The sequence below is a fragment of the Limanda limanda genome, chromosome 11 (assembly GCF_963576545.1).
Source record: "Limanda limanda chromosome 11, fLimLim1.1, whole genome shotgun sequence".
NCBI classification, from domain to species: domain Eukaryota; kingdom Metazoa; phylum Chordata; class Actinopteri; order Pleuronectiformes; family Pleuronectidae; genus Limanda; species Limanda limanda.
In genome coordinates this window covers 21,526,252-21,814,609 of record NC_083646.1, presented here as the reverse complement: position 1 = coordinate 21,814,609, position 288,358 = coordinate 21,526,252, and the positions used below count along the sequence as shown (strand labels likewise).

Below are 288,358 nucleotides of genomic sequence, written 5' to 3'. Positions count from 1 at the left end.
TAAACGTTTATGGCGTTTACAGCGATGATTAAGTGTTCTCAGGTCCTTGACAGTCACATGCTTGGGGACAATCCCAGCTGACATCGGGTGATAGGTGGGGCTGTACACCCTGAGCAGGTCGCCCGTCTATCACAAATTTAACATACAGAGACAACCATTCTCACCTGAAAGCAATGGAAACCCTCCTACCAGCCTTGGATTTCTCTGGCCTTAGGGAGTTAGTCAGAGTTGTATCTTTGAGAAAACCCACAAAGGAAGAACATTTCAACTCTACACAGAAAGACCCTGCTTTCCTTGGAGGTGATAGTGTTAGCCACTTTACCACCCTATTGTAGTTAACAATGTCAATCTCCAAGTTTTTTTAATGGTTTGGTCTGACCAGCTGAAAAAAAACACAACTGATCTGCATTCCCAAGCAATGAGACGTCCACCAAAGGTTGGTAAAAGGTTAAAGACACCACCACTTCTCATTCTAAATAGGCACTAAACAATGTTTGAATCTGGTTTCAGTTGTATCGAATCAAAAGTGGTTAATTTAGGACATTAACCTTGTGTGACTACTGAATGTTAGTACGAAGAGCAATGATAGACCACATTACCAGTAGCATCCTTTTATTAATTTATTAGCCTTTTAGTCAATGAAGTCATCATCAACACAGTTGCATGCCACGACCCATCACATTGCTCACAGTGAGTGAAAATGACTTGGAACACAACGTTCAGAATTTGGGCAACTCATTGCACGTTAACATGACTGGAGTTGTCACCCTTGTTGAGGCAAGACCTTTAACAGTTGCCAGTAAGTCAGTTGTCTTTTGATGAGTAACACTAGCTGTTAGCAACTTCATTTTGGCACACAACTCCTGAATGTCCAGTCATGTTTTCAGTCTTGTTAATCAAATAAGCCACTGCACAACATAATGAAAATAAGTGTTGTCACCTTAGTTTCCCCCTGATCTTGTGTCAAAATCTTTTACCCTTCATATTTTCTCTGGGGGAGGAGTAATAGCAGTCCCTTGCCATTTCCTCCACAGTTGTTTTATTCAGAAGATTTCAAACTTCGAGGCTCTGCTATTTGCTTTTGAACGACCAAGCATTTTGTATTTGTTTTACCACGTGCTCAGACGGAAAATAGCACTATTTTGTAAACAGAAAGTACTCTGTCTGCACAGGCATGTGTGTGAGATATTTCGCCTAAACACAGCACATCATTATGGTTTCTATTTGACAATCATTTCATTCTCAGCTCAATTACCACAAGGTCACCGTAGAATACTGTTCTTGGTAAATCTTGAACTTAAACCTAACGTGAGGATGGCGCCAGTTTCTTAACCACCTGGAGATGCACAATGTCTGTAATTATAAAGTTGTCTGGATATTTAGAGATACCCAAGTTAATGTTAGCCTGTTCATGATTATAACTGTAACTAGTGGTGAGCATCATGAATACATTTGTAAAGGTACTGAAAGTGTAGTGAAATTCCCAGGTGCTGTTTTTACCATCCTTCACAAGCACTGCAGCCCTCTCTGTGGTGCAGGGGGAAGGGGGGGCTTTGGAGACAATTTTGGCACTGAATCCCTTGCCTCCAGGCAAAGTGGCGGGGAGTCTTACTGGGTGGCTGCAGGTTTGAATCCTCTGAGCTCAAACTCGCTGCTGGTGCTGGCCTCTTGGCTGGTGGTGGTGCAACCTCACGCTGAGGGAAGATGCTGCTGAGAGCCTCAATCCTTTTTTCCTCAACTCAAACTTCGCTCGAATGGCATTGAGTGATGGTCCAAAGAAACCCTCTGCCCACACTGACTCATCCAAATAGAACTTTCTATCCTCGTCCGGAATGTAAGACAGAGTCAGCCACAGTAATCTCCCTGCCACCATCCAAATCCAAAGGGAAACAAAGTCGGAGTATATGAGCAGGCAGTTCTTTACCGTTGTCGGCTTCGGAAGAAAATAAAAGCCCACAAACCGCAATGTTTTTTGAGCCGGTGGAAGAGAAGGCACTCAGTTGGTCAGCAGCGCACTAAAACAGACGGTAGAATGATGTGTCGTCCTGGTTGACCGACAAATCAGTGACTACAACACGCACATCTATCAGGCTCAGTTAACGCTCTCCTAGCGTGTACAGTGCCCATGAAGGCAGGACGCGGTTCATGCTGCTCCTTCTCCTGCAGAAATAAGCCACAGCCCTGAGGACCAGGGGCGTCGTTAGGCCTGTACACGCAAGCCCCCCTAAAATAATTTGTTCTTTTAAAATGTTCTTCAGCCCCCCCAAATAATTTTTGGGATTTTTTTTAATTTTTTTTTTTTTAATTTTTCTTTTTTAAATTAAACTATTGTTTTACACATGGACAAGTTATTTATAACTCTAACATGCTACATATGTGAGTGCTTTTCTGCTTTGTATGTTTTCTCCCACTTCAGATTACAATCCAACAGCCTCTCATCATACTTAACAATAAAAGACCGGGCACTAGGACCTTGGGGAGTCTGCATCGCTGCTCACTCCAAGTAACGTCTCTCATCAAGACAGCAGGATTACAGCCAAGGAGTTTAGCTCATAGTAAACGATGCACAGAGTGAACTTGTAAGTACAGGTAGTTACAGAATGTGGCCATCTGTAGTTGTTAACGATTGATACCTGCTTAAATTTAGGTTTACTTGAGGCAAATGAAAGGGAATATTGTAATGAGCTATGTTAACACTAAGCTAGCTAGCTAGCTATTTTGTTAGAAAATGTCTCCAGTGAGCAAGAGTGTGAACGAGCAAATTTGAAATGTAAGAAATAACTCGACAGCTCTCTATTCTTTTCATTAATATCTATCTCTAGTATTTTAAAACAATAATATCAGTGCCTATAGAATGTTGTTGTTTATAATCAGTTAATGCTAGTGAAAACTAAATGTCATAGTGTCCCTCATAACGCTATTGTACCGGTATATCATCCAATTCATTGACCCTGAAATTCTGTCTCTTCTGTTATCTTATACTGAACGAATGCAAGCAAAGATACAGAGAAAAATCACACTCTTTCTGATTGAACCAATCTATGAACTGTCTTAAACAATGGATATCCGCAGCCCCAAATGAGCCCAAAAAAAATTGGCGCGCGCTGCGCGCGCAAACATTCTGCATCCTTAGGGGCTAAGCCCCCACTTTCTTTCAATCCTAGAAACGCCCCTGCTGAGGACAGAATACTTCTCACTTGTTTAGGCTTGGTGCTCATCCTAAAACAGAAGCTTGTAGCCGGAATATGAACTCAAAATTGGCGCTCTATGGATGGCCACACTCCAGTCAAGGCAGTGATGGCTAACAACAAGTGCAGTTAAGCTAACTTTGAGCTGGCAGTAGCCTGAAAAACAGAGCTTGCATTACTAAGAGTACTGAGTTTGCCCAAGGTGAGGTGTTCTTCAGAGGCAAGATGTTGTGTATTAATTCTGCTGCTGATATCACACATTTGTTTGCATCTACACACACCTGGGCCCTTAATATCAAAAACTGTCTTGACATCTTAGTTGGTGTCTTCTATGTGTGTCAAACCTCATTCAGAGATATTTGTATTCTTTTTGTTTTGTTTTCATCAACACATCGCTCGCTTGCGGTGAGTCCTGCAGAGAATCTCCTGCTGTGTTCTCACATCAGCTCCTCTGGACATTCTGCACACTAGGGGACTGGCCAGAGGAAGTCTGGAAGCTCTCACTCAGACATTTGTGTTCACACATACTTAGAGAATGTCCAGAGGATCTCCGGAGTTCAGTGCCTGCCTGAAAGCAGCTTATATTTCCCTCTATCTTTATTTTTACCCTACTGAGCTTTAACTTCTGAGCACCATCTTTGAGTTGAGCATTGTTCTTCACATGTACAAATGAACATTAACTAATATCAGTTATATAAAGTCACAAAGACACAGATTCTGTGAGCAGATCACCCAGGAGCTCATCATGACATCAGACACAGAGCTCCACCTGTTACACTCACACACATCTCAGGTGCAGCCACCATCATCACAAACACACTTCACTTCATTGGCACACACTCAGGTGTATTATAAATTCAGGCCACGTCACCAAAAGAGCCCAGCAGAGATTGTTTTCTCTCAGACAGCTTGAAAAAGCCAAAGTGACACAAGAACTCCTCACAGATTTATATAGTTGTTATTGAAAGCATCCTTGTGTCATCGTTAACTGTCTGCTGTGGCAGCTCTGAGACTCAAAGTTGCAGCATATTGTCAATAAATCATTGGCCATCATAACAATAAATTGTTGTCCATCCAACTTGTATAAAAAAATGGCAGCTTACCTCATGTCTAAGCCTGTCGGTCTACTCACTGCCTATTCTAATCTGGTGTCTGTCCATTCACACATGCACACACAGACACATATCCCTCTTCCCCCGTGTTATCCAATCGTCACAACTGTTACTTAATAGTTTGACTAATTCGGACAAATATTGTAAAGGCTGAATACATGAACTGAGGACCACAAAAGCACAACTCTTGAAACAATGTCAAGTTTCCAAATACAGTGGTCGTTTATTCCATTCAGGGTTCAGTACACAGAAGGCAAAAGACAAGGCAGAGGTATGTAAAAGCTGTAAGGCTAAGGCAATGTCGCTAAACACAAAAACATGGTCAAAAGACGTGGGTAAATCGCTGGAACTCTACGTACAAGACAAGCAGACGCAGACAATATATACTAAACAGAAATCAGGCTAACTACACACAGGGGAAACATATTAGGGAGGGGCAGCTAATACGTGAGTGAAGGAGTAAAGTTACCTAAAGAGAACAGAGACTAACGTGAGTATCAAGGTAAAACAGGAAGTGACATGAAACAGGAAATACTGAGTGTGTGTGTGTGTGTGTGTGTGTGTGTGTGTGTGTGTGTGTGTGTGTGTGTGTGTAACCATGACACACACACAACTCCTTGACAACTCCTTGAATTTGACAACTTTAAATTGTTAAATAACTTAAAGTTTTTATCTTATAAGAAGAGCTGTATGAATGTGTGTGTGACCTGTAGTGTAAAGCACTTTGAGTGGTTGAAGATGGAGAAAGACTCAATGGGTAATGACCTTTGACCTCTTCTCTGTGGATGCTGTTTTGGTCTAATGTTCCAATCGATGTTTCATCGATGTTGTGTTCCCCACAGATGTCACCTCAATATCACCACGTTTATGTGACTGAAATTCCATACTTATGTCACATAATATCAACCAGCTATTTGACAAACTGGATCCTGCTGATGTGGCTGAAAGCAGCGGAGGATGTCCAGTAAGTGACCTTTGTGATGATATTCCTGACGCTAAATTAATCTTCCATATACTGTTTATCATGTTCATATTTGCATTTACATGATAGTTGCTATTTATAGACATCGATCTGTGTAAGATAAAAAAATATAAAATATATTCCAATTCCCCCAAATTTCTGTTTTAATAAACTCTGCAGTGACTTGTGTTTTGGAAAGTAAACATGTTTACTTGACTTGGATACTGTTATAATTATCATTGTGCTGCTTCAGTATATTGGATCATTTGAATCTTTTTTCACATGCAGCCGGACAAGTTTGAGAGTTAGCGTTGGGCAGGTGTTTTGTTTTTGTCCTAGTCAGCTCTTTGCAGGACAAAAAACTTGTGGCTCTGAAGTCGCTTTAATTCATGACTATTTGTCAGCTCAGAGATTTTGAAATATAGAGTGTGCTACAAAGTAAAGATATGCATCAGGAAATATTTTAAACTGAGCTTTTTATACTATGTATACATTATATATTGTCTCTTATAGCTTTAACTCACTATCCGCAGTCTAGAGGCCTTAAGACACCTTGTGTTGATGTACTACAGGGCCTCACATGGACTGTCAGAGAAAACAGCTTGATTTACATCACAAGCCCGGATTAAGATGTATCCCTTAGTCTGATATGTTTATATTAGTGCCATATATAAAAAATTGTGTTTCATACATTCAGTGACAAACAACTGGTCATTAGGATGTTGAACATGAGGCCAAATAGGTTTACTAAGGCTGGGTTACCCAACCTAATGAATATTCAATAAATATTTATATTTACATGCAGCTATAAATACTGGATCAATGTAAAAAAACACCCACAAATATTTTTGGGGATTTCTAAGTGTCTGATATGCTCTCATATTTATGTAGTTGTCCAAGACATTTCTCTATGCATCTTATTGACTGAAAAAGACATTATATCTTCCTATAAAGCTATGTTCACCCTAATTTAGCTTGATCAGTGATAACAGAAAATATCATTGTGGGCATGCAGTGTCATTCTAGTAATTCGGACCAAGTCAATTAAATATTAAACATCCTATTTGCTTTGGTAAAACCGCTTTGTACTGCATACAATTATAAAGGCATCGTATTCCGGATTTGGCTCCTATTTCTACAACTTACATTGGCCATTTTCAGTCACACAATAGGTGGTTTCAGCATCTAGTTCTATTTACAATTGATTTAGCAGTTTGTTGTAGATGAACCTCCTTTGCTGCAGGATTTTAAAAAGTCTTAAATTTAGCCTGAGGCCTGAAATACACAAACACATTAATTTACACCGCTCCATAGATGGATTACAGCAGGAAGTCATTTACAATGTAAGCCATCATGTACAGGGATATTAAACACTTTGGCTTCATTATCGGGGCGTAGGAGTGCTGCAGATATAATGGGGGTCAATTTTGCGTGGGGAAAATGTACTGTATGTGGAGAATGTATGTTCTTTTCGAGGTGGCAGTGTGGGAGCAGGCTGACGCTGCAGTAAAGGGATGAGGTAAAGAGCGAGCCCCGGGGTGCCTGCAGGCAGCTCCTCAATAGAAGTGTCAGAGTGGCTTAAAAGAAGGTTTCACTGACACTCTGACTCAGTCAGTGTCAACGCCCCATCAAGGAAGCACAGAAAGCACAGATATACTTATGTCTGCCATGTGTGACAATAACAATGAAATTCTCTCTCATGCACACACACTCACTTACACATCACTCCAGTTATTTTTTTCTTTGTATTGACCACATTTATCCATGATCCCAAATATCTACCCTTTAGAGAGCATCATCCCACTAGTGAGGTATTATGTCTTCCTCTCACTCTGGTATTTAGGTTGTAAAATTTAAATTGGACATATTGAGGCTCATTTACAGCTCTTTATTTTTATTCTGGGACTCCACCAGAGTATCTTTACTTGATTACCAGCTCCAAAATAGTACTTATGTTTCTCAAACTACTCGTTATGCAGATCCTCCATTGAGCTTTTGACTGAAACAGGAGGAATTAGCTCAGGCCTCCCAAAGAGTGATTGGCAGTATACAACCCAGCGTGACGGCCCCTGTTGGGTTGTGAACTGCCGTTTTGGAGTCTCGAGTTTGACAAATTGTCCTGCACCACTTTGGTTCTTTGAAAACAGAAGTAACCATATTTTGGAGCGAAGTGGAGCCTGACTGAGATCTTGAAGACACTGCATGCCTACATACATCTACCACCTGCACACATTGGATCATGTTAGCTGTCAATCACACAGTGTACACGCTCCAATGCACACTCTGCTTTTTGGTCTATTGACTCTTGGGACAATATTTTAAAAATAAATTCCTTATGAAGGTAGAGTTATTATCTTATAAACTTTAATTGAAACAACCAGTGGAGAAGTCCTTTAATGGTCATTTAAGAAAATTCAGGTTTCAAGCACTTCCACATTGGCTCACTTTCCGCACTTCTATACAGAATCTACAGTCCATAGATACAGTCTATGGGATACAGCCAACGCTGCTTTATCCTTTTATGGAGCACTCACATGTACAGGCTTCAATGGACATGCTGCTCATTCTCCTTGGTTATGTGCGGTAGAAGTTGACAAAAATTCAAATTGTAGGCACTGGCCAGTCAAATCATGTCCAAACAAATACACAAATTCAAGACAATCAAAGGCAGAGGCCCTTTAGCGTAGCAGGTTAGTATAAAAACTGTCATTGGTTGAGCGACCCTTACTATACATGTGAATGCCAAGTTACCGCTGATAGTGGAGCTAGGGGTAGCTCCTTATGTTTTCCTACATGTTATTTTGCCTGGAGATAACATGAATGGTTCCTTGCAAAGTTCATAAAATGTATGACCTAAGTTCTGTCATTGAATTTTGGGCGTTTTATTAACACGTACAGCATCTGTTGTCTCCTCGTCAAATATGACCTGACCCACACTGGGAAGGGAAAAACATGCAGATCATGTTTTTATCACACCAGTCTTTTCCTACATGTGGGCAAGATAACAGACAACCCAAGCTTATAAGTACAGCTTCCTTGGGGCCTATCACATTTTAACTTAGACGGCACACTGAAGAGGCACTGCTGTACTGAATCACAGCTCTGTTTAATTTAGAAACCTGATGAGGAGGAGAGGGATCAGGAGAAACCTGCTCAAGAAGAGGACAACACTGAACAGGATCAGGTGTATGCTTCCAGTGATGACGAGGAAGAGGAACCTTCTGAGAAAGCTGCACGTTGTTGACCATGAATCCAAAAAAGAAGTTTAACATAAACTCTAATGAGCTGCAATAAAATGTCCATATATATATTAGGTTTTAATTTATACTTCATACTTTATAAACAGCCAAACCAGAATCAACCCAGATGGGGTCACACAAAAGTCAGGATGATGTCATTTTCAGCATATGTACAATCCTGCCGAGGACACTGCACCATCCTTCCTCTTGCTTTTTCTAGTCAAGAGAGGGGTAAAAGAGAAAGTGAGGAAAAGAATGAAGGAGAGAATGCGAAATGAGATGTTAAAACTTGTGAAGGAAGCGGGTGAAGGTGAAGAGCGATAAGAGACGAATATGTGTTGACAAGAAAAAGAGTGATGAGGGGAAAAATAGAGCCGAGGCGTCAGGAGCAGATGTAAGATAATAAAATATGCATTTACTCTTTTTTACTTATTAAGTTTATGATCAGAAAGCCTTGTCCTTTTTAGTTTTATATTTTCTTCCTTCATTGGAGAGATAAATGTGTGGAGCTGAGAGGGTGAGGGGAAGAAAAGATGAGGAAAGTAAAACAGTGGGAGAGCAGGAGTAGATCAAATAAAGTACTTAACCAAAAAGTACTTAAACTAAACTACATACTACAGTATATGCCCATATTATATAGATAGATAGCTAGATAGATAGATGTACTTTATTGATCCCAAATTGGGAAATGATTGTGTTACAGCAGCACCTCAAGGGCATTGCACATATAGAATAGAATAAAAGACTAAATACAAGGGACACCATAATTGACAAGAGTGCAAGTTTGCAGTAGCTGTTTGAAAAGATAAAGTTGGGAACATGACTGAAATAAATAAATATTTTGATTACTCCTGACAGTTATTGCAGGAGTTATCAGAGAGTTTAGATATGGACAGAAACTATATAGCATCTTTTGATAGAGCTGAGAAGTTGTACAATCCTATTGCTGTTGGCCGTTTCAAAAGAGTCGGGTTTGCAATGATGGAGCTGGCCTTCTTAATCAGTTTGTGAAGTCTGTTGGTGTCCCGGCTCCAATGCTGCTCCCCCAGCAGACCAATATTTAACTGGCTACAATAAACTGATATAAAATTTACAACATCTTGCTGCAAACGTTGAAAGATCTCAGCTTCCTCAGGAAATAGTCTGCTCTTCCCTTTCTTGTACACAGCATCAGTGTTGGTTTTTAATCCGTTGTCAATGTGGACGCCCAGGTACTTGTAATCCTCCACTGTGCCAACGTCCTCCTGCAGAATACACAGTGGCTGTGAAACCCTCCACTTCCTCCTGAAGTCGACCACCATCTCTCTAGACTTGGCCACATTCAGAACCAGATGATTTTTACCAGCCCACTCCACAAGACTGTCCACCAGCACTACTCACCTTACCCCCCATCCCTTATACACCCAACTTCTGCAAGTGGCATGACTCTGAGTTGTACCAAAAGTCAGAGGTGTACAGTGTGATTATGAGTAGAGTGGGGGAGGGCAGAAGCATACAGGGCAGTAAGGCTGAGTGGACGTCTGGAAGTGTAGTGGGAGGTACAGATGAGGGATGTTCAACCTGAACCTGTTGAAGAACAAATTTAGCTCATTTGCCCTCTCCAAGCTGCCTTCTGTCTGTCTGTTTCACCTTGAACCCGGTTATTTCTCTCATTCCAGTCCACACATCCCTCACATTGTTCTGTTGGAGTCTGGCCTCCAGCTTCCTCCTGTGGCAGTCTTTGCACTGTCTCAGCGATGGTGGTCGTGAACTCCCTCTGCAAATAATATGGCCGCATTCCCAATGCTAGCAGTTCAATGACCGGCCTACAAAGATGCTCCTTTGCATTAATATGTCCGGAATTTCACGATCTTTCACTCACATGTAATGCAATCCCTCCTCCCTTCTTCTTTCTGCTCTTTATATTGTCCCTGTGTGCCCCAAACAATAGTGAAGCCCGGTAACACCGCACTGGGGTCCGAATGCAGCCATGTCTCCGTGAAACACAACAAGCTACACTCACAGTATCCCATCTCGGTCTTAATCAGCGCACTGTGCTCAGCCATCTTATTTTCCAACGACCTCACGTTCACCATGATGACCGCTGGAACTGAAGGTTAATAGTTCCTCTTCTTCAGTCTGCACATAGTTCCAGCTCTGCATCCCCAGCGTCTCCTCTGCAGCTCCTTTGGGATTTCAGATCTCTCGCCAGGCAGCAGCACTGGTTTACTCAGCGCAATCAGCTGGTTGCATGAGTAAACAATGCTCTCACTCCTCTCTGCATAGTTCTACATAACAAAGAGTCTGGAAAGTACAAGAAAAATTAGGAAAACAGTCGCAAAACAACCCGTTGCCATTGGCAATAAGTCCCCAGGACAATGACTGAGAGAGCGGTAAACTAAAGAACTAAGCGACCAAAAGAAGCAAATTCAAGAAAATAATAAGAAAAAAAGGATCAGTATCAACATTAATGTTAAACATGAAAGAGGCGGTGGAGAGGCGGTGGACTAGTGGCAGAAACTTGGACTATGGGCAGAAAAGGTCTCTGGTTCGTCTCTGGTTCGACTCCACGGAGAAACAACAAAAAGATGAACCTGAAAATCCGAGAGGATTCTCCCTACCCTGTCTAGTGCCCCTACTCCCCCAACATCTGCTCCCCGGGCGCCGTACATGTCTGCTCACTGCTCTGTGTGTCTGCCACCAGATGGGTTAAAAGCAGAGGTTAAATTTCCCTCCTTGCATGAGTGTGCTTGTGCATGTCTGTGCATGTGTTTGGGACAAATAAATGTATCTTAATCTTAATACATTATAATGTGATCACTTTTTGTTAAAATGTGTCTGTAAAATATTATAATATAATAATAATAAAATAATTATAACTTTGTTTGATCATATCAATTGACCCTTTACACTAAACATTAAGTTAGCATTTTAGACAAAAACAATGTGTGAGTGTGGGGACATCTTACATTATAACACAAGGTTACCTTTTAATAATCACCTTTCATAGGAGACCATGGTTGGGACTATAAACAAAATGGTTAAAACCTTTTAATTTACCTGTTGCCTGTGTAGAGGCATAAATAATAAAAATTATGGATACAAACCGCATTTCACGTTGTACCTTCTGTCCTATTCTCTAAATTTCTTTACGTTTTTAATACCAGACAAAATCAGTCCCAAAATGTATGGATCTCAAAATTCTGGCTAGAGCATCAAATATTGTTGAGTAACAAGCGAAAATTGTTGTATGATGTATTTACAGCATCAGCAGTAAATGAAAAGTCATTATTCTGTGACGAGTGACTGTTGGCTGCAATGGCAACTCAATTTACTAATGTACCATTTTCAGCTCCACTGACTTTAGGATCACTGACTTGCACGGCAGCAAATACACAACAACATAGAGTCATTTCTTGGCTTGTTCAGGTGCAGGTGAAATAACATCAGATAGCCATCAAAGTCTCCAGGCAGTGAGCTGGACACTGCAGAACTAGCTCCAGTTTTTCTCCTTCCACACTATGTAGTTCCCTGTCGTCTTCCCTGTGCCACATTTATTACACAGCTGTAAAAAATGTGATAATGGTGTGAAAAAGGTTGGATATTTTATTCATAGAATAAAACAAAGTAAATGGATGCACAAAAAGACAGAGGTCACCTTTGTCTGGTGACATATAGTTACTAGGGGGATTATCAGTATTCACATGAAAACACATGTGCTGCTACTGTTGCTGAGCAGTGATATATTTATATCACAAAGATCTTTATGCCTTGTTTTCTTCATGTAATGGCTCTGGAATGGTTGGTCCACAAACTGAAAGGTCTGTGGTTTGATCCCAGGCTGCTCTTGTTTGCATTTAAACGTTTTCATGGGCAAGATATTACCCCTTGATGGTTGTAGCATTAGAATACGTGTGTGTGTGTGTGTGTGTGTGTGTGTGTGTGTGTGTGTGTGTGTGTGTGTGTGTGTGTGTGTGTGTGTGTGTGTGTGTGTGTGTGTGTGTGTGTGTGTGTGTGTGTGTGTGTGTGTGTGTGTGTGTGTGTGTGTGTGTGTGTGTGTGTGTGTGTGTGTGTGTGTGTGTGTGTGTGTGTGTGTGGCATGCAGTGTTGCCACAGTTACTTTGAAAAAGTAACTTAGTTACTTTACAGACTACTTGATTTTAAAAGTAGTTTAGTTACTTTACAGACTACTTGATTTTAAAAGTAACTAAGTTAGATTACTAGTTACTTTCTTAGTTACATTCCGCAGCTGCCGACAACACCCCCGCCGGCTCAACATAAAAATGACAACCGGTTTTGCCAACAGTCACTTTATTAGTGGATTTTTAACAGTAATGTACACAACAACAATGTACAATGTAACTTAAAAACTAATTCTTGAAAAAATACATGTTTTTATAAAAACAAAAGTCTTCCTTGAATTAACTTAACTTAAATACTTCTTTTTTTTATAAAACAATAAAAAATAAAATAAAGACAGTCTTTCTTGACTTTACTTGACATAAATACTTGTTTTTCTAAAATAAAATTAAGACAGTCTTTCTTGACCTGACATATTTAACTGTTAACACTGTAATGGCAAAACTTACTATTTATACATTGGTTATAAATGTAACTATTAAATTCTTTTCAACATGTTTTATGAACATTGTACCTGTTGTTCACAGCATTAGAGAAGCAAGGAGTGGTTTTACAAAACAAAACGAGTATAAAACCACATGTAGGCTGATATCATGTCTACATGTGTAACTTTGGACTAATCTTATGTTGTTATCGCATGTTATGAGTGAAACAGTGGAGTGGGGCGAGTGGTCCGCAACAGGTCTCAGTCAGCTGCTAGGCGCCGGCCGAGGTGCACCGCCGGGGGGGGGGGGCGAACGGAGCGGGCGACGTAGCTGAGGTGATTCGCGAGAAGGGCCCGGCACGCCGCCGACCGGTCCCCTCCGACGGCCCGCCTTCCGCACCGGCGACGGACACAACCCCTCGGTCCAAGAGAAAGGAAGCCCCCGCACCAGAGACGCCGTGAGGCGCGGCGGACGAGGACCCCCCCCCCCCCCCAAAATACGTCGCGGCGGGCTGCACACCGAGCCTCCGGCTGCGCGGAGCGGAGGGCGGCTGCTCCCCCATCCGCGGCACGAAATCAAATATATATTTTACTATTAATGACAAAATAGTAACGCACAGTGACTTGGACAAGTAACTTTAATCTGATTACTGGTTTGGAAATAGTAACGTGTTAGATTACTCGTTACTGAAAAAAGTAGTCAGATTAGAGTAACGCATTACTAAGTAGCGCGTTACCGGCATCACTGGTGGCATGTAGTAAAAAACACTGGCTGAATGAGAAAAGCCCAATACAATTGCAATCCATTTACAAATTAAAAAGTAATCAATATTTAATAATAGTGAGTGAAAACTTGTCTCTATGCCAAAAAAAATGTGTTTTTGAAATTAGTGAAGGTTTTCGGTACCTGGACTAAAGCTTAGGTCAGGCTGTTGAAATCAAGCGCAACAAGGCCAAAGTAATTTCATGGTCCTTACTTAGGCCTCAGGAAGGATGTTCACACAAGAGGACTGTGCGACCTTGCCGGCATGGGGACACTACACACAAAATATGAACACTCATGCAGAGGGTAAGAGGGGTATCTCAGTCTATGGCATCACTGAGAACAAAAGAGGAAAACACACAAGGACATGTAATGGCTTGGCAACAACTCCTTGAATTTGACAACTTTCAAGAGACAATTTTTCCAAAGCTCTGGCCGTTATTTCTCACTCTAATAACATCTTACTCACTAAATCACCCGCTGAGAACATTGGGCAAGGGCAAGAAAACACGGAAATTATGAAGCTGTGAAAAAAAGCCGAGCCCCCCCCCCCCCCCGACTAATGTAGCTCCCTGACACACTGTTACTTTGTTCTTTCACTCTTAAGCAACCCGTCGTGACTTACACAGAAAATCTACAAAGCATTACAGCGACATGACATCTTGGAAATATGTTGTCAACACTGGCTGGAGTGGATGGTGTTCCCCCCTCCAGCTCCCGCAGGCCATCGATACTCATATTAAATTTACCTTAAAGGAGAAAGAGAAAAATATCATTCATTTTGAAAGAGTCACGGCCCACAAGGAAACTTAATCATGCTGTCAGTCTGTCACTGACATTTGCATTCCTAGGGTTGGAGTCACTGTTGCAGCCAAAAAGACAATATAACAAGACACAAAAAGCATTTATACAAGTTAAATTGAAGAATACAATAAGCAAAAGCAGAACATTTGGAGTGGCTGTGGTTCAGGAGTTACAGAGCAGGTCATAAACTCTCTAGAATGTCACTTGTTCGATCCCCAGGTCCTCCAATCTACACTCAGAAGTGTCTTGGGCAAAATACTGAACCCCTAATTTCCCCAGACTGCTGTGCCTGCAGTGCATAAATTGTGAAACGTACTGTAAAGTACTGCATATAGAAAGGCATTATGAATGTGTGTTTAAATGGGTGAAGGTGTGAAGTGCTTTGAATGGTAGAAAAGACTGGAAAAGCTCCATACAGTCCATTTACCTTTTACATCTATTTAAAATAAGAGAAAGAAAATTACAGGGACTACAGAGCAGTGCAAGATATCTGAGTGAACCATCTCAAGTAGCGATCATGGTTTCAGTGCGATGCCATTTTTGCAGTGGCTCTACATAGCAGCTGATCATCTCACGGCTCATTGTGTTGTTTTTGTGATTCACAACTTTACAACTTCTGATTCAGACTTGATGCTTAACGTGGTTTCCACCAGAAGCAGACAAAGCTTTTGTAAACCCACTCCGCACTGCAGTTGGAGACAAGTGTTTGGAAATCATGAAGAATTTAGCAGCTAAAGATTCAAATACTTTTTTCAGGAGTTGGTGGAGACCAGGGTCACGTGAGGATAAACATTGGACTGGCCAGCTCTAAATTAATGATCCATGTTTGCTGGATATTTAAAGGTATAGGGTTGGTAAGTTATTCCTGAAACACCTCTTATCTTATTTGTTGAAATTATCTTAACTTCAAGAAGAGAAGCGGGTGTCTGTGGCCCTCGCACGACTGTAATCACGACCATTTCATTCAGACGGAATAAAATGATTGGCTGACGTACACGGCTGTCTCTATCCGACCCACCTGCCCGTGCTCTCACTGTGCAGGATCAGAGTCATCAGCTGCTGAAGCAAAGGAGTCAGGAGTAAGTGAGCAAGTCACAAGAGGGCTGATGGGGATGGGGATGTATCAGTTGCATTTTTCAAAGTGTAACCTGCTGTTGCTAACCTTTCCAGGAATACCAACCCTAGCTTTAATTAGGCAACTATTTACTTCAACTGTATAAAGTGATAATAAGTCAATGTTGTAATTGCTGGTTATTATACAGAACCCACATGTCCAGAAACTGAACCCATATACCTCAAAACTAGATAAGCACATTACAAATACAGACCATTTATCATTTGTGACGCCCCCCGGAGGGCAGTATAAGAACATGACATCACCACTAACCGTGAGAAAACGTTCACACGGCTTATTTTCATCCAGCTACAACTACACTCAGACACCACAGAGCTGCAGGTGTTATTCACATGTGAGCGTGAAAGCAGAAGTGAAAAACTTTTGTTATACATGAATTTTACAATCTTTTCATACTAAACTTGATATTTGTCTGTCCTCTTATCATGTACAGTGTCTTGATGATTTCACAATAACACAGAATTGATCAGATTTTTGAATCTACAGTATCTTCACACACCAACTTTGATGCATCCACTTTGCTTCTGTCGAAATTACACGTGTGGATATTTCAAGCTGAGGCTTAACATGTCTAAATGTGAAACCAAACCCACTGCAGAGCCCAGCTGTGCAGCAAACACACTGCTTCCTCTTTCATCACAAATAGAGAGTGAAAAGAGCTTTACCTCTGGTCAAAATGACAAGTAGGCTTCTTTCATCCTACTCAGACAAGACAGATATAAGTCACCCACTGGGCCGAGCCGCTCTTTCATCTGCAGCCGAAAGCACGAGGCTGTTACACTCAAATTTGTTCCTGACATTACCAACTAGCAGGTAAGTTGTGAAAGGCTGCTCTGTGTTCACTGTACTAAGACCGTCACGACATAAAGAGACTTTTTTTACAGCGAGATATCACAATGTGTTTTTTTCTTAGATAACCTTGACGTGGCCACGGTAACGAGATGCAGCACTTGTTTTATTTCACGTTGCTGCTGTCACTCATTCTGACCTCGTCTCTCAAAACCCTGGACTCAGACCAAGAGCTGCAGGACAGCGGTTTTGGCCAACCACCGCCTCGCAACGGCCTCAAGCTGCTGGTGTGGTACGTTCAGAGATGCCTGGACAACAACATGGTGGCTCTGTGTGATCCCACAAAGGGAGTGTATGGGTTCCATAAGTTTGTGAACCGAGGACCCAGCCACCTGCTTCCAGTGATTAAGCATAAACAGCAGTATGGGTACCACACAGTCGGGAACCTCAATTCTCATCATGCTGATGACCTGCCGTATGAAGTCAGGAAGTACTACAACCGCAGTGACCCTAAAAGCAACATGGACAGAGTTCTGGTCCGATACAACACCAACAACAAGCACATCGACCAGATCTACGCCTCTGCACATTACGACGCAACAGAGACGTACATAATTGGGCCCAAGCTGATCTCTTCTCTTCGACACCCATCGACCAGCACTAAAGTAGAAATCTGGTAATCCAATATGAGACCACTTTAATAGCTCTGGGATTCTTCACACATTTCAAACAATCTTGAATGATATATGTTGTATTTGGCTGCTGATGCTTCTTTGTAGACTTGAAAAAATACTTTGATGAGCTTATTCTCCGGCTTTTTTTATATTGGTGTTCAAACTGTGGTTTAACTAAGTTCTGTTAATTGCTGAGAAAGTACTTTTTTCCCTGTTGATTCTGTCAAGTGCAGGGTGCTTTGACAATATTGTAATTCTATGGTCATGATAATAAAGTCTCTTTGAATCTGAATATTTGAAGCACAGTTTTGTGGAATTTTTTGTTAAGCCTGCATAACACTTAGCATGCTTTCAACAAAGTGTGTATGAGAAGTATGGAAAATGTTAGAATGTTACACTTTGGATTTTCTCTTTGTGTGTGTGTCTCAGGAAAATTCCATCCCAATATGTTGGTTTTTTTTACTGTTTAATGTCAAATTCTCTTACTGCAGAGTATTTTCATACATAATCTTTTAGTGATAACATCGTATTTATCCACTAGGATAACAAAATCCAATGAGTTGCAATCATGCAATCATCTAACCAGTCAGACAATGATGACAATGAACCACCAACTTTATGGAGGTAACACTGAAAGTGAGTGCACATGAAATGTTGGTGAATATCTGTCATTGTAGGCTACAGGGAAATGTGTGTGTACATGTATGAAGAGTTTGGATGATAATTCATCGTTGACATGTTTAGGGGACTGATATTTTTTAGTGTAATTTGGTGCAGCTCCAATTAAAAATACTGAATTTAAATTTTGTTTCATCAGGGGACTGTTTGGCCTCTCTCAGTGCCAAAGTGTAGCTTTTCTTAAACATACTTTATACAGTCGTTAATGGGTTGATAAAATATATATTATTACCGACAGACAGACAGATAGATAGATAGTGTGGTGGAAATTATCTTGGGAGTGAAATAAAGAGTTTTTCAGACCTTAGTTGCATTTGAGTTTTTAATATTAAGCTCTGCAGAGGTTACACATTCAGCACGGTTGCTCAAAGTGGAACCCCCAAAGTCAAAAAAGCAGGTTCTTTTACGTAGTGGTGTTTCAGGGAACATAGGATGATCAACAGACAGGAAATCGTCAGCTGTCTGCCGTGGCTGTTAGAAGGGATGTTACAGAAAAAGGACATACATACTGTTTGTGGTCACCTGTAATTTGGTAGACAGATAGAGGAATCAATTTCAGAAGTCATGGTCAACACATGGAGCATTGCCAAATAAGGACATGAACTTTGAGGTTACATCCTGTCAAGGCAGACAGCATCAGTCATGACAGTAAGACACTGATCAGTGGAACTTTCCATTACAATAGATAGATGGATGGATGGATAGATAAATAGATAGATAGGGGAATGTGTTGTTTAGTTGAGGTCGAGGTTGACTGTCGAGGTCAAAAAGTACCAAGTAAACATTTAAAAACTCTGGATATGAAGGTTCCGCTGAGCTTTAGAAATGTGTACCAACCCCAATATCAGCTTGAATAGCAGGCAGTCAATCAAAGTGTTGACTCTAATGAGTTGTGAAACAAGGCAGCACACACCTTCATGGCCAAAAGGCACAAACCCTCACAAAACTCACTCCCAATATTATGATGACAAAGCACCCTCACGCCTGCAGTCTTCAAAATCCACAGAAGGGCCTCATTCATCTTCGGCTCCCCTCTGTTGCCAATGAGAGGACACCGCTCGAATCGCTGTTCGCTCACAGGTTGAATTCACATTTGATTTGATACTCCCACTGAAAATATCACAGGCCTCTTGGAAGGACCCATGCACTAGGAGGACCAATCTGAGTAGGTAAGAGAGATTTATAGGATCCTCTCTCTATGCAGAAGTATGTGGAACATGTTGTGCAATAGGAGTAGACTTGACGTTGGCTAATTATTAATAATCATGAAATATGATTATAAAAATAATAAAAGATTATTTATTAAAAATAATTTAAAAAAATGATAAGGCCATAACTTATCGTAGACGGGCACCACCCTGGTTACAGGGACCAACGATATGAAGCTATAAATATCAGTCTCATAATGATAAATGTCAAATTAATAATGTCAATATTTTAATATTAACGATTACTTAATAAACAGTGAAGGCTTCTAAGTCCGAGCACAGGCAATCATAATCCAGCTGTATTCACACACATATGCACAAATAATCACAGACTACAGATACTTTAATTACAAAAGCATTTATTAAAAAGGGGAAATAAAGTTATAATGTTATTCAATGATTCATCATTTTAACAAGCTCCAATATTTCAAAGATAAACACAGCAGCAGCACTTATCACAATTCAGAAAATACATGTAAAACCGGCGGTCTACCTATGTATGTCTGTCTCTATATGTGTGTGTGTGTCTGTGTCAAAGTTTCTCTCTGTGTGTATGTGTCTATGTGTGTGTGTGTGAAATAAAGTTAGTGTTATTTAATGATTCATCATCTTAACAAACTCCCATATTTCAAAGATCACAACAGCAGCAGCATTTTTCACAATTTAGAAAACACATGTATTCATCTATGTGTATCTGTGTGTGTGTGCATCTGTCTGTGTCTATCAAAGTGTGTGTGTGTGTGTGTGTGTGTGTGTGTGTGTGTGTGTGTGTGTGTGTGTGTGTGTGTGTGTGTGTGTGTGTGTGTGTGTGTGTGTGTGTGTGTGTGTGTGTGTGTGTGTGTGTGTGTGTGTGTGTGTGTGTGTGTGTGTGTGTGTGAGAAAGACAGAGAGAGAGAAAGAAGGGGGCGTGGCGATGACGCAGTAACGTCGTGACGTCACATCTAAGATGGAGGCAGACAATGACTCAAGGAGTCATTAGCTTAAAACTCTCAAAATGGCCGCTTTGGAAGTTAGATCCAGAATGGGAGGAGAGAGAGAGAGAAGGCGTGGCAATAATAGACTCAAGATGGTGGTTTAACTTAACGTTATCCAAAAAGGAGAATATGTTAATGACCATGTGGCCTGAACTCACAATGGTGGTCGCCAGATGAATTACACAAAGGAAATTTCAGACAAAGAGAATTCTTATCTCTGCTTGGCTTTGGGGGCCGAATGGTTTACAGATGTGTTCAGCCTCTCTAAGTATAGATTTAACTATGTGACATGAACTGTATTATAAATACAGATCGGAACGTGTGTAACAGGTTCAGGAGAAGAGAGAGAGAGAGTGAAGAGAGGGAGAAAACATGCGAGGAGAGTTCAAAGAAGCTCTTAAAACACGCCGGAGATAGGTCAACAGTGATTTAACCACTCAGCCCTCAAGCGAACGTTGTGGGCTGAGGTTCTGATCGGTAAAATCACTACAGACTCACACAGACGTTAACAGTGCGGGCGGAGGCGCTTCTCGCGGCCCTATTCACTGTGACACAAAACATTTCCGTCAAACAGGAAACCGGAAGTAGCGGCTCGGAGTAGCCGGCTCGTCACGGCTAAAACAATGAAGAAATACGGAGGTTACGCAAGCAAATACACTCAAGTATTGAACAAAACGCTACGTATTAAAACTAACATCTGCCCAGACAACATAAGCCTCTCTTACTGTAACCATGGTTTCATGGGGTGCATGCGCGTTGGCGCGAATATCCCGGAAGTTCAGCGAATAGCTTGAAGTCTCTCAGGCGGGCTCCCGTGAGCACCGCAGCTGGGCCGGAGCGGATCCGTCGTGCTCCGTGGCGGGATGAGGCTTCGTCTTCTTCGGTAGCAGCGGAGATCGTGCTGCCTCACAGGTAGATCGTGTGGAGAAAGAATAAAAGTAAAGTCCGTGTCTCACTCGTCTCGCGAGTGAGATTCCTGTTTGGTCTTTTCAAGTTAAAACAGCGAAGTGTCCCTTCAAAATAAAACTGTCGACTGAGATAACAGAATAAAGGAAATGGAATGAAATGAATAAAACAAACGTCTTATCGCCTCCATTAGATTGCTGGGTTAATTAGGAAGACCCCGGGGGGGGTCTAGTACAACGTCAACATCGGAGTAGAAGAGAAAGATTTCTGTGAGATCCCTTGCTTTATACCACCTGAGGACTTCCTGCTTCCTCAGGAAGTGGTCATAGGGTTCAGTTGGCTCTCAGCCAATGAGAATGTCAGGATTCCGACCTTAGTGGGCGGGGAGTCGACCTCAGTGGGCGTTTCAGGATCCCAGTGGGGGTCCCTGAAGGAGAGCTGCTTGCAACATCTTTCCCCCTAGGACCTGCTGGGGGGGGTTGGGGTGTCGACCCCCAGGACACTCTAGAGCTGGTCTCAGCCTTGCGTGTAGGCCTCGTTTACGACTCTTTGTTCTAAGTCCGATCACTGGGCCTTCCCCAACAAACATCACTGCCTGATTTTCTTACAGGACCCGGATGTGCCTCAGAATCCTTCAGAGACTTCTGACTGTTAATGTGTTAAAACTTTAAACTACGCGGCACATTAGCAGTTAAAGTTATGAAGCTTGAGATGCCATCTCTGGTGAAATTCATTTGAATGATATAGATTCATTTGAAATGACGTGTGCAAAACATTGGTTGCAGCAGACACATCTTGAACAATTTGTGTAATTATGTTGTCTTCGGGAAACACAGCTTGCAAAATGAGGATAATAGGCCACTGTCCAACAGAGATAGCAGAGCAATCGCACACATTAAGAAACTGGGCTTCTGAAGTAAGAGTTGCCCTTCAACGTGATTTTTTGTAAATTACTATTCATAAAGGGCACAATGTTTCTGTCAATGTTAAATCAAAAAATAAAGTGTGTTTTTCCCTTGGCCCTTATTTTAAACGTTCAAGGATGGCAGTATTATGCACTTAGGGACTAATTATCTTATCGTTGTAAAAGACAGGAACTACAGGCAACCAAAAGGTAGACTGCTTACAGAAATGCACTGAACTCCGGTGCGAGTGGGTGGTTGATGGTGATTCTAACATGTGACAGATGCAAAAAGGAAAAAAATTCAAACAAAAGAAATGTGTCAAACACATAGAAGATACCGACAAGGAAGTAAAGAGAGTTTGAGGTGATAAGAGCAGACGACAGTGAGAATGTGTTGTAAACAAAATCATGTGATCTCCGTTACTTCCTGCCTCTGCCTGCTGCTCCGTCTCTCGCCTGAATAATGCAGAGAATTTGTTGTACACGTGAATGCGTCTGTGCAGAGAACCTCCCGCTCTTCTGCATGTGTGAAAGGTAAACTGGGGATAAAGTCCGGTAACAATTCTCCGGATCTGCAGGTCACATCAAAAACGGCTTGTGTCGGCTTTTCTAATATGACCAGTACCTTGTATAGTTGCTGCTGTAGCTTTGAGACTTATGGCATCTATTTAATAATTCCACAAATCCCTTTCTGTCTGTCTGTCTGTCTGTCTGTCTTTGGCTCAGACATCTTGAAAACCGTTTGTATGATCTGCTTCATGCGGTCTCACACATGCATATGTATTGTTAAGGGCACAGGAAAATGCTGCGTCGAATATAGTTTAGTCAATGTTAGTCAGACATTCAATAATTATATAATTTTAAGAAACCAGTGCTCTTGGACACTGCTGGGGCCCGGCAATCGAAGTAACATTGATGATCAAGACAAGGACAACTGATTGTCCAGTCCTGTCCCAGTGCTGAGACAAGCTTCACTGACCTTTGAATAAATGGGTGAACCGCTATTTGTGCAGCAGTGGTGGCCATGTTTAAGTTTTGCATTTAGTACAGTACTGTATATTTGTTCCCATTAAGATTTTGCCATAGCGGAAATAATCCTTATTTCAACTGGTTTTCCAAATGAATTGACGTTATGTTCATGTTGTGGTAAGGTCTGGGGTGGATGTACATCAATTACAGTTAAGCTTATAATCCTCAAAAAAAAAAAAGTGATAGTCAATGGAATGTCCCGAAAAATGACACATGCAAATGATTGTGAGTGCGGGTGTTTCAGTTTATGACATGTGCAACATTTACAGCCGTTAGCCTGACATACTCATGACATGCAAATCTCTCGCACCATAAAACCGTCCATATGCAGATAATAGCACAGATTTGCACACTGTGCCCTCCTCCCCCATCCTCCCCATCCACACGCTCTGTTCATCTTAAACGTCCTTCAGTGGAAATCAAACTGAAGGCGGCTCTTAGCAGAAAGTGACTCTGAAGTTTCTCTCTGCCTGTCCATGCCTAACGGAAGACAGGTTTTCTCTGAGTAGATGGTTCAGTGTGTGTGTGTGTGTGTGTATTGGGGGTGGGGTGGGGGGTAGGGGGGGTCCTAACTCTTTGACAGAATTGTAAAGCGGCGGAATGAACAGATGTCTCCCAATGATTAATGTTCCCCCTGCCTTCCCTCAGAGGAGCTGCGTGCCCATGCATCTCTAACCCTACACCCACCTCCTCCCCAGCACTCTATAAAACTAATTTCTTTAACTCGAAACCTTTCTCTGTCTCCTCTGGTTTCATCTCGCCTCTTTCTCCCTCTCATCCCTTCTCCCTCTCAAAACCTCGATTTCTTTTTTTTTTATTATTTTTTTTTTTATAAAATTAAAAAGAAGTGGTCAATCTTCTGTTTCTTTTTTTTGGTTCCAATCAGTAGCATGAGACTGAGAAGCATCACATAAAGTCCTATTCTTGTGGAAGGTTTTTAATGGGAACCCCTTTGTGATATGACTGTGATGGTGATGCTGTGTGTCATAGACAGAAACAAATAGAAATTGTTATTTTAAAACTTGAAAACATTTGTCCAGTAGTGTAAGCCTGACCCCTATTGGCTGGAGTAAGAATGCATTTATTTATTGTTATTGTTACTATTAATATTATTATTAATTGTCTGTTTAATGTACAAAGGATGAATCAATGATGCCTTTTTTCCTTCCTCCTGTCAGTATTACATTTTTATCACAGCATGCATTAAATGGACAACATGAAAACATGCTGAGCAGCTTCCTCCCACATGCTCACACATACATGCTCAATTAGAGTTCCTCCCCTCTTGTTTTCTCTAAACATACAGCTATATAATTACCTCGGGACAATTTGACTCATGAATTTACTAGACGGAATGAAAATGCACAAATAATCTCTGTACAAAACCTGCATCTTTTATTTTCTCAAAACATCCTCCTCAGGTTGCCTCCTCCTGTTTTCTTAATGTTTTTATTTTTGAAAAGACCACCAAAGAGCCACAGAGCCACAGCGCCCCCTGCTGTAGCTGCGGGGCAAAGACGTAACCCACACACAGTCTCCGGGGAAATTGGCCATTAAAATCCAACACTGCATGGTAATGAATACCAGGCCTATGGTAAAGGGCTCGCATTAAATATTTACACTTTCACTTAATATTTCATGAGGTAATTTTATATTTAAATTGGATTTAATTTTTAATATAAATACAGAGCTAAGTGGGGGTATAGATTTCTCAAACATCAGTCTATACACCTTCCATATTGACTTAGGGAATTAATATGACATGGACAGCATACATATGTACATCCTCAGAGCAAGTACATGGAAAGACAGACTGAAAATCGTCTGTGTCGGCAGCTATGGGTTTGTCACATGAGTTAAGAATTGTGTTCCTCTGGGTTGTAATGGCCTGGAGGGGATAGTGGGATCAGATCAGTCATTTCATTGAGGCATCAGGTGATGCATAGTAAGATATTCACATATACAGGGTTAACTAGAGACTCTAAATTGACTGTAGGTGTGAATGTGAGAGTGAATGATGGTTTGTCTCTGTATATCAGCCCTGTGATACACTGGAGACCTGTCCAGGGTGTACACCGCCTCTCGCCTAATGTCACCTGGGATTGGCTCCAGCTCTCTGTGCAACCCTCAAGAGGATATACAGTATAGATGATGGATGGATGGAGTTCAATCATCATTAATTTGAGCTGCGCTTACTGTGGCATTACCCAGGATGCCCTTTAGCCTAGGTTCCTGCCCGGCACTTTGAAAACTTCCTGTTTTCACCCTTTGGAACTCAGGTTCTCGCTTTGACCACCAGCTGATGCTTTGATTGTTTTCTTGCTTTGCTCTCCATCTTATCTGGCCTACTTGAAGACACACCTTGTTTACCTGAATCTTCGTCAAACCCTTCCTTCTGGCAAAACAAACATTTTGCACTACTCATTTGCTTTGTCTGATACAATATGGACATTTTGGTTGGGTAGGTCTACGCCTTAACCACACCTGTAAATCCTACGTATAGCCTGTCTCCAACCCACTGTTTCCCCACCCTTCCTCCGTTCACCCCTCTACCTCATCCCGTCAGTTGTCCCGTGTCATGCTTCAAGTACGACTGCAAGAGCATCAAGAGTTGCCTCAACATAACCATGAAAATATACTGTAGTTGCCAGGAGCAGATACCGAAGAGGAGAAAATTGAAAAACACTGTCAGCTAAAACTGCAGATATGCTCAATACAAATCTTTCCTTTATCTTGGTCTCCAATGCATCAGCATATGGAGGATAAACTCTCTTGTCTCAGCACATCTCCAAGAAAGTAGGACTGAAGATCAACCAGTAGAACAAGAATGTATCAATTATCATTTTGATGATGCTAAACCTTTTATACCCATCACTGATCCAAGTAGAATCAGCTAACCTAACATAAATGGAAGAGTTCACCTACCTTGACAGTACTGTCAGATATGATAGAGGAGCAGTGATATGACCAGCTGACTCAGCAAGAACAGAAAAACCCAACCATAGCTGAGCAATGTCTGCACCTGATACATCAGCATCAACACCATGCTAAGACCGGACCAGAGCTGTGAATGTTGGGCAGTCAAAGGACAAAAAGTTACTATTACTATTACTTATATTAAGTAATAATCAAATGGCATTACATTTGATGAAAGGAACTATTCATCCAAATAAGTATGATAAAACAGGAATGCATCCCCCAGTAATTCAGAGGTAAAGTCGTACAGCATATTGTTGTACTGCACTGTACTATTTATTCAAAGCTGCACAATCAAAATGTTTTATGTGACCAATGAATCAAATTAGTGTAATGTGAGAGGTGCAATGACAAACTCACAAAGAGTTATGACAAACTCTGCACTTCCCCTCAGCTTTATGATGCCTCAGTTCTTGTTTTCTGGCTCTGAATCAAGCCCGTCTCAAGTCACAGCAGGCTTTTTATTATTGTTCGCCAAAGAAGCTCTGATGATCCCACTGTACACTACCTGCCCAGCACCAGACAGCAGAAACACAGAGCTGGTGAACATTATGCAGCATTTACCCTCCAAAGAGCCAGATATCTGAGGAGATGAAAACAAAAAAGGAGAGTGAATTTTGGACACGGTTTTATCAGATGGAAAACAAATTACAAAATTAAAGGCTTTTCTATTAAATGTATGGTCACATGACCAATGCTTTTCTAAAAACATTAGGTGAATTGTGCCACTTCTCCACCACTTGAAATCACACTACTCTCCCCTTGGGAAATAAAGCTAACCCCTCTCCCGGATGGCATTGGCAAGCATCAATATAAATTACACAGAGATAGTGAGAGAGAATTGTTATCTCCTTTTGATAAAATTCCAAATAATAATTTCTTGGATAGTACACCCAGACGAGATGGGGATCTTGACATACAGCACAGATTGGTTGGGATTAAATAGAATTTTAAAAATCTGACCTATTTGGCATAGCGTTATCTGTGTGGGCACAGCACAAAAAGTGTGAGTGACAGATTTCTCAACACGACAACAAGAGCTGAGACAGCACACAAGGATATCTGAGGGTATGCCATCTTCGCCAGTGGCCATCGGGTGAGCTGTCATTTCAAACATTCAGCCCAGAGGAGGAGCAGACAGCACAGAGGAGATCTGTCTCCAGAGAGGAAAGTGAGGATATAGCCTTCACACTAGTACCTTTTTTTTTTTTTGCTCTCAGCAGACATTGTGAGCTTTGCTGAAGAAGAAAGTGATTGAGAGGGTTCAACAGACTTTTCCCATCAAAGCAAATAGTGCTGAGAGAACTGATCAATCCCTGGAATGAACTTCAACTTGATGAGGTCTCGACAGATTGTTAGTTCTGCAGTGTGACACACTTTTACACCCATTTATCTCTCGATTGTTTCATTCGTCCTAATTCCATCCTTCACCCCAAACATCAGTACGTTTTTATCAATAATCACTTTTGGTGACAGGAATGAAACTGCTCAGGATCACTTCTCTTCATACACCACACTTACAGAATATATATATATATATATATATAACTGTCACTTCTCATAGTTGCACTAGCTGTATCTGTAACATACCCTCACATTGTTTAGCAGGTGAGGCCATAAAGACTGAAACACAGATCTTCAAATCTATTGAACTCGTATTTCTGCATGATGACGGAACAGAGTGGAAAATATTCTGGATTGACTGATGACCTGTTTATAAAGGGTCTAATTGTCTGACATGTTTGCTGCCAAATGTAATTATCTCAGCGATAATATTGGTGAGTACAGTGTTCGTGACCAATAATCCAATGGCCAGAGCAAAGGAGTAATACTATAAAAAATTAAATCAAGCTGAAGTCCTCCTATAAATGGTGGTGTTTTAAAAAGGAAGGAAGAGGTGGGTCCCATCAGACATCTTGACAATCATTGCTTGAAATCTTGTTGAAATCATGTGTGCAAACTCAATACACATATACATGTACACATACTGTGTACAAATACTCAGTGTACTATTGAGTGTGGTTGGGGGATGGGGCCCCTGGAAGATTCTGTTTAATTCCCCAAAATGACTCGCGGCAAACCACGATGCATCTCATCTTTGCTGGTTATGTATTCCACCCGTGTAGTGTTGTGTAAAATTGCATAATGTGATATTGCCTTTAATAGAGACTAGTCCCTGTTAGATTTTCCCTCAGAGGTCAACATGTCTTTAGTCTTAATGAATTCAACCTCTTCACAATCTTCACAGCTCTATTTGCTCCACTTCCCCTTTTTATGTGGTTTTTAACTTTCCACCGAGTTATTTCAGGTTCAAACGACTCACGTTTCTTTATGTGTCAGTTTCACACTGCATCTCAAGCACAGACCACATGACTTGCCCAAAATGTTTACTTAAAACATTGTCAGATATTGTACAGTATGTGTACTGTACATTTCCATCTGATGTGTCAGGATGTAGCCTTCGTCATCTTTGAGTTTAAAGTTCAAACACCCATCATCCACATAGATAAAAACAGGAAGTTAAGCGTTAAATGTGCACTTAAACCGCTCCATTGAAGGTCGCTCCAATTATCTGAAATGGAAGTACATCCTCATAAACCACTTTTCTATAGGAAGCTTCTACACATGAATATTAATCAGAACATGGAGCTAGTGGGTTGAGGGATGAAGGTAGCTGTCCAGTTTTCACAGACAAGGCACTGATCCCAATGTCAGAAATGGCAGGAGAGGACAAAGCTTTCATTAAGACAGGGGATATGGTGCATTTACATCAGACGTGCACATGCAGTAAGAAGCTCGCTGAGCAGCATTCCCATCTCAGTCAGTCAGCCGAGCACGAAGCAAGATGGGCAGATACAACACTCATGGTCCTCTCCAACCCTGGAATGCAATCTTAAGACACTTTAGAGCCAGAGTGGCCAATCAGGATCACTTTAGTCCTTTTAGCTGCTGAGATCATCGGAAACAACGTAATTTGTTGGTTAACCTGCTCTAAAAGTGCCACATTATTCTGCAGCGGAAAGCAATAGATAAGATGGATGCTACCAATCAAGGGGGCGGGGGGGCATCTTGTGATGTAGTCATCATAAGCATCAGTGGCAGCGTTGGAAAGGATATCAATAGTATTAAAAAGGTGAGGAGGGGCAGAAAAGGCAAGAGAGTGTTGGAAGCTGACCAAACCACCAAAGTTGTATTTTTTAAAGAAGTCAAACAAGCAAACAGCAACTGGCAACTCAAGGTAAAGAGAGACACTGATCAGTCTGGTAACTATTGTAACAACATTTTTACAACAAGTTTGGAACCAACCACTAGTGATGACATTCAGCGATAAAAAAAATAATACCTCTGCTGCAAGCGACGGGTCTTTCATAAAGAGAGATAAAACAACATGAAATCTTGTTCGGGAAAGATTAGCAGGAAAAAAGTGAGTTTAACAGAAATACAACCAATGCTTACTGGTTGATTGTAAAAAGGCAGCTGTGTAATTACTTCTTGGAAAAACGGTTAATCTCTGAAGCACAATGAATCCTGGGATAGGTTTGGCCGAGAGGGATCCACCTTTTGGGAGCCTTGAGAATGGAAGGATGCATTAGAAGGAGCCTTCATGGGACAGTCATACCACTTTCAAACAATCAAGTCTTCAAATGCAGCGACCCCTGCATTCAGACACAGCTTTGGTGAGACACTGGGTGGGTTGGACCAATATGGAACCAGAGGTAGAACCGGTGAGCTGGATCTGCTCCTCCCACAAAGTCATTGCCATTTGTGTCAGGTATTCTTGGGCATGAAACCCCTGGGCCGAAAATTGGCCCAGACCCTGATGTTAAGGCCAATTTATGCCTCTCCGTTTCTTCTATTACGGACAGATAAGACCGCCCTATCCGTCGTGAAACGCCCTCTCCGAATGCTTCGTACAGCTTTTCGTACACGTCTGATTTTTCTAACTATCCGTCTTCATGTTTGAGACCCGACGGACCGCTCTTGGCTGTGATTGGTCCGCGAACGACATAATTTCCGTATGACGTCATTTCCGTATTTCCGGACCTCAAACTTCCTGTTTACTTCCTGTTTACTTCCATGTAGCATCAAACCCAAACACAACTATGATTCTACGATTAATGTGACGTGTGTGTTAAGCCAGCGGAGTTGTCCGGCTGACGGTGGCTCGTTCGAGCACTGAGGGCATGTGTGCACGGTCACAGACGGTTATAACGAGCTTTCAAAACGGCGCTAGCAGGCTAGGCTAGCGGGCTAGGCTAGCCACCATGCTAACTGCGGTGGTAACAGTGCAAGAACCCGCCGTCACGACTTTAATTCCACTTCTATTATGACACTGTTTCTATAATACCGTCAGGTTAGAAGCAAACACTGGATAGTAGTAGTTAGTGTCGGGAGTCCCTGCTGACTGTGTGTGGAAGCTGGGGGGAGCTAGGTCCGTTTAGCTTCTAGCTACATGTAGCCTCAAGCAGATTCAAGCTGTGGAATCAGCAACACAGTTCGGAAACAAGACCGGGGAACCGCTGCGCTAAGAAACGATTACATCAGCATTTTGACCCGCTGGGTGTCACTTTATTTAGTTCTGTTAGTTGCCATGGTTCAATGTGTGGGACGCAAGCTAACATGTCAACAGAGACACGTGGACTTCTTCTTCCCAAATGGGGTAGGCTTCTCTGAGCTCGTCTTCCGTTGCGCCACCTATGGGTTTGGCGGTGAATTTTTTCCGGACGTAGACTGACGGAGAAGTAAAAATCAAAAAGAGTCTTTGCCCCCTGCTGAGAACTCTCCGAGAAACGGACACGTAGTAGTATATAAGAGCCTTTAGACATTTATTCACATGACGGGGAACAGCATCTATCATTGTTAGCTTCCTCCTGCTATTGCTGTAATTTCTGGTTATTATTCAACTCCTTTGTCTTATTTGGGAATAAAACAGCAGACAAACAAAGCAAGTAAAGCAAATGTAATATTTATTGTTTGTGTCTGGGAAATGAAAGCTGAGGATTTTTCTTATTTAGATTATTTATTCATTTTTTTCTCAGAACACATCGATGGCCTTCTTTGCTCTATTGAAATGATTAGTATGTAAACTTTGAATCACAAAACACAGATCTGTTTACACGTAAAACAATTTGTATTTCATGTGAACCTTTGAACTACAGACAACACGACAACAAGCATCACCAGCCTATTAAAGCAGATGAAAATCATAACGTGTGGCATTCATATTACTGTTTTTAATGAGACTCTACCTTGTTGTGCTTTGAAGCTCAAAACAAACTTTGAGCTAACATCAACATGCTAAAATGTCCACATTGGTAGTGCTAGCATGCTGGTGTTAAGTGGGAATAATGCTTGTTATGTTCACCATCACAGTTAGGTCTGTCAGCATGCTAACATTTGCTGCTTAGCACTAATCTCAGTGTCATTTTGACCTCATGGATGAAAAGTCAGAGGATCTTTAAAAGAAAAATGCTTTAAGACTGAAATAAACGTAAAATATTGGATTATAAAATACTTAAAGGGGTACACAACATGTGTTTTCTCATCTGTGCTCAGGTATGAATGTCGGTGATTTGATTTTATATGTTTATATTATATATTGTTTTTATTATTTTACCTGATTTATTTTGAATATTCCGAATATAATTATTTCCCAGGGAATAATTATTGGATCACAATAATACAAAATCAGGCACATTTACAACAATACACTATTAGTTCTGATGTCAACGATTTTTGCTTAAAAAAGGATTTCAAATGATATACATGACCTGATAAGAAGAAACATTAAACATATGATTGCTCCTTAAATTGCTTATGAGCTTTGCTTCGAAAGATTAGGCAAGCATTGTGTGGGTGAGGCAGCAGAGAATAATGTTTGTTGTGTGATGTGTTTTAGGCTCCTAAAAATCAATGAGGAAGGAATAAAAAACAGCCCATATGATGCCCCTTTCCAGTCTGTACAATGGGAGTGTGTGCGTGTGCGTGTGTGTGTGCGTGTGTGTGTGTGTGTGTGTGTGTGTGTGTGGAGGTTATGAGGGACAGAGCAGTATAGAGAGGCAGGTGAAAACAGAGTTTATATGGATCCGTCCTGACCTCTGAAAGAGAGAGAAAAGCAAGCAGGGAAGAGTTTATTAGATTACTACTGATCTCTGGTGACGAACTGCCCTTCCAGGCATACACACAGAAGGGAGACAGACTGATTTCCAGCTCAGTAGTGCCACCAAGTGGACAAGTTATTTCAGACTCAACTGTTATGGGTTTAACTGCAGTCAGTACCTCTGATCTACTGCAAATAACAAAAGAACTTTGAGGATTTTTTTCTGGCAAAATCAATGATCTAATCAATAACTGATTTATTTCAACACGTTTGCAGAAAGAAATACAGCTTTATTGGATCTTTATGGTGCTACAAGGAATTTAAAAGAGAAAATAATAACATATATTGGTTGTTATCGAGTGATTTAGTCCCTGTAAATCAATTAGAAGGTGACAGTGCTGTCTCATTTTGTGAGTTTTAGACTTGAGGCGACCCCTTGTTTACAGAGGTGTGAGCCTCTTGAACAGTTTTTTTACGATTCAGGCTGTTGCAAAAAGGCACAAACACATATACACATGAGCATGATGAACAAACCTTGTGACCACACACAGTCTATATGATGAATCCGGGTAGATTAATAATTTATTGTTCAAAAAAGTGGTATACAATGGCCATTACAAGTTCATATAATGCTTAAATTAATAATCGCTGTTTGAATTAAGATTACCTGTCTTGTTTTTTACTAATCGTGGCTCATGGGCTGCGCTTATGTATTATTGTATGTCTGTGTGTATTCGTTTTGCAAGGATTTGGTGTCCAATTATGGATTCCAAATGACCGACCGCTTAACTAATCACAGATTATTGGAATTCTATTTTCAGCCGTATGTTGTATCAACTATAAAAGTGTATATAAACCAACACTCAAATGAATATGAAGGGAAGTACGCAAAAAATAGTTCCTCTTTTCAATCACCAAATGAGAATATAAAAAAATGGCATACTGTTGTGTGTCAGATAAATGTAGATGGTAAAAAGAATTTTGAAATACAATACTGTAGTTCAATAATTTTGTGTATTTAAAATCTGTGAACTGGTTCCACTGTGCCTCATTTTGTGAAACCAGTTTGAAGATGTATGTGTTTGACTGGTGAGATAAGATAAGAAAATACTTTATTATGAGTAATAGCAGAATAACTGATGTCTAATAGAAGTAACAATAATGAAATAAAATTTAAAAAAATGAAAATAAAATAAGTGACGTGAGGCAGTAAACTAATACAAAGTAAAGTGGCAGCAATGATAATAGCAGTGATTCATATGTAATATTGCACATGATATTGATCATAATATGGTGACAAAAAATTTCACATATTGTTTTTCAGGGTTAAATTATAAAATGCAGACCTCCATAAGAACAGATAAATCAAGTTCAGGAGTAAAACGTCACAACGTTTTAGACTTTTTCCACTTTAACTGAAAGAAGACCCGCCCCCACCTTGTCTGTGATTGGGTTGTCCTAAAATTATTCACTTTACGAACTAATAATCACTCTTCAAGCCTAAATTTGACCAATCAGAGACAGGGCAGAGGCGGGACTATGTGGGGAATAGCTGCGTGAGTTTTCATTTTTTATGACGCACTCGGTTCTAACCAATCAGCTCGATGTTTACACCCGGGTGCTGTTGCGGGAACACAATCCTAATCCAAACACGGAAGTGTTGGTTTCATCGGGTCGCGGAGAGCAGCAGCTTCCCAGTGGTTCGCGTGAGTTTTGTGGAAATTAGTAAACATATATTCCGCATGTAGGTAGATTAAGAAGTTGCCTTGCTGCTGGAGTCAGCTAACGAGCTAGCTAATGAAGATGAACTCTAGTTGTTAGCTTTGTAAAGCTCCGGCAGTACATAGGGATTAGGGAGACATGCAGCATTTTGTTCCAGTGTTTCCACGAACACGAGAAGTTACCTTTGATCAACAGTGTGTCAGTACAAAGGCTCTTTTCTCTTCTAACTTCCATAATTTAAATGTATGTGACATTATGAGGAACCGCTTTATTTTGACAGTTGTGACCGGAAGTGACACTGTTTCATCCTTTATTTTGACGCTTTACTGACACGGTTCCTTCTTGTCTTGAAAACATCAAAAACAACAGTTACAAGAATGACATACATCTCAGGATCTGAAAGGGAAAAAAATGCTGTCCAGCAATAAAAGTCTAAATTAGCCAGACCAACAATGCAAAACACAAAAACAAAACATATTGAAAGACTAATTATCACCTGGTCTAACTAACACACACATTATCAGGTATAATCCAACCTCCACATTGAGCATCTGAGTGATGAATATGACTCATTCCTCATCAAACAGGTCTTCCTTCTCCTCTGGTATCACCTGATCCAGGTCCTGTCCAGATCATTCTTAGGCCATCAATTGCTTTTGTGTATGATTCTTTGGTTCTGTCATAAGAGAAAGTTGTCGAATTGTTTTGTATTTGAGTTAATGCAAAGTCTTGCCTGTAGAAAGCTCCCAAATGAAAAAAATTACTAAAATAATCAGTTTTCTGTCTCTCTGAAAGTAGGTTAAACATGATAACATAAGGTACCTAAATAAAATATCACAACCTATCACATTTACTAATTTTAAAGCTTAAAGTATGTCATCTGTCATATGTTGACATTAGTGAGTCAGATATGCTGCACATATGAGGTGTACAAATGTCTTTCTCCACATTTTTTTCCAGTTGTCTGGGCTCCCATTGGCTGATGAATGGGACAGAATCACCATGTCGCTGAGCAAGGAGGATTTGGATGAACAGTTTGAGCTGTTCTTAAAGGAGGTAAATCAGCATTCCTTACATGCCACTCTGGTACTGATCATTTCATCCTATAAGCATTGCATGAATCACACAGCATGAAGTAAATCAGGGTCACTCAGTTGATCCACAGAAACTTCAACTCTCGTAAAAGTTAAAACACTGGATATTGTAACTTCTTTCATTTAAAAGCAGCAAAAAAGATCTAATGGTTTAAAGCACATCTTATCCTGAAGGCATCTCTCTGTCAGTCTGTTTCAGATGACTCGGTGGATCTGGGTGGCTCTGAGAAGCAGCCTTGTGTTAAAAGAAGTCAGAAATCAGCCCCGAAACCAGCAGCGCTTAGGTGGCAAGATGATGAAGACAGCGGTGGTGGAGCAGAAAGAGGTAATAATGAGGAGAGGACTCTGTGATAAAACATCTATCACACTGGACATGTTAGCCTTTGGCACTTCTCATGATGAGGATGTGCAATAGCTGTGGCTACATCAATCGCCCACAAAGGTAGACTGAGGTGAAAAAAATAATAGGTCACTCACTGGGGTATCCTGAAAGAGACAGAGGGAGGGAGAGAAAACAGAGGGAGCAGCATAATAATTCCTTTTTTATATATATATGCACACAGGTTTTATTTTTTTGTGGATATTCTTATTTTAACCGTGTATCTTAAATAATTGTATCTGTCTGTTGTCCACAAGTTCACCTGGGGGTGTTTTAAAAGTGGGCGGGACTCTGTTGGAACAAGGTGATATCAAGTCCTTCTCTCCAACATTTAAATAACAATCAGATGAATGCAAACAAAGTCCTGATTGTAAGATTAAGTTGGGTTTTGTTTTTTAAATAATTGATTATGTTTATTAGACTTTGATGGTTGTGTATTCAGTCATGGATTAATTTGCCCAAACGTTCATTCACACATTTCCTTGGGTTTCTTGTTCAGGACTATCGGGGTCTGGAAAGTCTTTCAGGAAGTCTTTGAGGAAGTCTCATGCTATCCAAGAGGAGGACGAAGGAAGTGTGAAGGAAGAGGCTGTTGTTGTCAGCAGAGATGACACAGAGACAGAGGGTGAGTCCACAGTGCACAGAAACATGTTTCACGTCAACCAGTAATATCTGACCGCATCCCACAGCTAAGTTCTTAAAATGTTTTCTATTTGATTCCAAATTGGAAGTCTTTATGTGAGATCCTGCATCTCATATTTCTCCTTTAACGTTGTGAATATGTCAGGTTTTCAGTAGATTTCCACATGTGTGTGCAGGTGTAGAATCAATGAAGGTACCAGCTGTGGACATGAACACTATGGGCTTGGACACCCTGGAGGAAGAAGAAGAGAAAGCCCTTTTTTTTGCCCAACTAGAAGCAGGACCATCATCCACTATAGATTACTCCAAACTGAACAGAGAGCTTGACTCAATGAGTTCTTCCATCGGCTCTAAACTCGGGTAAGGAAGTGGCCTTGGTCAGATGTTACACCCACAACAAGACTGAAACATACATGTTGCCGGGTCTCATACTACACAATGACAGAAAGGCTTTTTTCAGACTTGCACTGAACTCAGACATTCTCAGGAGGAGATATTAGAATATATTAGAAGATATTAGAACTCAAATGTTTGAATTTCTCCAACCAGCCCCCTAGTAAAAACTTTGATACAGACTGATCAAGTTTTTTTTCTGTAATACTTCATTTGCCTGTTGTTTCTATATGTTTTTTCTGGAAGCTGACGTATGAGTATTCTCTGGAAGTTTTGAATATATATGTACGTTAAAAACAAACTGCCCTTGGTTATAATCAGCACTCTTTGCTGCTTCTGTCCTTGAAGCTCAGGGTTGTCACTGTGATGTAATGATGATGGCTGTTCTCCCTCCAGGAATGCTGAGGAGGCAGTGGAGCAGAATGAAGATGGTCAAAGGAAGGCCAGAGTCACAGAGACCCCCTCTCTAGGTAAGAGTCACGGACCCTTCTGCAAATGTCTTTGATTTATTTTTTATCAATCTTTGTCCCGGTGCATCTAAATTAGATCTTTTCTCATTCTGTTTCTGCAGGCTCTCCACACTACAGTGAGGATTTTGAGGATGAGGAGAATGGGAAAGATCCACTGCATAAGGTTAGTAATCAAATTCATAATGATAAAAATTAGAAAACAGTTTAAGTTAGAACCTTAGTCACCTTTATCTAAGCTTGGAAATTGCTTTTTGAGTTAAAAAAATCTGATGTATCAGCTGATAATGTTTTTAGCCTAAACAAACCATCTTGATATGACTTCTTTAATTTTTTAAATTTTCACCTAGACACATGCGGAGGAAATTTTACAGCTGAAAAATAAACCTGTTACTGCCCTCTGGTGGAAACAGTTTGTAATACTGTACACAATGTACTTTAATTACATACTAATAATGTACTTATTTTGTAATAATAACCCTGTTTTTAAATAGGCTCACATAGTTTGACATTTCTGTTCTGTTACTTCTTCTTACTTGTCGGTCGATACAATGTTGAGCCCCACACCATTTTTTTATTCACTACAGACTTTTGGCAGAGAATAGTATTCAATCATACACCAACAAAGACATGTGCAATAAGCTAATATTGAACAATATTGTATTTCTGCGAAACACAGTGATATATATAGCATATAATATATAACATGCTTTCCTACTGTCTCTCTAAAACCATGATTTTCATTTAACCTTGTGGCATAAGATGACACCCAAGATAATAACCTCAGCGCAAAAAATAAAACTTGTTTTGTCAAGATATGGAACTTGTGAAAAAATCTATATTGTGTGTGCAGTAGGGCTGCCACTAACGACTATTTTTCTATCGATTAATCTAAACGACTAATTTTCCTCCAAAAAAATCAAATTGACCATTTCATTTCAGTTAATTTTATCTTGACAACAACAAACTGTATGTCATCGTATAATGCAGCACAAAACAAAATGTAAACAAAGGCTCAAATATTAAAGTGCAAAACTGTAGGTTTAAACTAGCAACTCCAACGTGATAAAAATAAATAAAAAAGAGGGCATATAAGTTAAGTCAGCAGTGCAACTCAAAAAGATATCAAAGTTTCTATTTAACCCCTTATCAAAATAAAAAAGTTATGTCTGCATATTAAACAAAGTGCAACAAGTTTAAAGTATAAGAAACAATGGTGTCCAGCTCAAAATCAAACCCAAACGTTAGTTAGACATGCGTGTTGTAATGCAAGAATGTCAGCATGTCCACATGTTCTGGACTCAGTCTAGCGGCCCCCCCTCCCCCCACGCGGGCGCCGTAGCTGAGGTGACGCGAGAAGGACACGACTCGCGTCCAGGGCCGCCGTCCGCACCCGCGACGGACACCGCCCCGCGGTCCAAGAGAAAGGAAGCCCCCGCACCAGCGACGCCGTGAAGCGCCGTGGACGAGGACCCCCCCCCCCCCAAAAAAAAAAAAAACAACTTGAGGCGGGCCGCACACCGAGCCTCCGGCTGCGTGGAGGGGAGGGGGGCGCCGGGGCGACTGCTGCCCCAGCCGCGGCATGCATAGTCTATCGCGGCTGGTGCCCAGCGGTTTAAAAAAAAAATGCGTCGACGCATTTTATACGCGTCGACGCATTTTCAGCGTCGACGTAATCGATGACGTCGACGAATCGCGGCAGCCCTAGTGTGCAGGTTATTATCTTTTCTGTACAAGATACAACTTAAGTACAACCTCAACTACAATATGCATCTTCTCAGTTCTTCTATTGGCCAACCTGCAAGCAAAGGCCAAAGAGTTATCTGAAAATGTTTCTTCTATCTTGTTAACTGTATTGCGGAGGGAGATAACACAGAGAGAGAGAATCAGGCCAAACATTGATTTGTGTGACTTAGGAAAAGGAGATAAAGGAAAAAGTATTCTGCAAACATGGCACACAGTCTAAAGCCTGAACCTAAAATACTACTTAGCAGCTTTACCATGTTCAACTCAAAAGAAGCCCAATAGACACAGAGTAATGCATCAAATACACCAAACACTGGTGTAACAAAGTATTGAATGTTAGTGTACAGCCATAACAATAAAACATGTATGGGATATTTAATGAAAAGCAACTAGTCATACAGCACGGCCACGACACAACAGCGGCCAAGCTGCCTCCTGAGCTAAATAGATGTTAACAGTCCAGTTTATTCAAGATCAACACATGTGACTGGACCAGTCTGTGTCAGACAGGCTGATGTTGCTCAAATCATGCTCCGAGCTTTGTCTTTGTTTATTTTTAAACAATCTTACATACCATAATGCTACGTAGTTTATTAGTGTGTTATCTGTTTTCAGGAGTCTGAGATGCCTCCAATTATTGGCAAAGGTAAGAAAAAAAAAAATTAGAATTCATTGTTGGGTTTGGGAAAAGACGAATCTATCACTCAAAGAGAAAGTGGAATATGGTTTGATGACCATAGACAGAATATTACATTACACTGCACTACAGTAAACATTATGTGAATACTACTACCTCACTACCAACAATGTATATATATGTATGTAGACTCATTCAAATGTCTCAATTAGTATTAGTTCAAATGAAAGGTTGCCTGTAAATAAAGATTATTTTTTTTATTACTTCTTCACTGTAGAAATGAATCTGTACCAGTAGATAACTGTATAGTAAAGTATGTCATAAATGGGACCTCTCTAACTGGAAGTTTCTCTCAGGGTGTCTGTTTGATTCTTTGGACGACACTGGTGGAGAAGACAGAAAGACAGACACAGCAGGATCACTGGACAGAGGTAACACAAACACATAGGGTCAAGTTATAGCAAAGTGTTATTCAGTAGCATAATAGGTTGAATAAAATAAGCACCAGACAATGTTATGCAGTCTTTTCACTGTCACTATCCACCTGTTAAATTTTTACTATGTGGCAACCGTAGATACAACACACAAGAGAACCACTATGACTATAGGCTATATTTATTCCCACACAATAACCTGTTGTGTGGGGGTAATTGTTTTTCTCACAATAACGAATTGAATGCATTTATACGGCACTTTTTCTTGTCTTGATGACTACTCAAGCGCTTTAAAGTACAGCTTTGCCTTTCACCCATCCACACACATACATACAGTGCATCTATGTGCAGCACTTTCTTTATCACACAGCTGAATTTGTTTTCTGTGCAGGCCACTCATATGTGAAGAGTGGAGGCTCAGAGATGGAGGCTCTGCATGAGGCCTACAGACAGATCCAGGTCGTGGAGGGTGCAGACGACCATAATCGTGATTACCTGCATTCTCCTGTGGGAGGAGAAGGGAGGCTCCACAGATCTGTGTCTTCATCCTTCCCTCCTCAACATGGCAGACTGTCTCTTCAGCCGGCTTCCACCAATGAGTCAGGTCAGACACTGGCCTCCTGTAAACATTAATTGAGGCTACAGTCAGAGACTCTTTTTCTATTTTATAACAGCGTTACAAGTTACAAGTTACAGCGTTACATCATTGCTAGCTCAGATAGTTGTTTTCTAAATTGTCTGGTGAGTTAAAAGTGGTAAACTTTTAAATATTAGATTTTCTTTTGGTTTCTTCAGTAGACAGCACAGGTTCAGCAAGCTCAAAGTTTATGGGCAATGAGAGAGCCTCTGAAATGAGACTGTACTGAGGTGTTTTCAAATGACAAGATCATTTTTTAGGAACAAACTGATGTGAGGAGAATAATTACTTTGTGTTTTTATATTCAGATCTTCCCACTGCAGAAGAACTGATGAGGCCCATCCGAATAGACGAGGATCATACTAGAGGGTTCAGCCTTCAACCTGTCAGGTTAGCACTGCAAAATCCAAGATGGAGAGCAGAACTCTGAGAGCACAGGTTTAGTGACAGATTCAGCCTCATCAGAGTGTGAGGAGAAGGATTCACACTGAAGCACAAGACAGTTGTGCTTCAGTGGCAAGGTGTATTTGAGAGAAACGGTGAAACAGCTCCTTGTGCGTGCGTTTTGTGCACAGCGGAGAGGGTAAACGCATCACTTCCTGTGTCCATCACGCGGCCCCGACCATGCCCCCTAGTCATGTATTACGGTCCACACCATCAGGGGTAGAACACACAGTGACAAAGAAACACGTTATATGTCTTGTCAATGATGATTCAGAAACAAATAACCTTCCACATTTCATACAGGTACAAAAAAGAAATCATGAATTTTTGGTGGAAATATTTGGTGAAGAATCTCAACTAAATGCCACCACCTCGTAACGGTTTGACAGTTCTTACCATGACCAGACATCATTTCACTCATAAAATAATTGAGAGGCCATTTTCTTATGAGGGACTTCGTGAATTTCAATGCTTTTGAATATAACATTTTCATAAATAGAGGGATTTCATACACTAAGGACATTTATTAAATTATTAAATTAAATTACTAAATTGAGAGCATCTATCACAGAGATTAATTATCTTATGTTAGAATGTTGATTCTGATTGCACAGCTCCTCTCGGTGGGAACGACACTTTTGTCAAGACAAAATAAATTTTACTCTTAACTAAACTTGTCTTTCAACATTAACTGTTTAATAGAGTTTTCAATACATTAACAATGTGAAATACATACAATTCTCTACAGCTCTGAGAAGAAAGCTTTGTCCCTTGAGCAAACCATGGTCTCACACTGTCCTCTAGTGACCAAAGATTGCAGCAACAGCTCAATAGGCTTGATTTGACATCATGAAGCATCAACCTTTGCCGCACCGCGGTGGCTAAACGGTTTGAGGAACAGTCACAATTCCGACCATGAAGTATGCTGAAGGGTTTATGAATATTCTCAGCACATTTGAGATCTTTATTGTAAACCAGCCAGGAGCAGGATATCAAAGTATAAAACATACACTTCCTGTCACCAGCAGGTAGCGCTTTGATGATGAGTCAATATTGACATATGAATCTGTTCAGGCCAGGATTTTGATCATGTGTGAATAGTTTGAGGCTCATTGGACAATGCACAGAGGAGTTAGAATAAAACTATTTTTAGCGAATTATCAAACTTTGACGCCATGCTACGTTCAAACCTTTTGACTTAGTCTAAAGCTTTGACACTATTTTAATCTCCTTATTGTTAAGATGACACTCACTAAATTTAAAATTGATCTGACGAAAGCTGTAGGAGGAGTTTGTTGAAATGCATGTGTAAATCGCCAAAAATGTCAGACTTCTTGTTGCTTTAATCATATTACTCCTCTAGACTTTTTTTGTCTGGTCATCATACATATTTGTATGAATTGAGCCATTTTGAAAATTATTTCAAATTACTTCACTACTTTTTAAGCATGTTTAGGCCCTGAATAATGGGATTCAGCGTGCGAAAATAATAGTAAGACAAAGAATCTACGTAAAGGAAATGGGGCCCCTGCACTGTTGGTGCTTGGGCCCTAAAAAAAGCATTGAAAAACCCCAAAATCATGAATCTGAAATCAACAGTCTAATCTGAATATCTCAGGCACTTGAACACTGCTCAATCTTCAAGATTAACCAAGACTGTACTGTATACATCAAAGTCATACTTTGTTTGAAGTATATGTGTCATAGAATGTAAAGATCAAAGATGCTGTGCCTCAAACAGGGGGTATACTGTTTTGACTCACTGTTGATCCATTGGCTCAAAATAACAAATTCTCCCAACTCATAACCTGAATTTAGTTCAAACAACTTGTACTTAATACCAACAACAATGATCTTTCTCATCACAGTGCTTTGCAACCCGTCCAAGAGAAACCATCCTGCCCCTTGGAAAGGACTTTCACAGTTGTGTCTTATACAGAGTCACAACTGAAGGGTCCAAGAAAAGCTGCTCCGAAGATAAAGGAAGATAACGAACTGAACTCCCCAGACCATCCCAACCGTGACCTGAAGTTGAGCATCAGAGAGGAAGTACAGAGGCTGATGGGGGATCAGAGCAAGACGGCTTCTCCCAAATCCTCTCAGGCTGGCAAAGTTAAGAAACAACCGGTGAGGCAAACCTCAAACTTTTCTCCATTCAGCAGTGCATGGATTTGTGGTGGTTTTTATATACATTTAACAAATAAAATGTGTATTTTTAGAATATTTAAAAGTAACAGTATAATGCATTAACCATTCAAAGTTAACCTTAAGATTGACATTGCCTGAAAACCCAGTTTTTAGCAGTGCAGCTTACAAACTGGAGATATGACTCCGATACTTTTCTTTGTTTTATCAGAAAACAGCTCCAGAAGGTTCTTCTGGTGAGCAGTGTTGTCTTTTAGTACAGCATCTTATAACCCTGATGAGTTGTGGATATTTTCCCCCAGGTCTCCCGTAGCTCGACCCTTTCTCTTCCTTCTACGTCTTCACTGAAGAAACCAACCTTGGCTTCTGCGAGAGCCAGGAAGGTGGAAGAGAGAACAGCAATGACCTCCAGGTTGTCAGGGATCAGTAAAACTGCTGCTGCAGCCAAAAGCTATTTACCGCAGCGTCCATCAACAGCTACATTCACGAAGAGCCCAGAAAGACACGACGACACAGGTTTGTAGTTTGTGACACTCACACACAAAATATATATAGTTATCAAAGTGTTCCTGTTTAGTTTTTTTTTTTTTTACTCAATGCTAAATTTGTTTTCTATCATATTTTTGTTATCAGTTGCCTTCCTTTGTTGCTTTATAATGAAGGAGGATGATGTGGCGGTGTGGAATCAGTGTGTCATGTTTAAATCTGTGTGTTCGAATGTAAAGCTACTGACCAACTTCTATATTTGTTTGATTAGCAGAGTCAGCTCTCAAAGTGAGCAATGAGCTGGTGGCATCTGTTCAGTCCTTAGTGGGCGTCCTCCAACAGCAGATCAACACAAGTAGTCCCCAGGAGACCAGGCCGACACATCATCTTCCAAACAACAATGTAAGACAACACTGGACATCCAGACTCTGAAAACCCTGAATCAAGATCTTCAGCATGTATTTTACTTTATATGCTGTTCTGCTTGGTAAATATAGTGGTTAGCCCCAATATAATTAGCAGACAGAGGCATGATGTTACGTATTGATACCTCTATCGAGATCACATGAAGCAGCATTATTCACCTGCTTGTGTTTTCTCTGTACTCGACACCCAGTGACAGGGAACATCTGGAGTCGCACATCACTGTTTGTGAGACTAGTGACACATGACAATTAATATGGCCAATTATTGATTTTGGCAGTTATAATGACGTGATTATCAATTTGTAGACACATTTTTAGCACAAATTCAGATAAATCACCAATTTATTGTAGAGCCCAATTGTAAGCTGATGGGGAGCTTCTCTTCTGAGACAATTTGACATTAATGGCGTTATCTCAGATTTGGTTTGCCACAGATAATCATTCATCTGATATCGTTGTTGATGTCTGACTTGCAGAGTGATGAGAGCAGCTCTCTGGTGACGGAGCTGAGAGCCGAGCTGGCTCAGAGAGAGATAGAGCTGCAGAAGATGAAGGAAGGAGCAGAGGAGCTCAACTCACTCAGACAGCAGATCTTCCTCCTGCAAAGCAAGGTGTGAAAAATGCACTGAAATGTACAAATGTTCATTCCAAACCTTGTACCCATGTTACCCATGATACATGTCCCAGTCTGTGTTTACTGCACTGTGTGTGATGTAGAGCGGAGGCTGTTGACGCCTCATTTTCTGGTATAGCTTTAGTAAGTCCCCAACTGTCCAACCGTGAATGTCTCGATTTTTCAGAATAATGCAGGTTGAGGAAAAAAAAAAGAACACAAACAAGTTATAGATGAAACCCTGATAATATATTGGTAGAGACAGGTGCTTTATTTAATGAACTGACCAAGTGAGTCAGTTTCTCTGAGTTAAGAAATTGTTACTTTTTGTTCTGTAGCTGTTTTGTTACTGCAGAACAAAGAGTGAATCTAACTCCTCTCTCTGTGGATGTTATACTGACACTAAAGATCAAAAATGGAGGAGCTGAGCTGCAGGAAGGCTTCTTTATTTGTCATATTACATTATGATTTGAATATAGGTTTTATGTGTACTGTGTAATTGTAGTGTTTGTAGATTGAATATGGTGCCTCAGATTTGCAGATAGTCAGTATTGTACGAATACAAAATATAAAAGAAGTGGCTGGACTTTTGTTTCTTGTATTCCTCAGCTGCGAAGTGCAGAAGAAGCCAATCACAAGAAGAAACGGGCCGAGGCCACAGATCCTGCAACAGAGGAAACGCTCCAAAAGATGGATAAAGAAATTAAAGAGCAGGAGATTCTTATTAAAGGTTACCAGCAGGTTTGTCTCCTAGAGCTCCTCATCAGACTGGGCTTGCAGATTTCCTCATTAATATAGGAGCTTTGTGTTTCGCTTTGACATCAAATCCTCTGCTTTGTGATCTCCCATTCCATGAACATAATGTATATAGTGCTGCTGCTGATACATTCATTCATTAATGATTAATGTGGGAAAAGTGAAGTAGAAAGCAACACAACACACAGTTGTGAAGCATCACATACAAAAAGTAAAGAATTATGTAACTTAAATACAAATGCATTACATGTTGTGTAGTTGTTCTTTTTCTTTCTGTATGTCTTTATTTTTCCATTTGTTTTTGATATTTGTGCTATTAAAACCATTTTTTTGCAGGAGAATGAGAAGCTCTACTTGCAGATGAAGGCTCAACAGGCCCAGAGCAAAGCTAACGAGGAGGCCATGTTTAATGAAAACCACAGGCTGCAGAATGAACTGACTTCCGCAAGGTGAGAGCTGAAACTTGAAACCTGAAACATTCAACTCAAAGGAAATTCTTGTAAATTTAGCACAACTGTTCACTTGGACTCACAGAATAAATGAATTGATTTTGGTGGTCAAAGGGAAAAGTCACGGCGTTTTTGTGAGAGAATCCTTCAAAACGTGTGTAGTTCCATATTTTTATATTGTCTGTGGCATTTTCAATATGCAGCATGGAGAAGCTGAGTAAAACCTCGAGGCCTGTGGGAAATGTCTGTTTAATGGATCACGCTCAACGTATTACAGACTTGTTGGCTCAAATAAACAAATTCCAGGTAAGTACCACGATTACTGAACTACTGTTCAACAGAACATTTGTTTCATTTTCATCACTTAACATTAAAATGTGTGTTTGTCTGTGTCCAGAGGAATGAGGCGAAGCTCTCTGAGGACATTCACAGACTGAAGCAAGAAACAAATACTCTGGAGGAAGAACTGGAGCTACTGAAGAAAGAGAGAAACTTGGCTAAATTCCAGGTCATCTCCACCTCAGGTGAGTGGTGGAGATGTAGTGTCCATATTTTGTCTATTAACATGTTCATAACATCAATTGAACGGTCTACTCTACTAACGGTTTACTGCTGTAATGTTCAAAGTACACACCATTTGTTGTTTAAGCACTCGGTCCGCCTCTGTTTGGTTTGCTGGCCTCTTTTGTAATTGGCGAGCTGCTTAGGTGTTTGTGTTGGAAGTGTCCCACCCCTTACCTAAAGGCTTCCTGATCAGCTGTAGAACACTGCCATTATAACCATTAGGCGGCCACGTTAAATGTCACAAGGCGACGTAGACGCTTTACTGAAAAACAACAGGAAAATAAAGGAGGCGTTTCAGGCACTTATGGAGCAGAACATTCCGTGGAAGAGAGACTCACTTTGGCCTTTGTAATTTAGCAGAACGTTTACATGTACACTAAAGGAAAAAACAACATCTATGTACTTAAAATCCAAAGACCACTGAAAGGTTAGAGACAAAATTATTAGAGACAGCTCCCAGTTTTTACAAGACCTGTATTCTGTATCTGTACAAGTGATCTTTGGACAACATATCCATTTTATATATTTTGTATAGGTGATAAGACGTTTGAGATGCGTGTACTGGAGGAGAAGCACAAAGAGGAAGTGTCAGGCCTGAAGAAGAAGCTGCAGTGGTTTTCTGAGAACCAGGAGCTTCTGGACAGAGATGCTGACAGACTGAAGGCTGCTACAGCTCAGATCCAACAACTCACAGATCAGGTAACATGATGTTATGTGTTATATGTTATATGTTATGTGTACAGTGACAGGAGGAGGAGAGGGTGATCCACTGTACAGAAGGCCGTGGGTTGATCCCTGGCACCGACAGTCTGCATTCCCAATTGTCCTTGGACAAGATGCTCAACGACTGCGCTGACAGTGTGCTTCTTATAGAAGCCCTGTATGATTGTGTGTGAATGGGAGAACATGACTTGTAGCATTAAGTGTTTTGAGAGGTCAATAAGAGTAGAAAAACCCTATGTATATACAATAAATTTACCGTGTTAGTATACTACTGACATTAAATAGTATAGTCTATATAGTCTTATGTTCCTTTAACCCATACATACCTATGTATTTATGTATGACGGTTTGATCACAAAATTAACTTCCTCCTTTTATTATTAGGACTCACACTCTTCTTATTGCTGTTTTACATTGTTTAGATATGAATCATAAAGCATAGATCTGACAACCAAAACCGACACGAAAATATGAATCAATTATCTAAAAAGATTCAGACTAATGCATCAACTATAGCTTACAGTACACATTCACTTAAAAGGGCAAATTTTAGATCCCTTTCCTGTAAAATCTTAATTTTGAACGTTTTTATTTCTTCAAACTTAATGTCTAACTGAACCTTGGTTGCAAACTAAGGATCATGTCCTCACTGAACACATATGATTAGTGTGTCTGAGATGTGTTGAATGGGTATTAACAACTGTGTGATGCTGCAGCTGCAAAAGGAACAGAAACCTTGTATCAGTTCTGATGTGGAGCACAAAGTCAGAAACAGTTAATCATCTGGACATTGCTTATGGTGAAATAACAGGTTGTCTTCATTTCAGGTGGAGAAACTGAAAGAAGATGTGGGCAAAAGAAGTGGCGAGCAGCAGAGAAAGGCCAAAGAGAAAACTGTGGACACAAAGAAAATGCAGGACCTGCAGCGACAGGTTCCTCCCACAAGCAAACAAACGAATCAGACTTATTACGCTCTGTCTCTCTCCATTACTCAAGAGTCTGTCTCAATTCACCAGGTGAAGGATCTGGAACAGATACTCAGAAACAGGAACCCAAACTCCCTGCCTGCTCTTATATACGCTGCAGCCAGAGCTGGTGCTGAGGAGGATCTCGGCATCGTCGCTCTGCTGGAGGCCAGAATTCAGCGTCTAGATGCACAGCTGGAGAGTCATGATGAGGAGGCGAAAGGTGGCCTGAGGGCCATGGAACAACGGTTTCACAGTGTCAAGGTACAACTTATTCAATGCTACATTTTGTTCATATTGTGATAACTGATCTCTGATGTAATAACTAATCAGCATTTATTCAACAATTAAAATGAACTCTAAGAGCATGAGCAAAAAGATTCTCTGGTCTGATGAGATGAGAATCAAACTCAGACCTCTGAGCAATATGTTTGCACATCATGTGGCTTATACCATCACTACTTTGTCTGAGCTTCAGAGTATCCAATTGTGAACAGTATAAACTGTACAAATCCCGGTGTGCAAAGCTTGTATATACTTACCCAAGATGACTGAAAGATGCAACTGCTGCCAAAGAGATTTCTACAAAGCTCTGAATTAAGCTTCCAAATATTGTTATTAATCAGATGTTTTAGTTTTTGATTCTTAAAAAAATGCATTTGGGACTCTTGATTATCTGGTGTGGACTGAAGGGTGAAATTTGTAATTTTATCAATTTAAAACATGGACAAAATAAACACAACTATCGTCCATGGATGGATGCTTTGATCTTTCACATTGGCAGACAGTCTGTCACAGTAAAGAGAGGTTCAACTGATTGCCATTGTGTATTATAAACCTGCCCTTGTAATTCTAAATGGGATCATTGACGCATTAATTATTTTGGTGAGGCCGGATCACAGTGCAGCTCGCAGAAACGTTTGTAGTTTGAGTGATAAGATCTAAAAACAGACAAAATCTTTCTTTTAAAAATAGAGGAACAGAAAATCTAAAAATTTGTTTGTTTGCTCCTTTCAGCTCCGCTACGAGCTGCAGATCTCCGAGCTGGAGCAGCAGCTGGAAACGAAACAGCAGGTTGAAGAAGTGAACCAGCCGTGGATGTCACAGGTTCAAACTCTGGAGAAAGCGCTGCAGCAGGAGAAGGAAACTCACCAGGAGAAAGAGAAATCCCTCAACAACCAGATTGAGTCTCTCCAGCAGCAGCTCAAAATCAGGGTCAGCACAGAGGTTGACCTGCTCACTGAAATGCAATAGAAACCTTTATTGAGAAATGTGACATTCTAATATAGACCTGAACCTTTGGCTTTTTTTTCTGGACAAGTAATTACCCATAATCAAGTTATGAACTTAACCATGAATAAAATGTCTCCTTTAGTAACATATAGTCAAATATACAAAAAAGAGAAAAAGTTCTTACTTGCCTGTACAAACTGATGTATACCCCCCCGCCTCCCCCTCCCACCACCTTGCAGGCCCAGCCGAGTCCAGGCCGATACCAGCGCCAAGCCGAGGCAGCGGTTGGAGTTCGGATAGAACGGTTGAGCCAGGAGCTTGCCACCAAAACACAAACCATTCAGGATCTTACCCGCACTGTGGAGAGACTGCAGAAGGAGAGGAGGAGCATGCTGTCTGTCCCGAGCCCACGAGCAGGAACCCGCTCCACAGAGAACAGACGACAGCCGGGCCCGACCAAGGTCCTCGGCTCTGTTTCTGCAAAAGACAGATGTGGAAGAGAGGAAACATTTCCAGCTGCTCACAATGAGAAGACCTACCAGCCCACAGCCTTTGCAGGTGTGATTGTTGACTTTCCTTTGCCTGCTTACACGAATTCTAAAATAAGTTATGCATGAACTGATATTTAAATAACAAAATTAGCTGAATGAAGAAATTCTTTCTTTGATTTAAACTGGCACATTCCTCTGCTTAGGACAGACCCACACCTAATAAGTAATGCAGATGTACATACACTGTGATCTTGGGTGCATCATTATTTACACAGATGGAAGTTTAATTTGTACATACGATTTCCGTCACACGACATGTTTGAGATCAGTCTACATAAAGTAATTACTTTAACTTCAGAGAACAAACTGCAGTCTCCTCTGCATATTGAATCTATATATATATATATATATATATATATATATATATATATATATATATATATTATATATATATATATATATATGTGTGAACAACAGTGAGACGCAGCAGATCAGCCAAGCAACCTTAAGGTGCTGCACATGCAGGCACAGTGGCCCAGACATTAGGACCTCTGCCTCTGTTCAGAGCAGCCTTACATGTACAAGTTCACATTTTTCAAATCTGAAAATACCTATACTGAGATGCCTCTTACTGAAATGATCCCAATGGTACAGGTGGGGGTCAGAGTCCACAGATAATCCTTTTACTGCAAGTTTGAACGGGAAGAATAATTACAATGACCAAAGCCTTCAATGTTCTTCGAATGTTCACTTGAACCCCCTCCAGAGTATTGGGGATGTTTGAAATTGACTGTTGCGTCCTTTTGACAGGAAGCCATATCTCAGAGGTTCTGCAGGAGAACCAGGCTCTGACTCAGCGTGTGGAGCTGCTGGAGCTTCAGGCGGAGCAGGAGAAGGAGGAATTAAAGGCAGATGCTGTACAAGCCAAGGAGGAGCTGCGCAGGTATGTGTATTTGTGTGAACCCATCAACAGACGTCTCCTGCAGATTGAACTAAAGGATGTTATGTGACTTTCCAGGCTCCAGAACCACTGTGCTGAGCAGCTGTCCTCTCTGAAAGTAGAACACCTCCAGGTGTTAGACAAGCTGCGGGCCGCCCATGCCCTGGAATACTCATCCTCCAGGGTGGCTGAACAGGCCAATACGGTTGACACTCAGGAGGTACAGGGCCACTCACACACCAGTTTAATGACATCAGATGGTCCTGAATGATTCTGATGATTTAAACGTCTGCCTACAGATCAAACTGAAACATCTTCAAGAACAACTGAAGGAGCTGCAGGGAAATAAAGATGCACTGACAGTGTCCAGGACCAGAGAGAACACTCTGCAGAGACAGGTGAGTGGGAGCTCCAGGTTTTACTCATGATGTTGGGACCTACATCTGTTTACACAGTCACATTACAGGAACAAGTCATCCTTATGGGGACAAAAATCAAGTCCCCGAAGCAGTTTATGTTAGGTTAGGTTAGTCCTGGTGTAAGGGTAACTCAGCAATCATTACGCACAAAATTCAAAATAATGTGCTTGGTCATGTTTAATATTTATTCAAGTGCATTTTTAATAACAGCCAGAGAGCTATTTATTGTTTTGTTTTATTTATTTATTTAAATATGTTTAATTCTAATTCAAATGTCAGAAGTTCATTGCTCTTGCTGACCTTGCTGAAATGTAAGAAAATACAAAATGTCATTAAATTGGTGAAATAACACAAAACTGTTGTCACTATTTGATATGTACCAACTTCCGTCTTTGCTCTTCAGGTATTTTTTTTTTTGTATTTTTTGTTTAGTCATAGCTTGTTTCTTCTCCAGTGCCATATTACCATGCGTCAGTGTAACCTAAGTAGTTTTTTTTCTTCTAACCCTTTAATAGTTAGTCTTCTTGTCCACCTTGTGTCCAGCTGACCAAACTGCTGCAGGAGCTGAAGGAAGCTAAAGAAGCTCAGAGCTCCGAGGTGAAACTCCTCTGTGGCCTGGAGAGGAAGATCGTCAACATGGAGCTCAGACACCAACAGAGAGAGACAGAGCTGCAGCAGGTACACGTGATGGGAGACATTCCTCTTCACATTAATTTGCATCTGGAACACAGATCTTTCCACTTTAACTATTGTAGCTCAAAAAAAAGAAAAAAATCATGTTTTTGGTTGAATTGCATAGACTGAAACTGCACTGGTTGTTGAAGGCAACAACTTCAACGTGTTATGTCTAGTTATGTCATCAAAAGAGAAATCTAGTGATGCAGAGTTTGTTGATGCTGCTTTCTGGATTAAACAGCTCCAGACTGGAAGTTAAACTAGCGACCCAAACTCTCAACCTACTTCTAACTACATTCTCACCCCAGAGTACTTGGTGAAACACAGACATGAAATCTGAAATTAGTTCAGTATCCGATATTCCGATATATACTGAGTTACTTACTACACATATTCATATTATTTAATTTAATATTCCCCACTCCTTCACCCTGTAAACTGCTGCTTAATTGTACTATGTTATATGTTATATGGTATGTCATTTTTTTTATTTTGTAAAGCCCGTCTACTGCGTAGATGTTGCCTGCCAGGTCAAAAGAGTTTTACTGCTCTGATGACGCTGTCATTGGTGCATGTGACAATAAACTTTGATTTGATTTGATTTGTTAATGCTTTGCTCCCTCTCTAGCCAACTCATTTGAGGACTGATGGGTTTACTGAACGAATACTGGCTAACCTCTAAATGTCACTCCCTGTACCTGCAGGATATCGGAGGCTCCTGGCAGATGCTGGAGCCTCAGCAGCAGGCAGAGGTGGAGCGCTGGAAGAATCTGGCCCAGGACAAGAGCAGAGAGCTGAAGGCTTTCCGTCTGGAGCTGGACTCCATCCTGGACTTCCTGAAACATCTCCAGAGACAGGGAGTGGTGTTCCCTCCCTCCTGACCCCCCCATGACAACCCACAGACTTGCGTAAGCCAAAGATGGACAACAAAAGCAACAACCAGCATCTCATCAACAATGATATTGTTCAGTGTGAACAATGTTTTCTTCTCCAGATCAGTAACTGATTAAATATTAGCAATATTTCTTGATGACATGAAAATCTGAAATATAACCACAACGTTTTAAAGTTGTTGTGTTGTAATGAATATGAATACACCCTTGTTCTGTACCTCACACCTGTTCATAGTTTGTAGCTACTTTGTATTTTTGACGTATATTAATTTAATTTATTTAAGGTGTAGTGAAAAATAAATGCTCTTTTTAAACCTTTGTCTAACTAAGTTGTATTCAGTTTGTCCTGCCACCCACTCGACACGGGCAACACTGTCCCCACAGTGTAGGAGGGTATATATATTTTATAACTAGTCCAGTCTAGGCTACTTTAAAAAACTAAAACAAATATAAAATATTTGAATATAAAGGGCCCATTCTAGGGTAAAGAAAACAACAATTCGTAGGATTTAAATGAAACACTAGTGAAAACCTCAATTTTTTAAATTATTCAATTTATGCCAAAGGATCCGTTTCACTTACATTTTTAATACAGAATATATAGATTATAAAAACACATGACCTAACAGAGTCCGACTCTTTCAAACTTCCAGAAATGACATGACTGCCTTCAGTGAAAAATCTAACTTTTACACCGATGTATAAATGACACCTGCCTGTTTGGGCTATAACAGCGAAACCCTGCTGAGGAAAAGGGGAGTAAATGCTTACCAGTCAATTCCCACCCCTTTGTTACACAACCTTTTTGTAACATTGTCATATGAAGGAAAACACATTTTTTTCTCACTTTGCCAAAACAGGCACGTTTTTTTAGGACTGACACATTTCTGTCGGCAGGACACAAATGTTTGATTCTGCACTACATAGAAGAGTTGTGGTAGATCTTCTGAGGTGTAGGTGAGTCCATTGCTCAGGTTGTATTGTGTAATTGTATCTTGTGATAATCCATTAGGGCAATGATTAGAATCCCAATCATTTTTTGCAGAGTGATCATCCTATGCTGATGTTGACTGGACAATAAAACCACTTCTCCACACAGTAGTGGACACAGAGAGAAACCACGAGGGAGACCGGTGTGCAGACAGTGTTGTCACGGCAGAGAACAAAGTGCTCCCTGGTAACTCGTGCTTTCTGACATTTGGCAGTGCAACAAATTCCTAATGCAGACTGTGGGACATATTTTAACGTGAGCACAGCGCCAGGGCAAGAGTCCAAGGTTGGACAATGAGCACCTAGGATTCCAGCTACTGAAATACATTATCAGAGCACAGTATATTTATGAGCGCTGGTGAACAGGCCCAATATTTGTTTCATGCCCTCACGACACAGGGGAGTGACTGACAGCTGCATGGACATCCGTAAGAAACTCAAGCTTCATAAACCTATGATACAAAAGGATGATATGGACCTAATATCCAGAGCCCAGTGGCAGGAAATCATCATCATAGAGTTGACTGTAAGATAGGTGAGTCAGGATGTCTCCCTAGCTTTCCATCTGCAGAGTTGGGATGTTGAGGTGTTCATCGCCCCTCACTCTGCAGCGTCTTGAGGCTACTGAGTGCTTCAGAGGAGGGAAGAGACAACGTGTCTGATCACAGGTCAGCGTAGGGACGAGAGGTTTCTGATGTGACTTGTCACTGACATCGTGACCTGGTGCACTTCAAGGTACAGTAGTCTGACAAATAAATTCACGACCCTTTCATTTTTGCATTTTATTATTTTTTTTCATTTTAAATAGATAAAAGTGCACATCGACACACAATAACCCATTAGGACAAATTGAAAACATTTACAAATGTAATTTATTTTAAAAAAAATGTACCCTCACGTTTACAAAAGTATTCAGAACCTGTCTTCATTCACACTCCATATCATGGGATGTTTTTGGTGCACAGAAAGCTGCTGTGTGCTGCAGTGTCCTGCTCAGCTCCAGCAGCAGGTTGTGAGGTAATAGAATCCACACAATGTTCTTTCCCACTAATGCAGTTTTCATTTCTTTGCGTCCATCATTAGAAACGTCATCAACACACCCACTAGCTTGCGGGGAATCCTGTGGAGGATCTCCTGAAGTTTTATCACATTATCTGGACTTCTTACCAGGGGGCTGGCCGGAGAAACTCAGACATCTGCCCCCCCACCCCAGAAAATGTGCGGAAATTCCCTCAAGTTTAATGCAGCTTAGGTGATGGCCGGGAGAAGGTTGCTGGTTAGCATACTTAGCCTACTTCAGTAGAAACAAACAAATAAGTGTTGATATTTCTTTCCAATGCTGGAGAAGCTGAGATGTTGATGACGATCTCGCAAATATTTTTCTAGAATGGTAAGTAAACTGCTGTTAATGCTAACATTAGAAAAACGTACGGGTAGCACCTTTAGGATTTTTATTTTTATTTTTTTTACAAATCAACTATTTTTTCAAGTTGGATTAACCTGAACTTAAGATGGTTTAAAATATGACTCAATAAAAAACGTTTTTACAAATAGGAAACAAAACTTGGGGGATTGGTGAGAATGTCCCCACATTTTTATTGCACTGCAGTGGTGTAACTGTAGCTGCATGTACGTAAACCGTGTCTGCAGAAGATCCTCTGCAACTCAAACAAAAACATTGTCTTTGCATATACAGTACATCATCAATTTACATGATCCCATTCATTCCTCCTCTTTCAGCCAGTCTGTGTTCCTGCCTTTATTTCTACACTGATATTTACAAGTTTCAGCTCAGATGTAATGAAATCTACTAACTGCTCCACACAGGTTGTCTTGACAGGCTGTGCTGTTTGACTTCAGTCAGCATCATCGCATCCTTTGTGCATAGATTTATCACAAACACTGGTTTATAAGTTAAAAGTAAATCGCTCTCGTTCTCCCTCCCAGGCACACACAGTCTTTGCAGGGTGGAGCACATCAGCCGCAGAATGGGTGGAGCTCTGCTTCACTGAAGCCCTGCTGCTTCAACAACCTGGAAGAAGAAGAACGAAGAGGACAGGAGGTCAAACTCCTGAAACAGGTACAGTTCATCAAGAAGAGACATTAATGACTAATGACACAGGGACAGATAGAGAAAACAAAAAGAAAATCTCTCATCCCTCTCTGTATCTGGAGGGACATTCTTTTTTCAGCAGTAAATAATTTGTATGGTATGGTTCATTTTACTTTTAATCGATTAACCTTTAAGAACATTTTAGGATTGGGTGCCACTGATCTCCTGCAGAAGGATCTCCTGCAGAAGAAACATCTATAACAACAGTCATGAGGAGATGACACCCACACCCACAAAACTTGGAGGAGCAGATAATTTGCTGCTATGACAGTTGCTTTAGACCAAATTTGAGTGGGGGAAGGAAATACAGAGGTTTCCCCTGATCAGTTGTTTCAACATCAAGTTTTTTTTCTTTAGGTTCCAGCCTGATGTTCTGACCCTGTCTGCCTGATGGCGATGCAACTACAGATCTCTAACTTGACTCTCTGCCTATTCCTGGAGATGAAGTTTTGTCCGAGCACATGTTGAGTGCAGCAAAGTTTATTTAGTTATAGTAAAGGTTTTAATACACACCCCATGGTGAGTTCTGTGAAGGCAGAGGGGCCACACACACACACGTAGCTTTTAGACCCATCAGGTCTGTTGAGGAAATCCTGAAGCATTGTCTCATCAACTCGACCCGTCCTGCCAGACCAGCTCTCACAGGGATCAGAGAGGACGTACTCAACCTGAAACCTAACATACAACACACACACACACATGTATGAGCTATTCACATTGCAGCTCATCCAATTCAATCAGTGAGTCACATTCATTTTACTTTTCACAATTCAGAGCAGCTAACATATCCACTTTCTTACACTCTCCACCACCTAATTTATTTGAATGTTAATTAATAATATTTGCAGGTCAGGTTGGAACAGGGAAAAACATTGGAAGACTTTAAACACAATCAGACTGCTGCAGTACCTCTCATTGTTAGCAGCCAGGTCATCCAGGTCACGGCGCCAAAAGATGTCCTCCTCCCGCCGGTTAAAAAAGAGAAGCTTGGTTTTTCTGAGAACACACAACCGTGTCAGGAATTGATCAGGCAAAGCCTTGGATCAGTTGAGCAGAACACACCACGGCCATTCTCTCTAAACTGTGTTGTGGTTTGCGTTGAGTAGGATGACTGGGACAGTACTATTTGTCCTAGTCATGAGTGGTAGCTTTACCATTGTAAAACAAAGAAATTATATTTTAAATGGTAATAATAATATGAACAATACAGTTTGTATGAATGTGTGTTTTGCCTCCAGACTCCTGACAGTTCCCACCTGATGGTGTCGACGTCCTGCGCCAGCTGGATGAGGCGAGCCATCGGGGTGAATCCTGTGCCTGCTGCTAGTAGGTAGAGGTGTGTGACATCACGGAGGGGGCGGGCAGTGAAGGTACCCTCTGGACCACTAGTGGATATATGGTCTCCTGCAGAGTAACAACACACAGGTGAATAACAAACCCAGAAATAATCCAATAGATAATAAAGTAAAAACCTAGAGACATGTTATAGGTTTCGAAAAATAAGAGACTGTTTTGGTTAGTCCGAAATGTTGTGCCTACTTTGAGAATAAGGGAGTTCTTTTCATAAGCCTATGAAGAGACAATCAATGTGAGTTACAAAACTTACACTTTACATCATAACCACAAGTTAATTTCCTCTTGACATCTAAAGCAACCCCAGCAGGGAGCATCAGTTCCCTTTTTTGTGAATAATATCAGAAGACAGAGTCTGTTTGAAGTGAGTCCAAATCCCCTTTGGAAAGTTTAAGAGATACAGAAAGGTCACTGCACCAGGTTGATTCAAAATGGTTGTACTTTTAATCAGAATCATTTCCTTTAAAAGCTAACCCAGTTAGCCTTGCTAATCAAGTTTACCAGGTAGTAAGAGACAATATTTTGCTAGAGAGAGCAGCTGTAAATAACTTTAACAAAAGCAAATTAAAAAGGATGTGATGGGAAACTCTGAATCCACCTTTACACTAAAGAAATGTCCCTAGCCAAAAACAAAGAGCAACTCAAAAACTCAGTTCAATAAAAAAGTATGAATCCAAAACTATAACTAAAACATTCATAACTAGTAAAAGAGCAATAATGCCCACACCTTAAAATAATGGATCTGGAATCATAGTTTTGATATCATTATACATATAACATAGAATGTCATTATATTATATTTACTTCCAAATCATTTTAAAGCAGATGAGTAAATGTAATATTTTTGTAACATTATTATTGTCTGATGGCATATGTTATTATTTCAGTGAGTCCTAAACCACACCATGTAAAACTTTAAATATTTCTTTACAGGCTATATTTTGATATTTTAACAACAGGTGTTCCTAATAAAGTTCTTCTAAAAGTCATGTGACAGCCTGGTGACTCACCAGTGTGCATGTTGTTGAGGTGTTGAGTGAACACTCCATCAGGGTAAACTTTGATCATGAGGTAGAGATCTGAGTCCTGTGAGGAGCGCTGAGAGGCCGCTGCCAGGTTCTCATCTACTGGAGTGTACGGCCTCACCACCTCGCTGTCTGGATGTGGACAACAGGACAAAAACAAACTTTATATCAAATACAACTGTATAAAATATATTGGGCCCAGTCCAGTCTGAAAATAGACAGTGTGTGTGTGTGTGTGGTCTAAACTTTATGAAAAGACTCTGTAACCCCTTCCAGCTTTATGCAAATTGACAACTGATGAGCAGAGGATTTCTGAGATCTGCAAATGCAACTTGCAAATCAAACTCTGAGCGAAGAGTGTATCGATGAAAGTAATTCACAAACATGTAATCCCTGATCGGACTTAGTTTGGAAACTTTTGACTCCAAATCAACTCAAATGTTTGTTGAAGACATTAGCCGCAGAGTTCAGATACCAACATACACTTTGAATGTTTAATGATGTATTCAGGAAGGACAAGAACCACACGATGATTTGTGTGTTTATTGAAATCTGTTCATAGGTGTAGCATAGATGAAGATTGGACCATATTTTGAGACACGTTTAAACTCATACAATACTATATTATGTAATGATGATCTATAGTGCTCTCCATGAGAGTGAAGACTTGCTTTAGAAAGGTTTGGTGCCACCTAAAGGACATTGTTTATGTTGCCATGTTTAAAAACCTATTCAATACTTAATAAAATCCTGTAAAATATAGGAAAAATGTGCAAAAAACAACTGTAGGTTTTCATAAACCTCTAATATACATTATACAACACTGAAAAAAGATATTGTGTTTTTGATGTGAACTGATCACCTGATTGTGTGGATCAAAATCTAAAAAATTATGATCGACTACATATCAGAAAAACCTCTGTATGATGCAGTTAAGTCTTCTTTTCAGGGGGTTCAGTGAGCAGTAAGATAAACTTCGCAGATGTCCTGTCATTGTATCCTGTACAGTGTCTGTTGTCTGTTGTCTGTTGCTTGAGTTCTTACCTTGAATGAGGCCTTTGAGGTAGACATGTTTTCCAACAGGCACATGCATGACAGTCCCACGAGGGAGTTGCAGTCTGAACACATGGGTGTTGTGGTTCACCTCAGTCTTAGACACCAACACACAATCCCGGTAGTAGGGAGCTGAGAAAAGATCAGTGATGTCGTTTTTACTTTTTAGTTGGGTTCCTGATAGCGGAGCAAATGTCAGATGTCATCTGAATAAAGCTTAAAATAAAGATACAGAACATGAAGGAGGAATTGCCTCCCACTGTGTGGAGCCTGCACAATCTTTCTTATACTTCTGATTTCTCTGACTTGGAATCTCACCTCTGTCTTTTTTGTATAGAAATGAGTTGTGGAATTCAAGTGGTTGACCGAGACTTGTCCATTTGCCTTGAGACCGTTTCCGTAACGTGACCTGGATCTTTCCCACTGAGAAAGCACTGTGGACTGTTGAAACAAATGATATATGAAAAATTTACTTAAGCACAGATTTAAAAAACCTTTTTGTCAAACAGAATCAACCTGTTGTCTTACCAGAAACATTTTCCTCAACTTCATCAGTGAGACCTGAACGAGGAGGAAAACAAACAATAACTTTACAAACAAATTCTGAATATTATGTCTGTGTCCATGTTTAATCACTCGGTACCTTGTCTGACGGCATACTTTCAACAAAAACCCAACAGACAACAACACCTCAGTGACAAAACGAAAACAACAACTGAAAACTATGAGTTACATTACACTACTCAGGAGTTTTACATTTACTGGTCAGTCTGTTTTGTGTAGTATCTTAATGGAGCAGCAGTGGTTCATGTTTGTTAAATACTTGTGCCTCAATATAGCACATCATGTGTGTCACAACTATAGGTCATGATAAAGCTTTGACATGATGTATTCAATGTGATTTACTTCATTGTACACATGTACGGTACTTGTTCTGTTGTCCGCAGACAGGAATTATATAATAGGAATACACAAATGTAGTTGTTTGTTATTAACCCCACTCTACTGGATGACCACCTTCTAAAACAACAGCTAATACTGGCAGTAACAAACAAACTTTTTTCACAAACAGAAGTTACAAAGGGCTTCAGCGGAGAGAGAGAAGAGACACAGGGAGTAAACTACAAGTGTGTTTTAGTTATATTCTTACTGAGGACAACACAAGTAAATGTAGAAAGCCACATCTCTACTCACGGAAATGTATCATGTAGGACATTTTGCCAAGCAGTACTTCCAGTCGTAGAACACCCGCCTTGAGGTCAACAGTTGTGCAGCCTGAGCTGGGGATCTGACAGAACAGAAACAATAAGCAGAAATATGTCACCTTTAAAAGTCTACGTGTAAGGCACCTCTTCTTACCAAGAGATATTTGTATTCTTTTTTTTTTTTTTTTTCAGTTTTGCATCTATAACATGTTAAAATGTCATCAAAACGCTCAGTCGCTCTCAGTGAACTGTCTGGATAATCTTCTGATGTGTTCTCACATGGACTCGCTCATTATCCAGAGTTTACCATTATTTCGGGTGTAACTGACCCGGGCATTTCCATTCTCACATGCAGCTATTCCAGGATAATTTTAGGAGATTATTCAGAGTTGTGGTCTGAAAGCAGTTTATGGGATCAGTTACTAGCCTGATGCCTCATGGTTGTGTGTAGGAGGAGTTACCTTTCTTTTGGCATAAATGACTACATGAGCAGTCGCGTCAGTTTGGAACCAGTCGTACCTACATCAACAACAGACAGGAGACAATAATGAAGTTTAAGTATGAATGTGCTCATGCCTTTATGTATAAATGTGTGAATCATATTTCCTATGTTTTATACCGAGGTCGGGAGTCTTTGTCGGAGGGAGGGGCCAATGATGTAGGTGGGGCGAGTCCAGTCAGTGGTGGAGGAGGGATGATGGCTGAGAAGAAAAACAGAAATAACACTATAGCAAAGATTTAACTTTAGAATAGGGTTAGACTCACTGTCACACTACTACTAAATATTACACTCCTCTGCAGGACATGACTGAAAATGGATTCTGAGCTACAAGTATTAACCCTAAACAAATTTAAATGAAATGTCAAAAGGTGTGTGTGTGTGTGTGTGAGTGTGTGTACCTTTAATTGCAGTTTTAGTGGCCATCCTGCCCACCAGGCACTCTTTCAGCATGGACTCATAGTTCACCCAACGATGCACCTGTGTAACAAGCATGCACATTACTATAGCAACAAATGCAAAGGCTGCCCACACCTACATTTAACAAGTTACAGCACTCACAAGGCCACCAAAACAAAATTAGCCCTAGTCCTCCCAATGACCTTGGTCTTGTTTACGCTCTGTTTGAGGAACAAGTTATAGTTCCTGCTTGGGCAGGCATCCATTGGCCACAGTGAGCAATAAAGACCAAGCATGTGGCTAATATTTGTAAGTTAATGATACTATCTTTCACCAGTTGAAAATAATTTCCAAATAATAAACACCAATTAATTACAGTGCTGAATTAACTCTTGGACTATTTCAATCATCAAGGTTAAAGTCATTTTTAATTGTGACTGCAGTACCTGGAAAATTAGGACTGCACCTTGAACTTGGAATAGTTAAATTTGTTATTAACTTTCTTTACTACATTTGTCATCTATTACACTTCTGTCCCTTCCAGAGGAGGGATCAATCACTGACTCTCTCTGAGGTTTTGGTAGTTTCTCCTCACTCTTGTTAAGGGACCTTGTGAAGCCCTAAGAGGCAAATTGTGATTTGAGAATATTTGATTGATTGACCTTACATACCTGATCAAAGATGTCTGTGGCATCAATCCCAGCTGCTTTCATAAGCTCCTCTTCTCCACCAGGGTGGTAATCCATGTAGGGGCTGATATTGTACACCATACCTGAAAACATAGGAAACCCCACCTCAGGGTTTAATACCTCTGACAACCACTTCATTATGATTAACATCCATGTCTGTCTTAACTCCTGTAGAGAAGAATTTTCAGGAATTCAATAAAACCTTTTTAATTGTAAATTGTATGACTCAGGTTATGACCTTGAAACCCAAACATTTGAAATCAGTTCATCCTAGAGTCCAGTTGCACACTGGGGGAGAAGCAAGTCTGTGAGGGTGCAGTCAGTGGTTTGGTCTAGCTGTCATTCCTAATGGGCTGTTTAGTCTGGAACACACCACTCTAAAACACTACTTCAGGTCAAAGTGGAATCGAGGATCATTTGACTGCCATTAAGTGTCCTCCATAGTGGGAACCAGCCCTGTTCCAGGTCAACTGTTAGGATTTCAAATTTTAGCTAGTCTGTGTCTGACTGAACTCTAAACTAAAAAGATAGATGGATTGGGACAGGAGCAGTTTGGGTCAGATATTATGCCTTCATACAAATGATTTTAATAACCGTTGCTGCTTGGTGTTAATCATGAATCTTTTACTTGTTCTCATTTCTAACTTTTGATATTAAAGCAGAATTCCCTTAGCTGCATTCGACATCAGACAGAGTTCAAGGAGTTAAATTCTCTACTCCAACAACAACAGTTCGACCGACATGGCATCAGCTGTGTCAAGGCCTTTCAAGAAGGGAACATTTTGCCTCGCAACTATCAGAGGAGGAGTGAGATTGGGAGTGGCTCCTGTTCACTTCAGTACGCCTGCGCACTATCGAGGAAGAACGAAGGACTGTTATAAAATAAGACAGACGCCGGCTGATTGAGGCATTTTGATGTGACTCAGGACTGTCCGGTGCTGCTAGAGTGCCGGGCAGTGTGCTGTGTGCCCATTGCTTTGTTGTTCAACTTTTTCATTGCTTTCTAAATAAATACTTGATTGAACCAAACCGAGTTCGGCTCATCTTCTCATATTTAGGATAAACGACCACGCAACGACACAAACACGTGGGCTCACCTCGAATGCAGGTCCAGCAGTCATTTCTCGTGTTGTGTTTCTTCAGCTCTTCCTGGGTCACTTCGATCAGACGTCCTCTGAGCCCGGTCAGATCTTTACCACTCTTGGCGAACCGGACCCAGTCCATGAGACTGTGACCAGGCTTCAAGGCCACCTGATCGGGTAAGGGCAGAGTCACGTTAGTTTCATTCTCATCTGGAGATGTGTGAAGAGCCATTAAGACCAACTGTAAAGCATCATCTTCATCCTACAGAATAATGCTTGCATGCCACTTTCATTTGAAATTGACACCAGAATACTTCATGAAACCAACACAGTGAAATAACCCAAGATTTAGCCTCGAACTGTGCATTTCATATTGAAGTATATCTGTCTCGGTCAGGTTTTGTAAAGCAGGTCAACTCAGTGTATAAAGAACATGTCAAGGTGCTGTGGAGGTGGAGGTACCTTGCTCCTCCCGGACTGCCCGGCGGCTGAGACCCGCTGCTGGGAGCTGGTCGCAGGGAAGGACTGGGTCGGGATGTTCAACATGTTGGAAACGCTTCGGAGACAGTCCCAGTGCCGGAGAAACCCTATTTAACCAGTTTACCACAGGAACACATGAACGACAGCCTGTAGTCACACTGACTGCTGGGTGTTGCCGCGACAGACTTCCTCGGTGTTGTCAAACATAACTTTAAAAACTGTGTTAGGCAATGCTGCTTAGCTAGGAGGCTAATCTAAGCTAGGCTAACGAGCAACCTCGCGTATAACAGCTAATTATACATCGCCGTATTACATTTTGATGAACGTTCATATTTAAAGCGTTAGTTCCATCACATGCACGCAAACTCCGCTCGTTCCTTCGCGTCCAGAGATGAATTAAGAGCTAAATCCAGCGTTAGAGTTTTACGCCTCCGTGAGGACTACAACCACCGTCGCACATTCTGACCTCATCGTCAACACACGGTGTCATCACGCTGCGACGCTGCGACGCTGCACCGCTTCCTGTCCGTCATCCTCCACTGACACATTACAAACAATTAAATTTAAAACATTGGCTAAATGAATATGACCTTATCTTGCAACGTCTGTATACATTAGATATTTCAACAGTTTAATAGAAGCACATTTGTTATGTTAACGGTAATAATAGCTGCATTACATTCAACTATACCCTTCATATTAGTTCAAGTGCAAAATTCTGAATGCCACCTGATGCTTTATCCGTTTTGCATGACTGTAGCTGCACCCTACAGTAAGTGTGCTGTGCAAAGTGGAGAACAGTAGGTTAAAAACAGGGCTATTTTAAAATCATCTATACAAATGGAAGATTTGAGTGCTGACATGTTGGCTTGTGCAGTTTACAGCACTGATGCTGCACATCGTCATCGTCATCTTTACCGATGTCACCCAGATATTAGATTTTCTTCACTACATTAGAAACATCTGCTATAAAGAGGGAGGGAATGTTTTCTGATCCTCATTGGTTCTCGTGATCATGCCAAGGTAATAATGGCTGCTGCGATGAAGAGGACCTAATGAGTCCCTTAAAGTGAGCAAAGCCATCATTAATAGTGGTGCTTTCCCTTAAAGAATTTAATTTAAAAAAAACAGAAAGATGTGAGTGACCCACCTGAAATGAAGCTGCTGAGAGAGGCAGTGAAAGATGAACCGTTTCCACTTGACTCACTGTCACTGTCAGAATCGTCATCCTCCTCTGAATCCCTCTGGTTTTCATCTGACATTGTGCAAACAAGGCATCTCACTCAGCTTGGATGTTGTGTTTAGTTACAGTGTAAAACAGTGTTCGTCTCACTTCCATCATGGCAACTGAAGGGTTTGCTTCTGAGAGGCTAATCTGCTAAGAGGATTCAAGGACAAGTTCTCCGACTTCACAATAAAGGCACGTGTGCACTGAGTCATGATTTGGCAGCGTTGACGTTTTAATGCTGGTGAAGTGAAACATGTTACAGACAGAATCAAACAGTTCTAGTATTTGATCCTATTCACCGCAGATATTTATGGTTAGTATAAAGCACAGGTGTGAATATCAACATATAGATGGCTGAGTTTCAGAAACATTTTAGTGACATCAGAATCAGAAGAATCAGGCCTGGCCATGGTGCATACAATGAACATAAAAACATAAAAACACAATAAATACAACACACATAGACAGGAAACAAAATGTAAAATTCACATAAATATGCGTAGGGACGTGGTTTGTCAGCCGTTGTTCCAGTTTAACTGGGAATCATGGCAACTGCTGATTTGATGTCTTTATTCCAGATGCTGCTGGACGGTTGCAGACTCGGCCGCAGATTTGTCATTTTGGAAGGTCGGAGTTTGATTGACAGCTGATCTCTGTGCCGAGCAGAAACGTCACCACAACAAACTTTGATCAACAAACATGGAGACAAAAGAAGTTAAAGATTTAAACACAGAATCTAAAGCCCTGCTTTTAATGACTCAAGTCTATTTGATTTACAGAACTCAGCTGTGGATCCATAATAAAGCCTAACTCCAGCATAGTGAGGCTGAGTGAGTGTGGTCTGGACTCTGTGGAGGAGAGTCATGGTGTCAGAGTCGTGTAGAAGGACAGAACACCTGCACTGTGATCCAGGTACAATCCTACTCTGGAGGACCGAGGGCCTGACACTGGAGTCTTTTATTTTTATTTTTTTTCTGCAGTGCAGCTTTTTTCATCACAATTAGTAAGTCATGTAATGTCAAAAGTCACTACAGTTTGTTCTGTCTATAAACCACAGTAAGCACATGAATGGGTCTACATTAGTTACTATATTAATCAAGATTCAATGTGTTTTGCCTATGTATTTGTGTGTGAATCCATTTGTATGTGAAGTAAATGCGTCATCCATTTACAATGGTTTTCTGAAGTTTTTTCCAGTGAATTGAGCCTTGTCCCCCTACTCCTCTTCAATTCTAAGAATCTGGTTGTATTTGGCCAAACGCTCAGAGCGACAAGGTGCCCCAGTCTTGATCTGTCCAGTGCAAAGGCCGACCACCAAATCTGCGATGAAGGTGTCCTCAGTTTCGCCAGAGCGATGGCTGACCATCACACCCCAGCCGCTCTCCTGCGCCATCTTACAGGCTTTCATCGACTCGGTGACTGTGCCGATCTGATTGACTTTCAGCAGCAGACAGTTGCAGGATTCCATAGCCTTGCTGATGCGACTGGGGTTGGTAACAGTCAGATCGTCTCCAACGACCTGGATGTCCATGCTCCCAGTGAAGTTGGTCCAGGCAGCCCAGTCGTCCTGGTCAAAGGGATCCTCAATGGAAACCACTGGATAATCCTTCACAAAGCTCTTGTAGAGATCAGCCAGCTCGTCAGGAGTGATGTAACGGTTTGGGTCATCAGGAGACTTGAAGTCCAGGTCGTATTTTCCCTCACGGTAGAATTCAGATGCTGCCACATCCATACCAATCACAACCTCATCTGTGTATCCTGCTATGGCAATGGCCTCTTTCACCAACTCCAGCGCTTCCTTGATTTCCAAGATGTTTGGGGCAAAACCACCTTCATCTCCTACATTGGTGGCATCCTGTCCATATTTCTTCTTGATGACGTTTTTGAGATTGTGGTAGACCTCGACTCCAATGCGCATGGCTTCTTTGAAGGTGCTCGCAACAATGGGCAGGATCATGAATTCCTGCATTGCGAGCTTGTTTCCTGCATGAGAGCCGCCGTTGATCACATTAAAGGCCGGCACAGGTAGGATAACCTAAGGGTTTCCTGCGAGGTCAGCAATGTGACGATACAGGGGGACTCCTTTCTCTGCTGCACCAGCTTTGCAAACAGCCAGAGACACACCCAGGATCGCATTTGCTCCAAACTTGGATTTGTTATCTGTTCCGTCCATTTCAATCATCATCTGGTCAATTTTCTCCTGCTCAACCACAGATACATATTGACAGACAAGTGCAGGTGCAAGGGCTGAGTTTATGTTTTCTACAGCCTTTGAGACGCCTTTCCCAAGGTAGCGACACTTGTCATTGTCCCGGAGCTCCAAGGCTTCGTAGATTCCAGTTGATGCTCCACTTGGTACAGCCGCCCTAAACAAGCCTTTGTCAGTGTAAAGGTCGACCTCCACAGTTGGGTTTCCACGAGAATCAAAGATCTCTCGAGCGTGGATCTTGACAATAGACATCGTGCAGGACCTTGATGTTAACCGCAGACAAGTTGAAGGTTTAAATGTCAGTGGCAGAGTTTCTTCTTCTGCTCTGACACTGGAGTCTTGATGCTGTTGTAATGAAAGCTATAACTGTTTACTTCACAAACTAATGACCAAGATTTATCATTGAATCCAAATCCACAATTATCTGAGCCTCCTTCTCTGTTGATATTCTTGTATGCGACTGCTACACTAACTATTTTAGTTTTAAAACGAGGCTTACCTCCTTTTGGCAGTCGGTGGTGCTAAGGCTATCTCTATACTAGACTAGATCTTTTCAGGTCAAAAACACTCTTTTCTCTCTTCAGATCTTATAAATCTTTGACCTTTACATCAAAGGATTCTAACATCACTGACACTGTGACATTTAAGCAAACTGACAAAAAATAATTATTTGCTTAATGAATCCTTTGAAGTGTTCTTTTATATGTACAGCTCATTTGAGCTGTATATTGTAAAGCAGCCAAGAGCAGTTCATCGAAGTTTAAAACATGTCACTACCTGTAGCCAGCAGATGGCGCTGTAATGATGAGTCAATATTGATATGGATCTGATCAGGGCGGGACTGTGAATGTGTGTATGAGGTTTGAGGCTGAAAGAACGAAGCACAGAGGAGCTATAATGAATCCCTTTTTTTTGGCGAATCATCAAAATGTCACGCCACAACACGGTCATACCGTGTGATGAAATCATATACACCGAGGTAGTTTATATCTCCGTCTTGTTGAGAAAACATTCATAGAGTTTGAAGATGATCTAATGAAGTTCATCAGACTTATTGTTAGTCATGAAAAGACAAATTTCCCATATCGATTTTTGTACATGTCGGCCAATCTTAGTGCCGGGACTTCACTTTAGGGGGCGCTAGTCAGTTATTTTGTCACGCCCATTCCTTAAAACCATATAAATATCTTCAGGGGGGTGCTGTTGTGACACAAATGTATTTTGAGGGAGTGAAACACACTATTCTGTCCAAACAGATGATCTTTCTCTAGATTGTAAATCTAGGCAAGCACAGAAAAAACTGCACACAAAAAGTCCAGGGATGAACTTTGAAGAGGAAGACCGGCCGTTTTCCACCTTGAGGTTTGAACCTGGAGAAGACTTGGATGGGGTCGAACCGCCCTCGTCATGTTGCAAGCATAACTATAGTCAGGAAAGGCTAGAAGTCTTTACTGATTGAATGGCCAACAAGCGTTCTCATTAGTTTGCTGCAATACACTTTATTTAGAAGGGGAAAAAACCCTAAATTCCAACAGTTAAACGTGAGAGCCCTGAGCTCATTGCAATGTAATGCACTTCAATCAAAATACAGATATACTTCCCCAGCTCTCTACACATTTGTAAACACTGTTAGTTCTGGGAAACCATCGTATGATGCAGGACGTTTCATCAATGCATCCATTCAATCCTCCACCATGGCTTAATCATATTTTATTTACACCAGCATTTTTTGGTGATATTCACATGATTATATGCACTTGTGTTAGTAAAATATATCATGAGAAAATAGAGAATTGTGAAAATAGAAAATTGTGCTACTGTTGACCAGTTGGACTTTTTGCTTTATTTTCATGTGTGGTTTTAGAGGCTTTCAAAAGATTGGATGTAATAGTTTATGATTTCTGCCCTTTTCACTGTGTCTCTTTATATTCTGCTGTGCTGAAGTCGCTGGAACAATCAGCCAGAAGTCCAAACAGTTTATACATAGAACTACAACATGTACGACTACAGCATGTAGTTCTATTTTACTACCTGCAGATGGCAGCAAATGTCAAAAAACTGAGATTTTAAGGGTCCACAACTTTTTTTTTTGTGCTGGTTTAAGTGTTGTTCTCTTCCATAACATTGCAATATGAGTCAAGCGGACACTGAGTTAAATTCTGTTCTGCACACATGTCAAACTAAATATTGTGGCAGTGACTTAACAAGTGCTTCTAAAAGTGTAATGGTTGTTGTTTTGTGAGGTGCTGTATGCATCCACTGTGCCATCGCTTGTCTTTTATTCCACCCATTTCTCTCTCTCTGTCTTTTGTCACTCCACCCAGCTCTTCCTCTCTCCCCATGGATCCAACACAGGGCCACATAATTACAATCTCAAAACCATTTGCCAGATCATTACCGGCTAATCCCATGTTTGGTCTGATGAGTCACGCGCCTCATTTGCCACGGTGCAGGACGGCTAGAGGCCCTTTCACAAACACTGGCCATGGACAAGCGGGCCGCCCTGTGGGGCCACCACACTGCTGGCGTTGGGGGTTGAGGGTGGCTGGTGGGGTGTCCCTCTGGGAGAAGCAGGGATCACAAGACCAAGCAGAGAGGAAATTAGAAGACACAGTGTTAAGTGTGAATCAAGATGATATTTGTATCATTATTCAGAAAAGACTGTATCCACTGTGACCAATTGTCATAATCATTGAGACTAAAGCATACAAATCTATTGACTTGCACAGTTCATATTTACATTTAAAAGGATTATTTGCTTAGATAAATGAATGAATGTATTATTTCCTATAGTGACAATTGGCTTTTTGAACGTTGTGATAAGCTGAGTTCACAAAACTCCGTAGAAAAGCACTTAAATCACTAGAGAAGGCTGCTGTGCTGCGACAGAAGCAGTTTGAATAATTTTTCTGGAGGAGCAGTTTCTTTGTTGGGGTCAACCCTTCGTGGAGACTGATTATTCCCACGCAGACACAGAAGTGCTGTTTACAGAGCTTTAAGCCACATTTCAGCCAAGTTGTATGGGCAGCCTGGAACGGCAGGATGAAGCTCCAGGCTGGTGCAACACAGACACAGTTGGTGTTGGCAGAGATTTAACTTCATTATGTCTTTATCTTTGGTGAGTAATACCACCTGGTAGGTGAATTACTGCAGGCAGCAGAAAGTAAATCTACTGAATGTGTGTGTGTGTGTTTTATACACTGCACTAATTGGGTGTAACTTGTAAAAGTTATAATGTGAATTGCAATTAGCACCCCATCATGTGTGCATCCCCTGTAGCTATACATTAGCTGAGTGAGAAGTTTCTACTTGTTCTCTCTGTGGGAACTGTTGGGCTTCTCCCTGTAATATTCTGAGGTCCTGACCTCACTCTGCCTTCATCATTTGATGCGACGTAGATTAATCTGACCCCAAATGTGAACTGAGTGTTTCTGGCCGGATACAGCTTCTTTTCTCAGGTGTTGTTGTACGCCCCCTCATTTTGCCCCCATCTAACGTCCTACGGACTTGTAAGTACATAATTACCTTGCATGTGCACTGAAGCAGGTAGAGCAGCAATTTGTTTTAAGCTCTGCAGCCGGCACACAGGATTGTTTTATTCTTGTAGTAGCCCAAACTGGACAAACTAAGCACCCTTTGAGTTTTTATGAAAACTGAAGGTTACCACAGGTTCTCTTTCATGTTTGGAAGGGGAGGATGAGGTGAGGGGTATTCAGCTGCCACATGCAACTTCACACCTCTATTTCACTAAATTCTACACACTGCAACTTTAAGGCTTAACCTTAAATGTCTTCTGGAATATACATGACATTAGCCAATAGAAATATGGATCATGTGCGACTGTAATTAATGGTTTGATCGTCTTATTCAAAACTGAGTCGGTCCCTCCGACTAAATAAAGATGGAAGACAGCAATTTTTTCTCTTTTCTCTTTTGCCCCTTGAACCTGCATGTAGTGCACGTCAGAGCTGGATGATCAGTGAGTGGAACAAGAGTTTGGTGATGGTCGAATGTGAATGACTGAAAGGTTCTGTCAGGATCGTATATTCTAAACCGTTTAATAGTGTGTAGTATTATTGCATAAACCATTTATTTTAGTTTGTTTGTGATTATTTGGTCTTTGTGTGTTTAGGAAACAGATTAAAATCATGCATGAAACATCGGTACCAGCTTTTAATGGTGAGGAGACTTGTGGACATATGGTTTAATGGTCAGTAGTTTGTCATATTGGAAAAAAAAATGTGTGGCTACTTTTAGATTACATGTAGTTTTTAGACTTTTTGTTCATATAGAGCACATTGTTTATAGCAGTTTCAGTTGTAAATAAGAATAAGTTATAACAGCATGTGGCTTAATAGGGGAAAACTGCCATATCTCCTTGTTATCTCATCATCTGTTTGCCCCAAATACAGGGAAATAACTAACTTATCCCAAACCCATGACCACTGCAGATGTTTAAGTTTTACTGCCGGTGCTGTCGTTGGATCATTTGCATGTAGGTAAACAGTCATGCTATATAAAAACAAAGGATATAAATCAAGTGAATTAAGAACATTTTAATTTTCAATCAAAATGGTGTTCAACACGGTCTCCTGGTTAACAATGGTTTCCCTTGACTTCCTGCAGGACTCCCCATCTGTGCCAGAGCTTTACATTGTAGCTGTGATGACAGGCAGCGTGAAAAACACCTCTTCTTACCAAAAGCAACCCATTAGACCTTAATGTCCATCTGCTTCTTTGTCTACATGTTCGAGTCTCATTGCCAGTGTCTTTGTGTAAACATTCACACCCAGTGGACTGTTTGCTGTTGTTGTTGACAGTTATTTCCCAGCGGCATGGTGGTTGTGAACGCACATGCATGGGCCATATGGTTGTGCATGTGGCGTAAAGGTCTGTGTTTCCTTCAGTGCACTGCAAAATCTCGGTTCTCAAATACAAATATGTAATGACAAAATAAAAATAAAAAATAATTTGAAGAAATTAAAAAAGACAAAATTATCAGCCCTCACAACAAAAAGATTTTAATTGCCAATGTTAAAAAAAGAGCTAAAATAGCCTATGGCAGAAACAAGTGAAATAATCTGACATCGAAACTTCCTGGTATGAAGACACACATTGTTTTGATTTCATCTTAGATTTTTCTTTTTCGCGAGGCAATTCACCAGACAACTCATGAAGCCACAGCCCAGAGAGTTTCAATGGCAACACATGAGTTTGAGGTAGCGATTTGGATCAACAAATGACTTTGGCTACCATTGTATGTCCATGCTCTACACACAAAATATTTGCCAAAGACATCAGTTGGTTCATGTGAACAGGTTAAATTGTCTTTTCAAAGTCTTGACTACAAATCAAGATAAGATATGTTTGGGGTTTAAACTGAGTTTTTGGATGAATAAGGATTCAGACATTGACCCATTAAATAGATTAGAGTTGTTGTAAAATTTCTAACATAGGGTCATTCCTGCTCTGAAGTCCCTAAAAGATAATAAACAAGCATCAGTTTAATTGATTTAGAAAAAAATGAAGGAATTAGATTAATTTCAGCTGAAAAACTGAACTACAAAATACCGGTACATCATCTCCATATAAAGTTGATGTGACATCTCTGGAGAAAAACATCAAACTCTTTAACTTGCTTTTAGTTGAATGTGCCATATGTTATCACTTTTTCTCTGTTTAGTCCTGGGATGGTTGTGTATGGTGGGTTTATTGCACTTCTTCACTACAAACAGCTGCCGACTGCGGGAAAATAATGAAAGCAAAATTACAGGTCCAGAGAGTGAAAGAATTAGCTGTACTTTTTCTTTGGGTTCCTCCCTATGAGCGACCCGTTTGACATTACATAGTCATTTGATCCAGTGGACATTTAAAATGTGCATTAGTACCGCTTCAAATATCTGATCAGACAAGCTTTTCCAAGGCGATTGCACAGGACTAAACTAAACTCAGTAAAACGTCTAATAAATCCACTATTATCCAGTCTTTAGGAGCAGCAGTTAAATGCAGGTGTAACTGGGAGCAGGGAGATCTACGAGGTGCACGGCTCCCCGGCTTCTTACTGACCGTCCACCTGACCCCTCACCTCTGACCTTGGCTCAGGGTCTGACGTGTTACAATAACAATCGAGTCTGCCTCAAACTTTTGAAGTGAATCTCCTCAACCCGAATGGCTGTGTCTAACTCAGATCCATGTTCACAGCAGGTCAGCAGCCAATAAATCACTCAGACTGCTCATAGAAGTTTCTTATCTAATGTGTTGTAAAATTATAATACTATTTTGTGTGTGTGTATGTGTGTGTGTGTGTGTGTGTGTATATAACTAAAAAAGAAAAGCAGACTGAAAAAATAATTGTGAAAGTTAAATAGAAAAATTCAAAGTCAATACTAATTTGTGACGTCAAATGTTAAATGATCCTTATTTATGTAGCGCTGTTCTAGTTCTGAAGAACACTCAAAGTGCTTTTACAGTACAGGTTATTGCCATTCACGCATTCAAACACACACAGTACATCTATGGGCAGCACTACTTTCTCTATGTGGGGCATATTCGGGGTTTCAATATCCCCTTGGCATGCAGTTGGGAAAGACTCTAACCTTCCGGAGGACGACCGCTCTACCCGCTCAGCCACGGCCGCCCGACAAAGGGAAAATTGTCATGAAAATCGTAAATGCAAAAAAGTTATTACAACATTCACTCTTTTGAATCCTCTCATTGAAGTATATATTTTCATTTGTGTGTGGATTTCAAGTCATGAGGCACTCTGTGGTTTTATCATCAATGTCAACTTCAATTTGGACGAATAATGTGTTCTTGTTTTTTTCAGTGCTCCTTCGTATCTTGTCTTACAGATTTACTGTGAAGCTGTAAAATACAGATAGAATAAAGCTTATCTTGTAGTTCATGAATGACTGTTGTGTACCGCCAGCTTCATCAAGTCAAACAGCATCTGAGAGCCAAGGAAGTTTCTGCTCCTATGTTTCTGCCCGAATGTCCCGAGGTCCCGGACATGGCAGCATCTCTAACAGCCTTGGCCTTCCACCGTTCGCCAGCAGGAAGGGGAGGACGAGCAGGAATAGCCCTGCCAGCGTGAGAGCTTTACGAATGATCCCCGTAAAGAAACTCTCAGCAGGACAAAACTAACTGAGAGCCCATTAGGCCTGTGGGAGGGAACAACGTGGCTGTTTCAGCAGGCTTCTGTTTCAGAGAAATGTCCTCAGGGCGGGAGGTTTAGTCTTGGTTGTAAAAACACCCTGAGGTGGAAGTGTTTGACTGTAACTCTTCTACGTCGCACTTAGCCCATTAATAATAATTACAAGTCTAACAACAATAAAAATTTGTAGCACATTGCAATTGGGTGTTTACAACCAAATAAAACAACAAAGAGTGTCTCAAAAGAAAATGAGAACATAAAAAGAAACAACAGAATGGACATAACATACATTATATAATAGGAGATGTGTTTTTCAAGTGAAAAGAAATGGACTTTGCTGTGATACTGCAGCCCTGTGTTCTTAAATCAATGTTTCCTACTACTGCAGCACAAACACCCTTATGTACCAGAGACAGGATTGGATACTGTAAAAACACAGATTAGACTAGTCTGCTTTCTGGACCATTACTGTCACCCCAGACTTCAAAGTAATGTTCCACCTAGAATACAAAGAATAACTGCTGTGGTTGGACTGCATTCATGTCAGCTAATAGCCTCTAATGGAAACCACAAACACACAAAGTGTTTCAAAATGCAAACTCTCAACACACATGCTTGATCCATTCTCCTCCGTTTGTCTGTGTGCTCACCATGGTACAGAAGGTCATTAATGAAAACAATGATTTTTTCTCAGCTGCGATGCAAAACCCTGACAAGCTTTTGTGCAGATCACGTCTTTGTATGGAATTTTTTGCCCCATCATAGAAAAAATCCATTGTTAGTAATAAAACCAACTATAACCTCTCATCTCTGGAGGAAAGTAAACTATATGTTCAATCTTAAGTCTTTACAGAGAAGGAGTGACAGGCAGCTGACTCCAGCCCCACGCAACGCTCAAAGAAGCCAATTCTAACGTTGATGCTTGAACATTTAGACGTCCTATTTTTGGTCCTCTTGAGAGGCCTCAAGGAAGTGAATTCTGCGAAATCTAACCATTTCAATGTAAAGACACACATGCACCCAGTATGAAGAGCTGAGTGAACACAGACTGTCTTAAGGAATTTAAAAGTTTGCATGTTCTCCCCTTGATTTACAAGAGTTTCCCACAGATAACTTCCACAGTCCAAAGACATGCAGTTTGGAGTTAGCCTGACTGGAGACTCTAAATTGTGATTAGGTGTGTATTGAGTGTGAGCTATTGTTACTCTCTGTAAGTCGGCCCTGTGACACGCTGGTGACCTGTCCAGGGTGGACCCCGCTTCTTGCCCAAAGCTCCAGCTCCCCCAAAAGGATAATAGATGGATGTATGAGTGAGTGTTTGTGTGGAGAATATAACACTGTACCCTCTCTGCCCGTTGACCACCCAAAAACTTTACACATGAGCTGACTGACTTTACAACCCCAAAAGTGGTTTTCCAGGGCACACGTGGAGTGATATGTTAAGATATGATAGAAGTAATATTTATTATCTGGCTTTATATTCTTTTAAAATTTTCCTCTCAGAGTTTTTTTTGTACAGGTGCCCTGATATGTGTCTCTATAAATACTCTGATATCAGTGTTTGTCCTGACAGGGTCCTTCCATCTTGAACGGAAACAATAAGCAGGAGACAATGGAGCTGACACTAAAGGCTGTCCTCCATAATGAGTCTGACCTCTCATGTCCTCTTAAATGTTCTGCACTTGTGGTAATTAATGGAAGTATCGTTCCCATTCTAATTGCTTCGTGCCTTGTCGCTGACAGTCCTAATAAAGTCCAACAGGGTTTATTAATTACTGCTTACAGGGTGCTAATGATATCACAAGCAGCCGTGGGAGGTCAGGTCAGACGTTGTAATCCCCACTGAACAGGTAAAGGTCTTCCATAGACTTTGCTGGAGTTGATCTCAGTTAGTTTAGATATCCATTTATCCACATGTACACAAGTTATCTTTGCTTGGAGATGATTTAGCTTCTGTGGCTATTCTTTATAGAAGTGGGAGCTCAGATAAAATGACTCCAAAGGCATAACAGAGAATGCTCAGCGCAGGGTAACAGCTAAAGACTGTGAAAGGAATCATAAGAGCTGATTCACATTATTTGCCTTAGATCCCTGTCACCTGGAGCTGCTGCTCTCCACATAAAACATCACAACTGAAGTTTGCCAAAGACCATGTTGACTGTCCACAATGCTGCTGGGAAACTATTCTGTAGTCTGATGAAGCTACGGTGGAAACTTCAGGGAAGAATATGCAGCTCCAGCCTACATATGGAATCAAAAGGGAACTGCAACAGGGTTTCCTCTGGGCCTGGAGAGCTCGACATCACTGGGGACAAATTTCATTTCCAAGTTGATTGAGGGAGCTTATGGTATAATAACAAACTGGTTGTCTGCCAGTTAACTCTCAGTAGAAGCTTGCTGGTACAGTAGAACAATAACCTTAACCACCAGTCCATGTGATGGGAAATAAGCTCGAGAGAGTCGTTCACACCAGACACCCTGAGAACACGTCTGGGTTAAATCAGTTCCGTGCCATGGAACAGTCCAGAACGTGTGCAGGTCTGATCTGCAGCTACACTTAGGGCTTGTTTGGGTTTTTTGTTGCCAAAGGAGGTTATTAAACCCACTTCTACACCAGCACTGTGAAGGATACTGGAGTGTATTCAATAATGTCAAATGTTGTAAAGTGTTTGCATCTAACTAGGTCAGGGTTTAATTTTGCAACAACTCTGCTTCTTGGAACCAATTATATTTTCTTACTATATATTACTATAGATATTGTGTTGATTGCTTCTTGTCTTTGATTATTTGCATTACTATTTTGTGAGGCACTTTAGAGAGGTGCTATATAAATAAGGTTATTATTACATAAAGTTGCTATTATATAAAAAATATTATATAAACCAAGTTTAATGCCTCAGCAGAAGTTTTTAAGACACAATTTTATATATATATATATATAAAAAAAATATACACACACGCACACACACACATTTTACCAAGTTGGAACAGTTCTACAGTTGGGTGTGATCTGTAATTACAGCATTTTTACAGTTAGTTGCTTAATGCTGAGATTTTATCAATTGAAATGATGAGATGAGGAGAGAGAGAGAGAGAGAGAGAGAGAGAGAGAGAGAGAGAGAGAGAGAGAGAGAGAGAGAGAGAGAGAGAGAGAGAGAGAGAGAGAGAGAGAGAGAGAGAGAGAGAGAGAGAGAGAGAGAGAGAGAGAGAGAGAGAGAGAGAGAGAGAGAGAGAGAGAGAGAGAGCGAGAGAGAGAGAGAGAGAGAGAGAGAGAGAGAGAGAGAGAGGCCTGGCGCAAACAGGCCTGGTGGGCTCCGCTGCTGAGGGTCAGGGGGCAGGATGTGGTCTTATTCACCTTGACCCTTCGTTGCCTCTATTGATGCAACACAATACGCTTTTTCTCTGGTTTTTGTTTGAGACGCCTTATGCTGCACTCCTTCGGAGTAATAAATTCTGTTTGCCTCTGATAACAGCGAGGCCTGGGTTGACCAACAAGTGACGGTGAATTTTCCCACCTCTGGAAGGTAAATATGTACTCTCCCACACTTCACTATCTCAGGGAGGGATAAAGAGGGGTAAAGAGAGACTGACAATGACTTCAAGAGAGAGGCCAGATTTGGGGTGTAAACAGTGGTTGAATAAGCTGACAGTGTGAGCACAGCTGATAGTGTTTAAATCATGCTATCTCCCTCCATAGGCCCTGCATTGTTCTCCAAAGCCTCTGGCTATGGGTTACAGCATAATTAGAGCTTATTTTACTTGAAACACCCACGTGCTATACATTTCCATCTGCATGGCTCTCACCTCCTGCCTTATCCAGACGCTGGAAGAGATGTGGCCGCTTTGCATGTGATTTTGAGCCCTAAATTAAGTAGTACTTCATGTTCACATTCTGTAAAGGAATGGTCTATTTTGATGGTACATATATGACTAATTGCACCCGTACAGTTGTGTTTAACCTACAGCCATTTTTCTGACAGCTTTTAAAGTGGTAAGCTTCCCCCAAAACCATGCATTCAGTTCTGGTCGGTCTCGGATGAATAGCAGTGCGCAGTGAGCATGAAAAGTGATCTATGCTAAGTGCAGAGAGGAAACATCACCGTAAAGGCGGCTTTATGTGAATTTTTTCTCCATTCATTCTCTAAAATGCCACTATTCATTAGAATAAAATATCAAAGGAGGCTCTAATGCATCCATGAAGTCACATCAGAGATCACATTACTACATAGAACACTTTTTATTTACTGGCACAAAGGTTAACACTCTTACATAATGTGCCCAAGGTTCAACAAGTTCTTAGTGCAGCCATGAAATCTGATAATACAAATGTTTTCTTCTGCATCTTCCATGAGGAAGGTTTTGATACATTTACTCAAATAAAATGGACTAAGTTAAAGAAAATAGAGTGATCATAGTGAGGAAAAGAAAATCCATGTTTATAGTTATTAGGATATGAACTGCTGCCGGTGGAATCATGAACATTGTGAACCTGACTATCAAGCTTTTCCAGGGATAAAGAACAAGTTGAAGGGAGATTTTACACCTGAAAGTCCAGATCAAATGATGCATTGCAATTTAGTGAGTGGAAAACAGACTTTTGTATGACTTACATATGTCCTATGGTCAACACCTGATTGGCTTGGATACTTGACATTGATTGGTTAGTACATAGGCGTGCGTTGTCAATTTTAAATCGTACTTGCTAACTTTTCTCATAGAAACTCTTTGTTCTAATGAGGAAAATGTGTTTGTCAATGAATTGTTAATTTCATTGCCACTGTAATATCATTATGGTATTACTACCAGCAAAATGAACATTGTCACTGGGGAAGACTGCACAATCACAGGATCACTGTAATCTTCTCTTCTTCTATTGTTTAATACTGTCTCAACTTCCTCCCTTTGGTCCAAAGTCCAAAAGTCTGAACACAGAACAGAACCATGGTTCAGTTTAGATCCAGACCCAGACCACCTCTTGTAGTTGGACTAAAGTTTGGTTCATTAATCCAAACTACAGATTCGTATCTACTGTTTAAAGACTCCGAAACAAACAACAAATGCTGAAGAGAAGACAGTCATTATACCTGAATGAGGAAACTTATGAGGAGGATGTAAACCAAGGTTTGTCAGACAAATGAATACAGTGTTTTTTGCTGAGAACAGTCAAAATGCCTCTAAATGTGCGAAAGAATCACAGTAAAAATCAAAAACTGGTTTCTATTGGAGAATGTATGTATCCATCGTGCTTGAGTTTTCCTCTCCCAGGCTTCTTGGGACTCTCACCACAAACATGGCCTCAGAGGTCAGCAAATTGGATGATGTGGATTAAATCCGCTTTTTAGAGCCAAGCAAATTAGACCAGTGTGTCCTTTAGGAAGTGCATGCTGGGTAAGTCGAGACTATCTTTCCTTGATTAAAGTGTGTACGCAAAACATTAAAACATCATCACCTCAGTGTTCCAGGGCTAGACTCACAGAAAGGCACGTTGAAGGTTTTGGCAAATATTGGTTTCAAACAGGGGCGTTTCTAGGATTGAAAGAAAGGGGGGGCTTAGCCCATAAGGAAGGTAAATGTTTGCGCGCGCAGCGTGCGCCAATTTTTTTTGGGCTCCTTTGGGGCTGCGGATATCCATTGTTTCAGACAGTTCATAGATTGGTTCAATCAGAAAGAGTGTGATTTTTCTCTGTATCTTTGCTTGCATTCATTCAGTATAAGATAACAGAAGTTATCTGTCACCTCTGCTAAAGAATCTTCTTATATCCATCTGGTCAATGAATTGGATGATATACCGCTACAATAGCGTTATGAGGGACACTATGACATTTAGTTTTCACTAGCATTAACTGATTATAAACAACAACATTCTATAGGCACTGATATTATTGTTTTAAAATACTAGAGATAGATATTAATGCAAAGAATAGAGAGCTGTCGATAGTTATTTCTTACATTTCAAATTTGCTCGTTCAAACTCTTGCTCACTGGAGACATTTTCTAACAAAATAGCTAGCTAGCTAGCTTAGTGTTAACATAGCTCATTACAATATTCCCTTTCATTTGCCTCAGGTAAACCTAAATTTAAGCAGGTAACAATCATTAACAACTACAGATAGCCACATTCTGTAACCACCTGTACTTACAATTTCACTCTGTGCATAATTTACTATGAGCTAAACTCCTTGGCTGTAATCCTGCTGTCTTGATAAGAGACGTTACTTGGCAGAGTGAGAAAGCCAGCGCAGCAGCGATGCAGACTCCCCAAGGTCCTAGTGCCCTGTCTTGTATTGTTAAGTATGATGAGAGGCTATTGGATTGTAATTTGAAGGGGGAGAAAACATACAAAGCAGAAACGCACTCACATATGTAGCATGTTAGAACTTGTTAACTTGTCCATGTGTAAAACAATAGTTTAATTTTTTTTTTTAATTTAAAATTTTTTTTTTTTAAAAATCCCAAAAATTATTTGGGGGGGCTGAAGAACATTTTAGGGGGGCTTCAGCCCCCCTAAAACAGGCCTAACGACGCCCCTGGTTTCAAAGATCCCTTCCTCACTTCCTTAATAGTTTCATTAACTGATTTTCCATCACAATAGTCTGATAATAAGCAGGAATATATGTTTGCCTTGTCAACATTTGCATTAAGTATTTGTAAAAGAGATTTTACTTTCTGTATTATGTTATTTCTTTCTTTCTTCTAACTTATCTTAAACAGTTCATGCTTGAGCTGCTCCCCCCGCGACCCGACCCCGGATAAGCGGATGACGATGAGATGAGTTCATGTTTTTTTCCATCTGGCATATAATTATATATACAAGCAGTGAAGGGCCAGCATTTCACTGAATTGCTTACCAACATTAAAGTATTGCTTTCGTGTTGACAATGCATGACTCAATGTGTATAACGGGTATAAATCACTGTTGTTCTTTTTAAGATTGGTTCATTTTCACATCTAATGTGCAGGATGTGTTGTGAGTCCGTGTGAAGAGGCAGACGGGGATCGCAGACAGACCAGCACTGACTTTGTGCTCCTTATTGCCACCAAACTAAAGCCGATGCCGGTTTATAGGGCAGAGTGAAAGTTGCACCTGATGACAGCACTAGACCAGCAGTTATGGGCATGGGCAAGAGTTTCTGCACCACATTGCATGGCCATTCATCAACCCTAACCCTATCATTATGTATTCATGTAAATTATTGTATTCTTTTTTGTTTTCTCTCAAATGAGAGATTGTGTGTGAACTGAAAGGGGTTTCAATTGCCATTACAGACTTTTGTCACAAGGTGGTGGTGTGGAGAGAGATTCCTGGTTTTCCGACAAATTTATCCTGGATCTTGTTTGCGTATTTTTCATGGACAACTGGAGATATGGATGGTGGACGAAGCAGGGAATCTGTAAAATCTGCACTTTTAACTCCCGATTTTGCTTTAGATGCTACTGGACTTAATATCCTGGAGGTTTGATGCAAGCTATAAACCATTGTGTTCTCAGTTGCAGAGCAATGTAATATTAGAATGTCCAAAAGCCTCAACTGTGCTATTGAACATAGTTCAGGGTTCATTTATTTTAACTCTGATTTAAGTTAAACAACACTGCGTTCAAGTTGGGAAATCTGCATAAAGTAACATGCTGGATGTCGTATTTGTCAATAGCCAGAGCCCACTGCCATATTTTTGCGTTGCACACATGCACGCGCACACACACACATTCAAATACACATCAATGGCAAACCCATGCTTTGCTAATCAGCGGCCCTCTCTCTCTCTCTCTCTCTCTCTCTCTCTCGCTCTCTCTCTCTCTCTCTCTCTCTCTCTCTCTCTCTCTCTCTCTCTCTCTCGCCCTGTCTCGTGCCCCACTTGTCGTGTAGGATTGATATCTGATTATGTCGGGTCACTCATCCAGATGGACCCTCGTTCAGACACCCGCTCGCCCCACCCAACACCACACCAGACCTTTGACCCTCTGCAGGGTTGCCTTGGAAACATGCTCTGCAAAGATGAGGAGGGAGGAGATGCAGAGGTGGGAAGAGCCCGGGAGAAGAAGGAGGAGGCTGGGGGAGGTATGTGTGTTTGGTATTCTGGGCTAATCTCATGGCTGCTTAAGCTCCATGAATAGAGAGTGAACTGGCCATGAACATCTCCTCACCCCCCCACCCCCCTTCCTTCTATCATCCCTCACCGTCTCTCCTCTGTGTCTTTTCTTGGGTACTCCACCTCTCTTATTCGTTTTTTCACCCCTCTCTCTGTTCCTTCTTTTCTCTGCTCTGGTGCCAGACAGATGGTTCAGACAACAAACATTTGTCTGACGTTCAGCATTCCTGACTGCCCTAATAAATAAACCGGAGGAAGCAGGAGGTTTTGTAAACAAGACCCGTTATTTGGTGGGTACAGATGCACTTATTCATGACGTGTATACACAATGGTACGGTGTGCCTTGCCAGCTGGCACTCCCAACACAAAGTGTATATATGATTATTAGACATTGTGTGCATGTTGGCTCTACAGCAGAACCCATTTTGGAGCAATGAAATGAAAAATTCAGGTTTTTTACTAATTTAGTTGTTTTTCTAGTGTTGGCTACCATTTATATTGGTTATACAAGTGGCAAAAAAAACTTCACAAGGTTTTATGTTTCTCAGAATAATAAAAAAAAACATTTTAGTCAAACTTTTTTTATCAGTTAAAAACGTGTCTCAGTCCTACAAATCTCAGTTCATGACTTTTGTAGGACTTTTCTTTGCTAGCTGGCTGGTATCGCTGAAGAATGGCAATCAGAATTTACAACATTTTCATGCAGATGTTTGAGGAGAAGTTCAAGGTTATGGCAAACCAACACCATAACTACCAACTCTGATCAAATTGGGGTTACAATACAGCTGCAGGAGATCCTGCGCAGGATTCAACATGTGGAAGATGGTTGTAACCCCCTATAGACACATAAAGAAAAATTACAAAAAGGAAAACACATTTGTGGACAGATAGAAACTATTAATGAAGAGGTCAAGAGAGCTTTTGGTGATAAGTGACAATGCATCTGCTTAAACAAAAACATGTAAGCAGCAGAATTAATTCCACCCCTCAGATTTCCGTGTTTCTGTGAACACTTCTGAGTGCAGAGTCTCATGCTGCATTGTTCGTGTGTAAAAGGAAAACTCTGGACAAAGCATTGTGTGCATTCTCTTGAGTGCATGTCTTAAAACCGCTTGTGTGAGACAACAAACCACAAGTGGCAAGTTAGGCTCGCTGAATATGAAAAAAAGCAAAGTTGTGTTGCTTTTCTCTGCAGAGAAGGGGATATGGAGCCAAGCAGGAATTTGCAAATAAGACTTGTTTTATGAAGTCAGCTAAAAGTCACCAATTCACCACTGGACATTTAAGGACAATAGTCAAATTACATTATGAAATCTGGAGACAGCAGAGACAACAGTCAAGAAGCATGTAGAATGTAGAATGAAGAAGATACATAGAAATACAAAATGAAGAGTTGAGGAGCATCAGGGAGATTTTTGACAGCAGCGAAGTAAATTTAAAGTAGAAAGATGTGAAGGGCGATAGGCAGGCAGAAGATGAGGAGGAGGAGGAGGAGGAGAGAGGAGCCACTGCAATGGCCTCAGGTGAAGGTCAAAGGAAAGATCCCTGTGGCTCTGTACATTCATGTCCTGAACTTTGATGCTGACCCAAGGAGCAGCAAAGATGAGACAATGTAAAATCTTTTTCACACCTCACCATCGTGGCTGGGATCTATTCTAAATTTCCATAGCAAACACAGTTTCTTGATGAAACATGTCAGAGGTGACTCATGGGCGTAGAATTATATAGAGCTTCTCAGTACTGGTCATACTGCTGATGGTTATGTTTCTCACTGGGTCAAGTTGTTTCTTTCTGCTTTTTTATGACATTTATCTGACACTGATATGCTTTATTGAAGTGTGCCGCATATATACACTCGTCTCTGTATATAGTGGACAGGTTTTGTGAAAATACGGAGAAGAAGAGGGCCCAGCTGGACAGAGATTTTCACTCTATCTTCCAAAGACTGCATCTAGACATTGTTGGTAATATTCAAACACGTGGAAACCTTGTTCCTTACAACCACACATTTCCACACTGTGCGATTCACTTTCATTTAGTGAGGCTCAGCACAGGACTGATGTTTCCCATTTCAGGTTTTGAAGGAAATCGCCACTCTGACCTCTTCCATTTCCTGAAGTCCTAGTAAATTTATTAAAGCATGCATCAACTCAACAAGACTTGTCAGTCTAGTTTTTACTTTATATTTTTGCTTGATTAATGAAGTGGTTTGTTTTTGCATTTTATTACGTTAATCTAGCTAAAACTAAAGCATTATGCCGCATGGTGGAAGGCAAATAAACATAGAATCCTCAGTTTTCTGTTACACATATACTAGAACATGTGTACTTACAATAAATGCAATGAAAAACTTAATTTTTAAACTCCTGCATATGCAATACAAAACCATGTGGAGAGCACTGAGCACACATATATATGGTCCTCATATCAATGCTTTATGTTTGATTTTGCAGACAATCACGTCCACGCCGTTTGGCTTCGTTCACACACTCAACTCTTCTGCCAGAGGTCAGAGGGAGGCTTTCCTTTAACCTTGACCTCCGCATTCCAATGACACCATCTCTCTGTCTGCTCGGAGACCTGTCACACAAGAAGAAGTTGTTGATGCTCGGCTCTGCAATAATAGAGAAAAGTAGCCTTGCTCTATGAGTCGATGGTTAAACCTCTTAATGTGAAACCACCAAAATGAAAGACAAACCTGAACACTATTATGAAACATGGCGACTATTTACTGACTTTATGAACTGAAACCCCCTCTGTTCATTCTGTGATGTAGGGTTCACAAATCCTTAGCCCATACACATTACACTCCACCCACCACCAAACAATTACGCTATTACACCATTTCTAATTTAAATTGTCTTCTTATCTTTGCTGTCTAGTTACAATTATTTAATTTCGATTTAAATATTATTAACTACTTATTTCACATGTTTTATTTATGTCTGTTATTATTGAACTCTCCTCTAACTCCCAGTTACTATCAATATGCCCGGATGCACGTGTGCTCTGTGCATTATGTGTTTGTTTATCGGGGCTGAATGGTGCAGGTGTGAAAGCACCCGTAGTCGTGACAAGTCAAGGGATCAACAGAATGTATCAGGATTCATGAGAAGTGCGCCGTGTAGTTTAAAGTCTGACCAGAATAACACGTGTGGATCATGGTGGGTGATGAAGAGGTGCATCAAACCTGGAGGGAGCCAAGGACCTGAATAATAACAATAATCTGACATTGCACAACAACATGGTGGCGTGCACAGCCATGGTGCCCGTTCTTTATTTGTTGAGCTGTCGATAAATAAATCACCCCGACTCCCCCCCCCCCTCCCGACTGCTGACTTCTAGCGTCTGATGACCTGGCGCCACGTATGGTGGCGGCTGTGGCTCAGGAGGTACGGCGAGTCGTCCACTGAGCAGAGGGTCAGCTGTTCGATGCTTCCTTCCAGTCTGCAATGTCCAAGCATCCTCGTGCAAGACACTGAAACACTGAACCTTAGAATTGCGTGAGACGGCTGCACCAGCATGTGTGAGAATGGTCTGCGTGACCGAGAAACACGATGCAGACACGCTGTGTGGAGGTAAAGCACTTCGAGAGGGCAAAGCACCATATAAATAGTTTGTTTGACATATGGAAATGTATAGAATCATCTTAAAATCCTATAATTGATTCAAATTCAAATGAGGACTTTGCAAACTTTAACAGCTCAATGGTGTGGTGATTTCTCAGTTCCACTAACCATGGCAGCCGGGGATCTATTCCAAAACCTTCGGAGATTAATGACCTTCTCTCACACAGAAGAAATGAAGTATAGGCCAGTAACCACTTATCATATGTAATCAATTACACCCCCACCTCTCTACCCTCACCACTTACACACAAACACGCACCTCCGAAACTTAAATCATTTACTCACATGCAGTATGTTTAGTGTAAAGTCTCTGTAAACATCAAGAGGTTTGGATAAAAGCAGCCGTGAAGTTAGGATGCGAACACGATAGAAATCCGCCTTTTTTAACGTCTCTATGAACATTTCACATACACTGAGTTTCAACCTCACAAAAGTAGTTTTTGTCTTCCACTCACAGAACACACACAAACACATATATGAGGGCTGACAGTAACAGAGAAGTGGTGACAGCAGCCTCTTTGGTAAATATTGAATTTAGCCAAGCAGGCTCAGTCTAATCTCCCAGCATGCACCGGTCTGATCAGTTATCCAGATGGACAGCTTTGCTGAGAGTTATGTGGTAAACAGCTGTCATATGTTCTGCTATGTTTCAATCCAGACAAACACATGAAGAACTCAAGTTGTTCGTGTAACTCAAGTCAACAAGTGGAGACAGAAACGGTCGGTGTCTCTTCAATATGTCCAATGGAAAACATACAGTTCCGGTTAATTTCTACTACAATTACTTGATTGCACATTCTGTAGTGAATGCAACTGGAATTTGCTCCACACAGAGTCAATTTGTGAACGTAAATGTGAAATGAGTGAGAGGAACTTCTCTCATCTACCTTCATCCATGCAGACAGGCTTGGTTTGATGTTTTAATCTGATTCTGTGCCTGCTCTGTGTTTTGCTGACTTTAAAGTTACGCGTCGCTGAGATTTCAAATTCCACTTCAATATCTATTTTATTTGTTTTAATATTTTCTTTTATCGTATCTTTCAGATTTTTGTCTTGTATTTTTTGTTCTGTGTTGCTTTAGTCTCATATATCTTGGGAAGCACTTTTTCGCATTGTTAGATAAGTGCTATAACAATGTAAGTTGTATTATTATCTATTATTATCAATACACTGGAGATTGATGGTATCACAGTATTACAAAATGACAAAAAGAAAACTGCAATATTATGGAAATGAAACAATTGCACTTACACCTTTTCAATGCAAACATGCACCAGTGACTTTTTTCAAGTCAATTCCCTTTTTTTTCTATGGTAAATGCTGCTGTTATACTACGTCTACTGCAATTTTACTCATCCTGTCACAAACATTACTTTTCATGTCGTTTTTAACACTTCTCAATCCATTTTTGCACTTTGAGGATGTGTACTTCTAAAATCCAATCTAACCTGTGCCATTTGACTGTGCATGTTGTGTTCTTGTGTCACTAGAGTACTTAACAGGTTGCATACTTATATGCTGAGTCTATTTCAATGTTTATTTCAATCCAATCCCCATCCTGTACATATGGTAGAATTAACAGTAAATATATCTTTGACTCTGATACATTTTCTTGCATTGAAGTGTTATTTAAGCAGGCAATATGTCTATAATTACATTTGAAATCCACAACAAAATTAACTTAAATCCGTGAAAATTGTAATTGAAATGTAGCAAACATAGCATTTAACTGTAATTGTGCATTTGACTATGTTTACACATGCACATATGTGTTTAGTCTTTTTGGTCAAAATGTCCCTTTCTGTCTTACGCTTTTCCAAAAACTGTCAGTGGGACAAACCAGACAGTTTTTTATCCATTGTATCACTTTAAGTAACTTAAGGAGAGATGTTTACTGGGTTAGTAGAAAAAGGAGGGAAAAGAAATAACACTGTGCATTGAGTAAAAGAGTAATTATGGTTGAGGTTTTTCTCACATCGTCTTTCACCAGTCTTCACCAGTCTCCTTGCTCAAAGTGAAAAGCAGATTTGTGCAGCAGTAGAATCATTATGTTCCTTCCCCATGGACATTCCTGCCAAGGTTGAAATTACCATTGCTAATATGAACTTTGCATAAGTGCTTATAATGGTAGCGTTGATTCAGCCGGGTTATTGTTTTTCCACTAAAGCAAAGCAAAGCCGAGAAAATTCCTGGGTAAATATAAACTTTGCTTAAGTGCTTATGTGGCCGCTCTCTCTCTCGCCCATATGGTGGCCAAAGGCACAAAGCCTCGGGGGGAATACCAAACGCGTCGGTTAAGCCCCCGTCCCCGTCCACTGAACAAAGAGGCAGCTCTTCAAAGCGGCGCAGCGCCTTTAAACAGTTGACTGCAGCGGGCGCTTGTAAACGTGACAGTGTTTGAGAATACTTTGAGATTACTTTGCACCACTAAACACTTGAAGATCTCTCACACTCTCGCTCTCAGGAGAGAACTAACAAGATGAACTCATGCTTTGAACCTGATGTTCGTAGTAAATCATTTTCCTTTCTCTCTGTCCACTTATGCAGACCGTGCGTTTTTTGTTTGTCTTGTTTGTCTCTTATTTGTTCTTTTCTATTCCTCGTAGATTAAAACGTGCATTATTATATTTAATATTCCAAAAAACATCTGTATACAGCAAAAACTTCATAAACATGTTTAAACACTAACTGTCACTTGTTTAATTAACTTTAAATGACCTAGGTATAATTACATAAGTAGATATTGTAATGAGATTATTCTTTTGAGTTTTGCATTAAATTCTATGGAGGTCAATTAACTTGAATTGTATTCAAACAAACCAACTGCATTCAAATTTATAATGCTGATAAATGGTGACATAGTTCATTTTTATACTTGACCTGTTGATTCATTGTTATAGCACAATTCAATTTTATTTGTACAGAGCCAAATCATAATATAAATTATCTCTTTAAAGAGGCCCACCCACTCCTAAAATATATATGCCTAAAACTACATATACATATAAATTTGATGAAATTTCGAAGTGTTCACTTTCAGGTTAATTTACTGTGAATATATAAAATAACTGATTTGATTATATAAATTGTGTTTGATGTAGATATTTATATATACCTTTTATTTCATTTAATTAAATCACTCTCAAGATGTTAGATTTATTTACACAAACTCAACATGATAGAAAACACTTTTACATTTATCATTTTCTGAGTATATTGTATTTTTAACTCATCACATACATATTGCAAAGAGATAAATATACTCATTATGACAACATGTACGTTTTATGAGTGACATATCATCCATAATGCACTCAGTCCTCAGGCAGAAGCCTCCATTCGTTTTCAGCCCATCTCAACCAATGAGTTTGAAGTGAAATGTAGAACTGAGGGAATGTCCACACCACAGGAGACGTGTAAATATCTCCTGTGTGCGCTGGAGATTCATGCAGGCTCAGGCGTCGCTGAGTGTAAGAATAATTATTAAAGAATCCGGGCCCTGCTGCTGCACGTCTTTACGGCGGGAGTGTAAAGTGTCATCATTAGTAATGTGATTAACACCTTCCCCACAGGAGCGGTAGGGGGCAGCGCTTTGTGTGAGTGTGTGTGTGTTTTGTGCGCGAGACCGAAAAGAGACAATTATGTGGCTGGAGTTTGAAAGGGATTGTTAAATCTTTTGTCGTTCTCACTCAAGCCGGTAAAATCGGAGGATGATGGGTGTGCTGCATTTGTTGCGGGCGGTTGGCTACCTCTTCCACAGCATTATAATTACCTTGTTAATATATTAGTGACCAGCATTGATTACGAGGCTAATCCAATCACAGAGCCTGCAATTGATCCCTCTGCAAGCGGCCGGACAATAAGCACTTTGAGCAAAGAGATCCTCAATAGCACATGCACAATTGGCTCTCTCACAGCTTAATTGGCTAAAATAAGCCAAACGTTTCGGTTTCCCACTCGACGCGCCGATCAATGGAAGGAATGAGGCCTGAATTCAGATGACTTTCTTAACAAGCTTAACTGAGTTTTCTCCCCCCTTCTCTCCACTGCCTCCCTGCACCCTCCCCCTCGTGTGTTTTCTGATTCATTTTTCAAAGATTATTTCTGCTTCACTGTGAAGGGAGACCGAGGGAACGGATTTCAGAAAATGACAAGACGTAGGCAGAAACTCTGAAATACTCATGATGGTTTGTGGGTTTCTGTTTGTCATATGCAGGGACATGTTTGTCAGGTGATTAGCGAGACAATTCTGACTAGTGTTCGAGTTCAGAAATACTTAATTTAGTCTTTAGAAACTTTATTTAGACCCTGCCTCTCCCTAACCGAGCAGTGAGTTTACATGTCACTCTCTTTAAAGAAGTTAAAATTCACTGGAAAAGTTCCTCATCGTGAACATGAACAGAACCACCCCAGTAACATTGAAGGATTATTAAGGCGTGTGAATGAGACAACCAACTCGTGGCCACGTCTTAGTATTGCCAGGCCACAAATCCGCTCTTCACCGACAACACAGAGCAAACTGAAGTGCAAGAAGCCTCTTGGATGGAAGGTGAGACGTTTCACTTAATCCCATGATGCAGCCTCTATAAGGGGCTTTAGTTGGAGGATTACGGAGCCCCCCTGGTGACATTGGTGACACTGGTGCACATAACCAACTTTAGAAGAGATGAATTTGTCTCCGTCTGATTTCATTATTCTCTGGAGGTTGATCCTCTGAGATTAAATTAAAAATATTTATTTAGAATGGGGGATAGATAGAGAACACATGGATACGCCTGGCGTCCACACTACTCTGGACTTTTAGAGCCACTAATAACAGGGAAGTTTATAAACGCTGCTACTCTGTTTTTGTTTGAAACCTCCAGGGAATGCGTTTTACTCTGCAACTGTAACTGAGAAGTTTGAAAACAACGACGTAGACACTCATAACCACTTTCTAAGAACAACTAAGAACAACTGGCATCAGCCCCGGCTCTGTGTGTAGAACGTAACTTGGATTATCAATAACTAGCACTGCTGACCCTGTGGTCTTTGCCATCAGTTGTTTAAATAAATACCTGTTTACCACTAACAAACCCAGTTCATCTCAATCCTTCCCTTTCCAATCATGCACCAGATGCATCTTCCAACCAAAATATACATCATCACACTCCCTGCACACTGGACTAATGATGGCAAACGTAATATTTTTCCCACGTCACCAGGGGGCTCTGTCATGAGTATGACAGAATATGTTAAAAATCAGTCTCCTCCAATATTTTCTCTAGATTTTCGGCCTAAAAACAGTTGTATCATGTGGTCTGTTGACTGAAAAATGACCTAATAACCTAACCTTTGCATTCTTCTTTGCTGTTCATCTGCATATTGTCGAGTAGTTATTGCTGCCACGCAAGCGGCTGTTCATGAGAGTATCTGCTGCATCAGCTTACCACTGTTAAAGGGAAACTGATGTTAAATATTCAGTGTAGCAGCATGTGCAGGGAAAATGTATACAAGCAAGTCTTTAGTGGCTCCACAGAGAGCTGAGAGAAATCTGATAAACGCTATTTGAGGTCAGAGTTTAGAAACGAAAATCACACCACTTATGGTGTGGATTTAGGAAAGAGTGAAATCCCCAGAATTGTTCCTCGTCCCAGTTTGATGTTTGTGTTTCATTGTGAGCGTTGGAGGCATCAGTTTTTTCTTCATTGATTTTCATCAGTCTTACCTTCACTAAGCAGGTTTTGTTTTCCCCCCTGTTCTTTTGTCTGTTTGGGGGGGTTTAGGGTTAGGCACTGGTCACCAAGAAGTCTCTTGACCTCTTTGTGGGTGTTGTCTACTGGTACGGCACTGATTTTTCATTTCATTTCAACGCCCCCCCCACTTGCTGCCTGTGAATCCTGCGTAGGATCTCCTGCTGTGTTCTCTCATCGGCTCCTTCAGAAATCCTGCAGACATTTAGAGGGCTGGCTGGACAAACTCCAGATGCTCTCACTCCGATATTTGCTTTTATGCATACATCGTGGGCGGAGAATGTCCTTAGGTTCTCCAGAGTTCAGTGCATGCCTGAAAGCAGCTATAGTTTGGTGCTCATCCAGACAATTGGGCAGATCCAGGAATTTTAATTACTTTCTTTGTTATTGCAAGATAGTGTTTTTTTTTTAAATGTTTAACCAATTGCTCAGGGAATAACTCATGGATCTTGATAGAAATGATCAGGTATATTAACAGGACAGATATCTTAATTTATTATATAGGGAGATTGTTGGGCCTTGGCGGATGCATGTGCTCCATTGAGTACTATTCTTGTTCTGCTTTCTTATTACTAAGTAATGACCAGACTCCTAAAACCATCTCTAAATACTTCGCTGACTCATGTTACCCATCAATAAACCTCACTTCCGTTTAATTTCTCCTCCTTTCTTTTTCACTTCGAATCTGTCCCCCAGTTTGTGAGGCTCCCTCTCCCTGTCTGTGTGTCTGTCTGCAGCTCTGAGGCCCATCTGACGGCCAGCTGGTGGCTGACAGCAGCTGAGGACCATAAATCAGCCGAGGAGGCAGAATTCCTTGCACTGCGATGGCATTCACTTTGTCAGCCATGAAATAAAGATGTAGCGGAGCACGAGGTCAAAGCACGCGGAATCCACCCCCCTTAAAGCAACAACAACCTAACATCCACCCGTCTAAAATCTTTATCCTTCCTCAGTGACTTTCTCTCCACAGGTGGCTGCTCTCATCACCTCTCCGTTTTTGTGTGGTCCGCCTTGTCTGGCCATAATTTACGATTTGAGTTTGACTGTTATGGATTTCTGACGGTGAAGCAGTATCTCCGGAACTCCAGTGAATGTGGTTGGGTGAGACTTTTTTAAGAGCAAATCACCTCAAGATCAGAAGTTTTTCCATTTACAGCGCATATTGTGCTCTTGAGAAAAGTGGTTATACTTTTAATTGAGTGTTATGTCAAGTGTAACACATTTAAGTCATGATCAAAACAAACTGTCCGTGCTATCTCCAGAAAACATTGTAATTAATAACTTTCATAAAAAGTAAATATCAACACCATTTAAGTGACATTTGATTTTACGTCAAGAAAAAAAACAATATAAAAAAAAAAGTTTGCTTATTACAGTTTCTTCTTTTAAAAACAATATGTTTGTGCTAATTTATTTAAGGCTTTAGTGTTCAACATTTTTTATATCAACAGTGGATAAATAACATGTGAAAGGTGAATAGGATCACTCACAGTTATGACAGACTGTAATGACTGACACACTGTTACCACAGCTTTTACTATCTCTCAGCTCAGTGTTGTGCTCATCAACATCAGCTCAAGCAAGAGCAGCAGCTGTTTCACTGGAAATGTTCTGATAAATCCACTTAACGCAAACATACAACAGACAAAGCAGCAACTACGATGAGAAATAGTATGTAGCAGTTGAAGAAAAAAATATTCCCTAAATTACAGTTGTGTTCCGTCCTTCAGGCGAGGCAAAATAGTTTTGGCCCACATTACACATATCCCTGATTCGGGCCACAGAATGCATGGAAAGATTGTTTGCCAGATCTGGGCCACAAGCAAACCATAGCAACACCACATGTCAACCCAAGCTGCCAAAGTGGCCTGAATTTGTTTTGTGCTATTTGGGCCATATACATTTAAAACACTGTAAAGAATTCCATTGTTACTTTGGCTAAACGGAGGTCCAGCGAAGTAGAGCAGCACAATAAAGTCAACAAATCTGTATTGTTGCAATGATTCTACCTAGACTTTCCTAATATTAACCATAAATCAAACCCTCTCAGAAGCAGGACATTCTAATTAGAAGAGGAAAATGTTTGATTTGTTTCTTCAGTCTCAGTTTGAATTTAATAATTCGTTATATTCCTATAAAAGGACACACACATGTAAAAGCGTTCATTGTTGCAGCACACCTGCCTGGTCTCCATCATCATGGCCCCAGCAACAGAATGGAATTCCGTGTAGGATTTTTTGCTTAATCCGTGTCCCCCTTGTTCCTGCATTAGTCTGCGTGTCACGGTGACATGTAGCCCTACTTCTCTTAGGCCCGGGCCGGATAGTGTTCACACACATATGTCAACGCATATAACACATGGATATACACGCATACAGCCACCACCAGGTGACAATATTAGTCTGTGTGTGCGGATGCAGCTGGGGCCAAAGGTTCAGAATCTCCTGTTACTTTGATTTTGTGTTCAAGGCCCCTTCTGATATTATTGGATGAAAGTTTATTGATAATCGAATGCTCCAATATTGAACATTTTCATAATGTTGAAGTCAAAGTGAAACGTTTTACTTTAAATAAGTTGGAAAAGCTACTGAGAACAAAATGATTCTCATAAATACTAAAACTACCAATAATAACAATTTTAACATATCAATCCGACCATTGGCCAATAACAAAGCTTATTTTAAAAGTTCACATGTTATCCTTCATTTTGGTCACCTCACTTCAGCTAATTCTTCTGTTTTTTGTTTGGTTTTTATAACTAAATAGTTTTTTTTCCCCTCATAATGACTGTTGCTTATTTGGTCCTGAACATTTTTGGCTGGAGAAGGTTTGAGTTAATGGTTAACCATGAACCAGGGTTGGTAAAAAATCTGGTGGGAAAATTCTGCATTATGCATTGTCACTGAAGTTTTTAAAAGACACAATATATATATTTACTACACATTTTAAATGTTTAAGGAATATTCCTGATGTGCTTTCATTTATTTTAAATCACAACTTCTTCTCAGCATGTCTCATCGGCTCCCATCCCTTCTGTCCTCCTTCCCTCCCTCTTTTTCTGTTGGTCAGGGTCAGAGGTCGGGGGTCAGGTCAAATGTTGAAAGGATAGGTCCATATTTGTCCAGTTGTATTGGTTCGGCCTTGGTCCTTCTGACCTCTGATACGCTGTGCTCGGTTGGGCACAGGTGAAACTGTTGTTGTTTTTTAAATGTGAATATGTGAGTCATACCCATACACACGCAAACAGAGCCACTTCCCTGAGTTGTGCAAAGACATCAAAGTGAAAACGGCATCCGGCCATTGAGCGTTTTTAATGGACTGTGGATACTGGTCTCTGGTGAGGGGACTCGTCTGTTCTGTCTGAGGGGTTTACTTGGACTGTAAAACCTGAGGTGGGTATTTCCCGTTCAAAGAACCTTTGAAGAGGAACAAAGGACTGAGTCTGTCGTGGAGATTATCCTGTTAAACCATGGCCTCGCCCACCCATGATGGCCGCAGACTGTACAGAGCTGACCTATCAGTGGCCAAGCCTACTCCGTGCTGCCCGGCAGCCTGAGGAAACAACAATATTAAGGGTATTCACACAGCACGCCTGTCCTTGGGCTGGATCACCATCAATTTATCCATGATCTGGGTTTAATGTCACAATTTTTCCTTTGTGGCAACAGGGTGAGACAGCAATAGATGGAGATGGTGGAGGATGAACCAGAACAACAACACAAGTCAGAGTGTGCCGGCCCTCTGGATGCTTCTCTGTTCATTACAACACACAATATCAAAAGTGTAGAAAATACCAAACTACATCCCAACATCATATTAGCAGTGACAGTAGTGGGGATGAAAATTAAAACTGATGGTCTGGTCACTTGACCCTTGGGTTTAAGCCCTTTGGAGCACAAGCCTGCTCATTAAATTTCATGGTCTGATCTGACAGATACTGAGATATTTTATGAGCAGCATTTTGCCCGATGATGGTATTAAAACAAAGGTTGGAGACTCACCAAAAGGACGAGGAGTTGTTTTCTAGGGACCTGGAATGTTGAGTTTCCCAGCCTTTAGTTTATAGTTTGTGAGATATCTTGACATTTCATTCAAAGTAACTAATCCTCATAATAAAAACAATAAAACTCTTTGTCTGTGACACACAATATTTATATGACAATGCTTTGTTGACCCATCCATCCACACAAACCTCCACACAGGGTTTGTGTTGCCAATAGCAACATTTTGCTACTTCTGACTCATGGACGGACACTCGCAATAATGCAGAATAACAACAACAGCTCTCGCACCTTTTTCCCTTCACTGCTTTTGTACAAATGGCCGAACACAAATCCAGTGTCATGAAGAAGAAAATGTAGTTAATGGCCGTAAGCTATTTCACCGATAGAAAAAGAAGAATGATCAATTTACGATGTCTCAACCATAGCTCCATAGCTCCAATTACTTTTGCAAAATAAGCAAAATAAGCAAACCAAAATGCCCAAGTCTTCCAAGCCACCTGTGTGTACATATCCACCGGCTCTCTTGTTAGCATTGTTAGCTAACTGCTTCAACTCCTTCTTAGCACAAAAAACATACGGGTCTGGAGGAGCATAACTTTACAACTCAGATCATTTACTCTTACAGATGTGATATTTAACAACATTTCTTAGGTCGCACAATTTATGGCCATAAGAGGAAGTTCTCAGGTAGCAGAGGTCTCTAAACCATGAATACACAGATTGAATAGCACTCTGGTCAGTTTGTCAGGACACATTAGTGATTGATGTCACTGCATCATTGTTATTACAGCGAAAAGTGCCTGAACATGTCGGTGAGGATTAATATAATATTATAGTTCTTGTCATTAACAGAGATATGAAGGTGTGGAGAGGAGTAAAGTATGTGTGGAGAGGATGTACAGTATGCAAGCTGGCAAGATGAGAATGTGTGAATCTTCCTGCTCATCTCATGGAAATTTAAGATGTGTGGAAATGTCCTGAGCCCGGAATGCAGACGATAAAATGTCTGTGACAGTTTTATTGTGATCCGGGAGCATCCTTAGCCAAGATATCAGTCGGTCCGACTTGACAGGCTCTCACAGCTGCTGTTATTTAAATGACAATTCACGACCACCACACCGCCATGGAGATTCGATCTGACTGGCTGGGTTTACTGTGTGGGGGTTTAGATGAACATAAATAACTGGGTTTAATGAGGCCTATGATTTTAATATCTCAGGGCTTTAAACTACACATCTGTGCAGCCATGGTGTGATTGAAACAACACAGCTTGGTTTACTGGCGAGAGTCTGATCGAAGTCACAGTACTAAACCGACTGGACCACACCGCACTGGACGGGTTACTGACAACCTGAGCGGCTGGAAGTAGATCAGAAGCTCTCAAAGGTCGTTCTCTGTTTTCCTGCTTTGTTGTTTCACCAGCTGAATGTCGAGCACTTAGTAAAAACTTTGCTGATTGAAGAAGTGAAACGGATAAAAAAAAAGGTTCTCGTTTTTGTTTTTCTAGTTTTAAGAAGTGCTAGTATATGTGATACATAAACTGATAAATTGACTTAAGCAATGTTGTTTGAGTCAGTGTTGGTTATAGGCAAAAAATTGTGGAAATGAAAAAATTCTGGTCATGTTAGAAATTGGTTGAAACTGAAAGCTACAGGATGTTTGACTGGAGAGAGCTAGATACTGTATCTCAATCAATCAGTCAAATTTTACTTGTATAGCCCAAATTCACAAATTACAATTTGTGTTATAGGGCTGGATCCTTTGTCCTTAACCCTAAACAGGAATTGGGAAAAACTACAGAAAAAAAAACTATTAACAGGGAAAAAAACATAGAAAGAGAGAGCCACATGTGAGGGATCCTCTCCCAGGAAGGACAGAAGTACAATTAATGCTGCGTGTAAATGAACACATCAACATAATGTCTATATTGTATTGTATTTATTGTATTAACATCATTGATAAGAAGAAAAAGTTGTAACATGGAGAAGTGTGTCAATGTTTAAAGTATTTGTGCATGAAGGGAGCAGGAAAGACAAATTAATTGAGGAGTATTTGTCAGTAACGGTAGGATATATGCGTATTGTTTATCAATACGCAGTCTTGGGGTAAACATAGTCTGTGATCAGTGTGATCCACTATCATGACCTCGGATTCAGGGTCCACCATGATGATCAATGGTCCATGATCACATTCTGCATTTCACCTTCAGCAGCAGCGATTCTAGATCTGCAGTTGATAAAGCACAAGGACTATGTAAAGTCAGTAACATTAATTGATTAATGTGATTAAGAGGGAGAAGATGATAGAGAAGCTCCATGTGGCATGTGTTTCCCAACAATCCAGTCCTTTTATAGCAGCATAACTAAGAGCTTGTCCAAGACAGACCTGAACCAACATAAGCTTTATCAAAAAGGAAGGTTTTAAGCCTACTCGACGGAAAAAAAAACCTTGGGTCTCAAGATGAGTCCCAGAGAGGATATAAAGATTAATAGCAGAAATTAAAAAAAGTAAAACAATGCAATTCAAAAGAAACATGACATCAGGCTTTGGATACTCTTTGTCCCCATGTGACCCGTAAAGGCCCTTTCACACGGAGCGCGACAGCGGCACAGTTGCACTCTGTAACCCATTCTTTTCAACGGCCTGTGCCCCACTGCACTGACATGCATTTTTATTGCCTGATTTCCCTGATTACAGACATGTGCAATGTCAAAAAATCACCCCAGCCAAAGTGGCCGACCCACTCCGAATATTGTTTCAGAATTTGCTTATACACATTCTATTATGTGGGTCTAATTTCCCCCTAATTATATGACATGTGTTAACAATTATATCGAGACCTCGGGAGCAAAGTCTTAACACGTTTTTACAACACATTTCATGTCAAGACGGCATGTCAGGTGTGCTTTGCTCCACTGACCCCAACCCGTCAAGGCAGATGGCCGCCCACATCGAGTCTGGTTCTGCTGGAGGTTCCTTCCAGAGGGAGTTTCTTCTCTCCACAGTCGCCATAGTGCTCCTGGTTGAGGGAACCATTGGATTTCTCACTCGACCTCACCATGAGAAGTGCCTTGAGAGGATGTATGTTTTGATTTGGTGCTATATAAATTGAATTGAAATGAATTGTTTTAACAGCCAGGTTGTTGCGGAGAGGAAAATGTGTGAACAGAAACAGAAAAAAGTTTTGCTCTGAATGCCGGCATAGTACAAGTCACTGGATACCTGAAAGGACCAGATGGTGATTATGACAGATGTTGGACAGCACCACAGGAAACATTGTGACATGAGCACTTACTGTAATTTTTTTTTTTTTGGGGGGGGGGGTCTGGCCCAGCTACTTTGGTGGTCACGTGCTGATTAATACTCTCATGAACCCCAACAACAACAAAAAAACTAATACATTCAGTGCTACATACTGTCAATTTTTTTCTTTTATTCATTGCAGTAACGTTGTTACTGTATGTCTACTCACTTGTTTTTATATATTTCTGCCCCCTTGTGTTCAATAACCAGTTAATACAGCTTTAAAGTATAAAGTTAGTTACTGTATAGGAATTCTGAAGCGAGAATGAAAATGTAATGTTTAGCTACTCATTCATACATCCACACCTGTGTAAATGTGCCTAGAAATGTTACACATGTGGCCTTAGTATATAAAGAGGTCACTGCTAAATGTAGTTCTGCATGTAAACGTAACAGTTTTAGATTTTCAAATCCCTCAAGGCAGCCATCGGTTACTTTCAATTTAAAAATCACGTTGTAGACTTTAATTAGCCTATTTGCTCGAATGAGGTGACTCAATATTTTTGTCAAGGTAACCAAAGGGGGAGGGGGATAATTAAGGGCATTATTTAAAATATTTACAGTCAAATGTCAAACCACAGCACATTTCTCTCGGTGGAAGCCAACCAGAGTGAGGTAGGCTGAGAGAATATACACAGAGGCAGGAAACACAGCAGTTATACAACGACAGATTCCTGAGAGTCGACAGCGTAGGAGAAATGCAATCTCAACCGTCCGAGAATAGTCCCCCAAAGGCACTAAATTAGTGCCTCCTTTCTCCACCTGACCATCCACACACCACATGTGTCAATCTCCTCACCCTTTGGCATCCCCTGCCCTCTGGTAACCTAAGGCCAGAGAGAAATAACCAGGCTGTGATGTGAAATATCAGCTTACACTTCCTGCTCCAACAGGACAAACAGGAAAACTAGAGATGTATTTTCTGAGCAGAATGCCAATCCATCAGAAACTGAAGCCCAAAGTGGAGCCTGCGTTTCATTAGAGAAAACTAAAGTAGGCGGAGGTTGTGACACGGTGAAAGGGCTGAAGTGTGCGCCTGGCACAAGAGCGTGATCGATACAGTTGGACCAGCACGAAATAAGACTGATGACTCTGCGTCTGGGAACAAATAGCAAAGAGTGAAAGTAGAGTGACCTTAAAACTATTTCTGGACTGTAGATGCTCTTATAATGTCTCTAAATTGCAGGGGTGGTACTCGCTGGCTTCTTAGTGTGTTCTTTCACTATTTCATTGTAATGTTCTATACTTTGTGGAATTTGTGAAGGGAAGTTAAAGGCTTGTAGTTTTTAGAAATGATTCAACTAGAAGAATTTTAAACATGCCAATATCATGATTTTAAACAACATTTATTTGTGTGGCATAGTGAACATTTTACAATTTGAATGTAGAATACAAGAGTGCAAATATGATCATGGTGTTTGTAAGTTTAAGGTATAAAAGGACACAAATTATTAAAAGGAGATGTGTCTCTATTGTTGAGGTAATTTTGCCAAAACATTTCGAAAAAATTATAAAAGTAAGCTTGATTTGATAGGAATATAGACAGCAGGCATATAAATATAAGTTTTTGCCAGAAATGTTGCAGTCAATATATCATGTAAAGACTGTATATATACACTGTCTATATCATTTATACTTGCTGTACAATGTGTGATGATAACTGAATAAACTAAATCAATCATCCATCAAACAATCAATCAATATGTGTCAATAGATATTCATGCAGTTTACAATATAACGCATAATAAAGTCATCAGAATGGACACATTTGATCAGTGTGTAACTTTGTTTTCACACTTTACACAAACATTACATGAATTTTTAAATATGTTGGTACAGGTTGTTTTCTATATAATTGTATAATTGTCTGGTATAACTAAGTCTTCTAACTACATCAAATGGTAAAAGTTGTTTTGTTTGTTGCTATTTACCATTTTTCATATAATTACATTGATATGAAGGCAAATGGATTTGTTCTTCACCTGAAAGTCTACGTCAGAATCCTGAGTGAGAATCTTCTCACACACGACTGAGTGTTAACTTTAAGATGTATGCTCCTTATGTTGTACTTATATGCCATTACATGTCATTACTACTGTATTTATTTACTCATTCATATTTTATTAAACTGAATACCAGATTAAACTATCAAGCAGCATGTGATGTAATTTAGATAAACAACACCCCAACCAGCTGCAATACAAGCACACTAACATTCTGAGTCATAAAGTTGTCAAATAATAATATAAGATGTTTAAGTAAGAATATCCTACCAGTTAAAACGTTTCAGAGCATTGAGTGCTGGAGTGTGTGTGGAAATAGGCAGGAGGCAACTTTCTCCACCTCACCAACATTGACCTTCAGTCAGACATTAGCACCCAACGCTCTGAGTGGCCAATAAACAAGAAATGGACAGTGACAGTGGGTGTACTAATGTCAGGGAGCCGCACAGAGGCAGTTATGAGAGTGTGAGGACTGCTGTTGATTGTTAAAGGGCACATGGCGCCCTGGGTGCTCCATTCAGATATTCAGTGAGTGAGTGGAGGGTTAGTGGGGTGTGAATGATAGGGTGATGTCTCCATCCACGGCCAGGAATTTGTCAAGTTCGTCACCCAAAAAAGGAACGTTGAGTCTGGAGCAGGGCACACACACTCACTCAGCTGTCCAGTAATTTATGCCAGGTCAGCAGAGAGGCCGAAGACTAATGGAGTGTGAGAATGTGATTTTTCCTCCATTTCTTTATTTACCCGGAGAGTTATTTTCCCAATATTTATTTCGCACACCAATTGCATGCTTGCCGTGCTTGTGTGTGTGTGTGTGTGGGTCAGGCCAAATGACTCCTGGCTCTTAACCCCTCCACTGTCCCAGTAATGCAGACAGGCAGTCTAGAGGGAGCCCTCTGTCCCGTGTCAGGGGCCAGGTTCCCACTGTGACCTTTTTAACACCTCCAAGGCTCCTGCACGCATCAGGACAAAAGTCACCTTTTACAGCGTGCATGAGTATGAGCCCACTAGGCAAGTGACAGTTGTTATCGTAGGGATGCCCTTCTGTCAGTTTGCTCCCATGTTTGTCTACATGAAGATTGGAGGATGTGTATGGATATGCTATATGCAGTAATATTTGGTAATATATAATGGTCTGACAGACAGTGGCTTCAGGAAGTATTCAGACCCCTGCACCTTTCCCACACTTACATTTGTTGTAAAATTCATTTTCCCTCAATCTGCACTCAAGAACTTAACAAACGACACTCAAAAGTTTTTGTACACTTGATTCAGGGCAGTTCATCCCATTCCTCCTGCAAGATCCAGACCAAGATCTCTCCACAGATGATCGTGCAATAAGGTTTAGGTTTTGGCTTGGGGTTGGACTAAAGGACTTGTGCTGAAGCCAACCCAGTCTCAGGTCCTTTCTCCCTGCCCTTACAGCTGAGAAGCACCCTGCTTCACCGTAGGGATGAGTTAGGTGAGGAGCAAAGCCTGGAGCTCACCAGACATTGTATTGGAGTAGGTAGATGAAAAAACTGTGAGTAAAACAGAAAGGAGTTTTTGAGGAGAACTCAGAGGGCTGTAATGGGATGGTCAGGTCTTTTGGTTCATCTCCTTGTCCAAGTCCCTGACTCAGTTTGGCTGGATGGCATCAGGAACACACGACTATATAGGTCACTGCGCTGCTAGGTGCACTCAAAGATTAACAAATGGATTATACTGTTGCCCTGATTTATCAAATATACATGGATAAAAACAAAATTATTCAAATAATCCACAATTATACATATAAACATTTGTATGTTGTTTTAGAAATATAACTGTGCTTGAAAAAAAATTATGCGTGTCCGACAACGCAGCAGGACAGAATTCCTGTATGTGGTTTAGGAATGGAGAATAAGGTGGAAGGAAAAGTAACACCCCCCTGGGATATGACTGTAAACCACTGTGACTGGAAGAGAACAGTGAAACACAAGATTGTCTCACAATTACAAAACCTTCTGCCTCAACCTACCCCCCTCTTCCTCACCTTGCACAAGTCTTGCATAGAGCAAATCAAGAAACGATAGTTGTTTTTTTTCTTTTTAGATATAGAAACATGGAAGAAATGGCAGTTTGATTTGATGTAAATGTTGTGTATGTTTTAAGTTTTGTAGTAACTGTGAAGTGTAAATACACAGAGTTGTGGTGGTTAAAGTGAGAAAAATATTTCATCTAATTTGTAAGATGTTCTTCACAGTTAGTCCATATGAAGAGATGTCGTGCCGTGTGAATCAGTGGACTCGGTACTGAGCAATGTTTCAAACTGTACAAAAACGAAACTGTGATTCTCTTTTTCAACTGTAATCTTTTCCAAACCTTATCCATCTTTAAGCTGCCCAACCTCAACCATTTCCTTAACCTTAGTTTACTTGTGTTTACCAAAGCTATGAGAGCTTGGAAGTAAAACTCATCAGTAAAATGGGTGAGGATTTGCTTTAATCCAGTAGCTATACTTATGATTGTTTGGTCAATCTAAACCTTTTGAAACATCATCCAAAGGCAGCAGAATGTTTACATTTACCATCAGCCAGAGATTGAAGCTGCTGTGGTGTTGGCTGAGAGAAACATTACAGACTCTTGGATATGATCTTGTACAGAAGGAAAACATCTGTTTTATTGGATTTTGTGGCTTTCATCAGGTTTAACGTTGTACTCGAAAACTTTTACTTGGGGCCTTAAACTCAAAAACTCTAACTCTCTTAAAGAGTTAAACTCTTAAACTCTATAGGCCTTAAAAAGAAAAAAAGCTTTTTCCCAACTAGTTCTCATGTAACAGTGTGTGCGGGCTTGTTTTACTGTATTTGCGGGGTCCGAAAAATCAAGAGCCCACTGTACTTGAGGGGACAGCAAGCCTTGTTAGGATCAAGGGGCTGAAGCCCAAACGCTGATATGGCAGTTTGAGGATTAATAATTGTTTTTAGGCCTCAGATGAGGGTCAGGTTTGGAGTTAGGCATTCAATTAATTCCAAGGTAAAGAGTTAGGGAATGCACTGAGTCAATGACAGGTCCATATAACTGCAGTAAAACAAGGATGTGTGTGTGTCTGTGTGTGATTTGTGAGAGAGACAGGCTCCCCGTGGTCTGTGGTTTCTGAGTCCTGCGGGTCGTGGAGAGGCTGCGTCCACGGAGCTGCAGCAGGTCTTGTTAGCACAATGAGCGGCAGTCAGGGACAGTGTTTGTGCAGGTGGAAGCCCCTGCTGTCAGGGCACACATAAATCTGCCAGGGAGGGGAGTCCATGTGTAACCTGCTCCTCAGCCAGGACAGACATGTTTACTGCCACAGAACAGCACTGCTACTGACCACACTGTCAGAGGGCTAAGTCGAGTGTTTGTGTTCACCTCTGATCAACCTGTTGAATGAACTAGTTACCAGAGTAAATTCTAAAACTATCCAAACTGCATTCCAAGGGGTTACCTGTGTGCTGTGCTACATTATCTGGGGTAGGAACCAACAATATCTACATATTTAATCACTTTTAATATGTGAGAAAATCTACATTTTAATTTCAGTCTGTGATCTGTCCACTCCTGGCTGTAATCATGTTGGTACCCTTGAGCAAGGAAAATTGGTCAAGGGAAAAAAAGCTAAAAAGTTGCTACCAAAAGGGAGAATCCCCCATGAATGTTCAAGGGCCTGTTGCTTGATGTTCTGCATTAGTTTTCTGTGTGTTTTTCCCTCGTGATAATTTTTTTAATTCCCTGATCCAGTTATAATGGACATCCAGTTCAGGGATCTATGTCACATTATAGATAACTGATGTGTTTTTAACATCGTCCAGCCCATGTGCATCTGACAGAACACGTCCTGTTTAGACACCTGCTATGTGCTAGGCCTTCTTCTCTTCCTCCATTCAAAAGGCTGAGAGCTCTGACAGTACACAGGTTGTGAACACACCTACTCTGGCTTGTTGTGGTGGTTGAAGCGGTGGCTGCAGATATGGCTCCTGCTCAGACTACGACTGAATCTCAGATGCTGTGGAAGCAGTTACGGTGGATGTACTGCTCCTCTTCTGTGGGATTTGAACCCACGGTGTCTGTGTGGAAAAGTGCAGCAGAGATCAGAGGCAATGTCCACATCAATGTTTGACAGAATGATGTTTAGACCCCAATTACTGAGGCAAAAATTCAATCTGTGTAACACAGTTTCTGTTGAGAAGAATGTTTAACTGAACACTCAAGCATCTACTAATGATTGTGTAGCATGGTGGGAACAGTCTGTCGCTGTGGGCTGCTGCTCTCTGTGTGTCAGAGTTGTGCTTGAAAGGTTTAGTAAGTGTTTCCATTATTTAGCTAACACCAGCGGAACAACGTCACTGTGTGTGTGTGTTCTACTATTTCTGTCCTCAAAAGAGGTCTGACTTTGAGGGCAAATACTTTCTTTTAGAGAAACATTTTGATGATCTACACACCTGTCAGGGGCAGAGTTTGACTCGGCTTTAAATCTGTGGGAATGAAGTGTTTTTATTTCAGGTGGAAACAACACACATGTAGAATCTTCTACATGTGTGTTTATCTCTGATCCTACATGAGAGACCACTTTATCTGGAATATAACGTAAGTGTGTCGATGAGATGAACAGGTTTGGTTAAGTCTCCTGAAGGAAAGTTCATACTTTACAAACTTACTTTTACAGACATAAGGAGGTTTACAAACCCCTGATGTTGATTTCAAGCATCATTCTTTTATAAAAGTTGAGACTGAAGGGATTGAGCCTCATCCAAAAAATATAAATGTCCCAAAACACACACCATCATCCTATCCCAAAAACAGGACACCATATCAAATATAATGGCGGCCAATGAAATACATTTTGGATCATAAGATCTGGTCAAAATTGGATCTTGATCAATCCCTTTAACCTGAGTAAGAGTCAGATACTGATGATATTTACTCTTCACTGATATGATTAACTGATATTTAAAGCACTATTAAATTAGACTAAATCCCGGTGCCTGTATATAACCACTTTTTTGTAACCAACTTTGTTCCAGTAGAGACCATTAATAAATACAGTAGTACTAATGGACATGGTGTACATGATTAATCATACAGGTGTGTCTGTATGCATCAAATAAGTTGCTAGCAGACATGTACTTAACTCAGAAAGACCTCTGGACATTCTCCAGAGTTTCTCCGGCCAGTAGTAAAAACTCCAGAGAATATCCAAATTAGCTGAAGTGAGAAAACCGCAGGAGATCCTCCACAGGATTCATCACGAGCAACTGGGCATGTTGATGATATTTCATATTTTTATTTTTACATCATGCGAAAGACAGAAAACTGATACAAATCTCTCAGGATGAAAGAGTAACGCCTTACACATAGAGGACACCGACGTGAATGTCAAAATGGATTTTGGTGAGAAGGGGCGTAAACCAAACCCCCGGAGGCAGCCATGTCCTTTCTCTGCCTGCTGCTCCCCCCCGAAAACTGAAGATATGTGTTGTTCAACACATCTGGGTTTATGGTAATGACATTAGCTCAGCATGAACCACATTTAAAGACAAATTACATTTTCAACTCAATGATGGGACCGGAGAAACAGACAAGGGATCAAGAAAGTTGTTATATTTCTTCTTTAGGAGGACATTAGTGAATGTACTGAATTTCAATGCAACATATCTGCTAATTGTTAAGATATCTCATTCAAAGCAGCACATGGAGATCCAGTGGGATGTGTGAGTATATATTCGTAGTGGGAGTTGTATTTATGCTGTTGGAATTAAAAGAGTGGCTGCTTGGCTTGTCCCCATGAGAACCACCTGCTTCAGAGAATGTTAGAGTGTAATCCATACTGCCTCTCCACAAACTCACAAAGAAAGCTGGGGAGAGTAATCTCCACCGCCTAATCTCTGACCTTCATCACAGAGACTCTGTGGAGAAAAAGGCCTCACTCTTTTTGAACAAGCGCCGCCAAATGGTGTGTGCAATTAATCTCCAATTCAGCGGCACAAAACAGCCAATTTGTCTGTTGAAGAACGATGTGGGAGGGGGTAGAAAGGGCCGGTTGTAGTCAAACACTATAGCCAGGGCGTATGTGGGCTCCTTCAGCAACAATCTGCCACCTGGTGAATGGTGGTGTTTTGATGGTGTGCCATGAGGGGAGATGTGGGGGGAGTGTGGGGCCTTTCTGACTGAATCGCAGGAGCAGACAGAGCAGGGGACAAGCTAAAGTGTGGGATGGGTTCATGCAGAGGTCAGAGGTCAGAGAAAGACATGAGGCACGATTGTTCCTGGTTATCTCCTTAAACACACAACATGTTCTGCTACACTGCTGGTACAAACTGCCGTGGTGGTCCCAACAGCAGACAGATGGGGAGCACTGTTCTTCACTCTCTGAAATGTGTAACAACATGGCTTATGAGGAGTTAATGACCAGACTTGATACTTAACTGTAGAATTAAGTTTCACTCTTTATTTCATGCTGGAGTTTGCTCAAGAATTGACAATTGATGGTTTTGGTCTGGCTTCCTGTGTGGATACCTTGAGATGTACTGGTGGATTTTCAGAGCAGATAGGGCCTCATTGGGCTTAACAAGGTGTGACATCCTCTGTTACAAAATAGTGAGGAAAACTACGCCCCCCCCCCCCCCCCCAAAAAAAAAGAACAGCAAGAAGGTTTCCGGTTTGCAGGGGTTTTCTCCAGGTACTCTGATGGGCCAAAGACATGCAGAGTGAAGTTAGGTTAATATGAGACTCTAAATTGACTCTAGATGTAAATGTAAGAGTGAATAGTTGTTTATCTCTATATGATAGTCCTGTCCAGCTCCCTTGGATGGATGGAAACAAGTAAATGTAATTTTAAAGCTATTAGAGAGATGAGCCTTTATCCAAATGTCAATGTTACCATTTTCAATTTGTAGTAAAGTTGCATTTTTTTTGTGATTATGTTTGTACTATTATTTATCCTTAACATGTTTTTTAAAAGAATGATTACATTTTCTCACTCTTTGTGTTCTACCATACTACTTTTGGCTAAAGCGGATAGATCATCAAAATAACATCCAATGAGAGCCATCACAAAAAGCTTTTCTTCTTTAGTGAAGAAAAGTGACATCGGCATGCGTGGACGACAGTCAGCGAGCCACTCCGCAGATAGAAATAATCACAGCAGCCATCTCCAGGCAAGATGAGTTGTAGAAATGTCGTTTCCCAGTAATTGTGCAGCAATCTCAGATCAATATGAGACTGATTTGTTGCTGTGTCAAACAGGAAGGACACAGAGATATAAGCAGGAATGAACAGAAAAACAAATAAAGAGGCATCTCTTCTTTTAATTAGCTTTGAAGTGTTTTGAATTGATGGCTCTCTTTGAGTGTTTTATGGCTTTTGGTTGCAGACGCCTGAGGTGAAATTGAGACGGAAGGTTTTGACTCTCTTCTCTTTTAACAATTTGTTTCACTGCAACCACTGTCTGGTTTTCTCATCTCATGATTCATTATTTATACGATTTCACTCTACCTATCTTTTTAAACTCCTTTGGGGCTAAATTCACATGAGTTTTGACTTCTTACTAAACATTCTTTGTGTAAGTTGGTGTCGGGGGACTATATTTCAAAATACCCAAACCAGTACCATAAATGTACTGCATATTCACGCATGCACAGAGTAGAGGTAGGCATCATGTTGGTATTTGAATCAGGATGGGGCATAATTATTTTAGCACATGTACCGAATGTAACTTTCAACATTATGGGTGTCATGACTTAAATACTTTTTTTGCTGGGACTCTAACGGAGGAAACATTCAAACCCTTGGAGCTCCTAAGAAAAGAGAGACTTCCTCTTCAGCATGACAGCGAATCATTGGCTGGCCGACAGCCTCTGGAGGAGCCAGCATTGCAGCCCATAATGCTTTCCTTTGACTTATCAGGCTAGCTACAGCCTCGACAACGGCACATTGATTATGACAACAAGTCAGAACTCAGCCTTTACGTAAGCACTGAATTATGTATAATATTGAAAGTTTTGTCTTAAGTGTGGCTTAAACTGGGACAATCGAGTAAATGTTGAAAAGCCTGCGATCAGAAGACTGTTTCAGACGGCCGAGCAGTCAGAGGTGCAAGTCAAAAGAGGAGAGCAGCCAAACAAAGAGTGTTGCAGGAGTAGCTGATCCTGGTCCGAGCAGAGAGAAGGGAACAAAGGAAAACGGCGATATACAGGATTTAGAAAAGCCGAGCGTGCAAGTACCACTGCGAGTGATGTGGTTCGATCTGGCAGGTCTGGCGGGATTAGCTGTGCTCAAATATGGCAGAGTTGATTGCATAGGTCTCCGATGTGCAGATGTGTTGGCAGGAGACAGAGACCAGGGAAATACAGCCAGCCAGATAAATACTCAACAACACAGACTAAACAAGGACAAATACACACAGGAGGAAGAAGGGAAACTGTAGGAGAAGAAGAGGAATGGAAAGCAGAAGCCAAATCCTAACAAAAGAGTGAGCAGATGATTGACAACATGGACGGGAGGACATCATAGAACATAGCCCAGCCCAAACACTCTTGTTCTCTGCCCCCCCTCATCAAATTGAAATGGGAAAATCTGAAGAAATTCACAAGAAGCACCAGATATTCCCTAGAAGAGCGTTAACTGACACAATGGCAAATCTTCAAAGAAGACTTTTGTCTGTGAATCCCAGGCACGGCCGTTCCAAGACTCAATTCTTTAAACTCCAGCCATTTTGGATTGGCCAGCGAAGAGTCACAGACAAAAGCACAAGCTTGAAAACTACATGCTCACTTTGGCTTGAAGAGAAAGAGGCTACATGGGCTGAGGGTCACATAGGAACATCATCTGCAAGGGACTTGGTAAAGGCCAGCGTGTGCAGTGATGGGGACATGTACAGGACATGCAACAATCGTAAACACAAGAAAAGTCCCACAACAATCAAAGGTAAGAAATCATTTTGTGGAAGGAGTGCGTCACTAGATCTGTACCAGTGCAGAGAGTGGTCCACTGAAGAGAGGGAGGTGAGCGGTGTGCTTCTTGAGAGGAGGCATCACACGGCATCTCAAACCTCTCCACACGTTTACAGCATCAAGCACCTGGAAGACTGAGGAGATTTGGAGAGCCCATGACCCAGAATGATGAAGTGGTTCATATAGTCTAACCAAGCATTCCACAGATTCTAAATAAACGTGTGCAGCTTTATCTCCACCACTGGGTCATCTCTCCCAGTCTAATGACAAAGATTCAGCTGCGTGGTCCACTCATTTCTCACAACGTTACTGAAGAGGACTCGATGACTCTTGTGTCAAATCACAAAGCTGAGTTTTCATAAATCCGTTATGATTTTAAGTTTTTATAATCTTCGTCACGTTTTTTCGATACCTATTAATTGCAATGATGACTTGATGAGTATGTTCCTCTCTGAATGTTTTCAACACTCCACAGCCTTTTGCTCTCAATAGTGGTTTGTTGGGTTCAGGGCACCAGGCCATGGGGAGTGTATTATGTCAAGATTAAGACGCAAATGTCATTATGAAAAACTTTGATTATAAGGAAATTCATGGATTTGTGCTGAGCTCAGCTACTACAAAAATTGCTGTAAGTGGAATTTTTCAATCCCACTGTTAATATTACTGGGTTAAGTGGGAACGTCTCAGATTTGTTTAGTTACAGAATCCATGATATGTGAGGATGAACAATGTTCAGTGTTCCAACGCGTGGCCTGCACCAAGACATATTTGATCTTTCGTTGCCACATGATGATTTAATGTCACTGGTCAAAATCAACTGGTCAGAACAAAAAGACAATGATTAATAAAGATGTGGAGGAAAACTATATTGAAAGTGTATTGCTGGACACACACATTCGGGGCTATTTAAATGAGAGGAACTTCAGTTGCCTCTTACACCCGGGACAACTGTTGGTGCCACTGTGGTAAATGTGCACTAATGGAAACAATAACTGGCTCATATATATAGGTATCCACCAGCTGACTAATGATGTCCAATAATAATATAAGAGATCCATTATTACTCACACACTACTCAGTATTATACCCACTACGAAGATGCTCATGTTACAGCCCTGTATACTTCCTCGTCCTTACGAGCTCAGCTTTCAGTATCGTCCATTTAACTACGATTTAATTATAGTACGTGTTTGATGGGGGGGCATTCGTTCCGCCACTATCCTCAATTCAGCTGGGCTGCTTTGACAGAGAGAAATCTACTGCGTTGTCCCACCCCCCCTCCTGTGTCAACATACTGTATTTCCTCTGGGACTGAAACACAATGGGGACAGACTTTAGCGTGTCACGAACAAGTCTGTCCTCCAGACCTCGTAAAAAAGGATGCGTCTCTCAGTCCAGGACGAGCTTTTCATCCCCCCCCCCCCCCGGCCTTGTAGCCCCGGCTTTGATGGGGGACATCAGAGATAAAGCTGTCTTTGCTGGAGAAAGCCGAGACCCAGCAGCACCGGGCAGGGGAAGGGGACGTGTTCTGTTTCAGGATTCACAGGAATTAGCGGTGAAAGGTTGTGAAAATAACACCGGGTACCAAGCTGTGCGTGAAATCGTGAACAGAGGGATTAATGGGACTGTAAAAAAAGAGCATTAGAGCCCGGCCCCCCCCCCCCAAACCACTTCACAGAGGTGGCATGTCTGAGTGTGGACGCTGCTGGGGTGCTGTGGGGGGGTGTGTGTTTGTGAGATGGATAGAGACCATCTCCTCTTACTCCATGATGGCTCTAATGAGAAAAACAGAAGAGCACATCAAGTAGTGTTTGAAGAAGTAATCCTGGGACTTGTTAAAAGAAAAAACTGTGAAACAACAACTCAACAGTTCTTAAAGCTTTAAGTCTTCTCTTTGGATCTCGTCCAGGAAATATCCCCTGGTGAGAGATCCTTTAAAATGTACATGTTTTTGACCCCAAAAAAGAAGAGAATACGGGACTTTAAAAATACTGAGGTTGAGTATATTTTGCCAAAATTATACAGATCTTTGTTTGAGAGGTCAATTCAAGAGGCAAACAATACGCACACAGGGATTTAGTGAAGGTTTCTGTGAGATTTTGTTAATTTCTTGTGCCACAAATGTTGTTTCTTTCTTGTCACTAGCTGCAAAGTGTAGTGAAAAGGATGAGAGGAGCAATGCAACTCTTATATTTTAAGAGGATGCAATTTCTTGCTTCTCATTTATCCCAAGATGATAAATTATTAATCTAATAAACTGTAGATCACGTCTCTAATCTTTTTGGTTGCAAAGGTTGCATCAATCCTACCATAAAATCATAAATAATGTTTCAATCCGTATAAACTTTCAGTTGTGTCTATATTAGAGGCAGAAATATTTACATTATGTCATCTCTGACTTCATTATGCCTTCTTTATGATATTATTTATACCATATAATCACATGATGGTAAACCATTTCTGATCATTATTAGCTTTAGATCTGTTATTTGCTGATTTGTACTAAACATTTACTTTTTTACGACTCATATTTTTTGTTGACCTTGACCTTTTGAAAGCTCTGAGAGTGAAAACTCTTAAGATGCACTCACAGATAATATTTTCAACATGCATATATTTTTAAATGTTTTTCTGCACACACACAAACTCAAAAGTAGCAGAACGTCTTAGAGCCAAAGATAATGATCTGATGTTTGGATTAAGGTTTTGTTTCATTGTTTGTTGGAATGCTTCTGTTAGGGTGACAATGGATAAAATAAAAAATAAAGAGAAAATATTATTTCATAAAGTTTTAGTTATAAATAAGTATTTCTACATTTGCAGCTACACGATAAAGACAATCAACTCTTGTATTGTGTGCATGTAACTGGCAGGGAGACTCTTCCTGCAGATACAGTCTGTGTTCTGCATCCTCTGAGGTATCGAGGTTTGGTCAACATCGCACTGTTTGTGTTGTTTAACCTTTTTTTTCCTTTCACTTCAGGCTCCACTGTTCTGATTGCACTGACATTCTCTGACATTTGAACATATGGACACACATCTCAAATGGGACGGGATTACTGCTCGTGGAGCAAGAATCAAGATAATCCCAAACACTAACACTGAAGTCTGTTGTCTGCTTTTCAGGGATCAATAGCACAGACATGCTGCTCCGTGCCCAGCTGAGTTCCAGGTACACAGACACACACAGACTGCTCAGATGCCGACACTACAGCCATGAGATCCAGCTCTGAATCGTTACAGACAAAGCCTGTCCACGCATCATGTTGTCTGACTGTGGACAGTCTTCACTCAAACTCATAGTTATTAGTTAAGTTCATGATTCTGTATCTTTCCTCACGGTTAAATGAGTGTTTATCTAATAAAACGTTGTCCTGCACCGTTAAACTGATGGACCATGACTAATTTAGCCATGAATGTGGTTAGTAAATATTGAAATATCTTACATTAACAGAACTGTGTATATTAAAATGTAAAATGATCCTCTTAAATTGCTATTTAATAGTGTGCGCATTTAAGGTAAAGATGAACATTTATGTATTTTATGCTTTTTCCATATTTGAACTAGTGTTGTGTATATATTTGTATAGGTGTAAATATACTACATAAAAACGAAGATTTTTTTTATGCTATGTATTGAGAATGTATTATTAAGTTACACGCACTCTGCTGATTCATTTCCATTCTGGAATTATTTTAGCTCAATTTACCCTTAGTGGTTTTATCTTGGAGGTAAGATACATGAACAGAGAATGTGGAGCGACACCTTTTTAATGCAAACATTTCAATTTCTTCAACACACATGTAACAAATAACAATATAAACTCATGCATTTAATGACTTGTTTGAACAAATCTATCATTAATAAATTAATTAATTAATTTTTCTCTCGATAACATGTCAAATAATCTGTGTTCAGAGCATGTTATAATCTCTCTCTCTAAGTATATATGATCCTGCATGAGACTGTGAAAACTGGATTAATAGACGATGTTCACATAAACATTTATAACGTGCTTCTATTTCTAACAATAGTCTTTCACTCAAATGCCCCATTCACACATTCAGGTTTGGTTTCTGACAAATAAGGACAGACGGTGATCGAACGACCATCCTCCTGATCAGTGGACACTTCTGAACCACAGGCAGGTTGGGCAAAGTTCAATTGAGAAAATTCCTGTCAATAATATTTCAAATAAATATATATATATATATATATATATATATATATATATATATATACGTATATATCAAATCTATTATTTTTTTTGTATCTATTGTCTCATTTATTCAGTTTAAATGAGGAAGTCATCTTTGAAAAAAGCAATAAAAAGTTATAGTTAAAGTTAGAGTGAAGCATGTCAACGTAATGTCCTCTGGAGTCATGGAGGCACGACCGTGTGCGTGTGTGTGTGTGTGTCTGTGCGTGTGTGTGTGTGTGTGAGTGTGTTTCTGTCTGTGTGTGTGTGTGAACATCCCACCAGTATAATCTGAGCCCTCTCACCTGTCTGGGCCACAATGAGCAGCTCATGTTTCCTCGCTGGGTAAATCTCGGTCGTTAACGGTGCACGAGCAGCCGACCTGCCTCTGTGCTTCCTGTTGTCTGCTCAGCACCAGGCTCCACATCTGTTTACTGCTGCTGCTCTCAGCAACTGCACAATAAATCAGCAACAGCGATTCTGACTGTTCTTTTCCACGCATATGAATATACATGTAAAAGGTGATGGGAGGGTAATTATGATTAAACTAAGAATAAATATAATAATGAAACAATAATTATCTTTATAAATAGTTCATCACATTTATGCCCCACTCAGTTAATTTGTTTCCATAATTCGTGTTATAAGATTATCCAAATGATAGTATAGATATTATTTTTCATCTATGAAGTTGTAGAGTGCACAGCGAAGCATGTGAATAAATTAAGATAATAATGTAACTTAGGTTAAATTAAGTTGAATAAAGCAGGACCCATCAACTCTTATTATACCTGGTCAACCCATCCTGCTCCGTTTGGCCCAGATCTCTTGACCCACCCTCCCTTTACCTCCCTACCTTCATCCCTTCTTCATGCTCCCTTCCCTCATCCCTCATCCCTTCCAGCTCACTCTGGTCATATTTCTCATATCTCTTCCTAGGTTCTGTCTCGGGGTCCAACAGCAGCTCGGTGGGAAATGCACCTGAGACAGAACCCCCACACTGAGTCTCCATCCACCCAGTCCACAGCATATCCTCGAAGACCAGCCTGAATTAAACATTCTTCATCCATCTTCATCCTCGCCCTTCACATCCATTCATCCATCCGCAATATCCAATACAGCCTGAATTTCCATCAAACATTCTAAACAATACATTGTTATGTTGTTGCACATGCTGGTGAATAATGTGTCTGAACTGTAAACACAACACTCACATGGAATCCCCTCATGAAGCTGCTGTTTGAACAACTGTTCAAATTGAAAGCTTGTTTACAAGCTGCTCTTGGGACTGGGAGACTTTGTGATTGGTGGACTGAGCATTAACCTCATGACGACTCTGAAGAGAATTTTTATCATGACATCAACGCAGGTTTTGAAAATACAGAACTATAGGACAGAACGCACAAGAGAACAATTGTTAGGGATTATAACTTGGATTTTTTTCATCCCACTTCAAATTGAGATGCGTACGATTCTCATGTTTGAGGCTTTGGGTCTAAAGTTTCTCTACATTGGTTTGGGTCACGGTTAAATGAGAAAAATATTTGCTGGAAACGATCACTCAGAGTCTCTGCTGTGAGTTGGGGGGGTTGATCTGAGGTCAACACACAAGTATCCGTCCATCACCCTCTCCCGATCTCCACATTCTTACATTTCCACTGTGCCGACCTGCAAGTCTCTGTCAGATCCCGTCCTGCTGCGGAAAACCTATTTTCACAGTGTTCGTATGTTACGTTGTTTCACAGAGCGTCTCCATCCCTGTTACGTGAGCCGAGCCGAGAAGCATCTGTAAATGATTTGTCAGTGAGACGTCCTGGATGTGTGGAAATATATGGGGAGCCACGGAGAAACGCTCGCAAAACAAATGAGTGTAGTTAACCTCGTGGAGCCTCCATTAGACATGCACTGCTACCTAGCACTGCAGGGAGGAGAGGGGGGGAAATAAAGACTGAACTCGTGTCACTGTCAGGAAACGTTCGGACGAGCTGATCCACTTGGACTGTTGTTTCCCAGCATTGTAGCAGACTGAGAGTGATCACCAGCTGCCAGGCCCGAGGGTTTCACCTGTTCACAGAGTCACATCCTGTCGTGTTGCTGACGGACTCACACGTCATAAAGGTCCGTGGCCACGGGTCAGAGCCACAAATAGGTGCTCTGACATTTCAGCCTCCGTCACAGAACAAGGTGCTAAACCGAAATGTGTTTATGGAGCTGCAACATTATCATGTATATTATATTTTCAAACTAGTCTTCACTGTTAACCTCTGCTGTGTTTTTGAATGTTAAATAGCACAAAATAGACAGTAAAACAGACATCTTCACATTTAGTTTAAGAGTGCAGAAGGGAGTTAGATCAAAAGCACGACTCAGAGAAAAGACTCCCAGTATAATCAAAGTTTAATGATTGATTTTTTTAGAGTCAGTTTAACAGGTAGTCTCTGGCGTGAAGGTTGTGTTTGTTATCGCAGGATTGTGACGTACAACAATGCGGTAGTAGTATTAATACTTTTAGGTGGAAATATTGTTGAATGACCATCTTTAAATGTTCAAATCAACTTGTTTGTGTCAGTTTGTGCTGAGATGATCTGCTCTTATTTACATTTATACGACAGATCGGTCTGCTTCCGCTGTCCTCTCTTGTCTCACAGCACAATGCATGATTGCTCGGTTAGTGACCATGAGTTGTACACCACTTTTCACAATGCATTGTGGGAAACAACGAGTGAACGGTACAGGGGATGAAACATTTCGACAGCAGTACAAAATGGTGAACTCACCATAGTGAGTGATTTCGGTAAAGGCCCTAGTTACCAGGTCATACACGTAAAAGACTCTACTGAGATGTCAACAGAGTTTGTGGTGATAAGAACCTATTGGGGTGTAGATGTGTTACAAACGAAAACACATTATCCCTACAGCGGAATTAGTTTGATACAGTACGAGATTATTGTGTTGTTGTGAACGCGCCTGAGTGGAGAATCTCCTGCTGCTTTGTTCATGTGTAAAAGGCAAACTCCAGAGAAAGTCTGGACCCAGTTCTCCAGACATTCTCCAGCAGTCACATCTGAAAACTGCTCATATTAGTGAGGTTGTCAATCACACACCTTGTGCCACCTTGCAGAGAAGACTTCTTTAATAGTGTTCAAGAAAAGGGAGTAGAGAGGACACAAGGAAAAGAAAGTGACATGTTGTGACATTTGTGGATTAAAGCTTGATGCCCAGTGGAAACTAACCTTGATGATACAGTAGCTGACCTGCTGTGGCCCCTGGTCATGAGTGTGCAGATACGTGATCATATGTTACCGAACACAGTCATAAAAATAACTCAACCAACAAGCAGTTGCACTGGATTTGATTGAAGCTTTATTTCAAAATCACAAAGAAACATTGACTCAATAAATACAGTTCCTGCCCATGTGCTTAAAAGTGGTGCCATTTTCTTTTCTCAGCATATTTACAGAACACCATAAATAACTTTCAGAGATGGAGCACATTCCAGGAATTGACAAAACAGAAACAAACCCAAAATCCAAAACTTGTATAAATATAGGTTCATCTAAGGACCGAGGAGGAGATAAAGAAGAAAACTTAAATCCTGCTGTACAAACATGCCCACGTAACAATAATTAACAGTTGCCTCAGGGATGTGTGGATGCGGTTAAGCTGCCTTACCAAGCTGTCCAACGGGTCGAGTTGCATATGGTGACAAGTGTCAGTCTCCCTCCAGTCACTGAGAAGCGATGAGGACACACACCGGGATGGAAAACACCCCCCAGCTCTTCAGCGACACTTTAGTTTGTGGTACTGTAGAAACAGATCGTTTTATAGTGTTGTCATGACTGGACTCCACCATGATGACATGTGGTGAAGCAGCAGACAGCCTGCGTCAGCCGTTTGACTATGTAGTGACCACTGCTCTCACTGTACAATCGTATCTATGATGAGTGTATTCCTCTTTTTCTTTACTATATTGACTTTCCTGAAGTTTACAAAAGTTAGAGAAAAGAAACATCTGGAGAGAATGGCTTTGCATATTAATCTGTGAACTTTGAAATGACTTTTCACTCCAGCGCCAGCTCCCACTGTTTCATCTGCATCACTACAAAGTGCACCGCGACCAAGCGTCAGTCTTTTCTCCTTGTCCAGATGCATTGAAGAAGAAGGAGGCCTCTTCACGGTAACTCCCTCCCTCATAGTGCAAAAAAGCTACAGAGCTCAGTCCGAGTGAAAGTGATGGAACAGTGGGACACACAGGGACACGTTTTGAAGCAATATTTTCTACTCAGTCCTGTTTTCCATCATACTGATCAACTTTGCTTTATATTCCCCTCTTACCGAAATACACCCATTAATACTCATTGACCTATAATGAGACACAAACAGAGAAATCATAGTGTACTGGTGATGTGTTGTGACAGCAGCCTTGGAGAATGAACTGCTGTCACATCACGGATGTCACATCATTGAATAGATTATCATCCAGATGTTTACAGACTGTCCTCACACGAACGACAGTGTCAGTCATTTCAGTAAGTGTCTGAAAACAACATGTGTATCATATGGCAGCAGACACAGCAGAGGTTCTCATGGTTCTCGTGGATCTTGTGGTTCTCATGGTTCTCATGGTACCTGAGGCCAAGTTGCCATCTGTGTTGGGGCACAGGTTATACTCAGTCTAACTGTGAGACCGGGGTACTGCAGAATTACAGTGGATCTTAGGTCTCTGTGTACAGACCCATGTGGCTCAGGTGAGCTAGACCTGTTTTAGGTCAGTTTATGTCACACACACTTTGGGCTGTGCCTAATTTATTCAGATCAAAACTGGTTCTGGTTCAGGTTCAGGTGTGGTCTCACCCTTTTTGGGATATGAATCTATAACTTAGTCTATTCAGGACTGATTATAGAATTTTGTGTCTGACTCGGACTGAAGAAACAAATAAAGCAACATAAATTCAGTTCTGCACTGAATCCGTATTATCTCGCTGAATCGCAGGCACAGCTGTAATTACATGATTGCTGTTCCCTCTTGAGAATATTCACATATTTTCCCATGTAGAGAAAAATGCACTGATTTTCTTTTGCAGACTTTCTGCAAAATTTTCTGTGGAAATTTGGCTCCACGATGAAGCTACAACTGAGATCAGAGTTGATCAATTTGATGGAAAAACAAGCAAACAGGATCCAGAATGAAAAAAGCCCTGATGAAGCGAACCAGCTCAGGCCATGTGACTGCAGTCCCATTGTGGGTGTCAGCTGAGCGTTAGCTGCTGTTGGTGATAATGACAGAGGTGCCTTTGTGTCCGGGCGTCTGCTCTGCCGGTATGCGGAGGTGCGGGGTCATATCGTAATGGGTGGGGCCAGAGCTGGCGGAGGTGCAATAGCCCCGGAGGCTCTCCGGGTCATAGAGGTGCTCCAGAGCATATCCTGTCAGCGAGTAGGCTGTATGCTTGTCCAAATAGGGCCGCGGGTGGGCGTGGGAGGGGTAGAGGGCCGGGGCCAGGGTGGGAGAAGCTGAGCAGGGGCCCGGGCGACTCAGCGGGTGATGTAATGGCAAAGAAAGGGGGGGCAGGTCTGTCTGGAGGTAGTCTTTAGGCTTGTGGAGGCGCTCCGATCCTGGACTGCTGAGCCTGGACAGAGGGGCGGGGCTATTTGCCGGGCTGATCGCCTGACTCAGCCCTCGACACACCACTGACTGTAGAGGCAGGGGCCCCTGAGGGTACTCGGGTGTGAAGCACGGACCAGTGCCCTTGGGCAGTCCATTGGCTGGTCCCAGTGGGGGATCTGGAGGACCCTTGCTCAGCTGAAGCCGACTCTCTTCGTCCTTGATCATCTGCTGCGTGGCTCGGATCAGCGTCTCGATCTTGCTGGGCTCCTGTGGGCTGCAGTGGTAGTGGTCGGCTCGGTAGCGATCCCCTGAGTCACTGGCTGAGCCTGCGTCTGGAGAGCTGACCACACTGTCCTCCTCCCAGTGGCCCTGGCCTGCAGGAGGACACAGTGAAAGCTGTCAGTGCATGGCAACAAGAATTCTTATCCTCATTGGAAGCCATGGCTGCTCTTGGCTTCCACATGTTCCTCCTAATCCTGCAGCGTTCTTTGGTTTGAACACATTAAAACACGCTTTATGTTTGATACATCACACAACAGCACCATATCATGCAATAAGTGAGTGTTATCTGTATTGACTGTCATGGATTGAGACACCATGACCACTCAACATCCCCAAACTATAAAGGTCTATCGATATGACGAAGGTAAAAGAACATCAGCACAGAACACTGGCTGTCAGTAGGTTCCATCTAAAAATAAGAATATATTTAAACAGCTAATATAGTTGTTGTATGTTTTAGTTTAAAATGCACAACTTTTGCTGTGTTTAAAGATTTTTCAGATCCGTAAAACTGAGACTTTTAGCATAGCTGCTTTCTTCATTTTAGTTTGAAAACTCTGGGGCTTTTAGGAACAATGATGTCATCACCCACATTTGCTTCCTGATTGTTTTTTATCCGTTACAACTCATGCCCAGTCTATGTGATGGTCATGTGATATGGTGTTTTCAGGTGGGTTAGTATGGACAGATATCATTTCTGATACAGAGCTAAAAATGTTTATCTGGACAGATATTGCTTGAGATCAGAGTTTGAAATAGAAAACACATTAGTGTAAATGTAGACTGGGTCCTGACCATTGTAGCTGTGGATGGCTGTGATGTGTGGCATGCTGCTGTCATATCCATCGTGGTTCTCCAGGGAGCTCTTGCTCAGCGGTAGAATGGACCTGCTGGAGCCCCACAGCACGTTGCTGCTGGGCGGAGGAGCTCCAAGAAAGTAGCGCCCGGCCTCACATCGGGCCTGCTCACAACGCTGGCCTTGACCATGTGTGTTGAGGTGTGCGTGGCGCTGTTCTTCGGACGGGCTGTAGCAAAGCGTGCGAGGATCGGCGAACTGCCTGTACACACAGGAGGCGTCCAGACCTTCACTCTGCTCCAGCAGCTGAGGGGAGGCGGAGTCGGTGAGGGGGCTGCTGCCCCACGGACTGTCCTGGTCCGACTCTGAGCGCTCCGTCTGGAAACTGGGATACTGCAGTGAGATGGGAAGAAAACTCATCAGCAGCTGAAGAGCTCACTGTTTTGCTGCAAGTTTGACATGTGCATCATAGGTGTTAACTACAGAAGTAGCTGTGGAGAACGATGACACCACCAAGGGCTCCAATACAAGTTCATTACAAAATATCTCTTCTATTATTTGTCAGAATTTGTCATAACAATGCGCGTGCCTTAATCACACTTGGATACATGATTATGGTGCTTGGTGTTCACGATGGCTTCTACTCGAACTTGTCATCCTACAAATCACAGCCTGATCCTGGGAGACAGTGCCAGGCTGTGACAAATTTGCATATTGTAGGTCAAATCGTAGGTCACATGACACACTTGGATCCAGAAATACATTTTCCCCATATTGTTCGTGGCATATGAAAAACAGAAACAGCTTCACAACAACAAAGTGTTGAACTCTCTGAGCTGCAAAGTGCTCCTCTGAGCAAGTTTGTGATTTTTTACACTTGTTCACTGCAGACCACGAATCAAGACATCTTGTCCAGATGAGCTCACCATTTGAGAATGTCAGCTATGAAATATAATACTTCAATATGTATTTGAGAGGTCAAGAGGAAATGAAAGGGCACAAAGACACTAATCAGTAAATTATTTTTGTTCTGTGTGTGGGAGGTAACATCAATCAGCTGTGGGTTCAAAATCCAAGAGCATAAGGAAAGACTTTCAGGGAGAATCTTAAGTTGAAATCTTGGAACAAAATATCCAGTTCTTTAAAATTATATTCTGCTGTATTTGCTATGGGAACTTATTGTTTAAGAGTTTTCCATTGTTTTTTTTAAATTACCATTTTGTTGTTGTTGTATTTGAATATTCACTAGTTCAGCGCTTGTTATAATCCTGCCTGTTTGGAGTGGGCTGTTTTTTTTGGTCCTGTGTTTAAGCTCCAGAGCTACTTCAGAATTATTCCTTGTCAGAGTGAAGTTAAAAAGTGTATATGATTTATATAAAAGTTTGAATGATTTACTTAGCAGATATTATTTTTTCATACATTGCATTTCATCTCTTTCTGAGATCTGTTAAGCAAACAAGACAATCTTCAGACCCAAGTTCACACTTTTTCAAAAAATTACGCTCTGCAATTTGGCTCAATTTAAAGCATTTTAACAACAAAACAAACTATGCTTTTACTTTGAAGACAAATTGCTTAACAGTGTGATGCTATGAATATTGTCATGACGGAGATCAGCCCAGCGACACCCATAAATGTCTGTGAATGAATTCAGCTGAATTCGAAAAAAAAATGTAAGAAAGGAGACTGCAAGTAATTATTTTTTTTTTTTTTCCTTTTTTCCCTTTCGTTACCTACTTCATTTAACCTCTTTATTGAATCATTTATTATTTCTTCATGTTTTAAACATCCCAACAAACTGCCCTGAATACAATGTCCCTATCAATCCTTCGATTATGGTCTTTCATAATGCTATACTGTATAATGGAGAGAGGGAGAGAGGAGACTAAGAAGTGTCTATTGGTGTTCAATAATGAAATTGCTAAGATGTGGTAATACAGCATCCTTTTTTACACGACATGAGCAGTCAGACAGCCTGGTAATAGAATTATTACCAAAACTGTTGGTTGTAAATATCCATCACAGTTTGCCCACCATCTTCCTGGCTTTACAATTGGCTCACCACTCTGGCAGTAGTGGTGTGCAATGAGGGAATATTACCAACATTATGGGTGTGCTCACTTTCACCTCCATATAAAGTACATCTGTCAATGTTTTTGCTCCAATCATCATCCCCTCCCTCAGTTACTTGATCCTGAAGTGTTTTCAAGACATATGGGAGAAATTAACCCTCGAGGAAACATGCTGATCAGACGCCCAAACCAATTCAGCCGATTCCATGAGTTGTGATGAAGCTCAACTGAGACTGTGTTTTTTACATGTCATTGTCATATGTCCTCACCTGTGTGTATGGGGACAGTCTGGCTTTGGTCTTGTGCCGGGCCACTTTGCTCTTGGGCGTCCTGCAGCTGTCCGTGAGGCTGCTGGCCGCGCTGCTGCTGCTGCTGTAGGGGAAGGACGCCTTGGACGCAGCCTGGTCCATAGACAGCTGGAGGCCTTTATACTCAGTCTCCCTAAAAACACAAGCATATGATTGCATGTGGTGAATTCACGGCAATATCATTGACATTTTGCATTTGCATGAAACAGATTTAATACAGTCCACAATTACACAGGGACAGATCCCCCCCAGCCAGACGTGCTGTTTATTAAAGAACACAAACAGCTCACGTGTACCTACGTGTTGCGTTTTCCTCCAGGTACAAAAATCCTTTAACATCTGTTTAGGAATTAGAGCCTCATCATGGTGCTGAGAAGGCCACCGTGTGAAGAGATGTGTGTTTGTGGTCCTGTGTGTTTGTGTGTGAGTGTGAGCTGGTCGGTGGGGGTGTTCTAAGGGGGCTGGGACGGCTGATGGGATGCTTGTTTTACCAGAAGGATTTCAGCAAGGCCCTCGACAAACACTCTACAGAGAGAAAGCTGTCCAATCAAATACACTGAGAGATTAAAGGCTATGTCTGGCTAAATCAGACCCATAGGAGACGCTTGGACGTCTCACTACTGGGAAATTGGAATTGATTTCTCGCTTAAGTGTTCTACAGATCTCACAATGGATGATGAATCGAGTTTGAGACAACAGAAGAGCTGGACAGGGTTTACTTGAGACAAATAGTGATCCATTTTCCACACACATCTCCCTCCTGTCTCAGTCTGTCTCAACGCAAACAAGAACACAAAGTCACATAACGAGCAGACACATTTCATAGGATTTGTGTCAGTTACGTTTGGAGAAAGTGCTTAAACATCACATTCAAGTCCCGCTGTCTAACTGTGATACTGTCACACAAGATCAACTTTGGCCTTTGTTAAACATGTGTCATTGGAATAATACTGATAATTTTTCCCAGTTGGAACACTGGTTTTGAAAAAGAATTTTACACACATGTCTATATGCATGAAGGTAAAAACAAATGATGTCTCTAATAGACAGGTCAAAGGGTTCACTGAATGAGTATGAAAATCATATGACATGCTATATAATTTATAGTCATCGGATCTCAACTGAGCCTGCAGGAGATTCTAAAGCATCTGAGACTCTTTACCACCATGACAACGCTGTTTATCCATCTAGCAGACGTCCACACACTCAGAGAATCCTTGACAACGAGCACTGAGCCGCAGATCTTACAAAGTCAGAGAAATTTCTCTCAAAACCACTCCAACCTCGACGGAAAACACCAAGAAGTCGAGGAAAAATATGAAAGAGGATTCATAAGGAGCGAGCAACCACAGCGCTGAGAGAATACAACTGAACTTACCCTTAAAAACCAACTTTATTTATAACACATTAAGGTCAGAACAATGACATATTCAATTCTGTACACCTTCAGTTCAAGTGAGGTTTCTGTGCAAAAAATAACCACTCATTCTAACTAATGATGTTTTCTAACAATAATTATTTAAAAATAATTAAGGAAGGGTAAATTATATATACACACACACGTATACATACAGTATATATAGTTTATAATAGCAGCTTTTTATGAACATATTTAAGAGAATTTCGTTTCTCAGTGCATTCCTTCCTTTATGTATGAAGATATATATTGTGAACCTTGAGCAACAATCGTAATTGGAGAGATTGAAAACAGAAATGTATGGATTTGGACTTATTTCTATATTTATTTGGCTCTGCCCTGGAGAAACTACAAATACGTGTAGCTTTAAATGTCGCTACAACAGAGAATTGTGTGATACCATTACCTTCATTGTTTATCCACTGTAACATAGAAAGATGTCTAAGGGATCAGTGAAGCACCTCTCCTCAGCATTTAGAGAACAATGACTGAAGCAGCTGATTATCTTGCTCATGAATTGTCTGTCAACAAACTGTTTCACTTTCAGACTTTCAGACTATCATTTATACATAGAATTGACTGCTGGTAGATTATGGATACGCTCAGGTCAATACATTCATTGATCTCACACACCTGGTGACCACTTAAGACAGAGCAGTCTTTAGTGCTTTGACTTTAAAGTAAAGGAAAAATAAAAACAAATTTGGACAGAAGGAGGACGGAAGCTCTAGCTTGTGTGGCTCCATCTGATCCAGCAGGTGCACTTTAGTGAGGCAGGTTAATGCACAAAAAACACTGAACTACTCTGTCTCCATGTAGGCAAATAAACTGACTGAGGAATTAACTAATAATATCTGCATTATTTGATATGTAAGACTCCTGATATTTTATCTTTGTAAACTTAAAATTATTCAGTTATAGATTTGAACCAAAACTGTGAACTTCATGTCCGTGTTATCATACTAATTAAACTCAAAACTCTTCAGATTTCCTTTGTCTTAACCTCAGGGCAGCACAACTCTCAGGTTTAGATATAAAGTCAACATTGTTCAGCTCACTAAATAGGTCAAAATATTGATTTATTAATAAAAGTGTTTTACATTGTGTTCACTTGAACAGAGTTGGATGTCCTGTGTGTGTGCGTGTGTGTGTGTGTGTGTGTGTGTGTGTGTGTGTGTGTGTGTGTTTGTGTGTGTGTGTGTGTGTATGTGTGTGTGTGTGTGTGTGAGAGAGACAGCAGAGAATAGAACGCAGCAGCACTGATTAAACACACAGTGTAACTGTTGAGAGAGTCAAATAAAACGTGGTTACGTGCCTCAGCTGCAGACATGCCTTTACCCCACGAGATGCTAAATCACTGCCAGGCTGTGGTAGCAGTGGCAGGTCCACAGACCCGGGGCAGGAGGTGCAGAGGTTATCAGAGCTGAACACACAGTGGGGGTTCACATGCAGGTGAAGTGCCCTTATCACCTGTGTTATCCACACTATAGCTGCCGGGAAAACCTCCTCTGCTCCTGATAACAAGCCCACACAACACTTTACCTCCAACTGTATTTTGTCTCATGTATCACGCAAAAAAAAGAAAGAAACATACTCCCTCATTTCCACCATCACTGCGTGGCTCGGTCCATACTGCATCTCAAATTAGGAGATTGGAAGAAAATAAGGCTTCATTCCCCTGACAGAAAGCCGGAGCCCATAAACACTCATCAAGTTTACAGCCTATCAATTAAAAGGCCATAAACACAGAGCCGTTATGGATTTGATGTAGGAGGTGGAGGAAATGTGTGTCAAGCTGTTCTCTGCCTTTAAATGCAGCCAGCCGCGCTGCTCAGTGGAGGGTTTTATAGGCTTTATTCCTTCACACACTCACTTGTACATCTGGGAACTACACACATCAGCGGCAATAAAATAACGGCATAATAGCCAAGTAAATGTTGGCCCTCGCCTGCTAATATGAGTGTGGCTCCTGCATGTAGAGTCGCTGCCGTGATTACAGTTTGATTTTATTGTAAGAGGGTGTAAAATAGCTGTTTGTACTATGGAGCAGTCCGGTGCTGTTGGACAGTTGATGCAGGATGAAGGATGAAGCCGCTGAGTGTAGCCTCAGTTTCTGTTTATATACTCTGCAAGCAGAGCTGCCAGTCTTAGATAAACTCTACCAGATGACTGACGCCAGCACAGAGAGGCCGCCACAGGTAACAACCAACACATGAGCGCTCGGAGCAAACTTAGTAACAAAGCTGGCACACAACAGAGGGATAGAAGAGGAATGTCTCATCGCATCAAAGGTAGAAAGGAGACTTGTGGTTTCCCTAAAAGAATCATAATTATAATATAATTTCCTTTGTTTCTCACTCAGTCTACAACAATGAAGACTAAAAGGTGGGTTGACAACGTTTTTGCCGACCTGCCTTCAACAAATACATGTCATATTTCCAATTAACCTCCAGTTAATTGCTTCACGGGGACTGTTTGTGTAAATCTCTGGTATCAATACTCATTATCTTATCAGAGCAGAGAATGACACACAACCGAGATCTGAATTGCTCCTCTCTGCAAACACTTCAGTCATATCACACTCCAGTCCCAGTGTCCAGACACAAATACAAAACTGTTCCACAGACCTGCTATAAAGCTGTAATCTAAACTATTGACATATAAATACACGTTCAGTTTTGATACTCTGTATCAACAATGAATATACAAAAGGGATTCAGGCTGTCTGTAGTGAGCTTTCAAATTTGTGATCCTATCACTAGATTGACAAAATGGTATTCAGCTTAGTTTGGTTTCTTTGAACAATTAACTGTTGCTGATGTAAGAATTAATTTTAGACACATTTTTATAAACAAGTCAACGACTTTGTAAAGCGAGGGAAAATATATATTGATACGTAAACCGCATACTTTTTAGGACTCTGTATGCAAGATGAGCATTAATAACAAAATATGTGCACCTCTTGCAATCCTACATTCAAAACACACAGGTTATCCCACATAGCTAAGGACTGTCAGCACCACATGCTTCAACTAAGTAGAGAACAGAAATCCACTCAGGTTGAACGATGATATAACCAAAAATCCACTCATCACCTCCTCTTATTTGTGCTTCCTGACTCGGCCTGATATCTGCAGAGAGCTGTAACTAGCACAGTACAAGGTTCACACACTGAGCAATCAACTCCTTTGATTTGACTTCTTATAACCACAGACAATTATTCATCAGCCCAGAGGTCGGATCAGTGCACAGAGATCTTTTGACCCTTAAATTCACTGGAAGACAGTCAGAGTATCTAAGCAGCAGCTACTCAAAGACACGAGGAGTCATGACAGTGTCATAAACTGCAGAGTGTGGACACAGTACAGTGTAACTATTCATAGCCGTTTTTCAGAACTCAGGAGAATGTCCACACTAAGGAATCCGGAGCGTTCAGGTGAGGGCTGGTGCAGCAGGCAGAGGCAGGATGTCACCTATTTAAACCTCTACGGGTATGGAACCAATTTTTCAGCCTATGATATTTGCATCTTTTTTTCCCGTTTTTGCTTCTGTTGTGTGTTTGAAACATCATCAGCAGTTGCGGTTATCACTCGGACTTTCTCTGGAGTATTTGCTTTCTCCCATACAGCCCCTCCAGAGAATGTCTGGAGATTACCCGGAGTTCAGTAGTAAATCTATGAAGAGATAGAGATACTCACGTGAGAACATAGTTGACACTGACGATGCAGTGAGGTCGGGACGAGCGGCTATTGTGCACAATGGTTGCATAACTCTGAACCCAGACCCAGCCACCTTGCTTGGCCAAGAAGCGGTAATACTTAGTGGTAACCTGACCTTTCACCAGCACTACAGAGACCAACAGAGGGGAAAGAAATAACAACAAGTGATTACTTTGAGGACAAATTGAACTATATCAATGAAAGCAAACAAAAGCAAATTACAGAAAAGGTGATTAAAATTGGATAAATATAACATTGAAAGACTTTATATTATCTTACTGTAAATACTGCCTTAATGAAACTACATTATATGATACATGAGCTGTTTCATGTTTATAAACACTAAAATCAACCAACAAACCAACCAAGTAACCACTTTTATGGAATCCCATTATGTAACCATATCATAACACAACATAGCCTGTTGTACTGTCTATGTGTGTGTGTGTGTGTGTTTTTGGAGAGGGAGAGAGAATTTGTAGGAAGGTAAAACAAACCTTACTCACACAAGTGATGAGCACAGCGCAGGTGGAAGGAGTCACAGCTGTGGACGTGATGATAGAGCGTCTTCTCTATTAGATCCTGAGGCTCGTAGCCAGTCAGCTCTGCAACCCTGAGCAGCACACACACACATTCTCAGGGGTCACAAACACTTGCATACAACCCCACAGACAAGATTTATCCATAAGTGAACACAGAACGTTGTGGTACAGAACCTACCGTGAGTCGAGGAAGATGAGCTTCATGTCCAGGCTCGCTCTAAACATGAACATGTTGCTGTGCAGTTTGATCTCAGTGACAGCGCTTGGTGGCAGCGAGTGACCGACCGCCACCAGCCCAACGTTCTGATAGCAGCCGTCAAACGGAGACATGTCCAGGCTGTACTGACGGATCTTCAGGTAGCCACTACAGTGGATCACCTGGCCAGAGATACATCGGGTAGGAAAATACATCAAGTATAAATATCAGTTTATACACAGTCAAGTGGGTTTTGAACTGACAAACTTTCTGCTTTGTAAAAAAAATTCTCAACAATTTTGAGGTAAGCAGGGATATAAATGCAGAGAGCTCAGGAAAAAACACATGTCAAAAAGACAGTGAGCTAAAAATAAAACAGCTGCCTCTGCAGAGACCTGTTCTTTCTTACTACCTGGCTAAACCACCCTTATAATAGCTATCTGCCCCAGGTAGAACAGCAAAGGTCCAGTTGGACTTGTCCTCGAACGACTTGCACCACAAGCTTTAGACCATTAGCTCAGATCATTCAAATAGAGCAGAAACATATAATACATGTTTACACAGCTAATAACCTGTCTCTTGTTGGGATTCCCTGTGGTAAAATATGTTAGCGTCAATGTGTCAAAATGTTGTCATGTCCATTTAAAAAATGATTAATTAGGAACAAGACACATGTGTTGGTAATTTTTCTTTTTTGGAAAACGGAGCCCGGCCTCACACAATGTATCTGCTACAGCTGAAAAAACAATCAAATCAATTTACAAGCCCAAGTGAACCAGAGTTCCTGCAAAAGCTCAAATAAATGGAAAGTTTGAACGTCTGCAGTTCAGACAATTGAGCAAACTTCTTCTGCTGCTGAAATTGTTCACCAACTATTCTTTCCATGGTCAACAATCACCTTAATCTCCTCTCGTGTCCATAGTCCTTGACAACCTTATCGATCAGATACTCGGAGCCAAAGCAACAAACTGACCAGACTGACGTAAAGTTTGCCATGATACTCATAGTCTTCAGAGGATAAACCCTGATTAATCTGGTAACATGACCATTCACGCTTGTGGCTTAATGAGACCTGGAGTTCGACTTCTCTCGAAGAAAAAAAAAATCATCTTTACTTGAGAAAGATCCCTCACTATTTTGGCCAACATTTTTTTTAACTCCCCCATAGGCCACATTTCAATTGTGCTCAAAAGACAACATCTAATCTTGTAAGAGTATTGCCAGGAGATTAAAAAAAGTCTAAACAAAGACACTGAACATAAAATCGATGGATTTTGACAATTCTACGACCACCAACATTGTAATTAGCACTGGTACAACACAGAGACTAGTAAAATGTTCATGTGACAACGACTCCGGTCACTTTTATTGTTGTTATCCTAAAATATACCTAAATATCGTGGAGAGTGACCAGCAAACTATTTGGACTGTCAACCAAAACATTCCCATAAATAAAAAATGAATTTACAACAAATTTATTTCAGGGTTTCCCTTGTATATTAGTATTTTATAATATATTTTAAATTGATTTAATGATTTCAGTTAACATTGACCATGACATGCCATCTATGCTAATGAATTAAACGCACACACATTAAGAGAACATCCCTATTACCTTGTAGCCTCCACATGTGAGACCAGCATTTCTTTTAGCAAGGACACATTTCATTCTCAGAAAGAACGAGCGCTCCATCTCATATTCTGCAGAGAAATAATAAAACAAGCAAAGGGAAATGTTATTCATGCTGCATGATGAGTCCATATCGTACACAGCACAATGCTTTTGTGGTTGATTACCTTGGACAAAGTGTGAATGGTAAGGCTGGTGGGCTGTGAGGACGGCTGTCATTTCATCATGGTCTGCTGGATGGATGTATTCGTAAATGCTGTTTCCTGTTAACTCTACCTGTTGAAATGAACACTTGCGTCAGAGCTGGGACAGACGAGGCCCAACACACCAGAGGAAGTTCAGTTCAACCAACCTGCGACAGGCCCAAGTGGACTGATGCTGTTTCTGATATGTACATTATTTTCCCGTCTGGAGCGACCACGAAAATGAAGCCGTCTAATGTCTGAAACAAACAATAACACTATTGTTACAAAGTTATTTACTGACAAATATACAGCAAAAGTATGTGCTTGTCTTGGGTTCCTTTCCCCAGTACAAAGTGAATACCCTGTAGTGTATTATTATTATTACTATAAACTGTGCAGGGCTACTGTTACAGCACACGGACTGATAAACTGTAATATCATCACAAAATAATTTTTGATAAAAGGCAGGAAATGAAAAAACAACAAAAATAACCATGAATCTAGAATAAATCCTGCCTGTTTACTTCTTGTTGAAATTGTGTTGAATTTTCAATTTTTCAGTAATTTCAGTAGCTGTAGTCTGTGCTGCTGTTACACTGAGAGTTGTTGGTAATATTTTATCCACCCAACTTATATCAATCAAACAATTCAACAATAAATAAATCCACACACAAACACACATACTGTATATACACATTTATGTATAACATATATACAAACAATATAACCTTCATTTTGTTCAAATTCGGAGTGAAGCCTATATAACAAATGTGTGAAAAGAAGACCATTTCTATTATATTATATTTTATTATATTATATTATAACCTCAGAGGTTGTGTTTTCTGTTAATTAGCAGGATTATGTTTAAACTACTGGAAGGATCACCACAAAACTTGATTCAACTAACATTATGAGATATAGTGTTTTTCAACTTTCATGGATTTTATAAAAGAATAATTAATGGCTCTTGATAAAAGAAAAAATCTGACATGTTTAGACGACTGCTATTTATAAGTGTGTATGAGTTGATGCAGAACTTAAATAAAAAACTGGATCTAGTGAATTTAAATGTGGTGCCATTCTACTTTCATATTATGTATTGAACTATAACTGATAATAATAATCTTTACCTGTCAAGCACTCATTTATCAAACAGCTTATTTCCACAGCAGCTCTGGCTAGCATGTAGCCACTTGTCCCACTGAGCAGCAAACATCACAATAGACCTACATTGGCCATCTTGTTGCCTTGTTTGGATATTCTGTAGACCGAGTAGACAGCCTATGGCCCTGTGACTCTGACAGTCCTGTCGTCCTGATGGGGGAACATGACTGGCACTGGCCACCCTCTGCCTATTCCTGGCTTCTGCCTGTAGCCCTGTGGCTGTGTTTGGCCTGTAGCACTGCAGCCCTGCTCCATTGTGTTGTTGCTGATGTGAGAGCGGCTGCAGGACAGACTGAGGCTCTGTGCGTGACCATGAATGTGTTCAGCTCATTTCACTCTTCACAAGAATGAAGGCAACAGGAGGCAGATGGCAGCAGCCACTGAATCACACAAACACAGCCTCTATGGCTGAAGTAAAACATGTCTTGTTAGGGGGGAGATTTTTGTACCATTTTAATGAACAATTAAGAGCCCTTTATGTGACTTTGTAACTGTCATGTTTATTTTTTTTTTGCAGTGTGTTTTTTCAGTGTAAATCCTCAGATGTAGAGCAGTTAGTACCTGTAAGAGATGGGAGCCTAATTCCTGGGTGACTCCCTGCAGACTGCTGCGACTCACGTGGCCCCACGACTCCCCGAGGCCTGGCAACACCACGAACACACAGGAAACATTAAGACCACAAGAAACACTATATCTTATTTAACAGTGAAAAAGGAAGGGAAACAATATGTTGAATTGAAAACCAGGTAAAGCATGATCGAATTGTACAATATAGCCCATATAGCCAAATGTCTGCTGTTAATAACCATAGATTCATAATTGGAGTATACATTTTATCACTTCGGCTGAATGTTTAATTATAGTGAATTTAAGAACAAATAATAGTTACACTGCCCCATAAGCTTCTATGATTTACACAAATATTACTCCTTTTTCCTCATAAAACAATTAGTGAATTAATTTAAAGACTGTACACACACCATTCAACTGGGCCTCATGGTCAGGAAAAGGAGAAATATCCAGAGACTAATCAAAATGTATGCTTAAATAAACAACTGCTATTCATAGTGTGGGTACACCAGTGTCTGGGGGAATAAACAGGCCCCGCAGGTTTAAAATGAGGACAGCTCGGACCATCACAGGTTAAATGTGAACTCCGCCTGCAGCTCCGAAAATACCCCGCCACTAAAAATAGACTTGGAGCGGACTTCCGAACCGGATCGTTGCAAATGTTGTAGCGTGAAGATATTTTCACAAACCCCTTAACAACGGTAGCAAAACTAACATGTGGTGGGTGTGAAGCAGCAGAGGAGCAGCAGCACATTGACATGTAAATCCCGCTCTGCAGAGCAAACAGGCGGCGGGCCTCATGGCTGCATTAATAACACAGCATCCAAAACACACACCGTCCATATCACATGCACACGCCATTCTGAAAAAAATCATGTCTTTCGTTTTTACGTCATAGATAAATACAAGTGTCAAGATGAATGTGAATAAAGCATGCAGCCGAGTGACAGCTTCACCTAATCCCATCACCGAGCGATCGATGTGAAGCAGGAACCAGAAAACGGACAAATGTGCCGTTTATGTGATTAAAGATCGATTTCACTGCAGGACACCTCTCTCCCGACTTTACCCTTCAGTTAGCATTATTATTGTTATTATTGTCATTATTATTATTATAGATATCTGTTGGTGCTGCTGGATTCGCACAGGCGTCAGTATGTTACCACACCAACCAAATAATAATTATGATACTGACAAAACGAAGTTGATTTAAAAACCTTGAAGCTGATTTTCATAGAGATTTAAAGTCAAACTTATCTCACGCTGCAGGAAACGAACGAAAGTACTGAATGTGTCTCTAACGCTGATATGACGCAATACTTAAATAAAATACTGCTGATACAGTATAAGTACACGGAGTGGATCACAGCTCCTCAAGTGAGAGGCTTATTTATTGATTGATTTATTCATGGGCTCGTGACACGACCAGGCAGCTCCAGCTTTAAATCTTATTATTATCATTATTATTACTAATGATCAGGAGCGGTGGTTTCAACCTTTTCCCTTTAACTCTTAAAAAAACCTGCATGTGTTTTAGTGACCCGGCGCGTTAAAGTCATGGTGTCGCTGTGACCTGTTCAAACGAAAAGCACATTAGTCCTTAAGTAAAAGGAACAGGACTTTTTAAATTTAACTTTTTCTTTCTCTCGTCGATTATTATCTGACTCATTTTGACGCGCGTCCCTCAGGTAGGACATTTTAATAATATAATTGTTATTCATATTATCATTAAATATTCAAACAAATAGATCACTTGTTTAACGAAATGAACAGATAATTAAATAATACATTCAATGAAGCAACACACCTTGAGGGAACCCAAAAATAAATGTTTCGTTCATGGTGAATGATTTGTTTTTGTCAACAGTCTGTCACACTGAAAAATCCTTCAACTATATATAATACTAATACTACTACTACTAATAATAATAACTATTATTAGTAGTAGTAGTAGTAGTCGTATAATTATTATTGTTGGTGTTATTATTATCATAATTGTTGTTTTTATTATTATTATTTTGGGGTACAACATATTGCTGTGGCAAAATTGAAAATGTGTGTTTTAACAGTAGCTATAACATTGATGGGGGGGGAAGCTCCATGTGGGATTTCAACATTACAAAAATCCTGAAATACAAATCACACATGATTCTCAACATGAGACAAATCTAATCTTGATCTTCAGTGCAATGCTTTCCCTTAGTAATTATTCTAAATAAACTGTTTTAACATAATATAATAGACTGGTTACATTGGTTATCAAGCTAGCTATAAATATACATTAAATTTCACAAATACGCAGCCATGAATACAGAGTAAATATAACTATCTCTTTTACTGGCTCTGGTGTAGAGAACTTACTAAGATATTTGTAGTGTGAGATGTCATGTATTCCACCCAAGATGGACAACATGGCTGAGGTCAAAGGTCTTGCCTGCCTTCACCTCCACCCCACCTCTCACTCACACACACACACACACACACTAAAATCACAGAATACAAAAGAAAATATCCTTTGGTGCATCTCATTGCAAAAAAGAGCTTTTCTTCTCCCCACTTACACCAAACAACTAAATCTCTCTCCACTGAGTCCTCACACGTGGCTCGTGGAGGAGAGGATGTGTGTGTGCGTGCGTGTGTGTGTGTGTGTGTGTGTGTGTGTGTGTGTGTGTGTGTGTGTGTGTGTGTGTGTGTGTGTGTGTGTGTGTGTGTGTGTGTGTGTGTGTGCTTGGAGTTAAAAGGTGAGTGAAGAGGTGCTGCAGCCTTTAACGCAGCTGAGGAGATTTAATGGGGAAAACACAACACAGCCTGAAGAGGACATGTAAAACCCAGCAGTCTGCACCAGCACCATTATCCTTTAAATTATTCAGAGAGCTTTGCCTGCATGCTTATGTCCCCACCAATGTGAAACAGCACAGTGTGACATCCAGACATCTCGCAGTCCTGCAAGAAATGCAGTATGTAGATGACTGGTTTGTGAGAACTGAGCCAGAGAGTCCCCAGAAGCAGAGCTCAGCACATTTATTAGTGTTATCCATGCAAAATACACTTGCCTGCTATGAGCACTGACTGCAGCATATAATGGATTCAGGAGCAAGATGCAAAAGAGCATTATCACTAAATCTACAATTGTCCCCAGTGAGGAAAGTCTGAGCTGTGTGTGCCCCAGGATTTTCATCATATACACTTACATATGTCGGATTATTGCCACATAAAATCTGTGATCTAATAGAATGTGTCTTTCAATCACTCTGCATTTTAAGTTGTGTAAGGTTTAATCTCTGGATATTACGGGATCCATGTAGCCTCAATACCCAAAAGGTCAATTTCAAGCAGATTGACTTGAATACTTGTGTAACAATATTTATAGCTGATTTTTAAATATAGTTTTTAAAATAATCATATGGCTCACATCCTAACCTTTACTAGGTTAGATACTCAGTTGCTGGCATGGATCCTGCAGGATTACATTTAGATCATTTTCTGATGTAATGCATTCTGTTAATTTGATGTGATGAAGTGATTGTGTAGTATTAGATAAATAATTAAAGGTCACATCTGACAATAATGTTGTGAAGGATCTGGTGTTCTACGTGGCCTTCACAGTAGTGTCACACAGGATTCAGTGTTCATGTTCCCTTTGTTTTTCTCCCTGACGGCTCTTTGTCAGCCCCACTTTCCCTCCACACAGCAACCTGCTCCATGATCCTCACTGTGAGGGATCAGATGTGCACATCATACTAATACGTGCGGCTCTGCAGCAGAGACAGGATGGAAGCTCATCACGGATAATCTGCTGCCAGGGGCCGCCAGGGGCCCGGAGAGACAGCCCATCACTGGGCTGCACACAGGAGACTTCTGCTGCTGACTCCGTGCGAGCAGGGAGCGAGGATTCTCATTACTCTGACCATTTTTCATATCGTTTTAAATAAACGTATTTTTACTGTCACAGCCATATGACGGATTTTAATGAAACTCCAGTGACAAATATTTGAATGGTAGGTTATGCAATATGGTCAGATTAATACACCCCAGTATATAATCTATTATTCAAAAGTAAGCTACATTTACTTCATTTTAGAGATGGCTTTATATAGATTAACCATAATTATAACCAAATATATTTTTAAAATCTCACTTAACTGACAGGCCTGTCAATTTTAAACATAGCCTTTATTAGGTTTTCTTACCAAAACAAAGGCAACATATACCCTTAAATAAATTATTAAAAATATATAGGCGATAAAATATATGTTACATTAAGTCATATGTATATGAATATATACAATCATAATATAAGGTAATAAAAAGAAGCTTAAGAACCACAAGTACAGCGGAGAACCAGACAAAATGAAATATTACTCTCTTCTCTACGCTTCTTTAAATCCAGACACATTCTGCTAATTATAACAATAATCACATAATATTATATAGATAAGATGTTTTTAAAATATGTCTTCCCCACTGAGCTGTGTTACCTTCAGGAAAGACTATCCTCATCTTCAGGTAGCTGGTGGTCAGCCGGATGATGGACGCTTTATCCAGCTGGGAGGTGATGGCGGAGGGCAGCGGCAACAGTTTGGCCAGTTCATAAAATTCACTATTCTCCTTTTCCCGTCGGGTCCGGGCGGCATTTTTAGATTTCTCCTTCATGGCGTCTCCTGGGGTTCAACAGACTGGGCCTGACCTGTCCTCTGTCACTCCCAGTCCGGGTGTCTCATAGCGGGGTTCTCCTGCTCACAAGGACCGGAGCTGCTGCCTCCCGCTCGGCCTAAAGTCCTCCCATGTCTCCAGGTGTTCCCGAGCAGGACCCGTCTAATTCCTGGAGGTGTGCGAGGGACCGAGGCGTCGCTCCGCTCAGCCCATCGGAGGTGTCGGCAGCCCGGGCTCCAGCGCAGCCTCGGCGAGGGGAGCTGTGGAGGAACCGGGAGGAGGAGACGTCACACGGAGAAGCGAGCTCACCAGGAACCAACACAGACACTTGTTTGAATCTTTACACACACAAAGGCTGTATTTAAAGTTATATTTAATTAAGAGCCTGTACGTGGTTGTGCTCTTACCTGAGTTTAGATACAACCGGCAGTTTACTAAAATAGCGCCTGTTGGGCTCGAAAGTGTCCGAGAATAGTGTGCGAAGCCCCGGACACTCGCAGGTCCTCCATCCGAAGTGACTTTATGGATCCTGGGTCTCCTCAGCGGCGGAGGTTCGGAGTCCCGCCCACCGCGGGCACCTCCGCTCCTATTGGACGGCAGGATAGTCTGTTCGCATATCCATTGGCTACTCTCTCTAAAGACGCAGCGCATGCCGAACGGGGATTGGCTGGTGAAGATGTTCCCCTCTGGCCCAAAGAGGACCGAAGAATCCGCTCGGAACCTGTGCGCTCCGTGTTCCAGATAATACACAGACCTCCTTTAAAATATCTCTCCTTTTAAAGGAATATTATACAGAAACAATAAACACATTGAGTGAAGATTATCCGAAGGGGATTTATCTATCTGTGGGTAGCTCCCTTTCATTCGGCTCCAATATCAAACTATTCACTAACACTAATATGGCCTACTTTCAATTTGTAGGATTTGTAAAATTGTTAATGCTGCAACATTGATCCAAAATGTGACTTTTTGGGGAGAGTTTTTATATTTGGTCCACACACGTTCATTCCACCAGCACATCCTAACACACGATGTAAAGGTTTGATTTGTCGTGAATAACGTGGAGAAGTGAAGAACAGTTGTGTTTCTGAAAGGAGTTGGATATTAATTATATATCTGTGGAGACAGAGGCCTCTAATCTGACCCAAGGACTTGTGTTCCTATTGTTCAGCCTGAGCGGTTTTATTTATGTAGGTTTTAGCCTGTATAGGTTGACGTCATTTAAATAATAATAAACAAAGACGAGATTGGTTTTAAACCAGTTCAAATGATAAGTGAGAAGCTGCTCATCTCATTACGAGACTGAATGATGATGGAATTTACATGTTCAAGGGTTGATCTCGATTTTTGAAACGTATTTTAACAGTTTACATAATTAAGGAATCGACTCATGAATGGTCATCACATTTTTTATATCACTACATGATGTCATTCAGCAGGCTACAGGGGATTGTCCTCATTTTCCCATTGATTTTAAGAACTCGAATTTATGGAACAAATTATTATGAAAACATTAAGTCAGTATGATCTTATATCATATTATATTTCAAGTGTGTAGTGTTTTCCAAACTTTTTCCAAATAGAATGAGATGATGATGATGAAGGTAGAGTGGGCACCCAGCACCACGTCTCTCTCTCTCTCTCTCTCTCTCTCTCTCTCTCTCTCTCTCTCTCTCTCTCTCTCTCTCTCTCTCTCTCTCTCTCTCTCTCTCTCTCTCTCTCTCTCTCTCTCTCTCTCTCTCTCTCTCTCTCTCTCTCTCTCTCTCTCTCTCTCTCTCTCTCTCTCTCTCTCTCTCTCTCTCTCTCTCTCTCTCTCTCTCTCTCTGATGGATCCAGTCTGCGGGGAGGACAACTCTCCGATGCTGAAGGCGCTCGAGATCTTGCCGCTGGTTTAACCTTCGCTTCGACTCCACATTCACTGGTAATTGGACTACACGCGCCTGTGGACCATTTGGACCTGACAGTCTAAAACGCTCCACATGGTGAAGTCTCCCTCCGAGCAGCATGAACGCTCCGGCCATAGGTCCTGCTTTTCTACAATTGCATTGTTAAAAGATCTCTGTTATTTCCCTCAGAATTACAGACGCACACAGAGGTTTCTGCACATACTAAACATCTTTACTTGAATGCAAAACCAACAATGCTGGGTGGACTCTGACAAAATAAATACTTGTTATATATTATTATATTACCATTATTATTGGCAGACTATGTGTATGTGTAAAATGAGAAATACTTTGCAAATCTGAACCACTACAACACAACAACATCTGAGGAGGAGCCTCCTGCTTCATGACTTAATGTGGGAGCTCTGTGTTTAAGATGAAAGGTCCGGGTTGCCCTGTGACGTTCAGTGGAATCACCAGCTTGCAACATTCCAACATTAAAATTCTGTCGAAACAGACTCAATACATTTGTACTGACGTCTGAAAAAAATGTGTCTAACACACCTAAACAGAAAAAAAAATCTAATAGGAATTAAAAATCTTAACGACAAAGATAATTTTTACTGAGGTCATAAATATTGTTATTAAATATTATCATATTTTTTCACTGCACAACTCAACCCTCAAATTAGTTTTTTTTAATATGACTACCAAATATCAACATTTTAATTAATGTGCTCAAAAATAGGCCTAATTAATTATATGCATAAATATAATCAATAGATATAGTAAATATTTTCATAATATATTTGTTTTTCAAACTGTTGGATGTTATCTGCCAACACTATGGTTCACATTCCATATGCGTTACTCTTTTAATGCATTGTTTTGGATAAAAAACCTTTGATATATTTCATAAAGAAAAAACAGAAATATGTCAGAAAAAATTAAAACACAAGTGATCAGTCATTGTTTGATACCTGGACTGTATAAGGTTAGTTATATTTATCTAAATCGTTTTTCCTCAAAAGTTGAATGATGAATTTCCTCTGAGAATGGACTTCTGTTGTTTCTCCGAGCTGCATTTGAGTTAATGCCAAGGGACTAAATGGGATTGAAACTGTATCACAGGACGGCCGCAGCGGAGAATTAAAGTATCTAATATTTTATGTATGTATACGTTGTTGTTGTACACTGCTGAGGACGCTCGGGTCATTTAAAACATTTAAAACAAAAGTATTAAAAGCACAGGTCAAATTAATTATGGCTTGATTCCATTTAGCTGCTCCAGCACAGTGTGTGCATGCTGGCTCACCGTGTTGATGTGTTGGTGCATGTGAAAAGAACAGAGCCATCACATGACCGTGACAAGTCAAAATGTCCACTGGTAGAATGACACAGTAATGCCTCCTGCAGTGTTGAGACACAAGCCTCATTTAAACAGAGTGTCTGGGATATTATATCGTTAGACGACCCCTCATTATACCAGCTCTGCTTGTTTACACTGAGCCAAACAGAGCCGGCATAATGCTGTGGGATTATAGACAGAGACATAACCTGAGAGACACCATACAGAAGCTGTGTCTGAACGACCCATTCACTCCCCCTTATACTCACTATATAGAGACTTCTATGTAGAGGACTATATAAGACTAAACCCTTTGGGACATTCTTTATCTGTAGTTGGTAATGACGTCATTGTCGTGGAATTATGACGTAAAACAACTACAACTTTGGCAGGTGGAAAATCCCATAATCGATTTTAAACGTTTACGTTACACTTGACACTAAACACTTTTGGTTAAAAGCTCATTAATGACAGTGTTTAAATATAGAAAGAACTTGTTTGCCAGAGTTTTGTGCTGCTCTGCTCTTATTATGTACTTTACCACCTCAGCTCACATTTGTCTCGTATACCGTTCATTAAAAAATAATGTACACCATCCGAGATGTTAGGGACATATGCTTAAAGAAAACTAAAACAAACTCAATGGTCTGTGAAAATGCAGGCAAATGGAATCCTGTCAGTCTTTATCCTCACCTAGTTTTGATAAGAAGAAACAGAATCACCAGAAAGAGAAAACCAAATCCTGCTGACCTCTCTCCTCTCTGCCATTTCTCTTCCTGTCAACGCCGGGAGCACAATGCATGATGGTATATAGCTCAGTTGGCGACCATTGGATGTGCACTAGTCTTCATGATGGATTGTGAGAAGCAACGATTTTGCTACATAGGAAATTTCACTTAAGGATTAGACAGCACTACATAAATGCAAATTCACCATATAGTAGACCATGTTATGATAAGTGAGTGCTTTGGGACTGTCCTGCTATGACAGCTCTCCGTTTTCCAGAGATGTTGATGGTGACTCCCCCCTCCATCCAGTGTTCAAATTTGCCACATTCCTGCCTGGATCAGACTGTGTGAAAGGCTCTGAAGACATACGGGTGCAGGTCAGGGTGATACTGTAGATGAGGGAATTGCTTTCATATCAGCAACTGCATTTTGCATACTATATTTCAGCCACGTGTTTTAGTTGTCCAACAGTAATCGCAGCGTATCATCAGGATCTGTAACCTCGAGTGATTCTCTTAGATTCGGCAGCAGCTGAATTATTAGAACCAGCACTGACATTCCATGTGGTTCATTTATATTCACGATGAGACGGTACCACCACAGCTGTGCACAGCTGTGCACAGCTGACCTGGGCTGCTGCTGCTGCTGCTTCACTCCAGAGAAGTGGGATATGGGGATAAGAGCAACACATTGCGGAAAGACTCAACTTGTTTGGTCAACTCAGTACAATTTAAATTAAGCATAAGTAACAGAACTGAGTGACACAAAGTTACAAGGTGTGATGTGATTTGATGAGTCAAGCTAAATGGTGACCAGGTCTATCCTGTGGTGCTGCACACAGCCATTTTGTTTGGCTTTGTCATAACTAAAGTTCTGTGGTTACTAAACTTGGTTGTTAACTACTTATTTACTCAGGATTTGATGTCTAAATGGCTGCTGTGAAACTGGTTAATACTCAGATTATTCCGGTAGAGCGTCTAGCATAGAGACAGTAAATAAAGATGGACGTGTCTCCACTTCCTCTCACTGTACAACAAAAAGCCTAAATATCCCAGATGGAGCCAAGGTACCGAGGTCCCACCGATCTATGCCCTCGATCAATCACAAGTCAGCCTCAGCTGTCAATCATGTCTTTTCACCATGTTTTTACTTATCATATCCAAATTGATCAGAGACATGAACATGCATCAGTGACCCACAAACTATGTAAAATGACAGAAACCATCTAGTTTGATGTTTTTGTTTGGTCTATGTATCTATCTGCCAACACGGAGGAGATCTTTACTGCAGCCTGCCACCAGGGGGGATCAAAATGTTTTGGCAATACTTTTGGGAGCTGCCAATTTGTCCATCTTTATATAAAGTCTTTGATCTAATGTGAACTGAGTTTATGACGTCTGTGTAGAATAAGAACAAACGTGAATAAAATATGAATAAAACTAATTCAGTCTGGTCGTGCACATTTTTTACGCACATTCTTTTTTGTTTATTCTTAAGAAAATACAATTTTTTTTTCCACTATATGCCTAACATTTTAGCATCCCATGATCTCATTCCTTTGCACATCATTTGTGCAGATTTATAAAAGCCAAACAAACATCTGTGTTTCGTTATCACTACTTATCTGATGTGTGACAGCTTGAGAATGAATGAAAAGAAAACTGTTAGTTCTTCTTGCAGCAGTGTGAACAAATGATGTGCAACTGAATCAGGAGTCTGGAGACATTTGAACTTATATATGCTTCTGAGGCCTGTGCTTGAAAATCTCATGTTTCACAGTCAATGCAGATATATTAATTTTTTTTCGGCATCTCATCAGAATGTGGGATGAGTGTGAAGACTGACTCACTCAGTTTATATTACCCATTTTCACTTATTGTCCTGCAAGTATAGGATTCTCTGCTTTTATAAGCATTTAATTCTTTATCATTTACGACTGCAGCTGTCTGGGCCCCCACAGCACTTCAAGTGTTAAAGGCTTCTGATAACCGAAGCCACAAAACAAAGTGAACATTATCAACAGGATTTGTAATTTTTTTTTATTTTTTTAATTGTCCTACAACCAATGTGCATGTATACAGGTCCACTGCTGTGTACTCATTGATGCATAGACAACAGAACTGATGCAACAATTAAAAAATACAAACATTCCCCACAAAATGGAATGATTTTAAAGCCGTTACACATTTCTTTACTACCTCAATGTGAGAAGCATCTGATTTGAGTCGCTGCATGAAGCACTTTTCACCTACACACACCTGCACTGAAATCTCTGACAGGTTAAATCAATTGCCAGCTTTTTTCTGTTTGACACAGTGAAACCCAACATGCTGCCATTTAACTTGGAAACAGTGTTGCAATTAAGACTTTTGTTAAATTCACAAAGACTATTCCAAACCTCATTGTGTGTCTGGATGTTCTCTCTGTCTTTTCCGTTGTGAACACGATGTCTCAGAAACTAATAGAGGTATTTTCTTTAAACGTTCACTTGGACTGAAGAATGAATGGATTTGATTTTGGCCAAAACTCAAAGTCATGTCACATAATAGTTTTTTGGCCATAATCAGAATTCACAGGCTAATTATGACTAAAAACACCTAAACCCTTTGTGTTCCATTCTTTCAAAGTGTGTCTTGGTTGTCCATCCATCTGCATGTCCATTGGTCCATCTCATTCTTCTGAATGCGATCACTCAGCAACGCTTTTATTACATCAGGCACAAATGTCCATTCGAGCTGGAGGATTAATGGATTAGATCCTGGTGGTCAAAGGCCAGAGGTTGAGGTCACTGTGACCCCAGGAAACACGCTTTTGGTCATGACTCATGAATTCATACGATACTTGTTCTAACATCTCAACTTAATACCTTTCATAAAATTTCTTTCAAGTCTTAATTACATATATTAGTCTGTACAAACAGGCAAACTGAAAGTGAAGCGTACACTTTCTGAAGAGTAGAACCACAAGGCGGTGATTCTAGTTCCATGTATTATTTCAGAAGGACTACAGGCTCCATGCAGAACTTAACCTCAGGCTTAATCCTGAACCTATCGATGTGGCGGGTCAGGGTGCGGTGCAGTCACAGAGAAAACAATATGGAGAAAGGGGTTGTTTCAAGGTGGGTTTATTGATTACTCTCAGAACCGTGTCTTTGTTTGCTCCTCCCCTTTTTAAAGAAAAAAAAGAAAATAAAACATAATTTCTGATATTTTCAACATCGTATTTCTGGATCAATGGTCCATTTCTGATCCGTTAAACACACCAACACTGAGTCATACAGAAAACAGCTGATGTGTTGTTCTGTCGAGCTGAAACTGTAATACATGTTGCATTCTGCCAACATCACATCACTTATTATACAAGTTGTATATGATAGTGTCCAGGACTATTGCAGTTTAGGTTAAAACAAATTACCAGTGGAAGTATACAGTAGGTAGTGTTACAGTCAAATGCAACATGAAAACAGGTTTATGATATGAATTCCCTGGGTGGTGGAAACACTATAAGACTACAGTGAATATTTATCAATTATCTTGTGTATTTTCAGGCCAAACAATATTTGGTTTTGACAGGATGCTCAGGAAGCACTTTTTTATCCTGGGTCTATGAAAAAAAAACAACTGGCTTGTTTACTCTTGATTCGTCTCCGTCATGTATATTGGCTGGAAGTGATTTTGTTTTTAGGAGTAAATGAGGAGCTCAGTTTTCCCACTCAAACCACAGTGGCATACAGAGGGGAAGTGAATGTTGGACTGACTCCTATGTGGATGTGGTGGATGAACATGTGGTGTCTTCATCAAAGTAGAAAAGCCAACACAAACGACAAAGGGAAACACTCCATTGTCCAACAGTGTCTGAGAGCCCATCTCAAGAGACAGGATTTAAGAAAAGAGGCTTCCACACATTTAAGTGGTCAGCTTTACAGAAAGGTTAGGTAGAACAGTCAGTTTGTGTTGGTACAATCAAGTACAACAACATCAATGAACATGGTGCGACTGTTAAAGTGTTATTCCAATTTATAGAACTCGCGAGGACAAGTTGTGTAAACCAATCCCTTTCAAACATCTGGAGGGTTTTAGTCTCACAGAGGTCATAGATGAGCGTGAAGAGGAATCTCAGAAACTAAGGACTGCCGCTTTTCTTCAAAGTTTAGCAAAAGAAAACTTCATTAATTGTGGATGGGACAGACTGTGAAAACAGAGAGTCCATCTGAAGTGGAACACAGCGTCCATCAGTGATGATAATGAATCTGCTGAGATGCTGCCAGACGTTACAAACACTTTAAAGCTCCAGCTCATAGAGAGCAGTGCAGCAGAAGCAGTTTGCCACCTGATATGATTCAGTGTTTAATTAGGTTCCACCGATAAAATGAAAACATAAAATAAGTTTAAGAAACTAAAATGTCACGTTCTTTACTGGTGCTAAATAACCTAAAGAAAATAAATGAGGCACAAATTTACAGTTTTTGCTGAAGCCTTAACGGACCAGAATGCAATGTGGTCACAACCCAGAGATGTCAGAGATGACACAGATCAGTGACATGTGTGAGGTAAGAATCCCTCCTGTAACACAGTCACAGAGTTGTGTTTTGTTCCTCAGCTGCGGCGCAGGTCAGTCACCGAGTCGGACACCTCTGTGTTGACCTGGGCCGCGATGCTGGCAGGTGTTACATCCAGGTGGATGTCGTACTGCTGGTCCACACCCAGGTAGCTGTCACTCATCAGGTACAGCGTGTAGATGCACCTGAAACCACACAGGTCAACAGTTAGAGCGTATACATGGATACAAAGGCCTGAAAGCAAATGTTGTTGGACAAAGATTCATTTCACTGGAGGCCTTACATTACAAAACCATTTTTTTTCACATTCATCCTTCGTACACTAAGGTAGAAGCTAATGCTCACTCTGTGCTGTTCAATTAGTGTCACAGGATCAAAGTCAATGGCACCAAATGTGAATTAATCCTCCACTGAAAATAGTCCCCACTAAATGCAGTTCCCTCCTGTTTGACGGACATTTGGTTAAAATATTCTCCAGCTGTTTTATGAGATGCTTTAATAAATAACACTGAGTACTATTGAGCTGTTTTATGAAAGGACTCAGCCTTGCCATAAACAGGCCTCAGTGTTTAGAAAGTATAAAGAGACAGATGAACACATTGTTGGGTTTTATCTTTAAAGTGGGACTTCCCACAGCTCAGTTCATTTTATGAGGCGGGGAATTCAAAGCAGTAAAACAATCTTTTCAAATTCTGGAGAAATGATTGATGGTGCAAATGATTTATGATGTAATTCAGAGTCATTGCTTTTCAATAAGAATTAATCAAGCAGACATTCTCTTCTGCCAAACATCTCTCAGAAGTCCATGATATTTCATGAATTGAACGACTAGTAGAGACCATGTCACAACATGCAGCTTTGTCAGAAACTGTTGAACAATTGTGTTGGACTATAAACCTGTGACAACTGTGAACTGCGACTAATCCAAAGTGTCTGGGAGACGAACGATGCAGTTCAAATAGTTTGACCTGCAACTGGTCTGGAGACTAAAGGTGCACCGTGGACTGGTGCACTCCCTCTGAATGATTGTATCTGGAGAGTGTGGAGAATGCTTGTGTTTGTGTGTGGTTCGAATCTCCTGTTTGTTCAGCTTCTTACTTCCCAGTCTTCTCCGGTGTGTAGAAGGCCAGCGACACGGACATGCGGTTGCGCACGTATCCAACCCGTTTGACCGCCAGCAGCTCTTTGCGATCCACCTCCCCCAATATCAGGAACCAGCCTTCATCCTTCGCCTTGGGAAACCTGGGAGCCTGGGCCTTACTGTCCTGCTTCCTCTGAAAACAACAAAACACACACACACACACGCACACACTTTACAGTCTGACGGTGCTAAAGAGGCTTAAACATCTACTATGTCTGGTTCATTTGATAATGAGACCTCAGCTGAGGTGGCTCCTTGTGATTTAATCATGAACCAGGTCTGATATATAGAATCTTGATGGGGAAACTTAACAGACACTGTGGAATGTGATGTTAAGCCCAACAACATCATGCAGCTGATATAGAAATCAGATTTATTATGAAAAGTAAGTTTGTTGTCTAATGTGAAGCATAATTGTATAACAGGCCCAAACCCACAGATACTTACAGAGCATTTTTTTTCCAATTAAATGTCCATTAAATCTATAACTGCACTGACCAAATCAAAACACAAATTCCTGAATCGTTCTTTCTTCTTCTTGCGAGAGCATTGATTTAAAAAACTGTTACCAAGAGGAACTTGGTAAAAGTCATAAACCACTTTGACTGTATTTCTTATATTCGAAAAAAGGCTGTGCACCAAACTGCAGCCACGTTTACATTTGCAGGGGTCGTTCAGGATACTTTCACAAACCAGCCCCCCCAACGTTATGGAAGCACAACACTAAATCACTGCAGTGATAAGTAGCCACAACATCTGAAGATCAGTATATCTTTCTGAGACAGAGCTGCATCTGTGGCCAACATGCAAAGCAACCTGGACAAAGAAAACCAAGTTAAAAGGGATCAAAAGATAATCTGCAGCTTTATCAGGAAAGGAGCCGTTCTATTTTAATTATTTAAATAATTACTTAAATGTTTGTCTTTGTTTCCTGAGGTCTTTGGAAATCAAATGGTCAGCAACACAAGTTTACGTATCAACGGCTGTTCTCCAAAGACACTTTGAAATCTGATTTGAGAAGCCAGAGCTTCCAGCCTGAGATGCATTTGTAGAAATCAGATTGGAAATGTAATTTGGATCCTTTTGCCGTACAGACTTTCTAAAATCAATCGTATAATCTGCATAGGCTAAAATAAAATAGATTTGGGCTGACAGCCTGAACATGGCCAAAGTTCACCAACTGAAGATTTTTACTTTGCCGCTGTGAGCAAATCAACTGATCACACCGATTCCATATATGAATTAAAACTAATATTCATAATATTTACTCTTTTAGCTCTGTTTTGTTCTCCACCAATTCACGAAAATAACATCTGGCTGCCCATCCGCTAAGCCTCGGCTGTGTTCACCTGCTAGTTGCTTACTGTGTGTTCCACAGACAGAGCACAGTGGGTTGTCACTGAAAGTTGCTTCATCACTACCAGTCACCACATTCACATACTGGTGTCACACATGTCACCTGATCTATTTTTAATATACATATGGAATATTGCACCTTTACGTTAGATATGCAGATACATTATATTTGAATAAATACAGATTTCTATCATGTAAACAGAGCTAAAACTGGTACATTGCAGTCTCTGGGTGGAAGGTGAGGAGACACACTGACCCTCTGCTGGCCCAGGTTGATGCGTCTCAGTGACACGTGCAGGACGTACTCCTGGTCAGCATGGACACGCAGCCAGCGGCTCTCGTCTCTCAGGTTGGCTCCAGCTGCAGGTAGACGGATCTCCGTTTGCTCCTGCTTCTCCTCCCACCAGCCCTTCACACTCATGTCAACCTCCAGCACTGGGAGATGACTCAGGAAGGACCAAGCCTGACAAGGGAGGAAGAAGACGGTGATGAGGAGGAAGCCTTCATATCGATTTTGGCAGATTTGTCAATAGAGCGAAGAGCTAAGCATTATACTTTTTAATGAAAAGAAAGATGTCTGAATCTTAAATTTTGTAGCACTTGATTGGAGCTGATGGACAGTTTATTAAGATGAAGTCATTGAGTGTTAAACATACTGATATAGAAAATAGACTGGGGCTTGGGTCCAGGTTTGATCACAGTTTCTATGAACCTGTCGTCTAGTATGAGACTGTGACGTATCAGGTTTATGAGTATTACAGCTTTATGTTCTTTTTTCCAATGAGCAATTAGTACTGGTCCATTTCATGTTCACACTGCATCATTACAAATAAACTAGGAAGTGGAAGCACAAAGTTGTATTCATGGCTGATATATAACTTACTTATTGGACAATATACTCACAACTTTAAGAATACATAACAAAGTGGATATGGGTCAAAAAATTCTGTTGGCTGGTAGAATTTTGGAACTCAAGTGCAATAGTGCATAATTCAGGTTGTGAATTTCCAACCAACTGTAGAAATGAGATGTGCATGATTCTTCAAATCAGAGAAGTGATACTCAGGAAAGTCAACGCAAGTTTTAAGAGGGAGTTGGTGTTTGATGGACCGATCCATGTGGCAGAGGAAGTCCACTGTTTGATAAAACCTTAATTCATTCTAACAGACACTTCTCTGGTCTTAGGAGCCTCTTAAGTGTTTTTAATGGAGAATTTAAGAAACAGTTGGTTCAACCCAAAAGCTCCAGCACAAAGAGGAGATAAAACATACAAAGATAAGGCTCAAAGAGAGTAACGGGAGTAGAAGAGGGTGTGTGTGCGTCTACGTGCGTGCTTGTGTGTGTGTGTGTGTGTATGTGTGTGCGTGCGGCAGTGCACTGAAGGCTGGGAAGAGAAAAATCTCTTCGCTTCACCCAGCAAAAGCTATTTATATGAGGATTACTCTCCCTGAGCAAATCAGACAGGAACACTGCTGCACATCTAATTATTTAATTAGAGAGGCTGCCACACTGCGGGGGGTTGGGGGCAGTGGTGGAGTAAAGGTGGGGAAGGGGGAAGGCGGGGACACTGATTGGGTGAGGCCACAGGGTCTGCCGATGTGCCCGGACACTCTCATTACTGCTGCAATTAGCACTTAAATTGGAGCTGTAAACCCCATCAATGGAGCTGTAATTGGGGATCCTGGAGGTACCTGCGACCACACTGGGAAGACTGCTCATGGCACATCAATGATAATGGTGTGTGTGTATGTGTGTGTGTGTGTGAGAAATTGTGTATGATCTGCATTAACTAGATGTGGGAATAGGTCCATTCTCAAGATAAATTTTGTAAAATGTGCAATATTCGAGTGAATGCATCTCACTTCCCTGCTCTAAACATCAACTCCGTTTGCAAACACCAAATGTATTTCTGTTTTTAATCTCAAGACAATACAATGCACTTTCTGTGCCAAGTCTGTCAGAGATTAAGAGTCATCTTAAAACCTTTCCTTCTGATAGAGCTCATAGTTAGAGCTGGTTCAAGTCTGCCTTGGACCAGTTGGGCTAATATAGGTCAAGATTGTGAGGGGGCAAATTACATCTTCTCTTTCCTCCTCTTCCTCTTCATCATAATAATGTCTCATCATTCCTGTTTCCTTCATCTCTGTCAAACTGTTTGTTTTATTTAAATACTTTAAACATTGATACACCTCTCCATTCATAAAGTTGTAAATATTTTAATTGTCTTAACATGCTCTGCTATACGCAGCATCTATTACACCTCTGTCTATCCTGGGAGACTCAGGAAAGGGACTCTCTCTGAGGTTTCTAAGTTTTTTCTTTCTTGTATTTTTAAAAACTTTCAAGGTTGATTTATTTTGTGATGTCATGCACTTTTAGGGATTTTAAGGACCTGGTGGTGGTTGTCGCACATTAATATAACCCTTGTACCACTGACATATGAATTCTAAGTGACCAGATCTCAAAGTGTCTTGAGTGTGTTCAGACCTGTACCAAGAGCTTAACACGCAAATGTTAATGTGAGGTATGAATAGGGCCGAAAGGACATTGCAGATTTTGATTGACAGTCATATTGGCAATGTGCTCTTGGGGCGGTCATATTTGTAACCTTACCTGGGCAATCTGACTTGAATTGAACTCTTGTCCGACAATAGAGGCGAAAATACTTTCATTTCCATTGCAGGCGGCAATCAGCTCAGGAAGTCCTTCAATTGGTCCATTGTAGCCTCCTCTGTCCCTCCTCTCCTTCCTGTTTGCCCACTTCCTATAAAGTGATTGGGAGGAGACAGAAGGGAGAAACTCTTGGTCATAAGGCAGCATCAAAACAAATCCTGTCCCAAACTTCCTGATATCTGTCAGCACCAGACCGGCAGCCTCTTCCATTCTCATCCCTCTCTCATCCACACCATTTCTGTTGGGTTGGCACAACCTTATGTGCCGGCCTCGAAATGCATGTGGTGTGTGCATGGACAAACTACTCTAATCTGCTTTGAATGTTCCCGTTTGTGCGAGGGCATTTGCTCCTGTGTAAGAGTAACTGATGCTGTTTGCAGAGGTCTACACCTGAGGATGTGCATAGTAAGTCATTGTTAATCAGCTACTAATGGTGCATATAAAACTGATTCCTATATTCTGATTCCTATTACAGCAGCATAAAAGCTATGAAAGCTTTAACATCCAGAGTTCTTAAGAGACTGTTCAGATATCAATGAAACATGATGAGATGTAATGTTCACTGATAAAAAGTCCATCTAAAACATCAACATGGCAGATCAGCCATCTATTCGCGCTAGCTACAAATGACTGTATGGACATTATAGCTGTGCACCTGTAGTGGACGGATGCGTACCTGAACATATAGAGGTGTTGTTGTTCCACATGTGGCAGTGTCACTAATGAGGAGTCGTGCAGCCAGCGTCCCTGAATTATCATCTGTACCAGGTTGCAAATACCGATGGCTGCAACAAGCCAGCCTTCATTTGCAGCCACATCCAGCATTGCCTGTGGAGAAGAATCACAAAAGAAGTGTCAAATTAAATCGCGATTGATTTTAGAGTTCTAACTCAAATTTGTTTTGCTTTTAAACTACAATGGCAACTTTGTAAACCCATATATTTTCTTATTTCAGTTGTAGACTAAATTGTAGATAGATACAGTTTCCATTTTTGCACATCTACCCTCAATAATCCAAACTCTGTTATTCACAAAATACAGTGGTCGTTTTTGAGACTTCATTTTCCTTTAAATAACATTTGGACAATTACAACCAGGCTGCCATTTTCCTTTTGGTAGAAATGGCTTCCATCTTGCCACTTCACCATAAAATCATTGAAGAAGGTTCTTCGGTTCTTAGGATCTTATACTTGTGTGAGTCTTTCCCTCCAATCAATGGTAATTGCCAAAAGTAATATGTATGGGACTTCAATCAAATCCTAGACACAAAACCACATTTTTCTTTCGTCCTAGACAAACCCACATTTTTTCTTCATCCAACAGAGGACAACAATTGAAGGAATTTTGAGGTATGGATTAAAAAGGTGCTCAAAACAAACAACAGCACTTACAATTGTGAAATTTTGCATGAAAATCAATACATTTTGAAGGAATGACACAAAATACTTCTGTGAAAGAAAAGGTGTATCATCCAAACACAATGAAGCTATCACAGCTTACTGATGGCATAGCAGTGGTTGATCTAATAACCCTGCTGGAGAATAAAATGCTCCAAACACAGGAATCATTTTCAGACATAAGACAAGAGCTGAAGGTCTGCATGTATCTCTGGTCTGGTTTGAGACATTTACTGGCTTGCTAACCAATGTTTAACAATCCAGCCAGCTCGGAGAGCTGTTGCCCCATCTATTAGAAAAATATCTTTATTCAATTTCTAAACAGTTTCAATGTGACATGTCTTATCAATATAGCATTTTCTTGAAACTCGGCTCATCACGTTGTTCTACGAATCCATGTGAAAGAGGTGAGAACAGGCAGATTGTTTACTGATAGATATGTCAGTTAAAACGTTGTCCATGGACAACAACAGTCATGGGTTGTGTTCACTTTATGTACCGTGTAAGTACCAATAAAAGAATATGTTCATTCAAAAAAAACAACCATAAAGTAACTGAGGACCAGAACCCTTTCAGTAAATGGTAGCAGGAGGACACCAGAGAGGTAACCACATCCATGAGCCATACAATATCACTGCCAGATACACAGCATGGAAAATCACAAGCACATGTACACATATACACACACGCACACAAACAGCCATCCTGAGCTGTGGACAATGGTTTACAGACGCCCAGACATGGTCCTAACTTCAAACAGTACATACAAGAAACGAAATAAACCCCATCTAACACATCACACTGTCGATGCTAAAGAATCTGATGGAAAATGTTTCATCGATGAGGTCATGGGGTTGTTGTCAGAGTTCCTCACTCTATGATAATGATAATTTCTGTTTTCTCAAAACCTTGCCTCCTGCCACTTTCCATATGAACACGACTAGAGCCATTGTGGCTGCCAGACAAGGAGAAACCTGGAGGTTACATTTAACCTCTGAGCACCGTGTTATTTATAGGATGGACCGGTAAGTTCAACTACAAATCACCTACTAATGTTGAACATTCCCCCCGTTTACTCTCAGCTTCCTCCACAGCAGCACAGCCTCCGAAGATCTGCTTTCTCTTCATGTGCAGCACATCCTTCAAATCTTTAATATTTATTCCTCATGTTGCCATCATTTAACTACTTAGCTACTAGGTAGCGTGCACGCTTCTGAAATCACCTCACTGGGAGGCGTAATGAACTAAATCACACATCTGTGTGAACAATGGCTTTCAGTGCAGGCCCCATCAGGTTAGACTGTTACGATAGAATGAATGCTTTTATCAGCACCTGGGAAGAATTGAACTGACTTAGTGAAACCTTTATGTCCATATTCAGATCTGTTACAAGTTATATTATCATGAAAAATCATCTCTACCATGAGTAAGAATTGAGTCTAATATAATAGTGTAATCAAAACAATTTCACACTGAAACAACAAATATATTCTTAGCTTGCTAGACTCTAGTTTCTAGTTCACCAGATCACACCTGGCATTAACATGTGTCTTTAGTGAACACCTGTCATTGGATCTCACTTCTCTGCTCAATATGCAAATACACAAGTACATCATTTCTCTCCACAAAGAACATGGTGTGAGTTAATTAATGCTTGAAGCTGTGTTGAAGTAAAATAGTGTTGATATTGCACTAATTCAATGTATGTAAAAGTCTGATTGTTTACAACACATTCATTATGAATTGTAGCGAGTCAGAGAACATAAGCTGCAATTTCTACTTCATATATGGTGCAGAACACATTAACACATTTCATACTGATAATAGATGAATCCCTGCACCTCTGACCTCTGAATTTGGTCTGAGTGTTCAGATCGCACGTGTCCTCAATGCATCTTGGGTGTGTTCACACCTGTAGGTAGCTGTCTAAGGATTGATGTTGATACCGGGTCCAAACATGGTCTAAAAGTCTCAGGCCAACTGCCTGCATATCTTTTACAGCGAATTAACACATGCAGCCAACCTGTTTATTCAATTTTCCTGTGCATTGAGTCCTGGCAGTGTTTACACAGCAGATCCACTATCTGTCATGGTGCTGGAGAAATGCACATGGCACATGGAGAGAATGTGCTATACTTAGCCAATGTCACTTGCAGCACATCTAGTACCAAAAACATTTTAAAGTCCAATGCTTTTCTATAAATGTTCCAAAAGTGTGACTCACTATCGCTTGTTTTGTTAAAGTGATGGCTCAAAGAGGAATTAATCAGCTGTCAATCACATTAGTAATGTATGGCTGCTGTGTATCCGGTGCACTGTGAACCCTACCTGACAGACTCGGATGGCGTTGTCCAGCACCGTCTTGGTGTCGGTGTTGTAGTCGCTGCATGGTAGCTGGGCGTGGCTGAAGTGGGCCTGCAGCAGCAGGTGGGTCTTGGTGTGGGCGCTGTCGAAGGAGTGGGGGTTGACCTGCAGTGGGAGCTGCTGCGCCAACTGGCTGTTCAGCTGGTCCTCGTTGTGTCTGACGGGCAACTCGGCGTACTCCTCCGCTTCCTGAGAGACAGAGATCAAAAGTGAAACTACAGAACGCTACGGTCAGACCTTTTAAATCTGAGCGTCTCTATCAGCTGCAATAGCCTCTCCACTCTTTACTTTCAGCTTTCCCTTCCACACAAAGACTGTGTGGCATCTTTTCACCAGATCTAATGACCTGCTGGTAAAAATCTACAGAGAGTTGCGATGAGATTTTGATTTCTTCAAATGATATTAAGAACATTTCTGAATATGCAAGGACACATTGAAGACATGCAGCGGGTCATTAGGTAGGTAAACTGATGCTGATGGTCCATCAGTCTCCTCTTTGTGCTGCCGCTGTGCGTTCAGCCTGGTTGGTTATTGTTATACAGAGTGATGCACGGACACGCGTGGCTCCGCTCCTCTTGTTCACTCCAGTTCAACTTTGGCTAATGTACTCCCATCAACAGGCTGTGCTGGAGGCATTTGTCACAGCCTTCCCCTGCCCTGGATTGTTAAGACTCCATCCATCACTGACCAAAGCCAGCAATTCAAAAGCCTGGACCAGAAAACAGGACCTGAGCAGGGTGGGGGCTGGGCTGAGAGACAGGAATAGGAATCATCTCTGAATGATTTATCTTGCAGTGCTGTTGCATATGGATGTGCTGGAGAAAGACTATATATCTTTACGTAGACGCAATTCCAACAATTCCACACGGCCTCACACCCTCCGACTGCAACATTTACTAAGACAGAGAGGGGAGGAAGTGCTTGGAGAGCCTGGAGCCGTGAGGCAGAGAGGAATCAGAGAGAGTGGAGCTACGCAAACACAAATAAAAGGGAGGTACACACAGCTGAGACCTGCTGTGTGGGTCAGGTCCACAGTACAAGTGCTACAATAACACATTTACAAGTTTTATAAAACTACACATTTGTGCTGGGGGTTATCACTTGTCAGCAAAACTTGGGTCGAACATCTTTTTTGAAAAGCAACAGCCCTACCGCAGTTTGTCAGAAATTTCAAAGAGTGGTTGAGTGGTAATCCTCTTCACGTTTTAGTTTCAACGTTATCAGTTAATCGATAAAACCATTCATCAATTAAACATGCAAAACAATTCGTTTTCCCAAGTTTGTGGTTTTGCTGCATTTTTCTATGTTTAATTGTAGATTAATTAGCATCATATCTTAGACTGTTTGCCAAAAAAAACTAAAACATTGGAACTGGTGATCAATGTGTAGCCAATACAAAGTACAGTTTTAGATATTTCAGGATTTATTTTCATGTCTTATCATGACGGGCTTGAACTGGGGCCGTTATGATTACATGGTCTTACAACCCCTGGACCAGGATGCCCCATCTCACAATTATCTGACATTGCAAAGATTAGACTAAATTTAAATAGATTAAGTCTTAATTCAAAGAGCTTGAATTTAAAACTATGTTTCAAGAGTTGGAAATATTGGTAATATTTAAGGTTTAGGTACTTGTTTGGTAAGTTAGAATATATGAAAATATTTATAGGGTACTTTATCGATTACAGCTTGGATCTTAATTTTCCCACATTGTAACCTGGTGTAGTTCCAATCAGAAATCAGCCACTTTCAAGAGTTTAGAAGGACAAAAGGTCAGAAGATCAGCCTAGCTGTAAACAAGTCAACAGTTTATCTAGATTATTTTTAGCACTTAATTTGCAGGTAAAGCAGAAAGTGAGCAAGGCCCATAATCTCTGGAATGAAACCTCATTGCAAGGGAAAGTAAATCTGCTTCCAGCCTCCAGATCGCAGCGAACATCTATGATCATTTTCCTCTACCTATTAGGTCAGATGTTGTATTGTCCCTGATATCTGGAAAAACACAGTAAATCAGAGGCAGGGTCATGGGGGGGGGGCAACAAACTCATACGCCAGAGCCAGAAATACATAGACAGAGAAATGGCCACACAAATGATAATAAGCTTTTATCAAGACTCCAGATTTCTGTAGGCCGACAGCAAGAAAGATCAACTCTGATGTTGTCTTGTCAAATTAACATATTTCTTTGATTGACGTGACAAACATTATATTAAATTAAATGGCAATTCAGTGTGATTATCATGCTTCAAGTAAACAGTGCGTGTGCACAACCACGGAGAGTAAGGGGGGGGGGGGTCAAAGTTGAAGCAAGAAGGAAGGTAGTAATATTTACCATTTGTCTCCTCTAAATAGGTTTGGCTAAATTGTGGGTTCATTTCCAACATGACTGATCATGTCATGTTTCTTGATTCATTGATGCTCATTGATGTTGCTGCTTCACAGATCTCTGTAATAGACTTGGTGAGTTAATTTATTACAGTGCCCCTAATCTTTACTAGTGTCATCCTTTCGGTCTGGGTTCTTTCATTCATCTGGTATGTATACAGTATCTCTATAGTGGTTTCAGCATCAGAAGTCCTCTGCACAAATGGAAGAACCTGGCAAAGGGGATGACCATCACAGCCGCTCTTCATCAATCAGACCATTATGGTAGACTGGCTCAAAGCAACTTTGATTTTAATGGTATATGAAGGCATACTATGCTAAATAACATTTAAAAGAACTCATCACTATGGAAGCATGGTGTAAGCAGCATCATGCTATGTTTTATTTTTATCAGAGGCTGAGACAATGAGACTGGTGAGAATTAAAGGAGGAATATATGCCGACAGATACACAGAGGTCCTTGAAGAAAACCTGATCCTGAATGCATAAGACCGGAGACCAGCGATGCTTAACACCTCAACAGGAATGTGGTGGAGCAAACAGCCTTGAGAATACAGTAACTGCTGTCAGTTACAACTACAATGAGAAAAAATTAGGCTTTGATGCTTAATACATTTGAAACAATGTCAAAAAATGTCTCTACTTTTCCATCATGGATTATTAAGTAGATTGTGCAAACCTCTTCATACATTCTAAGGGCCCTGTAAAGGGTTCGACTTCCTTCAATGAAAAAACTGCATTTGATGCAGTTTCATTTGACTGTTTGAAAACTGCCAACTTAGGAAGCAGGAACGAACAGAGAGACAAAGAGAGGCTGAGTGGTAGCAGAGTAATCAGAAAGAGAAACTTGTGTGAGGAGGGGGTGGGAGGTGGTGATGTAGTGAGGCGTGGGTGTTGCTCATTAGTGGCCACGCTGCAACAATTAGGGGGAACTGGAGGAGCATGCCAATGCTTTGGAGCTAATAGAGGGGGAGTGGACAGGGCGGCGGGGTGACTGGCCTATTGTAACGCAGCTTGTTGGGGAGGGAGGCGGATGAGCATGGCAGGCCTTGGTCTGCTTCCAACTACATGTGTGCAAAGGAGAGTGATGTTAACTGTCTGAGAGCAGCCTCCCCTCCATATGTTAGCATCATTACTGAAGTCAGGCTGAGCACAACAAATGGATGTATGGCAAGAATACAATCTAAACACACACACAACTTATGTGTCCTGTTAATCTACCATTTAACAAAATTATGTAGTTTTGTTAACAATTTAATGCACAATAAAAAAATTTACATTTTTCGCCAGTTAGTAAATTATTCTCCCAATAGGGTGAGATGAGGCCCGCTGCAAACTGATAATTGCCACTACATGATAGCACCTTGCGCACAAGCACACCGGACGCACGCACACACACACACCAGCATTATTATAATCTGAGACTATGTGAACAAAATGTGCACCATCCCTCATATGATGACAGATGATCAAGGAAAACATGTGGCATTCATTTTATATTTTGGCAAAATAAAAGTAAATTTTCGACTAAAAAGTAGATTTCTCCCACTGCAGCAACAATCATTACAGATATAGAAGCCCATTAGAGGCAATGGTGAAAAGGAGGATTTCATCATCCTCCCCCTCAGTGAATGTGTGAAATTACAATGTCCTGTGTTGACCCAGCCAATCAGAAGCCAGCGTGTGAATGACCTCGCAGCTGGGATGCACGGGGTCAATAGGTGAAAGGAAGATGGTGCCCGATCACACTCAAGCTCCAGGATGAGCGGAGTTAATGAAGATCAGACAAAGGTGCTAGTTCGCTGGCAGGGAGTAAAGCATGTGTGTATACGAGAGCTGTGTTTCTGCATTAACATTCACTGTATCCTGTATTTTCAAATATCTAAACGAGATTGGAAAGGCATGTTTTCTGTCACTGATCATAGATCCTCAGAGCATTTTTATAGATGCTAATGTGCTGCTGTTACAGCATCTTTCGAGCCTTTTATACAAAGATCTCCAGCTGCTGAAGGCTGAAGAGATGCAATAAGCCACAGATGAGTTTTGGCCACAGAAAAAAAAAAAAAGTAAACTTTGCACAAGTGACTACGGGTTCAAAATAATTAACAATTATTTATGGTTTGTATTTAACAAACTCAATATTTAGAATATTGCACTAAAAATAAATAAGTGCAGTCTTATTTTTTCAGTTGCATTTGCAGCTAATGTTTTTTTTCCAGATATTAAATTGGAAAATTGTTGTGAGAAACAGATTCATCTAATTGCTTGACCTCCACTTAGAAAACATGAACTTCTGTGGCAAAAGTTTAATGAATTCTGATATTATGAGCAAAAGTGGAGACACATCCTAACTGGCGTTAAAAAAAATATTATTAAAATTATAATGGAGAGTTTACCCTTAAAGATTTAATGTATTTAGTCACTTAGATATAGTCATTATAGATAAAGGTGGAATGAGGTCTTCCATCTGATTTTTATCACTGAGCTGACATGAGAGGTTTGATTGCAGGCCACACGGTCTGAATGTAGATTTTTGCCTTGCATACATCAGTAGCTTTAAACAAATCTGCACATTAAAAATATTTTTCAAAGTAGCTTGTGTATTCACAAGTGGATTAAAAACCTAAATCCCCAACAGCATCAATACGGTTTGACGTATTTGACTTATTTGGCATCAATACACTTAATAAAGCTATTTTAATATTCTTCTCAGACCAGCAGATACAATCAAATATGGTAAGAGTTCATTGGTTCATTAAAATGAAAGGGTAATCAGAAAGAGAAAATCATAGTTATCTAAATTTACGGCATCACAAATTGAGACATACTGTTCCCTCTCAATGCACAGTCCTGCATTTAAACAAGTGTCTCTTACCTTAACTACAGACCACATGTTATAAATGCACACAACTCTTTTCTGGCAATCTGCATTAATCACATAGGTTTCAGTGGAAAAGGACAGCTAAATAAAAAAGGTGTAGTTGATAAGACGAATGTGGTACGCAGTAACAGTAGCTGTGTATTGAACCTCACCGTCAGAACGGAGAGCAGCTCGTGGATGGGCATCTCAGCCTTCAGCCGTTCTTTAAACGTGCGGATGGTCTGATGCCTCAGGTAGTAATAGGAGGCAATGCGACCATACGTCAGTGGCTCAATGGTCCGATCGTCCTGAGGCATAAACAGACACAAAGGTTAGACAAACAAAAACTTGGTAAACTTGTTCACCTCCAAACTTTATTAAAAATGACTTCACACCTCTTTTATCTCCATGCAGTAAGAGCACTCCAGGTCCCGCAGGCTCTTCTCCACCAGGCTGGACAGGAATTTGTTAACGGACTCGTGGTCTATGTCTTCAAGGTTGTAGTAACTAAAACAAAACAAGACATCGGGTGATTACAAAAAAGTCACTGTATGTGAAAAAACAGGAGAAATCCAGTGTATTTGATCCCTTAAAGTGAGTAACCTTTAGACTGGGGTTCTCAAGAGAGAAACATACCCTGCTAACCACGCTATAATGTTTTGGTTGATCAGTGTATGTGCTGTAGGTTGAATTTGACCTTAAATCACTACTCCTACGACTGTGTTTATTTAATACAGTAACCGGGTTAAGTGTTAAGAATGGGAACATCATGAACTCTTAAAGACCAGATAGAGTCCTTAATGCATGATCACAATGCTATCTGAAACAAAATATGTTGTTTTTACAAAATGAACACATTTCTGTTTTACCAAATATGTATAAATTCTTCTGTTGGAGCAGAACATGATGGTGTGGCAAAGAACCATTTTACATCAACTGAACCGTCCATAAATCGGCTCAGTAGAGGTTTGTAGACATATGACACAACGGAACAAATATATCTCCAGAGTAATCTCACAGTCTGGCTAGCAACCAATGGGGCTGTATTCCGGACTGAGCCATTAACCTGGTATATCAGATCACTAACTAACCCTTTCACTACGCTTCTATTGCCACTTTTGATAGGATAACAAATAGAAGACAGAAAACAGGATACATGTATGTGTGTACTTGTAAAAACAGAAAATATGACAATGGACAATGTTACTACCCCCACTCAGGAGGTTATATTTTCATTTGATTGTCTGCTAGTTAGCAGAATTACACAAAAACTACTGAAGTGATTATTATGACTTATACAATGAGATGAATGTGAAAGTCTAAGTTGCTCGTACTCAAAAGGATAAACCACGATGGGTTTGTCCTCAACTTCTGAGGGAACTCAGAAATGGCAGAATTACTTATATAAGATATGTACAGCCTGCCGCAGACAATCCCCAGACTAAATATTGTCAGTGGCACTGCTGTACATGTACGTACACATGCGTTAGAAACCTGTACACACTGTTGTGCTTCAGAAGGAAAACTCCCGCTAAAAGAAAAATGGCCAGCCCCTGCGAGCAAATGACTCCCAGGTTAGACTGTTATAACCTGAAATAAGACAACCAGTGGCCAAAATGGGTTCCATGCTCAGCTCTGCTAAATAAGAGTTACCATATGAGGCTCAGCAGACACGTAATCAAAGACAATATTTGTGCATGATGTGTGCAAGTCAAATACAAGAGCGACATAAACCAGACACAGATTCATTAGAGCTGGAGGAAACAGATGCTTGAAATCCTTAAGTTTTTTTTGCAAAGGTTAAATGAAATGTGTAGCATTTTTATGTTAGTAATGTAAAATATGCCTTTCCAAATTTGGAGAAGTGTTCATCACTGGTGGTGCAGCTTGAGTGCCAAGTGGTTGTTCTCTCATGTCAGTTTATGTCCTTTTTTGATGATTTCATTTGAATTATATTCCTCATGGGCTACCCAACAGAAATTGGCCACAGATTGTCTGAAGTAGACATTTTGAACAGCTTAAACATAAACTGCATTGATGTGAGACCTGAAGATCGAAAAACTAAGACAAAAAGCAAATAATGAATCATAAAATAAACAGATCTTGAATCTGTGTCTGTAAAAAGACATATATGTAATAATTGCAGAAATCTCTGTCTGTGTCTTGTATAAAGATTTGTTCATCTTATCGGTTACAAACTTAACATTTAACTTAAGGGTCCAAGGATGTCTAGTGTCGAATTTGGTGTGACTGTGGATACTGAACCCATTTCCTTGTTGATCTTGCACTGCAATATACCCTAATTTGTGAACAAGACTTAAATATATACTTAAACTCCTTTACTTGGAGCAACAACTTGGTGCCAGCTCTAGTTGACATATTCTAAGATTGTGGGTGCTTACTCATCATGACTGCTTCCCATTCAGCTGTAAACCATCCCAGTGTGCCATGGGGCTCACAGGCTGATGGAGCCAGCAGAACCACATCATGCACAAACAGCAGAGGTGTAGTCCTGAGGCCACTGTACTTGACACTCTGAAAACACCAGCTGCACTGCAGCCTTAAAAAAAAAAAGTTGAACAAACTGAATCTGTAACAGCGCATCACCCCAGAGGACTAAACACACCAACTCACGCTACAGTTATACAATAACCAAATGGCTTGTAGCAGCAGCAGCTCTGTATTCCTGCAACATGCCACAAGACCACCTTAGGGACATGATCATAATAATTCTTCCAGGTCCACTAAGCACATGCAAACTGGATTTGTAACCCTGCAGCATCCTTGTTAGAGTTCAGAGTAAAGATCTGGCCCACTGTTCCACTGCCTTGACATAATCCACATTGGTCCTTTGCTTAAGGTTTCCTACATTATTTTGCCAAGTTCAAATTACTGTAAATGTTATATTCTGATAACAGGTATGGAATAAAATATTTTAATTAGATTGGCACTCATTAGACCCTATGCATCCACCAATGATGAAGAATCCCTTAAATTCATTCATGATGGATCAAATTATGCACCCACATAGATATCAGTTCCTTATTCATTCCTGATTTAGATCCATTAATTATTCCCTGATAAAATGGGGAAAGTGCTGAAAAGCGTCACTATCTCACAACGTTAAAGAAAGTGATAAAACATTTATGCACGCCTGATTCGGATCCACACCAAGATTTAATGGGTTCTTCCTGACCCATTCCACATCCTGTGATAATCTGTTAAATTGCAAAATCATCTTTTCGCACAGGATTTCTGTGGTGAAAATACTTCTCTGACTAAATCATCAAAAAGAATAAACAAATTAAATGAGAGACAGTATCACATACAAATGCCACTCCACTTAGCAGTGTTTTGTTATATTTCTAAATGATACAATTTTTTTGGATCCAGTATATCAGCTGCTTAGCTATACACTATGAAAATGCTGAAAACAAAACAAAAACGATACCCGAGCGGAGCTAAGAGTTTTAGAAAAAAATTTAAAAGAATTATAGTAATGATGAATACTAATGAATAAGACAAAATGTGGAGGAAGAATACTAGATGGAAGTCGTTTTTTACAGTTATCTGCATAATGCATGCCAACCAGGGCCCACTGAAAAATAACCAACTTCTCATGTTACATTAACACAAATGTCTTCATGATCATCATCATACGACATTATTAACTGTGCCGTTAGCAGCAGGGAGGAGGAATCATGCGCCGAAAGCAGCAGTCGACACAGGTGACGGCCATATTTATTTTGTGTTTAATGTGAAGTATTTCTTGAATTCCCATTGCTCCACATGTTAACAGCACACAGCTCTAAGCACTGAATGTGTTTATTACTGAACACATTTCACAGGCCTTTACTGGTGGCAGGGCCTGTCTGATTAAGTTATGGCCATTAGCATCATCACCATTAGGCTCCTGATGGCACCGGGAGTCGGCCTGCAGATGTTTATGATACCCATGGGAGCCTGTGGGCGTGTTTGTGCGCACCTGCGTGTGTGTGCTGAGTTTGAATCAAAGGCCTGAACGCAGTGATACATTAGCTGTGCACATATAAAACACAGCTGCATGGAGATAACAGTGTCAGGGGATTAGTGCATAAGGCTGCATCATCAGAGGCATCTAACATCATTCCATGTATCATGAAACTGAATATACGCCTGTCATACTGGAACCCCAACTGGTAAAATTTAATAGAAAGCCTTTGAACTTAGAGCAAGTAATGAAAATAACACTCCTGTTTACATCCGTGGTTGTCAATTTCGTTACACACATTCATAATGTTTCTTTGTGTTTGGATCTGTCAACTTCAATAAAGAACCTACTGTCCCTGACACAGTCACTATGGCTAAATAGTATTAGATTTGTTTTGCTGATTTATACCATTTCTATCTGAGCTGTGATTAGTCATTAGATTTAGGTAGTTATCCAAGTTACAAATAATAAATAATAATTTTGCATACATTTTTGCTAATAAAAAAGAACAAAGAAAGAAGAAATGATTGATAAGAGATATGTGTTTAACAACAATCCCTTTCCTTTCCCGTTTGGGAACCAGTATTGACTATCGAAACCCAATCTATTAAAATCTTATTTAATAAATGTAATCATTGCCAACTTGGACTGTGACTGTATGAAGAGCTATGCACACGTTGCAACAGCCTGGCCAGGCTCAGACTAAATGTTTTCTTTTGCCTTGTGCGTTAAAGTGGTGAATTTAGTGCTAACAATGTTGTTAGCATAGTTAGCATTCATGAGATCACAGGGACAGCTTGGATTGTTTACTGTATTAAGAGAGCTAAATATAATTCTGACAATTTTGATTGGTGGAAAAAATATTGTTGAACAGTCTAATCTGATTCAATTGACAAAAGCTAAGGAGGGGTGGTGAATACCCCTCATTTACACCACATAATGATGAATGATTGGTTAGTCTAAAGAAGCTGAACATTGTGTCTCTAATCTTATCGGTTACAAAAGTTGATAAATCACGACACCAAATTACATAATTTTCTGACTCTATAGTAACACCATGATTACATCATTCCTGACATATGATCATCAATGATTTCTGATCTATGTAAGCTTTGAGTCGTGTCAATAGACCTTAAGGAGGCAGAGACACCTGGACTTTTTTTTTATCATCCTAACATAATTTTCTGATTTCATTTGGAATCATTTTCTGATCATTAAAAGCTATGTTGTCTCTCATATTTTTGGAAAAGGGAATCAATGGTATGCACCAGTTTAAAACCAGGATTTTTGACGAACACTAAATCCCTGCCATTGTTTTGCTGAATTGTTTAGAATTTGTATATTGGCCCAGCTTGAATCCACATGATCAATATGTGGGTTCACATAGCTGTATTGGTATAATCCTCCTGCCAGGCCTCAGGCAGGGCCCGACAGGTAAATGTGGGCTGACAGCCGTGCAAATACCAACAGGCTGGAATGTTCTGGACTGGTCTCCGTCTACACAGCAGATGTTTGACTCAAGAACACGGCACTCCTCCGCCCAGGTTGTGAGCGTAGGCTAAGAATGTGTGCATGTGTTTGCTTTAACTTTTGATCTGCATGAACGGCTGCTGTTAAGGTGTGAGGACTTTTCCTAACCTGGGATTCATCACCAGCCGTCTGAAGAAGTATGTCCAGGTGATATAGTCCATCGCATCCTGTTTGGATGAGATGGTTCCTGCAGCGATCTCAGCATTCAGATGGTCTGACAGCACGCTGAGGAGGCTGGGGATCAAATAGACAAGCACAGATAGAAAAAGTCTGATTTATAACAGAATAGATAGTGATTGTTCTACTAGCACTGAATAATTTGTCATGACATGAGTAAAGGAAGGAAGGAATTCTCATTTCTAGTACAGAAACACTGTTGAGTCTTGTGTGTGAAACTGAACGCACAGTTAGAATGTGTGTTAGATGGATGTAGAACAGGTGGAATTCATCATGAACCATAGACGGTTGTTTGTATTTGATGAATACTATCTTACTTATAAAGACAGTATATACATGTATATTACAAAAGCTGTAAAAGCAGAGGTTGACTGATAGAATAAATCAGGCTGTGAATATGACTTAATCCCAGGACTCCCTCATATAAACCATTTACCCTATTATATAATATGGAACCAGACTGTTGTTTGAATTATTACTGATGTCCAAACAATCCAAAGAAAATTCCCATGCCTGCAAACCACGGCACTTCAGAGGTAGCCATATCGCACAGGTGAGGTCAAAGTCGAGCCTGACACATAGAGTCTGTAAACCCCAGATCCTAGGTTTACGATGGGCTGCCCAATACTGCGTAAAAGGCATCTGGGATTTGACAACAAGAAAAAGACTGTTACCTGGACTCCACAGGGAACGGCTCGTAGAGGAACTTCTTGTAGAAATCCTTCTTGATGTCATGGACGAGAATTACCGCTTTTCCCTGATCGTCAAACTGAGGCCGACCTGCTCGACCCATCATCTGCAGAACATCTACAAACATGGAAATTAATCCATAATTAAGTTCATTACACAAGTATAATGTTAACTTCTATCACATTATAAAAGATAAAAACAAGCTGTACTGAATATGAAAATACTGTTTACCTGTGATGGGGTAGTCCACGTAGCGTTTGGTTTTGCCATCAAAGTATTCAGTTCCCTTGACGACCACCAGGTGAGCGGGGAAGTTCACCCCCCAAGCCAGAGTACTGGTAGCAATCAAAACCTGGAATAAGAGAGAGGAAAACATACTACACTGTAACAATATTTAAATGACTCATGAGTCAAATGTAAAGGTAAACATGGGATTATGGGTAAACTGATAATGTACATACAGTGTATAAATTATATCAATCTCAGTCTCATTGTTTACATGACAGAGGATCAGGCTGGATGATTATGTGATTTAAGAAATATAGAGGGTATTACTACTGTAATATTATTAAGCCCACCAAGCCAAAAATAAATTAGTATTAAGGAAGGAGAGGTAAGAGTGTTCCACCAACAACCAGTACAACACTACACAATCAATCAAACTGCACAACACAGGTTCAGCTCTGTTGTACATGGTGAAGACCTACCTGGATCTTACAGTTGACAAACAGCTCCTCCACAGTCTTTCGGTCTCTCTCATGCAGGCCTGCGTGGTGCATGCCGATCCCAAAGGCCAGCGTCAGCTTCAGGTTGGAATCTCTAACTGTGTTGATGATGTCCTCTATCTGCAGACAAACCAGAGCACAGACAATGTCAGATCAATGGCAGACACAAATCCAATTACAAACTGACTGGGAGGCCTCATAAACAATGACACGACCTGGAAGTAGTTGACCTGCTGAACCACGACAATATAACACAGAAAACATAAATACAGGACTGGTCCCTGGTTTCATTCGCAGAAAGATGAAAAAAATGGAGGCGAAGGCAATTGAAAAGGTGATGTTAGAGTAAAATCATCTTATCAGCTTCTCACTTGTCATGTGTATTGTTAAGGGTCCAGCTTCACTCTGACCAAAGGTAACAAAACCTCTACCAGCACCTTGAAGACCATATGTCTTATGTTTGCGTTATCCACGCAATAAACTGTGAAACCAAAGTTACTGTATGTGCTGGATTATTTCTTGGCTGGAAAAGTTCCTGAAGTCTGTTGCTGGTTGCTTGACAGCCTGAGAGTGATGAAAGTTATGACATTACTCCAGACATGAGTAGGGTATTGATCTCTAGATGTCAAACTTTAGCTTTAAAGCTTTGTTCTTACTATCAGAGATTGAATAACCTCATCATAAAATAAAAAAAGATGATTTCTGTTCTGCTAAAGGTTCCTAGTTGTTTTGACCTGACATATGCAGATATATGTTTTATATTAAGAGTCATAAACAATTGGAAATACCCCACTGTGGTAGTTTGCCTCTGTCAACATGCCCCTTTTTCTACATTCATGACGTTTCAGCGACCTTTGAATACTCACATCTAATAACTTCATCTGTGAGTCTAAGTGAACATAAGTACCAAATTTGAAAGGATTCTCTTGTCACTTTCTAAAAATAATGCTTTCACAAGGCAAAAATATGCTTTGTGAGGTCACAGTGGCCTTGATGTTTGACCTCTAAATTCTAATAAGGTCATCCCTAGTCCAAGTGAATGTTTGGGGCCGATGAAATGATGTGAAATAGATTTCCCTGATACATCACATTCACAAGAATATGATGTCACCTTAGCCTTTGACCATTAAAATCAAATCAGCTCTTCATTGAGTCCAACTGAACATTTGTACAAAATTGTAAGAAATTCTCTCAAGGAATACACGATATATCATGTTCACAATAATAGTATGGATGGAAGGACGGAAGGACTGACAAACCAAAAACATAATTATGAACAGCTCCATAGTGACGGTTGCTCAGTTGCAGACATGTAGCTCGTATGCATGGTTCTCCACTGGTTCCAGTAGGACTGGGACATCTTGTCTTGTTCTAAACAGATCTAATGTCTTCAAGCCGACGTAAACACGTAACTGGTTGTAAGGAAAAAAAACAGTGTAGCCTAAGATTAAACAGAATGAGTCAGTAGAGCTGCAGGACTAAAGAGACAGACACATAATTGGCTTCCTCCTTATTACTTGTACTACAAAACATACATGATCAAAATGTACTGTGTGCCTGTTCAGACGTAATGAATATCATACACACAGGACACAAAATAATCAATACAATCTGTACTCAATTACATTTTTTCAGTTATTCTATAAGCTTTCAATCACTCTTTACAAAAATACCATATGAGATGAAGTAAGTGGTTGGAATGGGAAAGTGAAAATCCAGCCGTGAGAGAAGGAGGCGGGGGTTTCAGGCAGCGGCAGAGGGAAGAAAGAGCTGTCAGGTCAGAGAGGGGATTCGTGCCAGTGGGTGACCCCCGATGAGAGTTAAGCAGCTATCACCAGAAGCCTGTCAGTCAAACAGCAGGGAGCTGAGCTGCTACACAGGCCAGCGCAGAGAAGCAGCGGGCAGCAGCATATATCAGCAGAACACACACAGAGGCAGAGGGCTGTGCACATACATAGAGAAACCAGGCCTATGTTATAAGATGGTACATATTTGCATTGAGTATCTGCAGGGAAAGCAAATTCAGTGTATATTTTAAAACTGGAAGATTTCGTAACTAATATAATGTCTCCAGGTATATGTGTGCTTAAAAGAGAAGGTAAAGAATGACATTATTGTCAGGAAGTGACAATACTGAGTAAGGAGTAATTTCCTCTATATAATATCAGCCCTCCAACTGTATGCAGCTATAAAACAGTATTGAATATCAGTATCATGCTATAACAAGCGTTGTTTAACCTCAAACACATCCTCTTATCAAATGTGTACAGGAATTCATTTTGTACATAAATTGTGTATAGACTTATTTCTAGTACCGTTTCAGTTTCCAGATGTGTATGTATTGTGGAAGTGTACATACATTTAGAGGCACGTCTATGCTCGTCACTGCTTGACTTATATGGAAACAGTTCATCCTCTGGAAAGCATGAATGTGCTAAGTACATTTGATTTCAACCTGGTCATTAGATTTTTGATATTTCTTAAGTACCAGTGGTAAAGCTGAAAGTCATGGTTGAGATAAATGAAATGTCATGAGAGTCATCCTCTGGAGACACACAATGTATTATAAGGAAATCTGGTAAAGGTTTTTCTTTTCAATAAACTGACAAACCACATTGCCAGTCTCATGTATGATCTCCATCTTTACGTTACTGTCTAATTCTGCCACTATCCCTTGGGGCACTTTTTCCTATTACGATGTTACGTTCTGTAAGACAATAACAATAACGTATAAAATGGCAAGAATAATGTTCTCATTTGGACCAAGGTTCTAAGTCCATCAGTATGAGTGCATCCTATTTTGCAGGTTCTTTCTAATGGTTTATGAAAATTAACATTATCTGTTTACTTGGCCACACATCAGAGCACATTCAAACTTACGCAGTTAAAACCTGCTCAACTCACAAGCTTTACACCACTAGGACCCTTATGAGTCTTAACAGCTGGTGGCAGATGTTGTGTATAAGGTAAATTAAACGATTGGCATCATGTCGCTCCTCCAGTCTAATGAGTTTGTGTTGTTGTTTAGAAGTTAAGTGTTTACACTGCTGCCAAACTAATGGCTGAATCCTGGCAAGAATAAATAACCAAAAGTAGAATACGTTAGATGCTATATGACTAAATCGTTGGAAAGGTGCTCAGTTACTTTTATGACAAATCCTGATTGACCTTTATGTCTTTTGATGTAAGAATTAAAAAAATGAAAAAGATGATATTTTATTTCATAAGTGAACCTGCAGGAGCCACTGGCTACCATCATGTCTGTTAATATGTATAATAGTGCACCAGTTCTCTTCACTTACAGCCGTGTGAAGTCCCTATAGCAGCAGAGAGGTGGTTGTGCTGGGTGATGCGAACCAACACAAGAGGCCTTTTAGCTGCATTCCTCAGGTATCTGTCTCACACACGTCTGGCCGAGAGATACACTTCTCTTTTAAGAAATCCAGCTGTCTACACAGGCCACGTTCCTGTAGCGCTGCAGTCTGCTGTTCAGCGGTCAACCGTGACTGTATGCAGCCAGAAAGAAAGGGGTGACCTACACTCTGTAGTACTGCGCTTGAATGCATCCTGTCATTCAAGTTGCTTTCAGACACAGTTCTGAGGCAGGGAAACCTGTAGCTGCTGCTGATCTCGTTAAGCTTCCTGTGTATAAGCACAACATGAGCCTACCTCTCTCTCGTCCTGGTGCAGCCACTGTTTGGGGTTGTCCTCCGTGGCCAGGTAGGCGATAAGGTCCAGGGCGGTTAGTCGAGTTTGTCGTCGCGATGAGACAAAAATCAGCACTGGTTTGGCGGGAGAGTGGCTGCGTATCGCTGTGAAGATATGCATAGAAGTTTTACTTACTCTAGGTATTTTGATTCCTTTTGACAAATTATTTCTTCCATTTTCTTTTTAAAGACATTCTTGGAGCATTTCTCTGTAAAATGTGGAAGACACACAGCAAAGGGCCGGGTCGGAACCAAACCTGCGGCCACTGCAGGAGAAATTACTCAACTGCTCCGGTACCTGTTCTATAATAATGTTTGGTTTAATTCTTGACAGAGCCATGATCATGATGTACTTGATTACACTTGATCACCGTTGACAGTAACTAGCAGCTTAATATGGCAGATCCTGGTGACAGTCTTTTTCTGTTAAAGAGAACTTGTATTTTTCATTATTCTTTAATTATGCAATCAGCCAATCACGTGGCAACAGTGCAATGCACAACAGTCTCTTGGGTTTACTCAGAAAGTCAATCAGACAAATCGGCCACAGAAAGTAACATTGAAACAACAGAAATATCATATGCAATATGATGTGTATATTTCATTAGGATGTTATTGTACAGAAATATCTTATATTGCCAAGATAACATTTTTGTATTTGAAGCTACATAGCTGAATACTGATTGATACTATTAAGTATTATTGTAATAAATAATGTAGTAAGTGAGTTTTACAATGGATAATTTTATCTGATATACACACAGTAGGGGGCATCTGGTACTATAGTTAACATTTGAATAAAAGAAAATATTATAATACTCAAACTGTTCAAAGAATTTTACATTGGGTTCATTTTGTAGCAAAACCAACAGGATTTTTATGAGGCGCAGTAAAATTGTAGCAGTGATCTCAGCTACAACCAGCAGCATGAAGAAACCTCAATAAATCAAGTGCACACATGTTTCAATGTGTAAACCATGTGGACATGTGCAGCTGTACCTTGGAAGGTGGGCTTGTTCATGCTGGCCATGCGGGGGCAGTAGTGCTGTCCTGGGAAACCGTGGATGTGAACTTCTAGCGGCACGGGGCGAACAGACGGACGGAAGTTAAACAAACCCACCTGTTACACACAGGAGAGGGGGAGGGGGGGCAGACAGAGGGAAGAGGAGATTTAATGCGAGCAGCTGCAACATGAAGCAACATCTGGCTGTAACGTGAACTGTCTGTCACAGAGCAGCAGGTCAACGCTGGACTCCGCTGTGCTCTCTTTAACCTCCGACGTGTCCGCTGAGTCTATTCTGTGATGAGGTGTTATGGTGCAGCGTGGCAACACAGTCACACTCGGTGTGTTACAGGATGAGTGTGTTGCGTTCAGGGCTGCAGCATGTCTTCAGTCATCTTAAAAGCCTGGGTAATTGATTGTGGATCCACCTGTGTAGCAGCTCAGTCAATTCACAAATGTCAATTCACTCATTACCCCTGAAACTTCTCCAGGGTTTAGATAATGGGTGAGTTTTTATTTTTCAGTGATAATCCCTTTAAGGGTGGGGGAAATTACATTAATTCTTGTAACTTTGTACTTTTTGTCATATTCAGCAAAAATCTACTGCCGGTCGACTAGTTGTATACGTTCTGTGTGTGTGTGTGTGTGTGTGTGTATGTGTGTGTGAGAGAGAGAGAGAGAGAGAGAGACCATTTGGAGTGTCCGCCAGATCATGCTGCAGGCCACGGCAACCACACAATGGGTGAATTTTGTGTGTATGTTTGCGGTGGCCAATTCCTACTTTTTGAGATCAGAGATAATGTGTGAATGTGGGGGGGGCTTCTGAAGGAGCACTGAAGAGACGGGTGTATTTGTTTTTAAATATCAACAATCGTCAGCAGACCCTTCTTACTATGGCAGATTTGCCAGGCAGCAAGCATTAAAGCTTCTCTGCTGAGTGAACTTATCTGCTCATCCATTTAATTTGTATTTGCTATTCACAGGAAATGGCAGCTGATCAGGAAAAAGAAAACTGCATCAGACTGAGACGAGCTCAGACAGTTGCATTACGCTTCGTGCTGCTTTGTGCTGTGTGTAAGAAAGGGCCCCCTAAGTCCTCTTAAATTGAATTAATCATGTGCTAGCAGCCCCTAGAGGTGGACATGTTTATTACATTTAACAACCTGACAATATTCAAAGGTCTGAACGACACACTGTACAGTTTGTCCAGTGGGGGGCACTACAGGATAGGCCAGTTAGTCATTTAAATATGATAATGTCTAAATTGAGGGTTGCACCACAGGAGTGTCAAGGAGTGTATAAAATGGAGAATGTTCATCCTCTGCAGTTAAGGACTGTGTGTAAAATCCTATTCAAGTCAATTCAATATGTTCAAGATGAGTGTTTGGGCTGAGGGGGAATCAGGATTCATCTCCTGAGGACTCTTGTCAGTGCTTTCAATTTAAATGCTAAAGGTGCAGCTCTTCATCAGAAGTGGGAAGATTAAAGGCGCCACCTGGAATTTTTAGACTTGGATCTTCTAATGTTTTTGTTCTGATGTTTAAAATATTTTTCAACACAGAACAAATGTGAATAAAATAACAAGAAACCTTAAATTCATTGTTAACATCTGTGTGAGTTTTTACATCATTACTAACATATGATGTAAAAATGTTTTTCCGAACACTGCTTTGATGCATTTTTTTCAGATTGGCATACTGTGAAGTGTGCGAACTATAAGTTTTGTACTTGAAATCCCTATTGGTAAAATCCCTTCAGGAAGTTTCTTTGTATCATTTTGTCGCCCCCACCCCCTCTACTTCAAGCCGACTCCAGCTCATCCATCTGCATCGCTGCAAGCATTCCCGATAATTAGAACTTCAACAAGATGTCCAGGCACAGACCATCACAGAGAAAAACAACGACATTAACTCCGTACCAAAACTATCTGTTTATCCTAATTGCTATTAAAATATATATTTAATCAGTTATGAGGAAACAAATAAACCACAAAAAAACAGAGTGAGACAAAGGCTTTGGTTCCTGGCTGGCTTCACTACAGCATTGTTTTTGTTTTTTTACACAAAACTGATTGGACTTGTCCTGAAACAAAGGAGCTTATGAAGATGACCCTACATCTGGCCAAATAACGCAGGGTCAGAGGGTAACACAAAGTGACCTGAAGCACTTGTAAGCAAAAAGATGTAATTCCAGGATTGATTCTGACCTGTCCAATTCCCAGCCAGTCGGCGAGGTCTCGAGCGTTGGCCAGAGCTGTGGACAGACCGACCACTCGCACTTTCTTAGACGTGTGAGAGGAGATGAAGTTGGTCCTGGACACAATGACCTCTAACACAGGACCTCTGTCCTCACCTGGAGACAGACACAAGAGCAGAGTGGGAATGTTTGTGTAACGTACTGCTACCGTCACACTGGTAAAGCTGTATATGAACATGGACGACACAACAGAATGCCAAAAATTTGGCCAAAACATTTGGATTGCCCCCTGGTGACTGGCATTGTAGGTCATTAATCCTATCCCCTCCAAGTTGGCAGATGAGACATCGGGTTTATGATACATAGTAACATACATCAGATATAATATGCAGGAAGAAATTTTTTTTATGAAAATGCATCTTGTTCATTTCTGTGCTTGTACACATGTGCATTAAAGTGCACAGCTGCCATCTGGTAACGAGAAGGATAAAAACTTTTAAAACATCCTGGAAATAAAAATGAAGATTTTTGGTTCAAACTATGTATTTGGCCATGAGCTACAAACGATCAGCATTACAGAAAAGAAAAAAAAATCATAGGACATAGTATTTGTTTGAGATTAAAGAAATGATCTTGTTCTAAAGGCCTAATGCCAATTTGCTGTGGGATCTTACCAAGCAAGTGGATTTCGTCGATGATGAGAATGGCCACTTTCTGAACGTAGCTTCGGTTCTGCCAGCTTCTGCTCACTCCATCCCACTTCTCCGGTGTGGTGACGATGAGGTCGGCCTGCGCAATAGTTCTCATGTCTGGAGTCACGTCACCCGTCAGTTCCACCACTCTACACACACACAGATTAGTACATTTTTGTTATTATTCCTAGTGTTTAGCCAAAATCCACCCAGATTTAAAAAACTAATCTTTTTCCAATATTTTCTAAATTACCTTCACTCATAGTATGATGTAGGATACTTATACACACTACAGTTTTTCATTACTTCTTAAACCCTGTTCGTGGCAGCTGAATATGCAAACAAACAGCTGATGACCCATTCTCGCTCTGTCTTTACTCACTTCTTTCCAAGTTGTTGCTCAATTCTGATCTTCCAATCCTCGATCCTTTCTCTCACCAGGGCTTTCATAGGGGCAATGTACACCACCTAAACAAATGGAAGCAAATACAGACACACCATTTCACAGGTAAATTCTAACGCAACAACAGCTTCTGGTATTCTGAAGGGTTGGACTGATTCCAGTGCTGTTTCTGGTACTTCTCATTTTCAAATATCAACATTACTTGAAACTTAATCTGACAACAGTGATTCATTTAACAAAAATCCCATTGAATTCCACAGTAAAAGAGACAGAGCCAGCCCGTCTAACCTTAGCGGTCGGATATTCGTTGAACACCCGAAACATGGCCATCTCTGCAGCAATGGTTTTTCCAGAGCCTGTTGGCGCCCCCAGCAGGACATTGGTGTCGGTGTGGTACAGCGTGTGGAAGATCTGGGTCTGGATGGGGTTGAAGTGAGTGAACTTGTACAGACTCTCGAACTGAGGGTTAGCCAGAGCCGTCACCGGCAACGGCTGCAGGTCCAGAAGCTCTGACAGGGGGAGAGGAGGAAAAGGGGAGAAGGTAAATTTCAAGTTTGTGGTGGCAAAAGTAGGCTTTATCCCAAAAGAAAACATTAAGTACACTAACTTACTACAGGTGACATATCTTGTACTCAGTAAAAGCAATGGACAAAATCTGACATTCATTGAGATACAAATGTTGAGGATTCAAACTCAAAGCTTATGTAGAAACTGTACAGAGCATTTTTGATGCAGGGAATTTTTGTAAATTTAGATCAATAGCTAGAGTAGGTAGTAGTCACTAGCTGACTAGTAGTAACTAGTAGCTATATAACACTATATTTAAGTCCAGTAACTATGGTGTTATAACAGAAAAACAGACATTAGTCATTGTTGCCACAACATGAATGTGTCTTTGAGATGTGGAGTGTGTCTACCTGTGTGTGGGGGGTGTCTCTCGGGTAAGATGAGGTTCTGGAAGTTGATGATGCAAACGGCCTCGGCCCCAAGCCAGCGGTCAGACACTGCCTTGATGTAGTACTGAGAGGGCAACGGCTCAAAGATGGGGATGGTGAACACGATGTGCTGCGGCTCCGCTGTTACCACCTGGATAAGGCAAAACATACACACACACCGACTTAAAAGAAGCAACAGCACACGTAGCACAGTGTTGTTTGAGGTATGTTGTCTTAATTTCAACAGAGGTAAGTAGTCCACATTTATATAATGCTTTTCAAATCTTATGGATAAATCAAACTTCTTTACAGCTCTTCACAGCACTTTTCTGTTGTACATCATTCTCCATTTGGAGTTGATTGTTTGGCACAAGGAGACTTGAAGTTGAACCCCCCATTCTGAGGTTAGTGGGCGACCTTCTCTACCTCCTGAGCCACGGGTGATAGAAACTAACCTGTTTCTTCTGCAGGAGGAAGTACTCCGAGTGGTAGATGTGATCATTGATGGGATCCTCCACCCACAACCACCATGGCTCCCCCACTGACCCATGGACCTGAACCATAGAGGGACAGGACAAATCAATCCATCTTAATTCTTCACATTACAGTGGTGTTAATAAACCAACAAATAAACAAAATACCTACAACATATAACATATGTTAAGTGAGAGACCAGTCATGACTTTCATTGTGTGTGCACAGCATATCACTGTTAATGTTTTTTTTATTGTCCTTTGCTCATATCTGATGGTCAATGAGTTCAATCAAATTTTATTTTAAAATAATTAAGTATAATTGACAGAAAAAAGGGAAGAGAAAGAGGAAGAAAAATGCTGTGTCACTGTGTTTTCCATGTCACTGTGTTTTCTGTGCGTGTGTGTGTGTGTGTGTGTGTGTGAGTGTGTGCATGCATTTGGCCCATTTACATAGAACATTCTACATGTCTCTTCCAACTTATACCCATCCCGGAGACATAAAAAAGATAAAATTCATAAATATCAATCGATAATACAATGACAATACAAAATATCAGCCTATGAGCACTGCAAGTTTGATACCGTCAGGGCTGTGGTAACATGAATCATGTGAGTGAGTGCTGCGTGTTTCCTGGGTGCCATCAGGAAGGCGGCTCATGTGTCAGTACATGTGTCCTGGCTCTGCAGCCAGATCACGGCTAAGCCAGCCAGTGTTCCGTTACCACTCTCTCATGATTGAAGCATGCATCGCTAATTGGACATAAACATTCATCTTCATAAACAGCCAGTAACAATGAGCTTCCTGTTCCGCTCAGATTCCAGTAGGAACCCTGGACTAAGCTTCCCATGATCCCCTCTGGTCTGTCTACTGAGGTGGAACATGCTGGTGAGGTCTGGAGGCATTCTGGCTCTCGAGGACAGATGGAGATTCTGTGGCTATAAGAAGAACAAGGTAGGAGGAGCAGCTTGTCTTTCCTTTAAGGTGAAAATAGAACCAATGATATAGTAGTTGCGATATTTAAAACTTTAAGTTGTGTATGTAGGATGTTCTACTGCTAACTCCACTGCTATATGTATTTTCACTGTGATTTAAAAGATTCTGATGCAATAAATTCTTCCAGAAGTGTTTTGTGGACTCAAACATTTCACCCACCCCTTCATCGGCATAGTGGTGTGGATAATACGTGAATTGAATAATTTCTGTGAACTATCCCTTTAAAGTTGCAGCGTGTATAATTAAGTGTCATAAAGTGGTGAAGTTGCATGTGGGAGCTGAACCTGTGCTAACCTTCAGTTTTCATAAAAACTCTATGGGTGTCTAGTTTATCAAGTCTGGACTAATACAAGAAACATGACGGCCTCAATAGCAAGGACCTCCCCCCCTGATGTAAATATAAATATTTCAATATAAAGGGCCCATTCTAGGGTAAATAAAACAACAATTTGTATAATTTAGATGAAACACAATCATGAAAACATCCCTGGGATTATTTTATATGAAATATCTGTCAATAGATCCCTTTCACCTAAATCTTACACACTGGACCTTTAAGCACTTTTTTTCTGTCAACAATTTGGACACAATGAACTGTAAATTAACATCTGCTGTTTCAAGCTATTTTTAAATAGTAAGTGGAACACACAGATGCAGTATGATTGTGTGAGACTGTACACATCGTTTACCTGATCATTCCAGTGGAAGTCCGGTGTGACGATGAGACGGATACGCAGGACGGTGCGCGTGATTGGCTGGATATTGGCCTCCATGGTGATCGAGGGGATCTGATGGACACACTGTTTGACCGATAAGCCGATGTTGACGTGGTGCAGCATGTGACCTGCAGAAAACAAGCCTGGCATTAACATGTGCTCTGTGTCATAAATATGAGTTAACCTGCTGACATGCATACCTGTACAATTAGTGTCGGCTAAATACATAATGCACAAATTCCATCAGTAAAACAAAAGCGTCACCACAATGCTATGATGAGTTTCGATTTTGAATTAAAAAAAATGCTTTGATGCACTCATATTTTCCAATCGCTTCAAAATTTCTATTCCTTCAATTACTGTTAAGCTACTGACAATGAAGATCAAGCCTCTCTGCAGCTGTTTCATATTAAAAGTCTCCAAGAGCAGAGAAGGATAATCAAACCTGAGCCACTGGAAGGCTTTTAATGTGAAACATCTGCTGGAGAAGTGTTGGGTTAATTGACAATAGCTTAGCACATAATGAAAAAAACTTTTCCTAAGTAGAACCAAATGTAGTGAATCTGTAAGAGAGAACCTCAGAGCTTCAGCATGGTGAGACCACAGAGTACAACAATTCTTAAAAGTGAAGACAAAACCTCTCCAATATAGGTCATGAACCCCGGCCCCCCTCCATGTTAGCAGATGGGACATGGACCACACTAGAGGAAATCAAAGAGCAGCCCAATCATTTTTTTTTAGGTACAACATATCACATTGATCTTTTTTTCTGAATTGGGATTTGTTAAGTGTATGTATCGTGAGACCTCGCCAGCTAGGCTTCCACACCATGATCACTACTGTGCAGGCTCTAAAGGACCTCACCAGACCCAACCATTCTAAACGGTCAGTGCCTATAGCTTCACTTTGTGCAGTGGGAGGAAGTGGAAATGCGACGTGTGTGTTTACCAATCTCATCCTTTCTCATCTCCTTCAGTTTGTCCACAGAGAGCTTCTTCTCCTCCAAGCGGTTCAGCACAATGTGACTGAGGTTGGGGAACTGGCGAAGGGGGTGGGCAAAGCTCCACAGCCGCTTGTCAATCACTTTGCACAGGGTGAGAAGTCGGTAGGTCATGGCCGGCCACCGCTTCCTCAGAGCAATCTCAAACAACGCCCTGACGATTCGAGCAGCATTCTGAGAGAAGCAGGAGAAAAAGAAAAAAAACTGCATCAGAATCTATGTCAGAACTAAACAAAATATAATTTGATTTATAGACATGATATCTCTGCTTTCCCAAGACATCAGTAGTTTGGACTTAACTTAACCTGTGGAAAAAAGATGGAATGAAACAAGTGAAAACTTGAAGCAGCTGAATGGTACAACATGCTCCACAGTGCGGATTGATCACATGTGATCATGAGAAGCTCTGGCTGGGCTCAGAGCAGACGTCCAGGTTGGCCACAGCTGTCCACTGATGGATGACTCATGTCAGCTCTGAAGGAGAGGTCAGGTGGCAGTGGTGGTACTCACTGATAGACTGCTCAAATGTGGCCGGGCAGTGATGAATGTGGTCAGGTGTTAATGTGATCTGATCATCTGGGGGCTGAATGCATTCTTATGGGAGATTATTCAGATCTAGCTGTGATGAAAGCTGGCTGAGACTGAGAGAAGTGGCTGGACTCAGGAGGGGGAGACTGAACTCTGGGCAGAGGAGACTCACCATAAAAAGGATTCGGTTAATTCTTGGTCACACTCTACTCTTCCTTACTACCTCCGCCTACGAGGGGATGCATTTGTCTCAGTTTGTCCGTCTGTTAGTGGGACTGCGCAAAAACTATTGGAGATATTAGCACAGAACCTGGTGGAAGGATGTGGTATGTGTCCTACCAGATCAGATAAAAAAAAAAAAAAAAAACTTTCTTTAACATGGCGTAATAAGTAGTTATTCAAATTATTTTTGTTGATTTCTGATAGAATAATTAATGGATTTGGATGAAAAAGATCCGACGTTTGGGGGACTGATATTTGGAGATGTGTGATTTGCTGCAGATCCAAATATATTTCTGGATATAGTGAATTTAAATGAGGTTTCATGATGGGTATATTGGGCCTTGGTGGAGGTATGAGCTCTACTGAGTGCATCATAGAAAATCTGCCTTCCACTTCATTAAGTACAAGTTCGCTAAAATTGCAGTACACTAACAAGCATGTCAAACACTTTAACTAAGTTCCAGCTGTTTCAGCACCACTACCAGTATCTTCTCTGATTTCAGCAGCAAAACTGTTCACATGTCATCTGTGTGTTAAACACCACTACTTCCACAGAAGGAACCTTACTTCACATTCTTCATTACCCAACACAAAGGCATACCTGAAAGCAGGGTAATGTCTTGGCCTTGTGTGTGTGTTTGTGTCTGTGTATAAAATAACTCAACAACAAAAGGATTCGTCAAGCTTTTTGTCCTACAACCTGTCACCTGGATTTACAACTGAGAGCTTGTCAACAAGAGTAGACACCAGCTGCTGGTAACTTTAAAGCTTAATTTACAATTGATATAGTAGAGCTCATTGTAATTTTGTGGTTTAGCTGACTGATATATCGATGAAGTGTGTGTGTTTTGTTCCTTCTTGCTCACCTGTGCCACATACGACAGGTCAGAGATGAGCGAGAAGCTGTCCACCTCCCCGCGGCCGATGTACGTCTGCAGCAGAATGTTGACTTTGCCGTAGCCGTTCTCCACGCCGCCTGCAGCCTGCAGCTCACAGTTGTTATACAGCAACTGCTCCAGCTCCTCTGTCTCCTCATCACGAACCTGCCAATACAATACATTTATGGTTATATATTGTCATAGAGTTGTCATCAGCTGTTTACTTGGTGAATACAGGTTAATAATTATTAACTGCTTCATTTTCAAACATTTGTGCTGAGATCTCAGGGCTTGACTGAAGCTCTGACTTTCTAAGTTGTACCTGTGATGAGTTTGTGATGACCCCTCACCTTTAGCTGTTCAAACTCCTCGGCCTTGGACACGATACTGAAGACTTCAGCTTCTGTTCGCTGAGAGTTGAAGAGCTCGTTGAACGTCTTCAGGGATGGAGAGCAAACAAGAAGAAGAAGATATATAGAATTAAACAACATTATTGTGTTGAACTAAACAAGGTTCCTTTCATCTACAAGGTTTTACTTGTACAGGAAACAAAATACCTGCTTGCTAACACACTGGGTAAATACTAGGGTACAGGTACAGGAAAGGTACAGGAAACTAAAAATAGAGAACTACACAGGCGATAAAATGTAAACTTTAACTCTGTAAATTATTTTTGAATCTCATTTAATTCCTCTTCTTCTCGTTTTTACTTTTACAGCTTGAAGTGTATGTTTAATGCTGTACAACTCACGTGTATCTTTAATTTACTATGTAGCTTGTTTTCACTTTTAAGGGGTTATGTGTTTAGAGTTTGCTACTATGGTATATCTGATGTATAAGTGACTCGGCCTCTATGGCGTATGTGATGCAGAAGTGACTCTACCTCTATGGTGTTGTATCTGATGTAGAAGTGACTGGCGGTCCTTCCCAGGTCGGTGGAGCCGAAGTAGCCGGTTCGCTCCTCAAAGCGGATCATCCTGGCCTTGTCCAACTTTCTGCCAGACTCCACCACCAGCTCCTTCCTGTACAGCTCCAAGGACGGATCCAGCTGAAACAATATCAGTGTTTGATTTCAATCTGACAACACATATAAAGATCTTCCATACATTCCTTGATAGTTAGTATTTCTGATTGTTGTCCTCTCAATAACTCCTCCTAATAATTTCTTCTTTGGAAGAAAGAATAGCACCAACTCACAACATACATTATCTCAAGGCACTTAACAAAGTATGTCAGAGACTTTACAAATTATAGAGAATAATAATAATAATGATAGTCATGAAGAGGACCTTGTTCTTTCACTGATAAACAGCAGATTAATAGAAGTGTCATTTTGAACCACCAACCTGATAAGCCTTGTAGTTGATGCCGTAGGCCAGTGGGTTGGCCCTCATGCGAACATAGAAGTAGGTATAACTCAGCCACTTCACTGCCTCCTCCACGTTGGTGACTGTCCCCAACGCAATCTAAAGCATCAGAGAAAAGAAACAGAAACGCTTGCAAGTCATGTCACTGGTCTCTGCTGCCATCTAATGGACATTTGAGGAAACCGCAGAATGGATACGCACAGCCCGCTCTATATACTGTGTCCTCTTTCCAACAACACTTGTTAGCAGCACAGTTTGGATCAAAATGCAGATAAACCACCTATCAACTGACAAACCACATTAACATGTCTGTTAACATTAAAATAGAATTAAGAGGATTTAAGAGTTGCACTGGTAGCGTGACAAAACAGCTGATCATTACGAAGCCTCCACTAAAGTTCATATGACATCCTTAATATTTAAAAAAAATATATCATGTGAAAGACAATTAAAATGTAATAATAATAATATTTTATTCATATAAGACTTTATTTGCCACATTATTATAAATTATTGGCCACACTGAATTGCTTTGAAGTGAAAAGAAAAGAGCAAAAATTGTTCATTTCAATTTCCTATCATTTCAGATGAAACTTTAGATATTTTCTTCCATCTTTTTCCTCCACTTTCTTGCTAATATATTTTTTATTCATTTGAATTTCTTGTCTAATTCTTCTTATTTTCTGGGCGACATGAGCACAGTCATGTTTTAATTGCTTTAATGTTTCTGCAATTTGTTGATTTGTATATTGTGCTCTTTAAAAAAAAAATACTTGATGTTGTATACAGTCTCAGCAGATTTCGGTCCATAAGTACTGAATGAATCCATTATAAATGATCATGAGGTGACGTAATTACTATTTTAACAAATTTTTCTTTAGAGGTTCAGTGTGTAAGACTTAGGTGAAAAGGATCTATTGGCAGAAACGGAATATAAAACAATCCTAGTAATTTTGACTAGTGTGTTTCATCTAAATCGACCAATTGTCTTTTTCTTTACCCTAGAATGGGCCTTTTATATTTAAATTCTTTATTTTAACATAAGAGTGAGTCCTATCTATGGAGCTGCTATGCTTTTTACAGTTTGACAACTGAAGGCTAGCTCAGGTTTTCTTACATGTTTGGAAGGGTGGTGGTAGATGAGGGGTATTGAGCTGCAACATGTAACTTCACCACTAGATGTTACTAAATTCTACACAATGAACCTTTGAAGAGGACCACTTTTTTTTCACCTTATTGGAAAAATACTCAACATTCCCATAAATTTAACAGTTAAAACAGATCACTGCATCACGTGATGAGGAATTGAAAAAAATCACCAAAAACACCACGGAAGAAATGAGATGTTAAATACACGTTTTACAAGATTTCAAAGATTTCTCACTCAAAAATAAACCAAGATAATAACATAATAATGTATTAACAACAGGTAATGTAATCTCGTTGACCTTATATAATGAATAAAGTTTCTTCTCACATTATACAGGATGATGAAACTGCTGAAAGTTGCTCTAGTTAAATCAGTAAAGATTCGACTGAATCTTTATCACAGTAAAAAAAGCTTCCACAAAAAATACATTTAAAACCTTCTCCTTCACTTCGGCATACATTTTTCAGAAGAGAACGAAGAAAAACTTAATATTTTAGACTTGAAAGAATAGAGAAAAAATGTATCCTTGTCCTGTCAAGCAGGGTGTGTAGAGACTGACCTCAGCGTTGAGGTTGTCGGCCAGGCTGTCCAGAAACTGACTCTCGATGGGGTTCTGCTGAGTCAGCAGGGTCAGGTAATGACTCAGCTTATCATGGGAAGTGATGATGGTGCCCTCGCCGTACTTGTCAAACTGAGGACGACCGGCTCGGCCGAAAATCTGCATGACATCCAGGATACCCAGATCCACTAGGGCTCCACGCTTGGCGTCGTAGATCTGAGTGCCCTGTTAGAGAAACCAGAGACAGACGCCGATTCAGACGACTTGAAACACAGGAAGATTCATTTGTGTGAAAAAGTAGCACATTTAAAATGAGTCACCAAATACCTTGTTGATACAAATGGTACAGCAAGAGCTCAATAGTGGAGACGGTAAATTATTGATAATATTTCATTATAGACAAATAAAAAAACCAATAATCAAAGATTCATATGTAATCAAAACAAAATAAATGATAATTCATTTTGTGCACTGGCCTTAAAACAGCATGCTAAATGTAATGGATGAAGATTGTGCATTTAATGGTAATTGGGCAACATATTGTTTCTTCTCTGGGTTTGATTAGATTTCATGGTTACCAAGTTTATTCAGTTTCAATCATAACTTTCTTACAATTTCTTTTAGTCAGCATTTTTGTGCGGACCAAACTCTTTTGTATAGTTATTATTCGTTTATTAACATCAGTGACCCAGGTCTGTTGCACCAAGGACTCACACACAATGTAATTTATTTTCACTTAATCCCACAGACACTGTCCTGACACCTGAGTTGAAATTTTTTCCTTTGTGAGAAATGCTGTAAAAAAAATATTACAGTGATCAGCTTGGAAATGAAAAGCCTCGTTAAACTAGAAAAAAAATCGAAAAGTCCCTTTTTAACAATGAAACTCCTATATATTCGTCAGCTTTAGCTCCTCAGTAGGAACCAGATTAAGGATCCACTTTCTGGCTCTTGCCTACAAAAGCTACCTTTGCTCCAGTGTGCGTGTGTGTATTATTAAAGAAACTCCCAACTGATGTCACAGAGTCATTGACCCATTTAAGATCCCTGAAGGTGTGAGATTGAGATTCTGGTGCAGTTGCTTAAAGAATGTATGGGCAAGTAGAAAAATGCAAGAAGAGAAGCCAAACAAGTAAAAACTAATTGCCAGGACCTTGATGATGACTGCATGGGCCGGCAGGTTCACTCCCCAGGCCAGTGTGGCAGTGCTGACCAGCACCTTGAGGTAGCCTTTGGAGAACATGCTCTCCATCATACTGCGGTCAGAACGCAGCATGCCGGCATGGTGGATCCCAAAGCCTTCTGGGAACATCTCCTTCATCTCCTTGTTTCTGGAGCGCTGGATCTGAAAGAAATGGATAGAGAGGTAAGTTTTGGGGAAAAAAAGGGAAAAATGTTGAAGGGAATTAGGGTAAATAAAGCAGCTCTGGGTTGTTTGGTTGAAAGTGAACATCAATCCCATGTTTTTTTGAACTGGAGAGAGACGAGACACCTGAGGAGTTTAGCCATGATTCCTGTTATATGTTTCCAGAATAATATCATCAATGAAAATACCAACCTCTCTAAAAGCTGTCTAGAACAAGAACATGACGACGTGTGAGAAGAGTCACATCAGACCTAACACACGATCCTAACTCAAATCATAAGGAAGTCCTCCAAAGGTATGACCAGGCTATTTGGTGGATTGTAATGCACTGCACGCTGCAGAAGTAAACAACATCAGCAGCCTGGAGACCACACACAGTCAGTGAGATTGAGATGTGTGCTGGTGACTGACAGCAGGGCTGTGACCTGGCCAGGCTTCAGGGAAGTCATCATCACAGGGTTTATCTCTCTCTCTGGGCATCTAAATGGAGGTCAGTACCCAGCAGGCCTCTGCACTGCAAAAACAGAAAGCTCATTACGGCCAGCAGCTGACACACACACTGACACACACACAGACACACACACACTCACAAATGGTTGCTAACCTTGTGGATGGAGGAGAAGGACTGAGACCTTAAGAACTCAACTGTGCAGCAGGTCTTTGGCTGTCTGACTGAAAATCTGATAAAATGTCACAATGCTAATTGCTAAAAGGGGGGGGGTCCACAATGTGAAAATAATAAATGTTGTGATGGGAATTTTGTATTTAGACATGTTCAAATGTAACAGATTACATTTATATAGAAAGAAGTTTACTGAAAGATGTATTTCTGTGTTTAAGACTCATAGTCAGAGTTTAGGTCAAGTTAACACTATGCATAATACTCTTGAAGGGCCTTATAGACGTGGCCTTCTCAGTCTAGTGTGAACAAAAGGTTTCTCAACAGGGGCCAATTAAGTCTTCTGCAGCAGGGAGCTTCAAAGGCTAATAGGTGTGACCTGCAGAGACAGGAGATCTCTGAGAAACTCACAGGGTCTGGAACAAGATGCGTTTAGCATCTTGTTCAAACTTCAAAGAGACCGCCAGAGACCAATGTCTGGTCTTCCTGTAAACGACATGGAGAGAAGCTGATTGGACAAATGTATTTTACTGTGGAGAGGAGGGATCTGATTGTATAAATGGAGTGTACTTTTGAGAGCTCATTGCCATTGCCCTCATATCTGTCACCGTGATGTTTGAGCTCTGTGCCATTGAGGTCAAGTCTGTTGTCGTGACTTGACCTTTGTAAACCGTCCGCAGACGGTTTGAATTAAACATCCAGAATTGATAATTGCTTGTTGTGTCATGATATGTAATAATTTTTCCATTACAATGTCCAGAAAGAAATTCAGATAAGTATTAGTCTCTTTCACAGATAATTTGTATTGAACAAGTCGCTATTGTTACTTCAGTGTCAGATTATGTTGGCTACATTTGATTCTCTGCCATTTATCAAGGGTCGGGTGGTGGTGGCAGCAGGTCAAGCAAAGGAGACGTCCCTCTCGTCGACCAACATCTTCCAGTTCCTCCTGGGAGATCTCCAGGCGTCCGCAGACCAGATAAGATGTAAGATCTGTCCAGTGTTCCGTGTGCACCTGTTTAACTCCTACTTCCAATGAAAGGCACCCAGGAGGCATCCTAATCAGATTCCTGAACATCTCAACTGACTCAAAGCAGCAATGAGGTCTACTAAAAGCTGAGCTCGGCCACCAAAGGCAGATAATTCATTTGGGACGCTCGTATACACACTCTGGTTCTTTCAGTCACTACCCAAAGCTTATGAGCGCAAGTGAAGGTTGGAACTAAGTTGATTGGTAAATCTGGAGCTCTGCCTTCAAATGATCTTCGTTTATTTCAGAAGTGAGAGCTGACATTTTTCTATATTTAGGGAAATATGACCTTAGGTACATATTAACTCTTGGGCAGAAGACACAATGTGGGACCTAATTTGTCATTGAAGTCTTGAATATTTAACTCACAATGATTTTTGGTCAATTTTTAACACAGATCTAGTATAATCTCTCGACTTAACAGGTGATTTGGAAGAGCGTTGTCCTGTTACTCTTCCACTTTCACTCCCTGCACTTGAAGCAAGGATTTATTCAGATGACAATCCCATGCAGGTGATGCAAGCGAAGAGAAAGCAATCCTGCTCTGCTGTCTAAAGCCATATCTGTTTGAAAATCAGTGCACACTGTGGCCTGGTGCGAGTCCTGGGGGCCGCTGTGCCCTGTGCTGTTGAGATCCATGTGAGCAGGGAAAGGTGGGTAATTGAAATGCTATGGCTGAGGCTTTGCTTTGAGATGTCAGAGTGTGTTACAGCCATGCTTCCAGCCTCTAATCTAAGGTGAGTTTGCGCTGATGTCTGCTGTGCCATGGCTGTATCTGAGATGGCAGTGACCTAAGCTCCTGATCAGGTCCCATTAGGCCCTGCCGCTCGCTGCTGCCGCTGCCGCTCGCTGCTGCCGCTGCTGCCGCTGCTGCCGCTGCTGCTGAGCTCCCTCTGTCCACAGACAGCCACCTGCCAGCTCCACTTACTGTCTATTAAGGCTGTGACTACAGAGAGGACACCAGCCAACACCAGAACTGTAATAAACTATTCAGAAGCTTGTCACGCCGTCTGTAAGGAGACCTAAATACAACCAGGTGTATGTGACTGGTTTTACATTTTTGACAATTTAAAAGAGAGGCCTCATATATCCCTGATGCTTTGAGAAACAATAAACAGGAGCGAAGCAAAAGCATTTTTAGAAATACGGAAGCGTCTGTATTTTTAGACAACACACCACTTTCAAAGCCGAGACTTCAAAGTGCAAAATCACACCGAAAATGTGGCGAATGAGGGCGTGTGTCTCTGTAGTGGAGAGTGGTGGATAGATGGCCTCTGTCTCACATTATCACCATCAACACTGACACTCATGAGCAACAAAACTCCTCATTTACTTTGACATCACGGAGACACGGTGGCTAATTGTGGTTCATTTAGTGGCCCTTGATAGTCATATTGTTCAAAGAGGCTGGCTTTTAATGGCAGATAGGCAGGAGGGAGTGGGAGGACGAGTTTCCACTCACACCCACTCTACTCCTCTTTTCTATCACAATCTGCCTCGTTCTCTTCGTATCCCGTTTCTGTTGTAGATCCATCTAAAGCGGGACATTTACTAAATTCGCCGCTCTCCTGATCAAACTGTCTCCTGTTCTCATGAGAACTAAATGCGGGAGATTTTTTCGGAGCTCTTTTAAACTTCTTTGACGACACCATTGCTGTAAACAGATGAAAATATAACAGACCCACTAAATTAGTATTGAATTGGCTGCTTCAATCATTCTGCAGTAGACTGGACCTGCTGTGAGCTATAAAAAGTCTAAAAAGATACAAGTCCACAGAGGGAAATAGTGATTGGTTGCGTGATGCTAAAACAAACTCATGTTGATTTGCTCTATTACTCTTTACGTCTGCCAATTTTATCTGCTGAAATGGACAGTTGGCTCAGATAATAATAAATCAGGTTTAGTTGTTATTTGTGTAAATGTCCATTATGCTGCATCTAAACAGTTACGCCTTGAGATAGGTATTAAATAAGTCCACACATGCTTCTTCTCCGTTCTGCTGGTCTTCCCTCTTAACTATGGAAAACCTAAGTTGGCTGAATGCAGCTTTTGGTAAATGTATACAGATATAATTTGAATGGTTATGTCCAAAAGAGTGTGTTGCGTGTCGTGTTCGGTTACGGTGTTCATCAGTTGCCTTTGAAGTTGGTGTCAAAGAGAAATGAGGGCAAACCATCCTCTTATAGCTCTTCCGTCTGCTTTTCAGCGTTTTTAAATCAACCAAAGAACTTTTCCGTCCGCAAATGTGTTGATAGGCGACGGCTGTAAGGGTGGGACAAGCTGGTGATGCAATGAGAAGGCCAGACCATCTTATTTCGGTTCGGTCGAAGTGGTCTACGCGGCCGATGAGGGATTCAGCCGACCTCGGCTCCGTAGACAGGGTCCTCTGAAGGATGAGGCCCATGGATTGAGAAACAGAGAGATGTGAAGTGGCCATGGCGAAAAAACTGAACGCAATAAAACCACATCCCATGAGAATCTAAATACTCTGCCTCATTGAAAGTTCGAGTTATAATATAGGAAGTAATCATGGAAGTCATTCTTTGCGTGTATTAGTTGATATGTTGTTTGTGTTTTAGCAGGGACAATAGAAAGCAAGTATATGATACCAGCCCTTAGTCCTTGAGCTTAGTGGGTGGCAGAGAAGAATGTGTCTGTTTTAATGCTGATGAAGCAGCGATTAAAGACAAAGATGGACTTGCTACGTGCTACCACGATAAGAAGCGAGGCCCCTCCCCGAGGCTATGACACTGCAGATGAGCTGTAATCCTAGAATAGTCGGAGTGGGTGGAGAAGCTCTCCGTTTTCTACTCACTGTCCCATTATTACACAAAGCTGCGTTCCTATTTCCAGCCACCGATTCTTGTGATGTGAGAGTCTGTCACTCCACTGTGTCACTCCAGTCTCCACCAGCCTTTGAGCTACGACTCACTGTTGTTGATCAGTGCTCTGGGAAGCCGGTGTGGCGCGCTGACATGTTGTCAAAGATCTGCCACAATGAAAGGACTGGCAGTGGACTAGACTCGTAAAAAATAGCCGCAAATAAAAGCAAAGTGACGTTAATGAGCCTACGCTCGTGCTGCTGTAAAGTCCCTGGAGGTTTCACGCTCACAGGCATCAGTTTGTCTGAATCTGTGTTTCTTTTCAAACAGCGTGACGTGAAAGCTGCACATCTGAAGAGCACTGGGAGTTGTAGGGAAGAGATGTCCTCACAAGCAAAGTGAAGGTGTAGAAACACTCTTCCTCAGAATTATGCCTCCATGTATTCACAGTCAAATATATAATTTATAACCAACACTGAAATTCTACGTTAGCATAAGTAGTTTCTTTCCAGGCCTAAATAATCCATGATGGATCTATAAAACCATCTGTGTAATGAACTCATGGGACCACAAGGTGTCTCTTAACCTCCACAGAAAAGCTGCGTGTGCTCCGCTACCAGCCACACGGTTTCAACATTTGAGAGGTGGATATTAAAAAATACTGGAGACAGGGGGTTGGGGGTGTGGAGAGGAGCAGAGGTGAAGAGAAGGAAGGAGGAGGAAGGTGCAGGCTGGATGGTTCAGAGCTGGAGCAAATGAAAGTCAAATGGGCTTTTGAATCCAATACCCTGGGGAGAGCTTTAGGCAGAGGCTTTCTGCGCACAGGTCAAAGCAATATACATTTTGCTTTTTATTCTCACTTATTTTACTACTTGCATATATTTACAGAGAGATTTTGAACATTTATAGCCTCAAATCCACATTCATTGTGATTCTTATCTTCAGCTCAGACTGCTTCAGTGTCTTTCTATTGCTTACAAGAGCTGGATTTCTAAACTAACCGGTCAACTAAACTGTTCCATCGTTCACATTCAAACGTAGACAAGACCAGAAAGAAATCCATGAGATTGAAATGGTGCACTCGGTTGCAGCAGCTTCTCTCGATCAGTGTTTCTGATTGACTCATTGTTTTCATGCATATTATGGAAGTGACAATAAATCTAATTTCAATTGATTCATATACAGGTTCTCATTGATTGAGGTTTAATTGGACTCAATCCCACATATATCGTCCTGCTGTCCCAAATACTCAACTGAGCTTCAACTGCGTATTATCCCACTTCAGAAAGTAGTCCCCGGCAACTGGATCACTATGTCCTGTTTGAATAGGCTTTCCTGTAACTACAATGACCAGCTGTATTAAGACATTTTGAGCCTTTTAATAAATTAAATCGTGTTATTTAATGCTGAATCTTTAGCATGAACCACGGACAGGGTGTCAGTCACTTAGAAATAACTCAGTGACAGAAAAACAGGTTTGGGATTTATTGACAATAATGGAATTATAGAATAATTTCAGCTTCATCATTTTGTCAATTCTCCTGGAATCATGTCATGAAGGGCAACAAAATAAGGTCTACATTTTACTACTGATAAAAACTTGTATTTTTTTTTCTACACTGTTTTTCATTTCATAAAGCAAAAATTACCCAACATGCAATAGTTTTACATCCAAAGAAACATGCAATGGGAAAACCTCATCTTCAGATTTAGGAAATTAATAGTTTTTACCCCCATTCTTTTGACCAAATGATAAATCAAGAAAACATTTCTGTGAGAAATGAGAATTATAGTGAAGTGTTGCTGCCTTTTTTTAAGATTCATGTTTTTGGTGATTTTAATGTTTGCCTTCTCATGTATCCCAGTCATCAAGCATGAGGCAAACCATTAACATTTAAATGTGTAGTTCAAAATGCGCCACAAACACTACTGGCTTATAGCAGCAAAGCTGTATTGTGCTAATAGTTAACTTTCAGTAATCACAATACAATTACTGTAAATGTCTTTTTATGTTCATTACATTAAAATTTGCACCTCATTTTCACAGTGCGTCTATAAAACAGTCTGGGGGGCATTATGTTGCAAAATAAATTTGCTAATGATAATTAGTTACATGCACTGCCTGTGAACATTATCATCAAATCAGCAGGGAGCCCTTATTGTAAATATGAACAGAAAAACAGTCATGTCATATAATACTGCAATGATCGACAATAAAAAAAACCTTTAGTACAGTAGTAATCACTTGCTTGCTTAGCCACAACCACTTAGGTTTGTTTTATTGTCTCAACTACATCAAGTGGGGGATCATTCTCCAAACTGAAGCTGATGAGAACCCTGTGTATAAATATGTGCGGAGAAGGAAAGCTCTAAACTCTTCTGCCGTTGCTATGAGAGTGGGATCCTATATGACAAGGTTACATCTACAATCTTGTGGCAAAGACATTTACAATCTCGTGTCTGAAAAGAGGAATCTGATTTTATTTCACTCATCTTTCTTCTCCCTTCTCCAAGACTCATAACAAGGTTTTCCTTTTTTCTGATTGATCACACCATAAAAGTCAGTCTTTGTTTTTCTGCACTGCTGTTCTCCACTGAATGTATCAGATGCCCTGTTCATTTGCATTGCTCCTGCCTGAGTCAACCACTAGATTTGTGTTTGAGACTGCCCTGCTTGCTGTCTCTGAGAAACTTCCCACTGCTAGAGCAGCCTCTCGCTCCTCTGTCCTTATCCATCTAGACCTTTCTGCTGCATTTGACACTGTGAACCACCAGATCCTTATTTCCTCCCTTCAGGATCTGGGTGTCTCAGGCTCTGCTCTCTCCCTGCTCTCATCCTACCTCAACGACCGCACATACCGGGTAACTTGGAGACGATCTGTGTCAGAACCGTGTCCTCTCACTACTGAGGTCCCTCAAGGTTCTGTCCTGGGTTCTCTCCTCTGTCTTTCTGTACACCAACTCTCTCGGCTCTGTCATTCACTCACATGGCTTTACCTACCAAGCTACGCAGATCACACCCAACTAATCCTCTCTTTCCCCAATCTGAAACAAAAGTAGCAACGGACCTCTCTCAGTGAATGTCCGCACACCACCTGCAAATCAACCTGGACAAGCCAAACTACTTTTCCTTCCAGGGTAAGGCTCTCCTACCCATGACCACACTATTACATTTGACAACTCCGTGGTAGCCCCCACCCAGACTGCTAGTAACCTGGGTGTGACACTCGATAGTCAACTCTCCCTTACTGCAATAACCCGCTCGTGTAGATACATATATGCTGCACAACATCAGGAGAATAAATCCCCTTCTCACTCAGAAGGCGGCGCAGGTTCTTGTCCAGGCTCCGTTCATCGCACACCTAGACTACTGCAACTCCCTCCTGGCTGGTCTACCTGCTAGTGCTATCCAACCTCTGCAGCTCATCCAGAATGCAGCAGCTCGACTGGTCTTCAACCAACCAGAGTTCACTCACACTACTTCGCTCCCTTCACTGGTTACCTGTGGCTGCCCACATCCGTTTCAAAACACTAGTACTTGCGTGCCGTGCTTTAAACGGATCAGGCCCAGTCGACATCCAGAAGATGGTCAAACCTTACACACCAGGCCGTCCACCAGGCTGCTTTAACTTAAATTACTAGCCTCAGATGGTGTCAGGTGTAGATAAATACTGCAAAAATCATTTGAAATTGACTGTGCCCTTGAACCTATATCACGTGACCAGTCACGGACAGTGGGCAAGTGTAAACAGGAAGCAGATTGACACTCTGCAGTTAGTTGCTTAGTAACAGAAAATACTACAAAAGAGGAAAGCAATGGTAAAAAGTAAGAGCGGTTTTGAGACACGAATGTGAGAGAATGTGCACATAATTGGGTCCGGACATTCCCTGGAGTTTGTCTTTCACGTACGAACAACGCAGTAGGAGATTCTCTGCTCAGACGCCAAGACAGATTTTTCTCTGTTCTTTTCATCTTCCTTTTTACCTGTGGAAAACTTTAGTGGGCTGAATCCAGCTTTTAGTAAATGTTTAAACAAATACAATTTGAATGGTTCGATCCTAATGAGGAGCCACAAATATGCTGTAACCACCAATAGAAGTCACTGCTGTGTGCTGTTCGGCTACAGTGACGTTCAGTTGCCACTGAAGTCAATGTCCAAGAGAAATAAGAGGAAATTGTTGCACTCATGGCTCTACCATCTCCAAGGCAACACAGTGGGAAATTAAACGTTGCTCATCTTCATATAATATTGATACTGTAACAATACAAAGCTGGTTGGAAATAGCAAAGTTCTTTTTTAAATAAGGCGATAAGCTGAGCCTGGCTATGGTTTTGTGCTGACCAGAAGAGTTTGCAGACCTTATGGACATTCACCACCAGCAAGTTGCCATATTCCCTCTTTTTTCAGATATTAATAGTATATGACAGAGGTTTTTCAACAAGAATAGGGCCCCTGCTGGGTTTCAACTGTTCTCCTCTCACAGGTTCAAAATGTCTGCTTAATACCGTGCCGTTTGAATGCAAAGTGAAAGCCTATATGATCAAAAGGTAGGAGAGCAGGACTGTTGTGTAAAAGCTCTATTTTAGCGTGTTTTTTGAATGCTTTCATTATTTTATCAACAGCAATTCATTATCATTGACTTCACCAAAACAGTATTTAACAAGAATTGATTTGAGTGGGTTTATTAAGATTTCTGAGCTTGATTGACAGCCTCCTTTACCCCTGAGATAAAACTAATTAAATAACATTAGAAGGGACTACATTTAGCGGAATCACTTCTGACTTTTAATGCTAGATAAATAAATGCAAAATTACCGGACTGACCTTAGGGGTGCCTTATTTAACTGCATATGCATATTGGAGATTAAAAAAAACACCTATAAATATTAATGTGGGGGGCAATTTCCAGAGTGCGAATAAGCTGTGCATTATCTCTGTGTGGGCTTAGAGTGGATTCAACCTGATGCCCCTTCCTTTGCCTGAGCAGGCCACACTGAGAAACACTCAAAGATGGACTAATGGAGCGGATAATACTCATTATGTCGGGACACAGGCAGAAGATCCAGGAGTGAATTAATGCAGTATTAGTGCACACACAAGCGGATTCATTAATGTAGACATACTGTGTAGGTCCAGTTACACAACTGCTTTTAAGTTACTCTTTTGAATGTGGACTCGTTTGTCCATACAATTTTTTCCCCCTAGAAACTTAATCTCTTGTCTCCATTTCCAATTTTAGAAAGCATGAAAAGTGATCTGATTTGTATACATATCCCATTTAAATAGAGGGAAGATTAGAGGCGCATCAATCTTGGCTCGGCCCCAGGGAACAAAGAAAAAGGTTACTAAATTTATCACTCTGCCTTCTGTTGCAGGAGATTCAAATATGGGAGTCGGAGTCTGACTGACTGTCCTCTGGGGGAGAAAAGAGCTCCCCCTCTGTGTACTCTCACAGCACAGAGACAATCAATTACACACACGCACTCACGTCCTGCTCTCATCACTGCACACACATACAGTATAGTAACAATGTGTTGTACAGAGTTACAGTAATGATGAGCAGTGAATCAGGAAATCCAGCGATTTCTATAGTCCGATCTGTTCTATTTCTATTTTGCTTCTATTTAAAACACAAGTAAACTAAATTCATAACTGCCACAAACAACAATAAATATTTGGGTCGTATTTTAGGTATTCCATATCTAATAATGTATATTTTTGTACATGACATAGAAAGTAGCACAGCTAAATCCATTCACACAACCCAATAATGGGTGAGGCGGGAAGCTTGATGACATACTGACTACTTCTGGGGTTTGTTAGTTTGCCAATATTGTCTCTAGCCCAGACTGTATTTACAGATGGTCGACACAAAATATCCTGCATACAGGTGCCTCCATCTTGTACTAATGATGTCATTTGGAACCAGAGGCTGTACAGTAGTGATCGTAATGTGCAGCCATGGTATCGTAAGTATCAGCTGTCAATCATGATATTTCACATGATTTATATATCATCCAATAAATTTAAACCAAACTTATCAGTAACATAAACACTTGTACCTACAGCAGATACCTACCTACCTAAGGTGACAGACACCAAGATGGAGGAGGAAGGTTTATAACTTATACTACAGGCTACACTCCCTTCTGGGAGGCGCTACAGGGTCATCCGTTCCCGAACCAGCAGGTTCAGGAACAGCTACATCCCTGCGGCTGTCACCCTGCTGAACATTTGTACTAGACTGTTACTTTTTTTACTACTGTATTATCCCGCCTATAGTGAATTCATATTTATATATATTTATTTATCTTGCCCATAGTATATTCATCGTTCTTATGTCATACAATAACTCTTAATACTGTAATATTCCATATATATTTCTTATTGTACAGATCTTAATTATTTACACATTCACTTTAAATATGCACATACTCTGCACTTTTACTGCCTTTTTTGCACTTCTGGTTAGATGCTAAACTGCATCTCGTTGTATAAGTACTTGTACTGTGCAATGACAATAAAGTTGAATCTAATCTACAGCCATCTACCAGGCGGGCAATCTAGATGATCTGGCTTCACTTTAGGTGACGTCCGTCTTTATTTGCAGTCTATGATCTCCAACCACACAATTTGTTGAATCTTACTTAATATATTTGATTAAGTGTCTATAAACATTTCCCTTTGTATATGCGTTTACAACAGTTCAATAAAAGTGGACAGTGGTCATAGTTTAATAGCCATGACTGCTTTAGCAACACACATTGGTGTGTCAAAGTTCACTGGAGTTATGGATCTGTTGATTGACAGGAACAGAGGTACAAGCTAGACCCTCTTCTTGTCCTCTCTTCTCTTATCAGTTTGGAAATAAGTATCAAACACCGAAAACGTCTAATGAGTTTCCAGGAATTAAGTTTGGAAAATACTCAAATGACTACATGGGAAACCAAAATACCATTTACACTAATATATATATATATAGCATACATATAGTGTTAATCATATACATACAGTAAATTAATTTGGCTTGTGGTTAGCATAAAGACAATCTTTCACAATACTTGATAGATTAAGGTATTTATCATTATCACTATCTGATTTTCTGCTCGACAATTTTAAGAATAAGGCCAAATACTGAGGACTTCTCTCGATAGAAAAGGATTAAAGACCGTTTTTCTACCTGTTTCTCACACTGGCCGTAGTCTGGACCCTGGTTTGGTTGAAAGCAGGTGATCTCTCCAAGGTTCTTTGCCATCTCGATCATTCCCATGGCCGTCCTCACTGTAGCATTACGGGCGTGGACAAACACCATCACCTGATACAAAGAGAAAACAAAGATGATGTAATGCAAATCATCTCATCTATAGAATTTGCACTTAAAAGTCAACTGGTTAGACAATTACTGCACAGAACGTTAACAGTTGTAGACTCTCCAAACCCTCTGCAAGTGAAACTATATACATAGATGGTGACTTATTTAAAGTAAACGGCAACAGAAAATTTTGAAGCAATGTGAGGTTCTCCACCAAGCCTTTACAACAGAATAATTGCTTTTTGTCAGATGTTCTCTGGGTTTGTGGAATGGACATACAATGGACAAAGAGGAACTCTTATCTTCCAAAAGATTGTCCCTCATATGCTGTTTTGATGATGGTGTTAGATTGCTGTCAAACATGTTGGTCCAATATCTCCCAGAAGAGTTTAGTTGGGGGGAGTTTTGGTGACTGCTGAAGGCCAATGCATTAGAATCGTAACACCTCTTCATGTCCTTTGTGGACTCATCTGTATTCATAAGATTTCTTCAATTGTCCCCTTTGTCAAGGAAGTAATGTTTTCACCCCAGTCGGTTTGGTTACTAGTACTGAATGTATGTCCAAGAAATGTGGTTAAAAGTTGGAAAAGGGCCAGGAAAAACACATTATGTTTTGGCACGGATATGGACAAATAGTGGATTCCCCTTTTTTTTTTTTAACTTTCTTCAACTTTTGCAAACTGTATTTCACCTGTTATGTCTCAACATCTTTATCGATCCCTGAGTTTAATGCTAGATTTTAAGAATACTTTAATATTTAATAAAACAACAGTCAGGGGCAGAAATTAACTTCCTACGGTTCAAACTGGCCGAGACATCTTCAGACTATTTCTTCAATTGGAAGTAATGATAAAATGTGAAGTCCTTGTTCTGTGCAAAAATAAATCCGTAAGCTGATAATCGCTTTCAGCAGTCGGAGTAAGACATGTGAACCTACTCTACATATTCTGAGCCTTTTCATTCTATATTTAGGAGCATGCAGATATTGAAAATATATTCTCTGGTAGCCACAACAGCACAGTATGAACCCACTGTGTACACTGTTAAATACTGTTTTTAATTGTGTAACCTTTTAGGACTGAAATATATTATTAGAACAAACAATATTGCAAGACTGCACACACAGAGCAGGCAGCTGTGTGTATGCTGTAAACACAGTGGGTCCGAGGAGACCACTGCAGCAAACGTTATTTATTGAAGGTGTTTTATCAGCACTACTGAGCTGTGTGGAATCATTGTTGGCAGTAACCGCCGGCTTCTCAGCTTATTAAACTTCTTTCTGGCAGCATGGTTCCCGCCAAGAGGGCAGTGGGAAAGGAAATTCCATCCATCAGATCCTCCCAGATGAAATTAATATATGTCACCGCCACTTCTTGACAATTTAATATTTTGAGAAAAGAAGAAGCGTTCCCAGCTGAGCTGTTTCCTCAGCGGTCTTAACCTATGAGAGCAGACCGGACTGCACCATTGTGGGTAGAATTTAAAAAAAAAGTTGTCAGTGGTGCGGTAGAATCAAGTCGGTTTACAAGTTCTCAAGGGCCTGAGAAAGACTCATATTAAGTGGGTCTCTAAAGGAGAAAGGGTGTGTGTGTGTGTGTGTGTCTGTGTACGCGCATGTGTGCTTGCCCGTGTTTGTAAACTTGCAATAAAATGATGCAGACAGGATAACAACCGTGATCAATAGGGAGTTCAACCCCTGTAGCAGATGGGAGCTAAATGATGAAGTCTGCATTCACAACTCTCGTGCTCCCAAAAGGCCGTTCTGTGGCTGCAGAGTGGGAGCAGAATGAGTGGAGGGTGGTGGTGGGTGGACGGCGTAAGGAAGTGGAAGGCAGCACTGGGGGAGATAAGGCCTTCAGAGACTTTAGATAGCAGGTGTTCATTCCAAAGAGTTCACAGAAGTAGTTATTGCAGGAGTTTTTCTCTTTGTGAAAAAGAGGAATGTGTTCAAGGGAAAGATTCGTATTAGACCCACATCGCCATGCGCCTCTTTAAGTCGTTCTCGTCCAAACATTTGCTTAGCACAGTTTGAGTAAAAAACAGAGTCTTGTGAGATGAGGATTATTTGTTGTAGAAAATGATTTGTTCATAGAAATGTCATGTTTACATACTTTACTATTACATACACACACAAACTCTGCTACGTGGAGTTTAATAATACAGCAGAGTTCTTACCTGATGACCGGCTTTAACCTGCTCCACAACTTTGTTGTAACAAACCTCCTCCATGTCATGAAGCTGCTGGATCTGAACAGGACACAAAAACAAAATGAGTATTAATTATCTGATGCAACTAATCAAGCTTACAAATATTCCCTGATCAAAGTTTCACTTTAAACTAATTTCCTGCTCTCTGACTAAACCTCCGCTACAGTATGAGTATCTCAACACCGACACTGAGTGGTGATTTAACTTGTTATAAATGTTGTGTTGTAATGGAGTCCTATACAAAACACTGCTTTGACAAACAGCCCATTTGTCTGAGTTGCACATACTGTGTATTGTATGTATCACCTGCTGTAGCTGTTGTATTTAAAAGTTATTGAGGTCGACAGGTTTACACTGACGGCATCATCGCTCGTTTACCTTGTTGGTGCTTTTGACGCCTACAAAGGTCTGTCCAAGGGGCACGGGTCTGAAGCGACTGTCGAAGAAGAAGAGGCCGATATAAGGGTTGACATGAAGGAATGAGGCAACATCCAGGTAGTTGGGCAGGGTGGCTGAGAGTCCCAGGATCCTGATCATACTCTGGGTGGACTCCACCTAAACATCAGACAACAACACAGAGTTAAGATGATACCAAACTCTTTCCTATCCAATTGCATTGCAGATCGGGACAGGAAAAGGCAGATGTGTCCACAAGTGAAAGAAAGTGTGGAAAGTCTCAAAGGATTAAAGTGACAATTTGCGAAAATTCACAATGTTCATTATAAGTTACCATTAAGACACAACATGGGAAATGTAATTATCTTGAATAACTCTTTTGACGATCAAATCAGCTGCTCACAATTTAAATTGAAAATTGTGCTCAATATACCTTCCCACAGAACTAATTTCATTCACTTATTAGTTCCGGAAGTTTGACTTTTATTCAGTTGCAGTAGAGCTACAGACAACAAGGCAAAAATCACTTCAGCAGGAGTTTGAGATTAAAAGACCTGCAGCAGAGGGAAGGATTGTGTCCTTTGAACAACCGTAAACATCTTGAAAGAAGGTTGAAAGAAGGACGTTTAGAAGATAATATTGTTGAGGTTGTATCCGCAGGTAAGTACAGAATACTTACCAATTTTTTATTTTATATTAAGTCCACTCCCAATGCTTATAGCGCCATAGTCCGTATCAGTAAACTCACACAATGACAATAAGATAATGAAAATTAAGACTATTTCCAGAAACTAATGTGAACACACAGGGGAGGGTGGAGCAATTAATAGAATAAACAATCTTTCTCGTGCGCTGCTTTGCCTTTATTGTGTCTTTGAAACTTCGAGGAAATTCTTGAAGGTTTGGAGGAGAGGGTGTTGTGGTGGTGGTGGTGGGGGACTGTGACAGGGAAGATTGGTAAGGCCTTTAATGTGATGCAGTACCTGTCAAACCATACCATCAAGATAAGACCTAACCAATCCCGGCCCAGCCCGCACTACACATTCACACCAGTGCTTTCCACCTCCGTGCAGAAGATGTGCATAATGTTCACCCACAGAGAGTCTGTACGACTGCAGGTTTATTCCATTTCACCTTTTGCTTCACGCAACTATGTGCTTAACTGCTTCTCTTTACAGGCATGATTATTACATGTTTCAGTTAAGTTTGTGGCATCGAAAAATGTCAATGCAATTGTGATTAACGGCTGTATTTAGAGTTCAAGTGGGCAATGAGCTGAATATAAAAAAATCAGGTAATCATTTTAAAATGGGATCATGTGGTTATTAGTAAGACCTCTGTGGTTTTGTTTCGAGACCCGTGCAGTTCACAAAGCTCCAGAGAAAAGCTTTAAACAAGGAGTATCTAAGATCTGTAGTGGATTTGCATGCAGACCTGGAACGCCTGGACCTTCAAGTCCCTAAAAGCAGGATGGATAACATCACACTGCCGATTCCTGTCTCGACAAAAATCTTGTAAGCAAGAGAACAAAGACATAAACTGTGGTCCTCTAAAACATCTGTTTGTAATAAAAATAACATCAGCATACAAGTGTTTCATCTTAAAATATAATAATAACCAGGATGGCTGCAGCCTCTACCACTTACATGTTGTAAATATCTGCATGTTACATAACAGTAACGCAGTAATGGAAACTAAATGTCACAATTGCAGGTTACATTTGCATATAGAAGTAAGCAGTCAGCAGCATCAGTGTGGGATTAAAGTGCATATATGAAACAAGGGGGATATTATTGAGGTAAACCATGCACGGAAGTATGAATGAAATGTATGTAGTTTATTTTAAGAGCCAAACGTCAATTACATGAAAATTAAGTTCCATCTGTACTGCAGATTTAGGCTGTTAACAATAAGACAGTTCCCTGAAATCTGACGTTGCTGTTGCTATGGGAAGCAGTGCGATCTATCAGAGCTCTTCCACAGTTTTATTCACAAAAGTGGCAATAGAAGTCTTTTTGCCGCTACCTATCACTATGACGTAAATGTCTATTGCACAATATAAAGGCTATGATGATGATTATGACACCATCAGCTTTTAGATTGGTTTCCCGGTAAGCCTCACGCTGAAGCATTTACAATAAAAAGGAAGATGGCTACCGCTGATGTAGAGGTCTGTTGAATCTGCTGTCGCGACAGCAATAAACAAAGTTAAAGGTATATTTCCTCTAAAACCCTCTACACTCTAGTTTGTTAATTTATTATTTTGCTCTGTTCTGTGATACGTCACATTTCTTTGCTGTTGATAACGCCCCCTCTGAAAGAAAAAATGAACAGAGAGGTTCCACACATTCACATGGAGAAATGTATCTGATGCCAGGCTGACATTGTTGTGCTTTGATTAATGATTTCAATTTAAGCTACTTACTTTATGCAACTATAGGAGATTTAAGCAGGGAATTTTGTGCCGCAAAAGTGACCTCTTATTTTAAGATCGATATGTACTATAGAATATATAACTGTGTTTTACAATTAAATAAAATACCATAACCTCAACCTCCCACCTGATGCTTCAAAACGCTAAAAAGCTGCTTTCATGTAACTACATTAGTAATTATATTGCAACAGTGAAGAACAGCTCATCTTTACTGTCCTTTTTTTGCAGGGGTTCAGGGGATAATATTTTATTTTCCCTTTGCATACAACTGTTTAATTATAAACAGAAAGTGCACCTTTCAACACTGATTTATTTTGTTCTCGTCAGTGTCTCTGTCTGGTGTTGGACAGGTTGCGTGTAGTGCTGTTATAGGAAAAAAGCCTCATTGCTAAAACAGCTTCCTGTTTAAGTTCATCGAAGAGGAGGACGATGACGAAGGGTTCATTTAATTCATTGTTTATATGCGATGGCATGTCTGTGGGCTACATTGTGTGTTAACCTTTTTTTTAAGAGAAAACGCAAACATGAGTGTGTGAGTTAACAGCTTGATACCTGACCAGGTAACAATTATTAGGACTATTCAGCTATTCAACCCACAACAACTGCATACCACTGGCCCTTTGTGGGCATTATGCATTTATAATTATCCTAATTATAAAAGGTGTGCCTTAGATAGAGCATACATGCTCCTTAAATGGCCGATCATGCAAAGAAGCCCTACAACAGAGCGACATGTATTTGAGGTAAGACAGACTTAAACTTAAAGGCAGTGTATAATTGGTAGAGAAAACACCCAGGTAGGAAAATGAAGGCCAAAACAAAGCTCATCCAAGCAAAACATCAAAGAGATAACTGTCTCACTTCTGAACCATTTGCATAAAAAACAGAGACAAATATCATTTAGTTTACAGGGATTTCCATATTAACGAGTCTGAAGACATGAACTTAAGCGCCTGGCACATCAGAAGCGGCCGCTGTAAAATTCCTTCAGCACAATCAATTATAGCAGTCCTTCAGGTGTGGCAGTAACTAGACAGAGACACAAGGGAGGTGGGGGAGGGTCTGCCAGGCAGCGGCTCCTGTTAGACGCCGGACTAAGCATATTCCTGCACAAAGATAAACAGACACTGCCTCTGTGCCAGTCGTATGCAGATATCATTAGTGGAAGGAAGAAGAGTGAATTCCAGAAGATCCACTGTAGCCGCTAACAACAGAACCAGCACAGCACAGCCCAAACCTGCTTTTATAGACAAAGCTACGAGGTAAAATGCTTTGTACAATAGATAGTGGTTTTCTATATTTATGGTTTCTCTATATTTATCTTCCTCTTTGATCCCATGTGCGAGCTATAACTGTGTGTGTGTGTGTGTGTGTGTGTGTGTGTGTGTGTGTGTGTGTGTGTGTGTCTTATACACCTTATTCCTCTGTGCTATAGAGCTCAACTGTCCAAAAGCCACTGCACTGCACTGGGTTAAATGTTCCTTTATTATGAGTGATAGTTAAATGTTTTTAAGAAATAACTGAATCGCAATTGTAGAGGACGAGTTATTGCCAGTAATGGTAGAATATGTATATCTAAGCAATGTTGTTGTAATCGTAGTCCTGATCAGCTGCCTCCAGGATCACGATTCAATACAGAGATGTATACAATATATTGTAGAAGGTATATTTGTGAGCAAAATGTAGACATTTATGTCTTTGGTAGGAAGTAACGGGCTTGGAGCTAAAAGCCACAGAATGGTACAGCGTGGGCATATCGGCAAGAAACCAAGCATCGTTTTGGTTTTAGGATTTGTCTAGAATAAAAAGCCTATTGAACACCATGGGGATTATCATCCCATTGCAGGCGTTGTGAGCAGTTTCACCCACAGCGATTTTTTTCTCCTTTAAACATCTCAGAGTGTTGCAGTAGAACTCAATTACTGAATTTCGAAGAAGTGAAACTATCTTGAATTTGACAAAGAAAAATATAAAAAATAATCTTATTATTCACACAGCAATGTTCTTTTTTTTAAATCAATCAACAATTCCCTAATAATTTCCTGGAAGCTCCCTGGAAATTACAGATTGATTTGGTAAAACAGGGCCATTAATAGAGACTGAGAATATAACCACCTATCTTACATTCTATATTTGTCCATTTCCTCTATTTATTCTTTCCATTTTACACTTTTTGCTTTGTTCTTTTTTCATCCTAATCTTATTTTAAACTCCTTTTCCTGTCGTCTTCCTTTCCGCCTTCCCTCAGATTTATGTCATTCTCTCCTTTGCTCCATTGAAACACTCGTTCTATCACACTTCATTCTTTTTTACCTTCTCTTTATCACGTTTAAGCGCTTCAAACATTTTCCCCAAAGAGTTTGGTTTCTATTCTACATCAGGTTTTGTTTTTAGCCAGGCCCTTACACAAAGTGTGATTAAGCTGAACCCTTTGAGAAGTAGAAGGACATAAATACTGTATTATAATAAAGCAGCATAATACATACACTTAGTTTATTTAGTTTATCATTATCCATTGAGCTAAACCCTGCAACATGTTTTGCCTCTCTTCACACCTCTGCAGTGAATTTTCTGTTATCACCCATCGGTTGTGGAAGGAAAAGCACAGATCCACCTGCAGTCACTGCCAAGCTGAGAGGACTGTTTACTCCTTTTTTAGCAGCTACCAATACAAACAGACAACTTGGACATACCTTAAATTGCATGAGGTGAAAACAATTGCTGCAGACCAGCGGAGCTGATGGTCTGAATACTTTAGTGGTGCATGTCTGATGTAATCGGACAGAATGTTTGTGGTTCACAGGAGGTGAATCAGATGTGCTCTGTGCGGAGGAGGCACCACCTGATTGTTCTCCACTTTCCTCTTGTCCTGCACATATGGAGATCAAACTTGTTTTTGTTTCCGCTCTTAGAGGAAATGAACCATTCCCAAGGGGCTGTGACTTTCCATTTCTGCTGTCATATTTTATTGCTTGTCGCAGAACAGAACATCCTGTGCAATTTGAAGTCAAAGTCAGGCCACCCAACCAATCTGGGCGTGACATGTGATGACAGTAAGAAAATATGTGATATTACGCACCCAAGGAGAGAATGTGGTTGTTTTTCAGTCTGCAGAGAGATGTACCAGGATTGTAATTGCTTCTGTTTTTTCTAAATTTGAAAAAAAAATGTATTCATGGGTATAAAAGTTTGTGTATTTATCTTTGGCCTTTCACTATGTCTTTGTGCACTTTTAGACTCCCACCAAACAGACTGCAACGACAGTCAACTGGCTTCAAATGCCTGCACTGCAGGGCAACCTCCATAGGTGTTAAGGTGCACAAACCACCCAGTCAGCCCTTCTTCAGTAATATCAGCTAAACCTGCAGATAAATGGGCTGTGAACCGAGTAAACAGCGGTCGCATGTACGGACCCGTTTTCAATTACCTTGCGGTTAACCCCGTCCAGAAGTCTCCGTCGCTGCACAGGCAGCAGCTCATCCCTACATCTCCGCCTCTCTCCTGCACTCTGCTCTCCTCTCTCTGGTCTGAGTCCTTTGATATTCCACTTTTTTCATGTCTTTTTAATTTCGCTCATAATGACAAGCACTTGAGCCGGTCCATCACCCGCCACAAAACGTATATTTCTACACAATATTGCATTCACATATTCATCTATTATACACCAATCTATTACTTTCTTCTCTACCTTTATTCATATTTCCTTTAATCATTTCTCTCTGTTGTTTTAAATTGTTTCATGAAAGTTAATCCATTTTTTTCCATTTTAGCCTTTACCATCAAACACTTTGTTATAGTCTGAGCATATATATTTTTATTTATTACCTTTATGAAATTTGATGACAGTGCTGAGATGTCACTATTAAAGGTGGTTTATGGGTAACGGTGTATTAATTATAAAAATAACTCCAATAGAGGCTTGTGTAAAATGGAATTCTATGTCATCCTCACTGCTATCTTCACTGCTGTGTTATCGGATGTGAGCATATTGTACATACTGCATCTGACTGAAGAATGTGAAGGCCCATTTATGTACACTTTGAGTCCTTCAAACCGTACATAGTCTTCCCATATTCTTGGTTGTTGTGAGCACTAAATCTGCAGGCTTTCATATACTGAGTCATTGCATACTGTGTCATAGTATAATGCATTATATTTATAGGGACATTTTCAGGATCAAAACTTAATTCACAGAGCACAATGCTTGACTGAGTCAGTGGCGGTGATGCGATCTATAAGAAACCCCCTGGTAGCAGCCCTTTGCCTTTTTTAAATCTTATCTATTTGATAATTTCCATATGGACAGACACCTGACAGCAGCTCATCAGGAAGGGATATGGGACACCACAGCTCCTTTCACTCTATTAACCCATCTGAGTGTCCAGATCGCTTCCTGTGCACTTACCTGGTTTTTGTCATCAGGGGAAATCAGATTCACATACAGTGCACTTGCAGCAGTTTGGTGCGAATGGGGCAGGACCCATGCTGTCTATGATACGTTATTTGGACACATTTAGGGAGAGTGTGCTGTTGTTACTACACCAATAAGGCCAAATATGAAATATGAAAAACTTGGCAATATTAATATACTTGCAGGAAGAGTCTGCTCTTTCTAAAGTGTTTCAGCACAGGGCCTGTGACTGTTCTGTGGCAGCTCTTACACCCATTCTTTAAGATGTTAGTTGGCCAATAAGAACTAGGAACATCAATTGTGCCAGGACGAATGGGATTAATTGCTGAGCCCAGCAGGTGCAAAGTTTCGAGAGACTTATCCATGAAGACTGGAAAATGTAATTGCTTCCTAAGGGTCTTCTACAAAGTAAAACAATTAAGAGTCTGAATACTTTTGCTCACTTTGTTAGTATAGGTGACTGATAGCAGACCGATCAGCAAAATGGTATCAACATCACAATAAATTGTGTGAACGCAAAGGGTATTGGGTATTTTCTGAAGTCACTGTATATGACCATGATGAGTAAAACTATGAATGTTGACTTATGAATATACAGTGTCACATAAAAAAACATCAATATGTCGCAGTGTACTATAAATACAAATCTTATTCTAGCCAGACAATGCCCCCTTTGTAAATCTTGTGTTCAAAGTGAAAAATAAATCAGTGTTTAATGGATGATAATTCTGATTTCGTGACTTATTTTTATTAAATTGTTGTATTTTTTCAGGGACAAAAAATAAACAAGAAAATTGAAAAGGAATTATACCCTGGTCTTTATATATATCCACTATATCACTTCATGTTGAGTTTAAGTGAAAACAAAGAGTTGTAAGATGAATCTTTTCAGTGAAATCTATTTTTCATTTTGGAATGTAAAAGGAAACCGGAGCAGCCCAGAGAAAACCCACAAGACCTGAGAACATGCAGCGTCACAGAGAGCATTTTAATGTTGAGGCAGATCTGTGTTTAATACACCGACGGATGGTAAATAGACACAGTGTGATAGGAAGGCAATCAGGACTAACCTGTCTGATGGTCCTCGCCACCAGGCTCTCCAGTACCGCACCTCGATCCTCGTGGAGGAGATGAACTTCATCCAAGATCAGCAGACGCACAATCTGAGAGAGAGCGGCATCTCCCACGCTCTTCCTGGTCACAACATCCCACTTCTCTGGAGTCGTCACCAACATCTGGAATCGTACACAAGAACAGTAAGAACGTGATCCTGATCCTGTTTTTTAAACCAGCAATAAATACAACCCTCTATAAAAAGACAGTGATGAAATAAAGGAACAGCTAAATAGAGAGTATAGGGGCCTTAAGACCAAGACACACCAGGAAATAAAGAGAAATGTGTGATCTAATCATGTTAATTAAGCAACAAAACAACAGCGACAGCGTTTCTTGTTCTATTTATTTATCCCTAGCAGCCGGTTACGTCTGAATTTTCAGCTCCTCTGTGCATATTATGACCTCATTTATCACCATTTTCCAGCAGCACCTTTGTAACTAAAAAGGCAGTGAGCCCATTTGTTACTGTAAGTCAGTGGTGATGTGTGAAGTTTCTGTAATTTAATGTAAAAGCACCTCGCCACTTTGCCAAGTGTTGACTATGCTAACAACTAAATAAATCCTGACAGTGGTGTGTTGGCTCTGTGCTCTAGATCCAGTATCTGCAATGAACCGTGCAATAAGTAGGTTAACTATGATGAAAGCAGAGCTCAACCAATATGTATGTGACTACTCTCAGCATTATAACCTTATGAGTAATTCTATAAAAAAAATTGCAGATGATAACATTTGATCACATCAGCTCAGAAAACAAAATAATTGATGTTTCATCCTTTATAGCTGAGCAGACCTCAATATAATGAATAGCGAGTGCATTTCCCTGAGTTGCCTGACACAGCAGTGTGTCTGCAGGTGCTCACAGCATCTCAGTTCTGCTTGTTAAGTATCTGCACACAACAGCAGCACTCCCACATGTGCTGCTGCGTCCGCTGCGTCTGCTACGTCCAAAACATAAGCTCAAAGTCATCTGGTCTATGCTCTAAATGTGCCTCCATTAACCACACGTGTTCCAACATTGTATATTTGGATCAAAATTATGATAAAGAAACACTATCAGAGGATAAAGTCAACTAGAAACTGAGAACAAAAATGGATTAATGGAGCACTCTGCTGAATTATATTTAATAGATCTGTTGACTAGTCATGTGGATCAGTTGTTTAGTGTCTCTGTGGATCCGGAGGAGCTTTTCCAAATTAGAAAATACTAGGTTGTCTCAGCTTGGTCTCAGTTATATATGTAAAGGCAGAGATTAAATAAAGGAACAAGAGGTTAATTACACAAAGATAATGTAATAATAATAATATTAACAGTTGACACATTTGTTGAGTAGTATTTTAATCTTCTAGTTCAGCATTATATTAATGTCAGCTTAATTTAGGAATTTTGAGGAATGTGGAATTTGTTCCTCATTACTTTCCCTGACATTTCTTTAAGAAACAATTATAATTGCAAATGATGCTTTTATGTACTCGTGAATGTGAGCACTGTTTTAAGACAGGCCTCAAAAAAGTGCTTCTATCCTTTAAACCAAATCAAGCACTAAAAATAATAGGACATCTTCATCTCGGCTTCTCAGGTTTGACCCATTTCTATTATATCGTCTTTTTATCAAGTCCAACAATAAAAGATCAAGATTAAAGCTTCAACATTAAGATTGGTGATAAATTACTCAATTGAGCTCGGTCACACTGCTCTTTATCTCTACTGCCAGAACTCTGAGTATCAAGTAATAGAAATTCCTTTGATTTCACCAAGAATATTGAGATTATTTTAAAGATTGTTGCTGGGGAAAATTATTGAATCACTCACACTGTAAAACAGAATCCCCCTGGAACACTGTGTCATATTCATGGACTATCAATACGCGATTATCCGTAGCTCTGCTCATTAAAATGGAAACAGAAGCAACTAAATCAACACCGTATTAACATACAGTGGGAAGTTACATAACAAGTGTAGTATATGGTGTTTACCTCAAGTAAGTGTCAGTATACGTTTTAACACTCAGACCAACACGTTTATTCTGTCTTTTCAAGAAAAATACTACAATGCACAGTTAATGGTGTGTGAACTGTTTGGCAACCTACTCGGGGGCTGTGCAAATTCCTATTAAACTCTTTTTGTAAAAGCAGTTCATTACATCCTCTCTAGTTTGCATTTAAATCAATCTATCCGGCCATTAGGGACTGGCGCGCTCACAGAAAAGGAAGCGCCTGCTCCTAATTGGAGCTACTGGTTAATCTAAATGGAGGCGCTGGCAAATGGAGCACAGGCCAAAGTGCTTTCTTAATTGCCTCACAAATGCACACAAGGAGGTGCAGAGAAAACAAGCCATTGTTTGGCTGAGTGGTGTTTTTCAGCCAATTCATCAATCAATCGCTGCAGGACTGAAATCAATCCTCTATATCCACTGATTCTGCTAATGTTTCTCAAAGGTGACGAGTAAATCACAGAATAGGTTCATAAACCTGAACAGAGGCCTTGCCTGCAGGGCGTTTTTATGAACTCAAGAAGGTAGCTAGTTTTTAATGGTCCCATATTCTGTTCTGTTTTCTTTGAAGCTTTAATATTGTGGGTTTACCTGCCAAAAATCCATTTCAATAAGATTTTACTTCTAATCCTTCACTCTTCTCTAAAGCTCTGACAGGAACAGGCCTATTTGTGTCAGTCTCATTAACATTTGTGAGACTCTTTTCTTATTAACTAACTCTCCTATACTGTAGCTTTTAAAAAAAATCTACAAAAATGGGACTGAATTGATGCAAACAGTGAAAACCCCAACTAGGGAAAACGTTATTGAACCTTACATCTCAGGAATGCAGAGACGAGAAACCACCTCCCCTAACAGGCTCATTTTGTACTTTTTGTGCATGTTCTAGTAAATGTAAAAAAAAGGGTCATGTTAAAGTTTATATACACAGTAGACGCTGCCACTAGATGTCTCTCTCACACAAGCATTCCAGATAAAAAGAAAATCATAATTTGCAACCCCCGATAATTAGCTAGACTGATGCGGCCAGCCATTTTCTAATTTGTCCTGCCAAAAGTTCCTCAGTGCTTTTTACAGCGTGCTCTCTCACATTATAATCCATAAAGTTGTTACCTTCCACACACACAGTCAGGCCTCGTAGTTCCAGCTGCAGTTGTCTTTTCGATTACCTTACTGCATTACATGAAAAAATGTAGGCATTGTATGTTTGAGGCCACAGCAATAGGCAGCTTAAATCAGTGGGGTTCATCAGGCCAAGCAGGAAACTACAGAAGTGGAGGTGTGATCCAGTATAACCAGGCCAGCAACACAGTGAAACGGAGATCACAGCAGAGGAAGAAGCTGCTTTGAAAAGCTGGAAAAATGTCTTTTAGCGATTGACCTTGTGTCAGTCCACAGGATATCATCAAATACAGAAAACCATCTGTCTTAACTGTCAGACAACCTGAATGTTGTTTGACTGTCAGTTTGATGAGCCTACATTCACCTCAACTGTTCCAACATCACATAACCAGCTGCGCCAGTGGATGATCTGATATTAACAGGAAGCAGCACATGAAGATGTGGAAAAAGATGTACAGCAACCAGATAGTCAGAACTGGTTCCCCTCACAAATGTATGCTCGCCCCACTGCTCTCCTTACTTGATATTGATGTCCCTCAGGAGACTTGACTGTTACACTCCTGACAGTGACAGGTCTGCGTTCAGACAGGAGTTTGAACAGTTGGCTCTACGGTGCGGTCACAACACCCTGGAGCTGATCATAGCAAAGGAGTTCAGGAGGAATCCCCCACGACACATGTTTATGTTTATGTTGAGCACAAATGAAGTACTTCAAGAATACAAATGAGTCATTTCAGAGCACCTTTTCTACATCTACCTCTCACACCTGCTATCAAATTGAAAACATCTTCCCAAACACCAACGTAACACTGAACATTTTCATAAATGGAAATTTCCTGTTTAACATTTTTTATGTTAATTCAAAGTGTAGTGGGAGTGATTACCTTTCCCCTCAGTTGTAGGTGTGGGCAACCATGCATAAAATAGGTCATGGCAGATCGCACTAGCTTTCAGCACTTAGTTACTAATTAACCATATTGCTATGTGTCTGCCTGACTGAAAAACGTTTTTTTACAAGTATCCTGGGTCTTTCCATTAAGTGCCAGGATGCCAGTAATCGTAATAATATTTAGAGTTGTCGTAACCCAAAATTGGCTGACAACCATCAGCAACTATTTCAATTGTGCATGTGGACGCACTCGTCTTGTGCTGCCTTCAGAAGAAAACAGCCGGACTGTGAGGCAGCTCCTTTCTTGGGTGTCACAAACTGATATTTCATCTCTGGACAGATAAGGAAGAGGGCCTGGGAAGTCCCAGGATGCCACCCACCCACACACTGGCATCCACATGGCAGTATCCCTCCAAACCCTTTCTGTTTCTATGGTAACTATCGCAGCCATGGAGAGAAGAGGTTGTGGAAAGATGGGGTGGGTGGGAGGAAGATGTAGTGGGGATGTAAGAGAAAGGCATTTACTGGATTGTGATATGGGAACATCTAACGGCTTGTCAAGGCAAACCGTAATAAAAACCTTTGTGCTGCGTGCGTGTGTGTTTGTGTATGTGTCTGTTTGTGTCTCATTGGTTGATTTCATGTGAATTGGCTGAATTGACATGCATCGTTATGGCAACAAAAAAGTAGAAACCTGTGCAATCCAACTTTTATTACAGTCGTGCTAAATAATATGAACACACAATTAACATTATATTATCTGTACTGTGTCTGTTTACTAAAAATTGTATTTAAATTTCCTCATTTGGAGTAAGAGTCTGTGCAGTAGCAATCAGGGGATGGAGATGATACACACGCTTGAAACCTATTAAACTTAAAACCAAACTTATGAGAAACCTGAATACTTGAACATACATCACTGTGATAAGAACGCCTTAATATGACAGAATCCATCCTTGAAGAAAAATGTGTCCATGACCATTTTCGGGCCTTTATCTGAGCCAGCCACCAGGGAGTGATCACACGGCTTTGGTTTCACTTTTGAGGTGCTTAATGTCATCCATCTTTATATACGGACTATGGTAGGCTGTGTCCAAAATTACTCACTAATCACTACTGTGGTGGTGTCCGAATGTTTAGTGAAGTTTTTATACCCTATTTAGTGCCCTCCTTGTTTCCCACAATGCATCATGAAAAGTAGCGTACAACCTACTAATCAAGCAATATATACCATCATGCATTGCGCTTGCAGCGGAGACGAGAGGAGCGAGAGCAGCACGAAAACCCAAACCTGTAGTATAAATGTAAATGTGAGCAGAGCAGAGCATCATAGCACAAACTGTGCTAAACAAGTTTATTTCTACATTGAAAGATTGTTATTCAAGGTTTTTTTCCCCATTAATACGATGTGTGAATTAAACATTTAAAATGGACTATGGGATTTTCTACTGGCTGACGTTATTGTTGCTGTACGTTATACCTAAGACAATGATGTCATTCCCAGCTCAGAGAAAATATGGATAGTAGAGTCCGGAAGCGTTTCTTTCTTTTCCCGATGATCTCAAGTAAGGAGTAGTGAGTGAGTGGTTGATTTCGGACACAGCCGTGGTGCTTTACTCTGTTTCTTCTTCTTATTAGTCTTTATTGTTGGTTTATAAAGAGCTGCCACCAAGTGGACAGGAGTCACAGAGACCAATACAGACCAGTGTGAAAGAGTGGTTTGAAAATGTATAACCTGCCCTAAACCTACAAAACCTGCAGGTAAAAGTATAGTTAGGTTGTTCATGTTGAAGTATTGCTCAAGGTTGGATCCTTCAGGAGTTGTGTCTGAACCCCAACTAAAGGGAACGATGAAAGAAAAAAGTGAACACAGGAGACACCCAAGGTTACAGTGGGTGACATCACTCCGTCCTGTTCAGTGTGGAAAGGCTTTTCACCTGACCGCTCCCAGTCAAACGGAGTGATGAGAGAGAAAAGTGAACAAGGTTAAGTGAAAGAGAGATAGAGGATTGCTGCAGAGCTGCAGTCGATCTGACTAATCATTCTCTTTGTGAAATGATTTCAAATGACCTGATAGAAATGCAACTTTAATACACCTCCACATTAGCTGGAATTGGCCTCATTTCATAGGAACCCACCACGCACACGCACACAACCCCAACCCTTCCTTTTCTGTAGTCATAAGCCCCATGAGGCTTATAAACTTTAAGCTGTACGATCTCTGAAATCCAACTCTTTTGGATTGAACAGATATTCACGTTTCCCCGACCTTCTCAGTTTCATTGTTCAGTCTTTCCTGCTGGATCCACCATCCTCTACTTCACTCGCAGCTGGAGGAGCCCTGTTCTCTCACTAAGTGTGAGCTCAACCTGCAGCTTTTCTTTGGCCTTAGTGTAAATAAATCCATTGTTTTTCTAAAACAAGAAAAAAACCTCCAACGCTGAGATGATGATGACAAATCAATTACATGTGCTGGTCGCGCTCTGATACTTGAAAAAACCCACTGAGAACTTTTGACAGGCAAATTAAACTCAACAGTTTAACACAAATGGCTTATTTTGTCAATGACAAAATATTTTGTCAATGACAAAATAATGTTTTTATTCTTCCCTATTTGATTGCTTCAGAAAAGTGCATTTTCTTAAAAAGCTGATTTGCAACGCACATCACAGGTTTTAGGGCAGTGGTTACAGAATCACGTGGGTTTATGTCACTTTGGCAATAAGCAACATAATAGCTCATTAATGTTTTTGTAGACTGATCAATGTCCATCACTCTCCAGGTTTATTATACTTGCTCCAATTCAACCCTCAACCTCTCAACCACATTCAACTTGTCTCCTTCTCATTCTTGATATAGATGACTCGTGACTAAATGTGTATATGTCTACATTAGACTAGATATCTATAATTTATATTATGGGATTTGAAATATATATTTAGTGGTTTGGTTTAGGAAATGAGTGGAATACATGTATTTTAAGGTTTTTCCAGACAACTGAATTATTGATTCTGTAACTCCATAAAAAAAATCAATGAACCTACCATAATATTATATCCAAAATATTACCGGGACCCATATACATTTGGCCTAAGGGTACATGACATTTGTTTTGTTAGCGAAAATATGGCAACTATGTATAGAGCCAGAAAAAAGAAAAGGTCTCATGGGAAAAATGATGAGTCCCTGCACTGCACTGCACTGCACTATCTTGTTCAGTAATCTAACAGTGCAGCACTAGTGAAATATACAGATTAACTATCAACTGAAGATAAAAAAGCAGCAAAAAAAGACCTTCTCCAAGACTCTTACCAAATATCTGACAACTGACCCTGTGTGACAGTGAGCAGTTATCATTAGAAAAGACAGCCCCTGGTTTATAGTTAGCATCCGGACCGTACTGCAGTATTAACAGAGTCACTCTATAGGTCCTGCCCCAGAATAAAGTAGAGCAGCACAACTCAGCCTGATATGGAACTGCTGTGGTCAGCTAGAAAAACAAAACCTGCAAATGGTAAGATGACTTCATGAACGCAGCGAAGTGAAGACAAAGAAAACAAACTGATGCAGCATGAAGTGACTGAGCTTGGTGGACCTGTGTGTCCCCATTTTAATTTACTTTTTTTTCTGGTTAAATTATTTAAAAAAAAGAAAACAGTTGAATTTTTTTTTTTTAAATCAAAAACAAAGCTAAATAATTAACTTTAAACATATCCACTAGCATGAGCAGTTGATGTTGACTATACTGTGCACAATTGTAGTGTAGATGATGAAGAAGAAGATGCAGAAACTGAGTGCAGGACAGCTGACAAACACCATTTTTAATGCGGGTATCAGATGACAAGTTGAAATATGTATTCAACACCTATTTATATATAATTAAAATCTTTATTATTTAGTATTTGTCATTATTTATATATAAATTGTATAAGTGATAAGTGATATAAGTGTGTGATTAGTGACCTTTGCATGGGCCTAGGCCTGTCACGATAACACATTTTTCTGTGCGATTAATTGCCCCAGAAATTATTGCGATAAGCGATAATATTGCCGTTTTGACACCATTTTCAACTTATATAATGATAATGGCATAATAATGCAAGTACACCCTTTCGAAGATCAATAAACTTTTATTTTTAAAGAACACTGGAACTGGACATCTGGAAGACATTTAAAATATCCAGAATTAATTAACAAAACATCCAAAAACAATAAATACAATTATTTTAACCAAAAATGCTCTTGAATAAAAACCAAACACAACCAAAAACAAGGAATGTGTTTTAGGTGAAGATGCAGGTTTGTTGTATTGCCGCGTTTTGTCAATATTGTTCTCAAACAAATGCGACATGTCGGCTCGCATAGGTTATTTGGTTCGCCCCGGCCGTTGGGTTTGAAGCCGAAGTGCTCCCACACGGCAGCTGTCGCGTTCGGCTTAGACACCAACTCCATCTTTTTATTCTTCCAAATGTTTTTTCTCTTGCTCTTCTCCTCTCGGGACTTCATGCTGCACTCTGCACTGTGCAACGCCAGGGCTCCGCCTCCCACATAGAGACCAATGCTACAAGTGACTGACACGTGACGAGGGGGTTAACTTATTGTGCCCTCAGCTCGGCCTTTAAGGCTGCGCTGCAGGAAATAATAACCATCACCAACTGAATGCCTAACCCTGTGCACTGCCTTGAAGAAATCAGTTGGGGCAAAAAAACACCAATCCGCCGAGAGGGCAGATACACCGGATTAAAAACTTTTGATATCCAGTTACTTTGAAGCGTGCGGATGGAATTTATTGCAGCCGGCAAAAAATTATCGCTCATTTTAATTTATCGCGCAATTAATTGATTTATTGCATATCGCGACAGGCCTACATGGGCCCCACTGGGCTTTGGTCATCTGGGTTCATCAAGTGAACAGAAAAGTAGAAGTGCAGACATTTAACTAACCTGCTCCGATGACGCCCAGTAAATAAACTCCACAAACTATTTTCAAACTGCTCTTTGAGTCAAAAACAACAAGGACCTAAGGCAACAATGAAGTCACATAAAAGCAGCAGACAAACAACTGGAAAATGTAAAGAGTGACATAAAACAGAAAGAGTGGTGAATATAGACTTATAGGGACATAAATAAAACAATAAGCTTTCACTGATGAAAGCCAGACAAAGAACAATAGACACTTCAGACCCTTTCATTATTTCTTATACATTTGACAGCAACTGTAAATCCATGGTGCTTAACAATTCAATGATACACTGTATCGACTAAAGTTCCTCTTATAACTCATAATCAGCAGAATTGTGACTAATGCACTTTGCAGAACGTATGATGAAATAGCTTCTAATAAACTTAATTAACAATACATTCCACTTGGGGGTGCTAGAGAATGTACAAGTGTAGAAGAGGAGCAGCTTTGGCTACCTTTGTTTGAACTTTTTACTTGGTGTGAGTGTGTGTGTGTGTGTGTGTTTGTGTGTGTGTACCTGTGTTCGAAGGATCTCTCCTTTGGTTAGCTGCATGTCTCCAGTGAGTTCTTTAACAGAGATGCCCAGTGGCTCCAATCGCTTACTGAAGTATTTTGTCATCTCCGCTGCCAAGGCCTTCATTGGAGCCACGTATACAATCTACAGAGGGAGAGAGAGAGGGACATAGGAATGAATGGGGTAAACAGAGAGCGGTAGAGTGAGGAAGGTAGATGTTGCGGATGGGGCGGGGGGGTGTTGGTACTGGAAGGACATTGTAGTGATAAATGAGCAAACAGAGGGAGATCATTTGTTCCCTGGCAACAGGCACAAATCACAATTTACTGAGAAATATGAAGCCAGACACTTGCATGGGTAAAGTTTAATGGTGATGTATGAAAAGTCCCTATGTCACTGGCTGGCACTGTGCAAGTGTGTGTGTGTGTGTGTGTGTGTGTGTGTGTGTGTGTGTGTGTGTGTGTGTGTGTGTGTGTGTGTGTGTGTGTGTGTGTGTGTGTGTGTGTGTGTGTGTGTGTGTGTGTGTGTGTGTGTGTGTGTGTGTGTGTGTGTGTGTGTGTGTGTGTGTGTGTGTGTGTGTGTGTGTGTGTGTGTGTGTGTGTGTGTGTTCATGAGAGAAAACAGTCTTTTATAGATCTGAATTATTTATGCGAGTGAATAAGGATTTGACACTTTGGGTTTATTATCAAATATTTTTAAACTGAACTGTCAATAGCAGAGCTTTTGTGCATTTATCGGAGCTTTCATTTTCTATCGTTGTTGTATTTAAATGAATCTTCTCCTCTTGCTTTTCAAAATCAAGTATTCATGAAAAACTGCTGAAACAACACTTGCACTGTCTTGTGCAATCTACGTAAGGCTTTCTCATTCATGTTTGTTTGGCCTTTTACAATGAGTGTTGCTGTGGTTGTTTTCATACACAAAACAGCTGCACAGTACCACTTAGTCTAAACTCACATTAGCAAAGCATTTTAAATATTTTGACAGCTGAGCGGCTCTGAATTAAAACCCCTAAAACCTAATTTCTCCATTAGGTTCTAAATATGTTGGATGTGTTCCTAAAAAACACAACACAATCTGCTGAAGAATAGTAAATATTATTTTCAGTTTCATTATTTTGTAATGCTCAGCAATGGAAAAGGTAATTTAGCAATAGTTCGCATCGCATTTGACCAAACCACACCCAGAGTCCAAAGGAATGACTAATAAGACTCAAGAATGGTATTGTCTTAAACGCTAAGTATTGATCATTTCATCAGGAATATTAACCATTACAGATATATTCAGATATGAAAAAATACTGCATAGCTTCCACACAATTGTCATTTGTAAAATTACATATTGCAGCAAATTATATCGTTCAGGTTTACACAGCATCTCTTTCTCGAGAACATAATACTGACGTTAACGCAACTTAGCAGATCGCAGATCGTACAACAGCTTTCCATGAGCGATAACATGTTAACTACTATGTACCATTCTGCTTATAGACATTCTAATAATCCTTGATTATTGATATGCTGCTGTTCCTGTGGGAGATAATTACAGTAATGTCTATTAGATGTTAATGGGGAAAACAATTAGATAGTAAAAAACAAAGATGAACATTTTTCTAAAAACCACATTGGAGTTGAATATTGACTGGTCGTCAGACAGTCTGGCAAATAACATGGGCTATGAACTGCTTCAGACTTAACCGGGTCTCAGAAATGTGAATATCACACTTTCATTTCATTAGGACCGAGCTGAATTCAGTCAAGGGCAGTGTTATGGATCCGTCTGGACAACTTCAGGCGCGCCCTACAGCATCAGCTGCTACCTGGGGTGTCGAACTGTTTTAAATAGTTATTTCAACGAGTCTCCAGTAAGACGCTGGTGGATTTTAAAGCTGGACTCAGATTTCATTTTGTCTATTAATGGTTTCAAAGGTATTAAAAGAGAGATTAGAAGGGCAGCGAAAAATTAAACACACCAACCCTTGATTTCACCCGACGACCAGCGCTACTTTAAATATTCTGCAACACGAGGGCCAGACAAGTAAGCCGAGAGGTTTACCGATCGGGGTCTGGGGCGATATTCGGTTGCACTCTGAACGCAGGGGCAAAGAGGAGAATCAGGAACTTAAACCTGACTCAATCACCCTAAAACGTGACAAGAATGAAGCAAAGCATTTCATCATGACTTTCAACAAAAATATCATGAAGACCCATTTGACAGAATTGTAGGGGCGCAGTCGCATCTTTTAGAATATATATCTTAGTAGAATTATAGGCAGAATATAACTGGTTGCTTGGCAACAGTCCAGTGCAGAACTATTTGTATTGGTGATGCCAAATACATGATTGAACAGACAAACAAATCTCTGTCGCTTAATGATGTTAACTAATAAATGGCGCTTGTTGTATAAAAGATGCTCGAGGTCATGCTTTTGTACTTGAATACGAGCACGACCGAATCAAAGCAGAGCTGGTGTTTAGAACAGAATGACCTTGATTGTGATGTTGCTTAAATAAATTAATTCAATTCACTCAGTGCTGACTCATGCTGTCGTGTCATTGAATGAAAGTAGGGATGAGTACTGAAGTCCAGTTACAATTGGTACAAACTCCCCACTCTCCTTAAACTGTCCGGTCTGCTGGCTGTATCTGATCCTCATTCACTGACCACACATTTAGATTTTCCTATTTGTTAAAGTAACTATTTCCATATTTGAATATTCCACGGTTGATGTTGCTTCATACAGTTTAAATTCAATAGGCTACAGCAGAGAGGTAGAACTGTACTGAACAGCTATAACTAGATCTTATACCATTGTGGCTGGCCACATCCCTGATTCTGTCAATCAGCTAAGGAAGTCCCTTACTGTAGGCAACAAATGGCTGTATCTAGTTTAGGTAGAACGTTGTAGCTAGCAGATCCGGAGGGGTGTTTTAATAATGTCCGGTGTGGAACTGTCAAAACAGAGCTAAATCAATTAAAAGGTGCATTGTTTATCATTTCATTCAGTGTTTTAGTTTCCTTTTTAATGTTTAGCACTTTTAGCAGATGCTTGAATACATAAAAATGTATAAAGCATAATGCATCATAAATCTACAAAACAGAAGCAAATTATTTAGCTGCATCTGACTTAAAACTGTTAGATAGCTCCCGTTTAAACGGTGCCTGTAGTCTGAGCATCCAAGGATCAGATGTGAACCTCTGCATGGGGCGTGTGAATCTCAGCAAGGAGCACGCTTAATCTCCATGAGGCATGTTGAGAGACTCTGTGGTGGAGAACACTGGAATATTTAGCAGTTATCACAGACATTCTCTGACTTTATACAGAAAATCTTTTAAATTCTGACTCTAATTTTATTTTAACAGTCAGACAGACGTGTTTCAGTGAGTCCAGGTAAAATCTTCCTACGAGAAACCAATGTTATGTGAACCGCATCACATCCACAATGCCTGTAATAACCGAGCCAATGCTCTGTGTGTTTTCATGTGTGTTTCACTGTTAGACCTTGAAATCGTCCTTCTTGATGACGCCGCCTGGCTGCAGGTGCTGGCGGATCTCGTGAAGAACAGTAAGCATGGCGATGTTGGTCTTGCCGGCGCCAGTTGGAGCGCAGATCAGAAGGTTTTCGTTGGTGTTATAGGCCGTCTCAAAGACAACGGACTGGATCCTGTTCAGACTCTTCATCCCCTTGAACACCAGCTGCCCGATCTGAGGGAGAAAAGGAGGGAAGGACAGAATGAATAAGGGTTAACTCCTCAGTATCAAATTCATTGTAAAAAAATCTGCATGATTTCAATAAATGCATATCATGTGAAGTATCCTGTAAATATGTAAGGGTATGGGGGGGGGGGGGGGGGGGTAATATATCTTGCCTATATTTTATGGATGACTTAGAATGACTACTTGAATAAAAATGAAACAGAGAAAAGCTGAACAAATTATATTTTAACAGTCATAAATGTATTCCTGTGTAATATATTTCATGGCTACAAGTAATGAATGAATACTTTCATGATCCAAGGACTGGAAAATGAAAGTAAAATGATCATCAGTTCCAGGAGAGTACAATGTCATCCAACTTGTATGTTCCCTCCCAGATAAATATGTATTAGACAAAAAGTAAGGCAAATTTGGTTATAATCCGTTGCTTTCTTTTCCTTATTGACTCTAATTTCTAATTGTCCATCAGAATTTTGCTTATAACTTCACTGTTAATTGAGTAGAATTTCTGCATTAATAAATAACAATTTGGACACATCACTTGAACACTGCAACAGCATAACTCTAACCTGTATAATAAACACATTGCATCCATGTTTACTGTCCAGAAGCATTAATAATTCATCCACACTGAATAATTCTATAGGCGAAAGAGGAGAGATATTCTTATTGCATATGTTTAGGTGATTGATTAAAACAACACTGGTCAAAAAAGAACGTGATGCTGCCTGTAACACCATCCTGCATGGCTAGTTTGGTGGTGGGTCAGTGATGGTCATCAGGAGCCTCTCCAGATGTTGTCAGGAAAGCTTACAGGCACGCAGTGGCCATACACACAACTGAACACATATAAGTTGCCGTGATGAAATTAATGCAAGTTTGATCAGCCCGCGAGTAAAATTTTTGACCTTGTTTTTCATTGTGGTTTTGAAACCAGCTATCAATTGGTAGATGATTTTGGTTTCCACTGACCATTGTTACGTCATTTTGTTCTCAACAAATTATCAGTGTGTAATTCAGTAAAGATTTAAGTTTTCCCTTTGTTTTTTTGAGCAGTGTATATGGGATATATTCACGATTTCCAATTAACTATGAAAAGTATATGATTATATAATTATATTCATCAATGTATTACATTGTCTTATAACGGCATCAAAATAATTTATACATGATTATCACCTCGTTTTTGGTTCATTTAATTAAAAGCTTCATTGCTGATGTTGTGCAATTGTTAACAATGAGGTAATTTTCAAGTAGATTTGGACCAATGTCAACCATTTAGTGCAGTGGTCCTCCAACTGGCAACTGTTTTTTCTCACAATGTGGAGTCTACTGACATGACATACAGACTGGTGATCTGTAACAGGACATGACACTGAGCCTCCGTGTGTGAGGTGACTGCACCGGGAGTCGAGCTCCGAAAAGCATGATGGAAGAGAAAATGTGTGTTGTGGGATCAGCTGTCACTCAAGCTGTCCTCCGTCTGCCTTCACTATGGCAACAGAGTGTGGATGATGGCCCTCAATCTCGTGCTGCCTCTGATAAGTAGAGAAATGGCCAACCACCCCCTTCAAAACACACACAGACACAGACACAGACACACACACACACACACACACACACACACACACACACACACACACACACACACACACACACACACACACGCACGCACACACACACACAGCTGAACAGGGGGATCATTCGGCCAACATGTACAAATCTGATTGTAATCTGAACATCTGTTCAGTTCAATATTCAGAGGACACAGTTACTGCAGCTCAGAGTGATCAGTGCTGAGGACGACTGAGAATAGAATTTCACTTTTGGAAACCATACAGTAGTTCTTTGTGTTTTGGGGCGTTTCTGGTGTAGCTGCAGACAGTAAAAGGAAATGAGGCAGATAGTGCAACAGTAAAGGTGTATTTCCATTTCATGTCTGGAAACTTTATTGATTTATGTTCCTTCAAAATGTGAATACTGTCATGCAGTTGTGTGTGTTCATTTGATATTGTATAATCCTCAGTAACTGGAATAAATTAAGCTCTAAAAAACGAGTGATACCTCCATTGAGAATAAATTAAGTTCCAGGTGTGTTCTCTACCTCCTCTATCTCCATCGTCTCTGCTTCCTCTGCGTTCTACCTTCCTCCTACTGAGGTCGATTCAGGATGCCTTAAGCTTAGACAGCAGTATTATTTATTCAAGGGTTCATTTTAAGTATGTCATCACTTTCCTCTTTCCCTCGTTTCACTCCAACACTCAGAGAAAGAAATAATTAAACAGTGCATGTCAGGCGAGGATATGTGAGGTGCTGTTTGGAAGCTTGCCCCACAGCCCAGTAGGGAGGAATAGGTTATTAATGCATCAAAGAGCAACTTTATTAGTGTCCACTTAAGCTGGAAGGAGTGAAGGGAGACTGTGGTTTCAGCTTGGTGCTGCAAGGAGCTGAGGAGCGTCACATCAGCAGCTGATGTATTTTCAGAAAGTATTTAGACACCTTTGATTTTGGGGTTTTAGATTTGATTCTTACTTAATACAATAGATAATTTTTGTCTGTAGTCTCAATAATCCATAATGAAAAAATTAAAACATTGCTAGAAAAAGAAAGTTATTTAGCCTCTGCAGTGGCTTGTTGTCCTCAGGTTCATCCTATTTACTCACATTTCACTTCAGATGTGCCTCAAACTTGACTGGAGTTCACCAGTGGCCACTTTAACCGTCTAGACAGTTTAGAAAGATAGACATGTCTATGCTTTAACAAAAACCAAGCAACACTATATAGATCTTGGCAAGGATATGAAATCATTTATGAAGCCTTGATTGTTCCCAGGAGCACAATGGCATTAATAATTCTGGGATGGAGGAATTTTGGACGACCATCCCAACAGCACTGTCAATTGGGACTTCATGATAAAGTGGCTAGATTGGAGCTCATTTGGGTAAACAGTCCATAGCTGCTTTCAGATATGCACTGGACTCTGCAGGACCACCGTATTTTCTCCGGATGGGGGTGCGTTTGGGAATACAAATGTCCAAGTGAGATGCACCGCAGTTTCTGCTGACTTTATCCGCCTGACTTCCTAGCATAATGTCGGTGGAAATCCAGCAGAAGTAGATGTGTGAACTCAGCAGGGGATCCCCCGACAGATTCACCGCGAGCGTGTGAGGGGGTTGATGACACCTCTAACACGCCACACACGCAAAAATCAAAAAAACTAAAATACAACAAGTATCTCTGTGAGAAAAAAGCAGCCAAGAAAATAATGCAGTGGCTCTGACTGATCTTCGGTGTCAAAGCCAATACTCAAAACCCTGTAGACCACGGACAGGCAACCTTCAAAACAAGAGCCTTTTCCATTTTGACAACGTTTTTTAAAGGCCATATTTAAATATTCCACACTGGTCCCACTAACTTCTGTGATGTGTTTGCTGAAATGTTTCTTTCTGTTGGGGTATCTGATGACAGATGGTAGGAATGATGACCCCTCTTGCAGCTGGTTTGAATACAAGGCTGTCCATGCTCAGGTGACCAAAACTGGTAGACTTAGTGCGGTTTCTACAATTACATAATAACAGTCGGAGTAAGTTGTGAAATAGGAATTTAGGTTTTTTCACATAACCGCTAACCTTTCTAATATTTTCACTTTGTCATTATTGGAAGAATTCAATTTTTACATTTAAATCAAAATAGGTGAAGGAATACTTTGAGGCAAATCACATAGATAGTTTAACTAATTGCCTGTGTGTGTGTGTTGGATAAAGACTGCTGATTACCCACTGCCAGCTACAACAGCAACAAACCATTAATGGAACCGCACTGTTTTTTGTGTCAATACAATGTTGCCTACATTTGCATGTGAACTGTTGATGGGCATCTGGAAACCCTGCTTAGCCAACAGCTCAATTGAGCAAATGGAAACTTTTTTATCAAAATATTATCTGACAGAATGAATCACTCAGAAATCATTTCTTAATACGATTACAACAACTGATTAAGTAATTGGTGACTGAGGTAGTTTCTTTTACTTTAAGGGCTCCAGGCTTGCAAGCACTAGGTTCCATTTCTGGAGAGGATCAGCATATTCTATCTATACTGATCTCACCTTTGCAGAAAATAAAGCAAACAAATAATTGATTTGGTTAAAAGGGAAATTAAGTCATATTCTCAATTGCCAAAGAAATCAGAAAGCTCCAGAAGAGCTTTGAGAATTTCCCCTTGGAGAAAAACAGATCAAGGATGTTCCTTCTCTCCATTTCGATCACAAGTGTACAGCTGTAAGTTAACACTTGGCATTAGAATGTGTTTGCACGTCTATTCTGTGTCTCAAGTGTCCACTTGTAAATACACACATTAAACAAACAAATGCATACTTTTTGGCAAAGACCAAATGATGTTGTTTTTAGTCATAGTGATGATACAGATGTGTCTGTTGTCAAAGAGTGAGGGTTAGTGCTGATATTTTGGTGTAGGCCAATTATAAATTAATAATTTGGCTTTGAGATGTGTGAAAATGCTTTGGGTTCATTTGGGACATCAGCTGAGTAGGTGGTCCTTCAATGTGGCCAAGGACAATTTTCAGTTCATCACAAGGATTGTGGACACAAGCATCCCAAGTAATGTACTGGCGGGAGTGATTGGATCTCTTAGTCCTCAATGAGTCTCGGGTGGGTTCACATCTGTACTGAGAGTTGAACACTTGAGGATCTGATAAAAAGGTATTTACCATCTCAAAGCTATATACAATCCATTATGATCTTCAGGGCAATCAAATTTGGAACAGCCTCTTACATATACAGATCGTATGGAAGGTGTCATCTTATGTGTGGCCTTTTGGCTAAAAAGTGATAAGTATTTCATAAAAAAAAAAATATATATATATCTTATGGAAAAATAATAAAAAGAAAAGAAAAAAGCATTGAAAAGGTTGCAACAAATGTCATATGGAAATCAATAAAACTGAACAGACTGAGGAAAACAGGGAAATGGAGAAATCCAGCTTAAAGGTTATAATTCAGTTTATGTGCAGATCATACGATGAACCTGGTGATAAGTAAACAATTGATTCTATGTCCTCTATTATGAACAATGAAAGTCGAGATAAATGATGAACCTAAACTTGGACAAGCCCTCCCAAAACCATTTCCATTGTCTGGATTTTTTTGGCTTTGTTTTAGTTTTTTCTCTGATGAAGTTACAGTTGATCAAAACTACACATAAAGAACTATCACTGTACTGTCACTGCTTTCATGGGTAAACAAGTAATGTTAAGAACGGATGGTACTGAAGCAGATTCTCTTCATCGTGACTGCAGGGTTTCTTCGATGGTGATTTCACTCTCCTCCTGTCTACAAAATTATTCCCCCCCTAGGCCGAGTCCACTGAGCTCATACTTATACATATTCATTCTAGAATTATGGGCGCCTGAGCTTCACCCTTTTTGGTGAGGCTTCTGCACACTCATTCCGTGTCTCTGTGGTGACCAGAGAGCCACAATAATCACTTGAGCGGCTGGCCCTCATTTTGATTTATCGACTTTGTCTGTTTGTGACGGAAAGCCAGTGTCCCCACACTACTTAAACATGTTAATTCATGCAGATGTATGCCTGCCCCAGTGTTCACCTTGAGGTAAAGCACACATGTTGTAAACAGAGAGTTGCCATCATTTAATGATCTTTAGAAATCTTCAGTGTTTTTTTATTCTCTCCTTAAAACCTCTCTGGCTTTATTGTTATGTTAATGTATGCACACGTCTTCCAATTGGGGATCCGGCCGTGCCAGCCAAGCCTCGTCTGGGGGGTGTGATGTCTGCTACTGTACTACAATGGCCATTATGCAGCTGTTAACATATAGGAGAAACTGCTTTGCCGAAACCACGCTCATCAAGAATATCAGCTGCCAGGGAACCTCCAGGTAAATCTGTGCTAATTCTATCCAGGCTTCCACTAACCCCAAGGTGCTCTCCCTATGGGATGGAAGGAAGTCGGGCCTATTATTTTCATCAGCATGTATTTTGAATATTTAAACTCATGCAAATCAAACAACAAACTAAAGGCAAAATCAAGGTAATATCAGAGTCGTAAAATACCATTTGCGTCAGTATTCTTTTAATGAATTAGCATGCCCTTCACTGTTTCTCACCATATTTTACGAATAGAAACAGATCATTAGTGACTTTGCACTTAAAGCTTTTAACAATGTCCACTGGCGGCGCAGCGGAAACAATCTTTAACCCCCATAAGAATATAACTATACACACACCAAATTAATCACTGCTATCCTTGAATCAGGGCACATGAATACAAAGTATAAATGCTTGAAACCTGCCTTGTTAGTTTAGATCCAATTTTCTTATTGTTTTGGTAATACCGCCATGTAACTGAACGTCTGCAAATACATTATTGAGTTTAACGTCTATAACAACCTTATTTTAAATAAATGTTTTGTCCGTTTTTGTTATTTGAGAGCAAACATTAGAGAGTAGGGCTGTAACAATTCTGAAGCTAGATGGAAATCTCAATACACTCACAAACCTGTATGTTGATACATTTCGAACTCTCCTTATTTCAAAACTCCTTTATCATTTCACAATCAAATATTACTGGATCTAATAACTCCAGAAATGTCTGTCTGTGGTTTACAAATTTCAAGAACCGTTAATCTTATCACCTTCACAGTTTCACACAATTCGGTGTGTGTGTATTGTCAAGGGCACGATGAAGGCTCAATATGGATGAACAGGCGACCAGCACAGAAACATCAACATAAGTGAAGTTGTGAAACACAGCAGCGACAACGGATTGTCTAGTTCAGGGTTCTGCGTACTGAGTCGAGCTTTGCCTAATTTTACATAAACAGGTGAACAGCTCTTTGTGCAGTAGCACGGGGCGTGAAATAGAAAAAGTAACCACGCCCACTAAAACTACTAAACAAACCAACTACAATATAATGTTTTTTGTTTTGGGAATTTTGTTCAGCCTTCATTCCTTGACAATGAGTATCAATAAACTGGATTCATCTTAAACAACCACATTCATATCTCAAGCTGTTATGCTGTTTAACAATAAACTTAAACCTCATCCTTCAGTGACCATTAAATCATACAAAGAGAGGGCAGATCGTGAGCATGGAAATCAAACTGACCGCAGGCAAAGATGCTAAGTTAAGCGAAGATGACATGAGTTGAGAAGATTTTATGAAACAGAAATTGAGAGAAAACAATTCCAGAGCCAACAGGCACATGCTCTTCTTTTCCCCAGATACAGGACTTTGTGTTTAAAGCTTTATGTAAAATCAAAACCACCAAAACAAAACCTTGACCAACTATTACTACAATTTCGCTGCTTTATTCAAAATCAATTTCAATTCATTGAACCAAATGTATCCCTAGCATTTAAAACATGAAAGCTCAGCTGGCTTATATGTGACAATACACGTCTGTGGTCAACCTTTCAGGAGCAGGGTTAAATAGTTCATTATATGAGCAGTTGTTTGACTCTGGGGTCGAACCAGTCTCTATCACCCAAGTGGCTTCAGCAGGACTCTGTCATGCTACACAGGAGTTTTGGGACTATGAAGATACTTTGGCAAGGAACAATCTCTGGCTCTACATGAGAAGACAAATTAATATTTCTGCATCATGGCATGCATAGAGTGAGCGAGTGTAAGCAGTCCTTCTCAGCAGTACATAGTGTGTGCATAAGGTGCCCATCTTGGACCAACCCTGAGTGGGATGGAAACTGACAGGCTCATTAACACAGCAGATTCACAGCCTACGGCCATATGGGCAAACTGGGAGGATAGGGAATATCCCGCCAATCCACCAGCCACTAAAACACACTAATTGGACCCACATAGATTGCACTAATGAATCAACAGCAATAACTAAATACCAGTGTTGTCCATATCATCAGCCTCTATTCGTATAGGTGTAAAAGTGAAACAGAGTTAGCCAGTCTGTGTATATACGAGAAGCAACCAGTTTTAATTGTATTTATTTTTTGTGGTGGCTGCTTTTTTGTATTATTGTGTGTTTACTGTAAGAGTCACTATACAGACTCCTAAACTAATTAAATTCCTCTGTGCATCCGTAATGGGAAGCTAAGAGATATAATTGTTGTCATTTTCATGCCGTCCTTTAATTACTTTCTGGTTCCATTTCATTCCATTTGAATTGACAGCCTGATCAACTTTTAATTGCTAGTTTTTGCAAACAGCTTATCATCCAGCTCAAAGCCTGCATGCAGAGCACTAGATGACCTGGCCAAACACACACCCACAAACAGACTATCAAACGCACACACACACTGTAAATACCAGGGCCAATCCATGTGCACACTGAGCTCACATGCAGACTCACAGACACACACACACACACACACACACACACACACACACACACACACACACACACACACACACACACACACACACACACACACACACACACACACACACACACACACACACACACACACACACACACACACACACACACACACACACACACACACACACACACACACACACACCATACCTTCCTTACCAGATGCACAGTGGAGTTTGACAAAGTGAGCTGCGGATCCAGCAAACAGGAGGCCTATTCATTTTCAACAGAAGCAGCAGGGAGAAAGGGGGAGAGGGCAAAAAGAAGGGGGAGGCGGAGCTGGGAGTAAAATGGAGATAGCAAAAATCGAGGTAATCCATCACTCCTTCCATAAGCACCTGCTGAGGAAGCAATGAAAGCCCTATGAGCCCCCAAACCTTGAACACACATGGGACCGCCCACCCTGCATCTCACTCCCGACAGCAACAACATAAAACTATTCATTCATATTTCAATTAAAGAGACATTAAAAATAACTAAAATCCCATTATGGTCCATTGAAAATAATACAATATAATTGTTTACTATCAATAAACTCCAGGCCTGTACATTTGCCACATGTTTACGCCACTTGTTTTCTTTAATTTGACTAAAAATGAGGTTTGTAGTGTCCTTTAGATTATTGGATGCCTATATTTTCTTAAATATTAAAACTAAAGTGCTTGGATAATAAATATCTCCAAGACTAACAAATTATATCTTGCAATGAAAAAAAAAAATAAGAAAACAGATGCTTGAAAATTCAAAGTGTTCTTCTCGAGTCACACCCCACCCCTCAACAACTTTCATGGAAATTAATTTGGTAGTTCTTGAGTAATCCTGCTGACAAAAAATCTGCAGTGAAATTATAATGTCCTTGGCAGTCATAATAACAGAACAAGATTCAAAGGCAACATCATTTTTTATAAATGACACATACTTGTCCCCTTCTGCAATGATGACAAACTTCCATTGAGTGACATCATACATAATGGTCCCTATTCGTTGAGGTATCTCACTGACAGGACAAAGTGTTTCATAGCTTTGCATCATGGTGATCCTGCCTCTGAACGTTTAAAATGATATACAGTCAAGTTTCTTTCTAAACAAATACAAAATGGTTTCCCAAAACTAGTGTAGAAACAATCACATGGTAGCAGATACATTATGCAGCAACCGAGAGCTTAATTTTGTACTTTGCCATCTTGTGAAACAACACCTTAACGAACAACAGCTAATTGAGACAGTTCGTCCTGTAATATATACACGTATAATCATGGCTCTTACTTTTTAAGCTACACTAAAAAAAAATCGTTTTTTCAGGCTTAATAATGTTCGATTCTAAAACTTAGCTTGCTCCTGGTTAAAAATAGTATTAGCGCCAAACCATAATATAAATAATCTCAAGGCACTTTACATAGTAAGATCAAGAGACTTAAAAAACTGTTCCCATAATGAGCAAGCACTTTGGCACTTTTGAAATGTTATAATACATTAAAATGTTGTGTTTTAGAGAAATAAAATTATCCGGCCTAAAACATCTGATCAGCCCACAGGTCATTAAATAGTAATTTCACTTGTTTGGAAAGATTGATTTGAATCTGAATACAAACACTGGTAACTAATCTTACTTCAGGTCCACAAATTACTACTGCAAGACAGCAGACTTTTATCAATTCTAATTAGTTAGATTGTCTTTATATAATTTGATATAAATATTACAGTAATAGGATTCCATCAGTTAAGGGCTTTGATATTAGTTTTCTATGGGATTAAACCTAAAATGACGTATACTGCCCATTGAAAAATCCCTTCATAGATTTTGCCACTTGAAAAACAATTTGAAAGGCCAGGGTAAAACTTACATTTTCCAATTAAAGGGTTGTACAATTAATTGATAAAAGTTCAATCCCATTCCCAACCAATCATACCATTGCCCTAAAAAGACAGGAGTGCTTGCAGTTTATGGTGGATTGGTAGAATGACGGCAAACTTAGAAAACTCTTTTCTGCAGCTCATGCTCAAACCAACAATGTGAGTGACCAACCTCATTTTAAGACCAACATGGATGCACAGTAGGGCACAAGTTGCTATTTGCTATTCAATCAAAGTAGACACTGGAATTTTTAAATTAAAACTATGTTGGTCTGAAATAGGGCTGCTCAATTAATCGAAATATAATCGTGATTACGATTATTGGGTCAAACGATCTCCAAACTGCTATAATCGAGTTGAAACGATTATTTGGCTTTTTTTTTTTAAAGAGATGCGCATGCGCAATTCAGTCCCTCCCCCGGAGCATTTAACGCGGCCCCGCTGACTGGCACTCGCTCTCAAGCAGCTGTGAAGTGAAGGAGGCGAGTTGTGTGTGTGGGGACCGGCGGTGTTTAAAAAACAGCGCAAGTGGAAAACGGCAGAGGGAGGGCAGCCCCGTCTGATCGACTCTTCGAATCCGACGAGCAGCACCACACAGTGTAGCGGCCGCGCGGCGCGCAGCGTCTCTTCTACAGCGCGCAGCCGCCCGGATGCTCACACCGGACCCGCGCGGGTCAGCTCATGATTCTCCGCTTGTTGTTAAATGGAACCCGTTCAATGTCGGGGTTCGGGGGTAAATGATGATGGTCCTCATAGCCCCCCCCCACCCCTCTCTTTCTCTCTCTCTGTGTGCTTGTAGTGGGGGGGCAGATGGGGACATTTAATATTGAGAGGAAATTTCAAAGTTCTCAGTTACAAGTGTTTTTATGGAGAGTGTTAATGTTGCCATCATTAAGGGTTTGAATAACCGGGCACCGATATCCTGCATAGTTTCACGGAGGAATAAGACACGCAGCCGTAATCGGTGTTTACCGGAACCGGAAGTAACTTGTACTTCCGGTTAGTCATTTAAAAAAAAAAAGGGCACAAATTAATAATCGTTTGAATAATCGTGATTTCGTTTTTGTCCAAAATAATCGTGATTATGATTTTTTCCATAATCGAGCAGCCCTAGTCTGAAACTAGTAAAGACACTTGAGTCATGCTCAACACTGCTTCGTGCCACTTTGGACCTGGTGAAAGATATGGCTGAATAAGTCTTATTTAATTATAGACTGAAAGAAACACAATACACAAAAGATGCTATATTTTTTTTCCATGTGATATTGCTTCCACTTATCAGAGAAGATTGTAAAAGCCTTGAACCATTGAATCCGTCAAAGAGGCCTTGATGACTCTTGGCTTAATCGAAGCAAACACACAGGGCCACATGTGTGTGCTGTGGGGGAACCACATCAAAACTGGATTAGGAAATGCAATCAAGGTGGATTAATTATGGATGGAGGGCTGTTCAGTTCTGCCTCATCTGTGCAAACGTGTGCTCAAACACTAGCTACTTCCTGCACAGGAAAGGAGAGGGTAAGCTATCAACAGAGAATCAAAGGCTGGTGAGTGAGAGTGGTGATGGCAGAACATACCAGAACGACAACAGCACCAGGCCTGCACAACTGCTACCATCAGGTGAGAAAGTATTATGCCTGCTGCACACTACAGGATTTCCAACTCTTTAAAGATTAAGATACATTGATTTGTCCCAAACACATGCACAGACATGCACAAGCACACTCATGCAAGGAGGGAAATTTTACCTCTGCTTTTAACCCATCTGGTGCCAGACACACAGAGCAGTGGGCAGCCATGTACAGCGCCTGGGGAGCAGATGTTGGGGGAGTAAGGTGCCTTGCTCAGGGGCACTAGACAGGGTAGGGAGAATCCTCTTGGATTTTTGGACAGATTAATCCAGGTACGTCTTTTTGTTGTTTCTCCGTGGAGTCGAACCAAAGACAAACCAGAGACCTTTTCTGCCATAGTCCAAGTTTCTGCCACTAGTCCACCGCCTCTCCCACAGAGACATAATGACAGATTTACCAGATCTTGGAATTTCACAGAAACTTACGAGATTGTTCTTCTCCACCCCTCACTGCATCTTTATCAAATGCTTGAGAACATCAACCTATCTAATTTGTATGGATGAGTAAGACAAAAAGGGGTCCAAAAGGTGATGTGTAACACTTTAAATGATTATTTTACTATCATAAAAAAGGCTTCAGTCCTGGCTCATGCCTTGCTTTCTCTGACTGTACACTTTGTTTATATCAACTGTAGAACAAGACCTATATTTGACACAATTATATCTCAGCTTAATCTCAACACTTCCGTCAAAAGCTTGCAGCAACTCAAGGGGTATATGCCTTTTGATTCAATCAATGTCAAACAGCTTCAGGAAGTGTTCACAGTGGTTAACTACACTTAAAATATGCCAACGAAGAAAATGAAAACAACATTTTATATGGACTGTAACACAGATAATCAACAATGAGTTAAAACAGGAGAAGCCCAGGCACCAAGGGAACTTCTAATTAAATATTCAGTAGGCTCTTTAACATTTACATCGTTTAACATTTACTTGTTAATACAGATATCTAATCAGACAAGTATATGACAAAGAGTCAATTGATTGCATTTACATCATATCTACATTTACTCATCTAATCCAAAGCAACTAATAAAAGACAACAATAAATCTCCAGGACAGTATGAGTAGAGTTACATTGAAGTGCTACATCTGTCCAATAAAAGAAAGTGTTGGAGATGAGGTAGAGAAGTGGAACTAAAGTGCTAGTTAGGCAGGGCTGGGTGTTTCAGCTGTTAGGAGAGGAGGTGTTCTCAGTAAACAACTGGTAACTGATAAACTGCTTTGGTAGCTCATTCCACCATCAAGAAACCAAAAATGAGAAATGTCTAGACTGTGACTGCCTTGTGTGCAGAGGTGACAGAGCCAGACCATCGATCTTGTCGGGGAAAGAGTGGTAATGAAAGAGCGAAAGAATAACTGAGACATATACAGACGTGGTTGTTGAAGGTTCAGACACAACATCAGAATGGTAGAAGGGTGGAGGAAATTTGATCTCTCCAACTGTTGCACATGATATCAGCATTGTCTATATGTGTTTTTATGTATCTGTTATTCTCTGCTCTTTCACTGCTACATATTGACACAGAACAGTACGAAACAAAAACATGTCAGATGAGTTGCAGTTCTTGAGGCAAAAACCTTGTTAATAAAGGAAGGTCGGAGAGGAATTTCACAATAATTCATTACAAATGTTGATTTGATGAAAAAACATCAATGTTCCAGCAGCTGAATCCTGTGTATGACATGACACGCTTGTTTCATTGATGAAATAGTTGTGTAAAAAAATATTTATTATGTTTAATTCACCGGAAAAGCCTTTTTAGTACAGGTAATATCACCTTCCTCGATGTTTTACCAGTCTTTTATGAGGGATCCTCCTTTAGTTATCTGTGCTAGCTATTAATTACTGCCATTATTTGATGACTAAAAAAATGTTGCACTGTGCACAAATTACAGTTTTTTCACCATAACTGTCTGGATTAGGATATCCTTTAATATGAAAGTTTTAAGCGCCAAGCAGTAGAAATATATACCGAACAAATTGGGAGGGAAGAATCACTCATTACCTCTGTCTTTTAACCCACCCACGCCCAACTATGGCTTTCCTGTAGCAGCTGAAGAGCAGAGCTTTCTGTGTTCCTTAATCCTTTCCCTCTACAGACACTTTCCCTGTGAGAACCGTCATTTCTAAGAAGACGCATTAGCAGCTTGACAGGATTCCTATCAATTACTAGTTTGGTTGTGTGTGCTGCCAACGCTTCTCTCTTTATTTGAGTGTGTGTCCATTCTGCCGTTAGTATTATGAGGCACATCAGCAATGTACAGTGTACGTTTCTGTACAGGTTTTGGTCAATCACACTACAACAGCACACTAAGTAACATTTATTCAGATAAATTAGGACGGCTTTTACCACAGTGCTAAGTGTGAGGCACCTAGACCCTGATTCATTAGTTAAAAAGCATTCTAATAAATTCCGCATTTTTAATGTTTTACAAAGCTATTAAAGATGCACAGACTCTTGTGCAGCCTTGTCTCCCATTACAGCTTTCAATAAATGACAATATGCACACAGTGTGAACTGGAAAGGGGGTGGGGGCCTCAGACTTTTCAGCCTGCCTTTCAAAGCCTTCCTAATAGCACATAAAGCCTTATTAGGCACTGTGCGTCGACACTTACGAGTAGTGAGGCACTTTGTTCCAGAGTTGCCCAGGCTTAAGCTAATTAATAGAGCCACTGCTTGACTGAGGCTCTCACATTGCTCAGCAGAAGAGGTTGCATATCAATCTATATCAGTTACACAGGGTGTTTCAAAGATTTAGGGAAAACTACTGGTGAGCTCTGGAGAAACTGCAGGAGACCAAAAGAGATAAGTCATTCAGAAAGTAACAGGAGACAGAGATGGAGCCCTGGAGAATGTGTGTAGGTTTAAGTCTTTGCAGGAGGAGCTCGACCAGGAATAAGTAATGCCTGAATACTGCTTATTCCTATATTTATCTCAAAGATTTCTGAGATTTTTTAACTCACTCTTGATCCTGGATTGCCAAAATGTCTGATTCTTAGAGTCCCAATGTGAGGGATATGAGGCGTAATTGACAGTTTTTTTTTTTCCTGTTTTATGATTTTGCTATTGAATGTCAAATTTTGGATGTGCCAGTCTGCCTCAAAGCCTCAATAGAAAAAAACACATGTGAATAATGATGAAACATCATCAACCACTATATAGACAATGACAAAACAGGTATGGTCTCTGCTTCAATGAAGAACTCGTAGTTAAAAAAGGTTTTCTGCAAACAGAAAATGATTTCATCTTTCAAAAGGTCACTTGTTCCAATGACATATAGAAGGTTTGGTTTAGCAGAATCTCATTCAGTACTGTGGTGGGGAACTTGGGCACTCAGTTATAAATTGATTATAGGGGGAAAATTTGAAATGATGTTTGCAAATTAAGATCAAGCACAACATTATCTTAGCTGATGTCTCTGCATGGAAGGGAGATCTTTACCAACTGTACACATCACATTAATTGCAGTATTATTGTATTTGCGGTTTTTTTTTTTAACTGTCATGAAGTAAATATAAACTGTCCAAAATAAGAATGTTGTGTCTTAATATTGAAGGAATATATATATTAATTTTTCCATTCAAATAATTTTGAAACAGAGCAAAACTTATCTGTAAAAACGAGATGCTGTTATTCGTCATTGTAAAAGTTTCAAAGGTGAAATGTGAAACCCAGTTTCATATCAATGTACTTTTTTAAGCACATCATGTGTAAGTGCTGCTGTAAAGCTCTGATCCCGGCTGTGCTCACGACATGCAGCCTCGCTCCACCTCTGCAGTTTAGCAATTAATACTAAATCTGTTGAGTCTCTGATCTGCACCAAACTATGAAACAACTGTTTTATTTGGTTCCCCGCAATACACCTGCAGACCATGCGGTGAATATGATGAACGGTTCTCCAGATATGCAAAGGAAAGACAAACAGAGAACCTTGCTTTACACCCACACTTATAAGTTTTGGTAATATGACACATCATATTTGCTCTGTTACACCTGGTGTCCAGACTTCTCTAGAGTTACTGAGACCCAAAAACAAAGACTTTTGGAAACAATGACGCACAACTGAGTTTGCTTCCTGATCAGGTCCCACCAGTCACAACACATCCTTCTCGGATTCGTCATGGCTGTATCAGTTGAACCTTTTTCCTAAAGAAAACAAACAGCATCAGCGTCGACTACCCGTGGAAAATGCAACATGGATGACGTTGCTAACCCTTACTGTCAGAAACAGTTCCACCATCATCAACACCAATTCAAATGGAAATCCTTGGTCCTACTACTTATCTGTGTTTGTAGTATGTTCTTCAACTGACTACAGAGGAGACAATCTGCCTCCTTTTAACACTGGCACATGGATACCCAGTGTACCTGAATGTTCATGTGAGACCTAATCTACAGATTAACCACTGTGCCATGTATACAGGTGCAATGACAATTGTCCAAGTACAACCAGTTAAAGGGCTAAATAATAATCCAGCAATACCAAAAAAGGTATTTTTTATTTTTACAGCAGATATTTTGCCCTCGATCAAAATCATACATTTGATGATGCAAATGCAGTGCACCTCTTCCCTCTGTGCTTTGTTTAACCACTGAAACATATAGGTTAGTTCCTCTAGGAGAGCCCAGCTGAGAGGACAGAGGGACCAGGGTTGTGCAGAGTCTCTCTCAGTGTGAGATAGCAACTATAGCACAAGAAGACATGCTCATTTAAAGTCAAGAGTAATTTGCTATAAGCAATAGATAATACAATTAAATAAATAAATAAAAAATTCCAATCCCATATCCGTCCTGAGTATGCAGTTCGTCCTGGGGCCCTGAAAGACACTTCTTTTCATTAAACTAAACACTATTTGACTCTAAGTGTCTCTGTGGACGTCATCCCTGTGCCTGACGGAAGGATGAATGGTCAAATCCTCAAAGACCACTCTGATGAGGATTGAATTTGACAGGCATTGAAGAGACCTCAGCACTCACAAAGCAAACACACACACACGTATGCACACACAAACACCTGAGCCAGTATCGGACACTGTGAAAACAACGATGAGCAACAGCATAGATGTGATTAAACCATCCTTTTATCAATTTGTCATGGCACAAGACACATGCACACACTATCATCCACACTCAGTTCCACACACATATACACACAGACACTCCAGCTGAATCTTGTTTATCATTATGTCCATTAGCATGAGTGACAGGAAGGTTAAGTGAGATGAGCAGTTAACACTAGTTCCCTGAAGTGTGACAAAATACTTCTGAGGTTTATGGGGAACGCATTTTAGGGCCTTCATAAACAAAAGGCCAAACTCGGAGAAGAAGTGGTGACCTTTTGCACTGCTGCATCTTCACTAGTGATGATGGATTACAGAGCCTACGTGGGCAGACAGGATGCGGGCAGAGGCTTTCAGAGTAGGTGATGTGTGTGTGGACTCTGTGCTGGAGTATACTTTGTCGTCCAGCCATACCTCTTCCCCAAGGGCTGGAACAGAAAGAGCTCCTACTTTTGTAGCTCGCTGCCATCTAATACAGCCCAGTGGTGGCTGGGTAATGCCTGCTGGAGGCCAGAGGGAATGTAGGCACCATGAGTGTGGGTTTTTCAGTCAAGGTGTCAGTCAGACTGACGGGTCATTGTGCCAGCTGACAGTTGGCTGAGAGCTACAGCGCTTCTATTAAGAAGAAACATCACTCACTGACCATAGCGGCCACACTTCAGTGAGGAGGAGGATGGTGGTGACTATATAAACACATCAGCTCACCTGGCCACATAGCAGACATGCAGACAAATCCTGTTGTTCATACAGATGGACTTTAAAAATGCAGTCATGACATGCAGGGCTGGGAAAGTAATCAATTGCTTGAGTTAGAGTCAGTGTTTTCTCAGACCTCAAACCTGGACATTGCTTTGTCTACATCGCAGTGAGACCCTTGAATCAATTTGGGTTTAACTTTTAAACATGGCAGTTGTATACATTATACATAATAAAGTAAGGTCTGTCAGAGATAACTAATTTGCAATTTGTTGTCTGAGATACAACATGACATGCAAAATTACAGATCTTTGCATTAAAATGTTCAAAACTCAGGTGAATACCATGAACACAAAACAGCAACAGTTTAAATAAACAGTAAGCTCCTTGTGGACAACTCCACAAAGCACGAGGTCTGTTTCCCAAACTCTGAAACATCTAAATGTCTAAGCAACACAGACTCAACACAAAGACCAACATACATAGCAGCATTTATTCCCACTGCGAATGCATGCCAACAAGATCACAGAATTGGAACTGTGCAGAAAAATGAAAAGCAAGAACATCACAAAAACAAGCCAGAGGTGACTGTGATGGCTGGGCCAGGTGCTTTGAACGGAGGCATATCATTTCAGCAAGGCTGCTCTGATTTTGTCCCCCAAGACAAAAGACAGCCTTGAAGACCAAAAGCTGTGACTGATGAGCGAGCCAAGAGGAACCTGATGTGGGCTGAGACTCAACATGTTGCCAAGGATATTATAAACTATACTATATTTATATATTGCATCTTGGCCTTTGTGAAAGCTACCTCTCAGCATTAAAGAACTAGTTAAACATTTTGGTAAACATGCTCATTTGAAAATTGGTTTAATTCTCTTATTTGGACACTCAATAGCACGGCTCCGTCCAAATTTGTATGTGTCTCTCACTTGTTTAAGTTGAACAATTATAATTTCAACATTAAGAAATTTAAATAGAATCATTTGTTGTTGTATGGGGAGTTAGGTTCTGGGTAAGGAACTATTTCTTGACATGGATATCTCCAAATCCATTCACTTCTTGCAATACAGTGCACTATTTGGTATAATGTATACAAATTATTGTGCCCTCTGTAGAGAAGTATCCAACAAAGCAACACTATAAGTACTATACAACCAATGGCTACAAACAAAGTACCATATACCATCATGGCAGAAAGAAATGACAGAGAGCAGCAAGAAGCCATGTACTAATTATACTCGGCTGAGTGATTGTCCATTTAACTTGAAATGCTCACCTCCTTATCATATAGTCAGTGTTCAGTAATAAACTTGTGGATGTGAATTTAATTGTGTATGCATTACACACAACACGGCTAGAAACCCAGATCGCTTACGTTAGCTTGGCTTTGTTTGTACAGTTTTTGCCATTCGCAGCTCTGCTAGATTAAAACTAATTCATGAGCCAAAACCAAATTACATTGCAATGTCATAAATATTAAATATGGACTGTTTTATTTATTATCTTTAGCAGTAAATGTCAATGTGGCAAGTTTAATTTGCCTGAGTTTACCTCAACAGCCACATGGGAGTGAGAACATTTTGAAATTTCTTGTGATTTGCAGAAACTGGAAATTTTACAATTCTTTTTTTATAACAAAGAAAAATGTACACAATGTTTTTACATTCACTGGATATATGACATTATGCCGTATGAGTTGGTGTTCTCTATAAATTATTTGAAATTATATTGTGATCTACAGCTGTTTTTTTAAAATCACAATGTGTACCGGAGCTACACAGAGGTCAGTGCTGAAGAGCCCAGGCATCATGGTCTAAACGAGGGAACCCAGCAACGTGACTGGAAACTGACAATGGTGTTTGCGTACTGCTTGGGTTTCGAAAGAGAAACAGTTTTTTTAAATGCCAACTAATCTGCACTCAGGGGTTTGATTTTAATTTGACAGCCATCAACACTGGAGATCCAGCTCAACAATCCAAGCCAACAGCTTTGGCTGCGCTGAGCCGACGACCCTGTTTTTCAGCCTGATTATGCTGTTTGCGACCCTGTGGACAATGCCATTTACTGTTGAACTGTGGAAGCCAAATGGTCCGGAGACAACGCAGTAAGATATTCTACTTGCCAGCCAAAGCCAGAAATAAATACGCTCTTGTTCGAAATCCCAGCCAAAAGTTCCACGGGGGATATTGACGATAGGGGCTGGTGGAGCTCTTTAGAGGGGGAGGTCTGGTTGCGATCAATTGGTTGCCAGGCAACATCATAGTGACGTATATCTTATTTTCCTACGTCTCTTTTAAAATTTCAGAAGTAAATGGTTACTTCTAGCACCATTATTGTCAATGGATCTCTGCACTGTGCAATCGTGTCATAATGACCTGCAGCTTCAAAGCAAAAGAGGAAAAAGGAGTGTGTGTCATAATAATATGTCTTCTACTGTTGCCTGTGCGGCTGCAAATCATTAAGGACATATTCCTCATTTAGACTTACCTTCTCTGATGTCAGAAACATCAATTTAATTCTTCAAAACCAGTATTCTTCTAACCCTAACGTGAGAACACACACACAGCAACAAACACAAGTATACAGCAGCTCTTACCTCGTCTAGTTCAGAGATGTAGACTGGCTTCTCTTCAAAGCCGATAGGCATGGCGTCGCTGGGTGGGATCTCCACCTGTTCATACATCTTGTTGTTCTCTCTGTGGATTCCCTCAGGGAGCAAAATCTGAGTGTCACACAGACAAAAAAAATAAAGAAAAGTCAAATGACCCCTTCGATTCAACAAACTTGGACTTCAGAGCACACTCAGAAACTTGGTGGAAGATTCCAACAAAATAGCTATCTCACTTTTCTTTGGATTTTCACAAAAAGTTAACAGATCAATTGGACTTTTCCAACGTATCAAAGCTCTGATCTATTACATTTTAACAACCCAATTAAATAGATCACAGTAAAATATCATATCATACTATATTAAATTATATAACAAATCGTACAAAACGTACAATAATGTACTATATAATAAGATTTACATGAAACCTTTTTGGCACTCTTCATATTATGAAGTGAAATTGATACAGGAATGTGATTCATGGCATGGAACGGCATTTTGTGGTATTTTAGGAGATTCGGTGTATATTACTAAACAGGGAGGGATGATATGGACAAGCATCAGTTCATAGCAAAAAAGACTGTTTTAACAAAAACTGTAGGAGAGAAGTCAATGTTTTGTCTCAGAGAAGAACATCATCCACAGCTTGAGTTTGGCAGCAGGACTGTCAAACTTTACATGATATGTAAGTTATAGACAACCAAACTTGTTTTGCGACTAAATTAACCTTTAAATTCAATCAATTAAGCTAAAGCCCACGACATATTTTACGCACTGTGGTTTTGATTTCATTATGGGTTGCACCAAACTAAACTTGATAATTGTTGGTGAAATCCTTGAGCCTCAGACACAATAATGCTAAATTACATGTGGCATTTTTGAATAAAGAAACGAAAGCTTTTTCAATGTATTCACCAAACTGATATCCTACTGTATGATATCAAGATTGTGTAAGTCCCATCTCTCACAGTGTGACATGACTGATGTTATCACGCGGTGTCTAGGGCCCTTAAGGGTATCGAGGTGGGCTCATCCTCGCAGCCGAGATAAATCAACTGCATTCCTCTGAAGTCGTCAAAAGATTCAGAGGATAAGAGAATCCTGCATCCCTCCAACCAAAGAGCTTTTTCCTTCTGAACATTTCAATCTAACTGAAAATGGAGGAATCTCTGTCTGTCTGTAGTTCCATTATCTGAAGAACTGCTCAGCTGATCTACTTCACACTTGGTGAATGTATCGCATGGTATACAAATTGGAGGGCACAGATCTGAGACCGTGACTCACAAAACCATGTCCACAGATTTCTCACATTTACACTTCTCCCTCTGCTGGCCTCGGGGGGGATATGTCACTGGGAAATTTTGCGAGCTGAGATTTGACCAACGCAGGCCAAGCATAATGGCGTTGGTTAATAAGAAGAGTTAAAAAGAGAACACTGCACAAACAACAAACTCATTATCCAGTCTCACCCTGGCTCCTCCAACAAATGCAGGCATATTTGTGGCCTCCGTGTAGACGTCATAAACGTTGGGATACTGAATTCGTTGGTACACTCTTTCTCTGCCTAGTACAGGCTCACGTCGTGCCGTCAGAAGGGCCTGCTCCCTGTACAAGAAAACACAGGACAGGAAATATTCAGATAGGATAGTTAATGTAAATCCACGGTACATGATGCATAGACAAAGATGGAAAGAGGAAAGACGTGAGCATTTCAAGAGAAATAAAGAAAGTTTAAATAAACACCAGTGTTACTTCAACGTGTTTATAATGGACCCAAAATTAAGTCAATGTCACCGCTGCAATCACTGGGATCCAAATATGAATCAAAATTTTTGCTTTAAAAATTACTAATGCAGTTGAGGGATGATTCAGATGAAGAAGCAAAGATATGAAGCATTATGTTTCTTCCTAAAGTGGCTTACCTCTCTACTAATCTTTTCCTGCACACTGTGCTGGATTTGGCCATGCTACGTTTTTAATTAAACAGATCACTGCTTTTTTTTCATCCTCTGAAATTAAAGTTTAGGAAAATCCTTCACAAGAAGAGATGTGGCAAGCTGCAGTATCCTTGAGATTTTTTATTTTTTTTCTCTTTTAAAGCCGGGTAGTCATGAAAAATGCAGAAGCTTGTTGGTTTTGTTGTGCGGATGCCGGAGACCACGGGTGGAGACGGACAGACAGACACACAGAGAACAAGGGGAAGGAAAAAAGGACAGACGAAACATGTGGAGGGATGATATACCGGTGGGCTCTCATCTCTCTGGGGTCGAAGGTCATAAAAGCATCCGAGATGTCGCCATCGTCTGTTCCTTTGCCTTTCTTCCTCTCTCTCTTCTCCTCCCTGCGGTAAACCTTCATCATCTGTTTCTCCTGCTCCGACTGGATGGTCACCTGGCACCCGTACATAGGCTTCATTTCCCCTTTTTGGCTCGGATCTGGATGAAATACAAACACAAGCATCTTGTAAATAAAAGGTTTAAAAAGTTGTGAGTATGTGAGATTATATCCATTTTTCATATGAATACTATGAATGTCGATGCACCTGACTTCAAAATATTACAATGACAAAGGATGTCCTGTGTATGATAGAGTATGCTTGTAACAATATGCAACTGACAAGCATATAAGTGAAGTTATGACATACAATCGAGCAATAAACAAAAAAAACGGTATTTAACACCAATGCAAAAATTAAAATCTTTATCTTGAGTCCAAATCAATTAACATATTTAATAAAGACTGAGAAAACAGAAATACTCTGTTGGGACAAAGACAGTAACGGGTTCTGAGAACTTTAAGTGGTTTAACAGTATGTGTATTAATCAGAAACTGATTAATTATCATACACAGTAGTTCAGTAACATGCTCAATCTGAACTGATTGTCAGATAACTTCAGAAACACTCACAACTATTGACACTAGATGAGGGGAGTTTGTGTGGGCGACTGTTTCTGTAACATTCCAACAAATCCACAATCTGACATTCATAAACATGTAAGTACAAATGTCAGCTGTGCTAATGTGAGTGAGAATCATGTAACTCCCTTTTTTTCTCTGTTAACGTGCAGGAATAATAAATTCACAAGAAGTAAATAAGTAGTAGTTGTGAATAATTCAGGCAAAATAATTAATAAGGGCCTGAATTACTCATTTGACACTCATTTATTTGTTTTCCCTGTGACACCTGCCTTGAATCATGCGTAAAGGTAATTGAGTATAGATGATTTAACTTTAACATCCTCAGCCTCTGAACTGAGCAGCTTTTATCTCTGGATGAACAGTTCTGATGACATTGAGACAACACGAGGACAGACAGCGTTAGTAAAAAACTGATTCATTCATCTGCGGTCATCTTGATAGCCCCCTGATGTCAGGTGCACGTGGCAGTGCAGGGGTTAATGTTCCCTATTGCAGTCTCCCTGTTTGAGGCACAACAGCTCAATAAAAGGCAGAATTGCTCTTGAAAACAGATGAGATCTGATGATTGTACCACGGCTCGGGCTGATTGACTGAATGATTTCTTCTTTATCTCGCCTACCAGCTAAAACTGCCGCAACAGCCTCCCTCTCATTCCCCCCCTCCCTTCATGTTACTCTTAGCCTCCCTCCCATTACCTCTCCTCCTCCCAACCTTTTAACTCTGTCACCCTCTATACACCAATTCTTATGTCTAAACCATTCCCGTTCCTGTACTTTCCCCCCACTGGGAGCCATTACGCCTTGTTATGCGTCTCAAACTGCAACTGGCTCCAAATAACCAGGATCCATATTTCCACAGACGATCACGGTGCCACAATCACTGAAGAGCATTGCCAAGATAGATTGAAATCATCTTGTAAACAGACAAAATCTGTTTTCACAAAAAAATGTTTTTAAAATTGTCACATTTTCAAAAAAGTCTTTCTCAAAGTCAGTGTTAATTTTGGCAGCTATTTTTGATTTAGTCTTAGTTTTAGTCTTTTGACGAAAATGCATATTAGTTTTAGTCACATTTAGTCATTTTTATCCTTCTTAGTTTTAGTCTAGTTTTAGTCGACGAAAACAAATTACATTTTAGTCTAGTTTTAGTCCACGAAAACAAATTACATTTTAGTCTAGTTTTAGTCACATTTAATAGCCACATTAAACTCCTTATCTTCCCTTCTCAGGTCCAGGGACCCCCTGTGTTGTGTCTACAACTGCGTACTAGTCTAGCTTGCAGTACTTAGGTTGTCCATTAGATGTCCCTCCTATAGATCTATAGCAGGGGTCGGCAACCTTTACTATCAAAAGAGCCATTTTGCCCTTTCTTCCCCCAAATAAAATTTGTCTGGAGCCGCAAAATATATTTGATAACAAAGCTGATAAAATGTTATATTGTGGCAGGACAAGGAAAGGCAGAGACGCAGGTACTGCTTACTGTTGTTTATTCAGTAGTCAGGAAGAACTAGCACATGTTCCCCATACGGGAAGTAAATATAGCTTCAGCCTTTACATTTCCCATCAACCCACTGGGTGAGAGGACACACCCATGAGTGCACGCCATACAGCCCCCCCCGAACACCCAGAGGGAAAAATACAAAATGGGACAAAAGTCAGTACCTCTCAGGGGGTTTAACGAGGCGACCATAACGGCTACGCCGATCCCCGTCCGCAAACGCAGGGGTGGAACAAGCAGAAGGGACATCATTTACAACAGGCACAGGATCAGGAGGCACAACTGGAGAAAACAACACAGGGGTCTTAGAAGAGGGGCGACCACGACGGGGAACCCGGGCCGGTAGCACCTCTTCGCCGGCCAACAGATGAGCTGGCTTAAGTCTGTCTAACGAAACACGCTCCCTGCGCCCGCCCATGTCCAGAATGAAACTTTTAGAACCCGCCTCTAACACCCTAAACGGGCCGTCATACGGGGGCTGGAGGGGAAACCGGTGAGCATCGTGACGCACGAAAACAAACCGAGCGGTCGCGAGATCCGTTGGCACGAAAGACCGAGGAGAAAAATGATGCACGGGCACCGGTGCACAAGCGGCCTGTGACGCAGGACGCGGAAAGGGGGCCGAGCTTTGAGGCAGAAACTCCCCTGGGACGCGGAGCGGCTGACCGAGTACCAACTCTGCAGGCGAGGCATCCAGGTCAGCCTTAGGAGCCGAGCGCAACCCGAGCATCACCCACGGCAACCGATCCAACCAGTTTGCATCTGAGAGCGCAGCCCGCAATGACGCCTTAAGCGACCGGTGAAAACGTTCACACAAACCGTTAGCCTGGGGGTGGTAGGCAGTGGTACGGTGAACCTGTGTGCCCAAAGACTTTGCTAGCGCTGACCAGAGCTCCGAAATGAACTGCGGGCCTCTGTCAGAGGTGATATCAGACGGTGCACCAAAACGTGAGACCCAAGCTGAAAGAAAAGCGCGTGCCACGTCCGCAGATGTCGTGGAAGACAGAGGAACCGCCTCTGGCCACCTAGTGGTCCGATCTACCATGGTAAGGAGATGTGTAAAACCCTGGGAAGGGGGAAGAGGCCCCACAAGGTCGATATGCACATGATCAAAACGCCTGGCTGGAATCAAAAATGGCTCGAGGGGCGCCCTAGTGTGCTGGTGAACTTTAGCGCGCTGACACGCCACACATGTGGCCGCCCACTCCTTGACCTCTTTGCGAAGGCCAGGCCACACAAACTTCGAAGACACCAACTTCACCGACGCCCGGACACCCGGATGAGAAAGAGAGTGCACCATATCAAAGACCCGACGGCGCCAAGCAACCGGCACCACCGGCCGGGGGCGGCCCGTGGAGACGTCGCAAAGGAGGGCAGGCCCACCATTTTGCACAACTGCCTCCTCCAGCTCCAGGCCGGTACTCGCAGCTCTCGGTGCAACGATACCCGGGTCCCCAGGTTGATCGGCAGCCAGTGCGGAAAAATCAACCCCAAGATGCACAGGGCACACCAGCACCCGCGACAGGCAGTCTGCAACCGGGTTCGCTTTACCCGCCACATGTTGGATGTCCGTTGTGAATTCGGAGATCGCCGCTAGATGGCGCTGCTGGCGAGCAGACCATGGCTCTGTCACCTTCGCCATAGCAAACGTCAATGGTTTGTGGTCAACATAGGCTGTGAAAGGGCGGCCTTCCAGCAGGAAATGGAAATGACGCGTTGCCAGGTACAACGCTAGCAGTTCCCGGTCAAACACACTGTATTTTCGCTCACTGTCTCGCAAACCGCGGCTAAAAAATGCAAGGGGCTGCCCCGCACCCGCAACACGCTGTTCAACAACTGCACCAACAGCCACATCTGAAGCATCGGTCGTGAGGGCGATGGGCGCCCGAGACGCGGGGTGCGCCAGAAGCGCCGCGTTAGCCAGGGCAGCCTTAGCCCCCTCAAAAGCCTGGATCCTCACAGGGGTCCAGTCAACCTGGTCCTTGGCTTTCTTAAGCTTCAAAGCACCATACAATGGTTGCAGGAGTTGGGCCGCACGAGGCAAGAAACGATTGTAAAAGTTTACCATGCCCAAAAACTCCTGTAGCGACCTGACCGAGACCGGACGGGTAAAATCCGCAACAGCATGCACCTTCGAGGGCAAAGGAACCGCACCCTGCGACGAAATGCGATGGCCCAAAAAGTCTATGACAGACAGCCCAAACTGGCACTTGGCTGTGTTGACAATGAGACCATGCCCATCAAGGCGCTGGAAAACCTGCCTAAGGTGCGACAAATGCTCATCAGCCGACGGGCTGGCCACCAAGATGTCGTCCAAATAGACGAAAACAAACGCGAGGTCACGTAGCACCGAGTCCATCAATCGCTGAAACGTCTGCGCTGCGCCTTTAAGGCCGAACGGCATTCGCAGGAACTCGAAAAGCCCAAACGGTGTAATGACAGCAGTCTTGGGCACGTCCTCTGCCCGCACAGGCACCTGATGATAACCTCGCACCAAATCGATTTTAGAAAAAATTGTCATGCCCGCCAGACGAATCGAAAAATCCTAAACATGCGGAATTGGGTAACGGTTGTTGTGCAATAATGGTTAGGAGTGATACCATAAGCTAGTGTGCCTTTAGGCGTTCAATAAATTTGGTTATCAAAAATAGAAAAATAAAACATTAATATTTAAAATATTAATATTAAATCATATCTTTAGTTTGACTAAGTTCTCGCGGGGCACCACCCTTCATAGAAGGGAAAAGATAGCCAATTTATTGATTAAGATCAGTCTCATTTAGATCTAGTTCAATTAGAAATCTTAATATTTACTATTAAAGACTATATAATGAACAGTTAAGGTTTATAGAGTTCTTGACAGTGTAGAGGTTGGCAAACTTCACTTATGCAACATTAATGACAGGACAAGGTTAAAAGAAAGCATTTATTATAAACATAATAAGTATAAAACACCAATTACTAAACAATATACTAACTAATAAAGATGTGTGTGTGTGTGTGGGTGTGTGTGTGTGTGTGTGTGTGTGTGAGGGTCTCGCTGGTGGCTAACAAAGAGTCACACCTTCCTGTGATCTTTTAAGATCTCTAAGCTAGCAGGCCCCCCCCCCTCCTTCTGGACGGGGGACGTAGCTAAGTAGGTGAAGAGATATGCGGGATCTGTGAGAATGCTAATCAGAAAATGGCAGGGTCTGTGTTGAGCCCGACTTACATTAACCTTGATTTAACTTGTAACACAATATCACCACATATATCAAACTTATAAACACCACACAGAATCAAATAAACAGTCTTGCTTAGCCTAGTAAAATTATTAAGCCCAGATTATGTTACCAGTCCAAGGACAGGGAGAAAGTTGCTGTGCAGTTCGGTTAGCAGTTCAGGCTTTTGAAGTCTCTGGTTCGTGTGGTCTCTGCTTCCGCGGTTCTGTTGAGCTGTGCAGTTCAGTTGCTTATTGAAGCCGTAGTTCTTACCTGCAGGACACCGAGTCGCTGCAAGGAGTTTAGAAGAAGCTTGAGATGCGTGGAGGTTTTCTTGAGAAGATGAGCTGGAAGCTCGACCTTTGACCTCCAGTTGTTGGAAAGAGAATATTTGAGCTGGAGGAATCCGGTTCCTCCACTCGCCGATGCAGGAGGAAAGGCCAGCGGCCTGCTGTCCTCAGTGGTGGTCGGTGGAGAAGAGCGCTGCTGGAGCAGCCTTCGGCCCTCCGAGGGGTTGGAGAAAGAGAGTTACTCTGGGGGAGCCTTGATCTTTTATAGACCCGGTTGCCCCTTGGTCATGGGACCAGACTGACCAATTGGAGTTGACCCTGGTAGATATTCGCACCTATGTGCGAAGATGCTGAAACAAAGGGGACATGTTGCCTCCTGGGAGACGGAGTTATTTGACCTTCTCAGTACAAAGAGAACACATTGCACTCTGGGAGATTGAGTATTCTCCAGCCCATGCGGCTTGTGGCTTTCTCAAGACAAAGGCCATGTGCTCTCAGGTTTTGACTTCCAATACAGGCCTGAAAGAGAGGCCTGCCTTTTTGCACAAAAACCATGTCCCAACATCCCCCTTGCGGCGTCAGGATCGCACCTGACGTGTGTTCCTGAGGGCGTACTTGAACATGTTTAGTGCAAAGCTGGAAAAGTCAATTGTCAGTTCATTTGGACTGTAACATCTGGGCATTTGTATATACTATCTAGTTAGCTAAGCAAGATTCAAATTAGACAAATCATTCAGAGTTACAGTAACAGTACAAAATGAATAACCTGTGCTCTTCACTAGGTTTAAGGAGAAAACAGAAAATGTGACATTTGTAAATTGTAAGATAAGATGTAGAGAGAGACGCGTACAATGATAAGGTCATTTTTGAAATGTCCAAGAGTTTTGTTCACTCATTGGGTCTTACTCAATGTAGTACTCAGTCGTATCTGTTAGATTTAACAATTTTCCTGCGGAAGGATGTCATAATTTTCAAAATCTCAAAATTCAACTGACTGTATCATTGTTTCTGTAATAATATGCTAATGTAATAACCTGTGTGGTATGGACTACATTTATTGAGGAATGAAAGTAGTCGATCCAAACATATTTACAAAGTTGGCAGTGGTATGTAAGTTTTAATCAGAATTAAGGTTTTGAGTTTGCTGCTGTTGCTAACAAAACAGTTTTCCTATTTTAACTGCATTAAACTTACTACTGACTGTCAGTACAGTGTTTAACTGTGTTGGTTATGAGCGTGAGGGTCAAGCTCTGGATCGCCTGTGTCGTGGCTCGGGGCTGTAACGCTCTGCGGAGCCAGACTCTAAGTTGACTTCAGAGGCGCTGTCACTGTGTGCTCGGTCATAACCATATTTTGAGCTGTACTCAGAGATGCTGTCGTCATCTTCTGAGTGGTTGTAATATGTCTGGGCCAGAATGTCAGAGTACGGCTTCCTGCAGCTTCTACTGTGGGAATGCCGATCTCTGGGAAGGTGGTGAACAGAGCGCCTGCACTCTGTGTCCCCACGCTGCTTGCTGTCACCCCCCCTTCTTTTGTTGTGAGGGGGGCGCTTTGAGGCTGCAGACAAATTTGACACCTTGATGTTTGTTCTGACAGGCTCGGTTGCACCAACTGCTGCCTTGACAGAGACAACAGTTTCCCAAGCCACCTGTGACATCTTCCTGATCTGCTGCATTGAAGGTTTTCCTTCCTGTGTCATCAGTACAACGTGTGTGCGTATACATGGATGTAAGTTACGTAAGAAAATAGTCTTGAAGGTGGGATCTTCTTCTAGTCCTGGTGTGTTCTTTCCCTGAAAATAAACATGCCTCAAGCGTTTGAAATAATCCTTGGGATTTTCACGACGTGAGTGTTTAATTTGGGAGGCTGTAACAATGGCTGTTATCACATCAGGAGTAGAAGAGAATTCTTCGACTAGTGCTCGACAGAGCTCTGTGTAGTTACATGCGACGCTGGAAGGAAGTGACTGAATAAACTTGTGAACAGCTGTAGAGCTGGTTTTTAACACAAGTCTAACCTTCTCTCTTTCTGTTGCATTTGGCACATCGCTTAAGCTGAGATCTAGTTCCCTAAAGTAATTATCAATGTTGTTATCACAGTTGTCTGGATCAAATTGTTCAATATCTTTAGCTAGAAACTCAAGCAACTCGAAGCGCGGACACTGTGGGGTCCGGCTGCGTGCATCACCTGCTACAGGTCTCTCTGGTTGAGGGGGAGGTGCTGAAACATTTTGGAATGTTGAAGTCCCCCCTTTCAAGAGTTGTGCACGAAAAAATGTGTCATGCATCAGTGGATGAGAAGTGTATGAGGTACAATGTGTTCTTGAGGATAAACTACATGTTTCATCAATGTCAGTGTCAGAGTCAGTGAGATGGGAAGTAAGGAAGCTGTTACCTCTTCCTGTCAGTGGAGGATCAGAAGGTGACTTAATTCCCAAAGACTTCGGGTCAGATGGGATTCTGTCCCATCTTGGGAGTGAAGAGGGAGTTAACCGTACACTATCGGAGGAGTTTGAATCGGAATAACCAGAATCACTTTGGTTCAAAAACTGATGTGAGGCCGCGCCTTCTATTCTAAGTTTTAACAATTCCTCCTTGTGTGAAATTAGATCTGACTCTGCTGAGTGCAGGTCTTCCAAATAGTGCAGAGTTTTCTTACTAGCAGTCTGGACCTCCTGGAGGAGAAAAGCATTTTGTGCTCTCAGGGAATTTACCTCCTGTTCCATGGCTGCTTTGCTCTGACAGGCAAGGTTGATTTGCCTGTGGAAATTTAGGATCATACATCTCAACAATGGGCCCTTTGATGCTGTTTGTGCATCACACCTGTCATTAAGAAGTGAATCTATTTCTTTAATGCACTCATTGAAGTTCAACTTGCTGATGAATTCAGGATAGCCAGGGGTCAGGCTCTGTGCTAGGGAAAAAACAAATTGTTCAACACAGGGGTTCTCCATTGTTGAAACTGAAATTTAAGGATTAGATTTAAGTTTATAAATCAAAAGCGTGTGGTTGGCTTTTGTGTCGCGATGGCAGACACCTTGTAGTGTGGATTCTATCTTACACAAGCCTAACCGAAACTATGGTGTGTTAAATAGTTCACCAAACTTTTAATAGCACTAACTGATATGCAAGGCAGTAAGAGTTAGGGATTCTATAAATTCACAGGGCTGGAAGCACGCTGTGGCTCTTTCTCAGGTTCTCTTTATCCAACTTTGGCTGATATGCTAGGCAGTAGCAGCTAGGTACAAGCTCTGTTACATATGGCCGGTGGCACGATATGTCTTAATTCAAAAGCATTTAATAGTTACAGGAAATTTCGCAGCTTGACCAGTTAACATTGAATATGTGATATTCAAATGTTAAAAGAAATTCTCAAAATTTCAACAACGAACATTCAACTAGAATTATTAGCAACAGGTAATCTTTTAGTGTAACAGTATGGGGACTTAAAATGGTAGTTATTAATAATTAATTATTAATAAACATTTAATTTATGAGTAAATTAAATTTAGACCACAATGCACTTGTTTGTAAATACGGTTGAATGTCTACTCCGGTGGCAGACTAGTGGAATTGAATTCAAACCTTTAGCTTGACTGCAAATTCCAAATTCAGTTCTTTCTGGTGTTGGCCAAAACTGAAAAACACATTAATATTGCATAGTCATGAAGTTTTGCCAACTGTACTCTGCCTCACACGGGGCACCATAAATGTTGTGCAATAATGGTTAGGAGTGATACCATAAGCTAGTGTGCCTTTAGGCGTTCAATAAATTTGGTTATCAAAAATAGAAAAATAAAACATTAATATTTAAAATATTAATATTAAATCATATCTTTAGTTTGACTAAGTTCTCGCGGGGCACCACCCTTCATAGAAGGGAAAAGATAGCCAATTTATTGATTAAGATCAGTCTCATTTAGATCTAGTTCAATTAGAAATCTTAATATTTACTATTAAAGACTATATAATGAACAGTTAAGGTTTATAGAGTTCTTGACAGTGTAGAGGTTGGCAAACTTCACTTATGCAACATTAATGACAGGACAAGGTTAAAAGAAAGCATTTATTATAAACATAATAAGTATAAAACACCAATTACTAAACAATATACTAACTAATAAAGATGTGTGTGTGTGTGTGGGTGTGTGTGTGTGTGTGTGTGTGTGTGAGGGTCTCGCTGGTGGCTAACAAAGAGTCACACCTTCCTGTGATCTTTTAAGATCTCTAAGCTAGCAGGCCCCCCCCCCTCCTTCTGGACGGGGGACGTAGCTAAGTAGGTGAAGAGATATGCGGGATCTGTGAGAATGCTAATCAGAAAATGGCAGGGTCTGTGTTGAGCCCGACTTACATTAACCTTGATTTAACTTGTAACACAATATCACCACATATATCAAACTTATAAACACCACACAGAATCAAATAAACAGTCTTGCTTAGCCTAGTAAAATTATTAAGCCCAGATTATGTTACCAGTCCAAGGACAGGGAGAAAGTTGCTGTGCAGTTCGGTTAGCAGTTCAGGCTTTTGAAGTCTCTGGTTCGTGTGGTCTCTGCTTCCGCGGTTCTGTTGAGCTGTGCAGTTCAGTTGCTTATTGAAGCCGTAGTTCTTACCTGCAGGACACCGAGTCGCTGCAAGGAGTTTAGAAGAAGCTTGAGATGCGTGGAGGTTTTCTTGAGAAGATGAGCTGGAAGCTCGACCTTTGACCTCCAGTTGTTGGAAAGAGAATATTTGAGCTGGAGGAATCCGGTTCCTCCACTCGCCGATGCAGGAGGAAAGGCCAGCGGCCTGCTGTCCTCAGTGGTGGTCGGTGGAGAAGAGCGCTGCTGGAGCAGCCTTCGGCCCTCCGAGGGGTTGGAGAAAGAGAGTTACTCTGGGGGAGCCTTGATCTTTTATAGACCCGGTTGCCCCTTGGTCATGGGACCAGACTGACCAATTGGAGTTGACCCTGGTAGATATTCGCACCTATGTGCGAAGATGCTGAAACAAAGGGGACATGTTGCCTCCTGGGAGACGGAGTTATTTGACCTTCTCAGTACAAAGAGAACACATTGCACTCTGGGAGATTGAGTATTCTCCAGCCCATGCGGCTTGTGGCTTTCTCAAGACAAAGGCCATGTGCTCTCAGGTTTTGACTTCCAATACAGGCCTGAAAGAGAGGCCTGCCTTTTTGCACAAAAACCATGTCCCAACACGGTCATGGGCCGTAATGTTATTTAAACGGCGGAAGTCGCCGCACGGCCGCCAAGAACCGTCCGCCTTGGGCACCATGTGGAGCGGTGAAGCCCACGGGCTGTTGGACCGCCTAACGATCCCCAAACGCTCCATCGTAGCAAACTCCTCCTTCGCGGTGGCTAACTTCACGGTGTCGAGGCGACGCGAACGTGCGAAAACGGGCGCACCCGCAGTGGGAATGAAATGTTCCACGCCGTTTTGGTAACCGCGGCAGAAAATGCGGGCGTTGTCAGCGAAGGAAATTCCGCCAGTAAGGGCTGGAAGACATCCTTTGACGCCGCGAAATTAGCGTGTGTTAACGGCCCGGGTCCCCCTGACTGACAAGGAAAAGACGCAAAAGACACAGCATCAATGAGCTTGCCATTAGCTACATCCACTAACAACCCATTAGTGCACAGAAAATCTGCTCCGATAATAGGAACCGTAATGGAGGCTACAACAAAATCACACAGAAATTTGCGTCCATTGAAACAGACTTGGTACCAAACGTCTCTATAGCCGAACCGTTAGCCGCTGTCAGACGCGGACCACTGCCACGGGCCGAGAGGTCCGTAGCTGCAGGAGGGAGAAGGCTCTTCTGCGAGCCGGAGTCCACCAGGAACTGATTACCGGATATGGAGTCACGAACGAACAGCAGCTCCTCTTGATCACCAGCGCCCACGGCTGCTACCGAGCGCCGGCTCTTCCGTTTCCCGGTGCCTCGAACGCGCACGGAGGAACGCAGCGGCGCGCCTTGCTGCCGAAGCACTGATGGAAGAAACACAGCTGGCCGCGCTGTGTGCGGGTGGAGACTGCAGCCGTCACTGCCGGAACCTCGTTCTCCAACGTCGACTGGGAGGACTCCACGGCCACACTCTGCACGGAGACGTTCCTCGAAGTCAGCAGGATCCGGTTCGCCTCCTCAGCCAATCCACGGAAGTCTCCGGCCGCCAAGCAAGAAGAGTTGGCGAGGGCTGCGCGCACCTGCAGCGGGAGCTGGCGCAGAAAGATGTGCACGAACAGAGAAACCCTCATCCTCGGAGCCCAGCAACGACAGCATCTCGTCCATCAGGTCCACTGCCGAACCATCGCCCAAACCGGGAAGCGACAGTAGCTTGTCCGCTCTCTCCGCGGCTGACAAGCCGTAGCGCCGGAGGAGAAGCTGCTTGATGGCGGCGTACTTTCCCCGCAGCGGCGGGGCTCGCAGGAGCTGCATCACGCGCCGGGTGGATTGCTGGTCCAAAGCCGCGACCACCAAAAAATACCTGGAGTCGTCTGCCGTTACTCCTCGCAGATGGAAGAGAGCCTCGATGTGCTGAAACCACGGCGCGGGGTCGTTCTGCCAAAACTCCGGCAGTTTAACGTGCCCCGCGGAGCTGGTCGCTCGCGGAAGCTGCTGCGCCATGGTCGTTGTGGAAACACGGTCCACGGGAGCCGGGGAAGAAAACACGTCTTCCCCCGATGAGGAAGAGACACAATCCTCCTCTACCTCGAACATGTCCAAAAAACGGGGTCACCAATGTGGCAGGACAAGGAAAGGCAGAGACGCAGGTACTGCTTACTGTTGTTTATTCAGTAGTCAGGAAGAACTAGCACATGTTCCCCATACGGGAAGTATATATAGCTTCAGCCTTTACATTTCCCATCAACCCACTGGGTGAGAGGACACACCCATGAGTGCACGCCACAATATAAAGTTATACTATACTAATCTGTAGATTATTGCATTTATGAAATTATAGAACAATAAAGAAAACTGTTGACATTTTATTTATTTTTACCTGTTACAACAAAGGGAAACACCAAATGCTTATGAAGAGGAGAAGAAAATACACAGGCAAGTGTAGGCCTACTTTGAAATAAATTAAACGCAGAACTATGTAAGGTTATTTGAGTCATCCCCATATTTGTGGGAAATGCATGAAATAAGAAGTACCCTATTTTGAAATAAATAAAAACATATAGCTGCAGCCTATATATTTTAGTTGGCGAAATGTGAAAACATTTCTGCTCTGATCCAGAAGCTGCGGCGCTGATCTCAGAGCAGCTGAGACCAGAGGAACTCTGTGTTTTCACTGTTTCCATAGTTAAGAAGCAGCCGGTGAGTCAGTGACCGGCCTGCTTCACGTGAACGAGCTCTGATCTCACTGTGTCTCTCTGAGTGAGCGCGCTGCGGCAGGGGGCGGAGCCTCGGGACCGGAGCGCTCTCTGGGAGCACACACACAGACACACACACTCGCCGCTCCGGGTACTTCATGACGGCCTGATACGATTATGTTTTTAAAAATTGTTGTGACTTAGTCAACCGCCAACATTTTCGTTTCGTTTCGTGTCGTTAATGAAAATTAAAATAGATTTCGTCATAGTTTTTATTTTCAAAGATCCATTTTGTTACGTCTTCGTCTCGTCTTATTCATGGGAAAAGGGGCGTTAACGAATATTTTTCGTTATCGTCAACGAAATTAACACTGCTCAAAGTCAACATATAGTGGAGTCTTTAACTTTGAAACCACAATGACCACAATATCCTAAATTCCTAGCCTCAGGGCCTATTATGAAATGTAAGACACACAAACTAAGCTAAACTAGTTTTTGTTGTTTGTGATCACTGCTGAATTTGATACAAGGAAAGACTCATCAGCATCACTACCATTGACAGACACCACTGTTCCAACAAACGCATCAGAGAAGTTAGTGTGGTATATTAAGTAAAATAATTAGGTTAACATCATGTATATAGAACCTCTAGAGATTATAAATCACAAAGGTCTGTTTTGTCATGAAAAAGTAAAATATGAACAAACAATAAACAATAGCAATAGTTAAAATGACAACAACCAACAAGTACAAAACAAGTACAAAACATGATATATGTTTTCAATAATTTAGGATGGCCGACAAAGGGTGTCATAAATATTGAAATGGCCTTTTGATTGATTTGAAACAAGGTTCCTCACTCCTGAGTTAATAGGACCATCACCCTGGAGGGTGTGTGTGTGTGCGTGCGTGCGTGCGTGCGTGCGTGCGTGCGTGCGTGCGTGCGTGCGTGCGTGTCTGCAGGTCTCACTCGCTCCCTCAGATTTATATACTCATTAGTCGAGAATGTCACCATTCAGGATCACTTCAGTCCACATTAATGCTTGGATAAGAAACGAAATCAACACAGTAAGTGGACTACTTGATTACTATGAGTGAATTATTTAAACTGCATTTATATAGAAACGATTCTGTGTCAAGCTTTTGTACAACTCAATGAATACAAATGTATCGATGGAATAATGTATGATGATGGGTATTAATTTTCTTCATATTAATGCTGTGGGCTGGGCAATATGGCCAAAAACAACTTCACACTTCCATTAATACAAAACTCAATCCATTATCTATAACCCTTATACCTTGAAAGGTGACAACATTTAACACCCATTATATCTATATAACACCCGTTTAATTTTTTTGGGATGTACCATATGGCCTCGTTGGTGGTCTCCCTGTGTAGCTATTTATCATAAGCACTGTGAACATTCAGTATAGTGACACACTGAGAGACTTTGTGTAGGATGAGGAAATGACACTAAGACTATAAAGTGTACAAATGCACAAATACACACATTTAGCCTTCATTCAGCTGTATGACAATGAAAAATCCAAAGCTAATGCAATATCTCTCTCCGTCTGCTCATCAGAGGTTTAATAATTTAAATGTATATTATTCTCTAACACAATTCCTACAGATGTGGAGAAAATGTAATTGTTAAAGAATAACTAATCCATAAATCCATAAATTCACAAAGTATGGTAGACTTTTAACTGAGCGCCTTATTGTCATGTGTGCTGAGCGTTGAGGATGATGCAACACTTCCTGCATCCACTGAGTTCTTCTCTGTATTGGTTGTCAGACTCTCAACTGTGAGCAGACCTTTCATTTCAGAAGCAGAGAAAGGCGTCCTATCATCACGATCAGGGAAATGGTCTAAATGCTTGTCAGAGAAACGTAGCATCATCTTGTTGAATTCACGACAGAACCATTTACAATCAAGACTGCAAAACTGATTTAGGTTCTATTTCCTGCAGACAATCCTCAACACCAACTGTACTGCACTTGAACAGAAAAAGGAATATAGCTAATGAGCCATTCAAAGGCACTTCCACACACAAACACAGACACTCAATGGGAGGCGATTTCATCCAGGGTGGAGCTGTCAGCGCCCCACAGGGCTTCACCTCTCAGTTTCTCTCCTTGCGGCATTAGAGAAGTGATATGGACTTTGACAATGGATTTCCTAACACCAGACATGCAAGAGTAAAGTTAAGTAAACAAACAGAAGTTATGTTGAAGTTGAGCTACTTTTACAATGAAAGTAAAGTTGTTATGTGAGAGGTATACATGGAAACATCACCTATATATTCCTAACACCTAATATTAGCATCACCCAAATAGAAGCCACGGATTTGGTTTATTTATCAAGCTTTATTCTATAAAATAACACATTTTTTACGTGTTATTTTTTTTTCCTGCTATTTTCTCATCTGTTGGTTTTTCCTTAATCTTAATACAAGGGCAACGACTCTTCAATGACAAGTATTTTAGTTTTCAATAAATTAATTAATCCGTAATTTTTCTAAATTAATCCTTTAGTCCACACATCATCAGATGACAGTGAAAAGTGACCATGCCCTTGATCTTTCCAGTGATTTAACTTTACAATGAAGCAGTGAAGAGCAGGTGAACTCTAAGGTTTCATATCACGGCTATGCAGCATGTGGTCAGAGGAAAATCATGCCTTTAAATTCCAGCTAAGGAGGGCAAATATTAACAATTTACAGCTTGATATGAACTTGGTCTTGAAGCTAATGTCTATGTGGTGTCTAGAGAACAATCCAAAATCCCAGAATAGTCTGTTTATTGTCATAGAAGGCAAAGAAAATTGAAAAACATTTACTTTTAAAAACCTACAAGCAGAGAATAAATGTCAGTCTGACCTAAACAATGAATGAATAATCAAACTTCATGCAGATAGATGAGTCGATTCATGAACTGATTAGTACACTCTGTATGGCTCGCTCTGTCCTTCTTCACCATCACATCCTTCTTCCTACTCAGTTTGCTCGCCAAAAGCTGATCTGATTGATATCGAACTTGGCTGGATTGTTTGTTTTTGAAAGCACGGCTGTGGGGAACTCAAGAGTTCATTTATTTTAAACTGTAAACTGCACTTCATCGCTTACTATTGCGGAAATGAGACATAACCCCATGATGATGATGTCACTGACAACTCCATCGGACTTGACGGGCACTGCACTACTTTCCATCAAATGTAGGTTTGCAGTCAGAGACAGCAGGATTGTAAAGGTTATAACGTACAGATGACAAACGCGTAAGTACAACTATATACATTATATTATAATAGATTTGCAATTCAAATAACTCCTGAATTATCGAGCAGCAGATGAAAACATTTGGTCTGTGTGTCTTTTTAGCACCATTCCATTTAGCACCACCTCTATCATCCATATGAATGTGAAGCGGAGCCACTTTGATCAACATGCAAGTGCCAAGCTGCTAACTGCAATTTAAAAGCTAATCAGCAAGAGACAGGCATTCCCACTAAATCCCACTCTTCCTGATGGCATGCAAATAGTGGAAAATGTAATCAGCCTTTTTTAACCCCCTCTGACTTCACCCTCAGTTGTCAAGGCAACACTAATCTCATACGCTGTCTGGCAAGTGAAATTTTCAACACTGATCAAAACTTCTTCACAATGGGAATAAAATCAAGTTTAGTTATGGGTGTGACCAGAGCTAAACCTTGTTTTCTTTGGTGCAAAAGATAAATTAAAAAAATATGTATTTTAAATACACACATACGTTTGTCCAGTTGTGTTGAGTCCATCAAACCTGTCATCTTGCGAGGTTAGAATATTAAGGTAATGAGGGAGATCAGATTTAATTCCAGTCCCTGTATATTCAGAAACACATGACGGTCTGAACTGTAATTTCTCTTCTAACATCCAGCAGCTGAAATTGAACACAAGACCAGAAACGTTTACTGATTTTGTTCATTTTAGAGTAAACATTTTTTTTATCAACTGACTAACTCACTGCTGAGCAGTGTTAATTTTGTTGACGATAACGAAAAATATTCGTTAACGCCCCTTTTCCCATGACTAAGACGAGACGAAGACGTAACGAAATGGATCTTTGAAAATAAAAACTATGACGAAATCTATTTTAATTTTCGTTAACGAGACGAGACGAAACAAAAATGTTGGCGTTTGACTAAGTCACAACAATTTTTAAAAACATAATCGTATCAGGCCGTTATGAAGTACCCGGAGCGGCGAGTGTGTGTGTCTGTGTGTGTGTGCGTGTGTGTGTGTGTGCTGCCAGACAGCGCACCGGTCCCGAGGTTCCGCCCCCGCGCACTCGCTCAGAGAGACAGTGAGATCAGAGCTCGTTCACTTGAAGCAGGCCGGTCACTGACTTCTTAACTATGGAAACAGTGAAAACACAGAGTTCCTCTGGTCTCAGCTGCTCTGAGATCAGCGCCGCAGCTTCTGGATCAGAGCAGAAGCTGCAGCTGGTTTCTACCGAGCTTCAGTTTCCTCCTCCGGTCTGATCTGCTTTCACTTTTTGTTTTCCCATTTCGCAAACGCCAACTAAAATATATAGGCTGCAGCTATATGTTTTTATTTATTTCAAAATAGGGTACTTCTTATTTCATACATTTCCCACAAATATGGGGATGACTCAAATAACCCTACATAGTTCGGCGTTTAATTTATTTCAAAGTAGGCCTACACTTGCCTGTGTATTTTCTTCTCCTCTTCAGTCTTCATAAGCATTTGGTGTTTCCCTTTGTTGTAACAGGTAAAAATAAATAAAATGTCAACAGTTTTCTTTATTGTTGTTCTATAATTTCATGAATGCAATAATCTACAGATTAGTATAGTATAACTTTATATAACATTTTATCAGCTTTGTTATCAAATATGTTTTGCGGCTCCAGACAAATTTTATTTGGGGGAAGAGGGGGCAAAATGTCTCTTTTGATAGTAAAGGTTGCCGACCCCTGCTATAGACCTATAGGAGGGACATCTAATGGACAACCTAAGTACTGCAAGCTAGACTAGTATGCAGTTGTAGACACAACACAGGGGGTCCCTGGACCTGAGAAGGGAAGATAAGGAGTTTAATGTGGCTATTAAATGTGACTAAAACTAGACTAAAATGTAATTTGTTTTCGTCGACTAAAACTAGACTAAAACTAAGAAGGATAAAAATGACTAAAACTAGACTAAAACTAATATGCATTTTCGTCAAAAGACTAAGACTAAGACTAAATCAAAAATAGCTGCCAAAATTAACACTGCTGCTGAGAAACCATTGCCAGTTTCTTAAAGGATGAAATCATATTCTACTTCTAAGGATTTTATTTGTGCCACCCACATATGAGTTATCGCACATTGCCAAAAAGCAGAGTATTGTATGTATGATTTTAGGATTTTGTGGATATCTAAACCTAAGAAGACTCTGTATAGGACACTATACAAACTCAGGTTGAACAAGAAAAACTCATTTTTCAAATTCAGATAATTCCTCAAAAAAACTATTAAAATAAAAAGCATCTGTGTAAGGTTGGTCTGTAACATAGAAAACAGATGAGTCGTTCTTAGGATTGACTTTCAGAGAATTGCCACACAGAGGTCTGGACATTCTCTGGAGTTTGCCTCTCACTGTGTGTGACACGCAGGAGATTCTTTGGCATACACGTTTACAACAACAGACCAATCTGGAGTTTTCAAGTGAGGGCGGGCACGACTGCAGAAGAAAAGATGCAACTTTTAGGAAGTCAATGTCTTTGTGGTCTTTAATGTGTATGCCTCCTTTTTTCAACCTGAAATATTTGTAATTTTAAGGATACATTTTGTTTTCAGTTTTGCATCTGTCGCATGTCGGAAACATAGCTAACGTGCACACTGGCAAGGATCCTGTGAATCCTCCACATAAAACTCCACTTTGTATTTTCACTCGGGCTCATTTGGACATTATCCAGATTTTTTAGCGGTCTGGCAAGAAAAACTTTGAGTGAAAAGAATGTCCACAGCACCTGACTTGAGACATTTGCGTTCTCACAGTCCGCCCCTCCCGATTATTACAGGAGTTTATTCAGTGCCGGTCTAAAAGCAGCAATAGTCACACAAAGATTTTAGTCAATGGTGTTGTATATTCAAGAAGGCTTGTGAAGCTTTCATGCTTTCAGCAAGAAGGTGGTGCACTCAACTATTCAAGACTTAAAGAATAACTTCTCCGTGTCTAACAGTACTGCTTTATATTAACAACTCCTTGATACAGCCTGCCACTGATTTATATGACAAGAGTGAAAAACAGCAGCATTTAACTTCAGGAGGTCAATTACTTGAGTCATACATATAACCCTGTCAACAGAAGGCAGCCATAAAAGCCAGCAGACTAGATGATGAGACTGATCATCGTCATAAAAAAGAAAGGAAGGACTCTGAAAGTGTTTAAACTAATGGGCCTCTCGGTTATTAGAGAGTTTAAGAATATAATAGTGATTTGTCTGCCATTTCTAACTACGGCAGCAGGATATTAGGAACACATGCGATAAGCGATAACGTTGTTGAATATCGCGATGACGATATGACTTGCGATAAATAACCATAAACAGTCCCTGGCTATGGACACAGATACCATGGACAGCTCCACAAACTGAGGGACAAGGCGCACAGCCCAGCCGCAGCACCACTGGGTCTGGGGCAGACACCCAGGGAGCCATGCACAGCTCCACTAAGTCCACTCAGTGTTAAACTGGGGTCTTTTCATACACGTTTTGACCATGAAAATGTATTTGTGAAAAAAAAAGGTCGTGTGTGAGAGTGAGTGAGGGAGCAGGGTGGCTGTTGAATGCGCTGCTCTAATGAAACAGAGCGAGAGACAGTCAGTGCGTCTGTTGATGCTATTATTTTCCCCTCATTTCCTGGGACTATCATAAATAAGCTACACAATTATTTTATATGATCACCCGCACATAGTGATCACTAGAAGTTTCCACACTGGAATTTAGCCAGAGGAGGCAGAGCGAGATTTGACGGAGCCGCTTTGCAGTTGTCGGTTTTCTCTCCATTCTTTTCTTAATTTATTTTCCGACAATGATTCATTGACCAATTGATCTTTACAGAGCGTAAATACATGGCATATGAAAAAACATTAAGCGCAGTTTAACCCTTCTCTTGCGATTCGTATATATCGATATATATGCAGCCCTATTTGGAACCCATACGCTTTGGTACCTGTGCCACTGGTGGTCACAAAATAAATGAATAACTGATTTAACAAATCTGATTAATCACAGCATGACTGGTCTCTAAATGAATAGTTACTGCTCATGTAGTTTCACAAACCTGTTTAATAATCTATTTTTAGGACCTGAGAATTTCAAATGACTCAAAAAACTCTGCAGGATGATTCTGTGTGACTTTAAATAGTTGCTGGGATTGTTCTGACAAAGCAGGAGCTCTCTCCTCTAATCTTCAGCCGCTCCTTGATGCCTACCTTGCATATGGATCAGCGAACAGCTCCCGCAATGATAAATTATCCAACCTTATCTTTCCAGCAATATATTCCTACTTATTGCTTCACTCTGCACACTAAAGTTGCGAAAAACAAGAAGAGGAGTCACACTCCTCAGGACAGAGGAAACAGGAGGTCGAGACAAAACGCTGGCTCAGGAAGGAAGACGACATGTGAAATTTAAAAAAAATAGCAGGCTGGTGCTAGGAGGGCTGCTTTAGTTCAACTCACTATCAAGCCTCCTAAAGTACAATCTCATACAAAATCAATGAATTTAGCTTTAAGCCACCCAGAGTGCCAGATTAACTACAGAAAAAGCCAGTGTAAACCTATTCCACACAAGAGCCTGAGCTTATTTGGCCTTAGCAACACAGCCTTTTTCTCTATTAGTATGGCGTGGTATTCGATTATTTCTCTTAGTCATGAGAGGTCTTGAACAGAAATAAAGAGCCTGCCCACAAGGGAAGCATTAGTCTGGTCTTCATCGCTCCAGGTAGATGGCATAAAGGACGTGAAAGAAATAATGAAGAAGTGGGTTGAAGTAAAGTGCCAATCTTTAGGTAATAGCCTTTCAGTGGATTGAGACATTTCAGTAGCATGTAGAAAACATGAGCGCTACACGGCTCCTACAGCATACTGGCAGTGCTGGGCAGCTGGGGTGAATTAAATAGAAATCAAATATCTGTATTCCAATTTACACAAGAGGTGTTCTGCTTTCTGTCAGTCTTCTGAAGGGAGATAAGTGAGTATTTAATAGGAAAATGCAGTGGAAAGACGTAAAGATGCCTACGGACAGTTTAAAAAGGATTTGTAGTAAAGCAGGACGCATGGTGTTTATTGTTGCACATCCTCATTATGAGTTTGACCCAACCTTGCAAAATTAAGCAATGTGCCTCCTTGACAAAAACAAAAAAAATGTTCATGTCTTTCTTGTCCCAGTGTAATTAAGGGCTTGAGTATTGACGAGTCATCTGACTTATGGCCACTGTGCTGATGCATCGTACAAGAAGTCCAACTGGAACAGAAATTTAAACATACTAGAGCTGCTACGTTGTCAGATGGTAAAATACCAATTAAAGTCATAACAATATAATTTAACCGGTATTATTTATTTGATGCACAGAAAAATAAATCACTCACAAGTATATAATGGATTACTTTCAAGACATACACCTATTGCTAATGTCTGAGTGTGCTGTGAGAAGTATTAATAATACAAATAATTAAACTGTTTATATTAATATTGTAAAAACAATATCGATGATAATATTGTCATCATATTGGTCCTAAATTATATGAAAATGCATATTTTCACAATGCACAATGGCCAGTATCTGTATTCAGTATTCACATCTGCTGATCTGACCAATGCTTCTTAAAAAAACAAGAAACGCTGATTTGCATAAAGCTGGGAGGGGTCATCTACAAAGTAATCTCAAAGAGTTTAGATATTCATCAGCCCGCATTTAGACCAAGTGTCTATAAATGGAAACTATTTATTTCTGAGTTCTGACTCCCAAAGCACGATGCAAAATGCTCAGTGAGATAAAAAGAAGCCCGGAGTGGCAGAAAAAGCATTGAAATTATAATTGGAGCTGGTAAACATCTCTCTTCATGAGTCCACCATACACAATTCATGGTGCATGGCTGCATGAAGCATGGTGTCAGAAGCAAGAACACAGAGGAAGCCACTGCTCTCCATCTTCAGTTTGCCGAAGAGCACCTTGACGTTCCACAACATGACAGGGAAACGCTATGGTGCGGTTGACTGATGAATCAAAGGTTCATCTTTCAGTTTAAAGCATTACTCAGTGTATCAGCACTAATCATTTGTTTATGTGCAGTCTGGACAGTATTTGGACAGTAACACAATCTGAAATAAAATAATGTAATATACATGACAGTTCTTAATTTCAGCGTTAAATAGTTTGGAGGAAAAAGCTTTGTTTAGGTTTAGAGTTTTCTGAAAAATCCTTACGTCAATAACTCGTACACACAGATATCACCAGTATCTTTCCAGGTGATTCTCTGCTACAGCTTCACTGCAGTGTACCCCAGCTGCTGTTTGTTATTGGTTCTCTGCCTGTAGCAGTATTGTTACTGAGTGCACTTCAGCTCAATCGGACTCGGATGAGGCAAACGACCGTCGCAAATTTTCTAGCTCTTCATCCTGAAAACACGAGTTGCTTTATCCATATGGATAGAAGCCGTATGTCCCAATGGATGATATAATTCCGTCCTGTGAGTTTGCTCAGAATGCTCCTGCATACATCAATCAAAGTCAGTGTGCCAGTTCCATTGGCAGCCCTACACTGTAGACCCAGGCAATTATAAAAACCACATTTGACAGATGAAGTGGTGGCTTTGGGTCATGAGCTGTTCCTTTTTCTCTACACTTTCCTGTTTCGTTCTGACCGAGGTTGATATTTGTCTCATCAGTCCATTAAACTTTGTTCTGGAATTATCTGGTTTCCTTTTGTGTGCTTTTTATAACTGTAACCTGACATTTATGTTTTTCATGCTGACAACAAATTTGCATTATGTGGTGAATCCTTTGGTTTTTGTCATTGAGGAAACATGAATACCAACATCCTGGGGAGTATTATCAAGAATGTGTTTGCACGCATCCACAAGACTGCCACCCCTTGGTCCACGACGTCATTATCTGGCCTTCCTATGTATACCTGTTTTTAAAAAATCTACCAAACCAACTAGCTTTTTTATTCTGATAGATTTTTTTTCCCATATTCTCATCCTCACTCAACTCTACCAGAGTCTAATGGTAACAATCAACTCTCAGGTCAGATCTGAGCTCTTTGTGCATAATTAATGTTGAAACGACACACAGATGTTCAGGAGCAGTTAAGTGTCCAATTACATTTGCACAATTCAGATTTGGGCACTATGTGTTTAAAGGGCTCTCTATCACTCTCTCTCTCTGACACACACACACACACAGATCTTTAAAATAATCTTCCACCAAATTAAAGCTGAGAGTTGTGTCCATTATTTTATTTCACATTGTATGTGCTAAGGCACATTGACTGAACAACAAATAAAATGTGCAATTGTCCAAATACCTGTGTTCAAGACTGTAAATTAATATCTGGTAATCATGACTATTTCATGTAGTTGATAGGAGTGGCATTTGTGTTACTAAGGAGATGACATGGTTGCTATGGTTCCGTCTCACCTGGTGGGAAGCCAATCCTATCGGATGGGATAGTGAGGAGGGAGTCGACGATGGCCATCCTTCGCTGGAGGAGGGTGGAGATCATCTCCAGCCCATCTGGTCCTAGCAGCTCGAACAGCTGGAGCGGGAGAGAGGAAGGGGCGACCATAAGTCAATACAGTCATCTCCAGCATCTACATACCACGGCACACTCATCCAAACATGCATCCACATCCTATGGCTCACCAACACAAGCAAATACGCTGCTACTGCCAAGGCTGAGCACCTGGTAATTACCATCCGCCTGGTACAGAATATGCTCTGCCACTTAGCCTCCCAAATATAGCCACCTGGCACTTAGCAAGTGATGGAAAAACAACAGCAAGAATTCCTGTGAACGGCAGCAGCACACAAATAAAAGCATAGCAGAGACAGGGCTGCACAGTCATTCATCAATATCACAGAGTGACAGAATAGAAAAGATGATAAAGTTTGTGGTTTCTAATCGGAAAGCCGAAGACGTGAATGCCCTGGAAAACAATGCTGTATTTTCGCCCTCTTTCAGGATTGGTTTCAGCATGCAGGTATGGCTTGCTCTTTCAGTCTGACCTCCCTTGGGAAGGCAACAGTCAGCACAGTGGGGAACTAAAACAACAGAGGTACTTTGATGTCAGCCATCTTCTTTGTTGGGGTTATCTTTGTTTCCCTCTGAGGCCTTGTCTATATGGTTTCTAAACTTCTGTGGGTTTGTGCGAACGTCTCTGTTTTATTACAGTTGTTGGTACTGTAGGGAGTGAGTGGGTGGTGGTGGTGGGGGGTACACCTGCTCCTACTTAAAGCAATACATGCATACTTTTTTACTCTCATGAATTCTGTCCTTGGAGTTGACTGTTAGCTGTGAGTTCTGTTGGGTTTGAGAGGCAGAGGTTTTTTTGGAAGTGTATCTGTTCTCTGCTCCTTTATCGCTGATAATAGATTCAGCTTCTTCCCCGGCGAATTTGAACCAACTCATTATTGGACGTGTGTCAAACATAGGGAGGACTGCACCTCTGAGACCAATTCAACGTGAACTCCAATTTGGGAATATATTCAGTCAGTAATTCTGCGCTGTTTGATTCATGATATGCTAATAAACAGAGCCACACAAAGAGTGCTACAAAATATACAGACTAAAAACAGATTTCCTTCCAACATTTTTTGGCCTTAGTTTATGAACAGAACTATTTGGCATGAACATATTTACTTTAAGGTGTTAAAAACACTGCACATTAACCTGGAAGACTATAAATACTTAAGGAACCACATTCCTGCAGTATACATATATATATATATATATATATATATATATATATATATATATATATATATATATGAATAACCTTTTCAAACAGTGCGTTAATTATTAATAATGGGATTCTTTTCCCCTCACTCCCAGGTCTCCAGGGACAAGCTGCTGATTAAACAGCTGATTACTGTTAAATCTGAATGAGACTGAGATGAACTATGGAGCATCTCTGCGAAGTAATCGCCTTGTTTTAAATACGTGTTAAAGACCTTGACCTTCTTTTTTGAGTGATATATACAATAAATTAGTATTGTCTGAACTGAATATTGTTGACAAATCACATCAGTGTCTGTTAAGATAAGATAGACTTAATGTTTATGATGATGGTTCAAAGTTACCTTCAATGCAAAACAGGGTTTGAACCGATCTTCAGCACTTTTTTTTGATTGCTAATTTTGCTTAAGTTGGCACCTGAAAAGTACTGACCTTTAGTTTTAATAAAACACACTTGTGCACTGGTAGTCACTTATTAGCGGTCTGCACAGGACCACCTTTTGTCCTTGAGTTGTCTTTCATCAGCACATCAGGTAACTACGATGTGAACTAAGATCTGATTGTTGTAGCTTAGTGAAGGGAATCCTGCTCCAATAGGCTCCTAATCAGAACCACGAGAGCTGCCTTGCCAATACATTGTATTACAAGACTGCAACCAAACTATACCATCCTGATTCTGGTGCTAAGCAACTACCACAAAATGTCAGCAATCAGGGTAACCAATGAGAAATAATAAAGAGCAGGTTCCCTCCATTGTCTGTTTTAATGGCACAGTGTGTAGAGCCTTTAAACTTTAGTGTTGACTTTGGAGTCACAGAGAGGTAGATGCATGGAGATTCTGCAGGTGCACTCACGCATACACACACAGGTCCTTCTACATCTAAAGATGTCAGTGGGAGAGTTCACTTCCAAATGTCAACTACGTGAGGAACATTGGAACCAACTGTAACCAGCTGAAGAACAATTCTGCCTCTGTGGCGAAGCGCATTATAAAATGGGGGGGGGTGCTCTGAGGAGCTATATGGACAAATAAAAGCCTCAGAGTATAAAGGAGAAAGAGAATGAAAGCGAGTGAAAATGCAGGGGGACAGAATAATGGAGCCCTTTCTCGATTCATAACTAAATATGAAGGATGAAAAATAACCGCTTCAAGTTTCAACTTGATGAGACACAACAGAGAGCGGTGAACATGTGATCCTGACCTTTATGTAATATTCCCTTTCTCTCTGTTTTCTTTGCTTCACACAGGAAAATGTGAAGGACGATCAAAACAGAAGGGGTAGCCTTGACTATTGGCTTTGTCGTCATCAGCAGGTCAATGCAACCTGAGGTTTCCAGTGAAATTTCTCTAAAGCAGTAATTTGACTAATATTGGAGCATCATTTTGGAGCATATGTATATGTTATGGAAAGGTCAACATTTTATTGGTATGTGTCCTTTATTTATTATTTTCTAGAACTTGTAAAGCCAGCTACAAGTACAACAGAAATGAAAACGGTAATATTTGCCAATATTACGAACCTAATCAACACTGCTACTGCTAACTGCTGTTACGTCATAACGAAAATATCAGTCCAGTCTGGTTATCTGGGCCACTTATCATTAATTCAAACAACACAGATGGTTGGTAAAAAGATCAAATAAAAATGTTAAAAATCATTTCTGTGTAAGAAATTGGTGCGATTGAATATTCTGTATGTTCAATATTAATAAACTTTGAATAAACAGGCAACCAATTATCTTTAGCAGCAGTGGCTGGGACTCATCAACCTAAGTGATGTCATCAACTCTTTCACAGTAATGGTAATGTCAACTGATTCTCCACTTCAGGCTTCCCAATTCCCAATTAAGATTCACCAAACTTTGAATAAACAGGGGAATATCTGTTGCCGCAGCTAAGTTACTTCAGATCACTTCTACAATTTCAGAAAAAAAGCTGCAAACATCATTAACACAGATCAAGCAAACAGCTCATTACAAACAGAAAGGTTTAGAACTGACGATGCACTTGTCCTCTAAAGTAAGAAAAAAGATGTCCGTATTCTTGAGGCTGCTACGAAATCGTATATAAGGTTGATGTGATCTTATGGTTACATGTTGACTTGTTAATATTTCAAAAGAGTCTTGATTACCAATGAAGGTCAAAGGCATGGAGAACGTTGGAAATGTCTAAAAGGTAAAGGCCAAGGACGACTTTGTCAAACAGCCATGACAATATACACCCAGCGTCTCGGTCAAACCCAAAAGGCCTGCTGTTGAAGGTCAAGGTGGCAGAATCAATAGCTGCACCACAGTATTAAATGAACCACTGCAACACAGAAAGTCCAAACATCATCTGAGAAGCCCCCTCAGGTCGTTTCCTTTGTCAATTGTACCATTGCAATTTTTTTTGTTAATCATCGCAGGACATAGGGCAACACAGGATACCAGCCCAGCAGGTAATTCACTTTTACAAAATGAACTACAGACTACACACAATCTAATATGTTTTCATTTACAAAAACCATCTCAATCCAGTTGAGTGTTTTAGTTTTGAATTAGAAATAATCTCTCCGTCCATAGTAAGGCACCTATATCACATGATCAAGATTAACTTTTTTGTTAAAGAAAATTTGGGTTTGGATCTTCACCCATGCTTGCAGCTTTAAAAATACAGACATATACACATGCAAAAATCCACAATCAAATTCTTAAAGAAAGAAGAAGGTAAAGTACACTGAAATTTGATGTTATTTGGATACAATTTTGTATATACTAATAAACTTAGAAAATGTCTGATTCATAATTAAACTGTGGTGGGACAAATCAGATAATGCTGGTCCGTTACAGCTGCTGTGTTTAGTCGGAAACGCTGCTGCAGGGTTTGAGTTTTTAACAATCTCTATTCACCTTTAAACTTTTAATCTTAAACTATGTTAATCCAGTGAAAACAACTTTCAAATTGCCCGCAATGGACAGACCACAGGGCATCCGATACACACAGCATTTTCTCTTGAACCGAAACTACATGTACTGCGTCAGCCAGTTTAAAGTAGTTTAAGTAGTTATTTCTTCCTCACTGGCTCAGCTGGTCTCTCCCTGCCTGTACCCTAATCATAAGTTGTATCTTAGTTGGGAACTCTTCTTCGGCTGACCCCATTTACTGACTGAAACACGAGCATGCTGAATGGTCTTTGTAAATTAAGCTCTTTCCCAACCATGAACACACTCCAAAGTCACTCAGATATGTTCCTCTTGCCATGTTGATACAAAATCTAAATTAACTGGACATGTTTTGCATCTTTATGTGGGCCACAGAGCAGGAATAGATGTTAACTACCTAACTGCACCATGCAGTGCACATAGAATGGGACATTGGCTCTTCTTTCAGCACGACACTGACCCAAAGAATACGTCCATGAAGGAGACTGTTCTTCTTCCAACCCAATCCAAAGAAGAATGGTATAAACAGAATTAAGGTTCTGCATACATTGTACAACCTGTATTAAATCAATTCCATAGAATAACGAATCAGATACAGTATCTATATTGCATGACACAAACCTCATTCTGTAGCTCATCATCACTCTTGTGGGAGGCCAGCATCTCAAACAAGGATGTGCACAGCTCCTCTGGGCTGGACGAGATCATGTTGCCTCTGTTCAGGTACTTCTCTACCTCCAATCTTAGGGTAGCTCCATCCCCAGAGCCAGTAGATCTGCCTGAGCTGGGCACCTCTTCCTCATTGGTGGCCTTCCTCCCGCTCTGCTCGTTGTTAAGAAAGTTGATAAAGTCCAGGCTTATGTTCTCCTCATGGGGAGAGGAGAAGGGCAGGCCCTCCAGTGGGTCCAATGTGTAGCAATCATGTGAGAAGACAATGTTGCGTCCAAATGCGGAACCCCGTTGTGGGTTGTGATGGGAGGTGTGAATCAGAATAAAATCTTCAACTCGGGAGTTTCCGAGTGAAGCCACAAGCCGAGCCACTGCGGCACAGGAGGATTCGGCTGCAGCTGACGGAAAGGGGCCAAACATCTGTCTAATGGCCCGGGTCTCCTCTGTGCCCACATGGTCTTTATTGTGGAAGGTCTCAAACAGAAAGACAGCAGCACTTTCAATAGCCTCCTGACCGTGTTCATCCCCCACTGTGAAACAAAACAGCAAATTTAATACTTTTAATATGTAAAATGTATTTAGTATTGCAACTTTCACAGAGCACAGTCACAAAGTGTGTCACAAAAGTATATTTTTTATAATTATACAATAACAGCACCAGAAAATAAAACATGAACACACACTTGGAAAACTAGACAGACGGAAACTAAACAATGGCTTGTTTGAATAAATGCGTTAACAGAAACCTCAGACTAAATGACTATATCATTGATCATCAACCTGGGGGTCCCAACCCCCACAGGGGTGGTGAGATACTTTCTGGGGGTTGCCAGATGGTTGTGGAGAACAAAAAATATATTCAAAATGAAATAACTTTTAGACCGGAGAAAGTTTTTACATTAAATTGTCTCGACCAGAGGAAAAATATGTTACAAAGATTTTATTGAATGTGATTGAATTCGCTTGTGAGAGTCAAAGTCAAAGAGTCAAAGTGTGCACTTCATGCTTCAACAAAAGTAAAATTCAGATCAGAGAGGGTGTTCTGCCTGGAGGCTTAGACAGGGTTCTTGCACCATTATTAAATTCAAATGTAATGCTTTTAAAGACCTTTCAAGACATCAATAAGTGAATGTCTAAACAATTTGTTTAATAGAGAAGATATTTTTTTAAACCTATTTATAAGCTTAATAAAATATCAGAATAATAACATTGGAGAGTAAAATTGTAATTCTTCTTGACAAAGTGCTCAAAATATGATGAAATTAGAAAAATATTTTTTACTTTACACACACACGTTCTTCTTGTTGTTAATATCCTGTTCAAATACATTAATCATTATTACCATTGTTGCTGTTGCTAATATTATATTATGATTATTAGTCTGTTTGTTTAGATGTTTGTTGTACAATGCTATAGTCATGTCTGCCAATAAAGCTTCAGTGACTTGAACATAAAACTTGTTTTGATCAAGTCTTATGTCTCATAAAATTCAAGTGATTTATCCTATACATCAGTGTTAATTTTGGCAGCTATTTTTGATTTAGTCTTAGTTTTAGTCTTTTGACGAAAATGCATATTAGTTTTAGTCACATTTAGTCATTTTTATCCTTCTTAGTTTTAGTCTAGTTTTAGTCGACGAAAACAAATTACATTTTAGTCTAGTTTTAGTCGACGAAACGGAATTACATTTTAGTCTAGTTTTAGTCAACGAAAACAAATTACATTTTAGTCCAGTTTGAGTCACATTTAATAGCCACATTAAACTCCTTATCTTCCCTTCTCAGGTCCAGGGAGCCCCTGTGTTGTGTCTACAACTGCATACTAGTCTAGCTTTCAGTACTTAAGTTGTCCATTAGATATCCCTCCTATAGGTCTATAGCAGGGGTCCGCAACCTTTACTATCAAAAGAGCCATTTTGCCCCCTCTTCCCCCAAATAAAATTTGTCTGGAGCCGCAAAACATATTTGATAACAAAGCTGATAAAATTTTATATAAAGTTATTCTATACTAATCTGTAGATTATTGCATTTATGAAATTATAGAACAACAATAAAGAAAACTGTTGACATTTTATTTATTTTTACCTGTTACAACAAAGGGAAACACCAAATGCTTATGAAGAGGAGAAGAAAATACACAGGCAAGTGTAGGCCTACTTTGAAATAAATTAAACGCAGAACTATGTAGGGTTATTTGAGTCATCCCCATATTTGTGGGAAATGTATGAAATAAGAAGTACCCAGTTTTGAAATAAATAAAAACATATAGCTGCAGCCTATATATTTTAGTTGGCGAAATGTGAAAACAAAAAGTTAAAGCAGATCAGACCGGAGGCGGCTGCCTCTGCTCTGATCAAGAAGCTGCGGCGCTGATCTCAGAACAGCTGAGACCAGAGAAACTCTGTGTTTTCACTGTTTCCATAGTTAAGAAGCAGCCGGTGAGTCAGTGACCGGCCTGCTTCACGTGAACGAGCTCTGATCTCACTGTGTCTCTCTGAGCGAGTGGGCTGCGGCAGGGGGCGGAGCCTCGGGACCGGAGCGCTCTCTGGGAGCACACACACACACACGCACACACACACACAGACACACACACTCGCCGCTCCGGGTACTTCATGACGGCCTGATACGATTATGTTTTTAAAAATTGTTGTGACTTAAGCCCAATTTATGCCTCTCCGTTTTTTCTATTACGGACAGATAAGACCGCCCTATCCGTCGTGAAACGCCCTCTCCGAGTGCTTCGGACAGCTTTTCGTACACGTCTGATTTTTCTAACTATCCGTCTTCATGTTGGAGACCCGACGGACAGCTCTTGGCTGTGATTGGTCCGCGAACAACATCATTTCCGTATGACGTCATTTCCGTATTTCCGGACCTCAAACTTCCTGTTTACTTGTAGCAACAAACACGAACACAACTATGATTCTACGATTAATGTGACGTGTGTGTTAAGCCAGCGGAGTTGTCCGGCTGACGGTGGCTCGTTAGAGCACTGAGGGCATGTGTGCACGGTCACATACGGTTATAACGAGCTTTCAAAACGGCGCTAGCAGGCTAGGCTAGCCACCATGCTAACTGCGGTGGTAACAGTGCAAGAACCCGCCGTCACGACTTTAATTCCACTTCTATCATGACACTGTTTCTATAATACCGTCAGGTTAGAAGCAAACACTGGATAGTAGTTGTTAGTGCCGGGAGTCCCTGCTGACTGTGTGTGGAAGCTGGGGGGGAGCTAGCTCCGGGTAGCTTCTAGCTACATGTAGCCTCAAGCAGATTCAAGCTGTGGAATCAGCAACACAGTTCGGAAACAAGACCGGGGAACCGCTGCGCTAAGAAACGATTACATCAGCATCTTGACCCGCTGGGTGTCACTTTATTTAGTTCTGTTAGTTGCCATGTTTCAGTGTGTGGGAGGCAGGCTAACATGTAAACAGAGACACATGGACTTCTTCTTCCCAAATGGGGTAGGCTTCTCTGAGCTCGTCTTCCGTTGCGCCACCTATGGGTTTGGCGGGGAATTGTTTTTAGACAGATAGTTGTCGGAGAAGTAAAAATCAAAAAGACTCTTTGCCCCCCGCTGAGACCTCTCCGAGAAACGGATACGTAGAAGTATATAAGAGCCTTTAGTCAACCGCCAACATTTTCGTTTCGTCTCGTCAACGAAAATTAAAATAGATTTCGTCATAGTTTTTATTTTCAAAGATCCATTTCGTTACGTCTTCGTCTCGTCTTAGTCATGGGAAAAGGGGCGTTAACGAATATTTTTCGTTATCGTTATCGTCAACGAAATGAACACTGCTATACATGCACCAAAAAGTTTGGATTTGCCACGTCGGGCAGGAGGGATTAACACAGGCTAACTACTAGAAGTGCCAAGGTAACGTTAATGTCCCTTCGATGCCTGGCCATGGAGCGGTCTCAATTTAGGAAGAGAACTCAAACTGAATTCTCCATTTAATGGGAAGCCAACATAAAGAATGCAGGACAGGTGTGACATGGGTGATCTTGCTGGAACCAGTTGGAGACAGCCCAGAGATGACTTGCTGAGACAGGTGAGATGGGAATTACAGTAGCTCAGGCTTTGTTCCATAAAATCGTTGGAGCACAAGCAAATACAAGCTTCAGTCTCGTGTTGAACCAAATACAGAATGTGAAATCCTAAAATGGTGGAAAAAAAGAGTCATTTCTTTCACTTCATGGTGAAAAGGCACCAATTACCTTTACCCAAATACTGGACTCAAGTTTAGCGAGCACGACCATAATATAACCTTTGATAACAAGAACCATGATGAAATGTACTGTATCTAAATTCCAAGATAAATGTCAGGGGTCAACTCAAGAAAGTTTCCTCTGGATTTTTTTTAATCAGTATTAATTGTATTAGTCCGAACTTCTCTTCTATAATCTAACATCACTATATATAGAGATAATTCAAATTCACAAATTCAAAATCATTTTAATGATGATGATAATTACGATTGTTACAGATTGTGACAATCACCTTCACCCCTTTCTCTTATCATTAGCGGTTTGTGTATGGCCATTAAATCTGAGCAGTGTACCATTCATAGCTTGGGAAAAGAATCAGCAGCTGTTCTTCTGAGCAGTAAAAGCTACAGCATGAGATCACTGTTGAAGTTCCCTGCACCTCATTTAAATAATATCCAAACAGTTCATGCTTAGCCACAACCAGCCTTAGCTAAAAGGAGTAGACTATAGAATAATTGTCCAATTAGAGGAAAAAATGTCATAGGGACAGAGGGAGAACACAGTGAAGAGGGGTGGAGAGGCGGAGGGAAGCAAAAACAGATGAAAAGGATTCTAACCAATTAAATCGGTCTACTGCCATTGACTCGTTGCTGCACACAGCAGAACAGAATGGCTGCTTTCATCCTCTCTAGAGTGTGCTTAACAGCAACTTCTTAATTGGGTCCACTAACATGGCCATAGGGCAGGTTCAACACAGTGGGGAGCATCCCAACAGAAAATGCTGCTGCTCTTGACTGATGAATGACAAGGAAAAAAATACTGTCATGAAAACATAAGATTGCAACCTGAATAAAGATTCTTAAAGCTGAGCTCCATAATTGACGTGTTCAGTTCAGCTACCACTTGAAGTCTTTCAAAAACGATAACAGTGTGTTGTATAGCTTGCTATCATTTGTTGGGCAGCATTTTCAAATGAGATCATGAATACAAAAAAGACAAATGTATCTCTGTATTGTTCCTGGACCTTAAATGTAAATTTGTAAACCAATTACATGGAAATCCAGTCCATGCAGTAGACTCTGCAGGAGCCCATTGCAACTGTTACATTTCTAATGACTTCTCCTACCTTAAACCAACCTTTGTTTTGTTCGAGTTTTAAGTTCGAAAGTAGCTTGGGAAAATATTCAAGCTTTATTATCACAATAAAGTTTATAATTAGTTAAGGGGTTTGAATATTTTTCCCAAACACATTTTGAATTGTTAGCATCATTGATTCATGGGTGATATTCTTGAAAATAATATTCCATGGCCACCTTGAGATAAATTCTCAATTTATGTTATGTTTAAACTCTCACAGGTGTGAAAATTGTGGTTTGTTTTAATAAAAATAAACAAATCTTTCCTGATCCCTGATCAAGTGTTTTATTGTCTAAACCTAACCTGTGACAGGACTTTGGAAACCACGGCTCTCTGGTGTGTCAAATGTGCATGAACCACAATCAGCACTTAGTGACTGGCTGCAAAAGAAGCACTTGTTAAATTATTCAAAAATAATAAATTAAAAATAAGGAAAAAAAGGTTGCCTTTGAACATAATCTAGCCAGCAATTATGGTTCCACCACAATGTAACAGGGAAAGCAATTTTGTTGTATATGAAGGCAATTTCTGGGAGACGGTTCATTAAATCAGTGGGTAATGATGTACCAGTAAATAGCTTTGCTCACCAAACAGTTTAATAGCTTTAGCATACGCTTTTGTTTTCACTTAAACGCTTGAACCATTTGAATCAGACAGTTCACCCAAATTAAGAAAACATGGCTGACCTCTAGTTGCAGTGGTTGTGATGCAGAGTTTTAGTTTCATTGTCCAGGTTTAACATAGAATAATAGTGAGCCCATGGTTTTGAAAATCAAAAAAAATTCAAGTCTGTGTAAATCAGGATGATCCTGGACAGTTTTTAATTGAGGGCAAAAAAACTTCCAGGGTTGCCACAGTCTTTTTTCCTCATTTTCAATTCTGCTCTTAGCTCAACAAAAACTTTTGTGCATCAATTTAAAAGACTGGTGCTATGGAAGCCCATTTCCGCCACTGTGATGAAAAAAAAAAAAATTGGTATCTCATAATTATGAGATACTATCTCATAATTATGACTTAGCATCTCATTATTATGAGATACTATCTCATAATTATGACTTAGCATCTCATTATTATGAGATAGTATCTCATTATTATGACTTAGTATCTCATAATTATGACTTAGCATCTCATAATTATGACTTAGTATCTCATTATTATGAGATAGTATCTCATAATTATGACTTAGCATCTCATTATTATGAGATAGTATCTCATTATTATGACTTACTATCTCATTATTATGAGAAAGTATCTCATAATTATGACTTAGCATCTCATTATTATGACTTAGTATCTCATTATTATGAGATAGTATCTCATAATTATGACTTAACATCTCATTATTATGAGATACTATCTCATAATTATGACTTAGCATCTCATAATTATGACTTAGCATCTCATTATTATGAGATACTATCTCATAATTATGACTTAGCATCTCATTATTATGAGATAGTATCTCATTATTATGACTTAGTATCTCATAATTATGACTTAGCATCTCATAATTATGACTTAGTATCTCATTATTATGAGATAGTATCTCATAATTATGACTTAGCATCTCTTTATTATGAGATAGTATCTCATTATTATGACTTACTATCTCATCATTATGAGAAAGTATCTCATAATTATGACTTAGCATCTCATTATTATGACTTAGTATCTCATTATTATGAGATAGTATCTCATAATTATGACTTAACATCTCATAATAATGAGATGCTATCTCATAATTATGACTTAGCATCTCATTATTATAAGATAGTAACTCATAATTATGACTTAGCATCTCATAATTATGACTTAACATCTCATTATTATGAGATAGTATCTCAAAATTATGACTTAGCTTCTCATTATTATGAGATAGTATCTCATTATTATGACATAATATCTCATAATTATGACTTAGCATCTCATTATTATGAGATACTGACTGCAGGGTCTGTCATGCAAGTCAAATGTTGTATTTCTGTTACAGTGGCGGGCGTAGTTATCATTAACTCAAACCTTAACTTTACTTCACTGAGTTCCCAGCCTCTCTACCACTGCTCACCTGCTCTGCTGCAACCCGCCCACAGTCAGACACTAAGTCATAATTATGAGATAGTATCTCATAATTATGAGATGCTAAGTCATAATTATGAGATGCTAAGTCATTATTATGAGATGCTATCTCATAATAATGAGATACTAAGTCATTATTATGAGATACGGATTGTGGGCGGGGCGCCACAGAGCAGGGAACCCTAGGCTGAGCGGGTGCGGGGACAGCAGCCTTCCTCGCGGAAGTGGAAGACTGTGCATCGATACAGAGACATAACAGGATCGATCCATGTTTTCTACTCCGTTCATTGTCTTAGCGATGTGCTGCCGCTGAATAATTATAACAAGCGCTGCTCCAGGATCATCTTCCCTCTGACCCGCGCTCACTTCACACTTTAACAATAAACACCAGCACCGATCACAAGTTATTAGGACACGTACAGGACTGATGTTTACTTTGTGTTTGTTTGAGTTCATGAAACACGTGTTGTGTGGAGCTGGGGACTACGTGCACACGGTGTTTAAACATGTGTTTCGTAACGTGAGATGTAACGTGACGCGCACAGTACAGGACCGTCAGCGTTGAAGTGACGGAGCGATCCGAAGTCTTGATCGGTCATCATCGAATAATTACTAAAAAATACATGTGATTATCAGTTTTAGTGAAGAGGAATAGAGACAAGCATACACACACACACACACACACACACACACACACGCATGACAGACCCTGCAGTCAGTATCTCATAATAATGAGATGCTAAGTCATAATTATGAGATATTATGTCATAATAATGAGATACTATCTCATAATAATGAGAAGCTAAGTCATAATTTTGAGATACTATCTCATAATAATGAGATGTTAAGTCATAATTATGAGATGCTAAGTCATAATTATGAGTTACTATCTTATAATAATGAGATGCTAAGTCATAATTATGAGATAGTATCTCATAATAATGAGATGCTAAGTCATAATTATGAGATGCTAAGTCATAATTATGAGATAGTATCTCATAATAATGAGATGCTATCTCATAATAATGAGATGTTAAGTCATAATTATGAGATACTATCTCATAATAATGAGATACTAAGTCATAATAATGAGATGCTAAGTCATAATTATGAGATACTATCTCATAATAATGAGATGCTAAGTCATAATTATGAGATACTATCTCATAATAATGAGATACTAAGTCATAATTATGAGATGCTAAGTCATAATTATGAGATACTAAGTCATAATAATGAGATACTATCTCATAATAATGAGATGCTAAGTCATAATTATGAGATAGTATCTCATAATAATGAGATGCTAAGTCATAATTATGAGGTAGTATCTCATAATAATGAGATAAAAAAAATTTTTTTTTTCATCACAGTGGCGGAAATGGGCTTCCATAGGTGCAGATGTGTCAGACACCTAAAATCTAGAGAAATTAACATGGCGCTAGAATAAAAAAGAAAAAACTACTTTTCTGTCATATGGGCAACTGTCCTCTCAACTTGACTGTAGAACTGATTTCTGATTCTGATCTACTAAAGACAGAAATACAAGCGTAATTTCAGCAGCTTCTTCCACACAAGCAGTCTATAAATAGATGACATTCTGTTATGTTTTCATTGATATAACACAAACACATGGACATAGATTGAAAGGAATGACAATGGATTTGAGGCTAAGGAGTTAATTACCAATCTGTTTGGCTGCCAGAAAGAAGCTCTTCAGTTCCTGACTGGCAGCTTGGTGCTCAGCTTTGTCCTGATGCTCGGTGCAGAAATGGACAATCTTCTGCCAAGTCAGGCCCTCTCTGGCAAACAGCTCCTGTCGCTTCAGACGTTTGGTCTACAACGAGCCACAGGGAGAGAAGAAAAATTACATTTCAAGAAAAAGAACAGCAGCACTCACTGCTCTAATAATCTCTGGTATTTATAATGACCAACATACCCTTGGATAAGAACAGTGTACTCAAATAGTTTGCCAATATTGTGTGAATATTTAGTAAAAAGAAGATTTGGGGCAGTGTGGCCAGTCACAGTAAAAATATTACAGTGTAGTTCATCTTGCACATTAGGCCTGGAATCAGGTATAATAATAGCTGCTGTCTGTGCTGTGTCTTGTAACCAAATTGAGTCTAAGATATTCTGATGAAGTTGAATAACCGCACTAAAAGTTGTCCATTCATTTATTCATCTCTCCATCAGAACAATCTGCATTAATCAACATTTTAATATATATGTACCAGTGTTGGATACAGTTTAAATAGGTGCTTTACTCATACAGACCTAAAGCACCGAACTACAAAAACACACAGCCATTAATTTCCCGCAGCAAAACTCAACTGTCTCCTCCCATTCAACTCTGTGCAGCCTGTTAAAAGCTCAAGTGCTTCAAACGCCACTTCCTGCAATTTCTGTTAAAATGTCATTTGGGTTATTTTGTTTCAGAGCCACAAAGGACAGTACACAACCGTGTTCACTGGCTGACTCGTATTCCCTCTGACTGGAAACCTAATTCAATTCAAGGAACAGATGCTAGAATTTAGATTTTATGATTTTTCATGCGTTACCCTACTTCTGGCAAATTCAAGGGACAATTGCTATCACGGTTACAAAATAGGCACCAAGTCAACTATGATCATAGAATTTGTCATTGAATACTGTCTACCTGGTATTATATCGTCCATTATCATATGAATTGAGTCATATGGCTTTGTATCATGCAAAGACTGTAACATAAACACATGTATTCAGGCATTATGGCAGCAAATACTATTTAATGATACCAAAAAGAAAAGAATCACAAGTTTTTCTTCGCATTGTATTCACACTGACTTCAATGTAAAAACATTTAGTTTTGTAAATGTATTGTCTTCTTATTCTCTTCTTCAGACAATTGTTGTTTGACGGAGAAACTAACCCAGGGCAGCAGGGCTGCATCTGATTGGCCACATGCAGAGCTTGAATGCATGTCGCAGGGAGCACTATTTATCGCAGTTTAAAATCGTCTTTTGCAAGACTTGTTATGGAGAATATTAAACAACAGTTGTGTGTCTGTTACCATATGTTTCTTTGTTTGCCACATATCTCTATTTCTTGTAACCATAGCTTCTGTCTGAGACATAACAGCCTCCTTCTCTCTACCAGTGGTACCTGCAGGCAATGAATCACTGCTGCAGCAGAGGGAGGGAGACAGAGGACAGGAGGAAGAACTAATACTGACTCATGTCTGTGATTCTTTTTCCCAACTTCGCTCAGTGTTTTCATGTCAGGAATATTGTTAAGAGTTATTTTCACTCTCAAATCATAATTTATATTAAAATGAAGTGGAAAACAAGACTCACTGACAGGCTTCTTGAAGAACAACATTGTTGATCAGTTGATGAAAAATATTTAAATGAATTAATTCTAAATGTAAATACCTATAATATTATCATTTCAATTTCTGTAAAGAATACTTCCATTTACCTCCTCATTCATTAATTTATTTATGCAGAATTTATTCCGATGAAAATGTGTAATATCATCAGTCACGGATGCAGCATAATATTTTGTTTTAGATTTCTGATACGCGAATTAGACAAAATGTTTTTTAGAGCAGACAGGACAGGTGGAACCATGCAGGTGTGCAGAGTAAAACCAGTCCACATCAGATCCAGGCATGTTGTCCACACATCTAGGAAACCAGAATTGAGAGGAAAAGCCGGGTCCAGCTTCTCAATTGTATGGCTCACCAAAAAGGGACATATCTTATTCAGAGGAGACACGTCTGTGTTGGTCGGTCTATAACGAAGGAGAGGGACAGTTCTGTTTGCTGTGCAGAATACACAATGCCTCCAATAAGTTTAATAAACACAGCACCTTCAACCTCTCAGCCTCCACAAATTTCAAGAGTCCAATAAAAGATCATGCTCTATCTACCATGGGGAAGGAAAAGCATCTAAAAGAGATGGAATGAGAACATTCCTCCCTATAGCTGCTCAGTATCAATCTGCCGAAAAAGCGAGAGACGCAGTCACAAATAAATCGTCTCTTTCTACTAAGACTCTAAGAAATAAAGAATTTGCCTCTAAGAAAAACAAAGACACAAGAAGAGCCAGAGGAGCATGAGACTACTGTTAGCCAAGTTAACTAAATACAATCTTTCTCTGCTGCTTTACAAACAAAAGCAGTATGTGTTTGGAGCTGCTTGTCATGTTTCAGAGCTGTTAGCAGTTCCCCCGGGACCTGAAACTCCTCACAGGGATTCATTTCAATCACTGAAAAGCTAATGTTTCACAAAAACAAAGAATAAAACCAACCTCAAACACTGAAAACAGGTCTGTGCAACAATTCATCCATCTATCTATCCATACTCTTTTCTCACTGCAGTGATAAAGCAACTTATTACCGTGGGTGGAAAGAGGGCGACACACAAGGAGACTCAGCTGAAGTCTCTAACCCGCCACAGTTTAAACCTTGATTAGTTTGAAATAACGCCAAAATATCAACACTGATCATCATCACATAATGATCACTACAACCAAATTATTTTTGAAACTTTATGATTGTGATGAAAAAACAGCTGGAAAAACAAAAACAAGATTTATTAATTAGTAATTTACAATAAATGTACCTGTTCTTCAACAACTGGGTAAGGTTATGTAAATTGAGTTATGGTACGACAGCTGATGTATTTCAGTGTGTAAATGGTATTTAATGAAGAGTGCAGAGGTTTGTCAGGCTCAGTGATACATTTTTCCCTCAAAGTGTTTAGTTTCAGTGGGACCTTGTAACAGCTGAGAGTTGGAAAACTGTTCGTTTTGGAAATAATATGCATCAAGTCATCATGCCACCATGCCACCATAATTCCAAGAAAAATAAAGATCACAAATAGGGTTGCAAAGGGGTGGAAAGTTTCCGGTAAATTTCCGGAAACTTTCCGGAAACTTTCCATGGGAAGTTTAGCTCGGGAATTTTGGGAATTTTGAAAAAAAATACGCAAATTAAACGCTGAGCAATAAAAACATCATTCAAAACTCTAATTTCAAAGATGTATGGAATGCAGCACACACTGCACGTTGATTTTCAACCCTCCACTGTGCATTTTTCCATCACATGCACAGATAATTCCCAGCATCCAGCACACTACAGCAGGGCTGTTGAGGCCTGCTGTAGTGTGCAGGACTAGTCAGGTAAGTTTCGATGATATGACTGGGAAAATATATTAGCATGCTGATTGAGGATTGTTCATCTGTTCATCTAGCCTATTTCCATACGTTTATCCATCAATTGTAAAATATGTTTACAGAAGATTCCAATTGTTTGGCCAACTATTTATATCTCTGGCATTGCATTAGCGTTTTTTTACAAACTTTTTTCTCATCTTATTCTACAGAACAATGCCACGTGCACTATCTCATGTGTGGAGTGATTTCACCTCATCCAATGTAGAAGGAAAGGCTGTGTACATTTGCAAATACTGTGCAAAGAACTATGTTAAGAATGACACAACGATGCAGAAGCATATAGTCAAGTGCCCAAAGTTTCCTCAGGGCTCAAATCAGCCTATGACAAAACAAAATGTTTATATTTATGTCTGTATATGAAAAGGTAAATACAGTTAGTATAAATTACCCACAACATTTCCAGTTTATTCCCGTTTATTCCCGTATATTCCCGTTTATTCCCGTATATTCCCATGGAAAGTTTCCAACTTTGAATATTCCCAGAATTTTGCAACCCTAATCACAAATAGGTGAGTCTCGTTTCATGATCCCTCCAACTAATAATGTTTCTAGTATTTACACGTTTACTATAATTGTGTTTAGCTTTTTTACTAGACATGGTGTGATGAGGTGTCTGCTGTCTGGTATATCTTATTGGCCAACAGCAGGAATGTCATACATAAGCAATAATGATGTGTTATGTGTGTGTTAATATGCAACATGAGGGATGCTTCCATGCCCTTGACTTGTGCTGCCGGTCTGAAACACACTCACGTCACACCTAAATAATTTCTTACTACCAACAATAACTCCTAGGTATGAGTAGTGTGAGCTAGTGTTAATACCTCTGCTTGGGGCTATTAAAGTCAAAGAGAATTCAGTCTGTTGTTTATTTCACTATAAACACATCATTTATCATCCTGTAGCATAAAAGTTATGCTAGGACAAGTGTCACATACAACTTCACAGTTTTCTAGCAAGTTATCAAATACATGTAAACATGACATTGAGGCAGTGTGTCTTTGGCCAAAGAGCTGCATGTAGTCACACAGTGGACTCTAACCACACACACTGATACTACAGCCTCTGTTTACCACACCAACAACTCTCTACAATCTGTGTTTTGGGATATTTCAACGATCCAATGGAAATATTTGATAAGAGCCACAGGCTATGCAAGCTGTATCATCAAAGATAAAATATTTCTGAAATACAACTAACATGCAAAATCTCATTACCCATTCCTCAGACTAGAAAAACAGCCTGCTGAAGTTGATGCCAAAAAGGGAAACCTCCAGTGAGTGTCAAAGCTTCACACATTTTTTACTCTGGTAGAATATTTAGTGTGAGGGGGGAAATATGCTGACTTGATTCAACTGACTTTTTCCATGATGGATAGTAAGGATAGAGTATTTGTGAAACATTAAAAGGAGCGTATGACACACTTACAAAGGTTTCTTCTCTGGATAAGTTTGGCCTAACCCTGAGAAAATGGCGCTGTTAAAGTCGTGATGATGTCATGACATTGATAAATAAAACATCAATGCCTGTTTAAATATATATATAAAATGTCAAATAAATGTATTACTAAAATGGTTTCTGTAATTTTATGTATCTTCTCAATGATATAAGTTCAAGTTTTTCGTGTCAGGGAGGTTTGGTTTTAGTATGTTATTTGATGCAACAAAAATGGGATGAAATGTTATGACAGTAGAGGTTGACGCACGATAGGTCAAGCGCATGTATTGGCAGGACATGGATGGGCTGGTCCATTCCCCAAATTGCTACTACGCAGAGTCAGGATCCAAATAGGCAAGATGGCAGTGTTTGTATCCACGATATATTAGATACATTATTGGATGGTGGGAGGAAGTGGAGACACATTTTTTATCTTTACATACCATCTATTACGCCAACAATTGTGAGAGCATAATCCTTATTACATATTTTGCTTTGCTCTTCTCGTCTGCTGGGTTAGAAACCCAAACACTGACTTTGAGTTCAGCCCAGTTTTTTAACATTAAGTGAATTAATAGATTTTTGTAGGATAATGCAAGTAATTTTCCCATAAAATTCCAAAACCAAAGATGAATGCATCCTGCTGACAAAAACAATGCATTTATCAATGTTCTGAAACTATATATCATATTCCTCTGTTTAAAGACCCATTGGTGTTCAAAGACTTAACATAAGTGATCCACACAATTGTTCTGTGTTACATGTTCTTTCATTGTCATGAAAACACACACACTCAGTATTTTACTGTGACTGAATCCCATAAACACCACCCTTCACTGTACTTGACCTTAATCAGGGTTTTAAGGGGGCAGTAAACTACATCAGAACAGCTTTTTAGACCTTTGACTAGAGCAAGAATTAGTTTTTACAGCCATTTTCAGACATGAACTCTGGAGGATGTCCAGATAATTGGACCCAGTCTTTCTCCGTAGCAGGCAGAGAAGGACATAACATTTCTGCTTCGGATATCACAGGTTTTTGTTTTAAGCACATCGACATTGGTGTCAGCCCTTACCACTTTTTGCTAAACCCCTTCGTCTCGGCCTCCTACTTTTCTCCTTCATTTTGAATCTGATGTGCGTTAAAACATAATCAACATTGTCACCACTGGCTCGCATTGAATCATGCGGAGGATATCCTGCTGTGTTCTCACATCTGCTCCTTCACACATTCTGATGACTTTTACTAGGGGCCAAGCTGGAGAAACTCCAGAAAAAATCCATCTCTTATTCAGACATTTGCGTTCACACATAAAGCCCCTCCAGAGAATGTCAGGAGATTCGCCAGAGTTCAGTGCTTGTCTGACAGCAGCCTAAGGCGTTGACAGGAATGTTCTCAACATTTCCTTTCTATGTGAATAAATTAGCACAATGGTGGTGAATCTTCAGTAACTCCACTGGTAAATGTACTCAGTGTTATTTAAGGAATAATAACACATGGGTGCTGTCAATCTGTTATGTTATTTGAGCTTTTTTTGGGGGGGGTATTTGGAATTCCGTGTGACAATACTAAATTCCAGGGTATTAACTGCATGGCCTCACCTTCAGATCGTAGGGCTGTTCAGTGAGGTGCTCCTTTTTGCTGACATGGGAGAAGGAGCGCAGGGCACCGGTGAGCCGAGGTGGAGACATGATGCTCTGAGGCTCTCACCCACACACCGCCTCTCCAATGAATCTCTGCAACTGACAAACACAGACACGCAATCGATCACCTGGACTTTCAGCACAGACCTTATAGCTTTCCCCACAGAGAGGTTTCTATTGACAGGCACAGCCGAGTCGCTACAGCACGTGTCCATCTGCACGCCAAGGTCCAGACAGAAAGCTGGTGGTTTTAAGTTATCTTTCAAAATGAAAGTGACACACGTGAAGTAGCACATTCCCTTGCAATGGTGACACGTTGTTAGGGTCTTTGGATGTATTCGGCCGGATAAAGAACCAGAGTGACACACCTGAGAGCAGGTACGTCATGTGAACGTGACCTGTGTCTACAATGAAGCGGTGTTAACTGTGCCGGGGGCTAACTGTGGTACCGGCACTATACGTGGAATGATAAGGCAGATAAAAACGAATTGGTGACTACGGCGGATATTGAATTGACGCTACTTTTACTCACTTTAAAAGACAACGAGAGTAAAGATGCGCACTGACGTGGATGATAGCGGGTGTTAGCTTGTCAACCGTACTGCCACTTCCGTGTTAGCATTAGCACCGTGAGGGTCTGTCGATATACAACCAAGTTTGACAGTTTACAGTCGATAAAAGTACGTAAAGCTGAACTCACCGGAGCAGCCCGGAGCATGCGCTGTGAATGGGCCTGCCGGCGGATGTCAACACTGGTGACGTGGTTGCTATGAATCCTGGGTATTGTAGTGTCTAAGGCGAACGCATGCTGTAGAATAAGAGCAAAAGAACTACGTTTCCCACTTGCCCAGAAGAGCGGCTAACGTCATACGTAAACGTGCTGCGCAGGGGCGGAGTTTAGAAACAAACACGTCACTCGCAGTAGAGTGAGGCTGTCAGTGCGTCAGAGAGCATGACAGCTCAGTGTTAGGATGCTATAAGCAACTTCTCCCATTCCCTCTGTCTCTCTGACCCACATCTATTTATCTTAAACGTCAACAACTTTGTGACGTGTTATCCCATAGTCTGTCTGTCTGTCTCTGTCTCTCTCTCTCTTCTTTCTGGGAGATTGTGATGTAGTATATTTGATAAAAAATAGGGTTTAAAGTACAATTGAGGATAAAGTATGCCAAATTT

At 40.6% G+C, this 288,358-nt stretch overlaps 6 protein-coding genes across 6 annotated transcripts; 2 read left to right on the top strand and 4 right to left on the bottom strand.

The window, feature by feature from the left end:
* Window positions 1-16,668: 16,668 nt before the first annotated feature.
* Window positions 16,669-17,342, top strand: si:ch211-198c19.1 (uncharacterized protein LOC100151013 homolog; the record flags this gene model as incomplete). Its single annotated transcript, XM_061081860.1, has 1 exon — window positions 16,669-17,342. A coding segment is annotated over one exon (546 nt), but the record flags the coding sequence as incomplete, so codon positions are not given.
* Window positions 17,343-33,639: 16,297 nt separating this feature from the next.
* On the top strand, window positions 33,640-52,649 carry cep162 (centrosomal protein 162). Its single transcript, XM_061081702.1, has 29 exons — window positions 33,640-33,689; window positions 34,666-34,761; window positions 34,989-35,124; window positions 35,678-35,803; window positions 35,997-36,180; window positions 36,610-36,683; window positions 36,785-36,846; window positions 39,042-39,072; window positions 39,420-39,494; window positions 39,889-40,101; window positions 40,443-40,524; window positions 42,447-42,705; window positions 43,026-43,239; window positions 43,481-43,611; window positions 44,111-44,245; window positions 44,857-44,988; window positions 45,340-45,452; window positions 45,656-45,758; window positions 45,850-45,976; window positions 46,552-46,715; window positions 47,567-47,671; window positions 47,756-47,968; window positions 48,722-48,919; window positions 49,177-49,495; window positions 50,239-50,371; window positions 50,447-50,588; window positions 50,668-50,766; window positions 51,331-51,465; window positions 52,167-52,649. The coding sequence occupies exons 2-29, from the start codon at window positions 34,708-34,710 to the stop codon at window positions 52,341-52,343; spliced, it is 3,936 nt and encodes a 1,311-aa protein (XP_060937685.1). The 5' UTR covers window positions 33,640-33,689; window positions 34,666-34,707; the 3' UTR covers window positions 52,344-52,649.
* A 2,260-nt stretch (window positions 52,650-54,909) lies between these two features.
* Window positions 54,910-63,681, bottom strand: LOC133014462 (cytochrome b5 reductase 4). The gene is made up of 15 exons (XM_061081703.1): window positions 63,226-63,681; window positions 62,779-62,932; window positions 61,664-61,764; window positions 60,995-61,073; window positions 60,714-60,795; window positions 60,556-60,613; window positions 60,084-60,177; window positions 59,418-59,450; window positions 59,208-59,330; window positions 58,881-59,021; window positions 57,822-57,968; window positions 56,715-56,862; window positions 56,368-56,454; window positions 55,972-56,133; window positions 54,910-55,377 (listed from the first exon to the last, which is right to left on the bottom strand). Exons 1-15 carry the CDS (start codon window positions 63,307-63,309, stop codon window positions 55,323-55,325), a joined length of 1,548 nt encoding a protein of 515 aa, XP_060937686.1. The 5' UTR covers window positions 63,310-63,681; the 3' UTR covers window positions 54,910-55,322.
* Window positions 63,682-65,639: 1,958 nt separating this feature from the next.
* On the bottom strand, window positions 65,640-66,932 carry LOC133014229 (alpha-enolase-like). The gene is given in 1 exon segment (XM_061081417.1): window positions 65,640-66,932. A coding segment is annotated over 1 exon segment (1,293 nt).
* Window positions 66,933-118,995: 52,063 nt separating this feature from the next.
* On the bottom strand, window positions 118,996-136,874 carry sim1a (SIM bHLH transcription factor 1a). The gene is made up of 11 exons (XM_061081925.1): window positions 136,700-136,874; window positions 132,213-132,292; window positions 130,655-130,744; window positions 130,470-130,578; window positions 130,288-130,373; window positions 128,655-128,854; window positions 128,441-128,547; window positions 127,914-128,061; window positions 122,760-122,931; window positions 120,418-120,811; window positions 118,996-119,714 (listed from the first exon to the last, which is right to left on the bottom strand). The coding sequence occupies exons 1-11, from the start codon at window positions 136,872-136,874 to the stop codon at window positions 118,996-118,998; spliced, it is 2,280 nt and encodes a 759-aa protein (XP_060937908.1).
* Window positions 136,875-143,944: 7,070 nt separating this feature from the next.
* Window positions 143,945-287,917, bottom strand: ascc3 (activating signal cointegrator 1 complex subunit 3). The gene is made up of 42 exons (XM_061080652.1): window positions 287,883-287,917; window positions 287,141-287,281; window positions 280,570-280,720; window positions 271,415-271,992; window positions 266,554-266,671; window positions 242,889-243,081; window positions 242,116-242,251; window positions 240,635-240,760; window positions 220,189-220,392; window positions 216,690-216,830; window positions 207,163-207,327; window positions 199,230-199,406; window positions 198,819-198,890; window positions 196,512-196,646; window positions 184,645-184,836; window positions 183,492-183,716; window positions 181,762-181,881; window positions 181,299-181,463; window positions 180,766-180,852; window positions 180,404-180,580; window positions 178,736-178,961; window positions 177,761-177,915; window positions 176,057-176,155; window positions 175,584-175,752; window positions 174,955-175,175; window positions 174,646-174,731; window positions 174,246-174,412; window positions 173,582-173,727; window positions 171,372-171,492; window positions 170,335-170,477; window positions 166,648-166,785; window positions 166,172-166,292; window positions 165,925-166,057; window positions 165,182-165,307; window positions 159,969-160,080; window positions 159,747-159,881; window positions 154,290-154,514; window positions 151,241-151,392; window positions 150,505-150,655; window positions 148,148-148,354; window positions 146,493-146,668; window positions 143,945-145,579 (listed from the first exon to the last, which is right to left on the bottom strand). The coding sequence occupies exons 2-42, from the start codon at window positions 287,228-287,230 to the stop codon at window positions 145,432-145,434; spliced, it is 6,609 nt and encodes a 2,202-aa protein (XP_060936635.1). The 5' UTR covers window positions 287,231-287,281; window positions 287,883-287,917; the 3' UTR covers window positions 143,945-145,431.
* Window positions 287,918-288,358: the final 441 nt, after the last annotated feature.

Coding starts and splice junctions, on each gene's coding strand:
- ascc3 (XM_061080652.1), bottom strand. CDS start 287,230: ATGTCTCCACCTCGGCTCACCGGTGCCCTGCGCTCCTTCTCCCATGTC. Junction 180,581..180,765: donor AGGAGTTTGAACAGCTAAAG/GTGAGGGGTCAT, acceptor TTGTATTGGCAG/GTTCGTGATGAGGAGACAGA. Junction 177,916..178,735: donor GATGAGAAAGGATGAGATTG/GTAAACACACAC, acceptor TGTTTTCTGCAG/GTCACATGCTGCACCACGTC.
- sim1a (XM_061081925.1), bottom strand. CDS start 136,874: ATGAAGGAGAAATCTAAAAATGCCGCCCGGACCCGACGGGAAAAGGAG. Junction 132,293..136,699: donor GAGGATAGTCTTTCCTGAAG/GTAACACAGCTC, acceptor TGGTGTTGCCAG/GCCTCGGGGAGTCGTGGGGC. Junction 120,812..122,759: donor GACTGTCCCCATACACACAG/GTGAGGACATAT, acceptor ATCTCACTGCAG/TATCCCAGTTTCCAGACGGA.
- LOC133014462 (XM_061081703.1), bottom strand. CDS start 63,309: ATGTTGAACATCCCGACCCAGTCCTTCCCTGCGACCAGCTCCCAGCAG. Junction 60,178..60,555: donor TCATTTATGCCAAAAGAAAG/GTAACTCCTCCT, acceptor CTGTTCTGTCAG/ATCCCCAGCTCAGGCTGCAC. Junction 59,331..59,417: donor AGTTGAGGAAAATGTTTCTG/GTAAGACAACAG, acceptor TTGTTTCAACAG/TCCACAGTGCTTTCTCAGTG.
- cep162 (XM_061081702.1), top strand. CDS start 34,708: ATGTCGCTGAGCAAGGAGGATTTGGATGAACAGTTTGAGCTGTTCTTA. Junction 42,706..43,025: donor GCAAAGTTAAGAAACAACCG/GTGAGGCAAACC, acceptor ATTTTCCCCCAG/GTCTCCCGTAGCTCGACCCT. Junction 50,372..50,446: donor GCCAAGGAGGAGCTGCGCAG/GTATGTGTATTT, acceptor GTGACTTTCCAG/GCTCCAGAACCACTGTGCTG.